This window comes from Salmo salar, chromosome 13 (genome assembly GCF_965601325.2).
Source record: "Salmo salar chromosome 13, fSalSal1, whole genome shotgun sequence".
NCBI classification, from domain to species: Eukaryota; Metazoa; Chordata; class Actinopteri; order Salmoniformes; family Salmonidae; genus Salmo; species Salmo salar.
Genome location: NC_138303.1, coordinates 76,403,873 through 76,611,068, shown reverse-complemented (window position 1 = coordinate 76,611,068; position 207,196 = coordinate 76,403,873). Strand labels below are relative to the sequence as shown.

At 42.3% G+C, this 207,196-nt stretch overlaps 7 protein-coding genes across 9 annotated transcripts; 5 read left to right on the top strand and 2 right to left on the bottom strand.

Moving 5' to 3' along the window:
• Positions 1–16,478: 16,478 nt before the first annotated feature.
• LOC106567661 (SH2B adapter protein 2) lies at positions 16,479–33,283 on the top strand. The gene is made up of 9 exons (XM_014137207.3): positions 16,479–16,851; positions 23,252–23,978; positions 24,268–24,369; positions 26,494–26,585; positions 26,836–26,921; positions 27,014–27,160; positions 27,245–27,441; positions 27,824–27,995; positions 29,404–33,283. The coding sequence occupies exons 2-9, from the start codon at positions 23,487–23,489 to the stop codon at positions 29,724–29,726; spliced, it is 1,611 nt and encodes a 536-aa protein (XP_013992682.2). The 5' UTR covers positions 16,479–16,851; positions 23,252–23,486; the 3' UTR covers positions 29,727–33,283.
• A 2-nt stretch (positions 33,284–33,285) lies between these two features.
• On the bottom strand, positions 33,286–36,023 carry LOC123726240 (uncharacterized). Its single transcript, XM_045693542.2, has one exon. The coding sequence runs from the start codon at positions 36,008–36,010 to the stop codon at positions 34,832–34,834; it is 1,179 nt and encodes a 392-aa protein (XP_045549498.1). The 5' UTR covers positions 36,011–36,023; the 3' UTR covers positions 33,286–34,831.
• An 8,515-nt stretch (positions 36,024–44,538) lies between these two features.
• LOC106567662 (syntaxin-1A) lies at positions 44,539–78,272 on the top strand. Its single transcript, XM_014137209.3, has 10 exons — positions 44,539–44,682; positions 52,290–52,367; positions 54,976–55,075; positions 58,816–58,890; positions 63,683–63,756; positions 63,889–63,997; positions 75,849–75,922; positions 76,142–76,279; positions 76,424–76,534; positions 77,894–78,272. The coding sequence occupies exons 1-10, from the start codon at positions 44,653–44,655 to the stop codon at positions 77,969–77,971; spliced, it is 867 nt and encodes a 288-aa protein (XP_013992684.1). The 5' UTR covers positions 44,539–44,652; the 3' UTR covers positions 77,972–78,272.
• Positions 78,273–87,324: 9,052 nt separating this feature from the next.
• LOC145860066 (caspase recruitment domain-containing protein 18) lies at positions 87,325–90,531 on the bottom strand. Its single transcript, XM_082960341.1, has 3 exons — positions 90,289–90,531; positions 87,669–87,959; positions 87,325–87,580 (listed from the first exon to the last, which is right to left on the bottom strand). The coding sequence occupies exons 1-2, from the start codon at positions 90,293–90,295 to the stop codon at positions 87,691–87,693; spliced, it is 276 nt and encodes a 91-aa protein (XP_082816467.1). The 5' UTR covers positions 90,296–90,531; the 3' UTR covers positions 87,325–87,580; positions 87,669–87,690.
• A 4,472-nt stretch (positions 90,532–95,003) lies between these two features.
• On the top strand, positions 95,004–108,888 carry LOC106567663 (BTB/POZ domain-containing protein KCTD7). Its single transcript, XM_014137212.3, has 4 exons — positions 95,004–95,466; positions 98,974–99,143; positions 99,380–99,558; positions 105,952–108,888. The coding sequence occupies exons 1-4, from the start codon at positions 95,305–95,307 to the stop codon at positions 106,326–106,328; spliced, it is 888 nt and encodes a 295-aa protein (XP_013992687.2). The 5' UTR covers positions 95,004–95,304; the 3' UTR covers positions 106,329–108,888.
• Positions 108,889–112,989: 4,101 nt separating this feature from the next.
• LOC106567664 (rab5 GDP/GTP exchange factor) lies at positions 112,990–156,378 on the top strand. 3 transcript variants are annotated; one of them, XM_045693535.2, is made up of 9 exons: positions 112,990–113,100; positions 124,488–124,702; positions 142,773–142,972; positions 144,696–144,862; positions 147,185–147,266; positions 151,781–151,913; positions 152,132–152,223; positions 152,410–152,666; positions 152,780–156,378. In XM_045693535.2, exons 2-9 carry the CDS (start codon positions 124,524–124,526, stop codon positions 153,197–153,199), a joined length of 1,530 nt encoding a protein of 509 aa, XP_045549491.1. In that variant the 5' UTR covers positions 112,990–113,100; positions 124,488–124,523; the 3' UTR covers positions 153,200–156,378. The 3 variants fall into 3 exon arrangements, with proteins under 3 accessions (XP_045549491.1, XP_045549493.1, XP_045549495.1); XM_045693537.2 differs by having other exon boundaries at positions 113,037–113,100; positions 124,492–124,702; XM_045693539.2 differs by lacking the exons at positions 112,990–113,100; positions 124,488–124,702 and adding an exon at positions 126,408–126,559.
• Positions 156,379–158,407: 2,029 nt separating this feature from the next.
• On the top strand, positions 158,408–185,538 carry LOC106567666 (E3 ubiquitin-protein ligase TRIM37). The gene is made up of 25 exons (XM_082960340.1): positions 158,408–158,835; positions 159,656–159,734; positions 161,687–161,788; positions 162,138–162,178; positions 162,663–162,779; positions 163,740–163,827; positions 163,948–164,070; positions 164,329–164,452; positions 164,557–164,624; positions 167,111–167,235; positions 167,545–167,595; positions 171,102–171,183; positions 171,542–171,621; positions 171,711–171,887; positions 172,680–172,794; positions 173,059–173,244; positions 176,659–176,795; positions 178,414–178,496; positions 179,807–179,995; positions 180,151–180,447; positions 180,662–180,817; positions 180,954–181,143; positions 182,067–182,173; positions 182,653–182,799; positions 182,969–185,538. The coding sequence occupies exons 1-25, from the start codon at positions 158,828–158,830 to the stop codon at positions 183,013–183,015; spliced, it is 2,919 nt and encodes a 972-aa protein (XP_082816466.1). The 5' UTR covers positions 158,408–158,827; the 3' UTR covers positions 183,016–185,538.
• The last annotated feature ends 21,658 nt before the right edge of the window (positions 185,539–207,196 follow it).

The window sequence follows — 207,196 nt, the reverse complement described above, 5'->3', positions numbered from 1 at the left end:
CTGGATTTGGAGTCACACTCAAAATTAAAGTGGAAAACCACACTACAGGCTGATCCAACTTTGATGTAATGTCCTTAAAACAAGTCAAAATGAGGCTCAGTAGTGTGTGTGGCCTCCACGTGCCTGTATGACCTCCCTACAACGCCTGGGCATGCTCCTGATGAGGTGGCGGATGGTCTCCTGAGGGATCTCCTCCCAGACCTGGACTAAAGCATCCGCCAACTCCTGGACAGTCTGTGGTGCAACGTGGCGTTGGTGGATGGAGCGAGACATGATGTCCCAGATGTGCTCAATTGGATTCAGGTCTGGGGAATGGGCGGGCCAGTCCATAGCATCAATGCCTTCCTCTTGCAGGAACTGCTGACACACTCCAGCCACATGAGGTCTAGCATTGTCTTGCATTAGGAGGAACCCAGGGCCAACCGCACCAGCATATGGTCTCACAAGGGGTCTGAGGATCTCATCTCGGTACCTAATGGCAGTCAGGCTACCTCTGGCGAGTACATGGAGGGCTGTGCGGCCCCCCAAAGAAATGCCACCCCACACCATGACTGACCCACCGCCAAACCGGTCATGCTGGAGGATGTTGCAGGCAGCAGAACGTTCTCCACGGCGTCTCCAGACTCTGTCACGTCTGTCACGTGCTCAGTGTGAACCTGCTTTCATCTGTGAAGAGCACAGGGCGCCAGTGGCAAATTTGCCAATCTTGGTGTTCTCTGGCAAATGCCAAATGTCCTGCACGGTGTTGGGCTGTAAGCACAATCCCCACCTGTGGACGTCGGGCCCTCATACCACCCTCATGGAGTCTGTTTCTGACCGTTTGAGCAGACACATGCACATTTGTGGCCTGCTGGAGGTCATTTTGCAGGGCTCTGGCAGTGCTCCTCCTGCTCCTCCTTGCACAAAGGCGGAGGTAGCGGTCCTGCTGCTGGGTTGTTGCCCTCCTACGACCTCCTCCACGTCTCCTGATGTACTGGCCTGTCTCCTGGTAGCGCCTCCATGCTCTGGACACTACACTGACAGACACAGCAAACCTTCTTGCCACAGCTTGCATTGATGTGCCATCCTGGATGAGCTGCACTACCTGAGCCACTTGTGTGGGTTGTAGACTCCGTCTCATGCTACCACTAGAGTGAAAGCACCGCCAGCATTCAAAAGTGACCAAAACATCAACCAGGAAGCATAGGAACTGAGAAGTGGTCTGTGGTCACCACCTGCAGAACCACTCCTTTATTGGGGGTGTCTTGCTAATTGCCTATAATTTCCACCTGTTGTCTATTCCATTTGCACAACAGCATGTGAAATGTATTGTCAATCAGTGTTGCTTCCTAAGTGGACAGTTTGATTTCACAGAAGTGTGATTGACTTGGAGTTACATTGTGTTGTTTAAGTGTTCCCTTTATTTTTTTGAGCAGTGTGTGTATATATATATATATATATATATATATATATATATATTTTATTTTTTTATGACCTTATTTACATAAGTATTCAGACCCTTTGCTATGAGAATTGAAATTGAGCTCAGGCGCATCCTGTTTCCGTTCATCATCCTTGATGAATGGACCTGGCCCAACGCTCTAACCACTAGGCTACCTATTTGCCCTATATAAAGGCAAAAAGGCAATATTTGAACAAAGTATGAGCCTTTATTAATAATCTACTGGAGAACCATTTTGGGTTGAAGTATAATTTATGTATGAGTGAAGCTTTTAGTGAGAGGTTTAATGCTTTATTATTTAATAATTTACCCCCCAAAACTCATATTCATTATAAATAGGCATGTTTAATTTTGTCTGGCTTTGCATTCCAATATTTTTTTGCCCATATGATTTAAAAAAACTAGTGGAGTAGGCAGTGCCATTAGTAAGTCAACTGTGATAGGAGTTAATAAAATTCCATAAATAGACAAGTATTTATCTCTCCATGGTTGCAGAATCTTATCTATTTTTGCAAACTTTCTATTGAAGTTGGTTATGGTAAATTAATTTATATGTTTTGAGAAATGAATACCAAGTATGTCTACTTCACAATCTGTCTATTTAATTGGTAAACCAGGGGCGCAACTTTCACTGTCATTGATACAAAACGAGGCGACCGTGTGCTTTAGGACCATGCGGACGCCACCGAGCAGTCGGGTAGGCGGTTTGGAGTGTTTATCCAACTGGATAAAAAAATATTTAAAAAATATGTCCCCCCCACTTCTAAAACCAAAGTTGAACCCCTGTGGTAAACTATAAGGTAGTGTAAACATTGTCTTTTAATGATCCAATACGCAATATAGTACACTTGTCATAATTAGGTTTTAGTCCAGAGGCTATAAAAGTGATCAAGATCTTCATTGAGACAGTGCAGGGATCCAGACTTAAGAAAAAAACTTGAGTAACTCCTGGATACAGTGGGGGGGGAAAGTATTTGATCCCCTGCTGATTTTGTACGTTTGTCCACTTACAAAGAAATGATCAGTCTATCATTTTAATGGTAGGTTTATTTGAACAGTGAGAGACAGAATAACAACAAAAGAATCCAGAAAAACGCATGTCCAAAATGTTATAAAATGATTTGCATTTTTTTGTTGTTATTCTGTCTCTCACTGTTCAAATAAACCTACCATTAAAATTATAGGCTGATCATTTCTTTGTTAGTGGGCAAGCGTACAAAATCAGCAGGGGATCAAATACTTTTTTCCCTCACTGTACATTTTACTTACAATCGACACTGACACAGCCATGGCACGATAGCAAAGAAGATGTGCAGTACTGACAATCTAGAGCGAGTAATCATGTAAAACCAACCCTCTCTCCACCCACACACGTTGTTTTTATTCCAGGCTGTTTTACACAGTCCTATATCACTAGGATCAAGAATATAAGGATAGCGTATATAGCTCATGTACAAATGTAATTTACTTCTCGCTAAGAGAAGTACTTCCATAGGCCAGTTATCGTGTTGGCTCTGCCGTTAACTTTTGAATCAGTTTAACCCAGTGTTAACCAGCCAGCTGGAAAGACTTGAGTAAATAAGGAATACAAAACATATTTAAAGCAGGTGTTCCCACACAGGTGTGGTTCTTGAGTTAATTAAGCAATTAACATCCCATCATGCTTAGGGTCATTATTATTTTGGCTAACCATGGCTAGAAGAAGATATCTCAGTGAATATGAAAGAGTGGAATAGGGGGGTTTAAAAGTTGAAAGAGTGGAATAAAGGAGAATATGGGGTTTAAAAGTTGAAAGAGTGGAATAAAGGAGAATATGGGGTTTAAAAGTTGTGTGTGTCAGTCTCAGTCACCAGATCTCAACTGAATTGAACACTTGTGGGAGATTCTGGAGCAGGCCTGAGACAGCGTTTTCAAACACCAACAAAAAACGAATGATAGCAGTTCTCATGGAAGACTGGTGTCACATCCTTCAAATAGAGTTCCAGACACTAGTAGAATCTATGTAAAGGTGCATTGAAGCTGTGCTGGCGGCTCGTGGCCCAACACCCTATTAAGAAACTTTATGTTGGCGTTTATTTATTTTGGCAGTTCCATTTATATGTGGCAGTTAGAGCTGCACATTGCTCTTTGCCACAGACTATGGCACAATTGGCACAAATGCGTATTGCTATAAAGTAGAAAATGCTGACGTACTTAATTATGTTCAATCACTATGACGTTGACCTTTTGTCAATATTCCAGCAGTCTGAATTGGATTTTCTGAGATGAAAAAATATGTATCTCAGCACCTACTCAAGTATTTTTTTTAAGGTTTGGCTCAAATATGCACAATTAAATGGCCTAGGACCCAGTGAAGCATTAAATCATTGGTGACCTGTGACCAGAAGTTGAAAAATGTATCTTTCTCTCATTTGGATTGCCGACCCCTGGTTTAGAAGGTAGAACTGAAGGACAATGGGGCTGAGGGAACAAGGGGCTGAGGGAACAAGGGGCTGAGGGAACTGAGGGAACAAGGGGCTGAGGGAACGTGGGTCTGAGGGAACTGCGGGAACGTGGGTCTGAGGGAACTGCGGGAACGTGGGTCTGAGGGAACTGCGGGAACGTGGGTCTGAGGGAACTGCGGGAACGTGGGTCTGAGGGAACTGCGGGAACGTGGGGCTGAGGGAACTGCGGGAACGTGGGGCTGAGGGAACTGCGGGAACGTGGGGCTGAGGGAACTGAGGGAACGTGTGGCTGAGGGGGCTGAGGAAACCTGTGGCTGAGGAAGAATAGGGAGCATGGGGCTGAGGGACCATAGGGAACTTGGGGCTGAGGGACCATAGGGAACTTGGGGCTGAGGGAACATAGGGAACTTGGGGCTGAGGGAACATGGGGCTGAGGGAACATAGGGAACTTGGGGCTGAGGGAACTTGGGGCTGAGGGAACATGGGGAACATGGAACTGAGGGAACATGGTGCTGAGGGAACTGAGGGAACATGGGGCTGAGGGAACATGGGGCTGAGGGAACAGGGTAGGGGGGCTGAGGGAACTGCGGGAACATGGGGCTGAGGGAACTGCAGGAACATGGGGCTGAGGGAACTGAGGGAACATGGGGCTGAGGGAACATGGGCTGATGGGGCTGAGGGAACATGGGCTGATGGAACTGAGGGAACATAGAGCTGAGGGAACATGGTGCTGAGGGAACTGAGGGAACATGGGGCTGAGGGAACATGGGGCTGAGGGAACAGGGTAGGGGGGCTGAGGGAACTGCGGGAACATGGGGCTGAGGGAACTGCGGGAACATGGGGCTGAGGGAACTGCGGGAACATGGGGCTGAGGGAACTGCGGGAACATGGGGCTGAGGGAACTGAGGGAACATGGGGCTGAGGGAACATGGGCTGATGGGGCTGAGGGAACATGGGCTGATGGAACTGAGGGAACATAGAGCTGAGGGAACATGGGGCTGAGGGAACATAGGGAACATGGGGCTGGGGGAACAGAGGGAACATGGGGCTGAGGGAAAATAGTGTAAGGGGGCTGAGGGAACTGAGGGAACTGAGGGAACTGAGGGAACATGGGGCTGAGGGAACATGGGGCTGAGAGAACATAGGGAACTTGGGGCTGAGGGAACATGGGGCTGAGGGAACTGAGGGAACATGGGGCTGAGGGTACTGAGGGAACATGGGGCTGAGGGTACTGAGGGAACATGGGGCTGAGGGTACTGAGGGAACATGGGGCTGAGGGTACTGAGGGAACATGGGGCTGAGGGTACTGAGGGAACATGGGGCTGAGGGTACTGAGGGAACATGGGGCTGAGGGAACATGGGGCCGAGGGTACTGAGGGAACATGGGGCCGAGGGAACATGGGGCCGAGGGGGCCGAGGGAACATGGGGCCGAGGGGGCCAAGGGAACATGGGCTGATGGAACTGAGGGAACATGGGCTGATGGAACTGAGGGAACGTGTGGCTGAGGGAACATGGGGCTGAGGGAACGTGGGGCTGAGGGAACTGAGGGAACATGGGGCTGAGGGAACTGAGGGAACATGGGCTGATGGAACTGAGGGAACATGGGCTGATGGAACTGAGGGAACATGGGCTGATGGAACTGACGGAACATGGGCTGATGGAACTGAGGGAACATGGGCTGATGGAACTGAGGGAACATGGGCTGATGGAACTGAGGGAACATAGAGCTGAGGGAACATAGAGAACTTGGGGCTGAGGGAACATGGGGCTGAGGGAACATAGGGAACATGGGGCTGAGGGAACATAGGGAACATGGGGCTGAGGGAACATGTGGCTGAGGGAAAATAGTGTAAGGGGGCTGAGGGAACTGAGGGAACATGGGGCTGAGGGAACTGAGGGAACATGGGGCTGAGGGAACATGGGGCTGAGGGAACATGGGGCTGAGGGAACTGAGGGAAAATGGGGCTGAGGGAACTGAGGGAACATAGGGAACATGGAGCTGAAGGAATATAGGGAACATGGGGCTGAAGGAATATAGGGAACATGGGGCTGAGGGAACTGAGGGAACATGGGCTGATGGAACTGAGGGAATATGGGCTGATGGAACTGAGGGAACATGGGCTGATGGAACTGAGGGAACATAGGCTGATAGAACATAGGGAACTTGGGGCTGAGGGAACATGGGGCTGAGGGAACAGAGGGAACATGGGGCTGAGGGAACAGAGGGAACATGGGGCTGAGGGAACATGGTGCTGAGGGAACTGAGGGAACATGGGGCTGAGGGAACTGAGGAAACATGGGGCTGAGGGAACATGGGGCTGAGGGAACATGGGGCTGAGGGAACATGGGGCTGAGGGAACTGAGGGAACATGGGGCTGAGGGAACTGAGGGAACATGGGGCTGAGGGAACTGAGGGAACATAGTGAACATGGAGTTGAAGGAATATAGGGAACATGGGCTGGGGGAACTGCGGGAACATGGGGCTGAGGGAACATGGGGCTGAGGGAACTGAGGGAACATGGGGCTGAGGGAACATGGGCTGATGGAACTGAGGGAACATGGGCTGATGGAACATGGGCTGATGGAACTGAGGGAACGTGGGCTGATGGAACTGAGGGAACATGGGCTGAGGGAACATGGGCTGATGGAACTGAGGGAACATGGGCTGATGGAACTGAGGGAACATAGAGCTGAGGGAAAATAGCGAACTTGGGTCTGAGGGAACATGGGGCTGAGGGAACATAGGGAACATGGGGCTGAGGGAACTGTGGGAACATGGGGCTGAGGGAACAGAGGGGACATGGGGCTGAGGGAACAGAGGGAACATGGGGCTGAGGGAACAGAGGGAACATGGGGCTGAGGGAAAATAGTGTAAGGGGGCTGAGGGAACAGAGGGAACATGGGGCTGAGGGAACAGAGGGAACATGGGGCTGAGGGAACTGAGGGAACATGGGGCTGAGGGAACTGAGGGAACATGGGGCTGAGGGAACTGAGGCAACATGGGGCTGAGGGAACTGAGGGAACATGGGGCTGAGGGAACTGAGGGAACATGGGGCTGAGGGAACTGAGGGAACATGGGGCTGAGGGAACTGAGGGAACATAGGGAACATGGAGTTGAAGGAATATAGGGAACATGGGCTGGGGGAACTGCGGGAACATGGGGCTGAGGGAACATGGGGCTGAGGGAACTGAGGGAACATGGGGCTGAGGGAACATGGGCTGATGGAACTGAGGGAACGTGGGCTGATGGAACTGAGGGAACATGGGCTGAGGGAACATGGGCTGATGGAACTGAGGGAACATGGGCTGATGGAACTGAGGGAACATAGAGCTGAGGGAAAATAGCGAACTTGGGGCTGAGGGAACATGGGGCTGAGGGAACATAGGGAACATGGGGCTGAGGGAACTGTGGGAACATGGGGCTGAGGGAACAGAGGGGACATGGGGCTGAGGGAACAGAGGGAACATGGGGCTGAGGGAACAGAGGGAACATGGGGCTGAGGGAAAATAGTGTAAGGGGGCTGAGGGAACAGAGGGAACATGGGGCTGAGGGAACAGAGGGAACATGGGGCTGAGGGAAATAGTGTAAGGGGGCTGAGGGAACAGAGGGAACATGGGCTGGGGGAACTGAGGGAACATGGTGCTGAGGGAACTGAGGGAACATGGGACTGAGGGAACATGGGGCTGAGGGAACATGGGGCTGAGGGAACTGAGGGAACATGGGGCTGAGGGAACTGAGGGAACATGGGGCTGAGGGAAAATAGTGTAAGGGGGCTGAGGGAACAGAGGGAACATGGGGCTGAGAGAACAGAGGGAACATGGGGCTGAGGGAACTGAGGGAACATGGGGCTGAGGGTACTGAGGGAACATGGGGCTGAGGGTACTGAGGGAACATGGGGCTGAGGATACTGAGGGAACATGGGGCTGAGGGTACTGAGGGAACATGGGGCTGAGGGTACTGAGGGAACATGGGGCTGAGGGAACATGGGGCCGAGGGAACATGGGGCCGAGGGGGCCGAGGGAATATGGGCTCGAGGGGGCCGAGGGAACATGGGGCCGAGGGAACATAGACATGGTCCCATGTCATGTGAGGGGTTTGACTGAAGCTACATAAGGTGTTTCCAAATAATCTACTTGGCATATTTAGTCTTAAAACTCCACAGCTGTCCACCCTAGAAACTATACGCAATAAAACTGACTGTGACCTCAGCTTATTACACAGCACAGTATGTTACACATGGGTTACTAATGGTACATATGTATTCCTTCATATGTAACTCAACCATCTGTTTCCCAACAACACAGGAAGTAACATCTGTGATGTGCTTAATGAGCCTTGGTGACCCTTGACCTATTCCTCCTCTCCTGGTCCTGCGGGTCTCTAGACGACAGGAGATGGTAGTGAAGGTCTCCATATACAGGAAGTAGTCTAAAGACTGCTGGATTATTCATAGAGTCTCTTGAAGACCCTTCAACTATGTCTAGCACTTACCATCAAATCACCGAGTTGACAAGATAAAAATCTGCCGTTCTCCCCCTGAGCAAGGCAGTTAACCCACTGTTCCCCGGGCTCCGAAGACATGGATGTCGATTAAGGCAGCCCTCCGCACCTCTATGATTCAGAGGGGTTGGGTTAAATGCGGAAGAGACATTTTAGTTTAATGCATTTAGTTGTACAACTGACTAGGTATCCCCCTTTCCCTTTTACCATCAATCTATATAACGATAGCAGTACTCTTGTCATAGTTAGTAGGTCTACTGTAAGTCGCTCTGGATAAAAATGTAAATGTAGCCCACTCACAACAACTTCAATTGCGAAGAGTCGTGAAAGTTACATAGGGATCGGTTCCGGCAAACGAATGAGGTACAAACTAAACCAGCGTCAATATGGTATATTTTCATGATGGCATATTTATGTTTGCATAACTGTCCAATTTGCCTCCAGTGCTACTGTAGCAGTTTGGATTTCCTTCTCCACAGACAGATCTGGTTTCCTCCTCATGGATCAAGGAGAGCTCTAATTTCTGTGCTGTGAATGGGTCTCTGTGTGACACACTGGGCTGTATAACATCAGGAGTCTGGGGTTACATCACTTTCAGTGAGAGCCTTCAGTACATCATTACAGACACACACAGCCTCCCTGGGTGCACCCACCATCTCACTCAGGGTACTGTACACACAGATCTGGGACCAGCTATTTAAGTTGCTGATTCAAATTCGGCCTGAAGGACCATGCAATGAGTGACATCTTGTAAGGGTGGTCTCTGAAAGGGGTCTCGGTTTCAGAAGCTCAATCCCAACCAATTGTTTGGAAAACTGTCCTTGGATCAGCTTGTAAAGGTTTGTCTTACCTCACACTTTCAAAACTGTATGGTGGTGCCTTTTTTTCACTCTACAACAAAACAGTTTGTTTCATTGTACCAAATATCAATTTAGTAGGTACACTGTAGGTCTGTAATATCATGAAAACAGGTAAATTGATGACAAAATATATAAAGTAGTCTATAGTAGCCATCATAATAACATGGATTTGGTCGCTGGGAATCATTGTGTTCGTTCAAAGGCAAAAGGTAGTAGGTCTAAAGCAATGATGTTATACACCAACACAACATACAGTATCAGTGAAGGATGAGGTTGAGCTGGCTTGATCATTCAATATGCAGCCAGCAGAGTGCACTGTAGTACCATTTCAGGATTATTCTCATTAGCTTGGTTACCATCCAATTTGCGACACATTTTCATGCGAATACTCTAAAATCGGCATAAAACAAAATGCGCATTTCCCATCAGAGATGTTTCCATCAAACTGACTTTTTGCGGATAAAAGGCTGTGCGTGATGACAGTGCACATAAAAAGTGAAAGGGGAATCGCTTTTTCAACTCTACTGTTGGTTTTGTCACCAAATCCGTAACATTAAATAGCATGTGCCCACTGGTCTTGGCACATGCGCTCTAGCCAACAACTCGCATATACAGTGCGGGCAACCTACCTATATTATGAGATTATTCTGGGCAAGAGCGATATTATTTGTCAAGCGGCTGCCATGCATCGATCATCATGTCACCAGAATAAGACCTAAGATATTTATTGGAAAGGAGCATCAAACTCATCACCTTGCACACTCACCACCCTGTGAAGTTCTTCATAATTGATTTCATCTGTAGCCTAATAAACTGCATGATTTTGATTTCCAGTGTCGTAGTGGGAGGACCACACAACATATCATAGCGTGACACCAAGTTTACTTCGATATCATAGGCGTTTCCACAGAAATTACTTTCATAATTAATTTGACCGACTCAAAAATAACCCACCATGTCGAATGTCGGTATTTATAAAATTACTTTTTTAATGCGCCAGGTAATTCATCAGCATGAAATGGTTGGATGGAAACCTGGTTACTGTCACACAGTTGTAAAATTATTTTCATAAATAAACTGCAAAAAAAGAAACTTCCTCTCACTGTCAACTGCGTTTATTTTCAGCAAACTTAATTAACATGTGTAAATATTTGTATGAACATAACAAGATTCAACAACTGAGACGTAAACTGAACAAGTTCAACAGACATGTGATGAACAGAAATGGAATAATGTGTCCCTGAACAAAGCAGGGGTCAAAATCAAAAGTAAGTCAATATCTGGTGTGGCCACCTGCTGCGTTAAGTACTGCAGTGCATCTCCTCCTCATGGACTGCACCAGATTTGCCAGTTCTTGCTGTGAGATGTTACCCCACTCTTCCACCAAGGCACCTGCGGGTTCGTGGACATTTCTGGGGGGATTGGCCCTAGCCCTCACCCTCCAATCCAACAGGTCCCAGACGTGCTCAATGGGATTGAGATCCGAGCTCTTCGCTGGCCGCGCACAGAATGAGCAGTATGGCTGGTGGCATTGTCATGCTGGAGGGTCATGTCAGGATGAGCCTGCAGGAAGGGTACCACATGAGGGAGGAGGATGTCTTCCCTGTAACGCACAGCATTGAGATTGCCTGCAATGACAACAAGCTCAGTCCGATGATGCTGTGACACACCGCCCCAGACCATGACAGACCCTCCACCTCCAAATCGATCCCGCTCCAGAGTACAGGCCTCGGTGTAACGCTCATTCCTTCGACGATAAACGCGAATCCAACCATCACCCCTGGTGAGACAAAACCGCGACTCATCAGTGAAGAGCTCTTTTTCCAGTCCTGTCTGGTCCAGCGACCAGTTGGGCCCATAGGTGACGTTGTTGCCGGTGATGTTTGGTGAGGACCTGCTTTACAATAGGCCTACAAGCCCTCAGTCCAGCCTCTCTCAGCCTATTGCGGACAGTCTGAGCACTGATGGAGGTATTGTGCGTTCCTGGTGTAACTCGGGTAGTTGTTGTTGCCATCCTGTACCTGTCCCGCAGGTGTGATTTTCTGATGTACCGATCCTGTGCAAGTGTTGTTACACGTGGTCTGCCACTACGAGGACAATCAGCTGTCCATCCTGTCTCCCTGTAGCGCTGTCTTAGGCGTCTCACAGTACGGACATTGCAATTTATTGCAATTGGCCACATCTGCAGTCCTCATGCCTCCTTGCAGCATGCCTAAGGAACGTGCACGCAGATGAGCGGGGACCTTGGCCATCTTTCCTTTGGTGTTTTTCAGAGTCAGTAGAAAGGCCTCTTTAGTGTCCCAAATTGCCTACCGTCTGTAAGCTGTTAGTGTCTTAATGACCGTTCCACAGGTGCATGTTCATTAGTTTATGGTTCATTGAACAAGCATGGGAAACAGTGTTTAAACCCTTTACAATGAAGATCTGTGAAGTTATTTGGATTTTTACGATTTATCTTTGAAAGACAGGGTCACGAAAAAGGGACGTTTCTTTTTTTACTAAATTTATATGATACATTCACTTTGCTTTGTCTCCCACCGGTTGTACAGTTGAGAGCTGCAAATGTAAAGATCCACTAATCAAGAGAAAGTTCAGATAGACCTAATTGATCTCCTTCTGCCTCAAAATCTGAAGATAAACTTCTAGAGACAAAATATTAATGTTACAATGGAACTCTTAAAATATGTTTTAATCTTTTGAGGCCATATATCTTGTAATATGTCATGGTTATTTGTCATGGTTATTTGTTCACATTGGACTCTGAGCTGATTTGTTTGACAGAATCCTGAACATATTTCGATTAGTATCAACAAACAAAATAAAGCTCCCCCAATGTTCCCATAAGAGATAAAAATAGCAGCTTTCCTCACATTGGCCCCACTAGCTCCCCAGGCAAATACAGACCAAAAAAATCCAGGGTCAACTTTCTGTTTAGCCTCTGCACAACATTGATACATTTGTTACATTGATATTAATCTCTGTTGAACATGTCTGAGGATATAACTCAGACTTGTGCTGTGCATTATCTGTCCATGTCTGCATTACAGTAGATGCAGACGGTAAATGTCTGCATTACACATGTTTGAGGGTAAATAGAATATCTATATATAGAGGATCTACAGTATATACAGTACAGTACATTCGGAAAGTATTCAGAACCCTTACATTTTTTTCACATTTTGTTATGCTACAGCCTTATTCTCAAATGTATTAAACTGTTTTTGTCCCTCATCAATCTAAACACAATACCCCATAACGACAAAGCAAAAACAGAGCCAAAATATTTTTCTGCAAATGTATAAAATAAAGAAAAATGGAAATATCACATTTACATAAGTATTCAGACCCTTTACTCAGTACTTTATTGAAGCAGCTTTGGAAGTGATTACAACCTCAAGTCTTCTTGGGCACACCTGTATTTGGGGAGTTTCTCCCATTCCTCTCTGCAGATTCTCTCAAGCTCTGTCAGGTTGGATGGGGAGAGTTGCTGCACAGCTATTTTCAGGTCTCTTACGAGATGTTCGATGGGGTTCAAGTCCGGGCTCTGGCTGGGACACTCAAGGACATTCAGAGACTCGTCCCGAAGCCACTCCTGCATTGTCTTGGCTGTGTGCTTAGGGTCGTTGTCCTGTTGGAAGGTGAACCTTCGTCCCAGTCTGATGTCCTGAGCGCTCTGGAGAAGGTTTTCATCAAGGATCTCTCTATACTTTGCTCCATTCATCTTTTGATCCTGACTAGTCTCCCAGTCCCTGCCGCTGAAAAATATCCCCACAGCATGATGCTGCCACCACCGTGCTTCACCGTAGGGTTGGTGACTGGTTTCCTCCAGATGTGACTATTGGCATTCAATTTTCACTTTATCATTACAGGGTATTGTGTGTAGATTGAGAATTTGTATTTATTTAATCAATTTCAGAATATGGCTGTAACGTAACAAAATGTGGAAAAAGTCAAACGGTCTGAATACTTTCCGATTGCACTGTAGGGCTTTATGGGAGTTTCTCTTCCATTCAGTGGTCTGTCATGTGTTCTCCAATGCTCACCATCTCTGTTTTTTGCAACAGTGTTTTCCGAGGTGCAGATTTGATTGTTTTCTTACATGTTCAGTGGGTTCCAATTCAATTGCAACATGGCAATCCTTATCTATTTGGTTTGTTGCACCTGGGTTTTCTGAAGTACGTATTGTGTTGTATTGATGTTCAAATTCTTCCAATTCAATTATAACATGACAATCCTCTTCTTTTCTGTTGCCAAATTCATAGCATCTCCTCGGCTTCCCAGCATACACGCACTTGGTCACAGCTCGCCCTTTTGGAGCATACTTTGGCGTTTCCATGGGAACAGTACAATGTGAAAATGCCATGCTGAGAAGTGAGAACTTACCTCACCAACGACGCCATATGATGTCTTTAGAACACACCACCCTGATTCCTCGTCAAGGCAGTTTGGCTACAGCCACATCATGTGACAAAGGCCACCCAATAAACTTCATACCCGTGACGGTGTTGTAGCCATGTCTAATCAAACAATGATGGGTGGTGCCTGAAGATCGGGCGGCACAATGGCAGGCCTCAATGTAGCCTGTATGTACTGTTGACTTCACCATCAGCAGTCCTCTCCTCTGATACGTACACACAGAAACAAGCAGTGACCCCCGAGCTCTTTTCTTTTTCCGCCTTTCACCATGCATCCTTTATTTGCATCATGATTGTTTTTGACAGAGCCTGTCAGTTGGTCTCTTTGCCAGATGTCTGTCTGACTGACCTCCATCTGGTGTGTGGACACACATTGGCAAGGCAACACAAAGGGTTAATGATACCCAGCCTAGTGTGCCAGGTCGATCTCACAGGCAACCCACATAATGACAGCCACGCAGCTAATAACACAAGATTGGCATATGGGAAGTAAGTTATTATCATAGCAACATTCAACTTCAAAGCCTTTGTGGCTGGGGGCAGGAGTGTGTGTGTGCGTGTGGGTGTTTGTGCGTGTGCGTGGGTGCATGTCTGCCTCTGCACTGAACCTTCTCATGTGGTGTTCCTGTGCCCGTAAGTGGAGACAGCTTGGAGTAATTATTCTGCCCAACTGGCAAAGCATGCTTGATGCTGATAACATGGCTGAAGTTGGGAGGCTGGGCTGTTCTGTGATCTGGATCTCCTAAACTGCTTATTGACTTGTTTTACAGGGACCTTTCACAAAACATTGACTTCAACACATTGGTGCTCTATAAAAATAGAAGTTGAAGGTTTTATGATGCTACATAGGAAACACCCACTGCAGTCTTGGTTCCGAGGGGTTTCTTCTCTAATCTTTTACTACAGTGCTGTGAACGATATAACATTAGTCTTGATTACATTAGTCTTGATGTGCTGTGTGATGTAAGCTGTATGGTGGGAGGATCGATTGAGTCCAGATGCTGCCGATGATGCCAAGGGGTAGATTGGACAAGGTTGAGATAATGTTAAGATTGTGTTGAGATTGTGTTGAGACAGGGTTCTGCGTAATGTGGACTGTGTTACCTGTCTGGGCGACTGTCAGGCTGTGCTGGATGCGGGGGGGGGAGATCTCAGCTCCGATAGGGCCTCTGCTCTCAGGCCTCCAGCTCTCCCTTAGTCTCTGTGACTTCCTTCTTCCCTTCCTCCACTCTTCTTTCTTTCTTCATTGCGTGTCAGTCCACTGGTGGCTTTATCACTCCATGTCAGTCTGGGCTCTTCAGCACGCAACCTTTGCTGTCAGCCGTACCTGTCACAACTATGCTCCACAGTTTAGATTAGAATGGTTGAGAAAACATGACTGGGGGCTTGGTGCCTTGTCAGATCCTCAACAGTCCACATTCCCTTTCAGTTCACCAGATTGATGCTCAAGTCAAATCAAGTGATCCTTCATTATCCAATGAAGGGACATTACTTTGGCTGCTGGTTCTCATCCAAATAGACCAAATGGATCTCAGCGATCAATTGTCTTCTTTTACATCTTTGAATGAAAGACTTGTTTTGAGTACCACATGATCTTAGCAGAGGTCCTTGCTCTATACCCCAATGTTCTGCCCTGTATTCTGCTGTTTTGCGGGTCTCCATTCCCTAAGTAATATGTGATATGATTTGTTCTGCCTCGCGTGGATAAAAATAGCCAGTGGAATTGGTTTCACTGCTGACGGAGCGTTGCTGTTGGATGTGCAGCACTGTTTAGTGTCCGATGAATGTCTTCCCTATTACTGAGGTTCAGCTCTGAGGTCATTAGCACAATATTGCTCTGTGGAGAGCACAGAGTATGAGGCTGTGCTCAGCTGTGTTGAAGAGCCCAAAGCTCACAGAAGTCACTGTGACATTAAAACAGGAAGCGGTGCTGACCCAGTGAGACAGAGGAGCATCCTTCTCTGAGAGGCTAAATGACCCCCCCCCCCCCCCCCCCCCCCCCGCAACATACGACTCATGGGATGGGACGCTGTTTATCCAACAGTAAGAAGGCTCGCTTCCCTAGCCACTGTGTGTGTCTGTGAATTACTTGTGTGCGTGCGTGCGTGCGTGTGTTTAATAATACTTTTTCCCAAAGTCTCTGAGGCCATTAGAGAGCTAATAACCTAACAACTTGTGGCATTCTTTCACATGACATTCCTTTGTAATGCCAATACTCTGTTTTATCCTACTTCGATTGAGCAGTGTGAAAAGGCCTATAGACAATGTAATAGAGTTATGAGTTGAAACAGTGCCTAATGTAAGACTAGTGTAAGTGGTCTTCCTTTGCGTTTACCAAAACAAGTAAGTAGGCTCTGTCTAATAGAGGCTACATGTAGCCTAGTTTTCTCGTAATGTAAGGGGTTTCAAATACTTACATACAATCTGTAATCATTTTTGTGTATATTTTTGTGTGGAAGTACGAAGTGGGCTAAAACTCTGGTTTCGTTGAGCTATGTAGACTAGAGCCAAAACTTCATCTTGTTTCCTTTAATGGCCCAGTACAGTCAAAAACGTGATTTCCTGTGTTGTATATATATTTCCACACTATGAGGATGGAATAATATTGTGAAAATTATGATAATTCCCTTTCAGTATACGAGCTGTTTGAAAAGACCTGACATTTCTGCCTGTTTTGGTGGGATGGAGTTTTGGCCTGCCTGGTGACATCACTAGGTGGTAAATTAGTCAACAGACCAATAGGAAACAGAGTTCCAAAACTCTCTGCCAATAACAGCTAGTTTTCAGTTTCCCCCTCCCCACTCAGACCACTCCCAGACAGTCCTAGCAAAATTCTTGTTTGAGAAATTGCTCATGCTATGAAGATATTTTTGTTTCTTTTTGACCATTTTATTTTCAAACAATCACAGTAGGGTACTTAACTGTTACCCAGAAATGATTTGATATTGAGATTTTAAAAAATGACTGCATTGGACCTTTAAACAAGGCGGCTTTGATCAGACTACCCACGCTGTGCGGCGCGCGCTAGTGTCTGTTCACTTTTGATGGAAGGGGGACACGTTGAAGTAGCTATAGGCTTCCATAGAAATTATATTTTTGTGACTGATAATCCATTTCCTGACCTGTCGTAATTCGTTTAAATAGGAGGACAAAGACAGACAATGCTGCGAGTATACTGCCGATGATAAGGTAAGCGTTCATTGATAGAGTTAATTATAATTACCCATCTGAGTTAATTAACGCTATAACCTATACTGTAGGTAGTAATTACATTACCGATTAAAACGTGACTGATTTAATTTTGATTAAATATGCGTCTGTTTTGTCCTCGAGCTCGCAGTGGAAATGCAATTGATTTATGTATGGCTTTTGAAGTGCCGCTCGTATTGCGAGTGTTTCCCCCAAATGAACTCGCTCAGAAGCGTCTATTACCGCATTATGAATCCCTCAAGGGTTCAACTGTGGGACATGTAACAGAAAAAATCATATAGAGTAGGTTTTTAAAATGATATATGAAAGTAAACTGAATGTGAAACGGTGAATTTACTATGAACTCATCGGTGTTGGTCTATGCATCATCCATCCATGACGCTACATAGCCACCATCAGTCGTTGTCACACTACTTATAAAGGCTATAGGCCGATTTATAAAGTCTTCATAAGCACTACATGGTCTAAATGCTTCATGTATCATTTATAAACAGAAAACTAAAATAAAGTGTGAAAATTTGGCATAAGCATTTTCCGTAAGAATGTTTTCTGAAGCATATAGGATTTCTTAAGGGTTTATGCCTTAAAACATGGTTCGTTTTGGACTGATGTTTTAAAGTTCTGGCAGGATTCAAAACAGAATTTATGCAGAACATGATACATTCTGTTTTCTTGGCATATAAATAACACCACTTAAAATGTGTGAACAGACAACCTGTACCATAGATATCCAAGAGGTCTGGGTCTTTATGGCACAGGAGGTAGTGTGGTTGTGTTTTAACAAAGAATCATGCTCGTCATTTTTGAACATTTGAACATCTTGGCCATGTTCTGTTATAATCTCCACCCAGCACAGCCAGAAGAGGACTGGCCACCCCTCATAGCCTGGTTCCTCTCTAGGTTTCTTCCTAGGTTCTGGCCTTTCTAGGGAGATTTTCCTTGCCACCGTGCTTCTACACATGCATTGCTTGCTGTTTAGGGTTTTAGGCTGGGTTTCTGTACAGCACTTTGATATATCAGCTGATGTAAGAAGGGCTATATAAATAAATTTGATTTGAATCGCTGGTTCAACCCCCACTCCAGATATTCCACTTCAGTTGCTACATTCTGATTGACTCACTTCAATTCTATGAATGTGCAAAATTCCCCTCCTTCCCTTTGTTTTTCATAACTCTTATCTTTGGGACACAAAAATGTCAGAGTCATGATGATATGATATGAGAGACAGTTAAGCCATAACATTCCATATCTCTACTGTTATATTATGCATGAGAACTTCATCTACCAGTCAATACATGTTTGGTATGCTTTGCCATTGATGTTGGTCAAAGCCTTGTCGTCTTGATCTGAGTGAATGTTTTTGTTTCATTCAGGCCAGTGTTTGCCTAAGTTACATTCATGAATTGGATTTTGGATCTGCCTCAAAGCCACATTGGCCATGTATCTAATTGGATGCTGTTGAAAATTATATTTCTCTGTGTGTGTTTTGGTGATGCAGTTATGTTATGTTTATGATTGTTTAATTCTGTCCTCTGTGCAAAACGTGTTTTGTGTGTGTGTGAGGGAGTTTTAGTTTGCTTAGTGAAATTGCATGCGTGTGTGTTTGGTTATGCTCACTTATTTGTATGGGCATTTATGTTGTGTGTGTGTGTGTGTGTGTGTGTGTGTGTGTGTGTGTGTGTGTGTGTGTGTGTGTGTGTGTGTGTGTGTGTGTGTGTGTGTGTGTGTGTGTGTGTGTGTGTGTGTGTGTTGGCCAGCTGCTTTTCTGTGTGTGGGTGGAGGGCTGTCAGAGGTCTGAGCCACTTACAGTTACTTCCTGTCTCTGCATAACGTTGTATAAGAGAGGGGGCGCTGGTCAGGAGTGATCATGTTTCTCCTCTCAATTCACACACACACACACACACACACACACACACACACAAACTGTGCTGCAGGCATGAAAATCATCTGCTCAATAACATAAATTAATTATCTTTTTCCCAACCAGAACTGTATAGGTAATGGACTGCCATAGGAATTGCCATGAAAGAACCTAGAAAATGGCCTCTGACTCACTGTCATTAGCAGAAATGTCACTGAAAATATGACAGAAACAGCACTAGAAATGTGCAGGAAATGTAGGGGCAGAAGTCACTGATGCCAAATTGGACTCGCCCCATAGAGAATGTCCATGGTTTGTAAAGCTGAGGGGCCCATTGGATTTCTCCACACTAACTAGTGAAGTTAGAGAGGCATGTGCTCAATGTCCCTTAGGGTCCTCATATACTCTCTCAGGTTTGGCACAACGTTCATTAAATGTTGAGATGTCAGATGTGCTCTGCTGATTTTTGGGGGAGAAAATGACTCAATATTCCTTGTCAAGTTCCTCGAAAATAGAGGAAGGGGAAGTTGTATTAGATGAGCATTTCAGATCTGGGTGGATATTAAACATCTAGTTTAAAATCTAAAAGATATTTGAATATTTATTCTTGACTGTGAAGTGAAAATGTTAGTTTGAATAACAATTATATTTTTGTCCTGAGGTCCTATGAGTACAGATTCAGTAAGCTGTGTGGGTATCTGCCATCTTTACTCAGGTCAGAGAGAGAGTGTATGGAATGTGCATAATGGTATCTAGGGACCCATTGGCATCGCAGCCAATGGTTGATGGGATTCTTTAACTTTGTCTTTTGAAGCGGAAACACCACCTGGTAAGAGAATCTGCATTGGACTGTATCAGTGGACGCAGAGCGGGAATCTGAGTGATAAAAGAAAATATGCAGAAATAAGATAGAAAGCTGGTACTTTTTAAAATTCTGATAAGGTAGAAACCTAGTTACATTCTAATTTAATCTGTTGCGCATTGAGTTTTAAACTCCACAAAAAGTAATCAAACCATACCAGAGAGTAATGTGGTTGGGATTCACATCAATTGACATTTTTCCCTACGCATGTAGCTGCTTTCCTTGGTCCCAATTCCAATTAACCAGCCATAAATTTGAAGATTGTTGCTCATATAGTGAGGACCTGGCAGTTAACCTTCTCACGTTAAGCTTCTCAGACTATCCTTCTGTTAGTAATGGTTTTAAATGCCATATCTGGCTAGTCACTCACCCTCACTCATCAAATCAAATTTTATTTGTCACATGCGCCGAATACAAGTGTAGACCTTACCGTGAAATGCTTACTTACAAGCCCTTAACCAACAGTGCCGTTTAAGAAGAGTTAAGAAAGTATTTACCAAATAAAATAAAGTAAAAAGTTACACAATAACGTAACAAACAACGCAAAAGAACAAAAAAAAAAATAACGATCCCCATTGGCACTGTATAAATTGACTTAAAAATGCATCCCTCCTGAATCCTTCCATGACAATGTAGCTTGTTCTGTTCCAAACCAAGTGGCGAGGCGGCAGTTGGGCTGAAACACAGACTCCTGATTGGCTTTAAGGGACCACAGGTAGATGAAAGCATTGGGTGGTCCTTGCTTTCACTTATTCAATCACATCCCACTGGGCACATCACCTCATTTCAATGTGGACAATTGGGTAATATTAAGTTTTGACATTGATCAATGAGATTTACAAACTATATTCATTCACCTACTCAAAAAGACAGTCAAAAGTTAGTTGAATTTCCAACTATCTAAGCACAAGATACATCTCCTTCAAATGTTGATATTTGGTTGCATTGACAACCAAACACAATTCAATATCACTTTTGAAAAACAAAAATACAATGTGAACTGTTAGATACTACTGCCCTGTTAGAGCTAGAAGCACAAGCATTTCGCTACACCCGCAATAACATCTGCTAAATGTATGTATGTGACCAATAACATCTGCTAAATGTATGTATGTGACCAATAACATCTGCTAAATGTATGTATGTGACCAATAACATCTGCTAAATGTATGTATGTGACCAATAACATCTGCTAAATGTATGTATGTGACCAATAACATTTGATTTGATAAATAGCCTATTCACTTGTCAACAAGGTAACACATTTTATGTTGGATTCACGTCTCCACCTCAAACAAAAATAAAAGTTAAGGAATGGAACTAAGCCATTAAGTCAATAAGTATCATTACATTTTGAATCAACCAGAGCTTGAAACCCTAGGCGTATTGTATTGTCTATTTTTAGTTGAATTCTTGGTTGAATTTGAACAATAGCTGTTGATGACTTTCCAAATGCTATATAGGCCTAAATAGCATCATTGATGATATGAGTGATAAAGTATGGTCACATTTAATTTGCACTATTAAGCCTACCCTTTTGGAAAGACTTTGATAGCAACAGTGAATCTATTTCGTTTTTTAAGTGGAGATCTCTGTCTCAACAATCATTCTCACGATAGCACATTGGTAATAGTCTGTGACAACTATCATAGCTAAGCAAGGCTTGCTTAAAACTCTGGATGGGAAATCAGAGTCGTTATAGGTAGATCAATTCTCCTGTAGGAGGTGCTGCCCAGCCTATTGTTTTTATTCAGATAGTGGATATAACATTGAAGATCTGACGTTATTTTAGAAATTGACATTTGGTTACCATGATGCCATCATCGTGTGGTAGAAATGTCACCCTCAAAATTAACAGTTTACGTTGATGACTTTTTTTCAAATCCAATGTATTTTCCATGTAGATTCCACGCCACAATACATTGACAAATTACGTTGAAACAACGTTGATTCAACCAGTTTGTGCCCAGTGGGATACTTGTACTTGAACAGGGCCTTGAGTGAATGAGGACACATTTGATGAGCATCTCAAGCAATGAGACGATGCATTTTGTTATAACATTTTGCAATTTGATAATATTCCACTTCACTGTGTTATCTTCCAATGATGGATCTTTGATCAGGTGACTATATAATGTTTTTTTTCCCCCCAGACAATTTACATTTCCTGGAAGGCGACACTGTATTCATACATTATTCAGACATAGGAACCAGCATAGAAGTAGTGATCAAACCTAACTCATACCTCAGTCTCATAATGATGGATGTTCACTGTGACAATATCACACACACACACACACACACACACACAGAGAGTTGGGGGAATGAACCCAAACAAAAACTGTACGAAATGTAAGAACATCAACATGGGTGATATGGAGGATGGTCTATTTATTCATCCATAATAATTACATAAAATATGTTTGACTGCAGCTCTATCTATTATTGAAAATCATCCCTTATCCTTGAATAACAGGAGAATCTCCAGACTCATCATAATGTACTGAGTTTGCGACCACACATATCCAGTGAATTACTGTATCTCTGCCAGAATGACAATAAAACTGCTAACACAGACAAATTTGTTGGGTTGTAGTTTCTTCCTGCCCATGGTGACAGGGCCCCTCACTAGCGTTTGTCACCATTTTTTTTTAAAGACCATCTCGTCGTGACAGGCACAGCCATTAGAAGATAATTAGGCTGAAATCTCCCTTCGCTCGTCATAAAAGTCCAATCAGTAGAGACGTTGATTCAATGCGAGGCGGCCAGCTGCCCAGGCCTGATCGTCTAGCCCATCTAGCCCCGGCCCTGAGACCATTAATTGGACCTCTTTAATATTTATGGATCATCTTTAAGATAAGGAGATATGTATTTCTCTCCTGCTGAGCCCTTATTTCAAAGGATGGCTGTTCAGTGCTAGGTGATAACCCCCTGCCCTTGTGCCTGAGAGAAATCTTGTCACATTTTGGCAGCTTATCTGCTAGGCTGCAGACGAGAGCACAGCATGTGTACAATTACAGACTTGGACCTCCTTCATCGAAGACAATGTGAAATAGCAAATAGGTCATTTTCTTTCTCGAAAAAGTCAGCAAATGTTAGTATAACGTCAGCGTTAAGGAGTAGTCTTACTCTGGCCTCCCTCCTACTTGGGCCTCCTATCCTTTTTTCCAATCTCTTTTTTCTCTCTGTTCAAAGCTTCATTAAACTTTGAAGCTGCATATTTCCCTTCCCGGCCCCCACTGCCAAAGGGCAGTGGTGCATGTGTCTAAATGGGCAGGAGGAACCAGATAAGGTGTACTTGCAGTTTGCTTCTCCCAAAAAAAGCATCATTTTATATTTAGCAAAAAACCTATAATTTGAAAGTGATATTCAAACCAGGGCTTGTATCGGACCGGTACACAGTCTTGTATTGATTGTAGTCAGTCGTTGTTAGGGTATTGATGAGGATCATGTTACAGTCTCCCACATGAGACCGGGAGTGTCACATGTTTTTGTTTGAGATTAGGATTTTAGGATAGGCCGTCATATCAGGTAGGAGGGGATGTAAAATGGAGGTGTCTCTATAACAGCACACCAGAGTATCCACTATGAAATATTGAGGCTATCCTAAAATACAACTCAGCTCCCTCATCTCTTCTGACCTTCTCTATCCACAGATCTCACCAGCCGAATGCCCTGAGGAGGACTTAGAGCAGGATTGAGTGAGGAGGAACTCTCTCAGTTCTGTACTCAGGATTATTGGGTGTGGTTTAGGGCAGAGCTGACTTAGCCAATCAAACCTGAGGAAGTTGCCCTGACAGCCTGCTGTCCTAAGGGGGTGACTGTTAGGCCTGCTTGCACCTACAGTATTCCTCTGATCCACTGGGTCCTCCAGCCGCTCCCTGGTCTCTGATGGAGGGCAGCCCAGAGAAGCAGAAGCCCAGCCCGCGACACCGGCCCAAACCCAGGGGCCCCTCCACACTGACTCTGGGCCAGTCCCGCAGCACAGAGGACCTATCTGAGGGCCTCCCCGGGGCCAACTTCAGGAAGGGCTTCTCCCTACGTAACGTCAGCCTGTGTGTGGTGGACGGGGTCCGGGACATGCTCCAGAGGAGCCGAGGAGCCTCTCCAGAACCCCGCTGCAAGCTCAACGGGGATACGGGAGGGTGTTGGAGTCCCCGCCTGCTGCGTATGCCCCGGGGATCCCGCTGTGCTGCCCTGAGGCCCCTGCCAGCTGAAGTGCAGAGGGAAGGAGCCCTGCGTTACATGGTGGCAGACGACTCACACAGCATGGGCAGCAATGCTCAGTGGCAGAAGTGTCGTCTGCTGCTGAGGAGGATGAGAGAAGGAGGGGTCACTGAAGGGGAGGGGGGCTTCCTGCTGGAGTTCTATGTGCCGCCCAAGGTAGGTTCCCTGGTCCGCGCAGAAGTTGACTAGAGCTTTGATTGATTATCTCAAACTGTGAGAAAGGCACAAAGCAGAACCAATCAGTAAAAAAGCACATCCTCTTCATTATCAACGTATCGTTCCAACATCGTCAACATAGCCTTTCCAGACTCTGAAGTCAGGAGGACTTCGAGTTAGGTGTCAGCCACTAGTGAACTATATGAATTTTGGTCAAACTACCAGTGAAAAATAGATTTCTATCAGTGATGCATTGCTAACTTTAACTTGTCTTTTCTCTCTGACCCAGTCGTCCAAGCCCAAATTGAGTGTTCCTCTGACAGCCGTCATGGAGGTGCGGACCACCATGCCCCTGGAGATGCCAGACAGGGACAACACCTTTGTCCTCAAGGTCAGCTTTACTTGTAATGTCAGTACATTTTTATCACAAGTGTACAGTTGAAGTCGGAAGTTTACATACACTTAGGTTAGAGTCATTAAAACTTGTTTTTCAACCACTCCACAAATGTCTTGTTAACAAACTATAGTTTTGGCAAGTCTGTTAGGACATCTACTTTTTGCATGACACAAAGTAATTTTTCCAGCAATTGTTTACAGACAGATTATTTAATTTATAATTTACTGTATCACAATTCCAGTGGGTCAGAAGTTTACATACACTAAGTTGACTGTGCCTTTAAACAGCTTGGAAAATTCCAGAAAATGATGTCATGGCTTTATAGAAGCTTCTGATACCCTAATTGACATTATTTTAGTCAATTGGAGGTGTACCTGTGGATGTATTTCAAGGTCTACCTTCAAACTCAGTGCCTCTATGCTTGGCATCATGGGAAAATCAAAAGAAATCAGCCAAGACCTCAGAAAAAAATTGGGGATCTCCACAAGTCTGGTTCATCCTTGGGAGCAATTTCCAAACGCCTGAAGGTACCACGTTCATCTGTACAAACAATAGTACGCAAGTATAAACACCATGGGACCACGCAGCCATCATACCGCTCAGGAAGGAGACATGCTCTGTCTCCTAGAGATGAACGTACTTTGGTATGAAAAGAAGAAGCCACTCCAAAACCGCCATAAAAAAGCAAGACCACAGTTTGCAACTGCACATGGGGACAAAGATTGTACTTTTTGGAGAAATGTCCTCTGGTCCGATGAAACAAAAATAGAACTGTTTGGCCATAATGACCATCGTTGTGTTTGGAGGAAAAAGGGGGAGGCTTGCATACCGAAGAACACCATCCCAACCGTGAAGCACAGGGTTGGAGGCATCATGTTGTGGGGGTGCTTTGCTGCAGGGGGGACTAGTGCACTTCACAAAATAGATGGAATCATGAGGGAGGACAATGATGTGGATATATTGAAGCAACATCTCAAGACATCAGTCAGGAAGTTAAAGCTTGGTCGCAAATGGGTCTTCCTGATGGACAATGACCCCAAGCATACTTCCAAAATTGTGGCAAATTGGCATAAGGACAACAAAGTCAAGGTATTGGAGTGGGCATCACAAAGCCCTGACCTCAATCCTATAGAACATTTGTGGGCAGAACTGAAAAAGCGTGTAAGAGCAAGGAGGCCTACAAACCTGACTCCGTTACACCAGCTCTGTCAGGAGGAATGGGCCAAAATTCACCCAACTTATTGTGGGAAGCTTGTGGGAGGCTACCTGAAACATTTGACCCAAGTTAAACAATTTAAAGGCAATGCTACAAAATACTAATTGAGTGTATGTAAACTTCTGACCCACTGGGAATGTGAATAAATAAATAAAAGCTGAAATAAATCATTCTCTCTACTATTATTCTGACATTTCACATTCTTAAAATAAAGTGGTGATCCTAACTGAACTAAAACAGGGAATTTTTACTGGGATTAAATGTCAGGAATTGTGAAAAACGGAGTTTAAATGTATTTGGCTAAGGTGTATGTAAACTTCTGACTTCAACTGTATGTAGGCGTTATGACATAACAGTCAGGGTTACCAAATGCTCTGTATGATGCAGATTTGCATAATGAACCAAACTGTGAATGACAGGCTGAGTACAGTGTCTATGTAGTTAATATAGTCCCTCACTCTGTATACACTTGTCAAACACGTCTTTTGTAGTAATCAATGTCAATGCTTTGTGCAGAGTGAGTGATAAATATACAGAGGTGCAGTTGACAGAGAGACAAATAGTCAGCTGAGGTAAACCACAGACCATATTGTTCAGCTAAGCTCTTGTCAGTAGGCCAAAACAGGTTTCTAATATGGTACCATCAAGATATGTTCTGCTACATTCACTCAGTTATAGGTTGGCCTATATATAGTATATATTGAAATGATCTTATATTCGTCAGTAACCTTCAGCCCTGTAAGAACTACGTTTGATAGATACATTTGTGGTGTATTATAGAACTTAACCATCTATATCATTTGGTTTCTTTATACTCCTATCCAATACTCTCATATCTACACAAGTGTCTAGTTGATTTGGAATGTGCTAATATTGTGCCTAATCCGATGCTTGTGTTGCAGGTGGAGAATGGAGGAGAATACATCCTGGAGACGTTAGACTCCCTTCAGAAACACTCCTGGGTGGCTGACATTCAGGACTGCATAGACCCGGGGTAAAGAAAAATACCATTACACTCGCTTCTCTGTGATCTAGGGGTGAATCTTCCTTCCCTTCTCTCTGTTCCTGCACTGATGTGAAAGCAAAATCCCGGTGGGCAACCACAATATTGCTTTCATCTACCCTGTCTTTTCAGATTGACAGAAGACTATTGAGGTGTACCCCATATAGATGATTTTATGCAGTAACAATCAAACCCGTTCCTTCTCATCCCGTTTTAATGTGTTTATGTCTTCTCTGTGCAGGGACAGTGGAGATGACATTGAGCTGACGTCTTGTCCTCATGGCCAGTTCCCCTCGGTGTCCACCTGTAACTGTGAGCTCACGGCTAGTGAGTATTTATTCACTTTAATTGGTAATGGTAACTCAGCATCTGACTGTATAGGGTAACTTTCTCTCCATGCTCTCTCTATGTCCACCCAGACATACCCAAGACCCCTCAGCACCGTGCTGGTCCCTGTGGCCCCTCAGGGCCCCGCTTTCGGACCCTGTTGGCCTCCCCTTTGCACCCCACCCATGTCCCCCTAGAACGCTTCCTCCAGTCACTGGAGTCCAACAGGCCTGGAGCAGGTAATGGCCAGCTCTCTATGTGGAAAGGCTGCTTTTTGCTACGACAATATTGTGATAAAAGGTTATTATGCTTCTCACCCGTAGGTGAAGGAACACCCCGCTCTGAGATGGACACCTCTCTGACCTGCTACCCATGGTTCCACGGTACACTGTCTCGAGTGAGTGCTGCTCAGCTGGTGTTGGTGGGCGGAGCCCGGAGCCATGGGCTCTTTGTGATTCGCCAGAGCGAGACGCGCCTGGGAGAATACGTCCTCACCTTCAACTTCCAGGGCAAAGCCAAGGTACACTCAGACGCAACCTGGTTCCAAACTAGTCTCTTTATCTGGCTGGCTGCCCATTCACTCAGGGTTCCCCTTTGCGTCACAAGGGCAAAATCAGTCTGTATTTGTCATTGCCCTGCACATGTAAACCACATGCTTCCTCTGCTGAGTATTGGCCATATGGCCTTGATTCATTAAAACAATTATTCACCCAAAGATTCCCTTGTATTCCCCTGCTAGTTCACCCAAATGTATCTAATCTTATGGACACATGAAAGTAGTCTAGCAACGACCCAAGATGTGTGTGTTTACTAAGCTACAGCTTAGCATTAGCATTGTTGAACGCAAACCAATGGTAATGGTAGAAATACCTAACAGCATGCCTCTACCTCCCTGTGAACAGCACCTGCGTCTGTCTGTGGACTCTCAGGGCCAGTGCCATGTGCACCACCTGTGGTTCCAGAGCGTGGGGGACATGCTGCAGCACTTCCACTGCCACCCCATTCCGTTGGAGTCCCGCGGGGCTGCAGATGTCACACTGCGATGCTACGTCCAGACACAGCGCAGCCGCCCAGGTAACACGTGGGCTAATGCTGTCTTACTGTTTGAGATATGTAAAATGTAGGCTATTATGATTATAATAATGTCCAACATGTCTAGTGCCCAAAAACAATCCCTGCATTCCTTGGTTCCTGACCCATATCTAACCTCTCATCTTAAATGTGTTCAGTCAAGCATTTACATTATCGAAGCTAAAAAAAGGGTTACCTAGCCGAACAGTGGTTTTCAAAGAAAAAGTTGTTTCAAGCTGACAAAGGAGTCTTTTAGGAAAGATCCACTGGACCAGGCAAGCATAAGGAATTGAGGATCACTCTTTCAGGCTGATGTCTTTTTGATGATTCGCCACAAGGGAAGGGAGAGGCGAAAGAGACAAAGGGCACTTTTAGTTAATCCCCTTTTCTCTGTTCCTCCCTCTGTAGGATTACCTTCTTTACTCAGTGCTGCTCTCTCTTCCCCGTACCTGCTCCAATTGTGGCCAATCCTCTCACTGTGGCCAGTACTCAATTGTCATACTTGAGTAAAAGTAATTATACCTTAATAGAAAATGACTCAAGTAAAAGTGAAAGTCACCCAGTAAAATACTACCTCTGTAAAAGTCAAAGTATTTGTTTCAAATATACTTAAGTATCAAAAGTAAATGCTAAAATGTACATGAGTATCAAAAGTAAAAGTATAAACCATTTCAAATTCCTTATAACCAGACGGCACAATTTTCTTTCTTTTTTTATTGACGGATAGCCAGGGGCACACTCCAACACTCAGACATAATTTACAAACGAAGCATTTGTGTTTAGTGAGTCCGCCAGATCAGAGGCAGTAGGGATGATCAAGTGTGTGAATTGGGTGTCAGGGAACAAGTACTTTTGGGTGTCAGGGGAAATGAATGGAGTAAAAAATACATTATTTTCTTTAGGAATGTAGTGGAGTAAAAGTAAATGTGGTCAAAACTATAAATAGTAAAGTTCAGATAACCCAAAAAACAACTTCAGTAAAAATACTTTAAAGTACTACTTAAGTACTTTACACCACTGGTAACCCCTCTTAGTGCCAGCCTTTCTGAATTAATTTGGTCTTTCCTGTTTTGATTTCTACTGAAATATCCTCCTTCACAAATCCTTCCCTATGGATCACTAAAACCAGTCCTCTTGATTTGTTTTTATCTTAAGATGTTATTTTGTACTATTACCCCCTGAATATAGAACATCATATTATTGTAACTGCAATTTCTGACTTGATGCTGCTGTGCTTCAAGCTAGATCTATGGTAGCCTGATCCACCATCCTGACCACTTGCATTTTATTTTAGTTTCACAACAGAATGTAAGCTTGCGAGATCAGGATTGTCGAACAAGGTTAGATCTATGGTGCATTTGTCTGTGTGTTTCAAACATGTCTCGTGTATCCGTTGGGTTCCTCTTTACAGAGCTCTGTATGTCTCGGATGTCCACCCCTACCAGAGAGCCTGGCTGTCGGAACGGCCTCCACCAATCGGCACAATTCTTTCCCGGAGTCTTGCAGCCAGTTGGTGGATCCGTGGACTCTCCTCTCCCCCCCAGTTCCCCTGCTCTATCCCGCATCCTGCCTCCCTTCCCCAGACTAGAGGATGGGGGTGGTGGTGGCTTACTGAGTCGCAGTGGCAGCATAGAGCATCTTCTACCGCCCTCTGGTGGCTCAGCTGATGAACAGCAGGAGACTGAGGGAGCACAAAGAACAAGAGCAGTGGAGAACCAGTACTCTCTCTACTGAGGAACCTTGACGTCATCTATGACTCTGACAGCATCAGGATCAGATATCTGTTTTGTCAAATGGATTTTGCAGGTGGTGGAACAGGTTTGGAGAGCCTTTACGCACAAAATATATTGATGAATAAAAACAATACAGTGGTTTGAGTCATCCTGAAAGTTGTCATATTCAAGTTTAGTCCCCGAAATATTGGATGGTGGAAAAAAAAGTGTACAACAGGGGTTGAACAAGTCCTATAAATCTACCCTAATCATGGAACTGTATGACAACAGTCCAGTCGTAGTGAACTGTGCGCCAGGCTCCAGGTTTAACCTGCTACGTGTGGTCTGAGTCCCATAATGATTGAAATAGGCTACATGTCCAAAATTATTCCACAACGTTAGCCTAATATGACCCACTAATGCTAGCGACCCTCAGGAAACACACGGACGTGATAGAGTAAAGAAAGGTAAACAGAATGGAATGATGCCAAATGTAAGCTACAAATTCACAGAATGTATGTGGGTATTACTGACGGTGGCTCATGATAGAGGCTAATATTTAACATGATGCACATTGTAAAAGAAAATGGAGAAAAGCCCAGGTGTAAGCTGTAATTAAAACATTCTAAAGCGCATACATCAACTCAGCAGGTTCAGCCCTACAGAAGCTTGGGTCTCCAAATTTCATCCATACAATTTATGAGGGCACAATTAAAATGTTGATTAATGGCACAGCTATTTATAGCCTATTTCACTGTGGAAAAGAGGCTGTAAATCATGTCATGTTGTTGTGATTTTCAGTTTGCTTCCATATGGCTGGTTTCACATTCGTCTCCAGGGATCATAAGGAAAAATCATCTAAAGCAATTGCTGTGTATTTACAATCCCCTTCTCCAAACGTATTACTCATTTACCTAGCTCTTATCAATAGTTCTTATCAAGTTATACATTACAGTGAATGGAGAAAGCTGTTATTTCTATCGGGAAATATTGTTATTTCTAATCGCTCAACCTTATTCATGGTTTCCTCGCCACACAATTTCTTAGACCTCCCCCTCGAATGAATAGCATGCTATTCTCATGCTTAAGTTCAAGGTAAGAACACATAGAGCTAAAAGTGCATAAAAAGGAAGTAAGGTTCCATTTACGCATGTTTAACTCTGGTCAGAATCGGGTAGGAATGGATGGGGACGTGCAGTGAACTTGAGATAACGACTTGTGGTAGTTGTCAATGTCATGGAATCTCAGAGCTAACACATGACAAGGAAGAAGAGGATGATACACCCCAGTGGATGGAACTGTTATATTCAACCTCCTCTTCATCCCTCCCAGATCTCAGTCATCCCCTTTGATCAAAAGACTGTGGCCCCATGTCTGTACCATAATAAATTGATTCTCTAGTGAGTTTCATAAATCCCTTGGCCCCATGGAGTATTAACATTAGTCAACAGGGAGCAATATTCATTTGTAATAAAAACATTCTTACAGAAATGCCACTGTGCTTGCTACTATGACATGTTGGTGTACCTACCTGAATAAAATTGTATCAAATGCAAAAGAAATGTAAAGGCCCAGTGCAGTCAAAAATTTGATTTTCCTGTGTTGTATATACAGTGCATTCGGAAAGTAGTCAGACTCCTTGACTTTTTCCACATTTTGCTACGTTACTGCCTTATTCTAAAATTGATTACATTTTTTTTTTTTTTTACTCCAGTCACCCAAGTTATAGACTGCTCTCTCTACTTCCGCACGGCAAGCAGTACCGGAGCGCCGAGTTTAGATCCAAAATAACACCTAGTTTTCAGGTTACATACCCCTCCCATCAGGCTTGTCCAATTAGGCCTCTCACTCAGACGACTCCGACAGTCCTAGCAAAATTCTTGCTTGAAAAATTGCTCTTACCTAAGAAGCTATTTTTGTTTCTTTTTGAACATTTTAATTGAAAACAATCAATCATAGTACGGTACTTGAATTTTGACCCAGAAATTATCCAATTGGAGACAGATTTATGTGAATAGTTTAAAATCCACATAAAAACAATATGCACATTTTCCCACCAGAGAGGTGTTAACATCAAATTGACTTGTTGCAGATAAAAGCCTGTGCGTGATGACGTAGTGCACATAAAAATACATTTTGTGGTTAAATTCTCATGTACCAAAAAAAAGGGTTTCAATCGCATTTTCAACTCTACTGATGATTTTCTCACAAAGAAAATAGCGTTATATAGCAAGTGTGCCCACTCTGGTATTGGCAAGTGCACTAGAGTGTACGTATAACTTACATAAGATTATATGGACAAAAGAGCGATAAATATATAAAAAAATATTACAGCAGCCAAGCATCGATTATCATGTCACCAGAATAAGACCCTAGATATTTATTGGAAAAGAGCATCAAACTCATCACCTTACACTTTCAACACCCTGTGAAGTTCATCATAATTTATTTCATCTGTAGTTTAATAAACTGCATGCTTTCCCGATGAGTCGTAGTGGTAGGACCACACAATATGTCATCGCGTGACTCCAAGTTTACTTCGGTATGATGGTTATTATGTCAATATTTGTGCAAAAAAGCATTTCCAATGACATTTCTCGCATAATTCATTTTACGACACAAAAAGATCTCACCTTGTTTAGTGTATTTTGTTTTGCCGACATTTGGAAATTTTACTGAAAAAAATGTTTGTTTCCATCAGGCCTTTCATTAAAAAAAATGATCTGACATGTACTTTACGCGCATAAAAGTTTGGAAACCTGGTTATTGAGATAAAATGGCTGCATATGACCTTTAAATACATTTTGTCCCCTCTAATTCAATTAAGATTCTGTAGGAGACATCTGGTGGTAAAAATATTTGACTACACTACACTAACCAAACACTTATTATTATTCCCCATATTTTAAAGTTCTGTCTTTTAAAATGTATACTTACAAGAACATCAATGCATTGCCGTTGGGATAATTCTAACTCTACTGCCTCTGTAAATTTGCTAACTATAATATTTTTTATATATACATTAAAGCGACCTCAAAAGTAGTGTAGATTAGTTCATCAAACATGAATAGGACTACATTTTGAAGTCTGAAAATGTCTGACTCACATTGGTCACGTGCATCTCTATTAGACTGAATTGTAGGGCCGGGACGATACCAGTATCGCGATATTCGTTATTATCGTGGCAAGAAAACAAAACACGAAGCAGATTTCTTCTTTAGGAAAACAGTCCTAATGTTCAAAACAAACATCATTATGTTGTCATCCAGAGTCACATGTATTTATTTCCCAAGCTTATAGCACACCAAATTTTACATACAGCAGGTTTTTTCAAAAAAGAAGGTTCTGCTTCATGTTTAAATTTTTGCCATATTGCAATACTCGTATCATCCCGGCCTTACTGAATTGATGCATCTGCAGGAGAGTAAATAAACACAAATTATTCGGGACTGTGTAGTACCCATTTTTGTACGGTTCTACAACAATGGAAAGTCCTGTGCTGCTGTAACCCTTATGATTAACCCTCTTTGTATTCAGTATTGTATCAACACTGACACATGCTAATAAAGACCCAAGTGACATTCCTTTTTCATGTGCTTCCATAAGCACACTTTTTAAATAATTTATTCATCTTAAATACATTAAAAGTGTTGAGGCAGGGAAAATGACATGAGATTGGCCATACATGTTCTTACATCAAATATCTTAAAGGCACATTTCAACTAATCTACTGTACACAAAGTTATCTTGTCTCTTACTGATCTTAGGTTACATTTTATTATTTCTGTACAGGAGCCCAGTACAGAAGCCCACCTAGTGCCCTTCAGTGCACTAGTCCGTTGCAGGAGTCTCATCTAAACTGAATTACCAAACGTTTTCTAAAAAGCACCTTTTCACCCAGCTACAACTGCTGCTCAGCTGGCTGACACCTAGCTCTCAAACTCGAGGCGGCATTCTGCTTTATCCCTACAGGTCTCAACCATTTGCTTCGCCCACGACTGCCTCATGTGAAATACAATTCAGACACTGTGTTTCAACGTTTAGAACCGTCAATAATCATGGCTTGCGATACGGTTTTCGAAACATATGGCCCTTATATCCTTCATCAGTGAGAAAGAATCCTTCAAATAAAAAATATACTTACCTATAGCAGTTTTGCACAGATCCATACATCTATGGGTGCCTCCATCCGACGAAATTAAACGTCTACTACACTTCCCGAGTTACGCTTACGCACAGGTGTTCAGAGCATGCTAGATAGCTAATAGATAGCTTCCGTCTGTTTCCCGTAAACAAGCGCTGTAACATGGAGATATGCCTGTGTGGGAACCCTAATCTTATCAAGGTGTGTATCAATTTAACCTTTTTATTTTTTTAAGTATTTCCCGCTGATATGAAAGGTCCTTATGCTTCCAAAACCGTATCGGAAGCGATGCGTGTTAATGTTCAGACCGAGCAGCGGGGATCTTAACAAAACTCCCCCTACAGAAGACCCCTTCGTCCAATGACTTATGTGTAATGTAATGGAACTGAGAGTCATGATCAGGAGCTATCTGATGCCAAGGTCCAAACTTTTGCAACCAGGTATCATCGGCTTACTTCCCACATTTAAAACTGTGCTCATGACATAAAATTCACTTTTCACAACTTTTTAAAAGCCAAGTTGAATCATAGCACCATATTGAACGTTCGCCTAATTAACCATTGCACCGTTCTGCAATTCATTCAACACTGCAGAATCAATCGAAACTGCAATATAGGCCTAAACCAATATGCTTCGGTTTCGCACTGCATCACTTCCTACATCAAACTTCCAACAATTTCCATTTAAATAAATATTTATATTTTCTAGTGAACGATATGCAAACAGCTCAACCCAAAGCACCAGTAATCACTCAATCATCAGCATCTATTACATCTATTACAGTATTATTATTGACCTATATTCTTAGGTAAAACAGCTTTCATTAGCCCATCTGGATACAGCAAGAATGGAACAGATTGAAACCAATCAAGGGTGTGTCAAGCTGGCACAAGGTTACCATTGCACTCAGCCTTCCCATATAAATCATATAGTGTGGATGAAAAGAATACCCTCCTATGCTTGTCCAGCGTCAGCTTGCAAAATCAATTTCCTCCCCGTTTCAAGTTGACCAGAATAGACACTGCTATTATGACCAACACTCCCACAGCCATCTCCATCATCTTGCCCATCTCCTGGTCTTTGATGGCCTCTTTCTTCCTCATAATCTCCTCCTTCCTAACTCGCAGCTCCTCCTCTTTCAGGAGCTGGGATTTATAGTGGGATTTGATGAAGTTGTCAAAGTCGAAAATGTTCTTGCTGTCTATCCCCAAGGCGGACGTCTGGCGTGCCTCCCTCGTTGGCTGAGATGAGGAGCTCTTGGTGTCCTTCGCGGAAGGTTTGCTCGCTCCAGTAACGTCTCCCTGACTCAGAATGCCTCGGTCGTATTTCTTCCTCAGCCCCTTGTTGCCCAACACGTTGTAAGCCTCGCTGATGTCGGAGAAGCGGTTCGTAGCCTCCTCACTGCCTGCATTCTTATCTGGGTGGTAGACGAAAGACTGCTTGTAGTAAGCCGTCTTGATCTGAGCTTGCGTGGCGGTTGGAGACACCTCGAGGATTTCATAATATGCCGTTCTGCTTTTATATAGGGGCTCAGACATGTTGCCGTTGCCATAAGCTCTCACAAATAACTGCTCATGAGACTGCCGCAAACTAAAGCTCGACTCTCTGATGGCAAATCGCACCATACACAGAGATCTTCTCTGCTCGCGCCTGGTTTGAGTTATGGTGGCCGTCACGAGACCATTTCTTATCCAGCTTGAAGCTCTAGAGGCAATAACATGGACCTGTGTGTCGGCCAGGTGAGGTGAACTGAGATGAAACCACCTTGAAGCACTATCGAGTACTCTTATATCCTCACTGTCTGACAAGTTATTCCTCCATGCAGAACCAAACTGTAATACACCCTCACCGCATTTTGATATAAGGTCGTGGCAAAATCCAATCTTAAATCCACCGTCGGTGAGTCTGCTGAGGGACCTTGAGTTCTCAGTTCTTAAAGTCTCATCAGGAATTCCGAGAGACGGCAACCGTGTCCAGTTGCCGGGCCGGGCTGTATTATCATGGTCATTTTGAGCTTCGCCAGACCGGTATTCTGTCAGCAAGCTTGTGGCTTGTATTGCGCCTTTAGCTTGGTTGCCCTCAATCCTCAGAGGCAACTGTTGATATGTGTTTTGAAGAATTCTGTAGGCTCCATTACTAAGTTTCAGTCTGACCTCCGCCATGTTGCAAGGAGCTAATAATATTTCCGGTTACAGCAACGCGCCAATAAAAACCTTGGTACTTGGAAAGCGCACAGAAAGTAGCCAATCAAATGCGAGAAACATGTTTGAGGCTCATCACTGCGTTACGTCATGGTAATTACGCAACATTTTGTTTCTAGGGTATCTGTACTTTACTGTTGTATTTATATTTTTTACAACTTTTACTTTTATTTCACTCCTAAAGAAAATAATGTACTTCTTACTCCGTACATTTTCCCTGACATCCAAAGTAGGCTACTCGTTACATTTTTTTATGCTTAGTAGGACAGGGAAACTGTCAAATTCACACGAACATCCCTGGTCGTCTCTACTGCCTCAGATCTGACGGACTCACTAACACACATGCTTCGTTTGTATGTTGAAGTGTTGGAGTGTGCCCCTGGCTATCTATCAATTTAAAAAACACCAAAATTGTGCCGTCTGGTTTGCTTAACATAATGTATTTTAAGTGATTTATAATTGTACTTGTAATACTTAGGTATATTTTAGCAATTACATTTAGTCTACTTTGAATACTAAGTATATTTAAATCCAAATACTTTTAGACTAACACTCAAGTAGTATTTTACTGGGTGACTTTCACTTTTATTTGAGTCATTTTCTATCAAGGTATTTTTCTTTTTGACAATTGGGTACTTTTTCCACTACTGGTTTCTATGTGTTTGATGCAATTCCATTTGCTCCGTTCCAGCCATCATTATGAGCCTTCCTCCCTTCAGCAGCCTCCACTGCTCTACAGGTACACTACAGACACAGACAAACGCTCTCTTATATTTCTCTCTGACCCCTTTTTCTCAGGTCTCCCCTCACTCTTGGGTCTTTCTTTCTGACCTCTCTGGTCTCTCTATCTAGTCTTTGACTTCTCCCTGAGCAGATGATCTTGTCTCTCGCCTTTGTTAGTCTTTGACTCCTCTCTATATGTATAGGATAAATATAAGCACCCACCTAATTATTATATTACATGTGGTGATTCCTCATGAAAGCAGGACAAAATAATACCATGATTTTTTGGGATTTTCAGGAAATGTAATTTATAGAATGTTCCTTTGGAGGAAGGATTGTTGACACACACTCTCTGGCATATTTATTTGGACAGTGAGGCTAAAACGTTTCATTTGGCTCTATACTGCAGCACTTTGGATTTGAGAGCAAGGGTATTTTCATTCATATCTGTTTTACCATTTAGAAATGAAAGCACTATGTATCTAGTTCCCCCATTTAAAAGTGACATACACTACCATTCAAAAGTTTGGGGTCACTTAGAAATGTCCTTGTTTTAGATGAAAACATCCATGAAATGAGTTGCAAAATGAATAGGAAATATAGTCAAGAAGTTGACAAGGTTATAAATAATTATTTTTAATTGAAATAATAATTGTGTCCTTCAAACCTTTCTTCGTCAAAGAATCCTCCATTTGCAGTAATTATAGCCCTGCAGACCTTTGGCATTCTAGTTGTCAAATTGTTGAGGTAATCAGAGTGATTTCACCTCATGCTTCCTGAAGCACCTCCCACAAGTTGGATTGGCTTGATGGGCACTTCTTACGTACCATACGGTCAAGCTGCTCCGACAACAGCTCACTAGGGTTGAGATCCGGTGATTGTGCTGGCCACTCCATTATAGACAGAATACCAGCTGTCTGCTTCTTCCCTAAATATTTCTTGCATATTTTGGAGCTGTGCTTTGGGTCATTGTCCTGTTGTAGAAGAAAATTGGCTCCAATTAAGCGCCATCCACAGGGTATGGCATGGCGTTGCAAAATGGAGTGATAGTCTTCCTTCTTCAAGATCCCATTTACCCTGTACAAATCTCCCACTTTACCACCACCAAAGCACTCCCAGACCATCAAATTGCCTCCACCATGGTTGACAGATGGTGTCAAGCACTCCTCCCGCATCTTTTCATTTTTTCTGCGTCTCACGAATGATCTTCTTTGTGATCCGAACACCTCAAACTTAGATTCGTCTGTCCATAACACTTTTTTCCAATCTTCCCCTGTCCAGTGTCTGTGTTCTTTTGCCCATCTTATTATTTTCTTTTAATTGGCCAGTCTGAGATATGGCTTTTTCTTTGCAACTCTGCCTAGAAGGCCAGCATCCCGGAGTCGCCTCTTCACTATTAACATTAAGTCTAGTATTTTGCGTGGGTACTATTTAATGAAGCTGTCAGTTAAGGACTTGTGAGGCGTCTGTTTCTTAAACTAGACACTCTAATGTACATTTTACATTTACATTTTAGTCATTTAGCAGACGCTCTTATCCAGAGCGACTTACAGTAGTGAATGCATACATTTCAAACATTTTTTTTCTTCTTTTCGTACTGGCCCCCCGTGGGAATCAAACCCACAACCCTGGCGTTGCAAACACCATGCTGGCGTTGCAAACACTATGCTCTACCAACTGAGCCACAGGGAAGGCCAATGTACTTGTCCTCTTGCTCAGTTGTGCACCAGGGCCTCCCACTCCTCTTTCTATTCTGGTTAGGGCCAGTTTGCGCTGTTCTGTGAAGGGAGTACACCTTGTTGTATGAGATCTTCAGTTTCTTGACAATTTCACGCATGGAATAGCCTTCATTTCTCAGAACAAGAATAGACTGACGAGTTTCAGAATACGTTCTTTGTTTCTGGGCATTTTGAGCCTGTAATCGAACCCACAAATGCTGATGCTCCAGATACTCAACTAGTGTAAAGAATGACAGTTTTATTGCTTCTTTAATCAGCACAACCTTTTTCAGCTGTGCTAACATAATTGCAAAAGGGTTTTCTAATGATCAATTAGCCTTTTCAAATGATCAACTTGGATTAGTTAACACAAAATGCCATTGGAACACAGGAGTGATGGTTGCTGATGATGGGCCTATGTACGCCTATGTAGATATTCCATGAAAAATCAGCCGTTTCCAGCTACAATAGTAATTTACAACAATAACAATGTCTACACTGTATTTCGATCAATTTGATGTTAGTTTAATGGACAAAAAATGACATTTCTAAGTGACCCCAAACTTTTGAACGGTAGTGTAAGTATTTGGACAAATTCCCTTATGTATTAAAGTAGTCAAACGTTTAGTATTTGGTCCCATATTGCTAGCACGGAGTGCCTATATCAAGCTTCTGACTCTACAAACCTGTTGGATGCATTTGCAGTTTTTGTTTTGGTTGTGTTTCGGGTTATGTTGTGCCCAGTAGAAATTAATGATAAATAATGTATTGTGTCATTTTGGAGTCACTTTTTGTAATTAAGAATGTAATATGTTTCTGAACACTTCATTAATGTGGATGCTACCATGAGTACGGAAAATCATGAATAATGATAAGTGAAAGTTAGAGGCACAAAGATCATACCACCAAGACATGCTAACCTCTCACGATATTTATGCCTCTGTAACTTTCATGATTATCCATAATCATGGTAGCATCCACATTAATATAGAAGTATTCAGAAAAATATATTCCATTCTTATTTACAACAAATGTGACTCCAAAATGACACAATACATTATTTACCATTAATTTCTATTTATTTAAAAAAAAAAATATTTCACCTTTATTTAACCAGGTAGGCCAGTTGAGAACCAGATCTCATTTACAACTGCGACCTGGACAAGATAAAGCAAAGCAGTGTGACACAAACAACAACACAGAGTTACACATGGGATAAACAAACGTACAGTCAATAAGACAATAGAAAAATCTATATACAGTGTGTGCAAATGTAGTAAGATTAGGGAGGTAAGGCAATAAATAGGCCATAGTGGCGAAATAATTACAATTTAGCATTAACACTGGAGTGATAGATGTGCAGAAGATGAATGTGCAAGTAGAGATACTGGGGTGCACAGGAGCAAAAAAATAAATAACAATATGGGGATGAGGTAGTGGGGTGGGATATTTACAGATGGGCTGTGTACAGGTGCAATGATCGGTAAGCTGCTCTGACAGCTGATGCTTAAAGTTAGTGAGGGAGATATAAGACTCCAGCTTCAGTGATTTTTGCAATTTGTTCCAGTCATTGGCAGCAGAGAACTGGAAGGAAAGGCAGCCAAAGTAGGAGTTGGCTTTGGGGATGACCAGTGAAATATACCTGCTGGAGCGCGTGCTACGGGTGGGTGCTGCTATGGTGACCAGTGAGCTGAGATAAGGTGGTTTACCTAGCAAAGACTTATAGATGACCTGCAGCCAGTGGGTTTGGCGACGAATATGAAGCGAGGGCCAGCCAACGAGAGCATGCAGGTCGCAGTGGTGGACAGTATATGGGGCTTTGGTGACAAATTGGATGGCACTGTGATAGACTGCATCCAATTTGCTGAGTAGAGTGTTGGAGGCTATTTTGTAAAAGACGTCGCCAAAGTCAAGGATCGGTAGGATAGTCAGTTTTACGAGGGTAAGTTTGGCAGCATGAGTGAAGGATGCTTTGTTGTGAAATAGGAAGCCGATTCTAGATTTAATTTTGGATTGGAGATGCTTAATGTGAGTCTGGAAGGAGAGTTTACAGTCTAACCAGACACCTAGGTATTTGTAGTTGTCCACATATTCTAAGTCAGAACTGTCCAGAGTAGTGATGCTCGACGGGCGGGCGGGTACGGGCAGCAATCGGTTGAAGAGCATGCATTTAGTTTTACTTGCATTTAAGAGCAGTTGGAGGCCACGGAAGGAGAGTTGTATGGCATTGAAGCTCGTCTGGAGGTTTGTTAACACAGTGTCCAAAGAAGGGCCAGAAGTATACAGAATGGGGTGGTCTGCGTAGAGGTGGATCAGAGAATTAACAGCAACAAGAGCGACATCATTGATGTATGCAGAGAAAAGAGTCCCGAGAATTGAACCCTGTGGCACCCCCGTAGAGACTGCCAGAGGTCCGGACAACAGGACACACTGAACTCTATCAGAGAAGTAGTTGGTGAACCAGGCGAGGCAGTCAGTTGAGAAACCAAGGCTGTTGAGTCTGCTGATAAGAATGCGGTGATTGACAGAGTCAAAAGCCTTGGCCAGGTTGATTTGCAACAATTGCGGCAAATAATTTTAGAAAGAGAGGGTCCAGATTGTCTAGCCCAGCTGATTTGTAGGGGTCCAGATTTTGCAGCTCTTTCATAACATCAGCTATCTGGATTTGGGTGAAGGAGAAATGGGGGAGGCTTGGGAAAGTTGCTGTGGGGGGTGTAGAGCTGTTGACCGGGGTAGGGGTAGCCAGGTGGAAATTATATTGGGCACAATATAATCTGAAACAACCAAAACAAACAGCAAATGCATCCAACAAATTTGTAGAGTGACAAGCTTGATGTTGCCATTGCGTCCTAAGAATATAGGACCAAATACTAAACTTTTGACTACTACACTACCACATTTGTCCAAATACTTATGACACCTTCAAATGGGTACTAGATGCATAAAGTGCTTTAATTTCTAAGCGGTAAACAGATTTGTATGGAAATACTCTCAAAACCAAAGGTGACATTCTGTACTGTTGCCTCATATGAAACATTTGATGTGAAATCCAAAATGCTGTAGTATAGAGCCAAATTAAAAGTTTAAGCTTCACTGTCCAAATAAATACATATGGGAGTGTACAGTATATTAGACATTTATATCTAAAAGCATAATTGTGAAATGATGATTCAATGTTGGCATATTTATGACATTATGGTCTTACCCAAGTCTCCTTTAAGACTCCATAATGTTTCATCTCTAGGTGCTACACTGCAAACATTGGTGTCATATGAAGCTTTATTTATTTATTTAACCTTTATTTAACCAGGTAGGCTAGTTGAGAACAAGTTCTTATTTACAACTGCGACCTGGCCAAGATAAAGCAAAGCAGTGCGACACAAACAACAACACAGAGTTACACATGGAATAAACAAACATACAGTCAATAATACAATAGAAAAAGTCTATATACAGTGTGTGCAAATGAGGTAGGATAAGGGAGGTAAGGCAATTAATAGGCCATAGTGGCGAAATGATTACAATATAGCAATTAAACACTGGAGTGATAGATGTGTAGAAGATGAGTGTGCAAGTAGTGATACTGGGGTGCAAATATTACCGCTTGCTCTGTAATATTAGTAGTATTTTGTTTTCAATAAAACATTTCTTACATTACTTTATGAATATAGAGAAATATATAAACATGAATATGGAAAATATATTTTTTTAATTATTTGGCTTATTTTTCAATATGTTGTTGAACATCATATTGTCTACAGGCATATCAAAAATCCAGAGTTATGGCCCATTTAAAACAGAGAAATTGGCATAGTAGGCAATAGACGGGTGGGTTGTTTAGCAACAAAACCGATGTGTACACGACCCTTGGGGCAAAACAGTAGGGGTTGGCTTTAATAGAATCAAAAAATTGTTGACAACATTTAAACGATATTTCCCCTCCAAATGTTTATTTAAATAATTAGCACTTACCTTTCAAATACATTGTTACAGATGTTGGGTTAGCTAGCTAGCAAATTTGAGCCATAATGTATGAGCATAGACGTGACATGAGTCAAAACACCTCAAAATAAGACATGATATCAATAACAAAATACAACGAGCTGAAACGAGCCATCTACTCTCTCTCTCTCTCTCTCTCTCTCTCTCAGGACGGTATGAACAAGCTCCTGTTTGACAGCTGGATCCTAATCAGGTCCTTGGATCAGACCTTCAGACCCACTCCCAGACACTGGGCCTCTGGGCAATCATGTTTGGAGAGCTCCTGGACCATTTAATGGTCCTTCTAACTTTCTCAAACCTCCATGCCATAGAGTACAGCCTCCAGAGTCCTGGAAAGCTCATAGGCACCAGGGAGGTAGAGTTTGATGAAGCCCAGTTTAGGGCTAAGATTCAGGGCTACCTGACCTACTGGAGGGGCGATAGGGAGCCTCAGGGAGTGGATGTGGAGGAGGCCTGGAAGTGCAAGAAGTGTCCCTATGAGGATAGCAGTAACTGGAATAGGAATATAGGCCACAAGGGCTGGTAATGGTTAATAAGTGAGCCAGGTTGGAGGGTCCCAAGTCTGATGGTCGAATTTGGATGCGTCCAATTTGGAAAGTCCAAAGTCGAATGGCCCCAAGTTGGATGGTCCACTTTGGAGTCCCAAATCGGAGGATAGTGTGAAGTTTGTTTGATTGAAGAAGGTTATTTCATTGCCCTAAGGTGCAAGCTTAATTAGCAATATTAACATTTGGTTTATTTAGAGATAAGTGGGATATTTCAGTAGTTGCAATAACCACTTATAGGTGTATATTCCTTTTTGTAACTATCTAAATATCAAATCAAATGTTATTTGTCACATTCCGAATACAACAGGTGTAGACCTTACAGTGAAATGCTTACTTACAAGCCCTAACCAACAATGCAGTTTAAAAATGTTTAAAATCCATACAGAAATAAGAATCAGAAATAAAAGTAACAAATAATTAAAGAGCATCAGTAAAATAACAATAGTGACGCTATATACAGGGGTACCGGTACAGAGTCAATGTGCAGGGGCACCGGTTAGTTGAGGTAATTGAGGTAATATGTACATGTAGGTAGAATTAATAAAGAGACTATGCATATATAATAAGAGAGTAGCAGCGGGGGGTAGCCATTTGATTAGATGTTCAGGAGTCTTATGGCTTGGGGATAGAAGCTGTTTAGAAGCCTCTTGGAGCTAGACTTGGTGCTCCGGACCTTCCACTGACACTGCCTGGTGTGGAGGTCCTGGATGGCAGGAAGCTTGGCCCCAATGATGTACTGGGCCGTACGCACTACCCTCTGTAGTGACTTGCGGTCGGAGGCCGAGCAGTTGCCATACCAGGCAGTATTGCAACCAGTCAGGATGCTCTCGATGGTGCAGCTGTAGAACCTTTTGAGGATTTGAGGACCCATGCCAAATCTTTTCAGTCTCCTGAGAGGGAATAGGTTTTGTCGTGCCCTCCTCACGACTGTCTTGGTGTGCTTGGACCATGTTAGTTTGTTGGTGATGTGGACACCAAGGAAGTTATGTACAGTATGTTCACTTTTTGTAAACGTTTCTAACTTACCATGAAATACAATATAAGAAATTAATTCAAGGATGAGTCTGACATTTATATTGTCTGAGATGTTTCTAAGGAATCACAGAGTCAAACCATGCATATGAGGCGTCAACTAAACTGCAGTTATGTCCTCCAGCAGGTGTAGCTAGTGTGTAAAACATAGATATGTTTTTTTAAAACGATAATAATTCTGATAATATATGAACTGTTCCCAAAACAGTAATTTTGAATACCAGTTTTTATTCTTCATAATCTGGAAGGGAGGTCTATTTAAAATGTGTCTGCCATATTGTAGTCTGTACCATGCAATTTGTTTCTCTTTTAATCCTGAAAGCGAGTATCGTGATATTCATCTCTGCGAAAAGAATTACGATTTATTTTTGTTGAAGTGACATTTCTAATACATTGATGTCAAGAAAATTCATGACATTTTGTGCCTCGAGATTATCGCGCGCTCTCGATTGATCTACACCCCTTGCGCGCGCCCGCCGCTCTCTTCACGGAAAATAAAATAAAAACCCTGACTCGAGAGTACTGATATAAGGAGCATCAACCTAGTTGTAGAAACAAGTGGAAAAGTTGTCAATTCACGATGAAGGACCGTACACACGAGCTAAGGGTGGTAAGTGATTATATTTGTAATTCTACCCACTATATTTGAGACCCCAGAAGCAAACGGTGGTTATTCGGAGGGGTTGGGCGGAAGGTGCGCCTCACTTATTTCTTGGGAGTTGGAAAGCAGCTGTTTTAGAGTAGAACATCTTTTTAAAAAGTATTTACTGTCATTTCATAACAATGGTGTACATTTCTGGGGATCCGTTTTGCTAAGTAGGCTATCAAGGTAAAAGTTGTTCCACACGTCCATATGGAAACGCAACCTGTGAGAGGACGGTGAAAACATTGGCACCCGTCAGGTGTCGTAGAATGTTGTCCATTAATAGAATAGTTGTTGTACATTATATGGGAATTGTTCATAAACGCGCGAGTGAAACTTTTTTCCCCCCAATGTGATTTCACTTGTAGTCTAGCTAGTGTCCCAAATTATTCATGAATTTGCTTCTAGCTTCAGCCCTATAGAAAAACGGTGTATTAACTATTATTTTATTAACTTGCCTTCTCCGAATGTATAGTGCTTTACTTTCCCCCTTAATTCCACATAGGCTAGTTGTATTTTATCGGATAGGCTATATCCAAGTGTTTATTAACGATCTTGAGTCAATCAACATCTCAGTGAAACCTTACTAACATTATAAATCACGTTAATCTTCGGAAAGAATTCAGACCCCTTGACTTTTTCAACATTTTGTTACGTTACAGCCTTATTCTAAAATGGATTACATACAAAAAAAATCGTCAGGATTCTACACACAATACCCCATAATGATAAAGCGAAAGATTTTTCGAAATCTTAGCAAATTTATTAAAAATAAAAACAGAAACCATATTTACGTAACTATTCAGACCCTTTGCTATGAGACTCAAAATTGAGCTCCGGTGCATCATGTTTTCATTGATCATCATTGAGATGTTTCTACAATTTGATTGGAGTCCACCTGTGGTAAATTCAATTGATTGGACATGATTTGGAAAGGCACACAACTGTCTAAAAAACGTCCCACTGTTGACAATGCATGTAACAGCAAAAACCAAGCCATGAGGTACAAGGAATTGTCCATAGAGCTCTGAGACAGGATTGTGTCAAGACACAGATCTGGGGAAGGGTACCAATAAATGTCTGCAGCATTGAAGGTCCCCAAGAACACAGTGGTCTCCATCATTCTTAAATGGAAGAAGTTTGGAATCACCAAGACTCTTCCTAGAGAAGGGCCTTGGTCAGGGAGGTGAACAAGAACCCGATGGTCACTCTGACAGAGCGCCAGAGTTCATCTGTGGAGATGGGAGAACCTTCCAGAAGGACAACCATATCTGCAGCACTCCACCAATCAGGCCTTTATGGTAGAGTGGCCAGATGGAAGCCACTCCTCGGTAAAAGGCACATGACAGCCCGCTTGGAGTTTGCCAAAAGGCACCTAAAGGACTCTCAGACCATGAGAAACAAGATTCTCTGGTCTGATGAAACCAAGATTGAACTCTTTGGCCTGAATGCCAAGCGTCACGTCTGGAGGAAACCTGGCACCATCCCTACAGTGAAGCATGATGTTGGCAGCATCATGCTGTGGGGATGTTTTTCAGCAGCAGGGACTGGGAGACTAGTCAGGAACGATGCAAAGATGAATGGAGCAAAGTACAGAAAGATCCTTGATGAAAACCTGCTCCAGACCTCAGACTGGGGGGGGGGGGGGGGGGGGCGAAGATTCAGCTTCCAACACGACCACAACCCTAAGCACACAGCCAAGACAATGCAGGAGTGGCTTTGGGACAAGTCTTTGAGTGGCCCAGCCAGAGGCCGGACATGATCCCGATCCAACATCTTTGAAAGTACTTAAAAATGGCTGTGCAGCAACGTTCCCCATCCAACCTGACAGAGCTTGAGTGGATCTGCAGAGAAGAATGGGAGAAACTCCCCAAATACAGGTGTGCCAAGCTTGTAGCGTCATACCCAAGAAGACTCAAGGCTGTAGTCGCTGCCAAAGGGGCTTCAACAAAGTTCTGAGTAAAGGTCTGAATACTTATCTAAATGTTATATTTCCATTTTTGTAAAAAAAAATGACCTGTTTTTGCTTTGTGATTATGGGCTATTGTGTGTAGATTGAGGGGATTTAATCCATTTTAGAATAAGGCTGTCACGTCACATTGTGGAAAAAGTCAAGGGGTCTGAATACTTTCCGAAGGCACTGTATCTCTTTAGCACTCCCTCTCTATCTCACACACACAGCGGGGGAAAAGGGGGAATTCCTCAGTTCTCAGAGGAGCTGCGTTAGCATCTGTGGATGACAGTCGACACCTGGTTTCTCCCCGAGAGGTACCACACTGACCAATCACAGTCCGTCTCACATGAGTGATATCCCAAATGTAATCTAGGAATGGTTTCACAGAGAATCAAGATTTTTCTTCTTATAGATGAGGCCAATTTGTTACATACACTACATGGCCAAAAGACACCCCTTCAAATTAGTGGATTCAGCTATTTCAGCCACACCCGTTGCTGACAGGTGTATAAAATCGAGCACACAGCCATGCAATCTCCGTTGACAAACATTGGCAGAAGAATGGCCTGTACTGAAGAGCTCAGTGACTTTCAATGTGGCACTATCAAAGGATGCCACCTTTACAACAAGTCAGTTCATCAAATTTCTCCCCTGCTTGAGCTGCTCCTGTCAACTGTAAGTGCTGTTATTGTGAAGTGGAAACATCCAGGAGCAAGAATGGCTCAGCCACGAAGTGGTAGGGCACACAAGCTCACAAAACGGGACCGCTGAGTTTTGTAGTGCGTAAAAATCATCTGTTCTCGTTTGCAACACTCACTACCGAGTTCCAAACTCCCTCTGGAAGCAAATTCAGCACAATAACTGTTTGTCGGGAACTTCATGAAATGGGTTTCCATGGCCGAGCAGCTGCACACAAGCCTAAGATCACCATGCTCAATGCCAAGCGTCGGCTGGAGTGGTGTAAAGCTTGCTGCCATTGGAGCAGTGAACTTTGGAGCAGTGGAAATGAGTTCTCTGGAGTGATGAATCGTGCTTCACCATCTGGCAGTTCAATGGACAAATCTGGGTTTAGCGGATGCCAGAAGAACCATACTTGCCTGAATGCATAGTGCCAACTGTAAAGTTTGGTGGAGGACGAATAATGGTTTAGGGCTGTTTTTCATGGTTTGGGCTAGGCCCATTAGTTCCAGTGAAGTGAAATCTTAACGCTACAGAATACAATAACATTCTAGACGATTCTGTGCTTCCAACTTTGTGGTAACAGTTTGGGGAAGACCCTTTCCTGTTGCAGCATGACAATGCCTCATGTACAAAGCAAGGTCCATACAGAAATGGTTTATTGAGATTGGTGTGGAAGAACTTGACTGGTCTGCACAGAGGCCTGACTTGCACTCAATCAAACACCTTTGGGATGACTTGGAAGGCCGACTGCGAGCCAGGCCTAATCGCCCAACATCAGTGCACGACCTCACTAATGCTCTTGTGGCTGAATAGAAGCAAGTCCCCTCAGCAATGTTCCAAAATCTAGTGGAAAGCCTTCCCAGAAGAGTGAAGGCTGTTATAGCAGCAAAGGGGGGACCAACTGTATATTAATGCCCATGATTTTAGAATGAGATGTTCGACAAGCAGTTGTCCACATACTTTTGGTCATGCAGTGTATGACTGCCCAGTCATTGTTAAACCTCTACTTTAAGTTCAAATCCATTTCAGGCTCCACAGCTTGCTGCTATTAAAAAAGCCATTTCACACTGGAATGTCATGCTGCGGAGGGTGATATTTCCTCTCATATTCAGTGCAATAATGAGTTGCAGTCACTGTCCAATGTTCTGTGGTGCTGAATTTCAACAGTTTTATTCTGTCACTGTCCATGGTGCTGACATATCAGCTGTTAGACTGGTTTGTTTACATCAGGCATTTTACATGTGACAAAGTCACCACAATACATTTTTCAGACATCAAGTGGTCTAATGGTGAGATCCACTTCCTAAGCCACCTGTTGAGTAGATCCAGCTACACCTCAATCCCTAATTAGTTTCATCTTCCCAAATGATGCAGTGTCTAATTTCATCTTTACGCAATGTTGCTTCTGAGTTGTTAAGTGTAGGAAGACATGCTGTGGCTCTGTGTGCGTAGATTCTGGAGATGACTGCTACGAATTGAATTAGCTGTTTTTGAGACCATAAGAAGCCAATGGAATTGGTCATAGATGGTTTTGTGTATTCAGATCCTGTAGCCCGCCAATGGGGCTATGCATTATTAACACCTTTGCCATGCCCTGCATGCATCTGACTGGATATGGGGTCTGAGAGAACCTGGTGCCAGTGTGGAATCATCACACAGGCATTTGATTCATCACACAGGCATTTGATTCATCACACAGGCATTTGATTCATCACACAGGCATTTGATTCATCACACAGGCATTTGATTCATCACACAGGCATTTGATGGCATTTGATTCATCACACAGGCATTTGATTCAAAAAGTGTACTGCATGGGTGGATATGTTATCCAATAGGGCTGGGAATTGCCAAGGACCTCACGATACTTTGATGGCGATACGATATGAATACTACTGTTCAAAAGTTTGGGGTCACTTAGAAATGTTCATGTTTTTGAAAGAAAAGCACTTTTTGTCAATTTAAAATAACATCAAATTGATCAGAAATACAGTGTAGACATTGTTAATATTGTAAATGACTATTGTAGCTGGAAACAGCTGATTTATGATTTTTTAAATTTTTTATTTAATAAAAAAAAATGGAATATCTACATAGGTGTACAGCGCTATGACACTTCTTTTAATGTTATTGATGGTTCCTTTTGACCACTTGAAATATTATGTAACACTTGCCAGTGACAGCATTGACGGCTTTCTCTGAGTGTGATAATGAGTGTGCAGATGGAGCTGGAGTTGGAGTGAGTCGGCAGAACGGCGGTCGTGAGAAGGCATGTCCTCCCTCACCATAGAAGGGGGGGGGGGGGGGGGGCTCTGGAGTGGTCCCCCCTCTTTCTCTCCCCCTCCTTGTGTGTGTGAGGAGGGTGTTTGCATGTTTGTGGGTTTTTTTGTGTCGTGGAACGTGTAGGCTAATGGAGATAATGTGGTGTCAGTGTGGGCTGATGGCTGTAATGACTATGGTGTAGCAGCATGGAGCCAGGAACCCTTGTCTCCCTTCCTGTGCCCTCCCACAGCATATGTGTAGGAGCAGGATGAGTGTGTGACGGTGAAAACTCTCCCCCACTACTTCCATGGGGACTATTAGGTTCATCATCAACCTCCACCTCTCTTGATGTCAACCATCAAATGTCCTATTTTTTTATTTATTGTGAAACAAAGAATCACATCTGTGCTTTACAAGTACTCAGACCTTGATTACATTTTGAATATTTTATTATGAAATACATACCTTGTAAAAATCTCACAAACCTACATTTTGTTGAGGAAAAATAATTCAGTTAATGGAAAGTTACATTAGACTTATTAGTTTGTTACTATAATGAGTAAAATCTAAATCCGATATGCTCCTAGAATAGCATGGTTTACAATGGCATCAATAGCCTGTTTCTGCTAATTGCATTTTGCTCCCAAGTATATTTTCATCCTATTTGCAGGATATCTTTGGAATGATATAATTTGATCTGTCTTCATCTGGTTTCCTGCTTGTTCACTAGCCTTGATGTCTGCTATTACAGACGTCTTGAATCCTGGCATGCCAGGCTAGCTTTAAGGCGATATTCACGAAGGCTAATTTCATTCTATGGCTGGCTAATGCTTCTCTAGAGGCCAAAGGTAAGTGGGAATGGGTGATCAGTGAAAGAAAATGGGTATGGATAGAAAAATGTATTGCCTGATTCAAGCTGTTGAGGTAGCAAAGGCTCTAGTGTTGATAAATTAGCATTTCCCACCCATGTATACCAACATCGTCATTGAGCCATCTTCAATCACAAGGGCCTGACTGAGTACGTATGTGACATGTCATACAGTGCATTCGGAAAGTATTCAGACCCCTTGACTTTTTCCACATTTTGTTACGTTACTGCCTTATTCTAAAATGGATTACATTTTTTTCTCACCTTATCAATCTACACACAATATCCCATATTGACAAACAGGTTTTTAGAAATTGTTGCAAATGTATTAAAAAAAAAAAAAAAAACATATGACATTTGCATAAGTATTCAGACCCTTTACTCAGTACTTTGTTGAAGCACCTTTGACAGCGACTATAGCCTCGAGTCTTCTTGGGTATGACACTACAAGTTTCGCACACCTGTATTTGGGGAGTTTCTCCCATTATTCTCTGCAGATCCTCTCAAGCTCTGTCAGGTTGAATGGGGAGCGTCGAGGCACAGCTATTTTCAGATCTCTCCAGAGACGTTCGATCGGGTTCAAGTCCGGGCTTTGGCTGAGCCACTCAAGGACATTCAGACAATTGTCCCGAAACCCCTCCTGCGTTGTCTTGGCTGTGTGCTTAGGGTCGTTGTCCTGTTGGAAGGTGAACCTTCGCCCCAGTCTGAAGTCCTGAGCGCTCTGGAGCAGCTTTTCATCAAGGATCTCTCTGTACTTTGCTCCGTTCACCTTTCCCTCGATCCTGACTAGTGTCCCTGCCACTGAAAAACATCCACACAGCATGGATGCTGCCACCATCATGCTTCACTGTAGGGATGGTGCCAGGTTTCCTCCAGATGTGACGCATTCAGGTCAAATAGTTCAATCTTGGTTTCATCAGACCAGAGAGTCTTGTTTCTCATGGTCTGAGAGTCCTTTAGGTGCCTTTTGGCAAACTCCAAGCGGGCTGTCATGTGCCTTTTACTGAGTGGCTTCCGTCTGGCCACTCTCCACCAATCAGGCCTTTATGGTAGTGCTGCAGCGATGGTTGTCCTTCTGGAAGGGTGAGCTCTGTCAGAGTGACCATCGAGTTTTTGGTCACCTCCCTGACAAAGTAAAAGACAAACTGAATTTAAGCACGGGCAGCATAGAAATAGCGCACATAGAACAAATCTACCACTTCTTAGACTTGCTTTCAATTAGAATGACCGATCAATAACTCGCATATCTATGTGAATTTCGTCAGGTCGCCCCAAAAGTTACATATTGCATCTTTAAGATGAATGCACTAACTGTAAGTCGCTCTAGATAAGATGAATTAAATGTATGAGATGAGACAGCATAAAGGGGAGGTGAACCCTGACCCTGTGTCCACGTCCTGAACCTCCCCAAGGACCCCCTCTGGTAGAGGAATTAAACATTCATGCTTTTAAGGACTCATTGCATCCATCCCCAGCTGCCAAGGTCTATGTGATAAGGATAGCACTTCCTTCACGGATCCCCCAGAGAGAGCATTCCTTCCCTGATTTCGCCTTCTTTTTGGGGATCAATCAGATCCTTTGTCATCACAGGTGTCTTTTTCTCTGGCTGCAAATAATTATTTTGCTTTGTTGTTGACGTTAGATTAACTAGTAGAGTTGCACTAGGCATGACAAATGTGGAATTTGCCAGTTCATTTTTTTTTAATTCGGTTTTCAGGCTCTTTGCAGATGGTCTTTGATGCATTTTCTACATCCAGATTTGAAAATGTTTTCATTTCTGTTAATATTGCCTTGTCTATGTACCTTTAGGGGAAGGAGACTGAGGAAGAAGATGATGTGGCAGTCAACATGGAAAAAGATCGATTTATGGATGAGTTCTTTGTACAGGTAAGCCCCAGATTTGTGTGAGCGGCGAGTGCTCTGTGTATGTACACCACTGAGATGTACACAGGCACTGCACAGGACAACTAAATCAGAAATTCAATTATACAAAACATTGTTCATCATAGTGCCTTTTTATATCTCTGTTGAATACTTGTAATTTAGCTAAGAGGTCCAATTAGCGTCATCTAAAGTTGCAAAGAAGAAACCTGTATTCGAGGTTAAATAACAATGTGTTGAAGCAACGTTTGGCTTTCCTTCCTCTCCCACCATTTGCATCTTACTCTTTTACACTGTTTTAATCTTAACGTAGACAGCAGCCGACTGTGGGCCATATCGTTTTTTTTGTTGCAACATATATGTCTCAGTGCTGGCACAGGAACATATGTCATATGGTCCAGATTTGGTACAAATGTGGGATATGAGCACTAGGGGAGAGTTGGCACTTTGCTTATGGGCAAGTCTAGCATTTTCACAGCGAACATCTGGTTAGGTATGGCAACCAGACCTGGCCTACTTGTGGACCCTAATTTCAAGTGGTAGCTGGGCCAAATGTTCAGTGGTTCTTGTAGATTTGGGGCAGAAAACAAAACTCCTTTAGCATTGGTTTCTGTGGACAGGAAAAGGCCATGGAAGGTTCTGCCTAGGGCAGCACAATTAATCAAATTCACAATATTTACATGTTCAATATCCGTATTGCACGAGATCCATATCGCATGCAATATTTTGAAATGCATCTCAGCCGCATGTAACGTCCGTTTCCTATAGTTTACTCCGTTTTTTTCTCTTGCGGCTGCTTCCCACACACACCAGGCCCCGCCCCCTGTCACTCAAGCAGCACAGTTCCTCCTCTGACAGATTCAATATCATACTGCATACCGTTCTGTTGGGTCATATGGAGTCAACCTATTGTTCCAAACAAGAACGATGCTGCATTCCTCTTTGTGTGTTAATATACACTGTAAGTCATTATATTTCTATGATTCCAACACTTTACTCAAGTGTTTTGATTTATATCATGCGTGAAATTGCAATATTTGGTAAAGAAATCACCATTCTGAGTTGAGGATTTAATCTGTAATTCAGCTGGAGTTGATCCTGTTTCTAACACTAGCTACTTCTGTAACTGAACAGGCCCTTGTTATGTGTGAAGCAGCGGGGTTGCCATGTTTGTGCTCAGCATTTGAGCTCTGAAGTCGATACATCTCACTGTAGGCAATGTCCTGCACTCCCAGTTACAGATGTTCAAGCTCCTGCGTCATTACTTCAGACACGTATTCCGCGAGCAGTCCTCTTCCAAAGTAAGGATCAGTCATCAAAGAGCCCATGCCATATCTAGTAGAGGTCGACCTCTAGTATCTAGATACACATCAAGCCATCAAACATAGCACCAAGCCCTGCACCCATAGAGGCCTATCTAAGGACCAGAGAAATTGGCTATCTGTGTTTGATATTAGCATGGTACATACAGCACTGTTCTGAACCTGCTGATTTGATTAATGTAGCGTCTGATTCCTTACCCTCCAACTGGCTTATTCAAACCTCCCCCTCACCTCTCCCATGATGCACCGCTTCCTATGTTCCCAAGACAATGCGCTCTTAATCTACTTACCTGATGGATAAATCAATACATAAATTGAATTTATCTCTAAGTACAACTTATTTCACAGGGACTGTGATGTATAATAACTTAAATCCCCTCTGCTCTCCTCTCTCTCCATGACTCATTGAAGTCTTCCTGGCATTGCTTCCTCTACTTTAACAGGCATTTTCCCATCAGGCTGCCCACATGCAGTGTCTGAGCTCTCTAACGGCACACTTAAATACTACACCATGCTGAGCTGTAGAGGAGCACCATACTCAGCTGAGAATCTCCCTAGCTACCAGGCACTGTGCAGCGTCTGTAGTGGTGAAATATACACATTGACGTAACCAACGTCTCTCTCTGTCTCTCTCCTCCAGGAGTGATAATTAGACCAGCTCCCTATAGACACACACTGCACGCTGATGACATCACTGAGGCCTATAACTAAGTGTGGTGTGCTGTGATAGGGCTGATCATTGTTATTTCACCTTTTTTTAACTAGGCAAGTCATTTAAGAACAAATTCGTATTTACAATGACGGCCAAACCCGGACGACGCTGGGCCAATTGTGCGCCGCCCTGTGGGACTCCCAATCACGGCCGGATGTGATACAGCCTGGTTTCGAACCAGGGACTATAGTGAAGCCACTTGCACTGAGATGCAGTGCCTTAGACCACTGCACAACTCGGGAGCCAAATTAATGGAATGGGCCCAATACCGTTTGATATATTTATGACAGTTATATTGGGGGCATATCTACACAGAGACTGCATGGGCTACGTCAAGTAAAAAGCTCTATGTTAGCTTGCCTGTTTTGATTAAGCAATTGGCCTCTAATATGCAAACAGATTTTGTCTCCCCAGATCTGAGTGATATAACACATTTGTACAAACAGAAATCATATTAAGTATAGATGTTATGCTTTTTTTAATGGGCTTCTTTCTGGGTCCTACATCATTACCTGGTCTGCTTGTGGATGGCCTCCTCGAGTGGGCTTGTTGTATAATGTCTCCCTCTCTGTTGTACTAGGTGGAGGAGATCCGAGGCTTCATCGAGGAGCTCTCAGAGAAGGTGGAGGAGGTGAAGAGACAACACAGCGCCATCTTGGCCGCCCCCAATCCTGACGAAAGTAAGTCACTCTTCTCCTTTACTCTTCCTCCCTGGATGAGAGATGGAACAAGGGAGAGGGAAAAGGTGGGTGGTAACCTCCACAGATCATGAAATGAGATTTTTGCGAAATGCTATCACTGCTATCTGCCTCCTACAGACACACACACACACACACACACACACACACACACACACACACACACACACACACACACACACACGGTAGTGCAAACTACCTCTGAACCTCTCTTTCATTACAGCCTAGTTATACATCAAGAGTTCTGTTGAGCCCACATGCTACACTAGCAAGCCCTATGTTACTCTCAACCCGCAATGTATTCTTCTCACACCCCTACTGTTTTCTTATTGGTGATGGCAGCACATGTAATGTTGTGAAAAGGAGAGGAGACTCTGAAACACTGCTTGTTAAGTTCAGGAATTGGATAATTTACTTGTTGAATTGAGGTGGAGAATAGCCCATTATGTGAATGCCCTGATGAGGACTTTGGTGTTGTTGGTGTGGAGTGATGTCTACTCACATCGTTTATGGAAGGTCACTCACTCTCTGGAGAGACGTGTGTGTGTGGTGTGTGACGCCTCACTTACTTTCAATATGCAAGTTAGTGAGTCGATGTGCCACAACTTCATTTGAATTAGTTTATAAATATCCTTCTGTTTTCTTTGGAAGTTGTAATATAATCATTTAATTGCATTGTATAAAATAATACATGTAGTTATGCATGGATCCTATTTTTATCAATCAAAAACTATTAAACATGGCCAATTAGGAGATTAGTGCTTGTTAGGGAAATCTCTTATGCATTCTGGTTGGCCAGACCGGTCTGGCCTTGCAGAGAGGTTCATTTAAGGCTTGAGAAGAACCACTGGGTGTAAGGCGCTGATGGAAAAATAAAAGCCTCCATTTGCATTTATATTCATCGACAGACACGTCAAGTGAAATATTAATACATTCTAATTATAGACTACTCACGTTGGGCAATTTTTCCCCTGGGTTGCATTTGGAGATGCAATGTTTCATCTCCCATTAAGTCTTATTAGATGAATATTGGTGTAATTACCAAAGCACTCTAGGTAGCGTAGGGAAGTGTCTGTGTGTTGAATTCACAGTAACACGTATGACATTTCACTGACGTACAGAGAGAAATGCTTTAATTTGTTGATCTGTTTTGGTGTCATTAGAGTATAAGGGGAATCAAAGTGAAGCATGTTCTTCAACTGTCACCGAGTATATTTTTTTTCAACACATTTTCATCACTCAAGCGACACACACACACGTCAGATTCAACTCCCCACCCACTCAGCGCTCCAACTAGCATAACATGGATTGTAAGTTCCTTTGAATAAAAGTATCTTATGACCATATTGTTAAGACATTATTGATTTGAAATGAAAATCTGCACCTCAAAACTCTTTTTTTTTTTAAAACATACGCAGTCCATTGGCTACACTATTTGTTTGATGCATAGTGTAATACTCAAGGGCAATGCTACCTTGACTGCTGGCTTGCTGTTGAGAGACAGTCAGTCAAACCTACACTTTGTGAAACCTGACCCTTCAGCAGATCAATGTAACCCACCTAAACAAGAGGAAGTGTGTTGCATTGATTTGTGTCCACTCTGGAGACACGTTGAGGATGGAGGAAGATGATCCACATAAAATGGAGAGGTAATACTGCTGATCACCTCTCCAGTCTGTAGTCATTCTTTTGTTTTCAGTTAGAGGCCCTAATCCATTGGTGTCAAACATACGGGAGGGGTTGAGTGAAATAAATATCATTCTTTTTTTGAGGGAACACAATCTCAATTGTCATTGAAATGACTAAAAACGAATAGAAACTGTAGAAATGATCATGGATCTACATGTATACTTCATTCACCCGACCAGCTTGCTAACAGTAATCGAAAAGAGTTCTAGACAGTCAGGGAGCATTGAAAATTCCAAAAGTGACAGTGTGGCCCTTGGGGCAAAAGTTTTTGACACGCCTGAGCGATAGGGCAGTTGCTACCCTAGCGACCCTAGCGCTACACAGAGAGAGAAGCATGGGTTCAGTTATTTGATGATATGACGATTTTGGCAAGGTTTCTTCCAACTTATTGTCATGTCGTTTGGATGTATCTAAGCCTTAACACGTCTATGTGCTCCCAGGTCCCTGTCAAAGTAGAGGAAGAACCTGCATCGTTAATGCAGGTTAGAGAAGACCTTTGCCCCCATTAAAGTGCCGCCGACAGTGACGCAAACAAGCTCCTCGTCTGCAACAGATGAACTTGACCTCCGTGTTTTGTCACACACTCAGCTTACCCTCGTTGTCAGGGTTACAGCAGGCAGAAATGAGTTGTCAGCGCCCCATTTTCTTTTCCTCCCAATTTCGATTTTCTCATTGCTGCAACTCCCCAACGGGCTCAGGAGGAGAAGGTTGAGTCATGCGTCCTCTGAAACATGACCCGCCAAACCTCGCTTCTTAACACAATGCACGCTTAACCCGGAAGCCAGCTGCACCAATGTGTCGGAGGAAACACTGTTAAACTGACGACCGAGGTCAGCCTGCAGGTGGCCGGCCAAGCACACAAGGAGTCGCTAGAGCACGATGAGCCAAGTAAAGCCCCCCTAGGCCAAACCCTCCCCTAACCCGGACGACGCTGGGCCAATTGTGCACCGCCCTATGGGACTCCCGATCACGGCCTGTTGTGATACAGCCCGGGTTCGACCTGGGTCTGTAATGACGCCCCTAGCACTGCAGCGCCTTAGACCGCTGCGCCACTCAGGAGGCCCCTGCTGCTGCATTCTGATCAGATGCATGATTAGCGAGAAGAGCCAGGGTTCCTCACACATACCATAACAGAGACTGTCTGTTTTATGCACGCACACATGCAAACACACACAGGTATGCACACGACATTCACACACGCCCACTGAAGACAGAGCTGTCTTGGAGCCACAGGGAGCCTCTTTATGTGAATGTCTCTCCTCTCAGCCTCTAGAAGAGGGAAGAAAATCTCCAAACGAGTTGAGTCTGATTTCTGCGAATCAGGAGGACTACAAGGAGTGTACAGTATATAAAGAACACAGAGCTACACTAACAAGCTATTGTGGGGTCTAGTGGTGGTTTTGGGGCTATCACTCTCCTATTCATAATTGATGAGTGGCTGTGGCTGCCATCCTCTTACTCCAGACATACATTTTAGGAGGAATAAAAACAGAAAAGAAGCTTTACCCACACCGAGCTGAAAACACAGGATATATGAGAGAAACATGTAGGAACTCAAACCAACATGTTATTTTCACCTATCCAGTCATTCTAGATCATTAGGGTAAGGATACGAGGACAGGGATCCACTTGTTTTGACTATTGAGACCTAGCCCAAAGCTGTATGTGGGGCTTAGAAGTAGGGTGAAATTACCATATCTCTGTGTGGGTGGTGTGGTCTGTGCAGCCCACTGAGAAGATGACTGATGCTGGGAGGTGGCTGATGTGGGACAGGACAGGAACAGGAACTAGGTCATCACCACCAAAGCATCCCTGATCTTCCATTTGATGTATTATTTTGGTTTATTTAGGAATCTTTTACCCCTCTCAGGAAGATTTATTAGTGCATTTCAGCATCTGGTGATATGGCTGGGGGTGTTTTGATGTTGTTTTCTTTGCTGGAAGAAACAGAAACAAACTCGCTGTTGCAATCGTGTTGATTTTGTTAGATAAAATCATTCTTTTTTTTCTTTTTTTTTACTCTCTATCAACAGAAACGAAGGCAGAGCTGGAGCAGCTGATGACAGACATAAAGAAGTTTGCGAACAAAGTGCGCTCCAAGTTAAAAAGTATGTTGCAAACACACTCCCCTCTCTAGGCTAAATAATGTTGCCGCCTTTGGCCAGATTCTCTTAAAAAACAAAAACCAGGGCCTCGTTTCCTCGTTACTTCCACATGAGGATGATTGTACCAGATGCATTGTTCTTTACTAGACAACTTTTTAAGTGTTACCCAAACAAGCATGTAGAGAGAACGTTCATTGTCTAAGTGCGTCGTTAGACCATGTGTCGATACTGATAGGATTGAAAGAAAAGCAGCCCTGCCCTCGGATCAGCTTTCTCCATTCAAATCTTACCTTAATATTATATTTCACAATAGTGACAATGGATCTACTAAGCTGTATGGAATTGTTTTAAGAAAGTCATACCAAGGATCATTTTGCCATTTGATTTAGAATTTTATAGTAAAAAAATGATTTGATGAAAAAAAAGTTTGGCCTTACTGCTATTAGCATGCATTGAATAACAGATTCACTACATGGAACAACAGTCCCCCCCAAAAAAATCTAAAGGAAGTGTGTTCTGAAATGTCTGTCCTATATCTGAGAGATAAGAAAGATGAGGAAACATGTTTAGCTTTTTAAAATGTATTTAACCCATTATTTTTGGCACTATACAGTCTAAGCCGGGTGTTTCTACTAAACTATATGGAATTGTTTTAAGAAGGTCATATCAAGGATCATTTTGAGATTTAGAATTTGAAGAAGTATTCTTGAAGTATCAAAAAAAAAAATGTGGGCCTTACTGCTATTAGGCCATACAATAGCATTGAATAACATATTCACTACATGAAACAACAGATAGTCCTGCCCCCAAAAATCTAAAGGAAGTTTGTTCTGAAGTGTCTGTCTTATTTATTTATTTATTTATATATATATATATATATAGATATATAAGAAAGAAAGATCAGGAACCATTTTAAAATAAAACATTTTTTACATGTGTTTAACACCTTATTTTTTTTACCCCCGATCTGACCACCCGTTAGCCTATCCATTGTTACATAATGAAAGGTGTGAAAGCCTTTTATAGGTTACTGTTTGTTTCCCTGGTTGAGTTGATGAGCTGATTTGGGCCATCAGTTGATTGACAGATGTAGGCCTACTGTAGAACGATAAACTTTCTTCCAGTGTGGATGCTTGTTTACATTTTATAGTTGGGGTATGTATAATTTGTCAATATACGGTATACTGAACAAAAATATAAACGCAACATGTACAGTCCCCCATGTTTCATGAGCAGAAATAAAATGTCCCAGAAATGTTTCTCAAATTTTGTACGCACATTTGTTTTCATCGCTGTTAGTGAGTATTTTCCCTTTATCTTGGCAATCTATCCACCTGACAGGTGTGGCATTTCAAGAATCTGATGAAACAGCATGATCATTACATATATGCACCTGGTGCTGGGACAATAAAAGGCCACTCTAAAATGTGCTGTTTTGTCACAATACAATGCCTCAAGATTTGAGGGAGCATGCAATTGGCATGCTGACTGCAGAAATCTCCACCAGAGCTGTTGCCAGAGAATTTGTTCATTTCTCTACCATAAAGCCACCTTCAACGTTGTTTTAGAGAATTTGGCAGTACGTCCAACCGGCCTCACAATCGCAGACCACGTGTGACAACACCAGCCTAGGACCTCCACGCTGGCTTCTTCACCTACGGGATAGTCTGAGACCAGCCGCCCGGACAGCTGATGAAACTGAGGAATGTATTTATGTCTGTAATGAAGCCCTTTTGTGGTGAAAAACAAATTCTGATTGGCTGGACCTGGCTCCCCAGTGGGTGGGCTTGGCTCCCAAGTGGGTGGGCCTATGCCCTCCCATGGCTGTGCCCCTGCCCAGTCATGTGAAATCCATAGATTGGGGCCTAATTTATTTCAATTGATTGATTTCCTTATATGAACTGTAACTCAGTAACATTTTTGCATTTATATATTTTTTTTATATAGTTCTGGTCTTTGGTGTGGATTGAAAGCCTGTATTGTGTCTTTTTTAATATTTTATTTCTTAAAGCTGTCAAGATGTTTTATGTATTTGAGCCTATCCAAAGACGATTTCGTTGAGCTGAGACAATTTACACATCAAAGAAAATTATCAGACTATTCATTTTACTTCTTGCAAACATTGAAATAAACGCAATTGATTTGAATTAACTTGTGGGCCTAATGTAGACTTAGACTGGTCAGTATTTGGCCCAGCACTGGGCGCGAAATAACGAGGCTCGAAGCACGCTGCTTAGACCAGTGCCCTACGGCAGTTCACAATGCTCTAGCAAGGACTAAGAATATTGATGATACATAGGCATGTCGTTTTTAATTATTTTGTTTTAATAAGCCTTCCCCAAACCATAGCCCTAACCTTAACCACTCTGAATTAATGCCTAAACTCTTAACCTTTTAAAACCTCTCTGGGCTAGGCGGGATGAAATCGTCCCACCTACGCAACAGCCAGTGTAATCCCGTGGCGCGATTTTCAAATACCTTAGAAATGCTATTACTTCAATTTCTCAAACATATGACTATTTTACACCATTTTTAAAGACAAGACTCTCGTTAATTTAACCACACTGTCCGATTTCAAAAAGGCTTTACAACGAAAGCAAAACATTAGATTATGTCAGCAGAGTACCCAGCCAGAAATAATCAGACACCCATTTTTCAAGCTAGCATATAATGTCACATAAACCCAGAAGACAGCTAAATGCAGCACTAACCTTTGATGATCTTCATCAGATGACACACCTAGGACATTATGTTATACAATACATGCATGTTTTGTTCAATCAAGTTCATATTTATATCAAAAACCAGCTTTTTACATTAGCATGTGACGTTCAGAACTAGCATACCCCCCGCAAACCTCCGGTGAATTTACTAAATTACTCACGATAAACGTTCACAAAAAGCATAACAATTATTTTAAGAATTATAGATACAGAACTCCTCTGTGCACTCGCTAGGTGTCCGATTTTAAAATAGCTTTTCGGTGAAAGCACATTTTGCAATATTCTGAGTACATAGCCCAGCCATCACGGCTAGCTATTTAGACACCCACCAAGTTTAGCCCTGACCAAACTCCGATTTACTATTACAAAAGTTTGATTACCTTTGATGTTCTTCGTCAGAATGCACTCCCAGGACTGCTACTTCAATAACAAATGTTGGTTTGGTCCAAAATAATCCATCGTTATATCCAAATAGCGGCGTTTTGTTCGTGCGTTCAAGACACTATCCGAAGTGTAAATAAGGGTCACGAGCATGGCGCAATTCGTGACAAAAATTCGAAATATTCCATTACCGTACTTCGAAGCATGTCAACCGCTGTTTAAAATCAATTTTTATGCAATTTTTCTCGTAAAAAAGCGATAATATTCTGACCGGGAATCTGCGTTTAGGTAAACAGACAAAAGAAAACAAAGCATGAGGTCGACTCGGGCACGCGCCTGAGTCTCACAGTACTGTAACCAGCCACTACCCAAACGCGCTACTTTTTTTCAACCAGAGCCTGCAAAGCCACGATTCAGCTTTTTGCCGCCTTCTGAGAGTCCATGGGAGCCGTAGGAAGTGTCACGTAACAGCAGAGATCCTCTGTAATGGATAGAGATAATCAAGAAGGGCAAGAAATTGTCAGACATGCCACTTCCTGCATGGAATCTTCTCAGGTTTTGGCCTGCCATATGAGTTCTGTTATACTCACAGACACCATTCAAACAGTTTTAGAAACTTTAGGGTGTTTTCTATCCAAAGCCAATAATTATATGCATATTCTAGTTACTGGGCAGGAGTAGTAACCAGATTAAATCGGGTACGTTTTTTATCCAGCCGTGTCAATACTGCCCCCTAGCCCTAACAGGTTTTAAGTTGTTTCTGTTTTAAGCCTGTAACCACATGGAATTAATGTGTCAAAAATAGACGTTCAGAGGCCCAACTCGGCAGAAAATCTGACTCCCTCCAGCAGATGGTGTTTTTAATTTAATAAAATATTCACCCACCAAGCAAAGTCTTTTTGTATGGAGGTCAATGAGAGAGTGTCGAATTTGGTCAACAACAAAAAAATGAATGGACTACGTCTCCCATTGTTAGGGCTAAGAGACATGTATCTTGTCAGTATAGCCATCATCTTTTCCGTTCATCCATGAGTCAAAGGGCAGTGGGCCAGAATCGAACCCATGCCAACTCTGGCATATGTGTGTCAGGGTCAGTGGCTGTAACTGCTGGACCACACAGGTATTGATTCTGCCTATTGCTTGCCTTCAACATATAATAAAACAATTGATCTAAAACAACAGATTTTCCCTAACAAAAAATACATCTACCCCTACAAATATGTAAATGTTTTATAATTCACAAGAGATGCGCTGAAGCCTGCATTTAGCCTACATAAAGTACAATGTACAGTAGGTACGGTACTGCATTTTATATACAAACACCACTTCCAGCTGCCCACTAAGCGGCGATTCGAAATATTTATTCAGATATTCAAATCATCCTGCTGCAAGATTACTTTACTCCTGCGATGAAAGGGGTCAGATGAAGATCTAACGATGCATTTTGGCTGCTCTATGAGTGGTTTGGCGCACTTGTAGATGTGCATGTGTTTCAAGAGCCACGTTACTAACGAAGGCTCTGAGAAACACCTTGGCTACTAAAGATCCATCGTAAGAAGGTTCTAACGATGATCTTAACTCTACGAAGGCTCTGGGAAACGAGGCCCAGGTTCTTCATTAATTAGACCTTCTGAATAAATGGTACTGGTAATGTTAGATGAATTATCCTTCTCGCTCTCTGTTCCCTACAGGCATTGAACAGTCCATTGAGCATGAGGAGGCTTTAAGCAGGTCATCTGCAGATCTGAGGATACGTAAGACACAGGTGGGTTATGCTATATATAGCAGGGACTTTCAAATCTGAGTCTGTCGTTTTCAGGATTGGAGTTGCCATCCCTGCTGTACTGTGTAACTCTAGTGAATCGTGGAAAACTCATCCTGCATCATTCCCTACCAGCATTCCACGTTGTCTCGGAAGTTTGTGGAGGTGATGTCAGAGTATAATGCCACGCAGTCGGACTACCGGGAACGCTGCAAGGGCCGCATCCAAAGACAACTGGAGATTAGTGAGTGTGCTCTGTGTGTTCCTGATATTCTCTTATCAGGAATTGTGATACGATGTTGGACATGATAGCATTACAGAGTACATAGGTACACAGCGAATAAATGGGTTCACTTGGTTTTATTTCCCCCGTCCACCATTTTGTTTGTCTATTTTTAACACTGTTTCCACAACACATTTATGTTATGCATTCTTAATAGTGGCTGGGATTCCTAATGTTTGGTTGAGGTGTAGATGTGTTTGTTAATTTATTAGCTTATATTTATGAAGAATGCATCTGTTCACATGCATAATTCAAGGCCGCGTTTCATGAGTAATGGAAGACAGGTAGATCATGTAAACTTTAGGGCTGTGTAGTCAACTTTGATCAGGACAACCCATTGGTGACCCGCGTGTATGTGTTTTGCAAATGTGTGTGTGTTTCACAGGAGGTTGGTGGAACCTTAATTGGGGAGGATGGGATTGTGGCAATGACTAGAGTGGAATCAGTGGAATGGTATCAAATACATCAAACATGGTTTGATGCCATTCCATTCGCTCTGTTTCAGCCATTATTTTGAGCTGTCCTCTCCTCAGCAGCACTCCACTGGTGTGATTTGCATATGTAATGAGGGCTTTGAGAATCGCCTCATGTTTTAAGACGCTCTTTAAATTGTTTCATCTGTTAGAACCTTGTTGTTTCCGGAAGAGGTGTGTGTGAGAGCGTGCGAGAGTGACTGGGAAATCAAGCCAATGCTTGAGATATTGATCCGGTTAATTTAAAAAAGCCATCATGGGAATAGCAGTAAACAAGGTGAGGAGGCCACCGACGTCATTCCAATCTTCTATTTTAATATCCTTTTTTAAATTAATTTCTCCACTCACTCATGCAGTTTAGACTGCGTTTAATAAACCTTGAAGCGATCATCGAAACAGTTTTCCGGTTTTCTCTGGAGGTGTGTGTGTGCGTGTGTGTGTGTGGTGTGTCGCACTGTAATTCCAGCTCCAGATGACGGTAGTGAGGAGATAACACCCTTAGGGGTTTATTGAGCAGAATATAAACACTGAAGTCACTCAGGCTGGAAGCAAATGACATGAGGCAGAATGGGGAAAGATTGACTCTGAAGTGATTAGAGATGTAGAGACAAGCTCCTCTTGGGTTCTCCAAAAAGTTTCACTATTGGAGAAGTGTGGGGATACCAAAATAGCTTCTTGTGGTTAGATGATTCTTCTTTTTCTTGGTCCTTCATCATCTAAAACTCTTACATTAGCATCATGGTGTTATGGCTTATGCTTTTTGCCGCTGTACATGAACGTGTATTGATATTTACAACTTCAGATGAATCCAACTGTCAACATGGGTTTGTTCATTTGTCTCAAGAAGTCATGCAATTGCTAGCCTGTGTTTCAAGCCTGCTCCTGGAAAAAGCATGACATAATTTTAATTCAGTTTAATTGAACGTTTCAAACAAGGAATATGTAGATGGGTATCAAAGGGACTCCCCCTCGAAGGTTGAGGTTGATAAAACAGGCATGTGTGCCAGCTTCTGTGACTTCCCTGTCTAAATCCCAGGCCTTCCACAAGATTGTGTGTGTGTGGGTGTGTTTTCATGGCTCCCAGGTGAGCTGCAGGTGTGTTGCAGCCAGGAAGTGCTAGCAGCGCTAAGTCAATATTGAACCAGGCGGAGCATCACACACAACAGAAATCCTGCAGCTGAACCTCCACATATATATATATATATATATATATATATATATATATATATATATATATACACACTGCACAGTCATACACAGCCATAAAGCATTATGCATAGCTATAGAGTGTTATACACAGTCGTAAAGCATTATACATAGCTATAGTGTTATACACAGTCGTAAAGCATTATACATAGCTATAGAGTGTTATACACAGTCGTAAAGCATTATACATAGCTATAGAGTGTTATACACAGTCGTAAAGCATTGTAGGCCTACACATCTCACAGGTCTCTTTCCAAAAATTGAGAGAGACGTCCTGGTCAAATAATAATTAAATACGTTTGAGGATCGAAAGGAGCGTTATCAACAACCATAAGACATCATACCAAGCCATAGATTGTTGTACAGTCATAGTCATAGTCTACAGGGGTATACACTTTTGTTGATACCCGCAAATACAAGATTCTCTACGGCTGTCAAATTGACCTTTGACCTTTGCTCTATTTGCATCGTCACTACCACATTGTCTGCTCTCCATTGTCATGTGAGGCAGTGTGGGAATCTACCATTTACCTGTGAGTGGGAGGCTGACTAGGCTAGTGGATGAGATGAGGAGGAGGTGGTGTTGATAGCCCTGGGTCCCCGCAGAGTGGAGAGAGAGAATGAGGGGTGGAACAATGGTTAGCCTTGGTGAACCGATCCATAGTGGAAGTGTGTGCACACACTCATTTACAAATGTACACGAATGTGTATTTACACATGCGCGCGCACACACGTATACTGTACATACACACTCACACCTCAATCACAACGCAATGCAAAAAATGTAGTCTAAGCGTGGGTAAGCACTGGCCATGTCCTGATTGGGCGCTGGGTTGCCACGCCAGATGTTACTTTTGTCCTTGCCAATCCCGAATAAGTCAATCATGACACTCACTCCTCTCAATGGCAATTAGTGAAAGGGCACACTCATTAATTTAGCTGGACCAAGAGGTAATGCCATGCAGATTAACATGTTGAAAAATATATAATACTGTCACTACCTGCTACCTCTAACCAACCAAGGTTTCTACATTGACAAATGTGAGACACGTGAGAGTTATTCAGCTTTTCTTGAAGGAGTGCTGCACACAGCCCTGAGCCCAAATAGGGAGAGGAAAGAGAGAGGGACCGTTACTGGGTGTGGCTGAGGTCGGATGGATTTAGAAGTGGGAGGACAGAAGGACACTTGGAGGGAGGCAGAGGTCTGTTTTCAGGGTCTTATGTCTGTATGTGTGTATGTGTGCTTGCACAAGTGTGTGTACATGTGTCTTTCTACGCATGTGTGTAGCCATCGCATGTTGTGGCCTTTTTTGTCACTAGCTGCCATGCTAAATCCTCACAGGGTCGGTCACTAAGGTTTCAGACTTGAAATATCAGTTTCCCCCTGGATGGAAGAGTGGATTAGGCCCTCCTATTGCTAACTGCTGTCACAAAATAGCCCCAACACATCTCTGTGTTTTGCTAGCAGGCACTTTTCATTGGAAAGCTGTAGAAAGACAGGGAAGCAATGTTGCGTGTGCATGCTTTATTTCAAATAGTAATGGTGTTAACAATCTTAATTCAACCATGATGGAACTCTACAACAGGTTTCTATGGATTCTTGTTTGGATGAATTCAATCACTAAGACACATTTACTGAGTGAAACAAAAAAGTCCATACTGTATTTATCAAATATGGTCTGTGTAATTCATTTGGGCGGTAGCCTAGAGATTAGAGAGGTGGACCAGTTCAAGCCCTGGGCCGGACTAAACACAAAAATGTGAATGCAACTGAACTGGCAGCTAGAAGGCTGCTGGTCTCTAATGTACCATCTCCAGTTGTTGCCCTTGAGCAAGGCACTTAACTGCACACAATTACTATCCATCCAGGGGCACTGCACCCCTGCTGACCCTGTGTGTGTGTGTGTATATGGGGGTGTGTTGGGAAGGGCAGAAGACCAATATCAGTTTTAACCAATGGACAATAAAGTTGTATTCTATTCTGTAAGGAATATATAGGGTGTCCAATCAAAATCTTTTGACCAATGGGTAAATATGTTAATTGTGAACATAATCCTCTAAGAAAGCCATTGGTCCAAACCTCATGTCTCTATCATCTGTTCACAATTTATTGGAGTTTTTACCCATGTAGGATGGTCAAAATTAGGGGTGACTAAATCAATGGAGGCCAGAGAAGAACATCTGAAAAAAAATCTGGAAAATAGCATTGCGTCAGCTAGGCTGGATGCTGTGTGAGAATTTATGCTACCTGACAAGTTTACCATTGAAGTCGTCCTTTCATCTCAAATCTGGAGGATATAAAACACTATAGAGGTAAGATAGATATTGATTTTGAGACATGACATGTAGTATTTTCATGTTTTAGTATACACTGTTCATATTAATCAAATACAATTTCATTTGGCACATACGCCGAATACAACAAGTGTAGACCTTACCTTGAAATGCTTACTTACAAGCCCTTAACCAACAATGCAGTTTTAAGAAAAATAGTTAAAGTGAAGTTGCTGTTATTTTTCAAAGACTTCATACAAAAATAAGCCTATCTCTGTGAAATATTGTAGTGGAATTATTGTAATGAAAAGGAGAGACTTTTAGATTTCTTCAAAACAATCAAACTTTATTATTTAATTACTGCAGTAATGGAGCTTGGGCCGGATTCACAAAACCTTAAGAAATGTATTCTTAACTGCCATGTTTTCCTTAACTATAGACTTAAGAACAAAGTTAGGCAAAGTTGCTATTCCGCAATAAAGTTATTGGAAATGTTCTTAAGGTTTTTCCTAAGTTTCTTCCTAAGAAAAAAGTTAAGAAGAAATGGGATTCATGAAAATAATGCTTTAGGATATCTTCTTGGAAATGTACTTAACTTTAGGACAGCTAAACCCTTGTCTTGAGACGAATGGATACTTTTGTAAACATGAAGGATTTCTTGCACCACAGACACAGTTGGCTACCGGATATTTAAATACAGCAAGAAAACAAATTAAACGTTCATTATCTAGCTAGCTAGTAATTAACAATATATTACAATATTCTACAAGTGTTAAATAGCTAGCGTTATCTCGTCAATTTGCAAAGAAGAACTTGGCTAACTTAGCTAACGTTAACGTCATTAGCTATGTTGTTTGCTATAATGTCGGGACGCGTTGGCTAGCTAAGGTAGCTACCTAATTTACCGGTTGCGCAGTCCCTCTACCACCATCTCTCCTATCATGGATGACACCTTCTCCTCCAGCTGGTCCACATTAATGGTCTCTCAGTTACCTTCTTCTTAGCAGCCGACTTGATGTCGGACCACTTTTTTACGGCATTTACGGTCCATTGCCATAGCCCCGACGACGGAGACAGACTCGGCCACTCTCGCCCATCCTCTCTTTGGTGTCTGCAGTGACCCCGCAGTTATCAAGTCTCCCCAACAGCATCCTTTTCCTGGCTGCTATTTCCTCCACCATCACGTCAAGCTCTTGTTTGCTGAAGTTTTTATTGCGCTTTCCATAGTTATCCATTTTTTATTTTGATGTACAGTAGCTAACGCTAGTCTGGCTATAATGTGTGAAAAATAACATTTTTTTTGTGTGTATAAGGGGTTCGCGAGCCAACTAAAACATTTTTATTCTCGAGTAAAAGCAATTTTTTAAAATAAAATGTAAATATCAACATTTTATTATAGTGGGCCAAATCCTATCATCCCTGTCACATATGCTTATTTATTCATTTCAAGCACGTCACTAATGTCAATGCCACATAAGAAGATATTTACGAAGTTATTAAGAAAGATATTTACGAAGATCCTAACAAAACTATGAATTCTTAAGAACATTTTGTGGAATTGCATTTCCGAACTATCTTATGAACTTCTTATTTTTTTTGTCTTAAGCAGCTTCTTAAGTTTTTTCGTAAGTAATGTTTGTGAATCCGGTCCCTGGTCGGTAATCACCCCTGGAGGTGATCACTGAGAACTCAACGAGCTGGTTTGAGCCACCGCATTTTATAGTAAATTTCATCCTCATTTAGTCTACATGACACACAACAGATGTATGGAATGGGTCACAAGGTTAAGATTTGTATGAAAGATACTTATAATCCACAGCAGACAGTATCTGCTGTAAAAACAGTCCTCATTGTGTGTAAAAACAGTCCTGATTGTGTAGAGACCAGTGTCTGGACCCCAACTCCACACTGAATCCATCTCCCCCTGGTACCCCAGTACAGAAACATTAACTCATGCTCTGGAATGCGGTATCACACAAAGACATTGTAAATCTTCCAGAGGCCCATCCTCAGTAGAACACACACAGATGAGCATTCTAACAGCCCCTTATTCTGTTGCATAACAGCATTATAACATAATCTTGTAATTTCCCCCATAATGTCAACGGAGCACTGAGCCTACTGCAAGCTTTTTATTTCCAAAGCCTTTTACATTTAATTCAGCTGGTGTCATGCTAATTTTGCTATTTGTAAGCCTTGGAAACAACTTGGAAGACACAACCACAAAATGTAAAATCCTCAAAAGTTTTGGCGAGAAAGTTGCACCTCTGTGTCAACAGAAGTCAGTGCTTTGTATCGGATGTATTAGGTTACAAAATCCAACTTTTGGGATATAATGTTAATTATAAACTGGATGGTTCAAATCCTGAATAGCCGTGGTATAGCAGACCGTATACCACGGGTATGACAAAACATTTATTTTTACTGCTCTAATTACGTTGATAACCAGTTTATAATAGCAATAAGGCTCCTCGTGGGTTTGAAATATGGCCAATATACCACGGCTATGGGCTGTGTTCAGGCACTAAGAACAACCCTTAGCCGTGGTATGTTGGCCATTTACCACATCCCCTTGTGCCTTATTGCTTAATGTTACAGTACATGACCAAAGGTTTGTGGGCACCCCTTCAAATTAGTGGATTTAGCTATTTCAGCCACACCCGTTGCTGACAGGTGTATAAAATCGAGCACACAGCCATGCAATCTCCATAGACAAACATTGGCAGTAGAATGGCCCATACTGAAGAACTCAGTGACTTTCAACGTGGCACCGTCATAAGATGCCACCTTTCCAACAAGTCAGTTCGTCAAATTTCTGCTCTGCTAGAGCTGCCCCTGTCAACTGTAAGTGCTGTTATTGTATAGTGGAAAAGTCTAGGAGCAACAGCGGCTCAGCCGCGAAGTGGTAAGCCACACAAGCTCACAGAACGGGACCGGCGAGTGCTGAAGCGCGTAGAGCACCAAAATCGTCTGTCCTCGGCTGCAACACTCACTACTGAGTTCCAAACTTTCTCTGAAAGCAACATCAGCACAATAACTGTTCGTCTGGAGCTTCATGAAATGGGTTTCCATGGCCAAGCAGCAGCACACAAGGATACGATCACCATGCTCAATGCCAAGCATCGGCTGGAATGGTGTAAAGTTTGCCGCCATTGGACTGTGGAGCAGTGGAAACGCGCTCTCTGGATTGATGAATCGCGCTTCACCATCTGGCAGTCCGACGGACAAATCTGGGTTTGGCGGATGCCAGGAGAACCCTACCTACCCGATTGCATAGTGCCAACTGTAAAGTTTGGTGGAAGAATAATGGTCTGGGGCTGTTTTTCATGGTTCAGGCTCCTTAGTTCCAGTACAGGGTAATCTTAACGCTACAGCATACAATGACATGCTAGATGATTCTGTGCTTCCAAATTTGTGGTAACAGTTTGGGGAAGGCCCTTTCCTGTTTCAGCATGACAATTCCCCCGTGCACAAAGCGAGGTCCATACAGAAATGGTTTGTTGAAATTGATGTGGAAGACCTTGACTGGCCTGCACAGAGCCCTGACCTCAAACCCACTAATGCTCTTGTGGCTGAATGTTCCAACATCTAGTTGAAAGCCTTCCCAGAAGAGTGGAGGCTGTTATAGCAGCAAAGGGGAGACCAACTCCATATTAATGCCCATGATTTTGGAATGAGATGTTCAACGAGCAGGTGTCCACATACTTTTAGCCATGTAGTGTACAGTTGAAGTCGGAAGTTTACATACACCTTAGCCAAATACAGTTAAACTCAAGTTTTTCACAATTCATGACATTTTAATCCTAGTAAAAATGATCTGTCTTAGGTCAGTTAGGATCAACACTTTATTGTAAGAATGTGAAATGTCAGAATAATAGTAGAGAGAATTATTTCTTTCAGCTTTTATTTCTTTCATCACATTCCCAGTGAGTCAGAAGTTTACATGCACTCAATTAGTATTTGGTAGCATTGCCTTTAAATTGTTTAACTTGGGTCAAACGTTTTGGGTAGCCTTCCACAAGCTTCCCAGAATAACTTGGGTGAATTTTGGCCCATTCCTCCTGACAGAGCTGGTGTAACTGAGTCATGTTTGTAGGCCTCCTTGCTCGCACGCGCTTTTTCAGTTCTGCCCACAAATTTTCTATAGGATTGAGGTCAGGGCTTTGTGATGGCCACTCCAATACCTTGACTTTGTTGTCCTTAAGCCAATTTGCCACAACTTTGGAAGTATGCTTGGGGTCATTGTCAATTTGGAAGACCCATTTGCGACCAAGCTTTAACTTCCTGACTGATGTCTTGAGATGTTGCTTCAATATATCCACATCATTTTCCTTCCTCATAATGCCATCTATTTTGTGAAGTGCACCAGTCCCCCCTGCAGCAAAGCACCCCCACAACATGATGCTGCCACCCCCGTGCTTCACAGTTGGGATGGTGTTCTTCAGCTTGCAAGCCTCCCCCTTTGTCCTCCAAACATAATGATGGTCATTATGGCCAAACGGTTCTATTTTTGTTTCATCAGACCAGAGGACATTTCTCCAAAAAGTACGATCTTTGTCCACATGTGCAGTTGCAAACCGTAGTCTGGCTTTTTTATGGTGGTTTTGGAGTAGTGGCTTCTTCCTTGCTGAGCGGCCTTTCAGGTTATGTCGATATAGGACTCGTTTTACTGTGGCTATAGATACCTTTGTAACTGTTTCCTCCAGCATTTTCACAAGGTCCTTTGCTGTTCTGGGATTGATTTGCACTTTTCACACCAAAGTACGTGGAGACAGAACGCATCTCTTTCCTGAGCGGTATGACGTGGTGTCCCATGGTGTTTATACTTGCGTACTATTGTTTGTACAGATGAACGTGGTACCTTCAGGCATTTGGAAAATGCTCCCAAGGATGAACCAGACTTGTGGAGGTCTACAATTCTTTTTCTGAGGTCTTGGCTGATTTATTTTGTTTGTCCCATGATGTCAAGCAACGAGGCACTGAGTTTGAAGGTAGGCCTTGAAATACATCCACAGGTACACCTCCAATTGACTGAAATTATGTCAATTAGCCTATCAGAAGTTTCTAAAGCCATGATATCATTTTCTGGAATATTCCAAACTGTTTAAAGGCACAGTCAACTTAGTGTATGTAAACTTCTGACCCACTGGAATTGTGATACAGTGAATTATAAGTGAAATAATCTGTCTGTAAACAATTGTTGGAAAAATTACTTGTGTCATGCACAAAATAGATGTCCTAACCGACTTGCCAAAACTATAGTTTGTTAACAAGAAATTTGTGGAGTGGTTGAAAAATGAGTTTTAATGACTACAACGTAAGTGTATGTAAACTTCCGACTTCAACTGTATGTTAGAGAAAGACCCCACTGAACGATTCAGAACATTTGTCTTGGTAAAATGTATTTTTTAACATAAGGAAGTGAAATGTTACCAAAGCGCTCTGCACAGAGTGGGTGGACACCCTAGAATATGTTCTATGCAGTTATGAATTCATATATGCTTTTATGGATGCTTAGCAAATTTTATAATGTATTTTTATGGGTGTAATTGGAGGCACCATAAACTCATTACACCCAGGTGGTTCATAGAAACTACTAAGCAAGGGGCACCACCAAGCAAGCGGCACCATGAAGACCAAGGAGCTTTCCAAACGGGGACAAAGTTGTGGAGAAGTACAGATCAGGTTTGGGTTATAAAAAAATATCCGAAACTTTGAACATCTCACGGAGCACCATTAAATGCATTGTTAAAAAATTGAAAGAATATGGCTCCACAACAATCCTGCCAAGAGAGTGCCGCCCACCAAAACTCACGGTCCAGGTAAGGAGGGCATTAATCAGAGTGGCAATAAAGAAAACAAATATAACCCTGAAGGAGCTGCAAAGGTCCACAGCGGAGATTGGAGTGTCTGTCCATAGGACCACTTTAAGCCGTACACTCCACAGAGCTGGGCTTTACGGAAGAGTGGCCAGAAATAAAGCCATTGCTTAAAGAAATAAAATAAGCAAACACGGTTGGTGTTTGCCAAAAGGCATGTGAGAGACTCCCCAAGAGACTCCCCAAACATATGGAAGAAGGTACTCTGGTCAGATGAGACTAAAATTTAGCTTTTTGGCCATCAAGGAAAACACTATGTCTGGCACAAACCCAACACCTCTCATCACCCAGAGAACACCATCCCTGCTGTGGGGATGTTTTTCATCAGCAGAGACTGGGAAACTGGTCAGATTTGAAGGAATGATGGATGGCGCTAAATACAGGGAAATTCTTGAGGGAAACCTGTTTCAGTCTTCCAGAGATTTGAGACTGGGACGGAGGTTCACCTTCCAACAGGACAATAACCCTAAGCCTACTGCTAAAGCAACTCAAGTGGTTTAAGGGGAAACATTTAAATGTCTTGGAATGGCCTAGTCAAAGCCCAGACCTCAATCCAATTGAGAATCTGTGGTATGACTTAAAGATTGCTGTACACCAGCAGGAACCCATCCAACTTGAAGGAGCTGGAGCAGTTTTGCCTCGAAGAATGGGCAAAAATCCCAGTGGCTAGATGTGCCAAGCTTATAGAGACATACCCCAAGAGACTTGCAGCTGTAATTGCTGCAAAAGGTAGCTCTACAAAATATTGACTTTGGGGGGTGAATAGTTATGTTCTGTCTTTTTTGTCTTTATTTCTTGTTTCTTTCACAATAAAAAATATTTTGCATCTTCAAAATGGTAGGCATGTTGTGTAAATCAAATGATACAACCCCCCCCAAAATCTATTTTAATTCCAGGTTTTAAGGCAATAAAACAGGAAAAATGGCAAGGGGGTGAATACTTTCGCAAGGCACTGTATCCATCTTTTCAGCCCCATCTTTGCTTTTTTAAACAGGAAATTTGTGAAATACTGCCTTTGAAACAGACAATGTGTCTCCCACCAGGGGCTGGGTTAGGCAGAGATAGAAGCAGGCAGACAGGCAGATGAGAGACTAGCATGTGATTAATCCTACGCTGATGCCTTTCTCGCTTCCTCTTTCTTTCTCTCCTAAATCTCGCTCTTTCTCTTTGCGCCTCGTCCTCCCAGACTACTTGCCCGAATGGGGCTATGGGCGCCCACTCTCTGCCATCGTGATGAGTGATGCGTCTGTACGCACAAACAAACACACACACACACACACACACACACACAAAGACAAGTACGCACACACATGTGTTCTTGGATATACAGGACCAGTAAAAAGTTTGGACACACCTAATCATTACAGGGTTTTTCTTTATTTTGACTATTTTCTACATTGTGTAATAATAATGAAGACATCAAAACTATGAGATTACACATATTGAATCATGTTGTAACCAAAAAAAGGTTAAACAAATAAAAATATATTTGAGGTTCTTCAAAGTAGCCACCCTTTGCCTTGATGACAGCTTTGGACACTCTTGGTTACAAGATGTGTTATTTCATAGTTTTGATGTCTTCACTATTATTCTACAATGTAGAAAATAGTAAATATAATGAAAAACCCTTGAATGAGTAGGTATGCCCAAACGTTTGACTGGTACTGTATAGTACACACACAGACATACAAAGACATACTGTATACTTGTGCGTGCACACACACACACACACACACACACACACACACACACACACACACACACACACACAGATCATCCCTGAGGATACTAATTTAGCCTGTCACAATGACATTTGGTCTGTCTTCATCAGTTACAGTTAGCCATTACCAGTTTGATAACTTTGAGGTTTATTGCTGTTTCAGAATGTATAGTCTTCTATTGTGCTGGAAATACTCAATTGCTGTTGGTTATAGGTTGGTTATTGGAGACCAACTCTATGGATTGTCTTTGTTATTGTAGCTGGTAGGAACACAACTAATGAGGAACTGGAGAGCATGCTGGAGAGTGACAACCCTGCCATCTTCACATCAGGGGTGAGTGACCACACATACACACTTACAAGTAGCCTATACACAAACAAGAACATGCAAGTGTCTGAGATAATCATACACAGTACAATCATCTAGCAGATGAGCTTTCTCTGTTGGCGAGGTGTGGCATACCAAATGAGTATGCCACACCTACAAGGGGGAGAACTTGTGTGTGGGTATGAGTGTGTGATGACACACAAACTGTGTCTCTGTCTCTCCTAGATCATCATGGACTCCAACATCACCCAGCAGGCCATGAATGAGATTGAGACGAGACACACTGAGATCATCAAGCTGGAGAACAGCATCAGAGAACTTCACGACATGTTCATGGACATGGCCATGCTGGTGGAGAGCCAGGTAGGAGTCTATACACACTGACTGGCCAACACACAACAATGAAGACTACACACATACCAATTAGAAAACCCACGACAATGAAATCCCTCTCTTTCTGTTTCCTGCTCCTCCGTTCACCTTCACCTTCTCTCTCTCTTTTTTCAGGGGGAGATGATAGATCGTATAGAGTACAACGTGGAGCACTCAGTGGACTATGTAGAGAGGGCCGTGTCTGACACCAAGAAGGCAGTAAAGTACCAGAGTAAAGCCAGGAGGGTAAGTCAAATACTAACTGTCAATGTGACCTGATGCGAGTGTTATCGTTAGATATGACTTAGATGCTACGTGGCATGATGTTGATGTGAGGTAAGTTGACGTGAGGTGGCTTGGTCCGCTGTGCATGTCTTTCCCAAAATAAAAGATTCAGTGAGAGATAATTGACTCAGGCCCATAGGTGTCTGTATCTCTCTCTCTCTCTCTCTCTCTCTCTCTCTCCATTCAGTGGTTCAATGAGAAGATTGTCACACACAGCATACATTACATTTTAGATGTCTCGTCCACCCCCTTGTGTCTGAACAGACACAGTGCAGGATGGGATGGGACCCTGCTTGTTGTCTGTGCAATGGGGAACAGTGCCTGTCCCTTCATATTGGTCACACAGCCCTCTCCCAGCTCCTAACCAGACAAAACATTGGACCCACAAACCCACTTTTAAAGTGAATATGTCACATATTGACATCAATTGATCTCGGGAGACCTCCGTGGAAAAATATACTATTAATTTCACCTCTTCTGTTTTGCTCATCTACAGTAGTAAATAAATCTGCATCTAGTGTTATAGGTGGGTAAATTAAACAGTCACAAATAAAGGTGCACAAACTGTTTACTTGCATTTACCCTCCACTACCCTCAACCCCTTTTCAACCCAGGCAAACCATGCATGACCTTATGTGACATGGTCTCATTGAAGTCCATGTGTCTATATACCCTCAACACTGCTGCTGTGACAGAACAGCATGAATCTCCCCAAGCCTACTGCTGTCTGCTGGGTTACATCTATTATTCAACTGTCTCTTCTACACACACTGTAGAACTTACCATTAGGCACAGATCTAGGACCATCTTACTCTCACCAACTCCTGAGCATTGCTATCAGAGAGAAAATGTGAAACTGACGTAAGACCAGCGGATAGGCCGGGTAAACTTCATCAGACTCCTCCCAAATGACAGGCTGTACAATATTGCCACCACTTGGTCAGATAATAGTACAGCAGGTCAAGGTTGAGAGAAGTTGCAATTTAAACAGACAATTAAAGTATGACTCTAATACAAAGCTCATATATAGAGAATAAAACCCTATTCCAATAAATTAACATACTTTCAAAATGTATCTGTTTGCTTAAGGCTGTGAAATGCTGGGGCATGTGTGTATTTCCTAGCAATGTCAGTGTGTAAGCATGCCCGTGTGTGTTTTACCTGTTGCACATAACTGTGTTGTTGGCAATATGGTTAGTAGTATTTCTGACAATAACATTTTCTTGACATTTTGGTAACGCCATTTCCCCCTCTACTCTTCCATGCTGCCTGGAATCCTTGTTTTATTTCTATTGACATAATGCAATAATGGTCATGCAGAAGAAAATAATGATTATTATATGTTGTGTGGTGCTTGGTATTGTTATTGCCTCCAGTGTTGGTGGAAGTTTAGCATAGAAGACACATTATACACATATAGACACACACGCACACACACAAATAAAAGATAGACAGTGTACAGGGCAGGTGTATTCGTTATGCATGAGTGTCTCTTGTAAATAATGTGGTTCTAAACGTCTTATTGATTGTTGGATGTTGAATGTTTTACAGTGACATTTAAAATGTATTTGGGGTCTGATTGTAACTGGGAGCGGGTCATTAGTGTTTTTGACAACAGTACTGTAACTCTTACATTCCAATTGAAAATAACTCTTTATATTTTGTATGTCCAAATAAATGGCCTCTTTTGATGAGTGAAGTCAGCGTTTTCTGATTGATTTGTCTGACCAATACTTCTCAACGATCTAGCTATCTATAACCAGAAAATGACATTTCCGAAAGAAAATGTGTGTGCTTGCTTGTCTTGAAATATTTATGGTGGTGAAATCGTCATAACCCTGCCCTCTGATTAGTCCCTTCATAACATCGTCATAACCCTACGCTCAGATTGGTCCCTTCGTAATAACATTGTCATAACCCTGCTCTGTGAGTGGTCCCTTCATGATGACATCATCATAACCCTGCTTTCTGAATGGTTCCTTCGTAATGACATCGTCATAACTGCTCTCTGATAGATCCCTTCATAATGACATCATCATCATAACCCTCCTTTCTGATTGGTCCCTTCCTAATTACATCGTTATAACCCTGCTTTCTGATTGGTCCCTTCGTAGTGACATCGTCATAACCACGTTTTCTTGAATTTGATGATATAATCTTGAATCCCATTCAAAAACAGTACGTAACATGATCCAGGAAGTAGGCTGGACTTTCATAGTGTATTGAGTGTAGCACATTATATTTATAGACACCTGGCTGTGTCATTATGCTATCACTCACTATCTCCTCTCCCAGTGGCCATGGATCTGTGTGAATGACTCAGTGTGACCTGTTTGTTCCGTCCCTCACTCTGTAGCACACTGGATATGTTCCTACATCAATCTACACACAGTACCCCATAATGACAAAGCGAAAACTGTTTTTTTTAAATGTTTTGAAATGTATTACAAATAAATAAGTATTCAAACCCTTTTGCGATGAGACTCGAAATTTAGCTCATGTGCATCCTGTTTCCATTGATCATTCTTGAGATGTTTCTACAACTTGATTGGAGTCCACCTGTGGTAGGTTAAATTGATTTGTACATGATTTGGAAATGCACACAGCTGTCCATCTAAGGTCCCACAGTTGACAGTGCATGTCAGAGCAAAATGAGTGCATGTCGAGCCATGAGGTCAAAGGAATTGTCCGTAGAGCTCCGAGACAGGATTGTGTCGAGGCACAGATCTGGGGAAGGGTACCAAAAAATGTCTGCACCATTGAAGGTCCCCAAGAACACAGTGGCCTCCATCATTCTTAAATGGAAGAAGTTTGGAACCACCAAGACTCTTCCTAGAGCTGGCCGCCCGGCCAAAATGAGCAGTCGATGGATTAGGGCCTTGGTCAGTGAGGTGACCAAGAACCCGATGGTCACTCTGACAGAGCTCCAGAGTTCCTTTGTGGAGATGGGAGAACCTTCCAGAAGGACAACCATCTCTGCATCACTCCACAAATCAGGCCTTTATGGTAGTGTGGCCAGATGGAAGCTACTCCTCAATAAAAGGCATGACAGCCTACTTGGAGTTTGCCACAAGGCACTTAAATGACTCTCAGACCATGGGAAACAAGATTCTCTGGTCTGTTGAAACCAAGATTGAACACTTTGGCCTGAATGCCAAGCGTCACGTCTGGAGGAAACCTGGCACCATCCCTACGGTGAAGCATGGTGGTGGCTGTATCGTGCTGTGGGGATGTTTTTCAGCGGCAGGGACTGGGAGACTAATTCTATCCTCCTGATTCCTGCTTACAAGTTCGAATTAAAGCAGGAAGCACCCGTGACTAGATCAATAAAAAAGTTGATGACGATTACCAATTGTTATGAAAACTTTAAATCGGCCCCAATTAATCGGTCGACCTCTAGTACCTACCCCAACCAGAAGCCATGGAGCTAAAGGCTAGAGCTGCCGCTTTCAAGGAGCAGGACTCAAACCCGGAAGCTTATAAGAAATCCCGCTATGCCCTCCGACGAACTATCGAACAGGCAAAGCGTCAATACAGGATTAAGATCGAATCGTACTACACCGGCTCTGACGCTCGTCGGATGTGGCAGGGCTTGCAAACCATTACAGACAACAAGGGGAAGCACAGCCGAGAGCTGCCCAGTGACACAAACCTACCAGATGAGCTAAACTACTTCTACGCTCGCTTCGAGGCAAATAACACTGAAGCATGCATGAGAGCACCAGCTGTTCCTGAAGACTGTGTGATCATGCTCTCCGCAGTCAATGTGAGTAAGACCTTTAAACAGGTCAATATTCACAAGGTCACAGGAACAAGAACACTAAGGTAACCTGCCTAAACGACTACCAACCCGTAGCACTCACGTCTGTAGCCATGAAGTGCCTTGAAAGGCTGGTCATGGCTAACATCAACACCATCATCCCAGAAATCCTAGACCCACTCCAATTTGCATACCGCCCCAAAAGATCCAAAAATGATGCAATCTGTATTGCACTCCACACTGCCCTTTCCCCCCTGGACAAAAGGAACACCTATGTTAGAATGCTATTCATTGACTATAGCTCAGCATTCCAACACCATCATTAAATTTGCAGATGACACCACAGTGGTAGGCCTGATCAACAACATGACAGCCAATAGGGAGTAGGTCAGAGACCTGGCCGTGTGGTGCCAGGACAACAACCTCTCCCTCAACGTGATCAAGACAAAGGAGGTGATTGTGGACTACAGGAAAAAGAGGACCGAGCACGCCCCCATTCTCATCGATGGGACTGCAGTGGAGCAGGTTGAGAACTTCAAGTTCCTTGGTGTCCACATCACCAACAAACTAACATGGTCCAAGCACACCAAGACAGTCGTGAAGGAGGGCATGACAAAACCTATTCCCCCTCAGGAGACTGAAAAGATTTGGCCAGGGTCCTCAGATCCTCAAAAGGTTCTACAGATGCACCATCGAGAGCATCATGACTGGTTTGGCAACTGCTTGGCCTCCAACCGCAAGGCACTACAGAGGGTAAGCTTCCTGCCATCCAGGACCTCTATACCAGCGGTGTCAGAGGAAGGCCCTAAAAATTGTCTCTAGCCAGACTCCAGCCACCCTAGTCATAGACTGTTCTCTCTGCTACCGCATGGCAAACGGTACCGGAGCGCCAAGTCTAGGTCCTAGAGGGTTCTAAACAGCTTCTACCCCCAGCCAATAACACTCCTGAACATCTAGTCAAATGGCTACCCAGACTATTTGCAGTGCCCCCCCCCCCCCCCACCCCACCCCCTCTTTACACCACTTCTACTACTCTGTTGTCATCTATGCATAGTCACTTTAATAACTCTACCTACATGTACATACCACCTTAAATAGCCAGTGTCCCCGCACATTGACTCTGTATCGGTACCCTCCTGTATATAGTCTCGCTATTGTTATTTCACTGTTGCTCTTTAATTACTTGTTACTTTTCTCATATTCTTATCTGTATTTTTTTGACTGCGTTGTTGGTTATTCGGCGCATGTGACTAATAAAATTTGATTTGATTTGGGACAAGTCTCTGAATGTCCTTGAGTGGTCCAGCCAGAGCCTGGACTTGAACCTGAACAAACATCTCTGGAGAGGTCTGAAAATAGCTGTGCAACGACGCTCCCCATCCAACCTGACAGAGCTTGAGAGGATCTGCAGAGAAGAATGGGAGAAACTTCCCAAATACAGGTGTGCCTAAGAAGACTTGAGGCTGTAATCGCTTCCAAAGCTGCTTCAATAAAGTACAGAGTAAAAGATCTGAATACTTACAGTTGAAGTCGTAAGTTTACATACACTTAGGTTGGAGTCATTAAAACTTGTTTTTCAACCACTCCACAAATTTCTTGTTAACAAACTACAGTTTTGGCAAGTCGGTTAGGACATCTACTTTGTGCATGACACAAAGTCATTTTTCCAACAATTGTTTACAGACAGATTATTTCACTAATAATTCACTGTCTCACAATTCCAGTGGGTCAGAAGTTTACATACACTAAGTTGACTGTGCCTTTAAACAGCTTGGAAAATTCCAGAAAATGATGTCATGGCTTTAGAAGCTTCTGATAGGCTAATTCAAATCAAATTTATTTATATAGCCCTTCTTACATCAGCTGATATCACAAAGTGCTGTACAGAAACCCAGCCTAAAACCCCAAACAGCAAGCAATGCAGGTGTAGAAGCACGGTGGCTAGGAAAAACTCCCTGGAAAGGCCAAAACCTAGGAAGAAACCTAGAGAGGAACCAGGCTATGAGGGGTGGCCAGTCCTCTTCTGGCTGTGCCGGGTGGAGATTATAACAGCACATGGCCTAGATGTTCAAATGTTCATAAATGACCAGCATTGTCAAATAATAATAATCATAGTAGTTGTCGAGGGCGCAACAAGTCAGTAACACAAGAGTAAGTGTCAGTTGGCTTTTTCATAGCCGATCTTTGAGAGTATCTCTACCGCTCCTTCTGTCTCTAGAGAGTTGAAACCAATTGACATAATTTACATCATTTGAGTCAATTGGAGGTGTACCTGTAGATGTATTTCAAGGCCTACCTTCAAACTCAGTGCCTCGTTGCTTGACATCATGGGAAAATCAAAAGAAATCAGCCAAGACCTCAGAAGAAGAACAATAGTACGCAAGTATAAACACCATGGGACCACGCAGCCGTCATACCGCTCAGGAAGGAGACGCGTTCTGTCTCGTAGAGATGAACGTACTTTGGTGCGAAAAGTGCAAATCAATCCCAGAACAACAGCAAAGGACCTTGTGAAGATGCTGGAGGAAATAGGTACAAAGTATCAATATCCACAGTAAAACGAGTCCTATATCGACATAACCTGAAAGGCCGCTCAGCAAGGAAGAAGCCACTACTCCAAAAAAGCCAGACTACAGTTTACAACTGCACATGGGGACAAAGATCGTACTTTTTGGAGAAATGTCCTCTGGTCTGATGAAACAAAAATAGAACTGTTTGGCCATAATGACCATCATTATGTTTGGAGGAAAAAGGGGGAGGCTTGCAAGCTGAAGAACACCATCCCAACCGTGAAGCACGGGGGTGGCAGCATCATGTTGTGGGGGTGCTTTGCTGCAGGGGGAAGTGGTGCACTTCACAAAATAGATGGATGGCATCATGAGGAAGGACATTAATGTGGATATATTGAAGCACCATCTCAAGACATCAGTCAGGAAGTTAAAGCTTGGTTGCAAATGGGTCTTCCAAATGGACAATGACCCCAAGCATACTTCCAAAGTTGTGGCAAAATGGCTTAAGGACAACAAAGTCAAGGTATTAGAGTAGCCATCACAAAGCCCTGACCTCAATCCCATAGAAAATGTGTGGGCAGAACTGAAAAAGCGTATGCGAGCAAGGAGGCCTACAAACCTGACTCAGTTACACCAGCTCTGTCAGGAGGAATGGGCCAAAATTCACCCAACTTATTGTGGGAAGCTTGTGGAAGGCTACCCGAAACGTTTGACCCAAGTTAAACAATTGAAAGGCAATGCTACCAAATACTAATTGAGTGTATGTAAACTTCTGACCCACTTGGAATGTGATGAAAGAAGTAAAAGCTGAGAAAAATCCTTCTCTACTATTATTCTGACATTTCACATTCTTAAAATAAAGTCGTGATCATAACACAGGGAATTTTTACTAGGATTAAATGTCAAGAATTGTGAAAAACTGAGTTTAAATGCATTTGGCTAAGGTGTATGTAAACTTCCGACTTCAAATGTATGTAAATGTGACATTTCGATTTTTATCTTATAAATTTACAAAAATGTCTCCACCTGTTTTTGCTTTGTCATTATGGGATATTTTGTGTAGATTGATGAGGGGGAAAAAACTATTCAATCCATTTTAGAATAAGGCTGTAACGTAACAAAAAGTGAAGGTGTCTGAATATGTTCTGAATGCACTGTATATAGCACTGCCACTGCACTCATAAGGGAGGTGGTACCCTGGTACATGGTTGGGAGAAGAAAAATACACTGAAAAGATTATGGGGATGCTGTAGTTGTCACAGACTACAGACGTATGGCCAGATGTAGGCTATGAAGTATTTGCACTAGGTGCAGGGTTTGCATCAAAGGGTATAACACATATAAAGTAGAAAATCCATAATAGATTTTTAAGTCTTGTAAATGAAGACATGCTTTAGCTTTGTCTTTGGTCTGTTATCCTCAACTGAAATAATCACTTAGTAAATGTGGCCTTTAGGGCGCAGAGTAGGCTAATGATAGTAGTAGGCCTAGACAAGAAGATTGCCTTCATTTATATGCTAGTGAAGATAATAGGCTGACTGAGTAATGACTTGCCTTAAAATCCCTTGTCTGTTGATGCTCACAAGTGGTGCAATTTAAATGGTGTTTTAATTGGATAAGGAAATGAAGAGCAGTGTTCAAGCCACTGTGTGTCAACCATAGAGGGATACTATTTCTATGGTATCAACTTTGGGAGTGAACATTTGTCACTACGGCCTGCTGAGTCAATACTTGCAGCTGTGAACTGACACTATGATGTTCACATTAATCACTATGAATGTACACTGTTAGTATATTATGTGGAACACGGGGGATTTTATTATCTGATTCAATGATAAAAGGGTTCCCCTTCAAATTGAACAGGTAATCACATTTGCGATGAAGATGATTCAAAACAAGTTCAATTAAATTCACATGAAACATGTTAATGCATAAAGCTAAATAATAATTGGTGAACAATACAAATAAATCATTTGTGTTGGTCATATTTTACAGTGCAGTTATGCCACATGCATTGCATAATCATCCAATTTGGAACAAAGGTAACATGTACTTACATATCAAGGGATTACTTTGTAGGTGCGTAGAAAAAACTGGTGAACAGTTCCAAGAAAAGAAGATACTGCACTCGCAAACTATTACTTGGTTATTTTGTCACAAAGTTACTTTTGCAAAGTAAATAACCAATACTTTGCAAATAAACAATTAATACTTTGCTAAATCAACAATTGATACTTTGATAGTGCAGTAACTGATTTTTATTGAACTGTTGGGAACTAACTATTTATTGGAATAGAGCACTGTCAGATCAATTCAACTGTTAAATGTTAGATCTGCAGTTACTGTGCAATGCTAAGTGAAAATACACATACAGTGAGGGGAAAAATATTTGATCCCCTCCTGATTTTGTACGTTTGCCCACTGACAAAGAAATGATCAGTCTATAATTTTAATGGTAGGTTTATTTGAACAGTGAGAGACAGAATAACAACAACAAAAAATCCAGAAAACGCATGTCAAAAATGTTATAAAATGATTTGCATTTTAATGAGGGAAATAAGTATTTGACCCCTCTGCAAAAAATAACTTAGTACTTGGTGGCAAAACCCTTGTTGGCAATCACAGAGGTCAGATGTTTCTTGTAGTTGGCCACCAGGTTTGCACACATCTCAGAAGGGATTTTGTCCCACTCCTCTTTGCAGATCTTCTCCAAGTCATTAAGGTTTCGAGGCTGACGTTTGGCAACTCGAACCTTCAGCTCCCTCTACAGATTTTCTATGGGATTAAGGTCTGGAGACTGGCTAGGCCACTCCAGGACCTTAATGTGCTTCTTCTTGAGCCACTCCTTTGTTGCCTTGGCCGTGTGTTTTGGGTCATTGTCATGCTGGAATACCCATCCACGACCCATTTTCAATGCCCTGGCTGAGGGAAGGAGGTTCTCACCCAAGATTTGACGGTACATGGCCCCGTCCATCGTCCCTTTGATGCAGTGAAGTTGTCCTGTCCCCTTAGCAGAAAAACACCCCCAAAGCGTAATGTTTCCACCTCCATGTTTGATGGTGGAGATGGTGTTCTTGGGGTCATAGGCAGCATTCCTCCTCCTCCAAACACGGCGAGTTGAGTTGATGCCAAAGAGCTCCATTTTGGTCTCATCTGACCACAACACTTTCACCCAGTTGTCCTCTGAATCATTCAGATGTTCATTGGCAAACTTCAGACGGGCATGTATATGTGCTTTCTTGAGCAGGGGGACCTTGCGGGCGCTGCAGGATTTCAATCCTTCATGGCGTAGTGTGTTACCAATTGTTTTCTTGGTGACTATGGTCCCAGCTGCCTTGAGATCATTGACAAGATACCTCCCGTGTAGTTCTGGGCTGATTCCTCACCATTCTCATGATCATTGCAACTCCACAAGGTGAGATCTTGCATGGAGCCCCAGGCCAAGGGAGATTGACAGTTCTTTTGTGTTTCTACCATTTGCGAATAATCACACCAAATGTTGTCACCATTACCAAGCTGCTTGGCGATGGTCTTGTAGCCCATTCCAGCCTTGTGTAGGTCTACAATCTTGTCCCTGACATCCTTGGAGAGCTCTTTGGTCTTGGCCATGGTGGAGAGTTTGGAATCTGATTGATTGATTGCTTCTGTGGACAGGTATCTTTTATACAGGTAACAAGCTGAGATTAGGAGCACTCCCTTTAAGAGTGTGCTCCTAATCTCAGCTCGTTACCTGTATAAAAGACACCTGGGAGCCAGAAATCTTTCTGATTGAGAGAGGGTCAAATACTTATTTCCCTCATTAAAATGCAAATCATTTTATAACATTTTTGACATGCGTTTTTCTGGATTTTTTTGTTGTTATTCTGTCTCTCACTGTTCAAATAAACCTACCATTAAAATTATAGACTGATCATTTCTTTGTCAGTAGGCAAACGTACAAAATCAGCAGGGGATCAAATACTTTTTCCCTCACTGTATTAGATCACCTATTGTATCATTTTTTTTGCTATTTACTAGTTAATTCATTGTTTGATACGCTTACTGTTTTTAAAGAGATTACAGGACATTCCATCTGGCTAGGAACACAGGGGAACATTTCCTCTAGAGGGATGTTGTCTGCACTGAATAATTAGGTCAACAAATACACAGAAGGCCTTGGTGGTAAATCAGCCGGTACAGAGTCGCTATACTGTACCCAGCCGGTCTTTGAGGGGGTCAGCGTCAACCCACTTCACTGCACACACTGATGATGCTATTCAATCAAATCCACTAGCCAGGAGAATCTGAGGTATAAGGTATGTATTATGTTTTTCCACTGCAAGAAGCATGTAAGGGAAGTGCTTTGTTAGTGTGGCTTTCCCATGAGCAGCACTCAAAGATCCAAGGAGCAGATCTGTCGCTGTAATCAGTTATGTTTGGGGCTCACCTAGCCGATTCATCTAATATTTGATGTTAGGTTATAAGGCAAGAATGATAAAAAATTTAACAGGAAATAAAAGTATTTATTAGATTTTAAAAATTCTGTAGAAAAACATTGTAAAAATATATATATTTAGTTTGTATATATATTTATTCTATATTAAGCATTCTTGTGAAAAATATAGATATTTCATTTGTTTAAAAATACCGTACATTAAGACATTTAATTATGAAGCCTTGGTCATAAGGCATGTAGTAAGTAAGAGCCTCTCTGGGTGGCACCTCCAGGTCTTTCAGGAGAGGGTCAAGAGTCAGACACTGTGGAAATAAAAATAAGTCAATAAGTATATTGTAGCCAACGTTTATCTGGTTTCTCCCCTGGTGAGGGGTCAAATGTCAGACTAACCTTTTTCTCTCATCCATCTTGGCTACACCTGGGGGTCAAGCTCACTGTAGACATTTTTGTCTCTTTCCTGGAGTCGTATGAGAAACCTCTCACTGGCTGTGTTGCCTTTCCTGCGCACACTATCAATAAGTTGGCGAGCCTTATCCGCCCTCGGCATGTTGTTGTCCTTTATCTCCTCCATCTCTCCATCGTTCAGCACCATGTCTTCTAAGAGGTCATCGATCAGTTGGTGCAGAATGGTCTTTGACACCTTTTCAATGAATTTGGTCCTCAATTCACGCAGCTGCTGAGCTGTTGACATTACAATTTTGGAAATGTTGGTAGGCCTATAGTACTTTACTGTAGGGTAGACCGGTTTACAATGCATTTACTTGGTATTAACAAGGAAATTATATCAATGGGTACTTTTGATTATATAAATTGTTAATGTGCATAGTGGTGCTTATTTTAATTAATACCAAAGAAACAATTAATTAATAGGCTGTTTTTGTGTTATTACCATTTCACTTATTATTACTTCCCATACCTTTCAACTAGAGGTCGACCGATTAATCGGAATGGCCGATTAATTAGGGCCGATTTCAAGTTTTCATAACAATCGGTAATCGGTATTTTTGGACACCGATTTGCCGTTTTATTTATTTATATATATATATATATATATATATATATATATATATATATATATATATATTTTTTTTTTTTACACCTTTATTTAACTAGGCAAGTCAGTTAAGAACACATTCTTATTTTCAATGACGGCCTAGGAACGGTGGGTTAACTGCCTTGTTCAGGGGCAGAACGACAGATTTTTACCTTGTCAGCTTGGGGATTCAATCTTGCAACCTTACGGTTAACTAGTCCAACGCTCTAACCACCTGCTTTACATTGCACTCCATGAGGAGCCTGCCTGTTACGCGAATGCAGTAAGAAGCCAAGGTAAGTTGCTAGCTAGCATTAAACTTACCTTATAAAAAACAATCAATCATAATCACTAGTTAACTACACATGGTTGATGATATTACTAGTTTATCTAGCCTGGCCTGCGTTGCATATAATCGATGCGGACTGTCATTGCTCCAACGTGTACCTAACCATAAACATCAATGTCTTTCTTAAAATCAATACACAAGTATATATTTTTAAACCTGCATATTTAGCTAAAAGAAATCCAGGTTAGCAGGCAATATTAACCAGGTGAAATTGTGTCACTTCTCTTGCGTTCATTGCACGCAGAGTCAGGGTATATGCAACAGTTTGGGCCGCCTGGCTCGTTGCGAACTAATTTGCCTGAATTCTACGTAATTATGACATAACAGTGAAGGTTGTACAATGTAACAGGAATATTTAGACTTAGGGATGCCACCCGTTAGATAAAATACGTAACGGTTCTGTATTTCACTGAAAGAAAAAAACGTTTTGTTTTTTCGAAATGATAGTTTCCGAATTCGACCATATTAATGACCTAAGGCTTGTATTTCTGTGTGTTTATTATATTATAATTAAGTCTATGATTTGATAGAGCAGTCTGACTGAGCGATGGTAGGCACCAGCAGGCTCGTAAGCATTCATTCAAACAGCACTTTCGTGCGTTTTGCCAGCAGCTCTTCGCAATGCTTCAAGCATTGCGCTGTTTATGACTTCAAGCCTATCAACTCTCAAGATTAGGCTGGTGTAACCGATGTGAAATGGCTAGCTAGTTAGCGGGGTGCGCGGTAATAGCATTTCAAACGTCACTCGCTCTGAGACTTGGAGTAGTTGTTCCCCTTGCTCTGCATGGGTAACACTGCTTCGAGGGTGGCTGTTGTCGATGTGTTCCTGGTTCGAGCCCAGGTAGGAGCGAGGAGAGGGTCGGAAGCTATACTGTTACACTGGCAATACTAAAGTGCCTATAAGAACATCCAATAGTCAAAGGTATATGAAATACAAATCGTATAGAGAGAAATAGTCCTATAATTCCTATAATAACTACAACCTAAAACTTCTTACCTGGGAATATTGAAGACTCATGTTAAAAGGAACCACCAGCTTTCATATGTTCTCATGTTCTGAGCAAGGCACTTAAATGTTAGCTTTCTTACATGGCACATATTGCACTTTTACTTTCTTCTCCAACACTTTGTTTTTGCATTATTTAAACCAAATTGAACATGTTTCATTATTTATTTGAGGCTAAATTTATTTTATTGATGTATTATATTAAGTTAAAATAAGTGTTCATTCAGTATTGTTGTAATTGTCATTATTACAAATAAATGGAGGGGGGGAAAAAAATTGGCCGATTAATCGGTACCGGTTTTTGGTCCTCCAATAATCGGTATCAGTATCGGCGTTGAAAAATCATAATCGGGCGACCTCTACTTTCAACTGGTAAATAAATATATAGACTATATTTGTAAACGCATATAGTCTTTATACGTTGTAGTAGGGGGGCCTTCTTGAAATGAGTTAGGAGGAATAACAGACTTGCTCATGACAATGTCTGTCAAGGTTTTGACAGAGGGCAGCACATACTGTCTACTGGCATGTCTGACTGTTTTTCACTATTAATAGATCACACTTAACATTTATGAATATGCAATGTGACACTTATAGGCTACACTCTTGCACAGTATTTTACCTGCCATCGCTGCCAAGGGTGGAAGAAAAGTATGATGTAACTTTCTTGATGATCTTCACATTTGTTTATCCTGCTAAAATCTTTGTAGTTCCAACCTTATTGTTCGTTGCAAACAGTGGGTTTATTGCAGATCTACGATCAGTTTATCCTAACTTTAATTTGAGTTGAGAAAATAAACAGACTTTTCTAACCACCGGAACCGCACCCTAGTAGTAGACTTGACATACATACTTCCTGATTTTCCTCACATGCACTTGCGCAAAAGCCTGGTGAATGTGAAACCGAAAGTACGCATTAGGCCAACGGCTGGCAGCGAGCAATAGTAATGGCGTCTTTTTCTAAGCATTAACGGAGTCGATCTCCGCCATGGCTTGTTGGGCAAAATCTATTGAAAATGAATGGAGCTTTTGTAGGGTTTTGGGATATACGCAGAAAATAAGGTCTGTGGTAGACACAGGCTTAGGAGATCTTATACGTTTTGTTCTATGAGATAATCTTCGTCAGCTAACGTCACATTTTGTGAATTTTTAAGCATTTATATAATAAAAAAAGGCTTAATTCATAAAGGTCATGTTAACTGACTGATATGATCTCATATAACAAAACGTATAAGATCTCATTAGCCTGTGTTAACCTCAGACCTTATTTTCAAGCGTTTATTCCATAACACTATTCTTTCCCCATTAATTTGGCCCATAGGAATGGCCGAACGAACCAGAGGTAAATAATTTCCGGGTTTAGGACTATAAACTGGCGAGCTCGGAGACAAGACTATGGAGCGAGATACCTGCCAAAAGGTTGAACGTACATATCGTTAGGATCGTAAGAAAAATCCATATGTAAATTGTTAGGATCATAATGAAAGCCATGTGTGAAACATGAAACGTAACACTTGAAATTTCATCGGTGAACATACAAACACCAGTTTACGATTACGGACTAACATTTTAGGTTTGAACAAATATTATGTTGCAAGCATGTGCATATCTCTGGGTGAGTGGACATCCCCATGCATGCACCATATCAAAATATGACTAATTCAATATTGCACCATCCCATTCTCTGGGCTCTGTCTGTAATCATAACCAGGAGTATCTACCAGGGATAATTAAACACAGAATAATAGATGTTTGGTTAATCTAGGAATTATGTATGACTACTGGAGTCTTTGTCACTTTTTTATTGAACATTTTTATATTTAATGACTCAAAATCCTGCCGACGTATATTCTGTAGGAGGGATTAATATGAATTTAGAATAATTTGACATTATTTATATGAATCGGGTCATGAACATATGGACTTTGGAATGAACAAGGGAGAGGTTAAACGTAGGCTAAATCTGGCATAAACTTATTCCCACATTTTACAGTGGTTGCAGTGGTTTTAGGAAATCTCTGTATAGGCTATTCCCTCCATCGCAACACTGCTGCCCAGTTGAAGAGCTTGTGATCTCCATGCAGCACCACAGCACCATGCACTTTGGAAAAGCACCCCTAAGCCTCAGGAGATACCCTTCTGGAGGCATGCAGCTATAGAGTCATTATAACCTAATGTAGGCCTATTTGCCTACTAGCCAAATAAAGAGCATGCATGATGCGTGCAACTCGTCATTCCAATATTTAATTCATCCTTCAGTCATCCATTGTCATTTGTCTGAGTTGCAATAGGAACTAAATAAAAAAGAATGGAACAGTCTTATCCATTTTATTATTAAAATCCATGTATGTATTCAAAATGATCTAAATTCTCCAAAGTTCTTTAGCCTATCACTTTAATAATTCAGTAATTATTTAAGTTTTTAGGCCTATCCAAATAGAAAATAGGCCTTCAACTTGTAGGCATTGCAATTTAGGCTATCATTTTTGGTACTGGTGTCTTGCGGAATAATTTAAAACTCTGTTTTATCAGTTCTTATTATAGGGCTCCCCTTAAAAAGAGACCCTAGCTCACAGGCCTCTAAATACAGCCTCTAAATAAATGTTGAACAAAATAGTTTAAAAAGCACATGCAGTGGCTGATAAGGAAAACAGATCTGCCAATAAGAATAGGCTATAGGGGTCCCACATGGTCAAAACTATTTCGCTCAGGACAGGTTATAGCCTCGACTTCATCAATATTTTGTTTTGTCTCATTTATTGATATGGAAAAGCCTCTGCGTGATGGGGTTGGGCAATGCAAATGGCCTGCATACAGACCATGCCTATACTACGCCATCTACTGGTATAACGTCATTATTACATGCAGTTATAAAACAAACTCAAGACTTTTATTTTGGAAATGAAACCGGAAGCTGCAAAGCAACTCTGTCTGGCCTAGAGTTGCTTGAATGACTAGCTAACTTTGACTAGCTACGGTCGATTAATGTCCTTTGCAGATGCCACATTACTGACAAATGTGTGTGCCTATAAAAATATCTGTAACCGAGTAAAGGGAGATGTAAGAATTGAACGTGTAAATGTTCATTCATAGTCGGAACATAGGGTTTGTACGTTTACATATCAAATCTAACGTTTATATTTCATGTTTCACGCATGGCTTTTCTTACGATCATAATTTAGTTAGATTTTTTACGATCCTAACGATACGTACATTCAACCTTTTGGCAGCTGTCTCGCTCCATACAAGACCATCTCCTCATTAGACCCTTTTCCAGTTCATGAGACACTGGCATCAAGCACAGATGCGTGACTCTTGGCAGCAGTAAGAAAGCCATCACCATCTGCACCCATTCAACATAGCCTACGTGACTTCTAAAGAAAATATTTTTGGGTTCTCATGCGCTTAGTGATATTTTGATTGTTGCTTGAACAGTTGCTAAGATTATATTTGTTTTTGACCTTTGAAAAATAACTAATGTAATGACCTGGCTAGATCATAAAGGGGCAATTGTCCAGACAGGGTTGAGTTTACGAATGTACGGTTTATTAATCCAACACCAAACACAGGCTACTGTTTGGCCGTAGCCAACGCCAAATAAATGAAAGCCCAACCCGCGACCTTCTCTTGTGAAGGCAAGACGTAAGAGAGAGAACAATGGGTAAACATGGTCTTAACTTGCAATCGCCCCCCCGCCACTCCACCAGGACGCCCGGCATCAGAGCATTCCCGTGATTGGCAGATAGCAGGTTGATTGGCATGTCGGGCCCCGCGAACACTGGGTACTGGTAAGTACAACACAACCAACTAATAGCATAACACACAGCTGTCTGGGAGGATCGCTACACTATTTTGGATGCAGCAGTAAGCTAGAACGCTAACGCTCATTAATATAGGCTGGTGCTTGTAGCACAAGCTAGCCAAAGAGCCATTTTACTGGTTGAAGTGTTTTGTTTAAATATAATGCAGTTCATTTGCGATGATGACACACATTATATTAAGCAGGATATTCATAAGAGCCTTACAATTAAATTATAATCCAAAATTAGTGTTAAATTCACTCATAAGCAACATGTAAATAGGCTTTTTTATTCTGGCGTTCTATAAGAACTCCCCTTTGTTTTGGCACTTTGCGCGCATCGCTCTCGTGCAGCAGTGTTTGCAAGGGGTCTGTCTTTTGAGGGGTACTCAACTCTTATTGCCGTGTTCAAAACAACTGGGAACTCGGAAATCTCCAACTTCAGTGGGTTCAAAACAGGGAACTCTGGAGAAAAACAAGCTCCGACTTGTAAAAAATTATTTGAATGGTCATCCAAATCGGAATTCCAACTCGGGAACTTGGGCCTCTTTCTAGTGTTGCGACCTGAAGATCACTGAAGTCATAATTTGACCTCGTATTTTCCAAGTTTTCCGTATTTTCCCAGAAGGTTTTGAACGCGGCATAACCCTACGAGGTCTGCAGCCTGCTGGCATTCTGTTCTACCTGATAAATAATTGCACACAGCTGATGTCCCAGGTCTAAATCAGTTCCTGATTAGAGGGGAACGATGAAAAATGCAGTGGAACTGGCTTCGAGGTCCACAGTTGAGTTTGAGAGATATAGAGCATCTCTGATATTATCACGCTTAATTTGGGTTACATTATAGCAGAACTTTGTCGTGCTATCTGGAGCCCGCAAATGTATTATTGAGTTTATTATGCATTTACAATCTTCTTGAAAGGAGTGTTGTTTTTTTGTCGGTATAAAATCACGGTTTTCATTGGTTAGTCTCATTTTCAGTGTAACATACGCATAATCGGAATACTTGAAAGGATATAAACTACGAATTAAACGTAGGCTAAGCAACCCATAGGCTATTGTACAGAACACGCTCAGTTGGCGTAACAGTTTGAGGTTCTCGTCGTGCGTAACGTGTGTTTCTCCCTGGAGACATTTCTACTCCAAGCTGCCTTATTGCAATATGTCAGACAGAGGGCGTTAATGGAAGTACACGCAAAGTAGGTAAAGGGGACTATTATCTCATATCATACTGTACATGTCCCTATCAGCTGACACGTACCACCCCTAGGTTGATTACAGCGTTGTCCTGCCATCCCTTACAATCAAACGTGGATTGTGCTTTAACCTTGGTGATTGATTTGAGTTCACCGGATGCACTGGCCACCCACAGACCTTGTGTGTGTGCATGCAGCAGTATGGATCTGACGAGGCTTCCAATGGAGAACGACTGCCGGTCTCTTTCAACATGTCCAGCCCTTTACCCGTGGCTCCTTCACGGTTAAGAGGGTTCGCTCAGGAGCACTAGCGGGGCGGGGGGCAGTGCCCCTGTGACAACAATTTTGGACCCCCTTTAGGCCCCCCTAAATGTGGAGTATGAAATCATTTTTACATAACTAATTTTTGCTATAGTTCTTTTTTTACATCCCTTATTAGACAGTGGCAACGAGGAACACTAATTTAACCCACACATTTTCTAGAGGGACAGCTTTAGGCGGAACACAACAATATCGTACCACGTGCAAAACGATATGATAACAATAACGTCTAATGTAACTGGCCCCAGCTTGGCCCCCCCAGTTGAAATGGTCTAGAACCGCCACTGCTCAGGAGAGGCGAGCACTCCCTCAGTCGAGAGTAATGGTGTTTATTTCGGCCGCTAGTGAGGCTGATAAACCAGGCGATGCAATGTCTAGTGCAGGCTCTGTGAAGGGTGATTTCCGAAAGCCATCCACTCCCGCACCGAACCTAAATCTGGGCAAGTCTCTCAGCACCACGTTAAACGCATCGCCATCTCCAGAGGTGAGGAGATGGGCGTTTGTTGTTGTTTATCCAGGGACCTTTGTGACTAAAGCTGCTTAATTAGGATGTGAGTTCAATGGCTATATAAACGTCGCTATCTCTGAGAATCTCATTATCTTTGCACCTTTTCTGTACAATTCAGCATTGTTTTTAGATAGATCAGAAAGAAACTGTAAATTATATGGATCCGTCTCCACAGGCAACGTAAGTACGTCCAGTTCGTTTGAACGCTTGCTACGTTGCGGAACGGTTTGTACTGAACGACACGTTTCCCCAAAACATTATTGTACGTTCTTGAACAGACTTTGAGATACGTTTGCTACCGTTTGATGTGTGGTGAGGTGTGGCTTGAAGCAATGAGTTACTTATGTAAAGGCCAGTGGCCATGCTGACAGCGTTCCACAACCCTGCCCTGTTTTTCAACTGGTCTTCAGTACAGCACTGTTTCCGTTCAGTTGAACGTTCCAGAACGTAAAAACGTACTGAACGCTGCCCATGTATTTTTCTTCCGGTGTGGTCTTTACCATGATTGGTTCACCACCCACACAGAGAGATAGCCCAATTGGCTCTTATTTTCTGTGACAGCCCCTTACTGGGATTGATCTTTAATCGTGTAAAGGGAAACCCTTGCCTACAGTGTCATGTCTAATGACTGTCACTTTTGATGATGGGCCCAATATGTCCGGTCAATATCTGCCTTATGATTATGATATCCTTAGCAGTAATCCCATCCTCTTATTGCTGATACCATGGCGAAGGGCTGTGTCCAGGCACTCCACGATGCGTCGTGCATAAGAACCTCCCTTAGCCGTGGTATATTGGCCATATACCACACCCCCTCGCTTGTGCCTTATTGCTTAAATATATACCGTAATTTCCGGACTATTAAGCGCACCTGAATATAAGCCGCACCCACTGAATAAAAAAAATAAATATATTTTTAACATAAATAAGCCGCACATGTCTATAAGCCGCAGGTGCCTACCGGTACATTGAAACAAATTCATTTTACACAGGCTTTAACGAAACACGGCTTGTAACAAAAATAAATAGGCTTTAACGAAACACGGCTTGTAACAAAAAATTAAAAATTAGCAGTAAACAGTAGCCTACCAAGAAAGTCATTGGTCACCATCTTCCTCCTCCTGTGCACTGAAACCATCTCCTTCGGTGTCGGAGTTGAATAGCCTCAGAATTGCTTCATCCGATATTGGATCGTTTTCATTGTCGCTCTCGTCACTTTCACCCGGAGGCAAATCCCCCGCTGAGCCCTCTTCAACACGCAGCAGTCTAGCCTTTCGAAACCCGTTGATGATGGTGGAGTTTTTGACAATGCTCCACGCTGTCAGGACCCACTGGCAGACTTGACCATAAGTTGCTTTTCGCATGCGGCCCGTTTTAGTGAAGGATTTCTCCCCACTTGTCATCCAAGCCTCCCGCTGAACACGGAGCGCTACCTTAAATGCACGATTTACACTGTTGTCGAGTGGCTGCAAATATTTTGTTGTGCCCCCAGGAATCAGGGTGACAAAATGACTACCGTAATCAGAATGATGGGAAGTTTGAGAGCGCTCGATTTAATCTAAACAGTAAACAAAAAAGATGTTTGACCTTAACCCGTTCGGCAATTTCATTGGTCTAATGAAAGCCTCATGCCGCCAAAAAACTGAGCACGTCACAGAATGTGTTTTTTTGTAGAAAAAAAATTGAAAGCCGGAAAAATCCAGATATTATCCGCGTCATTGTTTAAGCCGCGATGTTCAAAGCGTGGGAAAAAAGTTGCGGCTTATAGTCCGGAAATTACGATATGTAGATGCCTACTGGATAACTTTATTTGTATTGCTTTTAAGTCTTTTAATACATTTTTATCTTGTTAATAACACATTTATTTGAGATAGCTACCTACACAAATAGCTATCAAGTAAACAACAGTTGTGGGTTTTATTTGTTTGGACACACCTACTCATTGAAGGGTATTTCTTTATTTTTACTATTGTATTTTTACTATATTCTACATTGTAGACTAATAGTGAAGACATCAAAACTATGAATTAACACATGGAATCATGTAGTAACCAAATAGTTTTAAACAGTGGTCTAAGGCAGTGCTAGAGGCATCCCTACAGACCCGGGTTCGATCCCGGGCTGTATCACAACTGGCCGTGATCTGGAGTCCCATAGGGCGGCGCACAATTGGCCCAGCGTCGTCCGGGTTAAGGGAGGGTTTGGCCGGGGTAAGACGTCATTGTAAATAAGAATTTGTTCTTAACTGACTTGCCTAGTTAAATAAAAATAATAAACAAATACAAATATATTTTACATTTGAGTTTCTTCAAAGTAGCCATCCTTTGCCTTGATGACAGCTTTGCACACTCTTGGCATTCCCTCAACCAGCTTCATAAGGTAGTCACCTGGAATGCATTTCAATTAACAGGTGTGCCTTCTTAAAAGTTAATTTGTGGAATCTCTTTGCTTCTTAATGCATTTGAGACAATTAGTTGTGACAAGGTAGGGGTTGTATGCAGAAGATAGCCCTATTTGGTAAAAGACCAAGTCCATATTATGGCAATAACAGCTCAAATGAGCAAAGAGAAATGACAGTCCATCATTACTTTAAGACATGAAGGTCAGTCAATCCGGAACATTTCAAGAACTTTGAAAGTTTCTTCAAGTGCAGTCGCAAAAACCATCAAGCGCTATGATGAAACTGGTTCTCATGAGGACTGTCACAGGAAAGGAAGACCCAGAGTTACCTCTGCTGCAGCGGATACGTTCATTAGATTTGCCAGCCTCAGAAATTGCAGCCCAAATAAATGCTTCACAGAGTTCAAGTAACAGACACATCTCAACATCAACTGTTCAGAGGAGACTGTGTGAATCAGGCCTTCATGGTCGAAATGCTGCAAAGAAACCACCACTAAAGGACACCAATAATAAGAAGAGACTTCCTTGGGTAAAGAAACACGAGCAATGGACATTAGACCAGTGGAAATCTGTCCTTTTGGTCTGATGAGTCCAAATTTGAGATTTTTGGTTCCAACCGCTGTATCTTTGTGAGACGCAGAGTAGGTGAACGGATGTTCTTCGCATGTGTGGTTCCCACCGTGAAGAATGGAGCAGGATGTGTGATTGTGTGGGGGTGCTTTGCTGGTGACAGTCAGTGATTTATTTAGGATTCAAGGCACACTTAACCACCATGGTGACCACAGCATTCTGCAGCGATATGCCATCCCATCTGGTTTGCGCATCTGGAGCCCCAAGATTAGAGGTGATCGAAGAAAACAAAAGACAATGACAGTAGTTATTTATTGTTGATGAGTTCTGTATTTGCACTTGTCACATTGTAAAATGTTTAGTAAAATTGGTCTGATATATAAAAGTAATAAAAAAAAAAAAATTATGGTATCCACCTTTTGTTTTTAAACCAAAATAAAATTTACTGTATTTTATGCACAGACCTTACAAAATGGATAATGCACTGTCCTGATTTTTTCCAATCACTCGTAGTTTCCTGAGGTAATTTCTCTCAATGTGGGTGGCACCTACTTCACCACCCGTCTGTCCACATTACGGCGTTATGAAGACACCATGCTCGCCGCCATGTTCAGTGGACGCCATCACATCCCACGTGATGCTGAAGGTCGCTTCTTCATTGACCGGGATGGGGCATATTTCAGGTGAGCACTCTTCAAATAGCCTGCAGCAAAACATGCTTATTACATGTTAATAATAGTGAGTGAGCATGCCAGACCCTTATTCTATAACACTTTTGACATGAAAGCACCATTAACAGGTTGACTGACAAAATGGCAAGGTGTGCTATCCATGTCTAGACAAGGTTGAATGAACAGATGAAGGATGGTGGATGCAATTTCAACTCAAAACCGTGTGTGTTTGCATGTTACTTGTATAGGGACATCCTGAACTTCCTGCGCGAGGGCGAGCTACCTCAGAGGGATCATGTGATGGCGGTACACAGGGAGGCCCTGTACTATGCTATTGGTCCACTGTTAGACAGCTTGGAGGACACTCAGCCACTCACAGGAGAGAAAGTCCGCCAGGCCTTCCTTGACCTCCTGCCCTACTACAAGGGTAACTGGCACTCTACTTTCACCCGCTAACCCTATTGCATATGGTTGCTTATGCGTAAAGCCCCAGTGCAGTCAAAAGTCGTTTTTCCTGTGTTGTATCATATTGGACAACAGCTGAGGAAACGAACACTTTAAAAATGTCAAAAAATGTGATCAGTGTTACTTCCTGATAGTTGCTGGTTGAAAATGCACTACATGGCTAAAAGTATGTGGACACCCCTTCAAATGAGTGGATTCAGCTATTTCAGCCACACCTGTTGCTGACAGATGTATATAATTGAGCACACAGCCATGCAATCTCCATAGACAAACATTAGTCTGTACTGATGAGCCCAGTGACTTTCAACGTGGCATCGTCATAGAATGCTACCTTTCCAACAAGTCAGTTCGTCAAATTTCTGTCCTGCTAGAGCTGCCTCTGTCAACTTTTAGTGCTGACATTGTGAAGTGGAAACGTCTAGGAGCCACAAAGGCTCAGCTGCGAAGTGATAGGCCACACAAGCTCACAGAACGGGACCGCCGAATGCTGAAGCGCATAAAAATCGTCTGTCCTCGTTTGCACCACTCAGGAGAACGCTACCTGCACGAATGCATAGTGCCAACTGTAAAGTTTGGTGGAAGAGGAATAATGGCTGTTTTTCATGGTTCGGGCTCGGCCCCTTAGTTCCAGTGAAGGGAAATCTTAACGCTACAATGTACAATGACATTCTAGATGATTCTGTGCTTCCAACTTTGTGGTAACAGGTTGGGGAAGGCCCTTTCCTGTTGCAGCATGACACTGCCCCATGTACAAAGCAAGGTCCATACAGAAATGGTTTGTCGAGATTGGTGTGGAAGAACTTGACTGGTCTGCACAGAGCCCTGACTTCAAACCCATTAATGCTCTTGTGGCTGAATGTTCCAACATCTCGTGGAAAGCCTTCCGAGAAGAGTGGAGGCTGGTATAGCAGCCAAGGGGGGACCAACTCCATATTAATGCCCATAATTTTGGAATGAGATGTTCAACGAGCAGGTGTCCACATACTTTTAGCCATGTAGTGTATGTTAGAGAAAGACCCCACTGAATGATTCAGAATGAATTTGTCTTGGTAAAATGTATTTTATAACATAAGGAAGTGAAATGTCATCACCAAAGCGCTCTGCCCAGAGTGGGTGGACACCCTAGAATATGTTCTATGCAGTTATGAATTCATATGCTTTTATGAATGCTTAGCAAATGTTATAATGCATTTTTATGGGTGTAATAGGAAGCACCAAAAACTCACTACACCCAAGTGGTTCATAGAAACTATTATCCATCTTTTCATCCCCATCTTAGCTTTTTCAAACAGGAAATTTGTGAAATACTGCCTTTGAAACAGACAATGTGTCTCCCACCAGGGGCTGGGTTAGGCAGAGATAGAAGCAGGCAGACAGGCAGATGAGAGACTAGCATGTGATTAATCCTACGCTGATGCCTCTCTCTCTCTTTCTTTCAATTCCTATCTATCGCTCTTTCTCTTTGAGCCTCGTCCTACCAGACTAATTGCATGAATGGGGCTATGGGCGCCCACTCTCTGCCATCGTGATGATGCCAGAGAGCGAGAGCACAACTCACTACCGAGTTCCAAATTGCCTCTGGAAGCAATGTAACCACAATAACTGTTCGTCGGGAGTTCCAAGAAATGGGTTTCCATGGTCGAGCAGCCACACACAAGCCTAAGATCACCGTACCAAGCGTCGGCTGGATTGGTGTAAAGCTCGCCGCCTGGACTCTGGAGCAGTGGAAATGCGTTCTCTAGAGTGATGAATCACGCTTCACCATCTGGCAGTCCAACGGACGAATCTGGATTTGGCGGATGCCAGGAGAACCGCTACCTGCCCGAATACATAGTGCCAACTGTAAAGTTTGGTGGAAGAGGAATAATGGTCTGGGGATGTTTTTCATGGTTCGGGTTCAGCCCCTTAGTTCCAGTGAAGGGAAATCTTAACGCTACAGCGTTACAATGACAATGAGTGTTTTTGTCACAACCCGGCTCATGGGAAGTGACAAAGAGCTCTTATAGGACCAGGGCACAAATAATATAATAATAATCAATATTTTTGCTCTTTATTTAGCCATCTTACATATAAAACCTTATTTGTTCATCAAAAATGGTGAATAACTCACCACAGGTTAATGAGAAGGGTGTGCTTGAAAGGATGCACATAACTCTGCAATAGAGATCGACCGATTAATCGGAATGGCCGATTTAATTAGGGCCGATTTCACGTTTTCATAACAATCGGTAATCGGTATTTTTGGACACCGATTTGCCAAATTAGTTTTTTTTAATACACCTTTATTTAACTAGGCAAGTCAGTTAAGAACACATTCTTATTTTCAATGACGGCCTAGGAACCGTGGGTTAACTGCCTTGTTCAGGGGCAGAACGACAGATTTGTACCTTGTCAGCTCGGGGATTCGTTTTTGCAACCTTCCGGTTACTAGTCCAACGCTCTAACCACCTGCCTTACATTGCACTCCACGTGGCAGGCTGACTACCTGTTACGCGAGGGCAGCAAGAAGCCAAGGTAAGTTGCTAGCTAGCATTAAACTTATCTTATAAAAAACAATCAATCTTAACATAATCACTAGTTAACTACACATGGTTGATGATATTACTAGTTTATCTAGCGTGTCCTGCGTTGCATGTCATCGATGCGGTGCCTGTTAATTTCTCATTGAATCACAGCCTGCTTCGACAAACGGGTGATGATTTAACAAGCGCATTTGCGAAAAAAGCATTGTCGTTGCACCAATGTACCTAAACATCAATGCCTTTCTTTAAAATCAATACACAAGTATATATTTTTAAACCTGCAAATTTAGTTAATATTGCCTGCTAACATGAATTTTTTATAACTAGGGAAATTGTGTCACTTCTCCTGCGTTCCGTGCAAGCAGTCAGGGTATATGCAGCAGTTTGGGCCACCTGGCTCATTGCAAACTGTGTGAAGTCCATTTATTCCTAACAATGGCCGTAATTAATTATGACAACATTGAAGGTTGTACAATGTAACAGCAATATTTAGACTTAGGGATACCATCCGTTAGATAAAATACGGAACGGTTCCGTATTTCACTGAAAGAATAAACGTTTTGTTTTCGAAATGATAGTTTCCGGATTCTACCATTTTAATGACCAAAGGCTCGTATTTCTGTGTGTTATTGTGTTATTATTAAGCCTATGATTTGATAGAGCAGTCTGACTGAGCGATGGTAGGCACCAGCATGCTCGTAAGCATTCATTCAAACAGCACTTTCATGCGTTTGCCAGCAGCTCTTCGCAATGCTTCAAGCATTGTGCTGTTTATGACTTCAAGCCTATCAACTCCCAAGATTTGGCTGGTGTAACCGATGTGAAATGGCTAGCTAGTTAGCGGGGTGCGCCCTAATAGCGTTTCAAACGTCACTCGCTCTGAGACTTGGAGTAGTTGTTCTCCTTGCTCTGCATGGGTAACGCTGCTTCGAGGGTGGTTGTTGTCGATGTGTTCCTGGTTCGAGCCCAGGTAGGAGCGAGGAGAGGGACGGAAGCTATACTGTTACACTGGCAATACTAAAGTGCCTATAAGAACATCCAAAAGTCAAAGGTATATGAAATACAAATTGTATAGAGAGAAAAAGTCCTATAATTCCTATAATAACTACAACCTAAAACTTATCTGGGAATATTGAAGACTCATGTTAAAAGGAACCACCAGCTTTCATATGTTCTCATGTTCTGAGCAAGAAACTTAAATGTTAGCTTTTTTACATGGCACATATTGCACTTTTACTTTCTTCTCCAACACTTTGTTTTTGCATTATGTAAACCAAATTGAACATGTTTCATTATTTATTTGAGGCTAAATTGATTTTATTGATGTATTATATTAAGTTAAAATAAGTGTTCATTCGGTATTGTAATTGTCATTATTACAAATAAAAAAATACAAAAATAATTGGCCGATTTTAATCCGTATCGGCTTTTTTGGTCCTCCAATAATCGGTATCGGTGTTAAAATCATAATCGGTCGACCTCTACTCTGCAATGTTGGGTTGTATTGGAGAGAGTCTCAGTCTTAAATCATTTTCCACACAGTCTGTGCCTGTACTTAGTTTTCATGCTAGTGAGGGCCGGGAATCCACTCTCACATAGGTACGTGGTTGCAAAGGGCATCAGTGTCTTAACAGCGCGAGTCGCCAAGGAAAGAAACTCTGAGCGCAGCCCTATCCAGAAATCTGACAGTGGCTTCTGATTAAATTTTCACAGAACCGCTTGTTGAAATTTCGATGAGGCTCTCTTGTTCAGATATTGGTAAGTGGACTGGAGGCAGGGCATGAAAGGGATAACGAATTCAGTTGTTTGTGTCGTCCGTTTCGGTAAAGTACCTGTGTAATTGCGCACCCAGCTCACACAGGTGCTTCGCTATATCACATTTGACATTGTCCGTTAGCTTGAGTTCATTTGCACACCAAAAAAATCATACAATGATGGAAAGACCTGTGTGTTGTCCTTGTTAATGCAGACAGAAAAGAGCTCCAAATTCTTAATCATAGCCTTAATTTTGTCCCACACATTGAATATAGTTTCAGAGTCCCTGTAAGTCTAGATTCAGATCATTCAGGCGAGAAAAAACATCACCCAGAAAGGCCAGTCGTGTGAGAAACTCGTCATCATGCAAGCAGTCAGACAAGTGAAAATGGTCAGCGAAGAAAACTTTAAGCTCGTCTCTCAATTCAAAAGAACGTGTCAATACTTTGCCCCTTGATAACCAGCACTTCTGTATGTTGTAAAAGCGTTACATGGTCGCTGCCCATATCATTGCATAATGCAGAAAATACATGAGAGTTCAGGGGCCTAACCATTTTCACTGTAGTGTCCAAAACGTCTTTCAAGCCGTCAGGCATTCCCTTGGCAGCAAGAGCCTCTCGGTGGATGCTGCAGTGTACCCAAGTGGTGTCAAGAGCAACTGCTTGCACATGCGTTACCGCTACACTATGTCTCCCCGTCATGGCTTTTGTGCCATCAGTACAGATACCAACACATCTTGACCACCAAAGTCCATTTGATGTCACAAAGCTGTCCAGTACTTTAAAAATATCCTCTCATGTTGTCCTGGTTTCCAGTGGTTTGCAGAAGAGGATGTCTTCCTTAATTGACCCCACGTAAACGTAACGGACATATACCAGGAGCTGTGCCAGGCCCGCCACGTCTGTTGACTCATCCAGCTGTAACGCATATAATTCACTGGCTTGTATGCGAAGCAGTAATTGTTTCAAAACATCTCCTGCCATGTCACTGATGCGCCGTGAAAGTGTTGTTTGATGAAGTCATTGTCTGTATAGTTTTTTTTGGCCTTTCCCCCCAGCATTGTCCCAGCCATATCCGCGGCAGCAGGAAGAATGAAGTCCTCCACAACAGTATGGTGCTTGACTGTCCCAGCCACTAGGTAGCTCACCATATAAGACGCTTCTAGCCCCTTCTTATTAATGGTGTCTGTTGCTTTTATACGTCTTACTACTTGAAAGTCGTCTTCGTTCTCGCTCAAAAAACTCCTGTGGCTTATTTTTCAAATTGTCATGTTTCCTTTCTAAATGTCTGCGCTAGAGTGAAGGTTTCCCGTGAGAGAGTAATGTGGTTGAATGTTAATTATTTGACTAGGCTACCTGTATTTGACATTGTGTTGTTATTTCGCTGAACACTAGATTGTTTCATTTTATTTTTGACAGTGAAACAAGGCTACTCAGGCGAGAAAAAAAAACTTCATTTTTATTTGTCGTACCCCTGACTGCATTGCGCGTACCCCAGTTTGGGAATACCTGATCTAGTGGAAAGCCTTCCCAGAAGAGTAGAGGCTGTTATAGCAGCAAAGGGGGGACCAACTCCATGTTAATGCCCATGACTTTGGAATGAGATGTTTGTCGAGCAGGTGTACACATACTTTTGGGCATGTAGTGTACAATTTACAAAGGACCTTCTAATCAGCAGGTTTTACATGGGTGGGGTTTTTGCTTACCTGATGACATCACCAAGCGCTATAAGTTAATAACAAAAAGCGTTCAAACCTCTACCAATAACAGCTAGTTTTCAGGTTACGTATCTCTCCCATTAGGCCACTCCAATTAGTCCCTCACTCAGACCACTCCCAGACAGTCCTAGCAAAATTATTGCTTGAGAAATCGTTTTTTGGGTAAAAGCTATTTTTGTTTCTTTTTGATTGGAACCTAGAAATTACTTGATGTTGAGATAAAAACGTCTGCATTGGGCCTTTTAAGTGGCATTGACTATAATAAAGTAGGAATGTGTGAAGTAAATGGAAATGTGTCAATTAACTATTTTGGAAAAGCTTGGACTGGAATGGACTAAGTTATCCCTTGTATTGTTTCCAGATAATCTGGAGCGCATCGTGGAGATCGCCAAGCTGAGGGCCATGCAGAGGAAGGCGCGCTTCGCCAAGCTGAAGATCTGCGTGTACAAGGAGGAGATGCCCATCACGCCGTACGAGCGGCCACTCTTCAACTCACTGCGCTTCGAGCGCACGGCGAGCGAGGCCAAACTGTTCGAACACCACTGTGAGGTGGACGTGTCGTTCGGGCCCTGGGAGGCGGTGGCGGATGTTTACGACTTGCTCCACTGCATTGTCAGCGACCTGGCGGAGCGCGGCATCACTGCCGACCAGCAATGCATCGGCGTCTGCGACAAACACCTCATCAACCACTACTACTGCAAGAGGCCAATCTACGAGTTCAAGATCACATGGTGGTAAAGCAGGGGGAAGACAGAAGTCTCTCCCTTCCTGTCTGTCGCAGTGTTTTTTGTTGTGAGGTGGACTTGAGTCGTAATAGGCTGACTGATCTCCTTCCTGGTCCCTCAGGTTGAGAGAGAAAAAGGGTTGTCAATGTTATTCCCCCTTTTCAAGAACTGAAACCTATGAAGTGCTGAGTTTATAGAAAGGAGCGAGTCGGACAGTTGTTGTTCTTTTTCCTTATTGAATAGTTGTGGCCAATGTTTTTTTTCTTTCTGTTTCTTTTTTTATAAACAGCATTAACCTAGGCTCTCATTGGCTGTTTTATTGTGTTAAACTCTGGGAGTTTTTGTGCTCATCCAAGTTTGTGGACCATCAAGTTTCTCAGAAAAGGGTCAAGTTAATCTCATATTGTGATTACAGTGTTGTCTGTCCCTTTGGCTTAATTCCTACTTATGCTATTATGTTTTCTATGCTTTGCGTTTCTGTGTTAGCCACTTTGATGGTCGCGCGAGAAAGCCTTCACAAATTAACTGGATGCAATTTAGCAAGCTGATGAAATATTTCTCATGTACTGTATATAACTACATGTAGAGTAATGTCTATTTTTGTTACTGATGCTGGTATTTCTGTCACTTACTCTCCCATAAACCGTTACAAGTTCTAGTTTAGAGAGACGAGTAAATGTAGATGTTCTTTGCTATACTGTCTGTGATCAGCAACGCTTTGGAAAGTCATTCTCTTTTTACTATTCCAGTTTGAGAGACCCAGTCAATTAGAGAGTTTAAAATCAAATAGGTTAAAGGGGCATGGGATAAAGTTATTTTACTTCAGTTGCCTCATGAGAGATCCAAGATATAGCTTTTTGTTTACTGGAAATGTTTATCTTGCAGTTAAATTATGCATCTTCTTTTTGTAAGAAAAATTCCTGGTGGTGACCCTACTGCCCCAGAATGTATGTCTCTGAAGGGGTTTCTATAGCAGATGGAACATTGACATTTGCTGCTAAAGGTAATTTACACTTAAAAAGCTATTGTCAATTTAGCAGATTTTTTATGATAAATGTAAAGTATCTGATATTTGCCATTATTCAAAAATTGTATCTTCTTTTGCAGCATGACATAGATTAGTCACACAAGTTTCATAGATAATTTTATATGGCATGATATTTCTACTGATTTAAACAAATTCAGCTTAAGTGCCTTTTCTTAAGGGCAACTGTTTCACTTACACTTACATGGAGTTTAAACTAGGAAACCACACAATATTTCTGACTGCAGTGACAGTATTGACACATCCCCCATGGGTTCTGTTTTCGTTCTTGTTCCCCATGTTGTTCTTTAGTTATTTAGTGAATATGTATTAGATTTTCAGATGTCATAATGATATGTCCATTTTTATTACATTTCCATAGAATAGGCTACAAGTTCTAGTTTTAGAGGGATTATGTGCAATTTACTGTTTGTACAGCACCTGTATTTCTGTTGTCAAACATGTATGTGAATCCATTACTTTGATAGTTTTCAGAAGGTAATACAATTACAACAACACAATACTGTATGTCCAGACGGCTGGGGTTATCCAGTATAGGCTCATTAATGCTTTAAAACAGAACAAACAATAAGGTAAGTCAGGTAGATCAAGATGAAGTCTTGATTCGTACTTGTTTTGTGCTATTGATGTGATGTCTCTGACACAGTTTGAGTTTTGACTTAGATAATGTGACCGTCTTTTCCCTCTGTTTAAATGTGATTCTAGGACTAGGTTGAGTAATTGACAAAAAGTGTTAAGAGTTGCCACTTTCTTACTGATGGATGTCAATTGATTGGATTTTGTTGATTTTATGAAGCCTGTCACAGATAGAGGCTTCAATCTTTTAAGATTCAATTGCAGGAATAGTTTGGGGTTAAAATAATCCCATTTTATTTATTTCAGCATTTAAGGCAAAATTTGACTTTATGAACGTTCCAGGCACCTTATTGAAGTTTCTCCCCTGGCTGGTGAATGTCTTTTGCAGATTCCATAGCTGGCCAATGTTGTCTAGGCTGCTCATGTCATGGGAAAGTTGAAAAACAATGCACAGCTAGACCAGTGCCCTACTATTAAGTTTACAAGAGTAATATATTGCTTTAACATACATATTGCATTATTTGTTGTAATGCTATGATGTATTGTGCTAATAGTAAGTCATGTATATTTTTTGTTTTTATATGAAGGTACAAATACAGTTTGTCTTAGACTGTATAAAACAATCAGTCTCTGTGGTCGTTAATAATGTTATGCAAACAATGTGCCAATGTTTCAAGTTGCCGAATGCAGTACTACCATGAAATGAACCAAGCAACCTACCTAATAGCTCCAGTTTCCTAAACTGAAAACATGTGGATGGAGACCCAGACCTGGGATCAGTTGCTGATCTGTCATTGAAACCAAGCTCATCTGTGTCATTCATCAGTGCAACAACTTGGCACTTATCACATTTTTGTGACCACATTTGGCCAGGATGTCATCTCTTCCTCTGCTTCTTGGCAGTGATCTGTGTCTTATCATACGCCTAATAATAAAGTTCATCTAGCTTCAATATGCATCTCTCTCATATATAACCAAATATTCCACATTGTTGGTATGCTGACTGAGGAATTGGAATGGATGAATGCATTTAGGGTCAGGGGAAAAATATACACAGTACAATGAATGACGTGAATGTTACTGCACTCCAACCGCTAGGGGCACCATTCCAATTCTCCACCTCCTGACAATTCCCAGCCACATAATGCAGGAAAACTGAAATCCGATCAGCTTTACTCCACACACCGAGACGCATACAAAGCTCTCCCTCGCCCTCCATTTGGAAAATCTGACCATAACTCTATCCTACTGATTCCTGCTTACAAGCAAAAACTCAAACAGCAAGTACCAGTGACGCGCTCAATGCGGAAGTGGTCCGATGAAGTGAATGCCAAGCTACAAGACTGTTTCGCTATCACAGACAAATGTATTTCCCGGAACTCATCAGATAGCATTGATGAGTTTACCACAGTCACCGGCTTCATTAATAAATAATAGAATGTGGCAGAGCTTGCAAACTGTCACGGATTACAAAGGGAAACCCAGCCACAAGCTGCCTAGTGACGTGAGCCTACCAGACAAGCAAAATGCTTTCTATGCTCGCTTCGAGGCAAGCAACATTGAACCATGCGTGAGAGCACCAGCTGTTCCAGACGACTGTGTGATCAAGCTCTCCGTAGCTGATGCGAGTAAAACCTTTAAACAGATTAACATTCCCAAGGCCGCAGACGGATTACCAGGACAGGTACTTAGAGCATGGGCTGACCAGCTGGCATTTTCAACCTCTCCCTGATCCAGTCTGTAATACATACATGTTTCAAGCAGACCACCATAGTCCCTGTGCCAAAAAACACCAAGGTAACCTGTCTAAATGACTATCGCCCTGTAGCACTGTAATCATTAAATGCTTTGAAAGGCTGGTCATGGCTCACATTAATACTGTCTTCCCAGACACCCTGGACCCACTCCAATTCGCATACCGCTCCAACAGATCCATAGACGACACAATCTCTGACTCCACACTGCCCTTTCCCACTTGGACAAATGAGAATGCTGTTCATTCACTACAGCTCAACGTTCAACACCATAGTGCCCTCCAAGCTCACACTAAGGTAAGGACCCTGGGACTGAACTCCTCCTGTGCAGGTGGTGAGGGTAGACAACAACACATGAACACATCCACCATGCTGATCCTCAACATGGGGGCCCCTCGGCTGCGTACTTAGTCCCCTCCTGTACTCCCTGTTCACCCACGACTGCGTGGCCGAGCACGACATTAAGTGTGCCAACAACGACGATGAGACAGCCTATAGGGAGGAGGTCAGACACCTGGCAGTGTGGTGTCAGGACAACCTCTCCCTCAACATCAGCAAGAAAAAGGAGCTGATCTTTGACTACAGGAAACATCGACGGGGCTGTAGTGGAGCGGGTTGAGAGCTTCAAATTCCTCTGTGTCCACATCCCTAAGAATCTATCATGGTCCAAACATACCCAACACAGTTATGAAGAGGGCACGACAAGGCCTCTTCCACCTCAGGAGGTTGAAAAGTTTTGGCATGGGCCCTCAGATCCTCAAAAGGTTCTACAGCTGCAGCTTTGAGAGCATCTTGACTGGCTGCAAGACTATTTGGAATGCCAACTGCTTGGCATCTGGTAGTGCGGATGGCCCAATATATCACTGGGGCTGAGGTCCCTGCCCTCCAGGACCTAAATACCAGGGGGTGTCAGAGGAAGGCCCTATAAAATTGTCAAAGACCCCAGCCACCCAAGTCATAGACTGTTCTCTCTGCTACGGCACGGCAAGTGGTACCGATGGACCAAGTCTGGAACCAACAGGACCCTGAACAGCTTCTACCCCCAAGCCATAAGGCTATTAAATAGTTAACCAAATAGCGACACGTATTATCTGCATTGACCCTTTTTGCACTAACTTTTTTGACTCATCACATTCGCTGCTGCTACGGTTTACGATCTGTCCCTTTGTTCCTAGTTATATGTACATATCTACCTCAATTACCTCTTCACATCGACTCAGTACTTGTACCCCTTTTATATAGCCAAGTTATCATTACTCATTTTGTATCTATTATTATTATAATGTGATTTATTTTTCTGTTCTTTCTCTATGTTCTTTTTCTTCGCATTGTTGGGAACTGCCCATAAGTAAGCATTTTACTGCTAGTCCGCACCTGTTGTTTAAGAAACATGTGACCGATAACGTTTGAAAATGTGATTGATTTAATTTTGTCCCGGCAGCCACAAGACTTCCGGTTTTCGATTTTTGCCTTTAAAAGTCTGCGTTAAAACTCTGTGTATGATAAAACATCTATATTTTTTGCAGCTTTGCATAGAGCATAATGTTACAATTATGTAAAACAATTATAACTTTTGGAGGAAAATCTACATTTACATTTAACAGACGCTCTTATCCAGAGCGACTTACAAATTGTTGCATTCACCTTATGATATCCAGTGGAACAACCACTTTACAATAGTGCAATAGTGCATTGAGTAAATGAATGTAAAGAACACAGCCAACTGGTAAAAAAACATAACAATTTAAAAAAAAAAAATCACCATTTTGATTGTATGATTCATGTTAATTTCCTCGTGCTATTGTTCAAAGATGCAATTTTGAAATGTAATGTTTAAGAAAGTCTTACTGTATTCGTGTTGTATTGCACAAACACATTGCACTGCCACTGTACAGGAATAACGAACAATAGTGTGTCCATAAACCCATGGTCCAGTCTACTCACTAGAGTCTAACTTGTCCTGGTGATCACATCGCTATTTTACGAGGCAATAATACGTCACACAATCACCAAAAAAAAAAACGAAACCACATCTCTGCTGCTTTCAGTCCAAAACCCTGTCCAAGATACAAACCTTTTGATGAATTGCGACCAGGGTGGGTTGAAGAATAGCGCTGTTAACCTCCGTGATAATCGTTGATCGGCTATAGGTATAATTGGGGTGATACTAACCTATAGCACTATGATCTTACTAGTATACTGCCGGAAAACATTTTTTTGATATATATTTGTCTAGCTAAAACGCTTGACCTGGTGCATGTTTTGGCACCTAATGCGGGCTTTGGGCTGATTTAAATGTCTGCAACCTGCTCATAATCAATACTATAATGTAGGTAATTTACACGTAGCTATGCCAGTCAGTTAATGTTTCCATTGTTTCTTTGAAGCAGTTAACGTTAGCTTTTCACTGCTAGGGCAAGACAAGAGTGCAAGTCTGTGGAATTGCGTTTTATTTCATACAGTAAACTAAATAGAAAGCTAATATAGTTAATTCATTGTTTTGGCATTTAGATATAGTCCTAAATTAGTCCGTCAGCAGAGTTAAAGTGACAGTACAGAAGTATGATTTAGACATGAGTTCCCCGACCTCACAGCCTACGCGTAGGTGCTGTTACCGAGTCTTGCTGTTCTGGCCTTGGTGGACCTCATCTGCTACTTGTAGAAAGGGGCTTGAAGAGGGGATTGGCTGTAATGTTTTCTAGGGATTCTAGTGATTAGACTGGACCCTGGTTTTATGGACACACGATCGATGTTTTTGCATTTACAGTGCAATATTTGTACCGTAGTGTCAAATGGCTCAATTTTAAGTCGTTTGACGTTATTTGTCAGGCCAAATGCATGTTTTGGCACGATTTAAATGTGTGAAAAGCGCAACTGGCTGATCATTAGATTAATGTAGGTCGTTAACAGGTATGCCAGTCCATTATTGTTTACATTGTGTCTTTGAAGTAACTAATCACCTATAGGCCTACAGTGTATTGAATGGAGTGGGTGGAGTAAAAAGTGTTGCTGGGCATTAAATAATGATCATATATAGATTCTACAGACCCTAGTGAGTAATCCCAACCCCACTTTTACTTTGGCACCTATAATAGTTTTCTATCTATAAGTATTTTGTGTATTGCACATGGGGCATTTATTTGACCGTGAAACATGTTTTAAAACTCACATTTAATGTTACTTAAATATGAACAAATATGAATCATTGTTAATGTTTAGACAATTTTTAAATATATCATGAATAAATACAGGTTAATTACACTTTTTCTACTATTACACGTAGGACTTTTATTTTGAGAATTTTCGAAATTCCGTGACCCTGAAGTACTTTTTTAGTGTTGCTGACGAGACGCTGATCCCAGCCGCACAGTCAGTGGCTACTGAAGAAGGTGTCTCGTCCTCTGAAAAAGGTGAGAAAGTAAGCCTTGTAAAGTTAGTTCTTGACCAGTTATCTAAGGCATGTTTGCAACAGCCAACACGTAAGTACGCATTTGCTAACTTTAGCTTACTAGCTAGCTAGACATAAAGCTACTCTACTGTTAGCATGCTAACACATATAGAACAAGCCTCGATACCGTAGTTAGGTCTGTTAAACATATTTTTAGTTATACATATCTACAGTAGCACGGTGGTTAGTTGCCTAGCCAGCTAGCTGTTTATTGTTATCAATGGGTTGTTGGTACGTTGTTTGACAAAATCTAACGCTTTTTGCCGAAACCCTATTTATGTTTGTTGTAACCTGTAACGTTACACGCTCCCCTCTCTCCGGCTTATCTTGTGTATTTTTGGTTGTTGCAGGCGTCATACATGATAACGTCAGCTAAATAACCAGCCAGGCTCCTGCTATGTTGATGGCTTAGCTAGTAGCTACAATCTGTCATATACAGGTGAGGTATCCACCTCCTGCTTGAGGGGGACTCAACCAGGGTTTAACCTATATACTGACAGTCTTGTTTTGAGTGCACATACACACTCATAGTCCTCAAGCTGCAGCCTGCAGGTGAATGGTTTCTTTGTTTTGAAGGACAAGCTGGCCTATCTCAATTTCTTCTGGGGAAATTTCCAGTGACTGGAGTTAAATTACAAAATCAATATTCAGGAGCCACAACCTGATGTACATAATCTGCACACTATAGATAGGCTACACACAAACTGCACATGACACACAGCTTTTAAAGGGATATTCTATTTGGTTGGTGAAGTATGTTGATGGTGTTGCAGTGAGATGTATTATTTCATTCACAGTCACTCCATATAGTTTTAGTCACTGCCAGGAAAGCTTTCTGGTGATTTAACAATAGCAAGTAAACCATCTCAAATATAGGCTAGGCGCCATTGTCCCCATGGGTCGTTCCATGTCATTTCAGCAATCCATGACACCCAACATCTCAGATTGTTCTAAAAATAAATTCTGTAGTTAGAAACAGATACGATTAGCATTCTTGCAACATTATTTTATTGAAATATATTTTGATCTCAGAGTATTGTTTCTTCATCCTATGTAATGTATTTTGTTGTGAATTTGGGTTCCTTAATAACACATAGAACAGCACCATCTAGTGGTCCAAACCTGGTAATATCAGGATTTAGGATGGAACATAAATTACTAAACTCAGGGGAAAAAAGAATCGTCCCTTTTTCAGGACCCTGTCTTTCAAAGATAATTTGTAAAAATCCAAGTAACTTCACAGATCTTCATTGTAAAGGGTTTAAACACTGTTTCCCATGCTTGTTCAATGAACCATAAACAATTAATGAACATGCACCTGTGGAATGGTCGTTAACCTCTCTGGGGTATGTGGGACGCTAGCCACTCGCCAACAGCCAGTGAAATAGCAGGGCGCCAAATTCAAAAATCTCATAATTCAAATTTCTCAAACATACAAGTATTATTCTCCATTTTAAAGATAAACTTCTCGTTAATCCAACCACAGTGTCCGATTTTCAAAAAGGCTTTCCGGCGAAAGCATACCATTAGATTATGTTAGGACAGCACCTAGACAAGAAAAACCACACAGCCATTTTCCAAGCAAGGAGAGGCGTCACAAAAACCAGAAATACAGCTAAAATTAATCACTAACCTTTGATGATCTTCATCAGATGGCACTCATAGGACTTCATGTTACACAATACATGTATGTTTTGCTCGATAAAGTTAATATTTATATCCAAAAAACCCAATTTTACATTGGCGTGTAATGTTCAGAAATGTTTTGCCTCCAAAACTTCCGGTGAATGAGCACATCAATTTACAGAAATACTCATCATAAACATTGATAAAAAAAGTTATGCGTAGAATTACAGATAAACTTCTCCTTAATGCAACCGCTGTGTCAGATTTCAAAAAAGCTTTACGGCGAAAGCACACCTTGCAATAATCTGAGTACAGCGCTCAGTCACCAAAACTGTTCACCCACGACTGCGTGGCCATGCACGTATCCAACTCAATCATCAAGTTTGCAGACAGTGGTAGGCTTGATTACCAACAACGACGAGACGCCCACAGGGAGGAGGTGAGGGCCCTCGGAGTGTGGTGTCAGGAAAATAACCTTGCACTCAATGTCAACAAAACAAAAGAGATGATCGTGGACTTCAGGAAACAGCAGAGGGAGCAGCCCCCCATTTACATTGACGGGACAGTAGTGGAGAGGGTGGAGAGTTTTAAGTTCCTCGGCGTACACATTACGGACAAACTGAAATGGTCCACCCACACAGACAGCGTGGTGAAGAAGGCGCAGCAGCGCCTCTTCAACCTCAGGAGGTTGAAGAAATTCGACTTGTCACCATAAACACTCACAAACTTTTACAGATGCACAATCGAGAGCATCCTGTCGGGCTGTATCACCACCTGGTACGGCAGCTGCTCCGCCCATAACCGGAAGGCTCTCCAGAGGGTAGTGAGGTCTGCGCAACGCATCACCGGGTGCAAACTACCTGCCCTCCAGGACACCTACACCACCCGATGTCACAGGAAGGCCAAAAAGATGATCAAGGACAGCAACCACCGAGCCACTGCCTGTTCACCCCGCTAACATCCAGAAGGCGAGGTCAGTACAGGTGCATCAAAGCTGGAACCGAGAGACTGAAAAACAGCTTCTATCTCAAGGCCATCAGACTGTTAAACAGCCATCACTAACAGTGAGTGGCTGCTGCCAACATACTGACTCAAGTCAAGCCACTTTAATAATGGGAAAATTGATGTAATCAATTTATCACTTGCCACTTTATATTATTTATTTTAGATAATGTTTACATAACCTACATTATTCATCTCATATGTATATACTGTACGCTATACCATCTACTGCATCTTGCCATCTTGATGTATTAGATGTATCACTAGCCACTTTAAACAATGCCACTTTGTTTTCATAACCTACATTACTCATCTCATATGTATATACTGTACTCTAAGCCATCCTGATGTAATGTATCACTAGCCACCTTAAACAATGCCGCTTTATATGTTTTCATACCCTACAATACTCATCTCATATGTATATACTGTACTCCATACCATTTATTACATCTTGCCTACGCCGTTCGGCCATCAGTCATTTGTATTTTTATGTACATATTCGTATTCATTCCTTTACACTTGTGTGTACAAGGTAGTTGTTGTGGAATTGGTAGATTACTTGTTAGATATTGCTGCATGGTCGGAACTAGAAGCACAAGCATTTCGCTATACTTGCATTAACACCTGCTAACCATGCGTATGTGACAAATACATTTTATTTTATTTTGATTTGACAAGCCATACAGATACCCGCCATGTTGTGGAGTCAACAAAAGTCAGAAATAGCATTATAAATATTCACTTATCTTTGATGATCTTCATCAGAATGCACTCCCAGGAATCCCAGTTCCACAATAAATGTTTGTTTTGTTTCGATAAAGTCCATATTTATGTCCAAATACCTCATTTTTGTTTGCGCGTTCAGTTCACTATTTCAAATGCAGACAAAGTCCAGACGAAAAGTCAAAAAAGTTGCATTACAGTTTGTAGAAACATGTCAAACGATGTATAGAATCAATCTTTAGGATATGTTTATCATAAATCTTCAATAATATTCCAACTGGACAATTCCTTTGTCTTTAGAAATGAAAAGGAACTCAGCTCGCTGTCACGGCTGCGTGTGTGACTGAGCTCATGGCAGTTTTCCAGACACCTGGTTCAAATAGCTCTTATTCTCTCCCCATTCACAGTAGAAGCCTGAAACAACGTTCTAAAGACTGTTGACATCTAGTGGAAGCCGTAGGAAGTGCAATATGACCCCACAGACACTGTATATTTGATAAGCAATCACTTGAAAAACTACAAACCTCAGATTTCCCACTTCCTGGTTGGATTTTTCTCAAGTTTTAGCCTGCCATATGAGTTCTGTTATACTCACAGACATCCTTCAAACAGTTTTAGAAACTTCAGAGAGTTTTCTATCCAAATCTACTAATAATATGCATATCCTAGCTTCTGGGCCTGAGTAGCAGACAGTTTACTCTGGGCAAGCTTTTCATCCGGATGTGAAAATACTGCCCCCTACCCCAAAGAAGTTAAGACACTAACAGCTTACGGACGGTAGGCAATTAAGGTCACAGTTATGAAAAATGTAAGACACTAAAGAGGCCTTTCTACTGACTCTGAAAAACACCAAAAGAAAGATGCCCACGGTCCCTGCTCATCTGCATGAACGTGGCTTAGGCATGCTGCGAGTAGGCATGAGGACTGCAGATGTGGCCAGGGCAATAAATTGCAATGTCTGTACTGTGAGACGCCTAAGACAGTGCTACAGGGAGGCGGGACAGACAGCTGATTGTCCTCGCAGTGGCAGACCACGTGTAACAACACCTGCACAGGATCGGTACATCCGAACATCACACCTGTGGGACAGGTACAGGATAGCAACAACAACTGCCCGACTTACACCAGGAACGCACAATCCCTCCATCAGTGCTCAGACTGTCCACAATAGGTTGAGAGAGGCTGGACTGAGGGCTTGTAGGCCTGTTGTAAGGCAGGTCCTCACCAGACATCACCGGCAACAACGTCACCTATGGGCACAAACCCACCGTTGCTGGACCAGACAAGACTGGCAAAAAGTGCTCTTCACTGACGAGTTGCGGTTTTGTCTCACCAGGGGTGATGGTCGGATTCGCGTTAATCGTCGAAGGAATGAGCGTTACACCGAGGCCTGTACTCTGGAGTGGGATCGATTTGGAGGTTGAGGGTCCGTCATGGTCTGGGGTGGTGTGTCACAGCATCATCGTACTGAGCTTGTTGTCATTGCAGGCAATCTCAACGCTGTGCGTTACAGGGAAGACCTCCTCCCTCATGTGGTACCCTTCCTGCATTCTCATCCTGACATGACCCTCCAGCATGACAATGTCACCAGCCATGCTGCTCGTTCTGTGCGTGATTTCCTGCAAGACAGGAATGTCAGTGTTCTGTCATGGCCAGCGAAGAGCCCGCATCTCAATCCCATTGAGCACGTCTGGGACCTGTTGGATCGGAGGGTGAGGGCTAGGACCATTCCCCACAGAAATGTCCAGGAACTTGCACGTGCCTTGGTGGAAGAGTGGCGTAATATCTCACTGCAAGAACGGGAAAATCTGGTGCAGTCCATGAGATGCACTGCAGTACTTAATGCAGCTGATGGCCACACCAGATACTGACTGTTATTTTTGATTTTGTTCAGGGACACATTATTCCATTTCTGTTAGTCACATGTCTGTGGAACTTGTTCAGTTTATGTCTCAGTTGTTGAATCTTATGTTCATACAAATATTTACACATGTTAAGTTTGCTGAAAATAAACGCAGTTGACGGTGAGAGGACGTTTCATTTTTTGCTGAGTTTAGTTTCTCGGAACAGGGGGACAAAACATCACTGAATTCGCTGGGCATACATTACATTGGATGAAGAAACAATACTCAAAGCCGCAGCTCCATACTACTTGTCAGACACAGAGAACTGATACTATATATTCTTATTTGGGGTGGGATTGATGTGGGGGTCCGTGGGTGGCTTTTGACAATTTCTTTGGATTCCTCATGTCTAACTCATTGTTAGAAAAATGTTAGTCCAAATCACATGTTGGGTATTATATTTGAATATTATAAATGAAAATGGCCAATTTTGGGTGCAATCAATTAGCTTAATTTTTCACATTCTATTTCAACAAAATAATTTCAGAATGCTAATTTTGTGTTTGTTCAGAAATTGTTTCTGTTATAATCTGAGATGATGGCTGGCAATCCTCTTTCTTGTGCTTTTTGAGGTGGAACAACCCCCACCTAAACCTTATGTGTTTGCAGTGGTAGAGCTAAGCTGATGCCCAACCCTAACCTCTGTTTTTACAACAATCTGCTAAGGCTTCAGAGATGTAGGTTACTCTCAGCACAGTTTAGCATACTTTTAGAATCCCAATGCAGTGAGCTTGGGGAAGCACCTCCATGTCTCCTTCCACTATAATGTGTGTAAAGTTGACCACACGGTGAATCTTGTTGTCGACTGTGTATATGGGTGTTGGAAACAGTCACGTGAACTGTTAGCTTCAGGCTGCATTCTCTTTAGCCTAGTCCCTGTCCTTGTTCCTGACCACATTGTGTTCTCTGAGCTCACACAGCAGTGTCAGCAGCATCACACTGAAATATTTATGCTTTGTCTGCTTTCTGCTGTGTAGTGATAGGTCCTGTTACCTACAAGTCACTCTATTGCTGTATGTGCATATTATACTGGGCAGTACTGGATATGGCCCCCCTGTAACGAGTCACCTTGTTCCTCCATAAGTAGGGTTGCAAAGGGTCGGAAACTTTCTCTTGTGGCATATTTTGGTTAAACTATCCGCAATTCAATGGAATTGCAACCCTCTGCATGCACAGTGCATTCTTCCATCACATGTACAGCTGATTCTCAAGATCTTGCACACTAATGAGATGCTATTGAGCCCACACTACTACACTGTCTGAGCCAAGGACTACATGCTTTCTGGTAACTTTTGATTACTATACTGGGTGGGGTGAATATATTTTATATTAGCTAGTAAATAGTAGCCTACAGCAAAGTGTGTTTAAATCATTTATAACTTGTTAACAATTTCTGCGAGTTAGTTTTTGCTACCATGTGGGTTTTAGCCTGCTGAGTGTTAATTCACCTGTTTCCATACGTTTCATTTTAAAACATTTGTCATTAGTGATGCAACGATATGACATTTTTGGCCGATACCGATATATTCCTTGCCAAAACAATGATACTGATAAGCGATATTTAAAATTTTAGCGTTTTTGATTCTTTTTTAAGCAGTTTGGTATAGTTAACACACACACAGATGCAGCGGTCTGAGGCACTGCATCTCAGTGCAAGAGGCGTCACTACAGTCCCTGGTTCGTATCCAGGCTCTATCACATCCGGCCGTGATTGGGAGTCTCATAGGGCGGCACACAATTGGCCCAGCATCGTTCGGGTTTGGCCGGGGTAGGCCATCATTGTAAATTAAGAATTTGTTCTTAACTGACATGCCTAGTTAAATAAAGGTTACACACCTCACTGGCCCAAAAATTAAGTTGGCATTTACGTATGTCCCCATTACCAGTAAAACATCATCAAAAGCTATTTATGTTACTTACTTGCTGTTTCGTTGTTCATTTCTTCAGTCGTTACATTCTCAACCAGGATTTCTATGGAACGCCGTTTGGGTCTTTGCGTGTCAAAAAAGACGCGTGTTAAATAAGCTTGTTGCCCAATCAGGATATGACTGCACGTCACATAATAATTTAACGCATTCATTAAACACTTTCATACATTGTGTAGTTATTACACATTGATTACACTATCACTCGTATTTCATATGTCACAACGATTCATCGATACGTATGCTATGATGCTGGTGAAGTTGTCTTGCGCACCTATAGTGCTGGTCATAAAAAAAAAGAAGCTAGCTAGCTCATGGATACAAACAATGTTCTTCAGCAAAAATATAGCAAAACCACATGTTTCAGTAGCTATAGTTAGCTAGCTAACTATATAGCTAGGTGTCATAATCTAAAATAGCCCTAATTTACAAGACGGTTCTTATTTGATTAACGGTGGTCGGACCCATCTATGTGAAGCTAGCCACAATAGTGGACTTTGCGGTTAGCCTTCAAAATAAAAGTATGTTTGAGCCTCACTAGCCAGATGAAGCTAGCTGGCTGCTTATAACGTTAGCTTTGGGCAACATGGTTAAGTAGCTGGCTAGCTATTAATTTTCATGAACTGAAGTTCAATTTCAATAGGCAAACAACAAGTGGCAACCTAGCTAATACTTACTCACAAGGATTCCTAAATCATTGCTAAGAATAATAAAAATGATTGCAGTTTATACTGGTCATTGTTTTCAGTCTGGTTGTATTGGTGCTAGCTAGGTACCAAGCTAAAGCTAGCTACCCCAGAAGTTGTGGTTAAACAAATAATGCTTTATTAAACATCATTCGTGGCCCGGTGTTGGCTTGTTTGCAGACTTTTTTTTGTACAGCTTTGACAGTGCTACTGTATCTTTTTTGACACGCAAAGACCCAAATGGCGTTCCATAGTATGCATGTCGTGAAGCTAATAGCAGTGACGCTATTACTGTGTAACTCCGGTAGGGCAACATCTGAAAAATAGCGCACTTGGTAGAGCGTACCGGTGCTCGACCAGTCGACGAAAGCCAATATCACCCACGACAGAGAACGGTTGATTGTTAAGGACAATGAATTCCATTATCTTGGCTTTAATGGATTTTGCCTTTGAGTTGTCTCGCTGAAATTTTCTTACTCTTTCAAATGACTGCTCGACTTGTTGACTGCTCGATCTACCCAGCAGACATTGTGGGCTAGGTTAGGAATGCTGTGTTGCACGTGTAGCGCAAAATATCACGTGGTGTCACGTGCTTACGTTATATAGGTATATACGGCAGTTTTTACATCGGCGTCCGGCCGATACCGATGATGGCATTTTTAGCTAATTTCGTCCGATTCCAATATGTTCACCGATATATCGTGCATCCCTATTTATTATTTATCTTACAAAGGAGTTGTTTAATCTATCTGCGTAACTATTTATCTGTACATGGAATTGTATTTTTTTTTATTCCATTATTTTTAAATATTTTTAATTAATTTAACATTTTTTTTTTACTCATTTTTGTCATCTTTACAGGAAAATGCCACGGGCACGATCTGTGTGGAGACATTTCACTGCAGCTAATGTAGAAGGAAAATCTGTGTACATTTGCAAATACTGTGCCAAATCATATGTCAAGAATGCAACAAAAATGCACAATCATCTGGCCAAGTGCATAAAGTTCCCTCAACGCTCACAACAAGCAACCTCTGACAAAAGTCCCTCTACTTCTATTCGAGGTGAAAATTATGAATCAGACACTTTATCGATAGCAACAGCTCATGGTCCTCCTGGAATCTGAAGTTTTTTTGACTCAATGGAGGAACGTAGTCAGAGAAATGCTGATGAATGTCTTGCTCGAGCTTTGTATGGAACTGGTTCACCTCTGATGCTCACAGGCAATGTGTATTGGAAGAGATTTCTGAATGTTCTTCGCCCAGCATACACCCCTCCAACCAGACATGCTTTATCTACTCATTTGCTGGATGCAGAGTTCAACAGAGTTCAAGTGCAGGTCAAGCAAATCATGTGGAAAGCAGACTGTATGGCAATCATCTCTGATGGGTGGTCGAATGCTCGTGGGCAAGGAATAATTAACTACATCTCCACCCCTCAACCAGTATTCTACAGGTGCACAGACACAAGGGACAACAGACACACCGGTCTCTACATTGCAGATGAGCTGAAGGCAGTCATCAATGACCTTGGACCACAGAAGGTATTTGCACTGGTGACAGACAATGCTGCAAACATGAAGGCTGCTTGGTCTAAAGTGGAGGAGTCCTACCCTCACATCACACCCATTGGCTGCTCATGCATTGAATCTGCTCCTCAAGGACATCATGGCACTGAAAACAATGTATACACTCTACAAGAGAGCCAAGGAAATGGTTATGTATGTGGAGGGTCATCAAGTTACAGCAGCAATCTACCTCACCAAGCAAAGTGAGAAGAATAAGAGCACCACATAGAAGCTGCCCAGCAACACCCGTTGGGGTGGTGCTGTCATCATGTTTGACACTCTCCTGGAGGGGAAGGAGTCTCTCCAGGAAATGGCCATATCAGTCTGCCGATATGGACAGCCCCATCAAGAGGATCCTCCTGGATGATGTATTTTGAGAGAGAGTGGTAAGCAGCCTGTAACTCTTTGAAACCTATTGCAGTAACCATTGCACAAATTGAGGGAGACAATGCCATCCTGTCTGATGTTCAGACTCTGCTTGCAGATGTAAGAGAAGAAATCCGTACTGCCCTTCCCACTTCACTGTTGCTCCAAGCAGAAGAAACTGCAGTTCTGAAATACATCAAAAAGTGTGAAGACTTCTGTCTGAAGCCCATACACGCTACAGCGTACATGTTGGACCCCAAGTATGCTGGCAAGAGCATCCTGTCTGGTGCAGAGATCAACAAGGCTTATGGTGTCATCACTACAGTGTCTCGCCATCTTGGCAAGGTTCTTGGCAGTCTGACGAAGTACACTTCCAAGCAAGGGCTTTGGAATGGAAATGCAATATGGCAGTCGTGCCAACATCTCATCAGCCACCTGGTGGAAAGGACTTTGTGGATCTGAGGCTCTTTCCCCTGTTGCCTCCACCGTCCTCCAAATCCCACCATCATCAGCCACCTCTGAGCGCAACTGGTCCTTGTTTGGGAACACACACCCCAAAGCACGCAACAGGCTGACCAATACAAGGGTTGACAAATTGGTGGCCATCCGGGCAAATTTGAGGCTTTTTGAGCCTGACAATGAGCCATCCTCAACAAGGTTGGAAAGTGACAGTGAAGCTGAGGCTTCAGAGTCTGATGTTCAAGAGGTGGACATTGAGGAGGTCCAGGGAGAAGACCTGGACGCCTGAGAGGAAGACAGTCTAGAAACTAAAGCTTTGGTTATCATTTTACAGATGTATGTTAAATACTTTTGGGAGATGCAATGGATCATTCAGTATTCCCTTTCTTTTGTTGTTCAGTGAAATCATCCCATGTGAAGAGTCAACTCATTTAATTAAAGTTAAATTCGTAACTGAATTGTTTTTTTAATTTCTATTGGAAGGATTTAATACTTTGCAATTATGTCTACTTATGATAAGGTAAAAGGTTTATGTTTCTGTCTCCATATGATATGGCAAATATATCCAATTCAAAAAACATATCCATTCTAAATGGTATTGATATTAATTTGCATATATTCCCACGGAAAGTTCCCACCTCCTGAATATTCCCCAAAATGCCATAAGGCATGGGGTTGATTTTTTTAAAAAAAAATTTCATCCAGGAATGGAGCTTGTTTGATTGGAGAGCAGTTCTTAGGTCTGAATGTTCTCAGTATTTCTGGGCTTGATGTGTCTGTGCCTCCTTCCTTCTGGAACATCAGGGGTTTGTGGGGGGGTGATTCATCTTGTCATGGTATATTTAGTTAAATGGGGAAAAGCCCATGGACTTGAATAAGTGTGTGAAAATGCTCAATCCAAAACTGCATTGACTGATTGTCAAAACTTTGGCCATGCAAGCCTTAGTTAGAGAAGGTGGTAAAGGTGTAAGAGTAAAAAAAAAAAAAAGATAACTATAGGCTTAGCTCAATGTCCCAGATGGTCTCAATGTCTTCCTCAATTTCATTGGTGTGTGAACAACAATTAAAATGTCATCTTTCCCCACCAGCCAGCTCTTATAAGTTCCCTCCAGCCAGGCAGCTAGATGAGTCAGCGGAAGGAGCGCCGCGGGATCCACGTGGACCAGTCAGAGCTGCACTGCAACAAGGGCTGTGGTTACTATGGCAACGCAGCCTGGCAGGGCCTGTGCTCCAAGTGCTGGCGGGAGGAGTACCAGCGGGCCCGGCAGAAGCAGATCCAGGAGGACTGGGCCCTAGCTGAGAAGTAAGGAAGAAATACTCCTAGTCCTGGATCAATGGGCCTCAAACTGGGGGTGGGGTGTGATGATGGAGGGGTCCATAGATAGTTGGTGGGATGACGTAGGATGAAATGTAGGCCCACTTGTGAAATGTTCTAATCAATTGCGACGTGTTGTCAGTGCTGGGGTGCATTCCTTCCTCAGTGGCAGGGTAGATACTTTTACATCACAAAGTTTCATGTGTGATGCCTCACTATGTTGGAATGTCAACATTCAAACCCAGGTCACTGGCCAGCAGAGTTAACAGTCAAGCTGGTTTGTCTTATCCACATGGCATTCTACTGTAGCAGAGGATATGTGCCTATAAGTATTCACCCACTTGGATTTCTTAACATTTATTGTGTTATAAAGTGAGATTACAATTGATTTATCATTTTTTTTGTCAACGATCTACACACAATCTATTGTCAAAGTGGAAGAAAAGTTATAATTTTGTTTAAAGATTAATGAAAAGTAAAACTCAAATATACCTTGATTAAATAAGAATTCACTCCCCTGAGTCAATACATGTTAGAAACACCTTTGGCAGTGATTAGATCTGTGAGTCTTTTTAGGTAAGTTTCTAAGAGCGGAAGGTGCTCCCGAGTGGCAAAAGGCGTCACTGCAGTACCTGGTTCGAATCCAGGCTGCATCACATCCAGCTGTGATTGGGAGTCCCATAGGGTGGCGCACAATTGGCCCAGCATCGTCCGGGTTTGGCCAGGGTAGGCCGTCATTGTAAATAAGAATTTCTTCTTAACTGACTTGTCTAGTTAAATAAATAAATATAAAAAAGAGCTTAGTTTGCACACCTTAATTGTGCATATTTGGCCATTTATTTTCAAAATTCTTCAACCTCTGTCAAGGTGTTGGGGATCATGGCTAGACAGCCATTTTCAGGTCTTGCCATAGATTTTCAAGCAGATTAAAGTCAACTGTAACTTGGCCACTCAGGAACATTCACCGTCTTTTTGGTAAGCAACAATGGTGTAGATTTGGCCATGAGTTTTTGGTTATTGTCCTGCTGAAAGGTGAATGCGTCTCCCAGTGTCGGTTGGAAAGCAGACTAAAACAGGATTTCCTTTAGATTTTTGCCTGTGCTTTGCTCTATTCTGTTTATTTTTATCCTAAAAAAACTCCTTAGTCCTTGCCGATGACAAGCTTACCCGTAACATGATGGAGCCACCATCATGCTTGAAAATATGAAGTGGGACTTAATGATGTATTGGATTTGCCCCAAACATAACGCTTTGTATTCAGGACACAAAGGTCAATTCTAAAACCATAATTCCACCTTGACATTATGGGGTATTGTGTGTATGCCAGTGACCAAAAATCTGCATTTAATCCATTTTAAATTCAGGCTGTAACAACGCGAGCTCATATTGTGGACACATCTATATGTATAAAACAACATCATGGGTAACTCATCTTTTATTTTGTGGGACCAAGTCACACATGAATAGAATCAACCTGCATACATCGATATTTGATACAGATATTCAAATATGATTACATTAAGCTTATTGACCTTTTCAACTGCTCTATTGAATGTATCAAATGTTTCTTTGGAGCTATTCACACAATGGAGAACTCTTGTGAAAGAACGTCAAGGACGTTTTGTAGCCATTGAGTTATGCTGAGCTTATGTGGAGGCGTCCATCTGGTCACTAACATCCTTTTTGCTGCAGTCAGTTCAGACAACCATACTCGTTTGTGTGGTACGGTGAGAGTCAGTGAAGAGTCGTCATTCACCAATAATATATTGGGGAGATGGGGAATGGAAACACCAACTATGCTCGATAGAGACCTGTCAAACTGGGGTAGTCCTACATCATATGTATGTAAGTTCCAATATTTATTACAGAACACAACAGACAATTTGGAATAGGAGCAAGTTTAAGTTGGCAGCATTTCCTATGTCAATTAATTTGTAGTGTATTAGTTGATGATTTCAAATTTCGGGAAGACTTTGGGATATTCATTATGTCCGAAAGTTTATGAATACCTTGTTCAGACCATGATAGGTTTTCCCTTCCAAAGGTAGGGAGTTATTTCTAAATATTGGTGTTTGGGTATGCCATTGCACTTCCCAATTACCAAGTTTTTCAATTTCTTGCCAGGTCTGTATTGAGTGTGTGATGATTGGTCCAAACTGATTACGGCAAAACTTAGGAGATAAAGAAGAGAATAGTACATCTTTCAATGTAAATGGTGACATATTTTCCTCTATTTCCAACCAAGGAAGACCTTGTATCTTGATCAAACCATTTCTTAAGTGGGCGGAGCACGAGAGACAAAGCATATAACTTCAAGTCCGGTAAACCTAGACCCCCAAAACCTTTGGGTTGCTGGAGTGTAGTCATTTTAATTCTAGGATGTTTCCCTTTCCATAGAATTTTATATCTTTCCCAGTACCCGAATGGCGGTGGCAAAGAAATGTAGTCTAGGCAAGACATTCATTCTGACTATCGAAATTCGACCTGATGAAGGTTAGATTAAACCGTCTGCTGTAATTGCAGTTGTGACTGGTTTGTAGTTCTTCGAAACAATTTTTATCTAGAGGGAAAAATGTTTTTATTTTTTCAATTTTGTGGTATCAAATTGGTAGTTAGTCTTGTCCCATCGCTGCAACTCCTGTACAGACTCGGGAGAGGCGACGGTCGAGAGCCGTGCGTCCTCCGAAACTCAACCCAGCCAAGCCGCACTGGTTCTTGACACAATTCCTGCTTAACCCGGAAGCCAGCCACACCAATGTGTCGGAGGAAGCACCTTGTGACCGTGTCAGCGTGCATTGCCGCCCGGCCCGCCACAGGAGCCGCTAGTGTGCGATAAGACAAGAACATCTCTGCCGGCAAAACCCTTCCCTAACTCGGACGACGCTGGGCCAATTGTGCGCCACCCCATGGGTGTCGCGGCCGGCTGCGACAGACCCTGGACTCGAACCAGGATCTCTAGTGGCACAGCTAGCACTGCGATGCAGTGCCTTAGACCACTGTGCCACTCGGGAGGCCCCGGGAAAAATGTTTTTTTTTTCTTCCACTAATGGCACCAATGATAGGGCAAATAGGAGGCTGGACAGCCTTGACGAGTTCCCTGTTAGATGGCGTACTGTGAGGAGCATTGGATACCCATCAAGACCATCGCATAGGGGGTACTGTAAATTATTTTTTAACCTAGTTATAAACATTTAGCCAAATCCATATGATGGGTTCGGATTTCTAAACTTTAAATGTTATTAATCATCAGTTATACTAGAGACATGAGGAGTGCCATAGTCTAGAGTCTACACCAGAAGTTAATGGTTATCTGTAGGAGGAATGTATATGGTGGATGCAGTTAAGCTTGGAATGTTTCATTTTTTAATTTAACCTTGATTTAACTAGGCAAGTCAGTTAAGAACAAATTCTTATTTACAATGATGGCCTACCAAAAGACAAAAGGCCTGCGGGGACTGGGATTAAAAATAAAACAAATAAATATAGGACTGAACACACATCATGACAAGAGACAACACTACATAAAGAGAGACCTAAGACGACAACAACAGCAACACATGACAACACAGCATGGTAGCTGCACAAAACATGGTACAAACATTATTGGGCACAGACATCAGCACAAAGGGCACGAAGGTAGAGACAACAATACATCACACAAAGCTGCCCAAACTGTCAGTAAGAGCGACCATGATTCAGTCTTTGAATGAAGAAATTGAGATAAAACTGTCCAGTTTGAGGTGTTTGCAGCTTGTTCCAGTCGCTAGCTGCAGCGAATTGAAAAGACGAGCGACCCAGGGATGTGTGTGCTTTCGGGACCTTTAACAGAATTGTGACTGTATGTGGAGGATGAGGGCTGCAGTAGATATCTCAGATAGGGGGGAGTGAGGCCTAAGAGTGTTTTATAAATAAGCATCAACCAGTGGGTCTTGTGACAGGTATACCGAGATGACCAGTTTACAGAGGAGTATAGAGTGCAGTGATGTGTCCTGGTGGCAAATCTGATGGCCGAGTGGTAAGAACATCTAGCCGCTCGACAGCATCCTTACCTGCCGACCTATAAATGATGTCGCCGTAATCTAGCATGGGTAGGATGGTCATCTGAATCAGGGTTAGTTTGGCAGCTGGGGTGAAAGAGGAGCGATTACGATAGAGTTAACCCAGTCTAGATTTAACTTTCGCCTGCAGCTTTGATATGTGCTGAGAGAAGGACAGTGTACCATCTGGCCATGCTCCCAAGTACTTGTATGAGGTGACTACCTCAAGCTCTAAACCCTCAGTAGTAATCACACCTGTCGGGAGAGGGGCATTCTTCTTACCAAACCACGTGACCTTTGTTTTGGAGGTGTTCAGAACAAGGTTAGGGGTAGAGAAAGCTTGTTGCACACTAGGAAAGCTTTGTTGTAGAGCATTTTACACAAAATCTGGGGAGGGGCCAGCTGAGACTATATCATCTGCATATAAATGGATGCGAGAGCTTCCTACTGCCTGAGCTATGTTGTTGATGTAAATTGAGAAGAGCATGGTGCCTAGGATTGACCCTTGGGGTGCTCCCTTGGTGACAGGCAGTGACTGAGAGCAGATTTTCTGACTTGATACACTGCACTCTTTGAGAGAGGTAGTTAGCAAACCAGGCCAAAGACCCCTCAGAGACACCAATACTCCTTAGCTGGCCCACAAGAATGGAATGGTCTACCATATCAAAAGCTTGGGCCAAGTCAATAAAAATAGCAGCACAACATTGCTTAGAATCAAGGGTAATGGTGACATCATAGAGGACCTTTAAGGTTGCAGTGACACATCCATAACCTGAGCTGAAACCAGATTGCATACCAGAGAGAATACTATAGACATCAAGAAAGCCAGTCAGTTGATTGAAAAGTTTTCCAACACTTTTGATGAACAGGGCAAAATAAAAATAGGCCTATAACAATTAGATCAGCTTGATCACCCCCTTTAAATAAAGGATGAACCGTGGCTGCCTTTCAAGCAATGGGAACCTCCCCAGAAAGGAGAGACAGGCTTGGTGACGATAGGGTCAGCAACCCTGTACTGAGTGAAGGAAGGATGATGTGAAGGCAAGATAATCACGTGGCAGGCACTGAAAAGGATGAAGAGGTGGATTAGTGAGGAAAGGGGTCGAGGTCAGGTCACCTTAAGGGAGAAGGAACAGTTTATTGCCCGTGTCACATAATTTCCTGCCTAGCAATAGAGATGTAATGTTTTTAGAGATGGAGGACGTCACCCATATTGGGGTGTATGTACTACCACTGGTGGAAATATGTCATTGTCTAAGTTCAGCTGTTCGATCCTTTTGGGTGAATAAACTTGGTTGGAGCTTTCATAGTGTCCGTCAATTTCTTACTCTGATATTTAGAACCTAACACAGTATACCAGAGGTAGAACCATTCGAGATCGTCAAAGGCCTTTTCCGCATCAATTGGCAGGACTGCACAGGAGGGCGGTATATTAGGTGTAATGTGTATTATATGTAGGAGACGTCTCAGATTGTTTGACGAGACCCATTTGATCAGGTTGAACTAGTTTTGGTAAAATGGTTTCAAGACGTTTGGCTAGAACCTTGGCGTACACTTTCATGTCACTGTTAATGAGGGAGAGAGGCTTATGACTTGAAAAAAGATTTGGTTCTTTACCTTTTTTATGTAACAGAGAGATAATTGCATTATTAACATCTCTATTGAAAAAGCCCATTTGAATAGATATTCGTAACATCTCTAATAATATCAGACCAAGTTCAGACCAAAAGGTTAAATAAAATTCAGGTGGGATGCCATCCCATCCAGGGGATTTACCTCTGTTCGTCTTTCAATGTATTGTGCAATTCATTGAGTGTTTATAGGTGCATCTAAAGAGTGTGCATCATCAGAGGAGAGTTTTGCAGTCGATTCAAGCCCTCAAAAAAGGGTCTCTTGCTGTCTGAGGTATTTTGTACTTCAGAACTGTATCATTTTTCATATACATTTTTTAAAATATAGATTGATGGTGAATCATACAAGAGAACATTGTTTCCATTCAGGCTGACAATGTCAGCAAGACTATCATTATTCCGTAATTTACTCACTAAGAGGAAGCTAGGTCTATTTAAAGTCAGATTTAATGATTAATAATTCTCTCTTCGGCGGAGAAACTGTTCTGCTTGTTGACGAGTTAGTAAGAATAAAGTGGAGAACAGTTTGGTTATTTTTTTTTTTAGTTGAGACTTGTCTTCAGACTCTTTGTTGAGGATAAATTCATGTAAATCAGACATGAATTGATCAGAATTCCACTTTTTTTTTAAGGAGTGAGATTAAATCTCCACCTTGTGGCACGATTTGGAGCATTGGTTGTTGATAATTTGCATAAATTTGTAAGATCATTAGGCACACTACATGACCAAAAGAATGTGGGCACCTGCTCGTCAAACATCTCATTCCAAAATCATGGGCATTAATATGGAGTTGGTCCCCCCTTTGCTGCTATATCAGCCTCCACTCTTTTGGGAACGCTTTCCACTAGATGTTGGAACATTGCTGCGGAGACTTGCCACGAGAATTAGTGAGGTCGGGCACTGATGTTGGGCGATTAGGCCTGGCTCGCAGTTGGCGTTGCAGTTCATCCCAAAGGTGTTCGATGGAGTTGAGGTCAGGGCACTGTGCAGGCCAGTCAAGTTCTTCCACACCGATCTCTACAAACAATTTCTGTATGGGCCTCGCTTTGTGCATGGGGCATTGTCATGCTGCAACAGGAAAGGGCCTTCCCCAAACTGTTGCCACAAAGTTGGAAACACAGAGTCATCGCTCCAGAGTCCAATGGCGGCGAGCTTTACACCACTCTAGCCGACACTTGGCACTGCGCATGGTGATCTTAGACTTGTGTTTAGCTGTTCGGCCATGGAAACCCATTTCATGAAGCTGACGTTGCTTCCCGAGGCAGTTTGGAACTCGGTACTGAGTGTTGCAACTGAGGACAGGCGATTTTTACGCGCTTCAGCACTCGACAGTCCCGTTCTGTGAGCTTGTGTGGCTTACCGCTTCGCGGCTGAGCCGTTGTTGCTCCTAGATGTTTCCACTTCACCATAAAAGCACTTACATTTGACCGGGGCAGCTCTAGCAGGGCAGAAATTTGATGAACGGAGCTCCTGATCGCTCTGGAGCAGGTTTTCATCCAGGATCTCTCTGTACTTTGCTCTGTTCATCGTTCCCTCGATCCTGACTCGTCTCTCAGTCCCTGCCGCTGAAAAACATCCCCATAACATGATTCTGCCACCACCATGCTTCAACGTAGGGATGGTGCCAGGTTTCTTCCCGACGTGACACTTGGCATTCAGGCTAGAGAGTTCAATCTTGGTTTCATCAGACCAGAGAATCTTGTTTCTCATAGTCAGAGTTGTTTAAGTGCCTCTTGGCAAACTCCAAGCGGGCTGTCATGTGCCTTTTACTGAGGAGTGGCTTCCATCTGGCCACTCTACCATAAAGGCCTGATTGGTGGAGTTCTGCAGAGATGGTTGTCCTTCTGGAAGGTTCTCCCATCTCCACAGCGTAACTCTGGAGCTCTGTCAGAGTGACCATCGGGTTCTTGGTCACCTCCCTGACCAAGGCCCTTCTTCCCCCAATTGCTCTGTTTGGCTGGGCGGCCAGCTCTAGGAAGAGTCTTGGTGGTTCCAAACTTCTTCCATTTAATGATGAAGGCCACTGTGTTCTTGGGGACCTTCAATGCTGCAGACATTTTTTGATACCGTTTCCCAGATCTGTACCTCAACACAATCCTGTCTCAGAGATCTACGGACAATTCCTTCGACCTCATGGCTTGGTTTTTGCTTAGACATGCATTGTCAGCTGTGGGACCTTATATAGACAGGTGTGTGCCTTTCCAAATTATGTCCAATGAATTTAATTTACCAAGTTGTAGAAACATCTCAAGGATGATAAATGGGATGCACCTGAGCTCAGTTTTGAGTCTCCTAGGAAAGGGTCTGAATACTTATGTAAATAAGGTTTTTCAGTTTTAAATTTTCTATACATTTGCAACAGTTTCTAAAAACCTGTTTCGCTTTGTCATTATAGGGTATTGTGTGTAGATAGAACAATTTGTATTTAATCCATTTTAGAAAAAGGCTGTAACGTAACAAAATTGTAAACAGTCAAGGGGTCAGAATTAGAGGTCGGCCGATTATGATTTTTCAACGCCGATACCGATTTATTGGAGGACCAAACAAAGGCGATGCCGATTAATCAGCCAATTTTTATTTTCTTTTTTTAAATAATTGTATTACTTTTTTTCTCCTTTATTTTTAATTTATATATATATATTTTATTTTTTTGTAATGACAATTACAACAATACTGAATGAACACTTATTTTAACTTAATATAATACATCAATAAAATCAATTTGGCCTCAAATAAATAATGAAACATGTTCAATTTGGTTTAAATAATGCAAAAACAAAGTGTTGGAGAAGAAAGTAAAAGTACAATATGTGCCATGTAAGAAAGCTAACATTTAAGTGCCTTGCTCGGAACATGAGAACATATGAAAGCTGGTGGTTCCTTTTAACATGAGTCTTCAATATTCCCAGGTAAGAAGTTTTAGGTTGTAGTTATTATAGGACTATTTCTCTCTACGATTTGTATTTCATATACCTTTGACTATTGGATGTTCTTATAGGCACTTTAGTATTGCCAGTGTAACAGTATAGCTTCCGTCCCTCTCCTCGCTCCTACCTGGGCTCGAACCAGGAACACATCGACAACAGCCACCCTCGAAGCAGCGTTACCCATGCAGAGCAAGTGACGTTTGAAACGATATTAGCGCGCACCCCGCTAACTAGCTAGCCATTTCACATGGGTTACACCAGCCTAATCTCAGGAGTTGATAGGCTTGAAGTCATAAACAGCGAAGAGCTGCTGGCATTGCGAAGAGCTGCTGGCAAAACGCACGAAAGTGCTGTTTGAATGAATGCTTACGAGCCTGCTGGTGCCTACCATCGCTCAGTCAGACTGCTCTATCAAATCATAGACTTAATTATAACATAATAACACACAGAAATACGACACTTGGGTCATTAATATGGTCGAATCCGGAAACTATCACGTTTATTCTTTCAGTGAAATACGGAACAGTTCCGTATTTTATCTAACGGGTGGCATCCATAAGTCTAAATATTCCTGTTACATTGCACAACCTTCAATGTTATGTCATAATTATGTAAAATTCTGGCAAATTAGTTCGCAACGAGCCAGGCGGCCCAAACTGTTGCATATCCCCTGACTCTGCGTGCAATGAATGCAAGAGAAGTGACCCAATTTCACCTGGTTAATATTGCCTGCTAACCTGGATTTCTTTTAGCTAAATATGCAGGTTTAAAAATATATACTTCTGTGTTTTGATTTTAAGAAAGGCATTGATGTTTATGGTTAGGTACATTTGTGTAACGATTGTGTAACGATGCGCTTTTGTTAAATCATCCCCCGTTTGGCGAAGTCGGCTGTCTTTGTTAGGAAGAATAGTCTTCACACAGTTCGCAACGAGCCAGGCGGCCCAAACTGCTGCATATACCCTGACTCTGTTGCAAGAGAAGTGACACATTTTCCCTAGTTAAAATAAATTCATGTTAGAAGGCAATATTAACTAAATATGCAGGTTTAAAAATATATACTTGTGTATTGATTTTAAGAAAGGCATTGATGTTTATGGTTAGGTACATGTTGGAGCAACGTGTACCTAAGCGATTATATGCAATGCAGGACAGGCTAGATAACTACACATGGTTGATGATATTACTAGTGTAACTAGTGCTTATGATTGATTGATTGTTTTTATAAGATAAGTTTAATGCTAGCTAGCAACTTACCTTGGCTTCTTACTGCATTCGCGTAACAGGCAGGCTCCTCGTGGAGTGCAATGTAAAGCAGGTGGTTAGAGCGTTGGACTAGTTAACCGTAAGGTTGCAAGATTGAATCCCCGAGCTGACAAGGTAAAAATCTGTCGTTCTGCCCCTGCACAAGGCAGTTAACCCACCGTTACAAGGCCGTCATAGAAAATAAGAATGTGTTCTTAACTGACTTGCCTAGTTAAATAAAGGTGTGTAAAAATATATATTTTTTAAATCGGCCAAATCGGTGTCCAAAAATTCTGATTCTTATGAAAAACTTGAAATCGGCCCTAATTAATCGGCCATTCCGATTAATCGGTCGACCTCTAGTCAGAATACTTTCCAAATGCACTGTAGTTATTTTTATTTAACCAGGTTGGCTAGTTGAGAACAAGTTCTCAGTTACAACTGCGACCTGGCCAAGATAAAGCAAAGCAGTTCGACACATACAACAACACATAGCGTATAGTGTACAATTTCCAGCTTCTGAACTAGATGCACTAACTGTGATGAATGTAATCTATCCTTAAAAATGATCGGTGCCTAGCGGAATAAAAAGTGTATTCTTTCAGTAGACATCTTTTTTTATTGTCCCAGGAATGACAGGACAACCTTAATTTCGAACCCTGTGGGGAATTATTTTATAAAGATATAAAGTATTTGGTTGTAATTGTAATGTTGCAATATTTTATAGGCTAACAATGGTGGCCAACCATCCTCGAGGAGAGCCTTAAAAGGGTCAGTGTTGTATTTTGAGACGGGGTTGAATATGTAATAAGTCAATAGGCAGAGTTTTAGCCAAGATTTTTGTCTGATTCTCTACGGTAAAAAAGATGATAATTAATGCATTTTATTTAATGGTTCCTCCCATCATACAACATTGTAAAAATGGTGTTACCGATTTATTTATTTGAGCTTTTGGACAAGTAAAGAATCTGTCCTACTTGTTCAAAAGCAAATGGCAAAAAAAATTTATGTCAAGCTTTGCTTAAAGAGATATTCAATGTCTGATTTCTTGTTACCCTTCTACCAATCGCTGCCCTTCTTTATGAGACTTTCGAAAAGCTCCCTGGTCGTTGTAGTTAAATCTGTGCTAGAAATGCAACACTTGAATGAGGGACCATACGGCTATTGTATGTGTGGGGGACACAGGAAAGGGTAGTCATTCAAAATTCATGTCAACCCCTAATATTTCATACATTGTGAGTCCATGTAAGTTATTATTTTACTACTGAACTAATTTAGGCTTGCCTAAACAAAGGGGGTGAATATTTATGCAATGACTATTTTAGTTGTTTAATTTGTAAAAATGTGTAGAATTATCTTTTCACTTTGACATTATAGAGTATTTGACAAACAAAATCACAATTACATATGTTTCAATCCCACTTTGTAATGTAACAAAATGTGAAAAAAGTCCAAGGGGGTGAAAACTTATGATACCCACTGTATATGATAATTAAAATAGTTTTGGGGCATTAAAGACATTTCCAAATTTGACTAGCTTTGTCCAACCCTCCCTTGACACATGGCGCCTGAGTTTCAAGTTAGGGGAAATTGGAAGAGAAAAAACTCCTTTATGATAAAGCATTGCATGCATCTACAGTGCCTTCGCAAAGTTTTCATACCCCTTGATTTATTCCACATTTTGTTGTGTTACAGCCTGAATTCAGTATTTTATTAAATAGATTTTTTTCGCACCCATCTGAACAAAATACCCCATAATGACAGTGAAAACCCATGTTTTTAGAAATATAAGCAGATTTATTGAAAATTAAATGCAGAAAAATATTACTTACACCCCTTTCCTATGACACTCCAAATTGAGCTCAGGTGCATCAAATTTTCTTTGATCATTCTTGAGATTTCACTATAACTTGATTGGAATCCACCTGTGGCCAATTAAATTGTTTGGACATGATTTAAAAAAAAACACACCTGTCATAAGGTCTCACAGTTGACAGTTCATGTCAGAGCAGAAACCTCACCGTGAGGTCCAAGGAACTGTCCGAGAGAGAATTGTGATGAGACATATATCTGGGGAAGGGTCTAAAACAATTTCTGGAGTGTTGAAAGTTTCCAAGAGCACAGTGGTCTCCATAATTTGGAAAGTGAAGAAATATGGAGCTACCCAGACTCTGCCTAGAGCTAGGTGTCCAACTGGGCAAGAAGGACCTTGGTCAGTGGGATGACCAAGAACCCAATGACCACTCTGACACAACTACAGAGTTCCTTGGCTGAGATGGGACAACCTTCCAGAAGGACAACAGCCTCTACAGCACGTCACCAATCTGGGCTTTATGGGAGATTGGCCAGACAGAAGCCACTGCTGAGAAAAAGGCACATGACAGCACTCCTGGTGTTTGCAAAAAGGCATTGTGAAAGACACTGAGATCATAAGGCAAAAGATCTGATGGTCTGGTGAGACATACAACTCTTTGGCCTGAATGCAAAGCACTACGTCTGGAGGTACAGCTCATCACCCTTCTAACACCATCCCTACCCGGAAGCATGGTTGTGGCAGCATCATGCTATGGGGATGCTTTTCAGAGGCATGAACCGGGATACTGGTAAGGATAGAGGAAACAATGTATGAGGCAAAATACAGGCTAATCCTTGATGAGAACCTGCTTCAGAGTGCAACGACCTTAGACTGGGGGGAAGATTTACATTCCAACAGGACAATGACCCCAAGCATACAGCCAAAGAGACACCGGAATAACTTCAGAACAATAATGTGTAAGTCCTTGAGTGGCACAGCCAAAGCCTAGACTTCAATCCTATTTAAAATCTGTGGAAAGACTTGAAGATTGCTGTTCAGCTTCGCTCCCCATCTCATTTAACCGAGCATGAGAAAAATCTTCATGAAATAATTGGACAAAATCCCAAATCCAGATGTGCAAAGCTGATACGGACATACCCAAGATGACTCCAAGCTGTAATCACCGCCAAAGGTGTGTCATGACGTTGCCCTGTTGGGTGAGATTTATGACCCCCCCCCATAAATACCTTTTCTCTCCACTCTACAGAATGGACTCTTGGAAAGCCCTTTGTTAACACAGAGAGAGTATGGTAACATCAAAAGGTTGGGGAAAGGTACAATATTTCTGTAGTCCAACCAGTTGAAAGTGTCTGTTGGTACTTAAAGAATATGATGTCAGATCAGTTGGTGTCTGGGACATATCTGATGATAGGATGACATAAATTGTATTTTGGAAAGTCTACACATTCTAGTTATCAGATTCACATGGAATTGTTGTGCAATTTAAATGTTTAAATATGAAACTATTTGTGAAAAGATTAAATGTAATTTTAGCTTCTAAATGAGAGAATTGTTTGCATGAGTAAACTATGCTCACTCAGTGGCCATGCCAAAGTGAACAGACATTGATTGAGAACTATGAAACACGCCCTTCTCTCCCTCAATACAAAAGCTTGTTGACGGAAGTCAAACTTAGTTCCTGACGATGTGAGGACTGGTGTCCATACGTTTTAAAAGGGCTAATTTCAACATGAAAGTACAGACAGTCTCCTAATAAGAACGACAGGGTACAACGTATCACCCCTACAACACTACGACCAGAAATATTCTTCAAAGGACAAGGGCGATCTCTGTTGGGCAAACCAGTCTTCCAACTTCGAAGATGGAAGACTGGTTTGTAAATTATATAAACTCAGCAAAAAAAGAAACGTCCTCTCACTGTCAACTGCGTTTATTTTCAGCAAACTTAACATGTGTAAATATTTGTATGAACATAAGATTTAACAACTGAGACATAAACTGAACAAGTTTACAGACATGTGACTAACAGAAATTGAATATTGTGTCCCTGAACAAAGGGGGGGGGGGGGTCAAAATCAAAAGTAACAGTCAGTATCTGGTGTGGCCATCAGCAGCATTAAGTACTGCAGTGCATCTCCTCCTCATGGACGCACCAGATTTGCACAGATGTGCCAGTTCTTGCTGTGAGATGTTACCCCACTCTTCCACCAAGGCACCTGCAAGTTCCCAGACATTTCTGGGGGGAATGGCCCTCACCCTCCGATCCAACAGGTCCCAGACGTACTCAATGGGATTGAGGTCCAGGCTCTTCGCTGGCCATGACAGAACACTGACATTCCTGTCTTGCAGGAAATCACGCACAGAATGAGCAGTATGGCTGGTGGCATTGTCATGCTGGAGGGTCATGTAAGGATGAGCCTGCAGGAAGGGTACCACATGAGGAAGGATGTCGTCCCTGTAATGCACAGCGTTGAGATTGCCTGCAATGACAACAAGCTCAGTCCGATGATGCTGTGACATACCGCCCCTGACCATGAGAGACCCTTGACCTCCAAATTGATCCCGCTCCAGAGTACAGGCTTGGTGTAACGCTCATTCCTTCGACGACAAACGTGAATCCGACCATCACCCCTGGTGAGACAAAACCGCGACTTGTCAGTGAAAAGCACTTTTTGCCAGTCCTGTCTGGTCCAGTGACGGTGGGTTTGTGCCCATAGGTGATGTTGTTGCCGGTGATGTCTGGTGAGGACCTGCCTTACAACAGGCCTACAAGCCCTCAGTCCAGCCTCTCTCAGCCTATTGTGGACAGTCTGAGCACTGATGGAAGAATTGTGTGTTCCCTCCATCATTGCGTTTGTGTAACACTTGGGCAATTGTTGTTGCCATCCTGTACCTGTCCCGCAGGTGTGATGTTCGGATGTACCGATCCTGTGCAGGTGTTGTTACACGTGGTCTGCCACTGCGAGTATGATCAGCTGTCCGTCCTGTCTCCCTGTAGCGCTGTCTTAGGCGTCTCACAGTACGGACATTGCAATTTATTGCCCTGGCCACATCTGCAGCCCTCATGCCTCCTTGCAGCATGCTAAGGCATGTTCACGCAGAGGAGCAGGGACCCTGGGCATTTTTTATTTTTCAGTGTCAGTAGAAAGGCCTCTTTAGCGTCCTAAGTTTTCATAACTGTGACCCTAACTGCCTATTGTCTGTAAGCTAGTGTCTTAACGACCGTTCCACAGGTGCATGTTCATTAATTGTTTATGGTTCATTGAACAAGCATGGGAAACAGTGTTTAAACCCTTTACAATGAAGATCTGTGAAGTTATTTGGATAATCTTTTGAAAGACAGGGTCCTGAGTTTATCTTGCATTTTCCTTTTCTGAATGGGCAGTTATTAGAATGCATAAGATTCTGTATTTACGGTAGCATAGCTCTTCAAGGTGCAATAGAGACCCAATCTCCTTTGTCCCTCAGTCTTCCCGCTCTTTGATTCAAACCCAACCCCCTTCCTTTGTGTAACTAGCCGTCATATCGGTTTCGTCCGCTAGGAACTTTTTATGACATGATTAGTAATCGATGTATGATCCATCCTGTGTATATTCTGTGTGATTATTTAGTAAATAAATAATTAAGCCCATTTTTGTATTGCTGATTCAACTTGTTAGCCAGGGTTTGTGAGGACAACTAAGAATATTACGACGTTCAGATGAGACTGATTAATAATTGACTGCTATTGATATAAAAGATCTTTAAGAGGTTATTCGGAAGACAGCAGCTCTTTAAACACTCTTCCATGGTACCCCAGGTTAGTTACGAGTTAATTGTTGCTTGGTTTAATTCAATCACGTAATCAAACGTTAGGTAATCGATTTGATAAAATAGCCTGTCATAAAATTTAATCAGAGACATGGCAGGTGCTTCTACAAAGTATTGACTTAGGGGTGTGAATACTTGTGTTAATGATCTTTCTGTATTTAATTTTCAATCAATTACATTTTTTCTTCTTCTAAAAACATGTTTTCATGTTGTTCTTATGGGGTATTGTGTGTAGATGGGTGCGATTTAAAAAAAAATATTTAATTTCATTTAAACAATTTTTTAATTCCTGCTGTAACACAACAAAATGTAGAATAAGTCAAGGGGTATGAATACTTTCTGAAGGCACTGTATCATCACATTTGCAGACCAATGTAAAATAGCCTACTATTTCTAATGTGATGAGTAGATTGGATAGTCATTTAGTTAAGCTAATAATATAACTGACTCACTGTTCACAAAAAATACCGTTATGCTTTTCTTCTCCTTTCTTTGCACATATCCAGAGCTCAGACCCAGCTAGAGGGCCATTTTTAAAGAGGATCCGAGAAATGTTTTGCCTTTTTATAAACACATTTTATGCAGTTTTAGGACACTTTACTCTTCATGACTGGAGACAATAGCATAATCTTTAATACCACAAAAATGACAGGGTAGACTACTCTGCTGACACTGACAAACTGAGATCAATAAAAACGACCTTGTCTTGTATGCAACCATCTAATCGATGCTTATGAAAAGGGGAGACGCATATTGTAGGCTATGACATCCATCTAGCTTGGAGGAGGAAATTGTCCTAAAAAACATTACACCGGAGATATGGCCGATATTCTCCGCTATAGTGCCAATTAGGCTTGTGCGGTGTACTGTATATATCGGGATATTTGGAAATGGTCACGGGATGGTTATTAAATACCGTCAATATTGTTAAGTATTTCTTTGAAGTTTAAAAAAATATACAGTACCAGTCAAAAGTTTGGACACCTACTCATTCCAGAGTTCTTATTTTTACTATTTTCTACATTGTAGAATAATAGTGAAGACATCAAAACTACGAAATAACACATATGGAATCATGTAGTACCCAAAAAAGTGTTTAACAAATCAAAATATATTTGAGATTCTTCAAAGTAGCCACCCTTTGCCTTGATAACAGCTTTGCACACTCTTGGCATTCTCTCAACCAGCTTCACCTGGAATGCTTTTCCAATAGTCTTTAAGGAGTTCCCACACATGCTGAGCATGTGTTGGCTGCTTTTCCTTCACTCTGCGGTCCAACTCATCCCAAACCATCTCAATTGGGTTGAGGCCAGGTTTGTGGAGGCCAGGTCATCTGATGAAGCACTCCATCACTCTCCTTCTTGGAGAGCCCTTACACAGCCTGGAGGTGTGTTGGGTCATTGTCCTGTTGGAAAAACAAATGATAGTTACACTAAGCGCAAACCAGATGGGATGGCGTATCACTGGAGAATGCTATGGTTGCATTCAAAGTGTGCTTTGAATTGTAAATAAATCAGTGTCACCAGCAAAGCACCATCACACCACCTCCATGCTTCACAGTGGGAACCACACATGTGGAGATCATCCGTTCACCAAAAAAAATCTCAAATTTGGACTCATCAGACCAAAGGACAGATTTTCACCAGTCTAATGTCAAGTGCTCGTGTATCTTGGCCCAAGCAAGTCTCTTCTTATTATTGGTGTCCTTTTAGTAGTGGCTTCTTTGCAGCAATTTGACCATGAAGGCCTGATTCATGCACCCTGAAGCATTTATTTGGGCTGCAATTTCTGAGGCTGGAAACTCTAATGAACTCATCCTCTGCAGTAGAAGTAACTCTGGGTTTTCCTTTCCTGTGGCGGTCCTCATGAGAGCCAGTTTCAACAGTGCTTGATGGTTTTTGTGACTGCACTTGAAGGAACTTTCAAAGTTCTTGAAATGTTCCGGATTGACAGACCTTCATGTCTTAAAGTAGTGATGGACTGTTATTTCTCTTTGCTTATTTGAGCAGTTCTTGTCATAATATGGACTTGGTCTTTTACCAAATAGGGCCATCTTCTGTATACCACCCCTACCTTGTCACAGCACAACTGATTGGCTCAAACACATTAAAAAGGAAAGACATTCCACAAATTAACTTTTAACAAGGCACACATGTTAATTGAAATTCCCGGTGACTACCTCATGAAGCTGGTTGAGAGAATGCCAAGAGTGTACAAAGCTGTCATCAAGGAAAAGGGTGGCTACTTTGAAGAATCTCAAATATAACACTTTTTTTGGTTACTACATGATTCCATTTGTGTTATTTCATAGTTTTGATGTCTTCACTATTATTCTACAATGTAGAAAAGAGTAAAAATAAAGAAACCCTGGAATGAGTAGGTGTGTGAACTTTTGACTGGTACTGTAATTCTGGCAAATTCAATTTACTTTAGGGGAAGCTTAGCATATTAGACGTGCCTATTCCCTAGCCTGTTGGACGCGCCACCTATGACACAGTAATTAAAACAAAACACCAGCGGTTTGTCTTGTTAGTTAAAAATAATAGCTTAAAGTTAATCTAATCACCAGTTGCTCCCCCTGGTCTACCTCAGGCTGCAGAGGGAGGAGGAGGTTGCCTATGCCAGCATCCAGGGGGCCCAGTCTCAGCCCCTGTCTCAGCCCCAGGCGCCACCCCAGGCCTCTCTGGCGCCCTTCTCCAAGTTCGAGGAGAAGAAGACCAATGAGAAGACGCGCAAGGTGACCACTGTGAAGAAGTTTTTTAGTCCCTCGTCACGGACAGCCCCCAAGAAAGGTACTGACTGCCTGACTGACTCTACAAAACAAAGACAGTTCTGCTTTCCATTTGATACATTAAAGCCTGAGTTATCTCAATGGCATTTCTCCAGTGCAGTTTCTGACACACACACACACACACTTACTTTCCATCCCAGCGTATCAGCCTAGTACTTGTCTCATCAGCTCACTTCTTTGAAAGTGATCCCCGGAGGCTCTAAAGCAGGGCATGTTAGTGATTGAAGTTCTTCTGTGCCCACCAAGCCCATAACAGCCTATTATAGCCTGGGTTATTTAGTGATGGCCTCTATTAGCCTCACTGTTCGGCAAACTCCCCTAGCTCCTATTTATACAATGGCATTGAGAACAATTGCAATGGCATTGAGAACAATTGCAGACTTCAATATTTTTTTCTTCATTCAAAGAGGTGCCTTATCCCTCTGCCTAATCTCAGTGTGGGGATCATGGTTGATTGTCATTGACGCCTCACTCGTCGAGATTGTGACTTTGTCTCATCACATTTCACTTTTGCTTTGCAGTAATAGCTGCTGTGCACCATTCTCTAGTGTTAGGTCATGTTTTTAACCGTTTTCCATATCCTTTCCAATCCCTTCTATCTCATTGATACCCTCATCATAACACAATGGTCCCAAACCAAACAACCCTTCTCCTCCCTCTTGTCTGATCCCCTCATTCCGCACTTCAGTCATCGCTAGTGTTTTGTTGATCCATGAATTCATGAATTTATTGTCGTCCATTATTCTCCATACCCATTCCACCTTCACCCACCTCTCTCAAATCCCATGTACCCATTCTCTCTTGTATGCCATTCTGGTACCCTTCATCCCTGTTTCGCGTGCCCTGCGGCCCCACTTGGCCCTACCATCTCATTCTCAGCCCCCACTGTGGGAGAGGAGAAGCTGACAGGCCTCAGGGACTGGAGAGGAATGTTTACTCCCCCTTGGGAAATGGGCTCTCCCACCGAAGGTAATCATTCCTACCATTGGAGAGGAGTTTTGCATTGGATAGCGCTCCCATTTTAATCCCTGTAGATTTAAAACCAACTAGGAAACCATAAGGCCTTAACTAGTGTAGTCGACTTATAATTACCCTCCAACCAGGTAGCATTAAGATGTACCAATAGTCTCACCATAGTAGCACCCGCTCAGTCTGATTGGCTGAGAGACCTGTCCATCAAACTGACTCCGCTGCTCCGGTTGGTTTTGAGTTTGTTTGATGTGTAGTGTGCAGACGTGTGTGTGTGTGTGTGTGTGTGTGTGTGTGTGTGTGTGTGTGTGTGTGTGTGTTCAACAAGAGTCCCTTTTTCATGTTGCTCATAAAGTTCATTATCTCACTGTCCTCCTCTTGCGTATGGTCATTATACTGGCAGCACTGGTGGCAAGACTCAGAGGTGGGTGTCTGTTATTCTCTCTGTAGTTGTAGATACACTTCTACAGAATAGATGACAAAACTGACTGTGTCCCTGAAACTGCCAACAATGTGTTCTTACAACCATCAGCAAAAGCAGTTCTAAAGTATCTGTTTATTTGTAGTTGTGACACAATACTGTTTTCCTGACCTCTTCTCAGCTCTTATGTAAAGATGCACACTTCTGACAGTTTACCTTCTTTACCTGAGGCTCAGTCTGTTAGCGAGGGCAACCATGAAGAGGAAGGTATGGCGTAACATTAAGAGTAACACATGTCATGGTGTCTCTCCCCCCCCCCCCCCCCCCCCATCAGAGAACCAGGAGGGCAAGACCCCCAGCCCCTCCATCAGCCGCCAGTCAAGCATTGAGACGGACCGCGTCTCCAGAGACTTTGTGGACTTCCTGAAGACCCTACATAAGCCCGGCCGTGAGGTCCACAAGCAGAGCCGAGCCTTCATCGAGATCATGGCCAACAAAAAGGTCAGTTGAAAACGAGTCTGAATGCTCATTCATTGATTTTTAAACGTGCAGGGTACAAAACGATATCTGAAAGGAATAGATATACAGTTGAAGTCGGAAGTTTACATACACCTTAGCCAAATAGATTTAAACTCCGTTTTTCACAGTTCCTGATATTTAATCCTAGTAACAATTCCTTGTCTTAGGTCAGTTAGGATTACCACTTTTTATTTTAAGAATGTGAAATGTCTGAATAATAGTAGAGAGAATTATTTCTTTCAGCTTTTATTTCTTTCATCACATTCCCTCTGGGTCAGAAGTTTACATACACTCAATTAGTATTTGATAGCATTGCTTTTTAAATTGCTTAACTTGGGTCAAACGTTTCGGGTAGCCTTCCACAAGCTTCCCACAATAAGTTGGGTGAATTTTGGCCCATTCCTCCTGACAGAGCTGGTGTAACTGAGTCAGGTTTGTAGGCCTCCTTGCTCGCACAGGCTTTTTCAGTTCTGCCCACAAATTTTCTATAGGATTGAGGTCAGGGCTTTGTGATGGCCACTCCAATACCTTGACTTTGTTGTCCTTAAGCCATTTTGCCACAACTTTGGAAGTATGCTTGGGGTCATTGTCCATTTGCAAGACCCATTTGCGACCAAGCTTTAACTTCCTGACTGATGTCTTGAGATGTTGCTTCAATATATCCACGTCATTTTCCTACCTCATGATGCCATCTATTTTGTGAAGTGCACCAGTCCCTCCTGCAGCAAAGCACCCCCACAACATGATGCTGCCACCCCCGTGCTTCACGGTTGGGATGGTGTTCTTCGGCTTGCAAACCTCCCCCCTTTTCCTCCAAACATAACGATGGTCATTATGGCCAAACAGTTCTATTTTTGTTTCATCAGACCAGAGGACATTTCTCCAAAAAGTATGATCTTTATCCCCATGTGCAGTTGCAAACCGTAGTCTGTTTTCTTTATGGCGGTTTTGGAGCAGTGGCTTCTTCCTTGTTGAGCGGCCTTTCAGGTTATGACGATATAGGACTCGTTTTACTGTGGATATAGATACTTTGGTACCTGTTTCCTCCAGCATCTTCACAAGGTCCTTTGCTGTTGTTCTGGGATTAATTTGTACTTTTTGCACCAGAGTACGTTAATCTCTAGGAGACAGAACACGTCTCCTTCTTGAGCGGTATGACGGCTGCGTGGTCCCATGGTGTTTATGCTTGCGTACTATTGTTTGTACAGATGAATGTGGTACCTTCAGGCGTTTGGAAATTTCTCCCAAGGATGAACCAGACTTGTGGAGGTCTACCATTTTTTTTCCTGAGGTCTTGGCTGATTTCTTTAGATTTTTCCATGATGTCAAGCAAAGAGGCACTGAGTTTGAAGCTAGGCCTTGAAATACATCCACAGGTACACCTCCAATTGACTCAAATTATGTCAGTTAGCCTATCAGAAACTTCTAAAGCCATGACATCATTTTCTGGTATTTTCCAAGCTGTTTAAAGGCACAGTCAACTTAGTGTAAGTAAACTTCTGACCCACTGGAATTGTGATACAGTGAATTATAAGTTAAATAATCCGTCTGTAAACAATTGTTGGAAAAATTACTTGTCATGCACAGAGATGTCCTAACCTACTTGCCAAAACTATAGTTTGTTAACAAGACATTTGTGGAGTGATTGAAACACTGAGGTGGGAGTCATTAAAACTCGTTTATGTAAACTTCCGACTTCAACTGTACATGCACAATTTATGCTTGTGTGCAAATTATGACAACATTTCAAACAGAAGGTCTTGATCCAGCTGAAACTTTGCAATAAACTGTATGGGTATGGGGGCATATAAAATAGTGTGTAGGTATTTCTGATCTTTCAACAAAGGTCAGCCCCGAAAAGCAGAAATGAAAGAATAGCTTTTGTGTATGTTTTGTAATGAAATATTTCTATTTGATATGGCAAAACGCTCCAAGGTTTTCTCTTGTTTCAAAAAGTTATTGGTTTTTATTGGCTAGACAAGAATGTATTGTGGCTGTAGTAGCCTCTCACGATCGGTAGTTGTGTTGTACATAGTTTTACAGAACAATGTCTTTTATAATTTCCTTCAGAATAAACCTCTTTTTTTGTATAGTATATGTTTTGTAGAAATGTAATTAAATTATATAAATAGAGAAAAAAACAGAGCTGTTGTGATGAGGTTAAAAAGTTATTTCAAGCTGTCACACATCTTGTCTGGAACATGCAATTTTGTTTGTTTGGTTGTTATGGTATGTAGTTCCTCTCATATCGTCCAGACATTGACATTGATTGACAAATACCTGGGATGACGTTTGATTTTTCAGGACTTGAGTGCTGACGAGCTGTCTGAGTGTGTCCAAGACTTCTACCAGAATTTGTCCGACCGCCTCATGACTCATTTTAAAGGTAGGTTCAAACAACATTAAGAATGATGACTCAACCAGCCAAAAAGGATACAACAACTTGCACTGTACAAAATGCATCACAAAAATGTAAATACAATGCATTCGTTAGATTCACAAAAATGGACTAAACGGAGTCCCAATGTGTTTCAACTAACTGTGTTCTAGTGCACAATAAAGTGTTCTGTTGGTCTTTTCAGCTTACAAAATGCCTTTGGTTTTATTTGCAAGTAGAAATATCTACTGATTTAACCTTTATTTAACTAGGCAAGTCAGTTAAGAACAAAGTCTTATTAACAATGACGGCCTACCCCGGCCAAACCCTAACCCAGATGACGCTGGGCCAATTGTGCGCCGCCCTATGGGACTCCCAATCACGGCCGGTTGTGATACAGCCTGGAATCGAACCAGGGTCTGTAGTGACGCTTCTAGCACTGAGATGCAGTGCCTTGGAACCGCTGTAACTACTACTGTAACTAGAAAAGTACATTTTCTGAAGTGTGGGCTTGCAAGCTTGTCTTGAAGTAGCAATTGATTGATTGGATACAATAGCCTGAACGTGAAAGTTGGTTTGGTGTCTGGCTTGAATGGTTCAAGAGTTACTATTATTGTGCTGGGTTATTTAAGCAGTAATGCCCAAGGGGGTGTGGTATATGGCCAGTATACCACGGCTAAGGACTGTTCTTAGTTACGAGTGCCTGGATACAGCCATTAGCTGTGGTATATTGGCCATATACCACCAACCCCCGGAGGTGCCTTATTGCTATTATTAACTGGTTACTAGAGCAGTAAAAACAAATGTTTTGTCATACCCATGATATACGGTCTCGTATACCACGGCTGTCAGCCAACCAGCATTCTGGGCTGGAACCACCCAGTTTCTAATTATTTTATTAGGATCCCTATTAGCTACTGCTAAAGCACTCTTGTCTGTCATTCAAACCCATGTTAATATATGCACATTTTCAAATGTTTTACTTAAGTATACAAACGGTATGCAAGTACACTAATTTGAGTCAGTCTGCACATTTCAACGTTGGTTTGGAATTCCAATCCAGTGCAGAGCTGGTGTCCGGCTGATGTGCTGACTATGGTCCTGAATCCACCTGTTATGCCTGTACTGTAGATCGCGCCTTTGAGTGGGAGTGGTTGATCTGATATTTGGATTATTTCATAAGGTTGGATGGTCGGACTGAACACTTCATCCAATATCTGTATTTTTTTGACAGTAGGCCTATAATTTAACATTTTATCACTGCAATTGTCTGCTGCTTTAGAATTTCTCGCTCCGTTTTGCTCTCTCTCGGGATATGTAGGTAATAGACATGTTGTGTATTTCAATATATTTGTTTACTGTCGGACTCTGACAATCAGCCTGTTTTGTCAGCGGTGTTGTATAGTTGGGTGCTAGCTCTATCTACTTGGCAATAATAACGGGCTTGTTTGCCAAGGAAAATGTGTGTTTTTTGGTCACATCCTGTGTTGTGTTTGCACAAATTTTCACTTAAATATGTCTGGTAGTGGAGGTTATACCCACTTTTTTCAGTGGTCATTACGTATACTCACTTCTTAATCCCCACTGATGCGTATCCAAAGTAGTGGAGTTTTACGGGCTATCAATTATGTAGTACAATAGAGAAATCATGCACAAAGTTGCCTACACAAATATAATATGGGTTTGAAAAGTGCGAGTGTGAAACCATAGCATAGGCCAGGGCTCGCCAACCCTGTTCCTGGAGAGCTACCCTCCTGTAGGTTTTCAATCCAACCCCAGTTGTAACAAACCTGATTCAGTTTATGACCAGAAAATTATTAGAATCAGGTGCGGTAAATTAGGTTTGGAGTGAAAACCTACAGGACGGTAGCTCTCCAGGAACAGGGTTGAAGAGCCCTGGCATAGGCCTATTTTATTCAGCACCACGGACAGGTAATGCGACTTGGCAGGTGCTGGCTGAGCCCGTGAAAGTCAGATAAAATATTTCAGCACCGGACAGCTCCGATCTCTGTTTTGACTCCTGATATTTGCATTCACAACGAGAACTGTGCATTTATTCCCGTGTCTCATGAGTTCTACAGTTTAGCCTCTCTATTTTCCTTCTCAATAGAAGAGCTTCAAGGAACAGGCTATAAGGTTTAGGCCAGGGCTCTGACTCAATCCTGTAGCGATCACCACTCCCTCTACGGACTATAGACCTAAGCCTACAGAAATCATGTGGCAAAGAATACAGCCTAGAAAAGTTCTACAGGAATAGTAATATTAGGGTAGAAATGCAGTGAAGTCGTAAAGTATTCAGACCCCTTGACTCTTTCCACGTTTTTGTTACGTTACAGGCTTATTCTAAAATGGATGAAATTGTTAAATCTTCACACAATACCCCATAATGACGAAGCAAAAACAGGTTTTTGACATTTTTGCAAATGTAGAAAAACGGAAATATCACATTTACATAAGTCTTCAGACCCTTTACCTAGTACTTTGTTGAAGTACCTTTTGGCAGCGATTACAGCCTCAAGTTGTCTTAGGTATGACGCTGCAAGCTTGACAGACCTGTATTTGGGGAGTTTCTCCCATTCTTCTCTGCAGATCCTCTCAAGCTGTCAGGTTGGATGGAGAGCGTCATTGCACAGCTATTTTCAGGTCTCTCCAGAGATGTTCGATTGGGTTCAAGTGCGGGCTCTGGCTGGGCCACAAGGACATTCGGAGACTTGTCCCGAAGCCACTCCTGCGTTGTCTTGACTGTGTGCTTAGGGTCGTTGTCCTGTTGGAAAGTGAACCTTCGCCCCAGTCTGAGGTCCTGAGCTCTCTGGAGCAGGCTTTCATCAAGGCCGACTGCTGCCCCCTGCTCACCGTGGTGGTGCCGGTCTCGCGTGCGCTGGCATGCCGGTTCTCGCCAGGCCAGAGATCTTGTTTCTAATGGCCTGAGAGTCCTTTAGGTGCCTTTTGTCAAACTCCAAATGGGCTGTTGTGCCTTTTTTACTGAGGAGTGGCTTCCGTCGGGCCACTCTACCATAAAGGCCTGATTCGTGGAGTGCTGCAGAGATGGTTGTCCTTCTGGAAGGTTCTCCCATCTCCACAGAGGAACTCTGGAGCTCTGTCAGAGTGACCACCGGGTTCTTTGTCACCTCCCTGACCAAGGCCCTTCTCCCCCAATTGCTCAGTTTGGCTGGGTGGCCAGCTCTAGGAAGAGTCTTGGTGGTTCCAAACTTCTTCCATTTTAATGATGAAGGCCACTGTATTCTTGGGGACCTTTTTAATGCTGTAGAAATGTTTTGGTACCCTTCCCCAGATCTGTGCCTCGACACAATCCTGTCTTGGAGCTCTACGGACAATTCCTTCAACCTCATGGCTTGGTTTTTGCTCAGACATGCACTGTCAACTGTGGGACTTTATATAGACAGGTGTGTGCCTTTCCAAATCATGTCCAATCAATTGAATTTACCAAAGTTGGACTCCAAGTTGTAGAAACATCTCAAGGATGATCAATGGAAACAGGATGCACTGGAGCTAAATTGAGTCTCATAGCAAAGGGTCTGAATAGTTATGTAAATAAGGTATTTCTGGTTTTTTTGTCATGGGGAATTGTAACTTTTTTTAAATCCATTTTAGAATAAAGCTGTAACGTAACAAAATGCGGAAAAAGGGAAGTGGTCTGAATACTTTCCAAATGCACTGTATGTGGAAACCATGGTGTGTGGAATTGAATGTAGCCTAACCCTTTTTTTGTAACACATAAATCTCCTCTAGCAAAATGCAGAATACAGAGATTAATCAGCAGCGACTAGTATCCAAGCCTTCAGCTACTGTGAAGTGTAGGAACTCCTCATCCCGTTCTCATGTAACGCACCACCACAGAAACCTCCATCCTTATCTGGTCCCTTTGCTTAACATATCAGCCATAAGGGCTAGGCCTATTATTTAATTCTGGATATGATGGTTGTGGTTTCACATTGCCATGCTTTTAGGTCACTGAGTAGCCTACATCTGTTTCTCATAGAATTTTTCACACAGGGCACTTTTCATTTGCCAGGCAGACCGTTTGGGAAGTTCTTGGCAAAATTTGAATATGCCTACTTCTCCATACACCATGACTACACCACTGATGTCTGGGTATTTTTGCTAGAAAATGTTGGCCCAGCCACATAGCAATGTCTGCCTATGCCTCTGACACTAATACAAGTGATGTCTAAGCACTTCACCAAGAGGCCAGTGAGGACAAAAGGAATGACTGATAAGCCTGTTGACTCGTAAATCCTTTCTCTCATATCAAAGGCTAAAGTCCTATATCTTGGTCCTCATTGACTGATTTGGGAAACGTTTTTGTGAGATGTCAGGCCTTTAGACACAATAGATTATTTGATGTGTAGAATGTTTGCATGACTCATCTGTTCCTCACTCTGTGTGCTACATGGGCATAAAGCTAATATACTTTACCATAGTATCAACCGTAAAATGTTTATATGTAAGCTAGATGTAATGAAGACTAAAGTAAAGCCTCATGGGGTGTCTTTTCCTTCCAGGCTCTTCAGAGCGTGTGGAGCGAGTGATGGATGAGGTGGAGAAGTACATTATGACACGCCTGTATAAGAGTGTCTTCTGCCCCGAGACCACAGATGATGAGGAGAAAGACCTGGCCACTCAGAACCGGATACGGTAAGGACTACCATATCCTGTCTGAGGACAGGCAGTTTAATCTGTGTTTGTGTGTTGGGATATTTGCCACTGTGGACAGAGAGATGCATGCAATTATGTGACTATATCACTGTGGGTGGTAATGCCCCTTTTGCGTGTCTGTCTCTGTGGGTGTTGGTGGCACGGTGGGTGTTAGTCACTGTAGGTGTCTCTCTCACCCACGGCTCTGTGTTGTACAGGGCGTTACACTGGGTGGACATTCAGATGCTTTGTGTGCCAGTGGATGAGGAGATCCCAGAGGTTTCAGACAACGTGGTCAAAGCCATAACAGGTGAGTTATGGATGGTGTTACACTGGACACCATTAGGACTCAACCAAAACATGGGTAGTGTGGTTCGAGGACACTGCAGTGTGTTGCCTTTAGTTTGCTATAAGTTGGTTGTACAAACATTCATAAACTTGGTTAATGAAATCTTGTTAGTGTGGACAGGATTGTGATTTGTGTGTCGCGTCACAGATGTCATCGAGATGGACTCCAAGCGGGTACCCCGGGACAAGCTAGCGTGCATCACGCGCTGCAGCAAGCACATCTTCAGCGCCATCAAGATCACAAAGAGCGAGCCAGCCTCGGCCGACGACTTCCTGCCCACCCTGATCTACATCGTGCTGAAGGCCAACCCTCCACGCCTGCAGTCCAACATCCAGTACATCACCCGCTTCTGCAACCCCAGCAGGCTCATGACTGGAGAGGACGGATACTACTTCACTAACCTGGTACCTGTCTCTGTGCCACCGCACAACACTCCCTCATGCCCACACCAAGTTGATGAGAACCAAGCACCCACACTTTTTGTTCATAGCTCACCTCGTGTCCTCTCTCTGTTTAGTGCTGTGCAGTTGCCTTCATCGAGAAACTGGACGCCCAGTCTCTCAACTTGGACCCCGAGGACTTTGAGCGCTACATGTCGGGCCAGACCTCTCCTCGCAGGCCTGAGGCAGACGGCGGCTGGCCCCAGGTGGACCCTCCTACTGGCTCTGCCGCCTCCAGTCCCGCCCTGACTCAAGTCTACCAGAACCTGGACCTCCTGTCTGGCATGGGGAGCCGACAAGACAGGGTTCTGGAGGGGGTACAGAGCCTGCAGAGAGACCTGATCACCTGGCAGGAGAGTGTGGAGCGAGAGGTGCAGGAGATCCTGGAGAAGTACCCGCTGGAGATCCGCCTGCCCGCCCCCTCCGCCATTGACTCAGACAACGTGGAAAACGACCGGCTGCCGCCACCACTGACGCCCCAGGTGTTTGCTGGGTAATGTCTCTGCAGAATCGGAGGCAACAAAGGGCTTCTTGAACAAATGACTGCGCCTCTCTAATGTCTTGAAGCGTCATTGGCTCTTCACTTTGGTGAGGTTCAGGAAGTGACAGCCCCCTCCTGTCTCCACTGCTACGCTTTTAAACATTCTCACATACTGTAAGCCAAGTAGGCTTTGGTCCATTATGACCCCTAGACCCTTTCCTGATAGCATTCACAGATCTTACTATCTCAGCCTGGTTAAATTAAGCATTAATAGATCAAAAGGATGGACTAAGTTTGAGGAAAAGAGTTTAGGAACTGAAATGGAGCCAAGCCAAAACAATGCTCCTGCATACACACTCCTTTTAGACCAGACCTCTTCAGATCAGATGGCCTCACACTATGTATGGCGGAGTTGGCATTCGGCCCTAGTCTGTACTCCTCTACACCCCCGCTGCACAGACCCAGATGGCACATCTTGATACTGTAAGATTACTTCTCCAGCTTGTAATGCCGAGGAAAGGGGTATGTATTTTTAGATAGCAGCTGCGGATGAATTTGGGAAACGCTGACTTCTGCATCTTGCAGTATGCACTCTGCAGAATTGTATACTCTGCCTGCATGTGCTTTGCTCCTAGCCTTCTTGAGTCTCCAGCAAGGGACCAGGGTGTAGGCTAATTGTGCGCAATGGGGGGAAAAAGGGATGTGTTTCATCCAAAACCAAAGGTCTTAAGCTGGTTCTTATGTGATTATGCCCCAATGTGTGGTCTCAACTAATATTTGTAATGGTAATATAGAGCGCTTAATCAGAAAAGTATGAATTAGGTAGGTAAGGTACTTTAACTTCTCTCGTTAATTTTATATCTCAACTATGTGTCAGTATGGCCAAGAGCCCTTACTGTATGTATTAAAGGACCTTTTTCCTGATGATGTGATCTGACCAGGAAAACTCCTGTTACTACTCATGTAGGATGCCCATGAGGCATAGTAATGCAGAAGCATGCTTCTTGTTATAGACTTTCTTTTTTTTTGATAGTTGAACCATGGCGCTGATGCTGTGTACTACAATAGGGAAATTATCCTGTATGTTCCTAAATGAACAATGTATTAAAAGGGAATTTCTTCTCCCAGGTACATAATGTATTAGTTGGGGATAACAATATTATTGGGGAGCAGTGTAAGAAGTTATCTTTTTAACACGTTAATGTTGGATAAACGATTACTACCTATGGTATTATGGGAGGCAGAGCACATAACACTCCTCAATTAATTTGTAACTTGAACAAATACTTTTTAATTGTTTCCTTGGTGCACTGCTGCTGGGCGATTCCAAGTCAGCTGAAGCAGAAAATATTGTTAATGTGGTTGTTCTGGCAATTTTCACATAGTAACTTCATTGATAGGAAGGATGTTTAACAAGCTTTTTACATCTGTATCACAAACCATTTTTTTATCATGGTGAAAGTGGCCATTTTAGGCCCTCTTTATACCTATACATGCCTCCTGTAAGACCCTATGATCTGTGAACAGTACATGATACAGACAACATCTTGGTGTCATTATACTCCTTATAGCATGCTCTAACATATGGAGTATGTCTAGATTCTGAAATACAAATGTTCACATGAATTTATTCAACATTACAAATACTATTATAAATATCTCAAAACTACCCTTTTTGATTGTGTTCATTTGAAGACATATTGTTTGGAACAATATACTCTACAAGTACATTATATTTCTAGAGTGGGCGCTCTGCTAATTCTGAAGTAATAATACATTTTATGAGCACCACCAACATAGTGAATGAGGAAAAATGGATTTAAAGGGAACTCCATCTTTTGGTGATTTGCTAAATGTGCAAGCCTAAAGGAGGGATGTGATTGGTTAATGACCTATAATGTCAATTTCTATGTATAAAATGTATAATTTTAACAGTAGCAGAGAGTCACTGGAAATGTGATGTGTTTGAAGAGTGTATTGTTACAAACAATATGTTTATAAATAAGACAAATCAAAAGGGGAGTTTTGAGATATATTTTTTCATGTTTAATAAATTGATGTGAAAATGTGTATTTCAGAATCTAGATATACTCCATATACTGGATCACACTATAAGGAGTATAATGACACCAAGATGTTGTCTGTATCATGTACTGTTCACAGATCATAGGGTCTTACAGGAGGCATGAATAGGTATAAAAAGGGCCTAAAATGGCCACTTTCATCATGATTTTCTAAAAAATGTTTAGTGATACAAATGTAAAAAGCTTGTCAAACGTCCTTTCTCCCAATGAAGTTCCTATGTGAGAATTGCCAGAACGATCTTCCGCTGGGCTAGAATCGACCTGCTATATTTCTAATTTGTTTTGTGATTTTGATGGTGCAAAATTATCTAGCTGTAAAAAAATTAAAAAAAGAAGGCAATGGTACTACTTAAGCTAAACGTGAGAACGTATCAATAAGCTTGCTAAAATATGTGGCCCTTTAATTTCATTATAATCACATTCAAACGGTTGTAAAATATTTAAGAGGATGCCAGTCTAGTGAAACAAAGGATTAATAGAGGACTTTCAGTTAATATGCTTCTTTTCCATTTTGCAACAGATCTGGGAACACCATCCTAACATTTATTCTTCAGATAGTGGTACAATCTGTGAAACCTGAAGTTGACCAAGACGCAGGTTACTGTGTTATGTACAAAATGCCAGTGATCTGCTGATATATGGAGGTGGCATGTTGTATATCATTATGTAATCGTGAAATATGGATGATACCTGGGGAATGTTCAGTAGGGCGAAACAGAACAATGCAGGAGGGACACTTCTTAACGGTTCGATCTGATTACCGCATGGTGTTTACTCTATTACATGAGTTTTCTATCAGCAATCCATTGAATGTTTTAATCACCTGAATAAGCCCCTGGTTGTAAAGTGTTATTACTCATTCCGCTGTTACACATAGACATAACAGGTACTCTACTTTAACACTGTAATCAACTGTGACTGACTGCTAAGAGGTCTCTTAAGAGATTTCTAAACAAGTATGTGTATATTTATGTCTTTTAAACTTTTAAACTGAATGGCACATCACTTTTTATTATGGACATGTAACTTATAAGAATAGCCTTGTTTTACAGTGTCTATTGCCAGTGTATTGATTGCCATTCAATGAATAAACCCCTGGATTTTGAATCCATCAGCTGTTACTTTTTTCTCCCTCACACCATTTCCACCCATAATGGTGATGTTTGTTCAAATTGAATTTACTGGAACTGTTGCTCGTTAACAGTGAATGCACTTAAATCTAGCCTAAATCAGGTAGAGTAGTCTGCATTGCCTGCTGCAAATGACTTGCTACTGACATCTTGTGGTGGAAATGTTGACCAGAGTTGTGCTAAAGCAGATAGGATGGGGCACTGCACAGCAGTCAGGGTTAGTTTGGAACCATTTCCCAATTCTGAGAATCCTCTGCAGAAAATGTTGGATTTAAGCTACATTCAGACTCTGAATTTGTGCTGGAAATTCATTGACACCAAATTTCTAAGAAAAGCTGTACTGTAACAGTAGAAAAGCTCACAGGACATTTTTTAAATTGTTTTATTTATTTCACCTTTATTTAACCAGGTAGGCAAGTTGAGAACAAGTTCTCATTTACAATTGCGACCTGGCCAAGATAAAGCAAAGCAGTTCGACTCATACAACAACACAGAGTTACACATGGGAGTAAAACAAACATGCAGTCAATAATACAGTAGAAAAATAAGTCTATATACAATGTGAGCAAATGAGGTGCGATAAGGGAGGTAAAGGCAAAAAAGGCCATGGTGGCAAAGTAAATACAATATAGCAAGTAAAACACTGGAATGGTAAATTTGCAGTGGAAGAAAGTAGAAATCGAAATAATGGGGTGCAAAGGAGAAATACAGTAGGGGAAGAGGTAGTTGTATGGGCTAAATTATAGATGGGCTATGTACAGGTGCAGTGATCTGCTCTGACAGCTGGTGCTTAAAGCTAGTGAGGGAGATAAGTGTTTCCAGTTTCAGAGATTTTTGTAGTTCGTTCCAGTCATTGGCGGCAGAGAACTGGAAGGAGAGATGGTCAAAGGAGGAATTGGCTTTGGGGGTGACCAGAGAGATATACCTGCTGGAGCGCGTGCTACGAGTGGGTGCTGCTATGGTGACCAGTGAGCGGAGATAAGGGGGGACTTTACCTAGCAGGGTCTTGTAGATGACCTAGCATTATGAAATTGTTGTCTTAGGTAGAACTTAAGATGTCTTCTTTGTTTCTAGCAATGACTATTTAATAGTGGCTACTCTGGAGCTCTATATATTCTATATGAAAGTGAGTAGAGAGGACATGATTAATACATATTGTAGTCGTATGTGCCTCTTTCTCCAAGTCTCTTGTCCTATTCTGCATTGATCTAATAGAATTGGACGGGTCACGTGTGTATGTAGATTACCTGCAGGCGTCCACCATATTGCTTTCACCTATCACATGTTTTCAGATCACAACAGGTGGAGGAAAGGAGACAATAGATGAAAATGAAGATGTATTTTTGTTATGTGTGTCTATGGATGCCTATATTCATCAAGGTTCACAGTGGTTAGCTAAGCAGCCAGGCTTGATACCAGAGGATCCTGCTGAAAATGGGATGTGTCTCGATGGGGCTAGCCTGAATGAAAGACTTACATTTACTCAGGTTCACTGGGGACATAAAAAATTGCTCATTAATTTAGCCCCACATCCACAGAAGGCAACTCTCTCCGGGCGTTCTGTACTTAGTATGTGGGTCAATTCTCTCTCGGGTCCAAATGATGCTTCAGAATAAGGCATTTTCAGTGGAAAGTCCACATTTCAGTACAGTTTGAAGCATGGCATAGTTGATAAGTAACTTTGATTCTGCACTTGCAATGCATGGGGAGAATAATAAAAGGATGTAACGTTAGCTAGCTAGGTTTTCAATTTCACATTTTGTGTTACTGTTTGTCTCCCCAATTTCTTATGGAGATAGTTATTATAACATATGTAATTACATCACTGGAAGTTACCATTGTCACAGATCTTTTTTTTTTTTGGAACCTCAAATAGTTTTTCAAAGTCAGTGGTGTGCGGAATATACGATAAGAAAATGGGTGTGTTGCCTTACCTTCTCAGCTATATGGGCCATTGCCCATTGGATAATTTACAAACGTCCCACCTTCCACCGCTTTTACATTGGTTTAAGCAATATCCGAAGAGCTCGCGATAAACAGGGGAACGGTCTCCAATGGTGATATGTAGCTGCAGCAGATGATATAGCCTGCATCATGGAAGAAAAATGAATGTAGTCACGGATTGCAAAAACGATGTCTAGTCTTGCGTTCAAATGTATCATTGAATGAAGCCTGCATTTACTGTATGAATTCGATATTTACAGCTGAGGCAATTTAGCTGCTAGCTAGGTCAAGTAAGCTCGATGCTAATTCGTTTATTAGCCAGTGGATGTTAGGAATCAGGCTAGCTGACGCTAACTAGCATGCTAGTTAACCAATCCCGCCCATCCAAAATAATAGTGGAAATACGGCGTGTATCTTCAGCGCGGTTATCAATGCCTTTTTGAAGAAAGAAGAAATAGCTAAGCCAGTTAGCTATCTAGCAAGCATATGAGAAGGTAAGATAACTAGCATAGTCAGCTAGCTAACGTTAGCTAGCTCGCTACCTATGACTTAGAATTTGCCATCAGCCCTCATAGCCAATGAAGTTGTGCATTGTTATCTTTTTTAATGTTTACTAGTTAGCTAGCTTTGTTGTTCAACCCCATGTCAAACTACAATTATTTGAATGGTGTGTGTATAGATGGATATAATCAACAGTTTTGGAAACCAGTATTAATTAGCAAAGTCACCACCTGCTTAACGTTAGTTAACCAGTCACAGAGCCATTCTCTTTTTTTCAGCTTGATGTTATTGAACACCAATATTCGTTTGAAAGACCGTAATCATGAACTCGTTCATTCATGCGCTGGAAATGACTTGACCTTTATCTGCATTAGTTGGACACAACTGGGGTGTGTTCATTACAGAAAGTCTACCGTTTAAGAACCAATCGAAACGGGGAGGGACCTACCTGAATGTTTGCATTTCGATTTGGCGTTTTCGTTTATGCAAAATGTTTTGCAACAGAATCGGCGTAACGATTACACTCCAAACAGTTGGGGAAACATCGAAAACTAATATTTGTATTGGACAGATTAATTTAATTCCCGCCCTGTTTGCTGGGTTAGTTTTCGTTGCAAAAGGGAATGTTTTGCAACCCTGCGACGTATTCATTACGTTGATTATGTTGCAAACCATTTCTTAAACATAAACAATCAGAACGAAACGGGGATGGAGCCAACCGGAATTTGGCAAATAGAAACTCGTTTTTGTTGCGAAGTGCAACTGTTTGGACTAATGATTACACCCCTGTTTTCTTTCTCACAATGACAATAGGTATTGCATTGAGATTTCACCCAATTTCCTCCACTTGAAGAAAACTGAACTGGCTGAGATGGATGAACAAAGTGTTGAGGTGTGGTCCATTTTGCACATCAGTACCTGTCAACAGTTTGGACACATACTCATTCAAGGGTTTTTCTTTATTTGCACTATTTTCTACAGTGTAGAATAATAGTGAAGACATCAACACTGAAATAACACATGGAATCATAGTAACAAATAAGTGTCAAACAAATCAAAATAGAGTTTAGATTCTTCAAAGTAGCCACCCTTTGCCTTGATGACAGCTTTGTGCACTCTTAGCATTCTCTCAACCAGCTTCATGAGGGATGCTTTTCCAACAGTCTTGAAGGAGTTGGCTGCTTTCCTTCACTCTGCGGTCAAACTCATCCCAAACCATCTCAATTGCGTTGAGGTCGGGTGATTGTGGAGGCCAGCTCATCTGATGCAGCACTCATCACTCTCCTTCTTGGTCAAATAGTCCTTACACAGCCTGGAGGTGTGTTGGGTCATTGTCCTGTTGAAAAGCAAATGATACTCCTACTAAGCGCAAACCAGATGGGATGGTGTATCGCTGCAGAATGCTGTGGTTGCCATGCTGGTTAAGTGTGCCTGGAATTCTAAATAAATCACTGACTGTGTCACCAGCAAAACACCCCACATCATCACACCTCCATGTTTCACTGTGGGAACCACACATGTGGAGATCATCCGTTAACCTTCTCTGCGTCTCACAAAGACAGCGGTTGGAACCAAAAATCTCAAATTTGGACTCATCAGACCAAAGGACAGATTTCCACAGGTCTGATGTCCATTGCTTGTGTGTCTTGGCACAAGCAAGTCTCTTCTTTGTATTGGTGTCCTTTTAGTAGTGATTATTTTGCAGCAATTCTACCATGAAGGCCTGGTTTCCTGAACAGTTGATGTTGAGATGTGTCTGTTAGTTGAACTCTGAAGCATTTATTTGGGCTAGTAACTCTAATGAACTTGTCCTCTGCAGCAGAGGTTACTCTGGGTCTTCCTTTCCTGTGGCGGTCCTCATGAGAGCCACTTTCATCATAGCGCTTGATGGTTTTTGCGACTGCACTTTGATTGACCTTCATGTCTTAAAGTAATGATGGACTGTCGTTTCTCTTTGCTTATTTGAGTTGTTCTTGCCATAATATGGACTTGGTCTTTTATCAAATATAACTATTTTAGCTGGTTGAGAGAATGCCAAGAGTGTGCAAAGCTGTCATCAAGGCAAAGGGTGGTTGCTTTGAAGAATCTCAAATATATTTGGATTTGTTTAACTTTTTTTGGTTACTACATGATTCCATATGTGGTATTTCATAGTTTTGATGTCTTCACTATAATTCTACAATATAAAACCCTGGAATGAGAAGGTGTGTCCAAACTTTTGACTGGTACTGTATGTGAATAAGGTATTTGTTTTTTATTTTTAATACATTTGTAAACATTTCAAAAAACTTGTTTTCACTTTGTCATTATGTATGTCACTGGTTACCCCACTGTAGCTTTAGATAAAGACCCATCTCTGACTTGCTTGTGTGAACAGCTAGACACACTGCTCTAACTATAAAATGTCCTCAGCTGACAGGCGGATGGATGGAAGCACTCCTGAGCTCAGGATGTATCACTAGACTGGAGCTTTTCCTCTCAGCCATCGTTGGCCTTATGCCGATTGCATTAGATTGTGATATAGCTCACCCCACCAGACAGTCATTTACATTGGTTTGTGCCTCAACTGTACCAAATAAGAATTGATTCCTGCTTGCTTGTCCATGACTAAGCCCCCCCTGTGTTCATTGTGCTGGTAGTTTTTAATCACTGTTTGATAGATTGATATTTTCTGTATATTTAGAAAGTCAATTTACAAAATATATACCCTATATCACATTTCCAGTTAGGCCTGTATTAATTGAATGTATCGTACACCACATTTCAAGAGCCTACTGATTCCTGTCAATTTCTAATGGTTCCAGTCTTGCTTTGATCATTTAAAAGCCTTCTATCTGCACGTAGAGTATTGCGGAGGTGTTTCGTTGTTTCATCTGTATGGAGAAGCTGCGGGACGCTCGGCTCTGCCCCCACTGCTCCAAACTCTGCTGTTTCAGCTGCATAAGGGTGAGTCTCATGACATGTCGCCACGGGCAATGAGGCCAGCTCATTAGCGTAACTCTGCACAGCTGGCTTGTGAGGGAGAAATCTACAACAGTGCACATTTAAAAAGTCTCTGTTCGGACTATCATGCTTAAAACTCACAGCATTGGTGAATTAAGCAGAAACTTTATGAAACTTCTTGTTTACCAGAGAAATCCAAAATTCCACAGTATAGAAACATACTCATTAGTGTTTACATTGAACTGTCAGGCTAGAAATATAGTAAATGAATGTGGTCATGGGTGTTAGGAATCTTGTAGAAATCTATACAACCTCATCTGCAATGCTGTAATGTAACCTCTCCTATTGACAGCGCTGGTTGACCGAGCAGAGAGCCCAATGCCCACACTGTCGGTAAGCCCTCCTCCTACTACTGTACTAGTATTCAAAGTAGGGGTTGCGACCCCGGAAAAATTCTAGTGCCAGTATCAATTCATGCTGGTAAAAGAAACACGTTTTTAAAGAAGTCTTGCTTGAAAAGTTCTTGAAGGTATACTAAACTTGGAGATCTGTATGTAACTTCCTTTGGCTATATTGTTTGATTAGATGTTTTTGGATAGACCTAGGCCACTTGTCAAACTCATTCCCAGGAGGGCAGACTGTTTGTAGGTTTTCGCTCCTCCCTTGTACTTGATTAATGAAGTAACGTCACTAATTAGTAAAGAACTCCCCTCACCTGGTTGTCTAGGTCTTCATTGAAAGGAAAAACCAAAAACCTGCAGACACTTGGCCATCCATGGAATGAGTTTGACATCCCTGACCTAGGCTGTAGCCACCATTTAGCGGGCATTATATGTCAAGCCTGATCGTGTGTGTGTGTGTGTGGTGTGTGTGCCAGGGCACCACTGCAGCTGCGGGAGCTGGTGAACTGCCGTTGGGTTGAGGAAGTTACCCAGCAGCTGGACACCCTGCAGCTCTGCAACCTCTCCAAACACGAGGAGAACGACAAGGACAAGTGAGCCCCAGCATCCCTCTCCATCGCTCCCCTGTGACCCGCTGCCTCATTCATCATCATTACCACTGCTTTTTTTTATCCTTCTGTCTCTCTGCCCTTTCTACCCCTTTCTGAAGACCTCTAAAACAACCTGAACCCCCATTAAACAAAATGTAGCTCGTACCTGCAGTATGAGGCAAAAGCAACCTAAAATGATGTCCTTTCAGCTAGGAAATTTGAAATGCCCAGCACATTCTAATGTGGGCTGAGTTTATAAATGGCTGGTTGTTTGGGAGTTGTTTTGCTGACAGTAGCTTGTTTTCCACCCAATTGCATTAGATTTTCATGCGAATAAGGAAAAATATGCTTAAAGAAAATATGCGCATTTTCCCACCCTTGTTGGGGATAGAAGTCAGTGCATGATGACATGGTGCACATATATAAAATTTACTTTTTCACTTACGTTTTCATGATTTGAATAAAAACCTAAAGATCAAAGTTTCCATCACATTTTCAACTGTCAGACGGCAGTCAAGCATCGATCATCATGTCACCAGAATAAAACCCTCGATATTTAATGGATAGGAGCGTCAAGCTCATCACCGTGCACTTTCACCACCCTGTGAAGTTCATAACTTATTTAATCTGTAGCCTAATAAACTGCATGGTTTTCCGAGTCGTAGTGGGAGGACCACACCATATCATCACGTGACTCCCAAGTTTACTTTGATATGATGGTTATTATATCAATATTTGTACATAAAGTAGTTTCCATCTCCATTTCTCACAAGTTATGTCTGCATTTATAACATTTTACAGACACTTCCTGTTTCCATCACAGCTTTCATGATTATTCATTTTTATATGGTTTGACTTTACTTGCAAAGAAACTGTGGATCGAAACATGGGTAATTATAGAAAATGTGTTGGAAAGAGATTCCAGAGGGTGTCAGTCTTATCAGTTGTGTGGTTCGTCTACAGGTGTGAGAACCACCATGAGAAGCTCAGTGTGTTCTGCTGGACCTGTAAGAAGTGCATCTGCCACCAGTGTGCTCTGTGGGGAGGCATGGTAAGTGACCCACAGAGGAGTATTCTCAATCAAGCCCACATCAGTTTGGGATAAGACAACAAGTGCTCTGTCAGTCCGTCCCTCCATTTTTATGATCACCCCATTTACCCCTTTCCCAAGCATGGAGGCCACACCTTCAAGCCTCTGGCTGAGATCTACGAGCAGCACGTGACCAAGGTGAACGAGGAGGTGGCCAAGCTCCGCCGACGCCTCATGGAACTTATCAGCCTGGTGCAGGAAGTGGTGAGGGGCACTGTGTCTGTATATTATGACATATCATGGGATCGTTTTTTTTTTTTTAGCTTGGTTAGAAGTGCACATGAGAAAGAAGTATCACTAATGCACAGTGCTGAATTTAACCGCTAGGTGGCACAAGGACACTACAGCTAATTATCCTCTGTAGCTAATTATCCTCTACACACTATCCATCTATGATGATAGATGAAGTTACCGTTGTACCAATCTCTGCCTTCATTCAACATGGTTTTCTGGTTCTCTCAGGAGAGGAATGTGGAAGCAGTGCGAGGGGCCAAGGACGAGCGAGTGCGAGAGATCCGTAATGCAGTAGAGATGATGATCGCCCGTCTGGACAACCAGCTCAAGAACAAACTCCTCACCCTCATGGGTACGCTCATTTGGTGACACCATTCCGGGTTCACTCTAGTCACTGTAATGCCCTTCTATGTCACTGAAATATTATTTTTACATGAAAATGTCCTCTAACAACAGGTCAGAAGACCTCCCTCACCCAGGAGACGGAGCTACTGGAGTCTCTCCTACAAGAGGTGGAACATCAGGTGTGTGAACTTGTACCATACCACTATACAGCGTACCATTTAATACATTTAACACCAGTAAACCAAAAGGTAATAATAACAGCATAGGTGGCACTACAAGTGGATTGGACATGGTGTACCTGCTTGAGGGTGTGTGGTCCTGTGGTTTGTGGAGGCAGGTGTTTAGGAGGAGAGTGTGAAGTGTTTCCAGTGGCAGTCTGGCACCGCACAGCACTCAGGGTAGCAGGAAGCTGGGGGAGAAAAGGCACTGAGCCACCAATGGTCTAGAGGCTTTCTCTCGTTTCATATCCTCTTACTCTGCATCTGCACCAAGGTTATTATAGTTTGGTGTTTTTAGATTCATTTTTATTTCTATTAGGTTTATTTTGTTAGTTTTCAGACCTGATTTGTCGTTTTTATTTAGTTTAAGTTGTATGAAAATATTGAATTTTAGTGTTAATGAAAGAAGGGGGGGGGGGGGGGGGTGCTCCTATAATTCGCTCTAAGAGGGTCTTCTAAATTACTTGTTCTCGAGCGCTATGCTTAGGTTTAAATTATAAAGTAAATCTTAGAGACTTGGATTTAAAAGGAATAGTGCTGGGACTGGGGCAAAAGATATGATGGAGGAAAACCTGTGTTTACACCAATCCAATGTTTTCTACAATGAACAAAAATAAACATAACATGTAAAGTGTTGGTTCCATGTTTCATGAGCTGAAATAAAAGATCCCAGAAATGTTCTATACTCACAAAAGCTTATTTCTCTCACATTTTGTGCACAAGTTTGTTTACATCCTTGTTAGTGAGCGTTTCTCCTGTGCCATGGATTTCCATCCACCTGACAAGTGTGGCATATCAAGAAGTTGATTAAACAGCATGGTCATTACACAGGCGCACATTGTCCTGGGGACAATAAAAGGCCACTCTAAAATGTGCAGTTTTGTCACACAAGACAATGTCACAGCTGTCAAGTTTTAAGGAGTGTGTGCAATTGACATGCTGACTGCAGGAATGTCCACTAGAGATGTTGCCTGATAATTGAATGTTAATTTCTCTACCATAAGCCGCTTACGTCATTTTAGAGAATTTGGCAGTACTTCCAACCGGCCTCACAACCACAGACTAAGGGTATGGTGTTGTGTGGGCAAGCGGTTAGCTGATGTCAACGTTGTGAACAGAGTGCCCCTTGGTGGTGGTAGGGTTATGGTATGGGCAGGCATAAGCTACGAACAACGAACACAATTACATTTTATTGGTGGCAATTTGAATGCACAGAGATACCGTGGCAAGATCCTGAGGCCCATTGTTGTGCCTCTCATCCGCCGCCATCATGTTTCAGCATGATCATGCACGGCCCCATGTCGCAAGGCTCTGTACACAATTCCTGGAAGCTGAAAATGTCCCAGTTCTTCCATGGCCTGCATACTCACCAGACATGTCACACATTGAGCATGTTTGGGATGCTCTGGATTGACAGCGTGTTCCAGTTCCCGTCAATATCCAGAAACTTTGCACAGCCATTGGAGAGTGGGACAACATTCCACAGGCCACAATCAACAGCCTGATCAACTCTATGTGAAGGAGATGTGTTGCGCTGCATGAGGCAAATGGTGGTCACACCAGATACTGACTGGTTTTCTAATCCACGCCCCTACCTTTTTTTAAGGTATCGGTGACCAACAGATGCATATCTCTATTCCCAGTCATGTGAAATCCATAGATCAGCGCCTAATGAATTTATTTCGATTGACTGATTTCCCTATGAAATGTTACTCAGTAAAGTTTTTGAAGTTGTTTATTTTTGTTCAGTATAATTTTAGTACATGTAAGAATAATTAATTTTGCTTTTCCTGTTAGATATTGACGCAAAAGCTAGGCGTTTTTGAGACCTCGCCATCTCCTGGCTGCATTTACCAGCCAGCTTCAGTAGTATAAAAACCCCCAAAAGCTTAAACTCCATTACATTTTTCAGACTATTGAGATTTACTGTTAGTTTTCTGAGAGAACTCATGTGAAACTTCAAGATACCAGGTTGTTCGCCCTGATTTGAAACTCATGTGAGAAACTAAGCTTTTATGGTGTTAGATGAGTCATTGATTGACAAGGGCTTGATAATCCTGACTTTTTCAGTCCAGAGATTCCTATATTTCAAAACTGAGCCTAAATTCAATGAAGGTCGCAAGCCCCCTGAGAGAATGGGGGGCTTGCGACCAAATTCACGCAACCAAATTCAGCCATGTGAATCTTTCAGGATGTTTCTTAGGTTCGTAATGCGTTATTCATACATAGTCAATTGAAGAAAAAGATCAAGCTGTTTTCCATCCTTCACCTAGATGTTTTCTTATACATTCCAACCTTGGAATTTCCATGGCCTGTGGAACTCTACCTTGATATGTCATGCCGCCAGTGAAATGAGATGACTTTAAGCGTTAAGGGTGTGTGGGGGGGGGGGGGTCAGGTGTTGCTCTGCGGCGCTCTAGAATTGTGTGTGTTGTTCTGTCCTTCAGCTGCGCTCCTGCAGTAAGAGCGAGTTGATCTCCAAGAGCCCAGAGATCCTGCTCATGTTCCAGCAGGTTCACCGCAAGCCCATGCAGTCGTTTGTTACCACCCCAGTCCCCCCAGACTTCACCAGGTAACATACTAAATCCTACTGTACTAAACGCATTCTACCTGCACTCCCTAGGTACTGAACTTAACCACAGATGATGCGACTAGAGAACTTGAGAATACAAAAATGCCCTACACCCTCTTTTTAGACTTTGTTGTAGCTGTGTTTTCAAATTGTCGTCAGAGAAAGGATGTTCAGTTTAATTTTGTATTTTCAGATATAGATTTCCATTTGGATGATTCATAATGCAGCAAGATATTTTTATGCTTTTAATGGATATTTGATGAAATTGAGCTGTAATTACGAAACATCTCCCCCCACACACACATACAGTGAGCTGGTTCCTGCCTATGACTCAAGCACTTTCGTTCTGGAAAACTTCAGGTAAAAAAAAATAGTCATCGCTCTTCCTCATCTAGTCTTGAAAATGTTCTGATATTCAGCTTGTGTATGCTAAGATGTTAAAATGAAGCCGAAGAGGATGGCTGACGTTTTACATGCCCGTAACCAGTTGTGCAAATGTATTATTTTTTTGTTGCCTTGTTTAACTTATTTTTTTACTTATTTTGTACATAATGTTGCTGCTGCTACTGTCTCTTATGACTGAAAATAAATAGCATCTGACATCAGAACTGGGATTACTCACCACAAACTGGAAGAAACTTTTTCCTTTAACGAGAAAGATACACTGCTCTCCCGGGAGCAGGCCCAAATCCCTGTCATTTGTGTGAAGAAAAGACAGAGGAAAATAGGACCCAGATTGGTTGCCTTTTTGAGAATCTGTAGGCGAGCGGGTAAACTCCCACTGCCATCAATTCTACTTGCTAACATGCAGTCATTGGAAAATAAAATTGATGGCTTACGATTTTCCTACCAACGGGATATTAAGAACTGTAATATCTTATGTTTCAACGAGTCGTGGCTGAACGACAACACGAATAATATAGAGCTGGAGGGATTTTCAATGCCCCCGGCAGAACAGAGAAGCTACGTCTGGTAAGACAAGGGGGGCGGGGTCTTTTTGCCAGTAACAGCTGGTGTGCAATGTCTAATTTTAAAGAAGTCTCGAGGTATTGCTCGCCTGAGGTAGAGTACCTTATGATAAGCTGTAGACCACACTATATACCAAGAAAGTTCTCATCTATATTATTTGTAGCCGTCTATTTACCACCACAGACCGACGCTGGCACAAAGAGCACACTCGACCAACTCTCAGGCCATAAGCAAACAAGAAAATGCTCACCCAGAAGCGGTGCTCCTAGTGGCCAGGGACTTTAATGCAGGCAAACTTAAATCAATTTGACAATTTTTACCAGCATGTGCAAAAACTAAAGCGGGAAGTACCAGTGACTCACTCAATATGGAAGTGGTCAGATGACGTGGATGCTACGCTACAGGACTGTTTTGCTAGCACAGACTGGAATATGTTCCGGGATTCATCCAATGCCATTGAGCAATATACCACCTCAGTCACCGGCTTCATCAATAAGTGCATCGCGATGTCGTCCCCACAGTGACCGTATATCCCAACCAGAAGCCATGGGTTACAGGCAACATCCGCATAAAGCTAAAGGCTAGAGCTGCCGCCTTCAAGGAGCGGGACACTAATCCGGATGCCTATAAGAAATCCCCCTATGCCCTCAGACGAACAATCAAACAGGCAAAGCGTCAATACAGGATTAAGATTAAATCCTACTACACCAGCTCTGACGCTCGTTGGATGTGGCAGGGTTTGAAAACTATTATGGACTACAAAGGGAAACCCAGCCGTGAGCTGCCCAGTGACGCGAGTCTAGCAGACGAGCTAAATGCCTTTTTATGCTCGCTTCGAGGCAAGCAACACTGAAGCATGCACGAGAGCACCAGCTGTTCTGGATGACTGTGATAACACTCTCGGTAGCTGATGTGAGCAAGACCCGGGGCCAGATGGATTACCAGGATGTGTACTCAAAGCGTGTGCGTACCAACTGACAAGTGTCTTCACTGACATTTTCAACCTCTCCCTGATCCAGTCTGTAATGCATACATGTTTCAAGCAGACCACCATAGTCCCTGTGCCCAAGGAAGCGAAGTTAACCTGCCTAAATGATTACCACCCTGTAGCACTCACGTCGGTAACCATGAAGTGCTTTGAAATGCTGTTCATGGCTCACATCAACAGCATCCTCCCGGATACCCTAGACCCACTCCAATTTGCATACCGCCTCAACAGAACCACAGATGATGCAATCTCCATCGCACTCCACACTGCCCTTTCCCACCTGGAGAAAAGGAACACCTATGTGTGAATGCTGTTCATTGACTACAGCTCAGCGTTCAACACCATAGTGCCCACAAAGCTCATCACTAAGCTAAGGACCCTGGGACTAAACACCTCCCTCTGCAACTGGATCCTGGACTTCCTGATGGCCCGCCGCCAGGTGGTAAGGGTAGGAAACATGTCTGCCACGCTGATCCTCAACACTGGGGCCCCTCAGGGGTGTGTACTTAGTTCCCTCCTGTACTCCCTGTTCATCCACGACTGCGTGGCCAAACACGACTTCAACACCATCAAGTTTGCTGACGACACAACAGTGGTAGGCCTGATCAACGATGAGACAGCCTATAGGGAGGAGGTCAGAGAACTGGCAGTGTGGTGGCAGGACTAAAACCTTTCCCTCCATGTGAGCAAGACAAAGGAGCTGATCGTGGACTACAGGAAAAGGTGTGCCGAACAGGCCCCCATTAACATCAACGGGGCTGTAGTGGAGCAGGTCGAGAGTTTCAAGTTCCTTGGTGCCCACGTAACCAACGATCTATCATGGTCCAAACACACCAAGACAGTCTTGAAGAGGGCACGACAAAACCTTTTTCCCCTCAGGAGACTGAAAAGATTTGGCATGGGTCCCCAGATCCTCAAAGTTACTACAGCTGCACCATCGCAAGCATTCTGCCCGGTTGCATCACCACCTGGTATTGCACTTGCTCTGCATCTGACTGTAAGGCGCTACAGAGGGTAGTGCGTACGGCCCAGTACTGTGGCCAAGCTTCCTGGAATCCAGGACCTATATAATAGGCGGTGTCAGAGGAAAGCCCATAAAATTGTCATACTCCAGTCACCCCAGTCATAGACTGTTTTCTCCGCTACCGCACTGCAAGCGGTACCGGAGCTCCAAGTCTAGGACCAAAAGGCTCCTTAACAGCTTCTACCCCCAAGCCATAAGACTCCTGAACAATTAATCAAATGGCCACTGGACTGTTATATTGCCCACCCCCTCTCCTCCATTTTGTTTTGTACACTGCTGCTACTCACTGTTTATTATCTATGCATAGTCACTTCACTCCTACCTACATGTGCAAATTACCTCTAACCTGTACCCCCACACACTGACTTGGTACCGGTACCCCCTGTATATAGCCTCGTTATTGTGTTACTTTTTATACTTTAGTTTATTTGTTAAATATTTTCTTCTTGCACTGCACTGTTAAGGGCTTGTAAGTAAGCATTTCACGTTAAGGTCTACACTTGTTGTATTCGGCGCATGTGACAAAGTTTGATTTGAATAGAAATCAAGTCTTTTTGAACAACAAACAAAATATATTTTACCTTCCGTGTCTTGGAAAAGAATACTAAGTCACCCATTTAAGGTTGCTTGGGTTGCCAGGTCCAAGCCTCTGATTAAGTGTTTATGCTCTAGCTGCTAATTAGCGTGTGACTGATCATGTATTCGCATCAGTCGGTTGGGGGATTTGCTCCGTTAAAGCAACCAAGGACATGTCGGCCCATGATGATGAGCAATTTCTCTCTCGTTGTGACACTTACCAAGACGCAGTAGAAATTGGCTTGTTTAATGAATGGGTTCATCCTATCTGACTTATTATTCTGTCGGTGTATTCCGTTGGTCTTGCAGCACCCTGAGACAAAGGGCAGATCCAGTCTACAGCCCACCACTCCAGATATCTGGCCTTTGCTGGAGACTCAAGGTTTACCCAGTGAGTAGACCACAGGCGGTTGGTGGCACCTTAATTGGGGAGGACAGGCTCGTGGTAACGGCTGGAGCGGAATGAATGGTATCAAATACATCAAACACGTTTCCATTTGTTTGATGCCATTCCATTCGCTCCGTTCCAGCCTTTATTATGAGTCATCCTCCCCTCTGTAGCCTCCATTGGAGTAGACAGACACCTTGTTCTCTTGTAGTAATTGACACTAGACAATTAGCTCTTATGTTCATCCTATCTTACTCTAACTACTAGATTTGATATGTCACCTCTGTCACAACTAAGTTTTCAGTATTGACGATCTGTGAAAAACTGGTCATGTTCATCATTATGTGCGTTTCTCCTTCAGGATGGCAACGGTGTGGTGCGGGGCAATTACCTGTCAGTTTTCTTGGAACTGTCTGCAGGACTCCCTGAAACGTCGAAGTATGTTTTTGTCAAATTATTGTCATCTCTTTCAATCAAGTTTTCACTTTTAGTTAAATCACCTTTAACGTGTGTGTTTGTGTGTGTTGGTACGAGTACCGCGTGGAGATGGTCCACCAGGCCTCCAGCGACCCCACTAAGAACATCATCAGGGAGTTTGCATCAGACTTTGAGGTGGGGGAGTGCTGGGGATACAACCGCTTCTTCAGACTGGACCTGCTGGCCAGTGAGGGCTACCTCAACATGCAGACTGACACTCTAGTCCTCAGGTGAGTATTGCTGAGCGACTAGTGCTTTTTGAGGTCGGTTTGACTATTTTTTTTTTTTATTATTTTAAACTTTTTTATAAATATTTTCCATTTCGAGTTAAAAGTATTATAAAATAATGACATTAAAATTATTTGAGAGCTTTTTAATGGAAATGCCAAAGCCAAAAATTGTGAACATTCAATTGCCAAAACATTGAAAATATTCCATTCTCTGTCAATTCCACATTGGATAGACATCAATAGAAAATAGGAAAATACTATGAAATAAAATATTTCAGTTGTGTATATTACGTTTATTTGATGACTATTTTTCATTCCTTAGTCGTCATCTCTTCTCAGGCAGCAGTCAATCAGACAACGTTATCTGTGCTCCCCATATTGTCTTTACTCATCATATTTAGCTAGGCTAGCCTGCCTAAACATGCTGCAGAGCTGTCTGACAATCATTTTACTAGTTCTTCAAGGTAGAAAAGACACAGATTCACAAACTGTCGTTGAATGTGTGCCTTATCCCTCTCTCTCGTCATTGTGTACATTCCTCTCACGCAGTCCGTGTATCTAACCTAACGTAGCAGGCGTGAAAGTGTATCCATCTCTGTCCGTGCTGGAAAGAACAGACGCAATGGATTATGGTCATTGTAGTTAATTTCCAAGTTTCTGCTTCAGCCCAGCCTCCCACATAGTTCTTGACTTGATTTCTCTTGTTAAATGCCATGTCTTTATCAGCTCTGATTCCGGGTTCAATGATGTCTTGTTTGACTGCTGAGTTGACTCCGTCTCTATCCTCAACAGGTACCAGGTGCGTTCGCCCACCTTCTTCCAGAAGTGCAGAGACCAATACTGGTACATCAGCCAGCTGGAGTCAGCCCAGTCCAGCTACATCCAGCAGATCAACAATCTCAAAGAGGTGGGGGCTTAGATTAGTGTTTACCAAACTCGTTCCTGGGTGCACTTTTTGGATTTTTTCCCCATCACTACACAACTGATTCAAATAACAAACTCATCCATCTTTGATTATTTGAATCCGCTTTGCAGTGCTAGGTCCAAAAAACAAAACGTGCACCCAGGGGGAACCCCAGGACAGAGTTTGGGAAACCCTGGCTTAGATCACAAATTAATCTTAGCTTAAATGTTTTTCTTGTCATTGCATATTATGTCCACCCGTTTTCAGAGGCTGGCCATTGAGCTGATCTGTAGGCAGCAGTCTCGCAGCTCGTCCCCTCCTAACCGGCGTCTGGGCCCCTCGACCTCGGAGAGAGACTCCCACTCAGGGAAAGGCCCCGTGGCTGAGGACAGCTGCCAGACCACTGAGACCAAAGAGGAGGAGGAAGAGAAGACTCAACATGATGACTCCAATGTGAGTAACTCAGACATTGGCACTTTATAATCATATTAATGAAGACCACAGAGGATCACTGTATTGGTTCATGTTTTTGGTTCAAGATGGTGCACACACTACCATATGATTATACTGATTTAATGCTAGCTAGCTAATAAATGCACTAAGCCAGAGCAAATGTAATTTGCTATACACCATCACTGGTATTATCAGGCTGTAGACTTAAATATTGTTTGAAACAGTATCTTCTAAAAAAAGAGGAATGCGCAAAGCATAAATATGTTATCTAAATGAAGTAGCTAAGAGATAATAGGGTCACCTTGGAAACACTTGTCAACACTTTGGTTCCTACCCTGTCACAACTCCTTTCTGGCATTTTCATTCATTGTCATGTCAAACAACATTGTATTCAAAGTGCCCAGTAGTATAGAATTAGAATAAACATTCTGTTTCCATAATTCCAACAGTGAGTCCAAGTGTTTTGCTCTAAATCGCAAGTCAAATCGCAATTGCAACATTTTGTAAAAAAGTAGGCCTAGGTTGTTTGCCCATATTGAGCAACCCTACGTGGCAGTGTGGAAATTGTCAAATTAGTGCAGTAAATGCAGAAATTGATAAATGTTGACAAAATTTTGGGGCTGAAGTTTAATTGAACATCATAAAATAATCAGAATAGAGAGAGACCCATTGAAATCACTTAGAATATAATAATTGTTTACAGACATATTATTTCACTTATAATTCACCGTATCACAATTCCAATGGGTCAGAAGTTAACATACATTAAGTTGACTGTGCCTTTAAACAGTTTGGTAAATTCCAGAAAATGATGTCATGGCTTGACAAGCTTTTGATAGGCTAATTGACATCATTTGAGTCAATTGGAGGTGTACCTGTGGATGTATTTCAAGGCCTACCTTCAAACTTTGCTTGACATCATTGGAAAATCAAAAGAAATCAACTAAGACCTCAGAAAAAAATTATAGACTTCCACAAATCTGGTTCATCCTTGGGAGCAATTTCCAAACGCCTGACGGTACCACGTTCATATGTACAAACAATAGTACGCAAGTATAAACACCATGGGACCACGCAGCCGTCATACCGCTCAGGAAGGAGACATGTTCTGTGTCCTAGAGATGAACGTACTTTGGTGCGAAAAGTGCAAATCAATCCCAGAACAACAGCAAAGGACCTTGTGAAGATGCTGGAGGAAACAGGTACAAAAGTATCTATATCCACAGTAAAACGAGTCCTATATGGACATAACCTGAAAGGCCGCTCAGCAAGGAAGAAGCCACTGCTCCAAAACCGCCATAAAAAAGCCAGACTACGGTTTGCAACTGCACATGGGGACAAAGATCGTACTTTTTGGAGAAATGTCCTCTGGTCTGATGAAACAAAAATAGAACTGTTTGGCCATAATGACCATCAATATGTTTGGAGGAAAAAGGGGGAGTCTTGCAAGCCGAAGAACACCATCCCAACCATAAAGCACGGGGGTGGCAGCATCATGTTGTGGGGGTGCATTGCTGCAGGCGGGACTGGTGAGCTAAGCAAAATAGATGGCCTCATGAAGAAGGAAAATGATGTGGATATATTGAAGCAACATCTCAAGACATCAGTCAGGAAGTTAAAGCTTGGTCGCAAATGGGTCTTCCAAATGGACAATGACCCCAAGCATACTTCCAAAGTTGTGGCAAAATGGCTAAAGGACAGCAAAGTCAAGGTATTGGAGTGGCCATCACAAAGCCCTGACCTCAATCCCATAGAAAATTTGTGGGCAGAACTGAAAAATCGTGTGTGAGCAAAGAGGCCTAGAAACCTGACTGTTACACCAGCTCTGTCAGGAGGAATGTGCCAAAATTCACCCAACTTATTGTGGGAAGCTTGAAGGCTACCTGAAACGTTTGACCCAAGTTAAACAATTGAAAGGCAATGCTACCAAGGTCTAATTGAGTGTATGTAAACTTCTGACCCACTGGGAATGTGATGAAAGAAATAAAAGCTGAAATAAATAATTCTCTACTATTATTCAGACATTTCACATTCTTAAAATAAAAAGTGGTGATCCTAACTGACCTAAGACAGGGAATCTTTACTAGGATTAAATGTCAGGAATTGTGAAACTGAGTTTAAATGTATTTGGCTAAGGTGTATGTAAACTTCCGACTTTAACTGTATGTGTTGCCACCCTTGGGTTACGCACTACTTATAAAGCATATTTAACACTTTCATTATTAAAAACATAAAATACCGGGATATATTTTGGCCATCATGTCCAGCCCCAATGGGAGTCTGGCGAGGCGCCTGAGACGGCGTTTTCTATGACCATCAACAAAACACCAAATTAATTTATTGTGGAATGGCGTCGTATCTCTCCAATAGAGTTCCAGATCCTTATAGAATCTATGCCAAGGCACATTGAAGCTGTTCTGGCTCATGGTGGCCCAGCGCCCTACACTACCGTTCAAAAGTTTGGGGACACTTAGAAATGTCCTTGTTTTTGAACGAAAAGCACTTTTTTTTTTTCTATTTTTTATTTTTCATTTTTAAAATAACATCAAATTGATCAGAAATACAGTGTAGACATTGTTAATGTTGTAAATTTACTATTGTAGCTGGAAACGGCAGATATTTTATGGAATACCTACATAGGCGTACAGAGGCCCATTATCAGCAACCATCACTTTTGTGTTCCAATGGCACGTTGTGTTCGCTAATTAAAGATTATCATTTTAAAAGGCTAATTGATCAAAACCCTTTTGCAATTATGTTAGCACAGCTGAAAACTGTTATGATTAAAGATGCAATAAATCTGGCCTTTAGACTAGTTGAGTATCTGGAGCATCAGCATTTGTGGGTTTGATTACAGGCTCAAAATGTCTAAAAACAAAGACTTTCTTCTGAAACTCGTCAGTTATTCTCGTTCTGAGAAATTAAGGCTATTCCATGCGAGAAATTGCCAAGAAATTGAAGATCTCGTACAACGCTGTGTACTACTCCCTTCACAGAACTTCACAAAATGTTTAATTTTGGTTAATATTTGTTTCAGATGAAAATGTATGTTATTTTAAAAAACGCCGCATCATTAGTCTATATATTACTGGACTAAAATAAAAACACTTATAAATCATTCACCTTTTCTTCCACTTAATGTCTCTAGTCTTACCTAAGCGCTGACCTCAGTGTGCAGTATTATAAGTTGTCTTAAGATGGAGATGGGACACAGTAGAGGGGAGCTGAGCTCCAAGCTGCGTGTTGTCTGAACGTTGTGCTAATGTTGCATTAATGTTGAAGTGTGATCATGAGCAGTCTGACGGGGACCTTGAGCATGGACTATTGAGCATTGGTGTATCGGATGATAAAACCTGACAGAGCAGCACTAGAGGCTCTTATGTAAATGTTGCGCCATCGTTGTGGTGTGGTCAGGAGCTGTCTGACGGGGATTTGGAGGTGGACTGTCTGACGGGGGATGAGGAGGTGAACCCTCTGGATGGCAGCAGCACCTCTGGCAGCTCCACGGCAACCAGCAACACCGAGGAGAACGACATCGACGAGGAGACCATGTGAGTGACCCACCGAAACTTGCTCGTTTTATGGGGGACGGATGCAGAAAGGAAATGATATTTTCCACATCCTATCAGCACAATTAAGTTAGACTCCCTCTGCCCTTCCCCACCATCCGGGTTGTGCTACTTAGAAAGTGTTTTATTTGGCTAGTGTATGCGTACCTCATCGACGTGTTTTCAAACCCCTGCGACCAGAGAGGCTGAGAGTGGAGTGCAGCGCTGGATCATCAGCCTCGCATGTTCTCTCTCCCCCATCCACCCCCTCATTGTGAGCTCTCCAGATGAGCCGTCCATGAGTCATCATTGCTCCTCATACTGCCTGGCTGGCTGAGTGTAAAACACCAACATTAGGCTCACCAGCTCCTTCCACACACAAGCGCACACTTACATAGACATTATCACACGTACCGTATGCAAAAACACTCTCACAGAAGGGCTTCCCATGTCTTCATACAGACCTGTACGCGCATGCATGCACACATTACATAGAGAACACACATTGTCCAATCTCCATGCCTTTCCTGAAACACTTAAATCCATGTTAGTGCTCCATGTTTGCTTTTAACAAGGATCCTCTCAGGCCCTGTGGGGGGAAACTACAGTCAAGTGCCATCCCCCTCTCCTCCCACAAGGCACTTCTCTCTCGCGCTCGCAAAAGCTGTAATGCTGGTAGGGCTTTTTCTCCTCCAAGATGCTCTGGGATGCGTTGCTCTGTCGTTCCCACGTCTATAAATACGCTGAGTGGCGGCGAGTGAGAAAGGCTCTGCTGGATATCTCTGACTCATGTTGTGCTATGGGCTGATACAATGGCAAGGGCTGCTGTGTTTCCCATTCTCTCCCGGGGCATACCTAAAGGCATGCGTACAGGGCAGGCTTACAAACTGATGTATACGAACACACAATGTACAGGCACACAAGTCAGTCACTTACTTGCACACTCTCAAATGGGCACGCACATCCCCATGGGGCCGTTTGGCCCCTGCTAAAAGAATAGCACGACTTATCATTAAGCTGTACCATTCCAGAGAGAACATTGCAGTGTCCATCCATTTCATCAGTAGAGCTACTAGCTGGTCTGTTACAACGGAGCACTTTCTGTCTAATCACCCTAAAAAGCTTTTTGGTAAGGGAACACTGCTCGGTGATTTAGGGAGTCCTGGACATGCACACACTTTCTCATTGAAGAGTTGCTGGTCCAGCCAAGGTCTTGCGGATGCTGATTTATTAGTTGTCTCATAATGCCGTCTCCCAGCCTTTAGTATTGGCCAAGGAACTCAATTTTCCTTAAGTGGGGTTGATTTGAACATGCACAGTTTCTATACCCAAAGAGGTCCATGGAGGGAACGACATTTCCATGTCCCCCAAATGGTCACATCTCGCTGTCTTGTAACAATAAATCGGACAATAAAACCAATTGATAAACTCAGTTGACCAAATTGAAATGCCAGCGAGGCTATTTGGAATGATAGGTAGACTTGTTTTCCTGATCTTGGCATGGTTTCGGCATTCAGTCAGCTTTAGTGTTGGCTGTCAGCTAAAGTGTTAGTGTTTGTTTGACCGTGACATTGTAGCAATGTTGTTCCCAGTCCTGAAGTTGATGGTCTGTGGTTCTCAGGTCTGGGGAGAATGATGTGGAGTTCAGTAGGAACCTGGAGATGGAGGAGGGAGAACTGCCTGTTGACGTGGCAGGAGCAGCAGGTAACCTCTTCCTCCCCTTTGTCTCCATTTTTCTTTCTCTCTCTACTCCCTCATCTGTTTTTCCATCTCCCTCCCCTGTTTTCTCTCCATCCCGTTCTCTCTCAGCCTCGTTCTCCCTCTCACACTTTCTGTCTGTATCTCGCTTTCCGTCGCCTTTTTTCACTCCTCTTTTTGATCTATATCATCGGATCTCTCGTGTGTGTAATGGGGCTTAAAGAGGATGTCATGGGTGCTGATGTGGGATGTTTAAACTGTGTGTTAAGCCAAAGGGGAGTGTGAAAGGCTGCATAACAATGCTTAAATTTACATGCATGAAGTGAAGGAATGTAATCCATGTGTCAGTTTACTTTAATTTACGTAGTGTTTAAGATGCACCTTTCTTTGGCAGATCTAAGTCTTGTCCTGTTACTCTTGGGTACTTTGCTAATTGATTTAAACTTTAGCAACTCAGTGCGGGCCACCCTTAAACCTGGACATGTTGGTAGTCCCTTTTACTTCATATCGGACTCTCTCCTCTGAAAGGAAAATATCCATTGTTACATGCCCCAATGTCTAATAGTGGGTTAGCCAGGGAGGCTATTCAAATTCAAATGTATTCATTAAACATTGGCTGCAAAGTGGATTATCGTCCCCGCATCCATTACTCTCACTGCCTCAGACGGAGTAGTGTTTTTTTCCAATCTAATCTCTCGCCTTTTGAAATGCTCATTGTATGTAGCCCTTAATGATTTTTATGCTGCTCTCGTAGCTGTGCTCAGGCTGACTCATTCAGTACTGCAGTGAAATGGCTGGGGAGTTGAACTGAATCTTGGTGCAGGAGTTATCTTGTCTGGAACGTAAAATGGAGATGCAGCATGGGCTGTTTAGTAGCCATTTTTTATTTGACCTTTTATTTAACTAGGCAAGTCAGTTAAGAACAAATTCTTATTTTCAATGACGGACTAGGAACAGTGGGTTAACTGCCTTGTTCAGGTGCAGAACGACAGATTTGTACCTTGTCAGCTCGGCGATTTGAACTTGCAACCTTTCGGTTACTAGTCCAACACTCTAACCACTTGGCGACGCTGCCGCCCCATTGAGCTCCGCTCTGTGTTAAACCTAGGTAAAGATTTCCTTTTGCACAAGTATTCAATATGCCCTGTTCCAAACTCATTCAAAGTGTCAGTTGACTCCCCTTGCTGCTCCTCCAACAGTCGATAGATAGAAGCATATCCAGTGTAGCTCACATTTGGTCTCCCCTTCCCTTTTGCAACGGTTTCCTCACCATTGTACCTCTGAACATACCTTTTCTCACTCTACCCCTCTCCCAGGAAGCTCTAACCCCGGGGCCAGGTGTCTGAGGCGTGGTGGAGGTCTCTCCTCCACTGGCAGCAACAACAGTTTGCTAGAAATCGACCCTGTCATCCTCATCCAGCTACTGGATCTGAAGGAGCGCAGCAGTGTGGAGTCCCTGTGGGGCCTTCAACCCAGACCCCCTGCCTCCCTGCTGCACAGCCAAGGTAGGGTCTGTCTTTCACAGCCTCCTACTCTGTACTGGGTAGCCAAGCTAGGGCACAGTCACTCTCTCTCTGGCAAACATTAGGATAAGCGCTAATAGCCAATTAATCTCTTCATCTCCTTTTTTCACTCTTCCCTTTTCTCTCTCTCGCTCCAGTCCAAGTCCACTCCAGGAAGGAGCGGGGTGAGCGCAGGCCTCAGACAGTGCGGCGGGGAGCCCCAGACTCTGGGGTCCTGATTCGGCTCAAGGCACAGATGGCCGAGGTGCGCAGTAAGATGTCGGATGTCAAGTGTCAGCTGGAGGCACGGGGAGAGACCAAGGCAGGGCCCTCCAGCGGGGCCACAGGGGTGGAGCAGGGGCCCTCTTACCACTCAGAGCTAGGGCCCAGCAGGAAGTCCATAGAGCTAGATCTGATGGGGAAAGGACCCGGGGTCTCCAGACACTGTCGCTCTGGTAAGTGTTGTGACACCCACACACACACACACGCACACACACACACACACACACACACACATAATACACACACACTACATAATACACACAGACTACAATCTGTGGAATCGGATAGCATTTTACATCACGTTCTACTGTCAAACGCTTTGTAGACTAGATGGGGAGCTATCAGCTGCTCAGTCAGATATTTATCTAGCTGTGGTTTGTGTGGCAGGAGGGAAGAAGGCCTCATCTCCCAAGCAGGATGGGAGCAGGCTGGGCCTAAGGAGGGCTGCAGACGTAGTTGAGAAGGAGCTGAGAGGCCAGAGCGGTGGAGAGTCGTCCAGCGACCAAAGCCTCTTTCCCAGGGGCACCTCCAACGTATCAGAGGGTCAGTAGTAAAGCCAGGTAGAGGTGGGGTTATCAGCGTTTAGACCACCCTGGATCCACCTATGTTCCAAAATGAATGATTGTCAGCTGATGACTTCTGACTAACCAGTGTTTCCCTGTGCGGTGTCATACTGTAGGAGCCCTGAAGCCACGCAGCGCCCACAGCTCCCCTCCCTATCTGGGCAGCTCGTCATCCTGCTCCGAAAACAAACCCTGCAGCTCCAAACACGACCAGGAGCAGCTCTACGGGTCCGACCTGTACGCTCTGGAGGTCCTCAGCGGCATCTCCACCGCCACCATGACACGACCCAGGACCAAGCCCATGGGGTAAAACTAACACCCTGTCCCAAATCCAACCCTAGCCCCTATGCATTTGTGGAGATCCAAAGCGATTGGATTGAAATTCTATTGTTTATTTTTCCTACTTAAAAATGTCATATTTTTTCATACAGTCCAGGTGCTTGGAGAATGGAGCTTGATAATTGAAAAGTGTACTTGACAGTTGAGAAGATAAACTTCCTCACGCAACATTTCTGTTTGCTCCACAATCTTTTAATGGATCGTTTTAAACCAACGCTTTGGTTATTCCTTTATCAAGTGTTTAGCCCCTGCCAAAGCCTCCAATTTAACAATGAGGTTTTTTTGGCATCATATTTGTTTTGTGCTACTGTTTCTTTATTACTTCACTGTGCCAGCCTTGGCTGGGTTTTAAGAGAATGCCGGATAAGTGAAAAGTATGTGCTGCTGTAGCTAAGTAGACTCTGTGGTATTTCTGTGGCACCCTATTTGGTATTGAAATTGACCCTCCCAGTGGACCACGAAGGCCTGAGAGCCAGCTTTCTCTAAAATAACTGTTTAGCTTTGGAATAAACCAGCTACTAGAGTGGTGGAACTGTTGCTGTTCCTATCCATCAGTGTTCTGTATGTTTTGTGTGGACCCCAGGAAGAAAAGCTGCTGCTTCTTTAACAGCTAATGGTGATACGAATACAAATCGTAAGAAAAATGTCTATTCAAATCATACAATTTCACTTGTGCTTAAAACAAGAGTGACAAATCTACTTTCCTCCTGTCCATCATTTGTGTGGATGGCCATTTTTATTAATTGATGGACCACTCTTGGAGCAGAGTGAACAGGTCTTGGCGGTGGCCACAGGGATTATCTGAGGGGATGTCGTGCAGGAGGCTTTGTGAGAAGGGAATTGTGTAAACTGACACCCTCCTCCTCTCTCTTCCTTCTCCCCTCCCTCAGGGCCGGCCTGCTGACGGACAGCTCTCTGGACTGGGACTCCGAGCCGGCTGAGATCCACCAGTCACTGCTCTCCCTGGCAGAGGAACCCTCTTCATGCCCCAACGAAGGTGAGCCCTCACTGCTCTAACACCCCTCTCTTACTCCACCTCTCGCTCCACCCTCCTCTACGGTGGATTGTGATGGCACTAAGGCTTGAGCTCCACTTTTCATCTTAAGTGGATAGAATGTACTGTAATCTAATACCATACTGCAGGTAGAGTTACCAGCTTCTTTGAGAAGGGTATTTTAAAATGTGTTTCTCTTGCAGCATTACTCCTAATGAACTCTGGGATGAGTCCGTGTCTGTAGGGAGAGCGAGTGGGTGTCTACTTGGCACTGGTGGTGTTTCCCTTACCTGTGAGACTCCACTATAAGGTTCTTTCTGTCTCCCCACCCTGTTTCTGGACCTTTTTCTCCCTTTACATCTTTCTGCTGTTTCCCCCCCCTTCTGTTTACCTATGTGCTGTTCTCTCCCTTTTCTGTTTGCCTGTCTCTCCCTGTCATTCTGTTTTCCCTTATCATGTGTGTCCCTCTTTCTGTCTGTCAGGTCATGTTGTCCAGAAGCGGACGGTGGTACTGCTGCCAGGTATGAGTAGTGATAGTGAGATCGACTGTGACACGGAGAACGAGGACGAGGTGGTGGCCCTGGAGGCTGGAGATTGTCGCTACGACACCCCGGCACTGCCCTGCGCAGGTCAATATTGTTACCTGCTGTAACCCTCTCACACAAAAACATGCATACCCTAGTGTGGGGTTTCATTTCTGCACATTGTCCACACACATTTAGCCTCAAATCAACTTGCCAGTTCCATGGAAGGAAATAATTGCTATGATTAAATGCTTCTGTTCTTCTTTCCTCCCAGGGGACCAGTTGATCTCTGACCTAAGCTTCACCACAGGAGAGAGGTGATTCCCCTCCAATTTGGACACCACAGCCGGTCTAAACAGTGGCAATTGCTGTGTGGGAACTGGATCGTAGTGTATATAACTTTAATGCACATGAGCATTTGTGTAGACACTTGCATGCTCTCATTCTAGTCACTGACAACCCCAAATGCTACGAGAATGCTACAACTCATTAAATAAGCACCTTGATGATGACGACTAACTGCAAAATGTGTCACAATATATTTGGTCACATTCATTAATCTTTTCATTTAAATGTAAATTTTATGAAATATGAGTATGGGGCGATGAACAATATATTTGCGAGAGACATATATTTCTTAGGCTGTTGGTGTGAACGAAAATATGGAGTTATAATATCTAACTAATGAGGTCATGGTTAACGTTTGCAATGTCTACATACTCAGATTGGGCTTTGGTCTGGGCATTATGAGCTAAGGTGAATTTTTAGAAAGAAGCACGGGGCACCTGCTTCACAACAGAAAGAGAACATCAGAAGCTCTCTGCCTTTCTGATTCAATGAGGTGCTATTGATGTATTTGTGTGGAGGAGCACAGTCAGGCAGGTATCACACAGTGCTGTGATGAACATTCAATTCTGGTTAACAGTCTAAACAAATGCCTTGAAATGAAGTGGACACATTTACAACCTTAATTCCTGTATCAACATCGCTTAAAACGTGTTAGGAACCCTTTACGTTAACTGAAGGAAAGGCGGGGCTGAAACATGAGGAAAATTTGCCCAAAGTCCCCTCTGTGTAAATCTTGTCAATGTAAACTACTGTATTTCATCAACTTCTCCCGTTAGATTGGAGTTGCTTTCCCCCCCGGTAAATTGTTCAGAACAAGAACCAGTTTTGCTGCTGTGTAGACAGACATTGAAGAGTGGATCAATGGTACGTCCTCTGGCCTGTGTAAAAGATTGCTACATTTTGATTTAGTATTGAGTGAATTCTTAGTAGGGAAATAGGCATGACTCTTGCTCACAGTATTGAGTGGATTCTGACTGAATTGATTATTAACAATTCTTGATTGACGGTCTGGGCTTCAAGTGCTCTTTGACCTTGTCTCTTCATTGCACATCAAAGCTGACATACATTATTCGTACATACAGGGTCCTTTCTTTCATGAAGAAGTGTTTTCTGCAGCTCTTGTCAAGATGAGCTCTGTAACATAGGCACATGTGTAGGTGTTTTGAGTTTTCTTCCCTGATGGCATTTGTGTCCACCCTGTAATTTCCATCTTCACTCTTTCCTTGTGCTGTGTGAGCAACTCCTCCCAGTTCAGCTGTTCTGCTTGACTTTGAAAAAGGGGTCCAAACAAATTCACCGGTTTTGACTTCTATGAAGCAGATGCAACTCAGTGGATTCCTTTCCCTATTCAAACATGGTCTTAAATGGATTCAAATGTTACATTCCATCTTCTTGGGTTTAGATTGATTTGACTGAGTTAATATTATTAAATTAATTTGACTGACACGTGTGTAAATAAGTGTTTGTTTTGTACAAAAACTCCCCAACAATGATGTGAATATTTTTCTTGAAAGCGTGTAATTGGACCCATTTACCTTTTGAATTCAGAGGGTGCCATTTCTGCCTTAAAGTTTAGCTTTGCTCTGTGACTGTGGACCATTTTATTGCTTTCAACCCTTAAAATGAATCTAAAGACCACACTAGCGTCCCCATGGACATCATAATAGAAGCTGTAGTTGCTTTTTGCACCATGGAGAACAATGAACACTGACAGACCGTTCATTGAAAAAAGTGGGGACCCAACCGACTCTGTAAACATTTTCTATCCCTTATCCCTTGAAAGGGAGATGTGTAAGATGTCTCAAAGTATACTAATGTGCATTGACTAATAAGGAAATATGTTCTAAATGCCTGAGTGGAGAGCTGAGTGGTTAACGCTGTTAATCTTCCTATGTCAGCTATAGGATGCCTGACGCTAAACCCACAGCTACACATCTTCCTAATGTTCCATCGTGTGCCTAAAATCACATGGCTTTAATAGGGTTGAACAGGCAGACAGTGTGGAAAATATGTGTAAAACCTCTTGTGCCCTTGAAAGGGTGTTTGTATATACAGCTCGAGACTCATCCTGATATGGTCTTGTGTCTATATCGATTTCTGTGTTGTGTGTGTATACACTGCACATTTGTTACTGCCCAGGTTTGAGGTGTGTGTGTGTGTGTGTGGTGTGTGTGTGTGTGTGTGTACACTGCACATTTCTCTTACTGCCCAGGGTTGAGGTGTGTGTGTGTGTGTGTGTACACTGCACATTTCTTACTGCCCAGGTTTGAGGTGTGTGTGTTACTGAGTGGGAAAGGGCTGGCTGAGGAAAGGCACTAGAAAGGTGATTAGATGTTTTTGAGTGTTCATGCTTTCCTTTGTTGTGTCTGAGTGTTTATTTTGTATTGTCCCAGAATGCAGTGGGAATTTATGTTGAATGTCTGTCTTTTTTTAATTCATTTTTTGTACTTATATAATATGACATGAACAAATTAAAATATTGTTTGGTTTCTTGAACTGGAACACATTTGTCTTTTTGGAACCTAAATACGGAAATACCTGTCAAATGGCTGAAGAACGAAAATCCTGTGTTTTTGTTTTATTGAACAGAAACTGCATGTGAGATCAATTGCAGATGAGGGGTTACTCTTAACTTTTTTTTTTAAATTATTATTATTTTTTCATGATTTTAGAAACAGCGTTTTTCAAGCAATTGGGGACGAATTTGAGTTTGCACTACTTAATAATTCAAGTCGGGCTTTCGCTCACTTCACAGCACTGAAACTGCTTTATTGGAAGTCAGTAACCACGTTCCCATTCTCAGTTTGTATGCATGTAGCCTTAAGTCATCATACTGTATAAACAAAAATCACGACGGCTGTGATGGAAACAAGTAGTTTCGTTACAATTTTATAAATGTCGATAGATAATTTGTTCGTATGGCGTGGGATCTTTTTGTGTTAGTAAAATGTAGTTATGCGAGAAATGTTGGTGGGAATGTCTATGCGCAAATGTTGCTATAATAAACATCGAAGTCAACTTTTTGAGTCACGTGACGAAATTGTGTGTGTTTGTGGGCCTCCCTCTATCACTCGGGAAACCATGCAGTTTATTAGGCTACAGATGAAATAAATTGATGGATTTCACAGGGTGGTGAATGTGCATGGCGACGGTGATGAGCTTGATGATCCTTTCCTATTAATATCGAGGGTCGTTCTGGTGACATGATGGTCGATGCTTGACTGCCGTTTGACAAATAAAAATATTCTCGCTCTTATAATTATCACATGTAGACTAGCCTGTCTGCGCATCGTAACCGCACTATCTGCGAGCTGTTGTTGGCTTGAGCTCACTTCCCAAAACCGGAGTAGGCGCATTTGCTATTTAACCGTTTTTGTGACAACTATCGGTAGAGTTGAAAATGCGATGTGAACACGTCTAACTTTTACAGTTTTATTCGGTACATTTTTAAACTTGAGCGAAAAAGTAATTGTTGTGTGCACTACCTCATCACGCACTGATTTTTATCTACAACAAGTCCATTTGGTGAAAACGCCACTGGTGGGAAAATGCTCGTATGCATATTTTACAATACGCTATTTGCATTTAAATCTGCTGTCAGCAGTTGGATGGAAACCTAGCTAGTAATGACTCTCTGTTGGCTGCCGTTGAATGCTCTATCTAGTTATTTTGGATCTCAATGCTGCATTTGACCCTTGATAAGAACATCCTTGTTGACCATCTGGAAATGTGGGTGGGAATCTGGCGTGGTCCTCAACTGGTTCAGGTCCTATCTTTGTGGCAGATGTTTCTCAGTGAGCATGGGTGGTTCAGTATCATTCCCAGCACAAATAGCACCTACCGTGGACGCATCATAATACCCATAAAAGCCGATAATGGTTACAATAGTTTTTTTCCCCCATTCATTTTTGCTTCTGGAATTTTAGAACTACTTAATATACAGTGCATTCAGAAAGTATTCAGACCCCTTCCTTTTTCCACATTTTGTTACATTACAGCCTTATTCTAAAATCGATTTAAACAATGATACACAATACCCCATAATGACAAAGCGAAAACAGGTTTTTGAAATTTTAGCAAATGTATTAAAACTAAAAAACATTCCTTAGTTACATAAGCATTCAAACCCTTTGCTATGAGAATCAAAATTGAGTTCAGGTGTATCTGTGAGCTATTCCTACAACTTGATTAGAGTCCACCTGTGGTAAATTCAATTGATTGGACATCATTTGGAAAAGCACACCGCTGTCTATATAAAATCCCGCAGTTGACAGTGCATGTCAGACCAAAAACCAAGCTATGAGGTCAAAGGAATTGTCTGTAGAGCTCCGAGACAAGATTATGGCGAGGCACAGATCTGGGGAAGGTTACCAAAAAATGTCTGCAGCATTGATGGTCCCCAAGAACACACTGGCCTCCATCATTCTTAAATGGAAGAAGTGTTGAACCACAGAGACTCTTCCTAGAGCTGGCTACCTGTCCAAACTGAGCAATCGGGGGAGAAGGGTCTTGGTCAGGGAGGTGACCAAGAACCCGATGGTCACTCTGACAGAGTTCCTCTGAGGAGATGGGAGAACCTTCCAAAAGGACAACCATCACTGCAGAACTCCACCAATCAGACCTTTATGGTAGTGGCAGGACAGAAGCAACTCCTCAGTAAAAGACACCTAAAGGACTCTCAGACAATGAGAAACAAGATTATCTGGTCTCATGAAACCAAGATTAAACTCACCACCGTGCCAAGCGTCACATCTGAAGGAAACCTGGCACCATCCCTACGGTGAAGCGTGGTGGCAGCATCATGCTGTGGGGATGTTTTTCAGCGGCAGGGGCTGGGAGACGAGTCAGGATTGAGGGAAAGATGAACGGAGCAAAGTACAGAGAGATCCTTGATGAAAACCTGCTTCAGAGCGCTCAGGACCTCAGACTGGGGTGAAGGTTCACCTTCCAACAGGACAATGACCCTAAGCACACAGCCAAGACAATGCAGGAGTGGCTTCGGGACAAGTCTCTGAATGTCCTTGAGTGGCCCAACCAGAGCCCGATCGAACATCTCTGGGAAGACCTGAAAATAGCTGTGCAGCAACACTACCCATCCAAGCTTGTATTGTCATACCCAAGAAGATTCAAGGCTGTAATCACTGCCAAAGGTGCTTCAACAAAGAACTGAGTAGAGGGTCTCAATACTTGTGTAAATGTGATATTTCAGGTATTTTTTTATACATTTTCTCAAATTTGTAAAAACCTGTTTTTGCTTTGTCATTATGGTGGGATATTGTGTGTAGATTGCGGGAGAAAAAACAATTTTAATCAATTTTAGAATAAGGTTGAAACATAACAAAATGTGGAAAAAGTCAAAGGGTCTGAATGCACTGTAGGTTAATGAGGCAATACAAATGTGATGTGACACAACTTAAAGGGCATTTAGTTGACTAAAATAGCCCACTGTTTTTATCATTTTCACAATACCTAAACTCAGCAAAAAAAGAAATGCCCCTTTTTCAGGACCCTGTCTTTCAAAGATCATTCGTAAAAATCCAAATAACTTCACAGATCTTCATTGTAAAGGGTTTAAACACTGTTTCCCATGCTTGTTCAATGAACCATAAACAATTAACGACCGTTCCACAGGTGCATGTTCATTAAGACACTAACAGCTTACAGATGGTAGGCAATTAAGGTCACAGTTATGAAAACTTAGGATGCTAAAGAGGCCTTTCTATTGACTCTGAAAAACAAAAGAAAGATGCCCAGGGTCCCTGCTCATCTGTGTGAACGTGCATTAGGCATGCTGCATGAGGACTGCAGATGTGGCCAGGGCAATACATTGCAATGTCCGTACTTTGAGACGCCTAAGACCGCGCTACAGGGAGACAGGATGGACAGCTTATCGTCCTCGCAGTGGCAGCCCACGTGTAACAACACCTGCACAGGATCGGTACATCTGAACATCACACCTGTGGGACAGGTACAGGATGGCAACAACAACAGCCCGAGTTACACCAGGAACGCACAATACCTCCATCAGTGCTCAGACTGTCCGCAATAGGCTGAGAGAGGCTGGACTGAGGGCTTGTAGGCCTGTTGTAAGGCAGGTCCTCACCAGACATCACCGGCAACAACGTCACCTATGGGCACAAACCCACTGTCGCTGGACCAGACAGGACTGGCAAAAAGTTATCTTCACTGACGAGTCGCAGTTTTGTCTCAGCAGGGGTGATGGTCGGATTCACATTTATTGTCGAAGGAATGAGCATTACACCGAAGCCTGTACTCTGGAGCGGGATCGATTTGGAGGTGGAGGGTCTGTCATGGTCTGGGGCGGTGTGTCACAGCATCATCGGACTGAGCTTGTCATTGCAGGCAATCTCAACGCTGTGCATTACAGGGAAGACATCCTCCTCCCTCATGTGGTACCCTTCCTGCAGGCTCATCCTGACATGACCCTCCAGCATGACAATGCCACCAGCCATACTGCTCGTTCTGTGAGTGATTTCCTGCAAGACAGGAATGTCAGTGTTCTGCCATGGACAGCAAAGAGCCCGGAACTCAATCCCATTGAGCACGTCTGGGACCTGTTGAATCGGAGGGTGAGGGCTAGGGCCATTCCCCACAGAAATGTCCAGGAACTTGCAAGTGCCTTGGTGGAAGAGTGGGGTAACATCTCACAGCAAAAACTGGCAAATCTGGTGCAGTCCATGAGGAGGAGATGCACTGCAGTACTTAATGCAGCTGGTGGCTACCCCAGATACTGACTGTTACTTGTGATTTTGACCCCCCTTTGTTCAGGGACACATTATTCCTATTCTGTTCGTCACATGTCTGTGGAACTTGTTCACTTTGTCTGTTGTTGAATCTTGTTATGTTCATACAAATACGTACATGTTAAGTTTGCTGAAAATAAACGCAGTTGACAGTGAGAGGACGTTTCTTTTTTTGCTGAGTTTAGACTAAATCATTATTCAACTGACAAAAATGTGACTAAGCCTTAATGATATTTTAGTCAAAACAACTAAGACTAGACTAAATTTAAAAATAAAAAAAGTTCCAAAATGAACACTGTACTATCGATAGCCACTGTCAGTTATTATACCCACATACATGTATAACTGTCACTTTAGTGTTAGTTTCTTTACATTATGCATCATTCCATTCCATTATTAGTTTACCTTTCTTTCGTCTGTCACGTACTGGTTGTTCCTGAGGATCGCTTGCCATAGTGGATCATATGAGGCTAACGTATTACATGTTGTGCAATAATATGGAACATGTAACCTATATAAATCATTATGAAACACAGACCATACATAGCAGGTTAAGTCTGGAGCCTGGTGCACGGTTCACTGACGACTGGACAGTTGTCATCACAGTTCAAATCAAATGTTATTGGTCACATGCACATGGTTAGCAGATGTTATTGCGAGTGCAGCGAAATGCTTGTGCTTCTAGTTCCGACAGTGCAGCAATATCTAACATGTAGTCTAACAATTCCACACAACTACCTAATACACAAATCTAAGTAAAGGAATGGAATAAGAATACATATATGGATGAGCAATGACAGAGCAGCATAGGCAAGATGCGATAGATGTATAAAATAAAGTATATACATATGAGATGAGTAATGCAAGATATGTAAACATTATTAAAGTGACTAGTGATCCATTTATTAAAGTGGCCAATGATTTCAAGTCTGTATGTAGGCAGCAGCCTCTGTGTTAGTGATGGCTGTTTAACAGTCTGATGGCCTTGAGGTAGAAGCTGTTTTTCAGTCTCTAGGTCCCAGCTTTGATGCACCTGTACTGACCTCGCCTTCTGGATGGTAGCGGGTTGAACAGGCGGTGGCTCGGGTGGTTGTTGTCCTTGATGGTCTGTTTGGCCTTCCTGTGACATTGGGTGTTGTAGGTGTCCTGGAGGGCAGGTAGTTTACCTCCGGTGACGCGTTGTGCAGACCGCATCACCCTCTGGAGGGTCTTGCGGTTGTGGGCGGTGCAGTTGCTGTACCAGGCGGGGATACAGCCGGACAGAATGCTCTCAATTGTGCATCTGTAAAAGTTTGTGAGGGTTTCTTCAGCCTCCTGAGGTTGAAGAGGCGCTGTTGCGCCTTCTTCACCACACTGTCTGTGTGGGTGGACCATTTCAGTTTGTCTGTGATGTGTACGCAGAGGAACTTAAAACCTTCTACATTCTCCACTGCTGTCCCTTCGATGTGGATAGGGGGTGCTCCCTCTGCTGTTTCCTGAAGTCCACGATCATCTCCTTTGTTGACGTTGAGTGAGAGATTGTTTTCCTAACACCACACTCCGAGTGCCCTCACTTCATCCCTGTAGGCTGGTTCGTCGTTTTTGGTAATCAAGCCTACTACTGTTGTGTCGTCTGCAAACTTGATGATTGAGTTGGCGGCGTGCATGGCCACGCAGTCATGGGTGAACAGGAGGGGGCTAAGCACACACACCCTTGTGGGGCCCCAGTGTTGAGGATCAGCGGAGTGGAGATGTTGTTTCCTACCTTCACCAGCTAGGGGCGCCCGTCAGGATGTCCAGGACCCAATTGCACAGGGCGGGGTTGAGACCCAGGGCCTCAAGCTTAATGATGAGCTTGGAGGGTACTAGGGTGTTGAATACTGAGCTATAGTCAATTAACTGCATTCTTACATACAGTTGAAGTCGTAATTTTACATTCACTTAGGTTGGAGTCATAAACTCGTTTTTCAACCACTCCACAAATTTCTTGTTAAACTATAGTTTTGGCAAGTCGGTTAGGACATCTACTTTGTGCATGACACAAGTAATTTGTCCAACAATAGTTTACAGACAGATTATTTCACTTATAATTCACTGTATCACAATTCCAGTGGGTCAGAAGTTTACATACACTAAGTTGACTGTGCCTTTAAACAACGTAGAAAATTCCAGAAAATTATGTCATGGCTTTAGAAGCTTCTGATTGGATAATTGACATAATTTGAGTCAATTGGGGGTGTACCTGTGGATGTATTTGAAGGCCTACCTTCAAACTCAGTGCCTCTTTGCTTGACATCATGGGAAAATCAAAAGAAATCAGCCAAGACCTCAGAAAATAAATTGTTGACCTCAACAAGTCTGGTTCATCCTTGGGAGCAATTTCCAAACGCCTGAAGGTGCCACGTTCATCTGTACAAACAATAGTACGCAAGTATGAACACCATGGGACCATGCTGCTGTCATACAGCTCAGGAAGGCGACGCGTTCTGTCTCCTAGAGATGAATGTACTTTGGTGAGAAAAGTGCATATCAATCCCAGAACAACAGCAAAGGACCTTGTGAAGATGCTGGAGGAAACAGGTACAAAAGTATCTATATCCACAGTAAAACGAGTCCTATATCGACATAACCTGAAAGGCCGACCAGCAAGGAAGAAGCCACTGCTCCAAAACTGCCATAAAAAAGCCAGACTACGGTTTGCAACTGCACATGGGGACAAAGATCGTACTTTTTGGAGAAATGTCCTCTGGTCTGATGAAACAAAAATAGAACTGTTTGGCCATAATGGCCATTGTTATGTTTGGAGGAAAAAGGGGGGCGCTTGCAAGCCGAAGAACACCATCCCAACCGTGAAGCACGGGGGTGGCAGCATCATGTTGTGGGGGTGCTTTGCTGCAGGCAGGACGGTGCACTTCACAAAATAGATGGCACATGAGGAAGGAAAATGATGTGGATATATTGAAGCAACATCTCAAGACATCAGTCAGGAAGTTAAAGCTTAAAGCTTGGTCTCAAATGGGTCTTCCAAATAGACAATGACCCCAAGCATACTTCCAAAGTTGTGGCAAAATGGCTTAAGGACAACAAAGTCAAGATATTGTAGTGGCCATCACAAAGCCCTGACCTCAATCCTATATAACATTTGTGGGCAGAACTGAAAAAGCGTGTAAGAGCAAGGAGGCCTACAAACCTGACTCTGTTACACCAGCTCTGTCAGGAGGAATGGGCCAAAATTCACCCAACTTATTGTGGGAAGCTTGTGGAAGACTTCCTGAAACGTTTGACCCAAATTAAACAATTTAAAGGCAGTGGTACCAAATACTAATTTAATGTATGTAAACCTCTAACCCACTGGGAATGTGATGAAATAAATAAAAGGTGAAATAAATCATTTTCTCTACTATTATTCTGACTTTTCACGTTCTTAAAATAAGGTGGTGATTCTAACTGACCTAAGACAGGGAATTTTTACTAGGATTAAATGTCAGGAATTGTGAGAAACTGAGTTTAAATGTATTTGGCTAAAGTGTATGTAAACTTCCGACTTCAACTGCAGGTATTCCTCTTGTCCAGATGTCCGACCTATTGGGGCGTTAAGCAAATTGATGTGGGTCTAGGGTGACAGGTAAGGTGGAGGCGATATGATCCTTGACTAGTCTCTCAAAGCACTTCATGGTGACAGAAGTGAGTGCTACGGTGCGATAGTAATTTAGTTCAGTTACCTTTGCCTTCTTGGGTACAGGAACAATGGTCATCTTGAAGCATGTGGGGACAGCAGACTTGGATAGGGATAGATTGAATATGTCTGTAAACACGCCAGCTGTTTGTTATTAGTGTAGATTTATAGGACTAGTGTTCAACCCATATCGTACGCTTTTCTCGCCTTCCAATATTTCATGGATTGAACCAATGGATATGGCAACTTTCTGGATTAATCAAACCACTGTATTTTTGATTCACCAATCTTTATCCAAACCTGTGTTTTTGCATTATTATTCATAAATACTTTCCTAACCCTAAATAATGTGAAGATCGGAGTACCAATAAATCTACCAATTGGTGCTGAAAAGGAGACTAATATGGGTGTATTTACAATACATGGCTTTCTTTCATTGATCCCTATTTCTGAACCGTTCTCTCCAAATATGTCTTACTGACATCAAATGTTGGATGTCTGACAATTTTCTCTACCTCAATGATAAAACATCTGAGGTTGTTGTAGTTGTATTTGACCACCACCGTGAACTCAGATGATAGATAAACTTGGTCATTTGTCCACAAATGTAAAGCCTACAGGCAGAAACCTTGCTGTCGTCTTTGACCCTGACCTAAACCTTGAGCTGCATGTACAAGAAATGGTTGTCCAGTCCTGATTTTATAATCTAAGAAATAAAGCCAAAGTCTAGTCTTATCTCAGTCACTGATCTGGAGAAACATATCCATGCTTTTATTTCCTCCTGCCTGGATTACTGTAACTCTTTCTATACCTACCTGTCTGTCAGTAATCAGTCGATTCACAGTTAGTTTAAAACACTACAGCTCTTACTAGCTCGCTAACTTTTTGAGTTTGGATCCCGCGTTGCAGTTGGCATCAGTTGCTGGGACCGCTGCTATCGGTCCAGGGATCCTGCTAACCAAGGGGTCTGATGAGCTGCTTGGCATAGCAGCTAGCCTAGCTGCCACTGTTAGCTGCCTATCAAGCTAGTGGGGTTTCCTTGAGGGCTTGAACGCAGCCCGCGAAGGGGTTAGTCATTGTGGCTGGGACCGCCGATTGTTCCGGGCTTGTAACTGACTAGATCCCTGCTGTTTGTTGCTGTTTCCATCTTCCCTGTGACCTGAACTGTCTGGAACTGTCAGGAGTAACAGCATAACCTGCGTTGCTACCATGACAAAGACCAAAGCTGGTGGGAGTACCATTGAGGACAGTGCTGTCTCTCTTTCACAGGTGAATGATCATTTAAACTAACAAAAATAGTTCTACAAGCAGTTGTTACAACAACATGAAAATAGCTTCAAGTGTTGTGTCCAAGTACTGTTGTGTCCGAAGTCAACTAATAAAAGAATGGACAACCTGACCAGAGAGGTCCAGGACCTGAAGAACAGTTTGCTCTTCTCCCAGGATCAGTTCGATGAGTTTAAACAAGAAAACGCCAAGATGACAGCAAACTGTAAGTCATTGAGAGAGGTCATCAGTTCTGTATGTGAATCCATGATAACAATGATGGATAAATCAGATTATCAGGAGGGACAACATTGTTGTGGATGGAACTGAAGATGGACCACAGGAAGATTGAGGTGGCGCACCCAGAGGACTGGAAAACCCACCACCAGCCCAGGCATTGCTTACATCCGCTATGACAGGCTCATTGTCCACCCTTCCTCCCAAAAGCCTGGAAGGGATGAGAGTGCCAACCCTATGGGTTTGTAGTTTCAACCCTGCAGCACACACAGTTACACACACCAGCTGATTAATGGACCGCTGAATGTTTTAGTTTTTTTCTCTTGCTTTGTTTGTTCTTTTCCATATGTCTATCTCTGAGAAGCTTCCCAGGAAAAGGCTGAAAATAGCTCATATTGGAAATAAGATTCATGAAATCAATAACTTGCTAATATCAGATAACGTTAATATATTAGCCATTTCTGAGACTCGCTTAGATAACTCCTCTGATGATACAGCTGTAGCAATACAAGGATATAACATCTATAGAAGAGACAGGAATGCTTATGGGGGAGGAGTTGCTATGTATATTCAGAGCCATATCCCTGTGATGCTTAGAGATCTCATGTAAAGTGTTATTGAAGTGCTGTGGTTGCAGGTTCACCTGCCTCATCTAAAGCCTATTATTTGTGGTCTTGCTATAGGCCACCAAGTGCTATCAGTCAGTATCTAAATAATGTGTGTGAAATGCTTGATAGTGTATGTAATGTAAACAGAGAGGTCTGCTTTTTTGGGGGAATATTGACTAGTTTTCGTCAAGCTGTCCGCTCAAGAGGAAGCTTCTTACTGTAACCAGTGCCTGTAATCTGGTTCAGGTTATTAATCAACCTACCAGGGTGTTTACAAACACTACAGGAACAAGATCATCCACATGTATTGATCACATTTTTATTAATACTGTAGAGCTTTGTTCTAAAGCTGTACCCGTACCCATTGGATGCAGTGATCACAATATTGTGGCTATATCCAGGAAAGCCGAAGTTCCAAAAGCTGTGCCTGAAATGGTGTATAAGAGATCATACAAAATACTTTGCTGTGACTCATGTGGATGATGGTAAATATATTTATTTGTCTGATGTGATTAATAAGGAGTATCCAGATGCTGCACTTGATGAATTTATGAAATTGCTTCTTCCAATTATTGACAAACATATACCTCTTAAGAAACAGACAGTTAGAATGGTTAGGACTCCATGGACAAATGAGGTATTGAAAATCTGTATGGTTGAAAGAGATGGGGCAAAAGGAGTGGCTAATTCAACTCCATCTTTCCTTTTATTTTTATTTAACCTTTATTTAACTAGGCAAGTCAGTTATAAACAAATTCTTATTTACAATGATGGCCTAGGAACAGTGATTCCATTGAATCAGATGGCTTATTCATCAGCAAACCATTTGATGTTGGCAATTATTTTAATGATTACTTCATTGGCAAAGTGGGCAAACGTAGGCAGGAAATGTCAACAACAAACAGTGAGCGATCGTATTCATGCATAAAAAAATTATGAATAATTAAATAAAAGCATTGTTAGTTTGAATTTTGTAACGTTATTGTGGGAGAGGTCAAATTATTTTTATTGATCCATAATGGCAAACCTCCTGGCATTGACAACTTAGATGGAAAGCTACTGAGGATGGTAGCTGACTCTATAGACACTCCTATCTGTTATATCTTTGTCCTCAGGCCTGGAGGGAAGCCAAAGTCATTCCGCTACCCAAGAGTGGTAAAGCGGCCTTTACTGGTTCTAACAGTAGACCTATCAGCTTGCCGCCAGCGCTTAGCAAACTGTTTTGAAAAAAGTTAGCTATTTCTCTGTAAACAAATTGACAACAGACTTTCATCATGCTTATAGAGAAGGGCACTCAACATGTACTGCACTGACACAAATTACTGATGATTAGTTGAATGATAATAATAAGATTGTGAGAGCTGTACTGTTAGATTTCAGTGCAGCCTTTGATATTATTGACCATAACCTGTTGAGAAAACGTATGTTTTATTGCTTTTCAACCTCTGCCCTATTGTGGATTCTGAGCTATCTATCTACTAGAACTCAGAGGGTTTTCTTTATTGGAAGCCTCTCTGTCAAACATGTAGGGTGTGGTGTACCACAGAGCAGCTCTTTAGGCCCTCTACTCTTTTCTATTTTTACCAATGACCTGCCATATACGTGTCAGCAACCTCAGCTAAGGAAGTCACTGAAACCCTTAAGGAGTTGCAGGCAGTTTTGGAATGGGTGACCAGTAAAAAACTGGTCCTGAACATCTCTAAAACTATACTGAACAAAAATATGAACTTCACATGTGAAGTGTTGGTCCCATGTTTGATAAGCTAAAACAAAATATCTCAGAAATATTCCTTACGCATTTTTTTTCTTTCTCTCAAATTTTGTGAACAAATTTCTTTACATCTTTACATTTCTTTACATCCCTATTTACATCCCTGTTTCTCCTTTGCCCAGATAATCTATCCACCTGACAGGTGTAGCATATCAAGAAGCTGATTAAACAGCTTCTTGATTAAATCATTACACAGGTGCACCTTGTGCGGGGCACAATAAAAGGTCACTCAAATGTTTTGTCACACAACACAATACCACATATGTCTCAAGTTTTGAGAGAGTGTGCAATTGGCATGCTGACTGCAGGTGTGTCCACCAGAGCTGTTGCCAGAGAATTGAATGTTCCTTTCTCTACCATAAGCCGCCTCCAACGTTGTTTTAGAGAATTTGGCAGTACGTCCAACCGGCCTCACAACCGCAGACCACGTGTAACCACACCAGCTCAGGACCTCCACATCCGGCTTCTACACCTGCAGGATTGTCTGAGGGGGTGCTGAGGAGTATTTCTGTCTGTAATAAAGCCGTTTTGTGTGGGAAAAACTCATTCTGATTTGCTGGTGGGTGTCTGCGCCCTTGCCGAGTCATGTGAAATCCCTAGTTTAGGGCCTAATTTATTTATTTAAATTGACTGATTTCCTTATCACATTTCCTTATTTCTTCACATTTTCAAACAGTACATTTATATTTTCCACTGGGGCTATACATTTGGGTGAGGTTTTTTATCACCTGAGTAGCCTCGTTTCACTGCCAAAAATAAAATTAAACCATCTAGTGTTTAGCGAAATAACAACACAATGTCAAATACAGGTAGCCTAGTCAAATAATTAAAATCCAATCACATTAACCGTTACTCTCTCGTGGGAAACCTTCACGCTTGCGCAGACATTTAGAAAGGATACATGACAATTTGAAAAAATAAGCTACAGGAGTTTTTTGAGTGGGAATAAAGACAACTTTCAAGTAGTAAGACGTATAAAATCAACAGATACCAATAATAAGAAGGGGCTAGAGGCGTATTATATGGTGAGCTACCGAGTGGCAAGGACAGGCAAGCCCCATACTATTGTAGAGGACTTAATTCTTCCTGCTGCCGTGGATATGGCTGGGACAATGCTCGGGGAAAAGTCCAAAAAAACTATACAGTCAATGTTTTCATCAAACACTGTTTCACGACGCATCAGTGACATGGCAGGAGATGTTTTGAAATAATTACAGCTTCGCATACAAGCCAGTGAATTATATGCGTTACAGCTGTGTCGTGTCTTTGGCATCATTAAATTGAAGACTGTTATTTTATCAAATCAATTCTCTGTAATTATTATTACGTGATTAAACTAATCATGTAAATAACTAGGAAGTTGGGGCACCAAGGTAAATCTTCATATTACAAAGTTATAATTTTCTTAATATAACTCTTCAGATATTTTAATATCTGATCAATTAGTTTTCTAATTAATTATTCTTTACCTCACATTTTTATTTTTCCTTTATTTAACTAGGCAAGTCAGTTAAGAACAAATTATTATTTTCAATGACGGCCTAGGAATAGTGGGTTCCTTGTTCAGGGGCAGAACAACAGATTTGTACCTTGTCAGCTCAGGGATTCGATCTTGCAACCATTCAGTTACTAGTCCAACTCTCTAACCACTAGGCTACGCTACCGCCCCACATTAGTCTCATTCCGAACGTCGTAAATCGTTGGTTATCTGCACGAACCCAGCCTTTACTATGAATCATCCATACATCAATTGTCTTAATCATTTATTTACTAACTAACTAAATAATCACAGAAATGCATAAACAAACAAACAGTAGATATGGTTACAAGGAAATTATAGGGGAGGTTCCCTAGTGGGCTAAGCCGACATGGTGGCTTGGTGAACAAAGGGAAGTGGGTGTGGACTGAGAAGGGCGGGAATTACAAGAGTCACTACACAGTTGCTAATTATTAATTGAAATGCTAATCCTTTGCACATGAACGCTCACTCATTCGGGAATCATTGCAATCAATATATATTTACGCTCAGTGTGTCATCAGAGATCTCTGTTGGAATCGTCCGTCTTTCTGTTGGAAAGATCATCCACTTGTCTCTCCATCTGCTTCCAAGAAGTCTTTCGCGGTTAGAATGGATACTTCAGACTTCAGAGTCCCATTCAGAAATGTTCTTACAGAATAGATGTTTCGGCAGTTGTCGGTCCTCACATTCAATGGTACATAATATCTAGCTGCAGACTAGTAATTAGTATCGAAGATTTACTCTTATTCTGTCGGGATCGATAGTCTCAGCGTTTAACCATTTCCACCCGTGTAGCCAATGCTCCATGTGGTATGGTTAGGAATTCAACAACCATTACAACCTTAGCTTATACTGAGGTTTTTGTGTTCTCTACTCAAACCTTTGCCATCTCGGTAACCGAGGTATGCATGGTCTGAAGTGGGTTTCTTCAGGTGGGGTTTTTATTTGTAACAGTAGAAAAGAGCTGTCCCATGAGCCAGATCATGTCTGTGATCACGGGGGCGGGCCAATTGCTTAGTTCAACTTTGAAGGGAGTAAAATTCTCTCACATTAACGGTTCAACATCACCTTACATAATTTCACAAATAGTTTAATATTTACTCATTCATTTTATACAATAATTAGACACAAACCTCATAACGGAGGCTCCGGTATAAACAGAGTTATGGTAATGTGGCCGTATTGTCTTTCATGAGGTCACAACATGAAACAAAACGGACCAGGTCGTAGCTGGCTACTCCACCGACCGTTTACACATTCTCCAAAACATGGATATTGTTCAGTTCTCAAGTTCTGTGATGTAGAAGTTCCTTTGTTCTACTGTGAAACTCTCTCTCTCTATACTGCATGGCCATGAGGAGAGAGTCTCCTCCAGTAATTTACGACCTGAGATAACAGAACCTGGGTGTAGGAGGGAGAGAGAGATGGTGAGGGAGAGGGGGATGGTACTAGCTATACCCAAAGAGGGCCACGTCATGACAGCTAGATGAGTCAACAGACGTGGGGGCCTGGCACAGCTCCTGGTATATATCCATTACGTTTATGGGGGTCAATTAAGGAAGACATCCTCTTCTGCAAACCACTGGAAACCAGGACAACATGAGAGGATATTTTTAAAGTACTGGACAGCTTTGTGACATCAAATGGACTTTGGTGGTCAAGATGTGTTGGTATCTCTACTGATGGCGCAAAAGCCATGACAGGGACACATAGTGGAGTGGTAACACACATGGAAGCAGTTGCTCCTGACGCCACATGGGTACACTGCAGGATCCACCGAGAGGCTCTTGCTGCCAAGGGAATGCCTGACAGCTTGATAGATGTTTTGGACACTATAGTGAAAATGGTTAACTTCGTTAAAGCAAGGCCCCTGAACTCTCATGTATTTTCTGCATTATGCAATGATAAGGGCAGCGACCATGTAACGCTTTTACAACATACAGAAGTGAGCTGGTTATCAAGGGGCAAAGTATTGACACGTTTTTTGAATTGAGAGACGAGCTTAAAGTTTTCTTCGCTGACCATTTTCACTTGTCAGACTGCTTGCATGATGACGAGTTTCTCACACGACTGGCCTATCTGGGTGATGTTTTTTCTCGCCTGAATGATCTGAATCTAGGATTACAGGGACTCTCCGAAACTATATTCAATGTGCGGGACAAAATTAAGGCTATGATTAAGAAGTTGGAGCTCTTTTCTGTCTGCATTAGGACAACACACAGGTCTTTCCATCATTGTATGATTTTTTGTGTGCAAATGAACTCAAGCTTATGAACAATGTCAAATGTGATATAGCGAAGCACCTGAGTGAGAGTGAGCCGGGTGCGGAATTACGCAGGTACTTTACCGAAATGGACGACAAACAACTGGATTCGTTATTCCTTTCATGCCCTGTCTCCAGTCCACTTACCGATATCTGAACAAGAGAGCCTCATCGAAATTGCAACAAGCGGTTCTGTGAAAATTGAATTTAATCAGAAGCCACTGCCAGATTTCTGGATAGGGCTGTACTCAGAGTTTCTTGCCTTGGCAAATCTTGCTGTTAAGACACTGATGCCCTTTGCAATCACGTACCTATGTGAGAGTGGATTCCCGGCCCTCACTAGCATGAAAACTAAATACAGGCACAGACTGTGTGGAAAATGATTTAAGACTGAGACTCTCTCCAATACAACCCAACATTGCAGAGTTATTAACATCCTTTCAAGCACACACTTCTCATTAACCTGTGGTGAGTTATTCACAATGTTTTATGAACAAATAAGGTTTTATATGTAAGATGGCTAAATAAAGAGCAAAATGATTGATTATTATATTATTATTTGTGCCCTGGTCCTATGAGAGCTCTTTGTCACTTCCCATGAGCCGGGTTGTGACAAAAACTCACACTCATTCTTATGTTTAATAAATGTATCATATAGGTGTGTGTGTGTGTGGCAGGCTTACAATGGTGGCAAAAAACATTTGAGAGTGCGCTGACCCTGGTGCTAGAGGGGGTATGCAGCTGGAGGTTGAATGTTTGAAGGGGTACGTGACTATAAAACGTTTGGGAACCACTGCCTTATATGAAGTGTAACTCAGTAAAATCTTTGAAATTGAAATTGTTGCATGTTGCATTTATATTTCTGTTCAGTATAAGAGCATTGTATTCAGTACAAATCATTCCCTAAGCTCTAGACCTCAGCTGAATCTGGTAATGAATGGTGTGGCTGTTGAACAAGTTGAGGAGACTAAATACTTGTTACCTTAGATTGTAAACTGTCATGGTCAAAACATATAGATTCAATGGTTGTAAAGATGGGGAGAGTTCTGTACATAATAAAGAGATTGTCTGCTTTTTTGACACCACACTCCAAAAAGCAAGTCCTGCAGGCTCTAGTTTTGTCTTATCTTGATTATTGTCCAGTCGTGGTCAAGTGCTGCAAAGAAAGACCTAGTTAAGCTGCAGCTGTCCCAGAACAGAGTGCATGTCTTGCTCTTCATTGTAATCAGAGGGATAATATAAATACCATGCATGCAAGTCTCTCTTAACTAAGAGTTGAGTAGACACTGACTGCATCACTTCTTCTTTTTACAAGAAATATTGTGTTGAAAATTACATTGTTTGCAGTCAACTTACACACAGCTCCTACACACACACCCCAGCAGACATGCCACCAGGGGTCTTTTCACAGTCCCCAAATCCAGAACAAATTCAAGAAAGCGTACAGTATTACAGTTGAAGTCGGAAGTTTACATACACCTTAGCCAAATACATTTAAACTCAGTTTCTCACAATTCCTGACATTTAATCCTAGTAAACATTCCCTGTCTTAGGTCAGTTAGGATCACCACTTTATTTTAAGAATGTGAAATGTCAGAATAATAGTAGAGAGAATGATTTATTTCAGCTTTTATTTCTTTCATCACATTCCCAGTGGGTCAGAAGTTTACATACCCTCAATTAGTATTTGGTAGCATTGCCTTTAAATTGTTTAACTTGGGTCAAATGTTTCGGGTAGCCTTCCACAAGCTTCCCACAATAAGTTGGGTGAATTTTGGCCCATTCCTCCTGACAGAACTGGTGTAACTGAGTAAGGTTTGTAGGCCTCCTTGCTCGCACATGCTTTTTCAGTTCTGTCCACAGATTTTCTATAGGATTGAGGTCAGGGCTTTGTGATGGCCACTCCAATACCTTGACTTTGTTGTCCTTAAGCCATTTTGCCACAACTTTGGAAGTATGCTTGTCCATTTGGAAGACCCATTTGAGACCAAGCTTTAACTTCCTGACTGATGTCTTGAGATGTTGCTTCAATATATCCAAATAATTTTGTGAAGTGCACCAGTCCCTCCTGCAGCAAAGCACCCCCACAACATGATGCTGCCACCCCCGTGCTTCACGGTAGGGATGGTGTTCTTCAGCTTGCAAGCATCCCCCTTTCTCCTCCAAACATAATGATGGTCATTATTGCCAAACAGTTCTATTTTTGTTTCATCAGACCAGAGGACATTTCTCCAAAAAGTACAATCTTTGTCCCCATGTGCAGTTGCAAACCAAAGTCTGGCTTTTTTATGGCGGGTTTGGAGCAGTGGCTTCTTCCTTGCTGAGCGGACTTTCAGGTTATGTCGCTATAGGACTCGTTTTACTGTTGTTCTGGGATTGATTTGCACTTTTCGCACCAAAGTCCGTTCATCTCTAGGAGACAGAACGCGTCTCATTCCTGAGCGGTATGACGGCTGCGTGGTCCCATGGTGTTTATACTTGCGTACTATTGTTTGTACAGATGAACATGGTACCTTCAGGCGTTTGGAAATTGCTCCCAAGGATGAACCAGACTTGTGGAGGTCTACAGTTTTTTTTCTGAGGTCTTGGGTGATTTCTTTTGATTTTCCCATGATGTCAAGCAGAGGCACTGAGTTTGAAGGTAGTCCTTGAAATACATCCACAGGTACACCTCCAATTGACTCAAATGATGACAATTCGCCTATCAGAAGCTTCTAAAGCCATTTATTTTTTATAAGAATTTATAAGAATTTTCCAAGCTGTTTAAAGGCACAGTCAACTTAGTGTATGTAAACTTCTGACCCACTGGAATTGTGATACAGTGAATTATAAGTGAAATAATCTGTCTGTAAACAATTGTTGGAAAAATGACTTGTGTCATGCACAAAGTAGATGTCCTAACCAACTTGCCAAAACTATAGTTTGTTAACAAGAAATTTGTGGAGTGGTAGAAAAATGAGTTTTAATGACTCCAACCTAAGTGTATGTAAACTTCCGACTTCAACTGTATATAGAGCCATTGTTGCATGGCACTCCCTTCCGTCTCATATTGCTAAAATGAACAGAAAACCATGGTATAAAAAAACAGATAAAGCAACACCACACAGTACAATGCCTCTCCCTTATTGACCTATATATAGTGTGTGTATGTATTGATATGTAGGCTATGTGTGCTTATGTAGTTCTGTCCTTGAGCTGTTCTTGTCTATTAATGTTCTGTATTATGTCATGTTTTGTGTTTTGTGTGGACCCCAGGAAGAGTAGCTGCTGCTTTTGCAACAGCTAATGGGGATCCTAATAAAATACCAATACTAAATACCATACCTTTTAATGTATATTTCAATGTATGATTTTAATTAGATATCTTGTTTTTGTTTCTTTGTTAGTACTTTTATTTTATTATTCTATGATGTGAAGCACTTTTTTACTTGTACTGAAAAGCACTATACAAATAAACGTGTCTGGTTTGGTCTGGAGGGCGGTGGGGGCTCAGTCTGCCAGGTTGGCGCGGCAACAGCTCAGCAGAGATTACTTGGGTGAGTGAACGTTGGCACTGGCCATGTCCTGCTTGCATCCGGTCCCCACCAACTCTCCCCTCTTTCAGAGGGCCACCATGCCAGGAAGCAGGGCTTCATTTAGGAGGGTTGGAGAGGAGGACATGTTGCACATTAGTCTGCAGCCCAGAAAGCCCCATAGGAATTGGCATGACTCAAGTATATTTATTCACATTACCAACTGAGATGTAATGTGTGAAGACACTACTTTAAGCTTTATGATTAATTTAATATGTCATGCCATTAAGTTCCATCACTAATGCTCCACCTCCACACACTTTTTCTTGGTTAAAAGCTCACATTAGTTTTAATTGATTCTCGATTCCTCATGAATAAGTTGTTTCGAACTGCTGATGGATTTGAACAGCTTTCTAGGCCGGTTAAACCAGTGTATACTTTGGTAGGTGGGAAGCCTTTTCTTCAATCTTTGTCACAGTTAAGGCCACATAATGGACCGGTCATATTGTACACTGTAAGGTCTCTTACCATCATGTTATGACCATTTTGTACCTGTTAAGGTTATGTTCAGGAAGCTGCTCCGCTCAAAATGTCTTTCTTGTAATCCCCCTCTCCCTTCCCCCTGAATTTCATCACCCATTGCTTTCACCCAACTACAACGACGGATTGAATAAATCCAGATTAAGTGTTGAAGCTGATTATTCTTTTTATAGCGACAGGAGTCTGTTGAGGACTGCCAAACCGAGCAGCTCTGACTGGCACGCCAGACTCCATTGAAGTGGTCCCAATTACAGCCTTCGGTTAATGACCCTCTCGCAACCCTGTACATCTCCCACCCTTATTTGAAAGCACTCTCCTAAATGAGAAAATGGGGCTATTTGGTCTTTGATGCCCGAAATGTCCTTTAATTGATCACTAATGTGACTCATCGATTAAAGCCATGGCTTTTCCCGTGGGGTTGCTTCTTGATTACATTTGGAACACACGATTCTCTGTGAACCCTGGTGGATATTAACGCACACTCATCTGTTATGTCTGCTGGTAAACCGCATAGTAATTAAGTAGTGTGTGAGTGTCCTCAAGCTGATGAACAACATTACTCATTACTTGGTGTGCCTTAAACCTTTACATACATACAAGAACCTGTACAATGGTCTAAATTTGAATCCTTCAGAATTCAGTTTTTGCCTGACATGACGTGGCCTGCAGCAAAATAAAAGTGCCTTCAGTCAATCATGTACAAAAGCTCAGCTGTGGTGCTGCTACATGATGTAAAAATATAGACTAACATGCTGACCAGACCACAGATGTTGCGTGCGCGAGCATTCCAAAATAAATGTGCACATACACGTTATTCAATCATTCATCCAAACTGCTTGCGCGTGTCATCAGTTTTTACATGCATACTAACCCACATGGGTGATTGAATAATCTCTCCTCGTTCATCTTTCAAAGAAAACTAACTAAAAACTAACTAGGTTTAGCCTTCTATCTGGGTATTAATTGTCAGAGTAGAGAACACACGATTTTGTATGACTCAAAATGGTTCAGAATTCTACAAAGATCCAGCAAAAAAAAAGGACCATATGCATTTCAGGTAAAATAACAAGCCAATGTTTATCCCCTGGACACATGAGCTAGCAACAGCAAGCTAGTTAAATGTCCATGAGTGTTTCATGTGTTTCGACCTGTCCTCAAATTCATATAGTTGGTTTTGGTATTTTAACCTGCATTTTAACCTGCATGAACGCATCTGGTGGGGATGGACAAAATGAACATGAGCACGATGGTGCGCTCGGAGATACGTGTGGGACCAGGTTTGGTCAAGGTGTAAGCAGCTTCTGCACAGCATTTCCGTCTGTAAATAGTATACCATACCATATGTGCTATGTGGAGCACCAACTTTTAACTTAAGTCTGAAAAGCTGTTTCCGAAATTCAGGTGGGATTTGTGAAGTGTTCTTGATCTATAATGCTTTTAAAAAAGGTATACATTAATAAGTAATGATGATTAATGTTTTATGATGCCAGAGAACAGATAAATGGACATCTGACTGCACACCATTCATTCCACCTGGACGGTGAAATAAAAACAGAGCAATGTTTCCGTTTCTCTGCTTGAATGTTAACAAGGGAATGCCCTCTTCCTTTTCTAGTATATTTGATTAAAACGCTGTAGCTTGGTATTCTCTATCTTAACAATGCTTGATGCACTTTACAGGGTGTTGGCATTCCCTTAAAGGAAAACTCCACCCAAAAACGATCTTTTAGTATTTGTTGCATGTCAGCAAACAAGAATTGCATCATATGGACCAGATTTCTGTATTTTGAAAGTTACATATCTTGAAAACTTGATTACTGACATGCAAAATATTGTAGGAATATATCAGCAATGGACTAATGAAACAAATACCAAAAGATAGTTTTTGGGTGGAGTTTTCCCTGTAAATACTGGCCATCATGTACATACATGGGCATATGTGCAAATCACCACAGGACAGTTGGAGGGCTTGATTAAAAAGCATCTCGGGTAGTTAATTAAATATGGCTGTTCTATTGC

What these genes read in the sequence shown, in the direction of transcription:
- LOC106567664 (XM_045693535.2), top strand. Translation starts at nt 124,524, where the DNA reads ATGAGTCAGCGGAAGGAGCGCCGCGGGATCCACGTGGACCAGTCAGAG. An exon ending in CCTCATGACTCATTTTAAAG is followed by an intron (nt 147,267 to 151,780) that starts GTAGGTTCAAAC and finishes TTTTCCTTCCAG; the next exon opens with GCTCTTCAGAGCGTGTGGAG. An exon ending in GCCACTCAGAACCGGATACG is followed by an intron (nt 151,914 to 152,131) that starts GTAAGGACTACC and finishes TGTGTTGTACAG; the next exon opens with GGCGTTACACTGGGTGGACA.
- LOC106567666 (XM_082960340.1), top strand. An exon ending in TCAGCCTGGTGCAGGAAGTG is followed by an intron (nt 164,071 to 164,328) that starts GTGAGGGGCACT and finishes TGGTTCTCTCAG; the next exon opens with GAGAGGAATGTGGAAGCAGT. An exon ending in CTCTTCATGCCCCAACGAAG is followed by an intron (nt 182,174 to 182,652) that starts GTGAGCCCTCAC and finishes TCTGTCTGTCAG; the next exon opens with GTCATGTTGTCCAGAAGCGG.
- LOC106567661 (XM_014137207.3), top strand. Translation starts at nt 23,487, where the DNA reads ATGGAGGGCAGCCCAGAGAAGCAGAAGCCCAGCCCGCGACACCGGCCC. An exon ending in ACAACACCTTTGTCCTCAAG is followed by an intron (nt 24,370 to 26,493) that starts GTCAGCTTTACT and finishes CTTGTGTTGCAG; the next exon opens with GTGGAGAATGGAGGAGAATA. An exon ending in TAACTGTGAGCTCACGGCTA is followed by an intron (nt 26,922 to 27,013) that starts GTGAGTATTTAT and finishes ATGTCCACCCAG; the next exon opens with ACATACCCAAGACCCCTCAG.
- LOC123726240 (XM_045693542.2), bottom strand. Translation starts at nt 36,010, where the DNA reads ATGGCGGAGGTCAGACTGAAACTTAGTAATGGAGCCTACAGAATTCTT.
- LOC106567663 (XM_014137212.3), top strand. Translation starts at nt 95,305, where the DNA reads ATGGTGTTTATTTCGGCCGCTAGTGAGGCTGATAAACCAGGCGATGCA. An exon ending in ACGCATCGCCATCTCCAGAG is followed by an intron (nt 95,467 to 98,973) that starts GTGAGGAGATGG and finishes AATCACTCGTAG; the next exon opens with TTTCCTGAGGTAATTTCTCT. An exon ending in CCTCCTGCCCTACTACAAGG is followed by an intron (nt 99,559 to 105,951) that starts GTAACTGGCACT and finishes TATTGTTTCCAG; the next exon opens with ATAATCTGGAGCGCATCGTG.
- LOC106567662 (XM_014137209.3), top strand. Translation starts at nt 44,653, where the DNA reads ATGAAGGACCGTACACACGAGCTAAGGGTG. An exon ending in AGTGCGCTCCAAGTTAAAAA is followed by an intron (nt 58,891 to 63,682) that starts GTATGTTGCAAA and finishes TGTTCCCTACAG; the next exon opens with GCATTGAACAGTCCATTGAG. An exon ending in TGAGGATACGTAAGACACAG is followed by an intron (nt 63,757 to 63,888) that starts GTGGGTTATGCT and finishes ATTCCCTACCAG; the next exon opens with CATTCCACGTTGTCTCGGAA.